General features: G+C 43.2%; 2 protein-coding genes across 2 annotated transcripts; one reads left to right on the top strand and one right to left on the bottom strand.

Annotated features, from left to right (window-relative positions):
* The first annotated feature begins 62,051 nt into the window (after positions 1-62,051).
* Positions 62,052-225,144, top strand: Lrp2 (LDL receptor related protein 2). Its single transcript, XM_052182629.1, has 79 exons — positions 62,052-62,178; positions 94,342-94,449; positions 96,162-96,284; positions 98,376-98,492; positions 108,990-109,100; positions 109,415-109,528; positions 110,712-110,828; positions 112,114-112,263; positions 113,655-113,774; positions 119,734-119,862; positions 123,000-123,169; positions 124,303-124,526; positions 125,076-125,282; positions 126,687-126,889; positions 128,646-128,786; positions 130,290-130,493; positions 131,948-132,140; positions 134,022-134,147; positions 134,901-135,031; positions 137,249-137,386; positions 137,647-137,928; positions 139,315-139,560; positions 140,659-140,778; positions 140,867-140,983; positions 142,059-142,436; positions 143,509-143,757; positions 144,852-145,063; positions 145,674-145,858; positions 146,481-146,709; positions 147,425-147,602; positions 148,882-149,010; positions 151,870-152,036; positions 152,545-152,688; positions 156,022-156,131; positions 156,601-156,778; positions 157,618-157,831; positions 158,928-159,167; positions 160,465-160,653; positions 162,669-163,589; positions 163,720-163,885; positions 164,239-164,397; positions 165,350-165,636; positions 166,501-166,704; positions 167,443-167,685; positions 168,098-168,223; positions 169,602-169,724; positions 171,402-171,533; positions 173,634-173,835; positions 176,689-176,984; positions 178,787-179,303; positions 179,728-179,880; positions 180,311-180,481; positions 181,309-181,532; positions 184,775-184,952; positions 186,386-186,582; positions 187,196-187,441; positions 188,412-188,540; positions 189,425-189,544; positions 190,811-190,927; positions 191,455-191,571; positions 192,435-192,572; positions 195,435-195,557; positions 198,419-198,547; positions 203,229-203,360; positions 204,207-204,338; positions 205,878-206,021; positions 207,251-207,416; positions 208,702-208,830; positions 209,364-209,584; positions 210,244-210,420; positions 212,752-212,871; positions 214,833-214,923; positions 215,846-215,913; positions 216,065-216,182; positions 218,329-218,458; positions 219,210-219,311; positions 220,861-220,989; positions 223,463-223,534; positions 223,684-225,144. Exons 1-79 carry the CDS (start codon positions 62,100-62,102, stop codon positions 223,840-223,842), a joined length of 13,980 nt encoding a protein of 4,659 aa, XP_052038589.1. The 5' UTR covers positions 62,052-62,099; the 3' UTR covers positions 223,843-225,144.
* An 18,647-nt stretch (positions 225,145-243,791) lies between these two features.
* On the bottom strand, positions 243,792-265,951 carry Dhrs9 (dehydrogenase/reductase 9). Its single transcript, XM_052182628.1, has 5 exons — positions 265,789-265,951; positions 252,693-253,015; positions 251,222-251,480; positions 247,755-247,918; positions 243,792-244,374 (listed from the first exon to the last, which is right to left on the bottom strand). Exons 2-5 carry the CDS (start codon positions 253,003-253,005, stop codon positions 244,151-244,153), a joined length of 960 nt encoding a protein of 319 aa, XP_052038588.1. The 5' UTR covers positions 253,006-253,015; positions 265,789-265,951; the 3' UTR covers positions 243,792-244,150.
* Positions 265,952-288,358: the final 22,407 nt, after the last annotated feature.

The raw sequence follows: 288,358 nt of genomic DNA, 5'->3' as shown, positions 1-288,358 counted from the left end.
ATTATCAGTTCTTAAACAACTCCAGGGAGGCAGGCAGGAAATCACACAACAATATAGTTTATAAGAAAAGTTTTGTTTTTTTTTTGGCTTGAACAAATTTTCCTTTTGTCCCCCTGGAGTATTGCCACCCCCCCCCCCCCCACTAACTTAGGCAGGCCATGAAACCTAATCTGCCATCTTAAAGGCATGGCTGATCCAACCCGGACTGAGCAGTGATGAGGATGATAGCTTCCTCACTCAGCCATCAATCAGCCTGATTGCCCCAGAGCTCGGAGACACAGCAGGAAAACACCTGCCTGCTCATTGGCTCTGCTTCTCACTTCCTTGGCCTAATTTCACATTGTTACTCTGTCTCTGCAGGGATGGGCCAAAGCTCCTGTCTGCAGGAAGGAGATGCTCCCAAGTCTCTTTCAAGTCAGTGGAGAATGTGTTATGCTTAGGACACACACACACACACACACATATACACACATACACACACACACACACAGGCTAGAGAAATAGTGCACAGTGGATACTGCTTGGTGTCTGTGCCAAGTAGCTCCATCAGTGTTTTTCCCATTCCAGACATTCCTCCCCTTCCTCCTCTCCCCTTCCTCCTCCTCCTCCTCCCTCCTGCTTCATTTTCCTCCTCTTTCTCCCTTCTCCTCTTCCTCTTCAAGGTATGTGACAGGTGATGGCAACATGTGCCTTTAATCCCAGCACTCAGGAGGCAGAGGCAGAGGCAGAGGCAGAGGCAGAGGCAGAGGCAGAGGCAGAGGCAGAGGCAGATAGACCTCTGAGTTCAAGGCCAGCCTGGTTTACAGAGCAAGTCCCAGGACAGGCAAGGCTACACAAAAAAACACTTATCTTGAATTTTTTTTAAAAAATTGTTTATTTGTGTCTGTCTGTATGAGTGTATGTGTGCCCACATATACCTATATACACATGGAGGAGGCCAGAAAGAGGCACTGGACTCCTCAGATTTGGAGCTACAGGCATTTGTTGTGTTACATGTTGTGTGGGTGCTGATATCCGAACACCAGTCCTCATGATTAGACAGGGAGTACTTTTAGTGGGTGATCCATCTCTCCAGTACCTCCTTAGTTAGGAACGACATATATATATATATGCCAAAATTGAGTTCAAGGCCAGCCTGGTCTATGTAGTGAATTCCAGACTAGCCAGAACATGAACCTCCTTCCCCTTGATATGTCAATATATGTCTACAAGGGTGCACATCATTTACAAAATGATAGGTTTATTATGACAATTTCATACATGGATAGCATGAATTTTGCTCATAGTCACCTTTGCATTTCCCTCTCCTTTTCTTTCCTCCCAAATCCCATATATACATACATACTGTTGTATAGCACATTATAATTTATACATGCACACATATGTGTGTAGTGGAATATGAGAGCATGCTAATGTATGCATAGAGGCCAGAGGTCAATCTTAGGTGCTTTTTTTATTGTTCTGTTCTACCTTATTTTTTACTTTGAGACGGGGACTCATGAAACCTGGTCTCCAACTTACTGTAGACCAGGCTACTCCCAAGCTCACAGAGACAGGCCCATCTCTGCCTCCCAAATGCTGGGATTAAAGGCCTGTGCCTACCCTCTACCCTGTTTTGTTGACACTGGGTGTCCGACTGAGTCAAGTTCACTGGTGGGCCACTCTGTGCAGCCAGCGAGCTCTCTACGGATCCTCCCGTCTCCATTCTCCTTGTGCCGTGCGGTTACAGCTGGGCACCACCTTGCTTGATCTTTATTTTCTTCTTTTATGGGGAAGCCAGGATCCAAACTCAGGTCTTCACCCTTGCATGGCAGGTGCATTACTGACGCAGCCTGCACATCACACTGTCTTCATCCACGCATCTGTTGCTCTGACAGCCACCATTTCATGCCTTAGATGGTTACTTATTTGAACCTTTCCAGCCACTATGTAAGGTGGGTGTTATTAGCATCCGTTCCTAAGAGAGCTAGTCTTAGGCACAGAGATGTTAAAAAGGTGTCTAGCTGTGTGGTGGTGGCACACACCTTTAACCCCAACACTCGCAGGCAGGCAGAGACAGGTGGATATCTGAGTTGGAGGCCAGCCTGGTCTTCAGAGCAAGTTCCAGGACAGCCAGGGCTATTCAGAGAAACCTTATCTTGGAAAAAAAAGAAAAAACAACCCCCCAAAACCCAAATCCCAAACCAAAAAGAATGTGTCTAAAGCCAAACAGAGAAGGGTTGGGACATAGCTTAGTCAATTGAGTGCTTGTCTGATGTACATGAAGTCTTGCATTCCCCACCCCTCCCCCAGCACCGTATAAATGGGGATATGGTAGCGCACACCCTGCAATCTCAACACTTGGGAGTTGTAGGTAGGAGATGGGAGATGCATAGTTCAGAATCATATTTAGGCTCCATAGTGAGTCGGAGGCCAGCTTAGGTTACGTGAATCCCTGTCTCAGAAAACAAAACTATGGCACTCTGGAAGTATGCTATTCTTTCAAGTTTTATTTGATGCAGGGGCTCGTAACTGCTCAAAACAGTGAGTGTTCAACTCTAAACGGGCATCTGTCTCACCCCGGCATGGCTCGGGAATTATCACAGAAGGGGTGGTAAGCACGTGTGAGTGGGATGGGGGCTGTGAAATGATGTCTTCTGGACACTGCTTGGCTGATGCACTATGAACTCAGAGCAGATTCAACTTCCTGGACCTGTTACCATTTCATCAGGACTGGGAGGGGCTCACAAGGTCCCACCCTGAAGTGAGGAGCCATTAGCAGTTAATGACTGCTAGAAGCGGTCTTTTTTTCCTCAAGGGTGTAGCCACTGACAATTGCCTGGTAGGTAACCCTATCCCCCTCTACACCTAATTAAACTCAGTAGGTCGTTTAAAAACATGAAGTAGGGGAGGAAGAATTGGATTAAGGGGTTGGGGAGTGAATGGAAGGGGTATAAGGGAGGATGAGGGACGTGGATGTGACCAAATGCATTATATACACGCACACGGCCCCCAAAGAGTGCAGTGGTTTGTTTTCATCAACTTGACACAAACTAGAGTTACCTGGAAGAGGAACCCTCAATTAAAGAATTACTTCCATCAGGTTGGCCTGTCTGTCATCAGTGTCTCTGGGGAAATTTTCTTAACTGCTAATGATCCAACTCATTGCGGTCGGTGTCATTCCTGGGTTAATGGGGACTTGGGAAGCCAGGCAGTAACCATCTCCCATGGTCTCTGCTTTAGTTCCAGCCTCCAGGTCCTTACCTTCAGCTCCCGCCCTGACTTTCCTCAACGATAACTTGTAAGCTAAGGAGGCTCCGGTCGGTGGTAAAACCTGGAATCCACGTAAAGGTGGAAAGAGAAATCCACTCCACGATGCTGTCATCTGAGCTCCACACACGTGCCACGGCATACCTAGATAGCTATACGCATGGTCATATACAGTTTTATATTATATTATTGCGCAATAATAAAATAAAACTTTAAAAGAAGAAAGTTCACAGTAGCATAACTTATAAGACCCAAAAGTGGGGCCAGTTCCAGTGTCCACCAGCAGAGTAGATGGAGATCACCTCCCCACAAAAGGAAGCTTTGAACACAGCAAGCCCCACTTCTGTGCTCTGCCTTTAACCACTGCTTAGCGCATCCACACTCAAGGCCTACAGCTGCCCTTGGCGGCAAGATTGAAACCCATGGAGTCTCACCACCTTACCCTAATAGCACATCTCTTGCTGTACTGGTGGGAAGCAAATGTGGAATTCATTGGTTGGCACCGTCTCTCCTCTAGGCTGGTAATTAGCTCTGTCTACCTTGTGCACCTGGATAGAGAGCCTGCGTGCTTATTTAATGATTAATTAAGGTAGACACAGGAGCTTGTGGTTTGTCTCTCTTGTCTCTAAATAGACTCCACGATCTGGCAGAACACACTTAAAAAGTAACTAGTTCGGAAGATGATTCATTTGGGTCGCTTTTGTACAGAGTGACGTGTACTGTTTCTCAAGTTCAGACACTCTTGGGTGGTGAGTTCGTGGTCTGCTGAGCTTCTGTTAGCACTGTTGTGGAAACTCTTTCCTGGAAGCACAAACCTCTTCACGGAAGCTATGGCAGTTAGAGCAGAGATGATGGAATCATTGTCTTTGGCCACTGGAAACAGCTTCTCTTACCTGATTTTATTTCTAAGTCTCAAATAAGTAAACCCACACACTGACAGGGGATGGGTGGCTGCCAGGAGTAGGGGGTAGGTTTCAGGGTTGGCTTGAATGGAGTAATGAAAAATATGATAAAATCAGTGATGGCTTATGACTCTGAACACTCTTCTGAACACCAGGCAGGCAGTGGTGGTGCATGCCTTTAATCCCAACGCTCAGGAGGCAGAGGTAGGAGTATCTCTGAGTTTGAGGCCAACCAGGTCTACAGAGCTGGTTCTAGAAAAGTTAGGACCAGAGAAACCCTGTCATGGGTGGGTGGTGGGGTACCTTCAAAGCCACCTTGTGCATTTTTCATTTAAAAGAATGAGTTTTCAGGGAGATATATAACTATCAATTAATATGAAATGTACATTAGAGAAATATAATCAAAACACAATTTTGGTGTCATGATTGCATCTCCCCACAGCTCTCTCTGAGCTGTTGTTGATGTAGCTGAGTGAGACTGGCTGGACCCTGGACCCTGAGTGGCTGGCACAGCACTGACCTGAGCCTGGTGGCCGCGAGATATGAAGCACTCGGTGCCAGTTGCTGTGAGATGCTTGATGTGACCTGCCTCACCTCAGTACAGAAAAAAAAAACAAAAAACCCCAACAATTGGATGCTCTGGATGGTGTCTGATGCTGTTGAGAGGATGTGGCGGAATCCTTGGGGCCTTGTGAGCTGCACTGTGCTGTCTCACCATTCACAATGGTCAATGTGAGGTCAACCAGCCTGGTGAGATGATGTTTAGTGGTCTCCATCACTCCTGACGGGGCCAGTCCATCCCTTCTACAGCAACATCAGGAAGGCTGCAGAGATGCAGGACTCTCTGGGCACCAGGGGTCTTCTGAGAGTGAAGGATTAAGGAGGGGGGAAGCATTACAATTATAATGGATGGCAGCAGGGGTGAACATCAGAAGAGGCTCTCAGAAGAGGCCAGTCTGGAGCCAAACCTGCCAGCTGCTTCCTACCCCCATCGTCTGTGAACTGGACAAGAATTCAAGTGAGCTGGGCGTCTCACATCTTTAATCCTGGTACTCAGGAAGAAGAGGTAGGCAGATCTCTGTTTGAGGCTAGCCTGTTCTACATAGTGAGTTCCAGGCCATCCAGAGCTACACGGGCAAGACCCTGTCTCAAAAACAGTAGCAGCAGCAACGACAAGAATGCCAAGCCCATACAGTTCCTAGTGGGTGAGAAAAATTCAAGGGGGCTGGAGAGGTGGCTCAGCGGTTAAGAGCACCGACTGCTTTTCCAACAGTTCTGAGTTCAATTCCCAGCAACCACATGGTGGCTCACAACCATCTGTAATGGGATCTGATGACCTTCAGGTGTGTCTGAAGACACCTACAGTGTACTTATATACATAAATAAATCTTTAAAAAACAACAACAAAAACCAAATTTGAGTTGCAGCTGCCCAGGCCAAGGCCAAGGAATGAACGTGAGCAGGGAAAATGAAAGTCAGCTTCCTCCAGGACGCGTCCTGCCTGTTCAGGCTTCTGCTCCTCTCCCACACGTGTCACATGAGCCCTCTCTGTAGGATCATAATAGGACGAGTGAAGAGTTAAGAGAAGCGTTATGATTATAGCCTGTGGCATTATGACTGAACATCAGAAGGGGCTCCCAGAGGAGGCCAGAGTGGGGCTGAACTTGCCAGCTGGTTCCCATTGTCTGGGAATTGGACAAGACTTTCAAGCCAGCGGGGTGTCATGGCACACACCCTTAACCCCAGAACTCAGGAGGACTCTACTACTGGAGTGTCCTCCAGACTCCCAGACAGCAGCTGCTCCTCACCAAGGTCTCTTGCTTACCAGCAGCTCCCATCTTCTCGCTAGCATTTTGGCTCTTTGTCTTACTCCCTCCACAGAATCTGTTAAGAACAGCACCTCTGGCCGGGCGGTGGTGGCGCAAGCCTGTAATCCCAGCACTCTGGGAGGCAGAGGCAGGCGGATTTCTGAGTTCGAGGCCAGCCTGGTCTACAGAGTGAGCTCCAGGACAGCCAGGGCTATACAGAGAAACCCTGTCTCGAAAAAACCAAATCCAAAACAAAACAAAACAAAAAACAAAACAAAACAAAAAAAGAACAGCACCTCTGGGCGGCGGCGGCGGCGGCAGCAGCAGCAGCAGCAGCAGCAGCAGCGGCGGCAGCGGCGGCGGTGGCGGCACATGCCTTTAATCCCAGTACTTGGGAGGCAGAGGGAGGCAGATTTCTGAGTTTGAAGCCAGCCTGGTCTACAGAGTGAGTTCCAGGACAGCCAGGGCTACAGAGAAACCCTGTCTCGAAAACAAAACAAAACAAAACAAAACAAAACAAAACAAAACAAAACAAAAAGAACAGCACCTCTGGGTGCAGGTTCTTGGGTCAGAGGAGTTGGGATGTGGCGCTTCTAGTTCCCCCCAGGACTTTGCTTTCTAAGGACCTGCAGAGGCCAGGGAGAGACCGTGCTGAGCCAGTCTCTAAGAAGCCAGAGCCCATTTTTTTGTCCCTGGAGACTGCCCTACGCTCTTCTCTTCGGCAGTCTGAGGGAATATTCATTCCAGTGGAAGATCGATGTAACCTTCACTGTGAGTTAAAATCCAGTGGAAGATTGATATAACCTTCACTGTGAGTTAAAATCCAGTGGAAGATTGATGCAATCTTCACTGTGAGTTAAAAACAAAAAACGAAACCAGAAACAAACAATTTTCTTCCCTGACCCCAGTGGAGCAAACTCCAGAAGGTTGGGATCAATCTTGGATTAATATTGTGTGTGAGATTTACTTTTAAGAGAGAGAGAGAGAAATGCATGCACACATGTGCACATATACACATGATCCATATACAGTATATGCATATACATTCATGGCTATATGCATACACATGTATGTACACACAGAGAGAGAGAGAGCAAAAATTACAAGCAAAAGCAAGATGATCATGCCTCTAATCTCAGCATTTGGGAGGCTGAGGCAGGAGAATTGCCATGAGTTTGAGATTATTCTGAACTAGAGCAAGGCTAGCCTGACCTAATAATATTCCACCTTTAAAAACTACAGCAGAGGATCTGGAGAGATGGCTCAGTGGTTAAGAGCACCGACTGCTCTTCCAGAGGTCCTGAGTTCAATTCCCAGCAACCACATGGTAGCTCACAACCATCTGTAATGGGATCCTAACCTCTTAGGGTGTGTCTGAAGACAGCGACAGTGTATTACAATGGCTGCTCTACTTGAGTTTGATTCCCAGCATCCACTTAGAATGGTTTACAATGATCTATAGCTCCAGTTCCAGGGGATCTGATGCCTTCTTCCTGCCCTCTGAGAGCACCAGGCATTCACGTGGTGCACATAGATGCAGGCAAATATTCACACACATAAAAAAGTTAAAAAGAGTAAGATCTTCTTATGGTATGAGATTATAATAAAACTGTTTGCATGCATATTTCTGGGTTTTTGCTTCCACTTCAGTGGTGCCCAAGAGGAAGAGTCATGGTCAGGCAGATGGTGCAGAGATGGCTGTGTGCTGCTCACCTTAGCAGACAGAATTCCCAGCAGCACCAGGACAGGGGGCTGTGGTGATGCTTCCCACACTGGGTAACTACAAGAAGCTATCAGCAGCAGAGAGCTCTCTGCAGGGGTTCCCAACAACCACCTGCTTCATGCATTTGTCAGGCTTGCGTAGCCAATACTTAGATGCTCTTGTCTTCCTTAGGGTTCTATTGCTGTGAAGAGACACCATGACCAAGGCAACTCTTATAGAGGAAAACATTCCATTGGGGCTGGCTCACAGGTTCAGAGGTTTCATCCATTATCATCAAGGTGGGGAAACATGGCGGCCTCAAGTCAGACATGGTGGTGGAGAAAGGAGCTGAGAGGTCTACACCTGGGTCCACAGGCAGCAGCAGTGAATGCTACTCTAGACCTAGCTTGAGCATATAGGAGACCTCAAGGCCTACCCCACAGTGACACACTTCCTTCACCAAGGCCACACCTACCCCAACAAGGCCCTACCTCACAATAGTGCCACACCCTGTGGGCCAAGCATTTAAACACATGAGTCTTGGGGGCCAAACCTATTTGTACTGGCTGGTTTTGTGTGTCAACTTGACACAGGCTGGAGTTATCACAGAGAAAGGAGTTTCAGTTGGGGAAGTGCCTCCATGAGATCCAACTGTGAGGCATTTTGTCAGTCAAGGGGGAGGGCCCCTTGTGGGTGGTGCCATCCCTGGGCTGGTGCTCTTGGGTTCTATAAGGGAGCAGGCTGAGCAAGCCAGGGGAAGCAAGCGAGTAAGAAACATCCCTCCATGGCCTCTGCATCAGCTCCTGCTTCCTGACCTGCTTGAATTCCAGTCCTGACTTCCTTTGGTGATGAACTGCAACGTGGAAGTGTAAGCTCAATAAACCCTTTCCTCCCCAACTTGCTTCTTGGCCATGATGTTTGTGCAGGAATAGAAACCCTGACTAAGACACTATTCAAACCACCACAGTTTGGATCCATCTTCCTAGCCCTGGATGCTTTTAGAGACAGGCGTCAGTATTTATCCTAGGCTAGTCTTGATGTCTCAGATTCCAAGAAGCTGGGATGACAAGAGCCTTTACCTTGGCTATGAATTATGTTAATATTATCTTTATTTAAAAACCTACACAGCTCGTAGGACAAAATGTAGTGCTCTACTGCTGATTAAAGGATTGTTGGGAGATTGGCAATGGTGCACGCCTTTAATCCCAGCACTAGGGAGGCAGAGGCAGGTGGATCTCTCTGAGTTTGAAGCTAGCCTGGTCACTGGCCAGAGTGAGTTCCAGGACAGCCAGAGCTACACAGAGAAACCCTGTCTCAAACAAACAAACAAACAAACAAACAAACAAACGACCAGGTTTGGGGGAAGCTTACTGGAGAAATACACTTGCTGCCAAGGCTGACTAAGTTTGATATACATGACCCATACAGTGGAGGGAAAGAGCCAACTACTAAAAATTATCCCATGACCTCCCCATGCCAGCCAGAACAGCAAGATCTCCCCCACAAATAAATAATTAAAAAAAAAAGTTTAAAAAAGGGAGAGAGGCTCACTGGCTGGCCGGCTCAGTGATGAAGGCCACTGGATGCTCTTCCAGAGGATCAGGGTTTGGTACCAAGCACCCACATGGTGGCTAACAACTGCTAACTCCAGTTTTAGAGGAACTAACGCCCTCTTCTGGCCTCTTCAGACATTGTATGCACATGGTACACAGTCATGTATGAAGGCAAAAATAACCATACAAATAAAAAATTTAAAAGGAGATTAATTAATTAAAAACTTTAAGGAAACACTTTCTGACACCCCCTTTTCACATCCTGAGCAAGTCTTAGTCCTTTTAAAAGGACTTTGTGGGTTGACAAAATGAGTATGTAAGAAAGTGCTTGCCTTGAAGCCGGCCCATCTGAAAAGTTGGGAAGCACTCTCAAACACGTGCCGACTCCACAGAGTTGTTCTCTGACACAGGGGCAACACACACACACACATACACACACACCACACATTTTTATATGCGTGAGTGTTTTCCCGGCATGTGTGTATAACACATGTGTGAAGTTCTGGATGATTGTGAGCCATTGTATGGATACTGAGAATCAGGTCCTCTGCAGGAGCAACAAGTGCTCTTAACCCCATCGCCATTTCTCCAGTTTCTCCCCTCCCCCTGCCGCAACAAATGCTAATTTTAAAGGGGGGGGGGGGAAGGACACTGAACTGAAAGGGTGGCAGGGAGGAGCTTCATCAAGTTTTTCTCTAGGACAATAGTGACACCATGTGGCCAGTTCTTAGGATAGCATCTACGAGAGTTGATAACACTCTGGAATGTAAAAATCACTGTTAACTACACCAAGCTGACTTCAGATAGAATTCAGAGAGTTTGTGGAGACCTGCCATACATGAGGACTGTGCCCTTTCTCTCATACATGTTCCATATTTTTCAGATGATCAGGGACTAAATTAATTCTGCTGTGTTTATATGGTAAAGCAACCTTGCAGTTGTAAGCAAATATATGTTAGCATATTCTAGGGAAATTGGTTCTTAAATATTCATTCATTCATTCATTCATAGATGGGCTTTCATTTCAGCCAGGCTGCCTTTGAATTCATTATATTGCCCATTCGTAATTCTCCTGCCTCGTCCTGCCAAGTAATAAGATTACAGGCATGAGCCTTGACGTTGTGGAACTCTTGCTTCTCTAACATGCTGCCCATAGGTACTGCTAGCTGTGTCCTGACAGCACATTCTGACATGCACAGGGATTGACTTTGTACTAGCTTCAATATTCCGCCCCCCCCCCACTTTGGTAGTCACCATTTCTTCTAGTAGAGCATATTCACTCGGTTAAAGTGATAACTTACAAAGACCGAAAGTAGCGTGGGGTGTGGCGTGCACACCTGTAACACTGGCACTGGGAAGTGGAGGTGGGAGTACCCTGAATTCTGGCCATCGCTATAAAAGAGGAAATAGAGCCAAAAAAAAAAGTGAGAACAAGAAGCATCTTCCCAGTGCACAGCACACAGAGGCAGGGGAATCAGAAACTCAAAGTTATCCTCAGACACATAGGGAGTTTGAAGACAACCTGGGCTATGTGAGACCTGTCTCAAACAAAAACAAACAAAAACAAAGAGAAAACAAGCACTTAACCAGGGTAAAACATTTTCTATTCACCTGTTAGACATTTTAATAAATGATTGTTACTGTAGATGTGTTCTTGGCGATGTGTGGTCAAATGTGCCACAGGAGGTGTGCAAAGGCCAGGAGACAGCTTTGTGGAGTTGGTTTTCTCCTGCCTTTATGTGTTCTTCCAAGGATTTATGTGGGTTCCAAGGATTAAACTCAGGTTGTGAGACTGAGCAGTGGTTGCCTTCTGAGCCACCTCACTGGCCGCATCCTTGATGGGAGTTATTTACCATCTCTGTAATCATGAACCTTCTCACTGGCATCTCTCCTGCCCCTGGACTTGTTAGGAGGTTACAAGTATCCAGCACCCTGGATACTTCTTGGGGACTACGTTGGAAGCCAACGGGGATTCGAGAAGTGCTCAGTATATAAACATGCGCTGTAATGAATTGCAGGGAGTTGAAGACACACATAAGGCCTGGGTGATTTACAGCATCGTTTATAATTCAGAATGCAGGAATTCAGTTGGACAAGACCTTAGAGGTTAAGTAGACTAGTCTCCTACTCAGGGAAGTAATCCTGCCAACAATAACCTTGACATGTGGTTATTTAACATCTGCTAGAACTATCTCAGTGATTCCCAGGGACGAAAAGCTCCCTGCCTCTCTAGGCACGTCATTCCCAACTCGAATTATTTCAGAGTCTTTCTTCAGTGATTTGAGGTCTGTCTTCTTGCAGCTAGGTGTTTTTCTCGGATTGCCTCAGCAAACTACTGGGCAACTTTCCTAACTTTGTAGTGGGAAATGATTAAAATATAATATGGCCCCGCCAGGCCTCTTCTCCACGTCTGGATGGGTCTCTCTCTCCTGCCCAGCACCCACTCCTTCCAAGTATCCGGCAAAGCATGATTTTTAAACTTGAGTAGTTAGCCAAATATATTTATGTATATGAAACTCCCAATTACTGCCAAATTACAATGATAAAGTTTTATCCCAATATTTCTAACCTCTCAGCACACCAGAAACACACCTGACACCACCTGGATCTGCACGGCTCCTCCTCAGTTCCCTTGTGCAGCTCCCAGGCCCCCTCTCTCTCCCCCCCTCCTTCTCTTAGCTCCTCCTCCTCTCTCCCCTCCAATCACTGGCCTCTCACTGCCTCAATGTGAATGGATAGGAAATATCTTGCATCATAACTTCGAAGATAGGCTACTATGTAACTTTCTTTCCCCTCCAGGCTAAATGTGCCCAGCGGTTTTCTAGCATCCCCTGACCATTTAGGCCACCTTCTTGGCTACTTCTCGTTTTAACAATGTCTCCAGTAAATCAGGTGCAATGGACACAATCTTTGTCCTAGTTTCTGCTCTTACTTTTCTTGATATAGAGTGTCTTGCATCTGAGGATCGCCTTTGAACTTGGACGCTTCTGCCTCCACCAACCGAATGCTGGGATTGCAGGGATGTTCACCAAGATCCTGTTTATGTGATGCTGGGGTAGAATTCAGGGCTCAGTGTGAGCATTTATTATATATGTTATAGCTGAGTTCCCCTAAACAAACCAGTGTGACCTGTATTTGTGATATCAACAGTGATGTTACCATTCACATGTCTTCATTTTGCCTACCAGGCCATCATGATAGAGTTTGGCACATGGTTTTCAACCCCTGAACACCAATGACATACAATGTATTTGTGGAGACCGCCTGGCAGAGAACTGGTGAAGCTTGCTTTTGGTTAACTGTGTTAACTAACCAACTGTTAATACTAACCAACTATTGAGGCTGCTGAGATAACTGGGTGGTTAAGAGCACTGACCTCTCTTCCAAAGGGATCCAGGTTCAATCCCCAGCTCACAGTTGCCTGTAACTCTAGTTCCAGGGTGTTTGAAGCCCCCTCCTGGCTTCCAGGAGTACTACATGCAAATGGTGCCCAGACATATATGCAGGCAAACCATACTTATACACAGAATAAAAATAAATAAATCTTTAAAATAAATAAGCACCCAAATTGCACAAGACTTATTAACTGCTTAAAACAATGTATTGTTTTGCATTACAATTTTCTTTTCTTTTCTTTTTTTTTATACAGGGTTTCTCTGTATAGACCTGGCTCTCCTGGAATTTACTCTGTAAGACCAGGCTGGCCTCGAACTCAGAAATCCGCCTGCCTCTGCCTCCCAAGTGCTAGGATTATAGGCATGCACCACCATTCTCCATTGTTGTGACAGAATACCATGACCGAAATGACTTACAAAAGCATTTGTTCGCACTTCCAGTTTCAGAGGGTTAGAGCCCATGGTGGTGGAGCAAAGGCCTGGTGTCAGGAACAGCTGAAAGCTCACATCTAGATCTATAAGAAGGCAAAGAGGACAGGAGGGATGGTACAAGCCTCAAATCCTGCCACCAAGGGACACACTTCCTCCAGCAAGGCCACGCCCCCTAATCCTTCCCAAACAATTCCATCAAACAATTCAATCAAACGTTTGAGCTGATGGGGGCTATCCTTGTTTAAACCACCATAAGGCCTCACAATGTTACCCTGGGTGGTCTGGAAATAACTCTATGTAGGCCAGGTAGGCCTCCAACTTGTTAAAATCCTTCTGCCTCCGCCTCCTAAGTGCTGGGACTGTAGGCATGTACCACCATGTCTGGCCAGGCACTTCACCTGTTTTCAGAATTTAATGTCTACTAGGTGACAGAATCTGGAATCCGGTTTTTCCACTTTCAGAAACTCAAGCTGTTTGTTTACTTTTTAATCTTTACTCACCACCAACTTAAACTCCATCGGACCGGTTCTACCTGTTTCCCGCTCCTCTATCTTCAGTAGTCCACGTACTCTCCATTTTTAGACCTGAGTCCGCCTTCTCTTTGAGCTGCATTCCCCTTCCCCCTCTTAGAAGAGCCACTAAATGCCACGGTTCTCAACCTTCCTAATACCATGGCCCTTTGACACAGTCCCTCAGGTTGTGGTACCCCTCAACCACAAAACTACTTTCATTACTGCTTCACAACTGTAATTGTGCTACTGTTATGAATAATAATGTAAATGTATGATCTATAAAGATAGCTGATATGTGACCTCCCTCAAGGGGTCCCGACCCATAGGTTGAGAACCACTGCTCTGGAGGACAGACATGATAACCTCAGTTATGGCAATGGACCTTAAGACGGAGAAAGATGAAGTCAAGCTAAATGAAAGGAAAGAAAGTAGAGGGAGGTGGTGAATCCATATATATGTATGTGTATGTAGGTACATGTACATGTGTCTGTATATATACACATACACAGTACACAGCTTATACTGGCCTTGAACTTCTGATCCCCCTGAGCCTACCTCCCCAGGGATGGTTACGCATATGCCGCCATATCCAGCCATGTAAGTAGCACAGTCTTGGTCGATCATGTTTCTTTCTTTCCCCCTTTCTTCTCTCCTCCCACCTCTGTCTTTTTTGGTTAAAGATTTATTTTATCTTAAGTGTGTGTGTGTGTGTGTGTGTGTGTGTGTGTGTGTTCGCGCACGTGTGCCTGCATGTATGTAAATGTGTGCCTCACGAACATGCAGTGCTTAAAGAGGCCAGAAGGAGTCAGCTCTCCTGGAACTGAAATTCCAGATGCTTGTGAGCCGCTAGACGGGTGGTGAGGATTGTTTCCCGGTTCTCTGGAAGAACAGCCAGTGCTCTTGACCTGTAAGCCATTGCTCTGCTCTGTTTTGGAGATAGGATCTTGCTAGGGAACCTTTGACTGGTCTGGATCTCACCATACAGACCAGACCGACCTGAAGCTCGAATCCAATCCTTCTCCCTCAGCTTCCCAAGTGCTTTGATTTCAGGTCTTTCTGGGGTTCCAACAAATGGAAGTAGACACATCTGCAGCTATTGGTAGAGATGACTTATTTTAGGACAGAAAATCGAAGTGGAATTATATTTTCTAAATACCCTATTGTGGACTCTTTTTAGCCTTGAAATCGTGCTAAGGCACCGTGTTCAGAACAGGTAATTACTGTTAAAGAACAGAGCTCTGACTCTCTCTCCTAATAACAGCACGACGATGATTTCCGTCTACACAATGAGAGCTGATTGATATCGTCTCCCTTTGGATTCCAGTGATAGCAACTTCAAAAGCTTCCAGTAAATCTTGTGGCTCAGCCTCCCTCCCACGACAGATTTAACTATCACCTTACTCCAAGACAGTTTAAAGCAACACAATAATAGCAATTGGAACAATAGTAGCAGTAACCAGAGCCAGCCTCTTGCAAAATCCCAATTCCGCGGCAAAGCTGAGCAAGCACCGAACTTCCAAGAGACTGCCTGCGCCAGCCTCGCCTCTCTCATTTCACAACGCAGGACTCTCCCACTAAAATCAATCACTCTTTGTCCCAGCTCATGTTTTCCTAGGTACAGGAGTTAGAATAGTCCTGGATGGTTAATTAGCCATAAATCCAACTCTAAAACAGAGCAGCGTAGCTGCTTTTGTACAGCCCGGATGTCCGTTCTGCTTCAGCGCTTTCGTTGTGAACTAAGCGGTGCTCTAACACCAGTAAGTTTATTGCTTGCCTCTCTCCCTCTATGCCGATCCCTGACTGTCCACAGAGGGCTTTCAACAGATCAAACCCACGATCTCCTGGTATAAGAAAGGTCATGTTTACTCCAGCAATGGAACCCCATGGTCAGGTGTTGCCCCAGAATGGGCTGCTGAGGGGTACACGGAGGCACAGGCTCGAACAGGCGGCTCTTGATCCTGTACTTTCCTAACGGCAGACACGGGGGCTCACGAAGCCTTTTTTTCTTTCTTTTTTAAATCTTGATTGTCATCTCAGACTCATTATGAGTTCTCAGAGGGAATGTAATATAGAAATTCCATATTAAAAAGAGACATCTTGAGGGGCCAGGCATAGCATGCCTTTAATTTCAATACTTGGGAGGTAGAGGCAGGTGAGTTTGAGACCTTCCTGACAGTCTACATAGTGAGTTCAAGGATAACCAGGGCTATGTAGAGAGACCCTGTCTCAAAACCAAACCAACCAACCAACCAACCAACCAACCAAGGACATCTTCAGTGGTGTGTGTGTGTGTGTGTGTGTGTGTGTGTGGTATGGGTGCTCAAGGCCAGCCTGGTCTACAGAATGAGTTTCAGGGCAGCCAGAGCTATACAGGGAGAGCCTGTCTCAAACAAACAAACAAACAAACAAACAAACAAACAAACAAAAGCAAACAATGAAACAGAGGAAATAAATCAAAGGAGGGGGAGGGTTGATCTTTTTCTTTGTCTGCGTCAGACATTTTGTGTGCCTGCATCTCTGCCATCTACGACAGGGAGTAATTTGATTAGTTGATAACCATTGCTTGGTTGCATTGTCAGAAAAAGTACAAGGTAAACATGTCTGCAGCAATAGGTAAAACGTAGTGAGAGTTGGGAAGATGGCTCATTGGTTAGGACAGCTCACTGCTTTGTCAGAGAATAGTAGTTCAGTTCCCAGCACCCACACAGCTGCTCTCAACTGCTCTAACTCCAGCACCAAGGCATTTGCTGCCCCCTCTGGCATCTATTGGCCCCGCATGAATGAGGAACATGTGCCAGGAAGACACGCATACCTGTAAAGGAAAAATAAGAAAAATTAAAAAATAAAAAAATTAAAAATAAAAAAAAGGAAGGAAGAAAGCATAGCAGCTTGAATCATACAAAGTTCTGCATGAACCTGATCCTGGACTGTGTGGTTTGGCTCTGCATGTTTTGATCACAGGTTCCTAAGTGTATGCCAGTTTCACAGAGCCCCCCCTGTGACGTCACCAGGAGTGCAGGGATGGAGAACTACATCACCAGCAACAGTCCATGAAAACTGGAAGAACTCATGAACAGTTCCTTTTTTCTTATTTTTGGTGATCTGTTAAAGTGATACCCCGGAAAGGGAATTTTCAGGGGAGCCCCAGGGCACTTAAAGATGGCCACACTGAAGTTGGCTTCTGATCTACCTGAAGACTTAGAAACTTGACTTTTGCTCAACATATTGTCCGGTGCTGGGAGCCTGATATATCTTCTCTCACAGTTTCTTCTGTTTTAGTTACCATTGACATGTAGCAAATCACTTCAAAACTCAGTAATTACAAGCAACTATTTTATTGTACTCATGGATGTGTGAATTTTAGCATCCGTAGGAAGACAGACTGGTCTCTGCTCCCCCACCCCCTTCATCTGGGGCCTCTGAGGAGCTGAATGAGATCTGGGGTGAGGAAGGCAGAGTGAATCTTCAGAGGTGTCTTCCTTCTGCGCTCACCAGTGATGCCTTAACCTTAGCTGGGACTGGGGCTCTAACCATGGCCTCTTCTGTGACTGGGGTTTCCTCACAGCATGGGAATATGCATGGTAGTCACAGCCCCTTCCTGACTTAGCCACAGAAGCCAACAGCATCACTTCTGCTATTTTCTATTGGTTGTTGAGTCAGAAGCCAGGTGACATCAAAAGGGAAACTCTCTCGCTCTCCTCCTTCTCCTTTTTCTTTTTTTCCTTTCTCTTCCTCACACAGGGTCATCACAGGCCTTGTAGTCAAGGCCAGCTTTAAACTCTCAATTCCACTTGCCCAGGCTCCCAGATTTGGGGGTTACAGGCATGTACCACCACACTTAGACTCTCCAGGGTCACAAGTAATGCAGGCTAACACGGAGTTTACTCTGCAGCCTTGAATTCAGTCTCTGGATTACTGGGATCACAAGTGTGTGCAGAGAGTCTTATCTTTTTGTAGCAAAGGGAAAAAAGTGAACATCTTGCAGACTTGTTCATCAAGCCGAGGGTAAGGGCAAAAAGAAGAGGCCTGTGGCTCTTATTTAGTAAACTCAACAAATATCGTGGTTGCTTTTTTTATTGATTGTTTGTTTTAGCAGACCATGCATAGATAAAGGAAGAATGTCAACCATGCATCTAATTAACTAGAACTATACAGCCTTGACTGTGAGGCGACAGACTTAGAAGGCTTCAAGGTTGTTAAGGGGAAGATGAGGAAGAACAGGAATTCAAGACTACCCTGAGCTACACAAGAACTACAAACAATAAACCAAAACAAACAAACAAAACCCCAAACAAAACAAATAACACCTGTCATGAGGGTGCATGTCCTTAATTGCAGAGCTGGGGAGTCAGAAGCAGGTAAATCTCTGAGTTTGAGAACTCCAAGGACTTTTGGGAGTAGCCAACAAATCTCTGATTTAACTTAAGACCCTCTCAGTGTGAAGGAAGCCACACCCAACACTGCGATAACCAAGAAGCAGAGAGTAGCCGGCCCACAGACCTAGGGCACGGCCACATATGACAGCTCTCTAAAATCAATCAGATGGGGCCTTGCCACCATCCTCACTGATTGAGGCCTTATCCATCCATCATGAGAGGCTTCCTCCAGGAGCAGACAGGAGCAGATGCAGACTCACAGCTAGACATCACACGGGGAGAGCCTAAATGGGAGATTTCCATCAAATATCCTCTGTCAGAGCTCAGGGAATCCCAAAGAAGAGGAGGTGGAAGGATTGTAAGAATCAGACAGGCTGGAGGACCCCAGGAGAGCAAGGCCCTCTGAATCAACTGAGCGAGGTGCATATGGGCTCACAGAGCCTGAGTCAGCAAGGTCAGGCTCTAACCTGGCTCTGCAGCAGATCCTCTGGGTCCCTATTGTAACTGTTAGCTCAGTGTTTTTATGGGAGACCTTACTGTGGTAATGAGTGGGTCTCTGACGCTCGTGCCTGCTCTCGGGATTCTTCCTCTTGTTGGGTTGCTGTGTCCAACTTCAATATGATCGTTTTTGCTTCACTTAACATATTCATTTTGGGGCTTGAGAGATGATTCAGCGGTTAAGAGTACTGACTGCTCTTCCAGAGGTTCTGAGTTCAATTCCCAACAACCATAGGGTGGCTCAGAACCATTTGTAATGAGATCTGACACCCTCTTCTGGAGTGTCTGAAGACAGCTACAGTGTTCTTACATATAATAAATAAATAAATAAATAATCTTTAAAAATATATATTTCATGTTGTCATGTTTGGTTGCTATCTCTTAGAAGCCTGTTCTTTTCTAATGAGAGACAGCAATGGAGTGGATGGAGGGGAGGAGGGGAAGAATTGGGAGAGGTAAAGGGAGGGAAGACTATAATCAGGCCATATCTTATGAGAAAAGGATCTATTTTCAATAAAAAATAAAAATAAAGGGGCTGGAGAGATGTCTCATTGGTTAAGAGCACTGACTGCTCTTCTGAAGATCCTGAGTTCAAATCCCAGCAACCACATGGTGGTTGACAACCATCTGTAATGAGATCTTATGCTCTCTTCCAGGGTGTCTGAAGACAGCTACAGTGTACTTACATATAACAATAAATAAGTCTTAGAACCTAGTTCTAATAAATATCATATAAAAGAATAAAATCTGGGCAGTAGTGGCATACGCCTTTAATCCCAGCACTTGGGAGGCAGAGGCAGGCAGATTTCTGAGTTTGAGGCCAGCCTGAGTTCCAGGACAGCCAGGGCTACACAGAGAAAACCTGTCTTGAAAAAAACCAAATAAATAAATAAATAAAAATAAAAGAATAAAAAATAAAAAGTAATTTAGCTAAAGGCTACAGTATGTGCTTTAACGATACCTTGAAAGATCTCCTAGTAGTGGCTACGCACATACTTAAAATCAGCTGCTTAGGGTTGCACCCTTAAATAAAAGCGAACCTTAGAGTTTTTAATTGTGGTCAGGCGTGGGTATATTTATCACAGCACACACACATGGAGATCTGGAGATCGGAAGATAAGTTTATGAAGTCGGTTCTCTCCATCTGCTTTATATCTGAGACCTGGGGCTTAAACTCAGTTCTCCAGGCTTGGGCATCAAATACATTTATCCACGGAGCCAGCTCACTGGACCTGAATCGCAAGATTTATCAGATATGTCCAGATTGCAAAAATGTGGACGAGAGAGCCAAGCCATCAAGCATTAGCCAAAGAAATAATGGAAGGATTTGAAAAATGGTGAAGGACAAGAAAGAAAAGAACCATCAGGAAGAAACCTACAGACAGCCACGATGGAGGTGCAGACCTTTAATCCCAGCACTCAAGAGGCAAAGGCAGGTGGGTCTTCATGAGTTTGAGATCAGTCTGGTTTTCAGAGTTTCAAGATAGTCAGAGCTACACAGAGAAACCTTTCAAGAAGGGGAGGGGGAGGAAGAACAGGGAGAAAAGGAGAAAGAGGATGAGGGGGAGGGGAGGAGGAGGAGAGGAGGAGGAGGAAGAAGAAGAAGAGGAAGAGGAAGAAGGAAGAAGAAGGAGGAGGAGGAGAAGAAGGAGAAGAAGAAGAAGAAGAAGAAGAAGAAGAAGAAGAAGAAGAAGAAGAAGAAGAAGAAGAAGAAGAAGAAAAAGACAACAAAAAGGGGTGGTGGGAGGAAAAGTTACAAAGAATAATCAGGTAATCTTGAAGAACAAAAGACAAACAGACTAAAGAATCGGCACCTTGGAAACTGATATTCTATGAATAAGAAAATTAGAATCTATGCATTCAGCCAGGTAACATGGCATAGGCACACATTTAGGAGGCTGAGTGCAGAGTGTGTGTGTATGTGTGTGTGTGTGTGTGTATGTGTGTGTGTGTGTGAGAGAGAGAGAGAGAGAGAGAGAGAGAGAGAGAGATGAGCCTTCCAGCTGAAGCCAGCCTGGACGACATACCAGACATACCAAGATTTAGAGTCTCAAAACATAAACACGAAAACAAATAAACAAAGCCAAAGCAAATGATTACAAATAAAAACAAACAGAATCTGGAGGGTCACAGAGTCTTCCCAGGAAGGGGGCTGGGTGGGGGGAGGGTAAGGGAATGGGGGGGGGGGACACTGAAAAGGAAAATGTAAGAAAATACACAGATGAATTCTGGTTATGGGACACATGAGTTCCAAGAAGGGGAAAGAGACTAAAAGGAAGAGAATTGGTCATTTAAGAATAATTCCAGCTGGGCCTGCTGGTCCAAGCCTGTGATCTTAGCTATTTAGGAGGTTGAAGCAAGACGATTAAGATGGCGCCTTGTCAGTGTCTTCTCTGAAGTCTGGAGTTCTGAGTGGATTCTAGCCAGCTATTTCCCTAGCTACTTCACTCCATCCTGCTCTCTCTACCCTTGAGGATTCTCTTGGCAATTTGGCTGCTCCCCCACAGCAGCCAGGGGCCTTTGCCGCTGCTGCTTGTGACTACAGCAGAGCACACTTGGCCTCTGAATGCCCTTCATGTTGAGCTACACTCCCAGCTGCGCGTGATGATGAGGCGTTATTCCCGCCTCCCCTCCACAACCATTCACAGTTGCTCTATAGGAATCATGTGCACATTTCAGTCTAATTGCTGATGCCACATTGCCAGAGCCCATGGTGTCTGTCTTCTCGCAATGGTCTGCATTCTGCTAGATTAATTTCTGTTTTTAAAAGGTTGTGCTGGTCCCTCAACTCTAGGTGCTAGGAATTGAATCTAGGCCTCAGGCATGCTTATTAATCTCCTTTCCACCCATTACTGGTGAATATCCATTACCTATCCTAACGAAATACAGCATTCTTCATGCAGCAAACACTCTGTCAGTTCATTACGTTTCTGTCCTAAGGACGTAATGAGGTGCTACATAGGGCAACTGAGGCCAGCTCGAATTTGAAGCAGGCTGGACCCTGGGGAGCCGTGGCAGGTCCGACACAGGAGGTGCTGGGATTGAATGGACGAATCGTGTACAGGCAGGGGAGGCGTGTCAAACGATGCCCGGACCTAAAGCATGGGACAACAGGAGCCTGTCTCCAAGATTACACCGCAGGCCAGTAGCTTTGGTAGGGAGGTGTGAAAACAAGAGATGGTGACAGATGCTGAGTCTACTGCCCGACAGGCCCCTGCATGGGTGAAGGATCCAGACCCTGAGGCAGGTCGGGCAAGAACAAGCTGAAGACACAGGAAGAACCCTTGCTTTGGGAAGAGCCGGGGTTTTAGTCAGTGACTGTTTCTACAGCTGTGAAGCTGAACAGCAGCCCCTGTGGTCAGGAGGAGGACGGCATCCCGATAAGATGCCTAACAGAGCGTAGATCACTGTGAGGAAGATCAGTGATGGGGAGTCGTGTGAAGGACCAGAGCCCCAGACGGCTGAGAAAACTGGGATGCTTGGCCCTCCCTCCATCCCTTCTAACTTCCTTTCCCTTCCCTCCTCTCTTCCCTCCCTCCCTTCCTCCCTCCGTGTGTGTGTGTGTGTGTGTGTGTGTGTGTGTGTGTGTGTGTGTGTGTGTACCTATGTGGAATGGACACAGGTCTTGTTCTTCACTTAGTTCTCTGCCTTGTTCTCATGACTGTCTCTACTGAGCCTGGAGCTCAGCTCCAGCCTGGCTGGCCCGTGAGCCCAGAGGTCCTTTTATTAGCTTCCTGGCATGGGGGTCATTGGCACGTGTGGCCACACCTGCCTTTTTATCTGAGTGCTGGGTATCCAAATTCAGATCTCCATGCTCATATGGGTTTTTTCCACTTTGCCGAGTCAGCACCTCCTCAGCGCCCCCCGCCCCCCATTTCCTTGTGAGAGTCCAGATCTGTAACCCAGGCTGGCCTTGAACACTCCCAGGTTGGCCTGTCACTGCTTGCCAAGCGCTAGGACACCTGTGTATGCCACCACACCCAGTTATTATCTTTTTTTTTTAAAGAATGTTTGTAAATCTATTTTCGCTTTTGTTTTATTTTTCTGTTTTTAGATTTATTTTTTGCTGGGCACAGTGGCTTTCTCAGGGACTAAAATGATCATGGAGGGTTGACTAGATGCTGTGATCTGGCTACCTGGAATTCCAAGACTCCTTTAAACAGACATCCCTCCCTGGTGCCGGCCAGAAGCCCTGGGGCTGCTGATAAGGAAGCGTTCTGTAACCAGGCGCAGGGCTGGTCCCTGTTAGGGCCAGAGAAGATGGAAAATGTCAAGTTGGTGACATTACCTGTGGCTAAGAAGAAGGAGCCTTTGTCTCTTCTCTATAGGAGCCAGGTCTTTTGGGTTGTGAGGAAACTGACTTCTTAAGTGTGTGTGTGTGTGTGTGTGTGTGTGTGTGTGTGTGAGACACTGGAAACAGTCATCCCTGAACTCAGTTTCCAGCACCCACATGGAGACTCACAACTGTCTGTAGTTATTGTTTCAGGGGACCCAATGCCCTCTTCTGCATACCAGGCACACACATGGTGCACAGGCAAAACAGCTATACACACAAGTAATTTTTTTTTTTGAGATGGGGGCTCTCACTAATAGCTCGGGCTGTCCTGGAACTCACTATATAGACCAAGACTGGACTCAGACTCACCAAGTCTGCTTCTACTTCCCAAGTGCGAGGATTAAAGGCATGGGCTACTACATTCAGCTAGACAAAAATCTTAAATAATAATTAAGAACAAATGGAAATGAAAGCAAGAATAGGGAGCAGTGTGAAGAAGCAGTGAGGACGAACTCAGGACGGACCAAACCCGAGAGCCGCTGTAATCCCGTGTTCAGCGCCGACGTCCACTGCCGCCGCCACGCCCAAAAGAAAGGCTGAAGGTGAAGGACGAGTCACAGAGAAGATCTGCGCGGTGTCTGCTAAACCTGCTCCTCCAAAGCCAGAGCCCAAGCCTAAGATGGCCCCTGCGAAGAAGGGAGAGAAGCTACCCAGGGGAAGAAGGGAAAAGCCGACGCCAGCAAGGATGCAAATAACCCTGCAGAAAATGGAGACACCAAAACAGACCAGACGCAGAAAGCTGAAGGTGCTGGAGATGCCAAGTGACACGTGTGCATTTTTGATAAGTGTGTACTTCTGGTGACCGTACAATTTGCAATACTGTTTTTTATCAAGTTTTATAAAAATGCAGAATTTTGTTTTCCTTTTTAAAGCTATATTGTTAGCACACAGAACACTTCATTATTGGGGGGAAGGATCATGTGTCACTAACAAAATATCACCCAAGCTGGATTGAGGACAGAAAACCTCTTTCCCTGATAATTTTGAAAGGCTCCTGTTGGCTCCCAGGAGAGACGTCCTGGTCTTGACACAGATGGCCACCAAGGCACAAAATGCCTTGTGGTCTGGGAAAACTCTAAATTCATTTTTATATCCTCTTCCCCCGTACCATCAACATAGAGTTAATTCACTTAAAACCAGAGACCCGTTGGAACCTGGCCCCCAAAATTGGTTTTCCAATCTATTGGGCGATGTGGACTTTGCAGTGACTTCATCAGGTGTTCTCAGAAGAGCTCTGGTTCCTTTTATAAAAGATTGTGGATCTTCAGATTGATAATTCTGCCATATTCGTTTCCTGAAAGTCAGGGTCGGCTTGTGAAACGTTGTTAAACAACATCCTCAATGTGAAATGCCAGCCCTCACTCTAACCTGCTCCTCCCTCTCAAAGTATCGAATGACGACTTCATTGGGTTTTATAGTGGCTTTCTGATTTTGGTAGTCTATACAAGAAGGGAATTTGGAAGTTCTTGTATATTGTTGAGTGTCTGCCTATGTCCTGCCTGAAATACCATGACTGTTTATGAAAAGTATCTTTAATAAAGCTGGTTACAGTTAAAAAAAAAAGAGAGAGAAAGAAAGAAAGAATAGATTTAGGTATATTCTAAAAGAGGGGGTGGGGGAATTAACTAGGTGTGGCAGCTCATGCCTGTAATTCCAGAAATCAGCATGCAACAGAGTCAAGTGGGTGGAAAATCTCAAATTAGCTAGTCTAGAGAGTTCGAGAGTAGCCTGGGCTACCAAGAGAGATTGTGTCTTAAAAACTCAAAAGGAAAAACAAAATCAACAGACACATTTCACAGAAAGGGAATTTCAATGAAAAAGACTGAACTTGGCCACTGGGTGTCCATCTTGATCCACTGTGCTTAGGGGAAACGCTTGCTTTCTTTGTAACTGTCCCTCTAGAGGGTTGGAGAGGGATTTTATTGATCACAAATGGGCTTTCCTCTTTTACAGCCTTTGTGATTTTTCTTTCTTCATTATGAAGATTTTATTTATCCGAAGTGCGAGGAGGGCCTGGTGCCAGGTTCCTGTATCCTGTAATCTAAGCACTTGGAAGGCGGAGACAGGAGATCATGAAGTCAACTCCGCAACCCCCTCACCCGGTGCATGATGAGTTTGAAGCTAATGTGTACAACATAAGATAGATTGTAATATAAATTTAAAAACAAAAAAAAATCAGCAGCGATAACAAAACAGGGCTGCAAATGTGACTCATTTGGTAGAGAGCCCTGAACAGCAGGAAGAGGAGGCAGAAGGACCGGAAATTCCAGGTCATTTCCCCCTACATAGTGAGTTCAAGGTTAGCCTGGGGTTGCATGAGATCCTGCCTCAAAATCAAATCAAATCACCTCTTCCTAGGCTGAAGCTAGGCATGTTGTCTGAAGCCTGTAATCCTGGGCTTTGGAGGCAGAGGCAGGAGGATTATTATAAGGTTGAAAGCAGCCTGGTTCTACATTGGGTATTTTGGGGTAATCTAGGCTACAAAAGGGGCTATTATGTCTCAACAAAATAAAAATAAATAAATAAATAATAAAAAAAAAGAAAAAGAAAAAAGAAAAATAAAGAAAAAAAAAAGAAAAGAAAAGAAAAGAAAAGAACATCTTCCTCCGTGAAGCTCTGTCAGTGTAAGACACCTGTGGGTCACTCTGCATCTGTGTGGTCGTCCGACTAGGTAACATTTCAGAGTCCCTTTGGTCAACTCTTAGCAAAGAAAGTTTAGTTTTTGGGAATACTGTGGTATCTTGTAGTTTATGGTTACCCTTTCAACCTGGGAAAAGGATATAAGTTAAAGCCACAGATCGGTGTATAATGTAATACCGCGGTCCTCACAGTGTCTCAGTCCCCTTACCACTATTCCTTCCGAGTTCGTCCTTCTAGCTTGTAAGTGAACCCTGCACGCGCCACTACTGATGTGCGATAGGGTCTCCTTCAGCTTCAACATCTACCCTTCTCTTGTTTTGTCATGGGAGGGGAGGGGCGGGCGTCTACACTGCCAAGGCAGGTTTCAAAACCACTGGCTCTACAAATTCTTCTGCCTCAACCTCCACTGCACTGTACTTGAGGACACCGGTTCACTCCCACTGTCTCTTTCTCTCTCTTTTTCAGACAAGGTCTTGCTATATAGTTCCGGTTAGCCCCCAGCCTCACTATCCCTCACAATCCTCACAAGGCCTCAGGTCCCGAGGGAGGGGATTACCCCCCCCCCCCCCCCCCGGGCTGTGCTTTGTTTATGTCTGTTCCCACAATACACACACACACACACACACACACACACACACACACACACACACACGTTATTTTTTTTCAGGATTTTAGAAGTGACTCCCAAGGCAGGAATTTGGCCAGACATGCCGGTCCAGACTGGAGGAAATGGAAGTCAGAGGAATCTGGCACCCACTCGTGTGGCACTCGGAGTCTTCGATGTCTCTCCTCCTCCTTTTCTTTCCATGTCACTTCCTCCTGACTAATCTGGACACACTTGTGACTTCTGTTCATCTAGAAAGTGCTGATAAAACTCCTCAGAAGAGGGCGGTCTACTTACAGCAAACCACAGCTGTATCATGGCTCCTAAATCACAGTGTAGAATTCCTGCAGGCCCAGAAGGAAACATTGCATATAATTAGAGAAGGCTGGATGTTCCAAAAATCTGAAAAACCCAAAAACTAACAATGCATCTTGGTTTTATCCATTTCTAAGCTACTTTACCAGGTAGAATATATTTTCATTTTTTTTTTCAATTTAGTAAAGACTTAAACCATCTCTCCTTCCTTCAGAAAGACCTTAAATGAGAGTCTATATCCATCCTGGGTTACCATGGTTCCATATTCACCCTTCCATGATGTTGACTGACATGGAAACTGTTCTAGACAAAATGCCAGTAATCATTCCAAAGCCAACGTAATCACTATGTGCTGAGATGCAGTTTCAACAGGTCGCCCAGGACTCCTAACTTGCTAAAGTCACTGAATTGTTTTGTTGGGTTTCTTTTTCTTTTCTGTATCTGTCTTCAGAGTGCTTGGATTACAAATATGTGTGTTTTGAGATAAAGTCTTGCTGTGTAATAATGATTGGCTGGTGTGTCAATATATAGCTCAGACTAGCCTTGAATTACTGGCAATCCCCCTGCCTCAGACTCTGGAGTGCTTGAATTATAGCTGTGTGTTACTGTGTCTGGCTTGCTGTTGCTTTCCTTCCCTCCTTTTCCTTTCTTCCTCTCTTGTTTTTTGTTTTTTGTTTTTCAAGTCAGGGTTTCTCTGTGTAGCCCTGGCTATCCTGGAACTCACTCGAGGCTGGCCACGAACTCAGAAATCCACCTGCCTCTGCCTCCCAAGATCTGGGATTAAAGGTGTGCACCACCACTGCCCAGCCTCTTTTTTCTTTTTAATTTATTTAGGGGGGTAACTCAGAGGTTAAGAGCACTGACTGTTCTTCCAGGGTCCTGAGTTCAATTCCTGGCAACCACACGGTGGCTCACAGCCATCTGATGCTCTCTTCTGGTGTGTCTGAAGGCAGCTACAATGTACTCATATACATTAATAAATACTGTATGTGTTTCTTGTATCACGTGCATACAGTGCCCTTGGAAATCAGAAGGGGGGCATGGGATCTCCAGGAGCTGGAGTTGCGGACAGTCGTGAGCCAGCCTGTGGGTCCTGGGAATCAGGCCTGGGTCCTCTGGAAGAGCAATAAGTGTTCTTGGCCACTGAGCCATCGCTTCAGCTTCTGTTATCCTTGCCTTTCAGCCTCTCCTTACCCAAGCACTGCAGGGGGCTCTACCTAGGCTGTTTGGTTCCTGAAACCACAGCACCTCAGGAGAAGAGGCAGGAGGATTCCTGCAAGTTTGATGTTAGCCCGAGTGTTGTGAATCATGAACTCCAAGCTGACCCCCCCTACACACACACACACACACACACACACACACACTGGTATAAGTCTCTTTGGAGGAGCACTGTTTTGGAGCATTAGATGTGGGCGGCAGTGCCTGTGGCATAGCATTGTACGTTATACCTGACGGTATGTTTTGAGATTACTCTTTGTTTGGCCTCAGAACCTTGAACAGCATCACAGTCAGGAGTGACCATGCGTCAAACTGGCACATTGCTCTGTAGAACTTCTAGAATGTTCTTTCCTTGCATTTAGAGCTGGCTGCTGTTGAACTTCTCCAGGCCTTGGGAATGCCAGTGTAACATCTGACAGGGTCCAGGGAGAAGAGGGATGGAGGTGGGGGCCTTCCCTCTAAGCCTGCCTCTGCCCCCCAGCAGTGATGCAGAAGAGTGGATCCTCTCCTGGGGTTTCCCTAGGAAGCTGTGGACTCTGGCTTTGGCTAGGAACTTCTAGAATGGCCACAATTAGACAGGCTACTCGGGGGCAAAGACGGCTGGATGCTGTCTTTTCTTTCTTTCTTTTAAAGATTTATCTAGTTATTACATGTAAGTACACTGTAGCTGTTTTCAGACACCAGAAGAGGGCATCAGCTCTCTTTAGGGATGGTTGTAAGCCACCATGTGGGTGCTGGAATTTGAACTTATGACCTTTGGAAGAGCAGTCGGTGCTCTTACCTGCTGAGCCATCTCTCCAGCCCCCTCTGTCTTTTCTTCTATGAAGTAATGATGACAAGACATTTCTGCAGGGCTGGCATGACATTGGCCTATAGTAAGCACTCAGCAAATGGAGCCACAAACATTGTGAGAGAGGGTTGCTGTGCTGGTTCCCTGATGGGACTGCTCCTTGTCTAGAAGAAGATCTGCTGTCCTGACTCTCATACGTGACGTTCTGTACCTAGAGACGGACTCCTTAAAACCAAAATGTCCTGGCAAGTGCAAGCATTTCTAAGAAAGGGAACACTTGGGCTTGGTGGCCTTTTACATATTAATGAGAAGAGACATATTTAGTAACAGATTTTGATTTGGGCCTGATAAAGACACTGAGCACTTTGGGAAGAGAATGAAGTCTAAAGATCATGGAGGACTGGGGCAAACTTTTTGCGCTTTGGTCTTCCCATCTAGGTAGGCTGCCGGTATAAGCAGGAATCACTGAATGACACACTTTCTTTAGAAACCGTCCCCCCAACAGGGCTTCTCAGTGTAACCTTGGCTCTAACTGTCCTGGAACTCCCTCTGTAGACCAGGCTGGTCTTGAACTCAGAGATGCCACCTTCCTCTGACTCCCAAGTACTGGTATGCACCACTACGCCTGGCTTTAGAACTCTAATGACCCATATATATTTAGTTCCGACCCCATTACTAGCTCATTCCTTTTTCTCTCTTTAGATTCTTTTTTAGTATATGTGGAAGGTCTCTAACTTCTGAGTTCTGCTTCCATGAGTGGCCAACACCAAGGGGAAAGAAGAGACTACTAGCTGACGCAGAGAGGGTCAATTCTGCAATGTCCCACTTGCATCCAGAACTAAACAGACAAGCACACCATCATTATTGCAGTTAGAAGGTAGAGGCATGGAATTGGGCCCAGAGATATCCTTAAAAAACACAGGCTCCCAAAAATTGGGTGTCTGAGGGAACTTGGTATGTTTCAACCCAAGAGGAATCAGAAGATCAAATGCAGTTTGTGAGGGTTGGAACCATCAGGAATGGGGAAAGGGAGGTACAGGAGAGATGCTTGGCATCTGGGATGAAGGCACTGTTCTCTCTGCCTGCTGGGGAATCATAGGAAAGGGGTAGCCCAGAGCACCCAAGAGCAGGCCTGCGTTGCAAGACGCTTCAGGGAGGTCCTTATGGAGCTCTTAAGTGTGCCCTCCCGGGAGATGAGGGTGTCACCTCCTGCATAGGTTTTCTGCCACGGTGCAGTGGTCATTTTCTCATAATTCCTGCCCAATGCTTGCCAGTTTCCTGATGGCATTCTTGGAGCTGGCACAGACATTTTGCTCCTAAGGAGTGCTCTTCGGGGGCCCAGGATATGAGCAGCAGACTTTCCTTCTTGCTCTCCTTGATCTCATAGGTTGCATCGTAGACAGCATAGAGGCAGCCCTTGTCCGGCAGCGTCTTCAGCAAGGTAGTGCGTGGTCATGCGCAGTTTGCCCTGCATCACATCTTGGGCTCTCCGAGCCTTCCTTCAGGATGATGTTCTTCTTGTCCTCCGGCCTTCTTGTGTTCCTCCGTTTCCTCTGAGCATTTAAGCACTTGTATCCCTTCAAGTCACTAAACACCTTGATGACACCACTGTCAGTGAACGCCCTCAAGGGAGATGAGGGTGTCACCTCCTGCACAGGAGCCACACCTGACGCCTTGTTTCTGCAAGGAGAGGGAGTCAAGAAGATCCTTGGGAGAACTGAGCTGGTGCAGCTGCTGGGAGCCAACTGTCATTAATTCCTTGGCTTGAGTCCAATGGAGTAAGCCTGGCCATTATAAGGGGGAGGAGCCGGACTGTCCTCACTGATAAGCCTTAGGGGCTGCAGCTGTAACTCTCTTGGTTAGTGGGCCTAAGTCCTGAGTTCCATCTCCATCACCATGGAGACAGGACCTGCTGCTGTACACCTGTGATCCTAGCTCTCAGGGGGTAAAAAATAGGAGGATCAGGGGTTCAGAGTCAAATTAGGTTCCTTAGCCAGTCTGGGCTGCCTAAAGCAAAAAGGAAGAAAGAAGGCCAGATGTAGTGGCTTTTAAACCAAGTAGAGACAGGTGGACCTCTGTAAATTTGAGACCAGTCTGGTCTTCCCAGAAAATTCCAGGCCAGTCAGGGCTAGCTAGTGAGACCCCATTTAGTGAAGAAAAAAAAAAAAAGAATAGTTTACACAACCACAGAACAGTACACGATACTTGGAATGATAGTAAGTGACTCTGTTACTGCTTTATGTATTGACTTTGACGTTGTTTTACAGAGTACTCCTTCTACTGACAAGGAAATCAGATGTATGATCTGATAACTTGTCGTGATTGATAGTATTTTTTTTCTTAGACTGAAAAAGAAATGTTTGCTTAAAAAATAATTGCTGAGCTGGAGTGATGACTCAGCAGTTACGTGCTCTTGCAGGGCGTGTGAGTTTGGTGCCTGGTACTCACATGGCTGCTCCAGAGGATCCTACACCCTCTCTGGCCTCCAGGGGGACCAGGCACACGTGTGGTGCACACACATACATGCAAGCAAAACCCTCATACACATAAAATAGAAATAAATCTTTTTAAAAAAATGTTACTGTTTGCTTAAAAGTATGCCTATTGGCTGGGTGTGGTGTCTCACATTTCCAATCCCAACACGCAGGAAGTTGAGGCAGAAGGATCAGCTGCAAACTCAAGGTCAGTTGGCCTAGAGTGAGATTTTGATTCAAAAAAGAAAATAAACAGCTAGATGGGATGGCACACCTTTAATCCCAGCACTTGGGAAGCAGAGGCAGGTGGATCTCTGAGTTTAAGGCTAGCCTGGTCTACAGAGTGAGTTCTCAGACATCGGGGGCTACAGAGTTCAGAAACGTTGTCTTGAACCTCACCCCCAAAAGAGCACTGAGGACGGAGGATGGAGCTCAGTGGTGGAATGCTTCTCGTCTAGCACGCAGGAGGCTCTGGGTTCAAAAAAAAGGACTTTAGGTAGAGCCCTGAGGTGCCTGCTTTACCCACACTAAAGGATAGAAGAAAGCAGCAATGGCGGCACAGAGGTTCGTGGTTTGGACCAGCCACATTAACCCTGCAATCCTGCGCCTCTGTCCTTGTAAATCCAGGTTCTCTAAATTAGCACATTTACTTAAGATACAAAACAGATAAAAGTCTAGCCCTCAGGACTTGTTTGCTCAAAGCATGTGGAAAAACGGAGGCCTTACAGGTTTCTGTTTTCGCCAGCATCCCAGAGTGGATGCTTGCGCCCGTGCTTGGTCACTGTATAACCTTTTATGCGCCCTTATCTGATCTTTCTTCCACCCCAGGCAATAAAGGGGGTGGGTGATAAGTCCTCTGTGGGGCCTTGAAAGGACTGCATAGGTGGGTGGGGGAGGGGCAGAGGTGCCAGATACAGCTGAACTCAGCAGAGCCATTCCAGCCGCTCAGCCTGTTTCTACACTTCTGCTCCTCACAGCATGAGAGGCACGTAGGTGCGAGGCAGGTCCAAGTGTATTTTTCTTGAAGTGAATGTTAGCACAGGAGGGAGTTGGAATTAATGGGTTTTTATCAAGAAATAGGAGGAGGTAGCGGCTCCACGCTATTGATGGAGAAATGACCACAGCCTACCACCCGCTTCCCTTCTTTGATCTTCTGCCATGCTTTCCACCTTTTAGAGTTTCGACTGAACCTATGAATGACATGGAAAATATGGGATCCTTAGAGGCAGGTTTGTAGATGTTATAAAATTTAAATTATCTGTGGAAAATATGGCTTATTTAAAAAAAAGAAGAAAATCTGGCTTTTTTTTTTTTACATTTCAAATAGCTGTAGTGCTGGAGAGATCATCCCGGGACTAAAGGTGCCTGCGGCCAAACCCAGAGAGACTGGAGTCCGAGGCTAGACAACCACGTGATGGAAGAAGAAAGCTGACTCCCTCAAACTGTCCTCTGACTCCCCCCCCCCACATATACATATACACATGCACACACACATGTACACACACATGCACACACACATGCACACATACAAGAGCAAAACAAAACAAAATAAACAACTGCAACAAAACCTGACAAATTATTTTTATAAAATATAACAAATCATTTTATCAAGCTTTCTTTCTCTCTTTTTACACACACACACACACACAGCCTTGCTAAAAACAGAAGGGACAAGTTCTAAGTCATCATCATATATGAAACAAGCTGTTCAAGGTCATGTTGGAACACCCGAGACCCTGCCTCAAAATAGTGGGGACTGGAGAGATGGCTCTGCCCGAAAGATCACATGCTGCTCTTGCGGGTGTCACAAAGCCTGGTTCTCAGCACCAGTATTAGGAGGCTCACCACTGCCTGTAACTCCAGCTCCAGGGATCTGATGCTCTCTGGACTCCATGAGGACCTGCGTTCACATGCAAACACCCCCATATAAAATGTGTGTGTGTACATTTTTATTAAACTGACAAGTCATTGTATAAAACTCTGTCACACGCATATACATTTAATTAAAAATAAAGTAAGTACAGTAGAGAACAATAACAACATCCCCTTGAGGAAAAAGAGCTTACGGAGGAAGGATGTATGTGGTTCGGAGGAAGGATGTATGTGGCTCGGAGGTTTCAGTGCATGCAGCGGCAGGGGCAGAGGGACAGCTCCGTGCTCCAGTAGCCCCAGGCGTTCACTTTATCTCTTAGGGGCCTCACTTCACGTGAAGTTAGATCTTTGGCTTCAATACAGAAAAGAATTTCAGGATGAGCCAGTACGATACAGAGCTGCAATTTATTAAAAGTGAAAAAAGGCGCTCAGGAGGGCTGGGGAAATACCTCAGTAAGGTATTTGCTACACAAACAAGAGGCCCCGCGTTCAGGTGGATGACACCCACATAGGAGCCAGATACAGGAGCATGCTGCTAGCCTCAGAGTTGGGGGTGTGGGGGCAGAGACAGATGGATCCCCTGAGCTTGCTGGCCGGACAGTCTGTAGGTTCAGTGAGAGACACTGCCAAAACAAACAAACAAACAAACAAAAAACAAGAATGGTGGAGAGAAATAAGAAAGGAAGCACTGAGCTGGAGAGATAGATGGCTCAGCGGTGAAGAGCATTCGCTGACTGAGGTCCTGAGTTCAAATCCCAGCAACAGCATGGTGGCTCACGGCCATCCATAATGGGTTCTGACATCCTCTTCTGGTGTGTCTGAAGATAGCTACAGTGTACCTACATATAATAAAATAGATAAATCTTTAGGCTGGAGCGAGCAGGGCCAGAGGGAGCAGAGGTCCTAAGTTCAATTCCCAGCAACTACATGATGGCTCACAACCATCTGTACAGCTACAGTGGGTGTACTCTTATACGTTAAATAAATAAATCTTAAAAAAAAAGAAAAAGAAAGAAAAAGAAAGAAAGGAAAGAAGGAAGGAAGGAAAGGAAGGAAGGAAGGAAGGAAGGAAGGAAGGAAGGAAGGAAGGAAGGAAGGAAGGAAGGATGCTCTGGATTGACCTCTGGGCTCTCTGGCAGAAACATACACAGACACACAGATATATACATAGACACAGACACACAGAGGGGAGGAAAGGGACAAAGAAGGGTAGAGAGACAGAGATAGAGATAGAGATAAAGAGAGAGAGAGAGAGAGAGAGAGAGAGAGAGAGAGAGAGAGAGAGAGAGAGAGAACTACTCCGAGAAGCTCGCCCGAGAGCATGGACATGGGTATCTCAAAGAAGGCTTCCAGTTAAGTGTCTTTCACGGTGATCTGACAGGACAGCTCAGCAGGTGTCTTAGTCAGGGTTTCTATTCCTGCACAAACATCATGACCAAGAAGCAAATTGGGGAGGAAAGGGTTTATTCATCTTTTATTGCTGTTTATCACCAAAAGAGGTCAGGACTGGAACTCAAGCAGGTCAGGAAGCAGGAGCTGATGCAGAGGCCATGGAAGGATGTTTCTTACTGGCTTGCTTCCCCTGGCTTGCTCAGCCTGCTCTCTTATAGAACCCAAGAGCACCAGCCCAAAGGTGGAACCACCCACAAGGGGCCCTCACCACTTGATCACTAATTGAGAAAATGCCCCACAGCTGGATCTCATGGAGGCACTTCCCCAAGTGAAGCTCCTTTCTCTGTGTTAACTCCAGCCTGTGTCAAGTTGACACACAAAACCAGCCAGTGCATCAGGTAAAGGCATGCTTGCTGTACCTGAGTGTCACCTCCAGAACCCATATGGTGGAAGGAGAAAACTGACTCCAGGAAGTTGTCCTCTGACCTCGACAGGGTTGCCGGAGAGGCTAAGATGTTTTTACTGCAAAATTGTTGGGACTCCCAGGGAAGACAGAAGCAGGGAAAAGCGAGGTCCTTGAGCGTGGCCAGGGCTTTCCGGCCTTAGACAGGCTTAACTCACGAGTGCCGCAGGCTCACACCCACAAGGAACGTCTACCGAGTCAGTGGCTCTCAGTTCTTGTCTTGTGAGCTGGAAGAATAAATGCCACAGACCACATCAGAAAATGAGGCTTTAGAAAGTAAGGGTTGGTAGCGGGTTTATAGGTGTGTGAGCTCAGGAGGCAGTGAGCAGGGGTCTTTGCGCGGTCGGGGCAGGTCCCAGAGAGGGGCCACTATCCAACCGCTGGCTTGCAAGCTACATACAGCGTGTATGGTAGAAACCTGGCTGAGGGATAGGAGCTGAGCTGTGAGTCCATCCCAGGTCTGTGCTGACATTCCTGTCCCCTCAAGTATGGCTTCCAGGCCTTGGTTAAGGAAAAGAAAGTAACCAGAAACCAGAGCGAGAGCTGGAGGACACACTAAGTTTGGAACTTCCGCCACGGTGATTAGGTGAACCTCGTCGGCCCTCTCCTCTTTGTCTAAGGTGTGTAAAGACTCTGAGATTTCAGCTCTGCATGTCAAGGCAGAGCAGGGACTGGAGAGATGGCTCAGCGGTTAAGAGCACTGATTGCTCTTCCAGAGGTCCAGAGTTCAAATCCCAGCAACCACATGGTGTCTCGCAACCATCCATAATGGGATCTGATGCCCTTTTCTGGTGTGTCTGAAGACAGCAACAGTATACTCACATAAAATAAATCTTAAAAAAAAAAAAAAGACAGAGTCAGCACATTTATGTGGAAACCGAAACCAGGCAGCTCCTTAAAGAACATGCGTATGGACTTAATACCGTTTAAAGTTCTGGTTTTAGAGACTCTTTCCCATACAAGAAGCTACTTGCACTCAGGGTGGGGGTGGGGGGTCTGCTCATGACAGATTTGGCCAAACCTGGGCCTTAGTGAGGACTCCTGAAGCTGCTGCCTCCGTAGGAGCGTGGTTCTTCCTTCCCTTAAAGAAGTCACTGCATTAGACATCCACTCATTGAGAAGCCGGCATCTCAAATACTCTGTCCTTATTTCACTCATTTGGACTTTCAGTGGACATCTCTGAAAGCCATGTCTTCACAGATAATGATGAGGTGCCTGAAATAATTGAAGGTGGGAAACTTCAAATATACTCTTTTATAAGAGTTTTTAAAAGTGATACAGAAAAAAAAAAGTGATACACAGCTGGGTGGGAACACAGACAATTATATGGAGAATTCTATAGTTCCTAAAGGGAATTAGGTGCCACCAATCAAACCAAGACACTAGTGATGATGCTTAGAACTGATTGAGGCCAGAGGGTAAATGACGAACAGCATTTCTGCTGACTGGCCGTAGGGGCTGCTTTGACAAATTCTGTACTCCAGCACACACGCTGAGTGGATTCCCAGACTGCAGCCACATTCCAGCCCTATCAACAGCGCAGAGACCTGAGAGCCAGTGCTAAAGAGATGCCTTAGAAAATAGGAATTTTTTTCCCTCTTTGCTATAATTCAGCTCAAGGGCCTTTTATGTAAATTGTCATTCTTGGTAGTAAACAAGATTATAGTCCTGAATCTACTCCTTGTTTTGGTATAGATAAGAGAACTTTTGCCTTTTTATTATTTGTAATTATTTTATTTAGTAAAATCTTTGGGCCAGGCATGCCTTTAATCCCAGTACCTAGGAGGCAGAGGCAGGTACATCTTTGTGAGCTCAATGTTAGCCAGGTCTTCAGGGTGAATTCCAGGACAGCCATGGCTATACAGAGAAACCCTGTCTCAAAAAACAAAAACTAATCAACCAACTAACCAAACCCAACACAAGGGGGGGTGGGGGGGACAGATGCAGATGGGTACTCTGTGGGTTTGAGGCTAGCCAGATCTACACAGTGAGAACTTAATCTAAAATAAAACAAAATAAACTAAAATAAAACACATTATATTAGAGGGAAGCACGTAGGCAGGTGCCATCCTTCTCTCTACCTGGTGGGGTAGAGGAATCAAACTCAGGCCCTTAATTTGGGCAGCTAGTGCCTTTATCAGCGGAGCCAGCTCCCAGGCAGCAATGAGTTACTTTTAATTTAGATTTGCCTTTGCTGTTTGCTTTTAGTTCTGAGACAGTCTGGGTTTGATGGCTAGGCTGGTTTCAAACTCACAATCTTTCTGCCTTTTTTTCTGTCAAAAATGCTGGGATTTTCTATTTATTTCTAAGGACTTGGTCCAGTTGCCGTTAAAGAAGAGATATGTGAGTTTCATACCATCTTTAGGTCATTAAAGGCTATCTTTTGTGGTATTTAAAATGATACTGAGTAATGAAGGAGCTGAACCCTTTTCTACTGGGGACTTGTGGACATTGTCCTTCTCTTCCGGAGTTATCTAGAAGTTCATTAACTCAGACCTAAGTCAAGGGATGTCTGACAGAAAGCAAAAGATAAGAAGGTTGAAAGAATGCCCCCCCCCCCAATTATGCATTATATAGTTTACTGCTCAGTGTTATCTCATGTGATGCACTTAAGAACAAGTAAACTTATCATCAGCTTTGAAAATGAGGTTGTCTCTGTCCAAGATACAGATTTCCCTTTTAATACACAGCTAGGGAAGCACAGGCAGGTGTCAATCAGTTGGTTAAGTGCTTGCCTGGCCCTCAAGAAGCCCTGGTTAAGTTCTCAGCACAATATAAACCTGGTGTGGCAGTGCACACCATAACTCTAACACTTCGGAAGTAGAGGAGGAGGTTCCAGAGTTCAAGGTCATCTCAGTTACATAATTAAAAAATATTTTACATACATCAGTGTTTTGTCTGCATGTGTATCTGTGTGAGGGTATCGGGTCCTTTGGAGCTGGAGTTACAAACAGTTGTGAGTTGCCATGTGGCTGCTGGGAATTGGAACGGGATCCTCTGGAAGAGCAGCCAGTGCTCTTAACTGCTGACCCATCTCTCCAGCCCTCAGTTACATAGTTTTAGGCTACCCTGAGCTATATAAGCGTTGTCTCAAAAATGGACAAACAACTCCCAAAGACACAAAGGCAAAAACTATTAGAAAATTGCTAACTTGAGGGTTACTGTTTCCCAGGCAAGGGTGGGCTGAAGCTGAGTCGTAGTCAAACTTTATAGAACAATGTTGTTTTTTCTTAAATATGATCCATGTTAATTAATTCATGTTGCCCACCGAGGCCTTAGAGTTGGAGAGTTCTGTCTGAGAATGGGATTTGAGTGAGATAGGACTGTGAGTGCAGACAAGATGTTTGGTCTTGTTGTCGGCGTGATAGAATGACCCTCGAACTTCCTGGGGAGGGACCTAGACTTTGGATCCCCCAGATCTGGCTGCGAGCCTTGTTTTGCCATTTACTGTTGTCTCGGAATGTAGGGGGCATTGTGTAAATGGCCTTAATCTCCTTCCTCTTGAGCAGTGAGGCTAACGTGGGTTCCCTTAGAGACCTGAGCAGCAAAGTGATTGGTCTCAGAAGGAAGCTTCTCTCATTAAGAAATCCCCCAGCTATTTTCTCCCACCCCCCCACTACTTTTAGTAAATTGTTAATGGGGCATTTACTAAAATTCTAATATGTTAGTTATATTTTCAACTTCTTATAATTAGTTAAGGAGTTCAGGTTCATTCTTGGCCCCTGGTTTTGTGCACATTAGGCAAGCACTTTACCGTTGAGCTATGTTCTGAACGAAGCTTCTTCCATTGTTTGTCTAGATTTCTGCCTTCAGTGTATTTATGTTTAAAGCAATAAGAAAATATGTCAAAAGTGAAAGCAAACCCAACTAAACCACGTGGAAAAAGTAAGAGTATCTTCCTTTGCAGTGGTAGTGCACCCCTTTAATCCCAGGACTCAGGAAGCAGAGGGAGGTGGATCTCTGCTTTCAAGGCCAGCCTGGTCTACAGAGAGAATTCCAGGACAGGAAGGTTTACTCAGAGAAACTCTGTCTTGAAAAACCAAAACCAAAACCAAACAACCAACCAAATGGGAATCTTTTTTTTTTTTTTTTTAATGTGTGAGAAAGAACAGAGTTAAATCTGGAATGGGAAAATCAGCTTGACCTAGGAAACCTTCTCATAGGTATATCTTGTATTAAAGCCACATGGACGCTTATAATAAATGACTACAAGTGCAACTGGCTTCAAATCTTGCCATTTGTTGTCTAGTCTGTGTGGTTTTATGATGTTATTAATATGTCTTTTCCAACACCAGGTTCTCAATATGTGCACGCTGTAGAACCTGGAAGGTTAGATAAATCACTATGTCTTCCGGTCCACAGACATCCGGACTGAAGTGGTCTGACATCGAGCCTGGGCATCGGTTTGACTTTCTGTTTTGTGGCCTTATAATTTGGTCCTGGAAGTGGAATCCAGGCCTTTGCACATGCTGGGCCAGTGCTCTACCATTGAGATATCTCCCTGGACATTTAAAAAAAAGATGTCTTTATTTTTATGTTATGTGATAATGGATTTGCTTGCATGTGTGTATGTGCACAGATAGTGCCCATGGAGGCTCCTGTCACACACAGGTCTTCATTGTTCAGCTCCAGGTAGACTGTGGTTGTGTCTGTCACCACGGTCATCCCTGATGTCTGCAATTCCCTAGGCTACCTCAATGTCTTGAAGGGATCTTAAGAATTCTAAGTACAGGTGAATCCTTTCCTTGGAAGAATAGATGCCTTCACATAAATATTTTTGGCAATGCTGAGCTTTCCAGAGAGAGAGAAAGGAGGGGAAAGAGGGGAAGGAGAGGGAGAGGAGGGGAGAGGAGAGGGGAAGAGAGGTAGGAGAGAGAGAGAGACAGAGACAGAGACAGAGACAGAGACAGACAGAGATAGAGACAGAGCAACAGAAAGACAGACAGATCACCCTGATGTTTTCTGAAGCAACACCCCTCCAAACTCAGATCACAAGGACTTGGGAGCTGGGCTGACATCAGTACCTTCTGTCTCCACTCCTGAGTTTCTGGAATTACAGGCCTGCACCGCCACTCCCAGTGCCTGGTTCCCTCTAGTAACAGAGTTCTAGCCTGTTCAGCAGCACTGGTCTTTTGTGGCTAAAACCTGAAGTTCTCATAGCTCACAAAGAACTTCTTGGGGCCCAGTGAATGGTGGTTAGCAAAGAACATCCACAAAAATGCAAGTTTAAACTCTATGGTGGAATACAGAGTGGACTAGACGTGGGTTCTGAAGGACACTGAGGGTAGGGTGAGAAAAGTGGGTATGCTGGTTCTTTAGAAGATGTGGGTTCATAAATCAGAGCCGTGTGTATTAACTACTAATTCTCACAAAACCCCTGTGTAGGTAACTGAATTCATCCCAGTTTGCAGATGAAGAGACCAGGTCACAGGGAAGTAGCTTGGGTTTTGTTGCCAGACTGACTCAGCTTGGAGAATAGAACTGGGCTTTAGATAGTTTCCTGATGTGAGTGTATCGAGTGTATCGGTTCTAACAACAGGAAGTCTTGGGGGCACTGATTGGAGGATTATCACATTCTTTACAAGGCTCCCCTGTGACGCTCTTGACTTTGGAGCCCTTCGGCTATGATTGTTCCTGGAGTCTTAAAGCCCTGCAAACTTGCAATGTGTACAAAGGCAGCAGCAGGAGCTAAACATTTTCTTCTCTAACTTCCTTCATGGTTTATCACCAAGTAAAACAGTTACCTTAATCATCTCAGGGTCCAAGGGTTGGGCCTTTACTCTTTGCTAAGGGATGATTTTTCTGGAAAGATTTCTAAGAAAACACCTTGGCAAAGGGGTAAAAAATTGACTATTCAGTGACCACCAAGCTGGGAGACTCACGACCTTTGGACCACAGACACAGGTCACCTACTTTGGCTGTCATATAGGATTTCTGGGGACCAGCACATTCTTATTAACTGAAAAGACAAAAATACAGTCCTAAGGTAGGCTAGCGCGGTTGGGCAGAGAAGCACAACTTAGTAAGATCATAGACATTTCTGTGCATTTTATTTAAACCACTAATAGTGCGACTATTGGTCAATCGAACCCAGATGCACCCTCCTTAAAAAAACTGTTTTGTGGGGGCTGGAGAAAGATGGCTCAGCGGTTAAGAGCACTGACTGCTCTTCCAGAGGTCCTGAGTTCAATTCCTAGCAACCACATGGTGGCTCACAACCATCTGTAATGGGATCCAATGCCCTCTTCCTGTGTGTCTGAAGATATTGACAGTGTACTCACATATATGAAATAAACAGATTTTAAAAAAAAAACTGTTTTCTGTTCAGTACAGCATCTCCCACTGTAGCTCAGGCTGGCTTCCAGCTTAGTAATTCTTATGTCTCAGCCTTCCAATGGTTTAGACTATAAGTGTGTGCCACTATGCCCTGCTGAAGTTTTGATCATTTAGTCGTTGGGGTCCTTAGTACCAACCCCAAACCTTGCATATAATATATGCTCTACCACCGAGTCACGCCCCAGCCCACATATGTAGCATATTTCATTTCAGGGAAGGGAGAGGAAAGTGCTAGTGCTGGGTAAGGGTACTCCTACATTTTTATGTTTATTTCCTCTGAGACAGAATCTCATCAAGCTGTACAGGCTGGCTTTAAACTTACTCTTCAACTCTCTCAGGCCTTGAACTTGTGACTCTTCCAAGCAGCTGAGATCGCAGGCTTGTGCCACCATGCCTGGCTGGATTGTATAATTTTTCTCTTTTTTTTCTACTTTGGTCTGCTAGTTTATAGAATTCACCAAACTGCAGAAGACAGTATTGGATGAGACCTGAAGTGCTTTTAATCAATGCCGGCGATTGCTAATGACTTGGAACTTACAACACAGAGGGGCAAGAAGTAGGTCCTCACATTCTTTGTTGTCAATCACTCCTTTTTTGGTGATGGTAGTGGGGTAGGGATTGAGCCCAGGGTCTTGGGTCTCTACGCAGGTGCTGTACACTTAGCCAAAACCTCGGCTCCCCAATCATTCATTTTTTTTTTTCAGGCAAGGTCTTGATAAATAGTCCTGGTTTGCCTGGTATGGACTATGTAGCCTAGGTTGGTTCAATAACTTCTTTTAACTGTTGTGTAGGAATGTCTTGTATCAAGCACCCTCTCTGGCTTACACTTCCCTCTTCTGTCTGGTCCTTTGGCTTAGCATCTTTGAAGAATCATCACTCATTAAAACTTTTGCTACCCTGTCAAGGTATAGTCTGATGCCTCCCTATTTCATCAACTTTTTCCTTCTTCCTTCCTTCCTTCCTTCCTTCCTTCCTTCCATTTCTTTCTTTCTTATAGTGTCCTAACATTCAGAATCATAATGTCTGGCTGGCCTCAAAATTTTAATTGTCCTGCTTCAGCCTCCAGGGTGGAAGAATTATAGGAATGTAGCACCACACCCAGCTATTTCTTTTTTGTTTTGTTTTGTTTTTTGAGACAGGGTTTCTCTGTGTAGCTCTGGCTGTCCTGGAACTCACTCTGTAGACCAGGCTGGCCTCGAACTCAGAAATCTGCCTGCCTCTGCCTCCCAAGTGCTGGAATCAAAGGCGTGCGCCACTACCGCCCAGCCCAGCTATCTCTTAAGTAGCTTTGTCAATGAAATATTTTTGAGGTCATTCATGACATTACTCTCCAAAAATATCTTCAAAATAAGAAGTTGGATATGCATAATACCAAACAAGGAGATTCTAAGTGGATAAAAATATCTATTACAGGTAGGTGTGGTCATGCATGTCTGCATCCCAGCATTAGGGAGACCGAGGCAGAAATGTTAGGCAGTTTAGGAACTCAAGATCATCCTAAGCTACATAGAGAGTTGGAGGACAGCTTACACTACATGATACCCTGTCTCAAAGAAACAAACCATTCCCACGTCCTAAGTACTTTGTTACATAATCTCTTGAGAACTAAATAGACTAACCAAACGCTTATTATATACCTCTTTTGTCAGTCATATGGGTTACTTATATTTATCTGATCATAGTCTTCTCCAATATTTCCCCAAGTAAAGAATACTATGTTTCTTCTCTGTACTTCTAGAGCAACTGGTGTGAATACAGTGAGCCTAATATTTATCAGTCTATGTTGCTTTAGTGGGCTGTAAGCCCCCCCAAAGTCACACACACACACACACACACACACACACATGGAGGAAGAGAAGACAACTGCATAATCAGTAACTCTAGACAGGCTAAATGCAGAGCCCAAGAACCTTAACCATCTGAAAAGTCCTTCAGGATTTGTATACTCTGTGAAACACTGTTTATATTCATATTCATGTTCATATTCATATTTATATTTCATATAAAAATTTTTATTTTGATTTGGTTGTGAGAGAAAGTCTCATTGGAACTTACTATGTAGCCCATGCTAGCTTTGAACATGTGATAATCCACCTGTCTTACCCTCCTAGGTGTTGTTGGGATTATGGGTGTGAGCCACCTTGCCTAGCTTTTTAAAAAAACATTTAAAAACTCTCCCATATGCCCCTGCTCTTTCAAATTCATGGTCTCTTTTTTCATTGATTGTTATTACCTGCATATACAAATACACATACACATATACATCATACACATACGTATCACACACATACATATCATATACACATACATATACATATATATATTCCAAAATATAACCTGCTCAGTCTATATAGTGCTACTTGTATGTACATTTTCAGGGCTGACTACTTGGTATTGGATAACCACTTGTTGTCCCTGGAGACGATTGCTCCTGCTCTGAGCTTTTCTTTGTTTCTGTAGTTTTGTGTAGGCTTCTAGCAGGTGTGTTGTCACCCTTGGTCAGACAGTCATATTGGTGAGACATTATGGGTGTTCTGTCTGATATTACTAAGAGATAGTTTCATGGCAAATTCCCTAATCCTCTGGCTCTTATAGTCTTCTTTTCTGCCCCTCTTCTATTCTCTGAACCTTAGGCACCCAATTGTTTTGTAGATGTGTCCATTGGGACTGGGCTCCACACCTCTGTATTTTGATTGGTTGTGGTTTTCTTTAATGGTTTCCATTTGTTGCAAAAAGAAGTGTTCTTTTTTTTTTTAATGAAGATTACATTTTTCTGCTGGTATAAGTTTTTTGTTTTAAGTTTCTCTTCCTCCTCCTCCTTGGTATATATGAACATGACGTGTGTGGGAGCAGGCAGGTAGAGGTTAGAGGACAATTTTGAAGTTGGTTCTCTCCTTCTACTGTTATGTTGATTCTGGGGATTGAATCAGAATATCAGGCTAGTGTGGCCAAGTGGCTTTTTTTTTTTTAATTGATAATAATACCTTCATAGCAGAAGATAGTACCAATCTGTTACTATTAGTCAGTGTAAAAATATTTGTTCTTGTTGCTGTTTTAGTGCTGGGTATTGAACCCAGGACCACAGGTACAAGCCTTCTCCCATTGATTGACATCCCTGGCTGGATCGAGAGGGAGAAAGGGAAGTGGGGGAAATGCGAATAAGAACTTGTTTAGTGAATTTGTAATGTCTGGTTTTAACACCCGTTCTTCTTTCTGGTATTGGGGGCAGTTGTCTGATTGCTAACAGAAAGAACTATATGAACAAGAAGGCACACAGAAAGCAAACTTTGGCTTGGGGATAGAAGACAGAAGGGCAGATGAAAACCAGCCAGCTCTCAGGCAGGGAGGGAAAGGCATGTAGGTGGGAAATGAGCTAATCTTTATCTAGGGACTGGAAGGGCTGTGCTGGAAGAGAAGAATTTGGAGGGATTGTTTCTCAAGCCTGTGTTCTAAAGCCTCTTCAGCGTTCCCATCCAAAAAAACTAAGGATGTTGACTACTGTTATTTAAGCTAAAAAAGGAGCATTTACTATTATTCCTTCATCTGTTCGCTGGTAATTGGAATCAAGCTCAGTGACACAGCCAAGCAGCTAACTGAGTCTCATTCTCTATCCTGAGTGTGGTTGTGTAAGTCGTTAGTTATTACAAAGCATTTCTAAAGCGCCTAGTTGGGGGTAGGGGGAAGAAAAAGAAACAAAGCTTTCTGGCACTTTGTGCGGATTTGCCGTGGTCATTGGGGTCCACTGGCAGGAAGTGCTGTATCCCTGTCTCTCCCCTACCTCAACACTTTATTGGAGATAGGATCTTAATATGTAGCTGTGGCTGTTTGGGTGTACTTGCTATGTAGCCCAAGGTGACCTCAAACTCATGACAATCCCCCTGTCCCAGCCTCCTCAACATTGGGATTACAGGTGTGCAACACCATGCCTGGCTCTTCTCTATTGCTAATGGTACATGATATTTTATATTTAGTGTGGTAATAATAAAAGAAAAACTTTTCTGTTTAGACTAACTTACCTTTAAAGTTGAAGTATTTTTAAGGTTAAATATTAACTTGTATTTAACTTCAGGTTGACAGGATGTGTATTTTTCCTTTTGTTTTGTTGTTTTTTTTGTTTGTTTTTGTTTTTGTTTTTTGTTTTGTTTTGTTTTGTTTTTTTGAGACAGGGTTTCTTTGTGTAGCCTTGGCTGTCCTGAAACTCACTTTGTAGACCAGGCTAGCTTTGAACTCAGAGATCCAACTGCCTCTGCCTCCCTAGTGCTGGAATTAAAGGTATGTGCCACTACTGCCAGGCTTGTATAATCTCTAAAGTGTATAAACAAATTAATATTTATTCCTTTATAATATGTCATACAAATGTTGCCTTGTAATACATTCAAACACAGCAGAGCATTTAAAGATGTATATGCTACTAGATACCAGTTGGTAGAGATTTTATGTTTCTGATGGAAAATTTGAGATTTTGAAGAACTTGCATCTGTCACTTGGATTTTGATAACCATCTAATACGTAAATGCTTCTTTTGGTGGTAATGTTAACACATAAGATTTTAAAAACTATCGTGAAATATATTCACATTTAAAAGACGTGAGTCACACAAGGGTAAGAGAGCTCACTTGGCTTCTCACGAGACTTTCCATTCCTGGTCGGTACAGGAAGCATGGAGCCCGTGGACCTCCTGCCCTAGAACTTCTTCATAACTGTAAACAGGGTGAACTCAGTAAGCATAGCAGCTTGCATCAGGTTAATGTCCTCAGGATAGCGCCTAACTCATCCAGGATGGAGGCGTTGGGTAAGTGCTTGTTGATGGGTGAATCTGAAGGCATTCCCCATCTGCCTTAGAAAGAAGCAGGATTGATTGATAGCACATGCCTCCACCGTCCTTCCCCTTCCTTGTCGCCTGTGATCTCACCCCTCACGCCTGGGAATTACTTCTGATATTAATTGCATACCCCTGCCTTTTGATCATAGATCTGTTTTCAGAGAAAGTATAAGTTTAGATACTCTGCAGCTGTTCTTAGTGGGCTTAAGTTCCAGGTCTGCAACTATCTAAATGTATAATCTTGGGGTTCACCTCAACTCTCTGAGCTTAGTTTCCTTATCTGTAATATAGAAGTAATTGTGATACCTACTTCAGAGCACTGCTGTAGAGAATGAGTTTGATATGCTGTTGTGCCTGGCTCATAGTGTTAGGTACCCATAAAGGAGAGCTAATACTGTGTTTATAGCTTTTTTTTTTTTCTAGTGTGGTACCCAACTTAATTATCCCAGGCTGGCTTCAAACTTGCTATGTAGCTGAGGATGACTTCAAAGTCTTCATCTTTGTGCCACTGTCTTTTTTGTTTCTTTGTTTTTCTAGACAAGGTTTTTCTGTATAGCCCAGGCTGTCCTGGAACTGGCTTTGTAGACCAGGCTTGCCCTGAACTCAGAGATCCACTAGTCTCTGCATCTCAAGTGCTTGGGTAAGTGCTTGTGTTGGTAGATGGGCGAATCTGAAGGTTACTGCCACTCTGCTGTGCCACCATCTTTTGAGTGCTGGGATCTCAGGTGGATACCACCACATCCGGTGACAATTTTAAAAATTAGTACATATTAGCCTTATTGCATCATGTGTATTTTGTAAGTATTTCTTAGTTTTTTTTTTAATCATTAAACATTATTGATTGCCTTATAATTGTTGATTCTGGTTTTTGTTTTGTTTTTTGTTTTTTGTTTTTTTTTTTTTGAGACAGGGTTTCTCTGTATAGCCCTGGCTGCCCTGGAACTCACTCTGTAGACCAGGCTGGTCTCTTGAACTCAGAAATCTGCCTGCCTCTGCCTCCCAGGTGCTGGGATTAAAGGCAGGCGCCACCACTGCCCAGCTGGTTCTGTTTCATTTTAAGATGAAGTTTCGCAATGTTACCTAGGTTGCCCTCAAACCCCTAGGCTCAAGTAAACTTCATATCTTGTTTCCAACGTGGCTGGGACTATGTGCAACATCCCTCCTCTTCTTCCTTCTCCTGCTTCTTCTAATTTAGAGAGGGTCTTCGATAGTCTAGGGTAGCTATGAAATTGTTATGTAGCCAGGAAGAGCTTGGATTCCTGATCCTCTTGCCTCTACCTCCCTGATGCCACCATGCCCTACTTCTCAATTGATTTTGGTTTTGCTTTGTTGTTTGAGATATAATTTCTTTCTTTTTTTAAAAATCCTTTTTCTTTAGATTTATTTATTTGTTATATGTAAGTACACTGTAGCTGTCTTCAGATATAACAGAAGAGGGCATCAGATCTCATTACAGATGCTTGTGAGCTACCATGTGGTTGCTGGGATTTGAACTCAGGACCTTTGGAAGGGCAATCAGTACTCTTAACTGCTGAGCTATCTCTCCAGCTCCTGAGATATGATTTCAGCCGTATAGTGCTGACTGTCCTGGAAGTTACTCTGCAGGCCTCAGACTTAGGGATCTGCCTGTCTGTGCCTCCAAAGTTCTGAGATTAAAGGCCAGTTCTACGCGTATGTCCAGCCTAATTGATATTTATATAAATAAGTCTAGCAATCTTTCTATTCTGGATGAGGATCTTACACTTTCACCAGGCAGGCTCTATTAGCCTCAGATAATAAAGTATTTTCTTGGGCAATACATTTGTCTTAGTTTGGGTTTGTCTTAGTCAGGGTTTCTATTCCTGCACAAACATCATGACCAAGAAGCAAGTTGGGGAGGAAAGGGTTTATTGAGCTTATACTTCCATGCTGCAGTTCATCACTAAAGGAAGTCAGGACTGGAACTCAAGCAGGTCAGGAAGCAGGAGCTGATGCAGAGGCCATGGAGGGATGTTTCTTACTGGCTTGCTTCCCCTGGCGTGCTCAGCCTGCTCTCTTATAGAACCCAAGAACACCAGCCCAAAGGTGGTACCACCCACAAGGAGCCCTCACTACTTGATCACTAATTGAGAAAATGCCCCACAACTGGATCTCATGGAGGCACTTCCCCAACTGAAGCTCCTTTCTCTGTGATAACTCCAGCCTGTGTCAAGTTGACACACAAAACTAGCCAGTACAATTGACCCCTTGTCAACTTGACACAAACACATCACTATTAAGCCTCAACCCTTACTTTCTTATTCATCACCAAGATCTAAATTACTTCAAAAGTCTCAAAGTCTTTGCATATTAAAAGTTCAATCACCTTAAAATGTCTAATATCTTTAAAATTCAAAGTCTTTTAACTGTGGGCTCCACTAAAATACTTTCTTCCTTCAAGAGGGAAACATATCAGGGCACAGTCACAACCAAAAGCAAAACTCAAACTCCAATGATTCAATGCCTGGGATCCAACTCAAAATCTTCCGGGCTCCTCCAAGGGCATGGGTCACTTCTCCAGCTCTGCCCTTTGTAGCACACAGCTTGTCTTCTAGGCTCCAGCTGCCTGTACTCCACTGCTGCTGCTGTTCTTGGTGGTCATCTCATGGCACTGGCATCTCCAAAATGCTGCTATCTTCCACTGTAATTAGGCTTCACCAATAGCCTCCCATAGGCTCTCTTCATGGTGACAAGCCTCTGCTCCTATACATGACCCCTTCAAGTCCTGGGCCATCAATTGCAACTGAGGCTACACCTTCACCAATGGCCTTCCATGGCCTCTCACTGTGCAAAGAGTCTCAGCTGCTCTTCAAGACCCCTTCATGCCTTCAAAACCATTACCATCTGGGTGACTCTTATACAGTTCCAAAGTCCAGCCACAGCACAAAATACAACTGTGGCTATCTCTGGAACACACTCTCTGTGCTCTCAGAAAACACTTCCAAGAAGATTTCATCTCAGTGATGCTGGTCTCTTCTTAATCACCACTAATTTCTTAGCTTCAGCTAACCAGCATCAATAGTCCCAGTAACACAAAGGTTTGCTTTAGTGGTTCTGGTATCTTGTTACTCACAGCTGATTCTTCAGCACCAGCTAACTAAAACCACAGAATCTTCACATTCAAAACATGGCCACTGTAAGTCTTTAATCTTCCCTCTGAAATTTCACAAGCCAGGCCTCCATCTTTTGCACTGTTCTTAACATTGTCTTCTAAGCTCCTACAGAACTTTACACCAAGCTCTTAATATTCTAATGGCTTTTCTAGCTCAAAGTTCCAAAGTCCTTCCACAGTCCTCCCCAAAACATGGTCAGGTTGTCACAGGAATACCCCACTATGCTGGTACCAATTTGTCTTAGTCAGGGTTTCTATTCCTGCACAAACATCATGACCAAGAAGCAAGTTGGGGAGGAAAGGGTTTATTCATCTTTTATTGCTGTTTATCACCAAAAGAGGTCAGGAAGCAGGAGCTGATGCAGAGGCCATGGAAGGATGTTTCTTACTGGCTTGCTTCCCCTGGCTTGCTCAGCCTGCTCTCTTATAGAACCCAAGTGCACCAGCCCAAAGGTGGTACCACCCACAAGGGGTCCTCCCCCTTGATCACTAATTGAGAAAATGCCCCACGGCTGGATCTCATGGAGGCACTTCCCCAACTAAAGCTCCTTTCTCTGTGATAACTCCAGCCTGTGCCAAGTTGACACACAAAACTAGCCAGTACAGGGTTTTATTGCTGTGAAGAGACACCATGGTCATGGCAACTCTTATAAAGGAAACTATTTAACTGGGGCTGGGTTACAGTTTCAAAGGTTTAGTCCATCGTCATTATGGCGGGAAGCATGGCAGGGTGCAGGCAGATGTGCTGCTGGAGAAGAAGCTGAGAGGTCTACATCTAGATCCACAGCCAGCAGAAGGAGACTGTGTGCCACACTGGGTGTAGCTTGAGCATAAGCTACACTCCAAAGCCTGTCCTCACTATGACAAGCTCCTAATAGTCCAGTTCGCTGTGGGCCAAGCATTCACACACATGTATCTATTGGGGGGACATTCTTATTCAAATCATCACAATGGTCTATAATTCAGTCTTACTTGCTTTTTTTTTTTTTTTTCAATTGTGCAAAATGTTACAGGTTTAGGGATCATTTGGTAGGATCCCAGTTGAGGTCCCAGAACCTATATTTAAAAAGCAAGACATGGTCGAACACACTTACAATCCCAGTAATAAAGACAATGATCCCAGGGGTGTGATAATGGCCAATCAAGCCCAGGCCAGTGAAAAGTCTTGCCTCAAAACAAAAAAGTGGTCAGCATCAGATGAATGATACCTCAGGTCAACTTCTGGCCTCCACAAGCAAATTCACACATATGCATATGCATAAACCCTGGACACACACACACACACACACTTCAGTTTAGCCATTGAGAACTTGCTGAGTTGACTCTTTCGTTTCTTTTATATACTCCATCTTGTAGGGCTTGGGGGTTGCTGGGTTTGTGTTGTTAGTTTTAGTTTCCAAGATGATCTGAGGGCTGGAGATAGGACATGTTCCAAGCATGTCTTCCATACCTTCCATATTCCCTCACTTAGCATAACATCAGTCAAAGTCTTTCTCTTTCTGTTTTGCAGTGCTAAGCATTGAACCCAACGCTCCAAACATACTGGGTAAGCATTCTGCCACCCACCCACATAGGTACATCATCCTCAATCTGTGTGTGTGTGTGTGTGTGTGTGTGAGAGAGAGAGAGAGAGAGAGAGAGAGAGAGTATTTACAACACAGTTCACATGCATTTATGGAGGTCAGAGACTAGCTTTCATGAGTTGGTCCTCTCCTTCTGCCATGTGAGTTCTATCCATCAAATTTCAGTCACCAGTGTTAGCAGCAAATGTCCTTATCTGCTGACTACCCCACTGGCCCTACTTTGCCCAGGTTTGCTCTGAATTCACTCAGTAGTCCTTGGAGGGGGTGATACAACTTTGGCAGGGGATTACAGCCCCGCACCACCAGGCCCAGCTTCTCACCTTGCTAGTCTTCCTTTTGGATCTCAACATTTATTGAACATGCATTATGTGCTAAGTATAAGCGAAAGTACTGTCTTTTAAAATGTTATTTGTCATTATCACGAGTGTGCATGGCGTTGGGAGGCTAGAGGTGCCCTCAGGGTCAAGGAGCACATGCCACAGCTTGTGTATTGTGGAGATAGCTCTCTCCCTTTATCTTTGCACGGGCTCTACAGAGCTAACTCAGGCCTCCAGGCGCATGCTACTGGATGAGCCATCTCACTGGCCCTGAGCTAAAAGTTTTATCAGACAGCAAGCAAAATCCCAACTCAGAAGTGTTCAATTCAATAAATCTTGTTGGTAATGTTCAGGTGGTTTGAAAAGAAATGGCCCCCACAGATAGCAATAGAACTCTAGACCAAACACAATACAAATCAAACACCTGTTTTAGTCAGCGTTTATATTCTTGCACAAAACATCCTGACCAAGAAGCAAGCTAGGGAGGAAAGGGTTAATTCAGCTTATACTCCCACATTGCTGTTCATCAACAAAGCAAGTCAGGACTGGAACTCACACAGGACAGGAACCTGGAGGCAGGAACTGATGCAGAGGCCATGGAAGGATGCTACTTACTGGCTTGATTCCCTTGACTTGTGCAGCCTACTTTCTTACAAAACTCAGGACTATCAGCCCAGGGATAGCACCAACCACAATGGGCCCTTTATTCTAGATCACTAATTGAGAAAATGCCTTACAGCTGGATCTCATAGAGGCTGTAAGGCATCTCATTTCCTCAAGGAAGATTTCTATCTCTGTGATAACTCCAGCTTGTGTCAAGTTGACACACAAAACCAGCCAGTACAACACCCATGATTCTATCGTAAAACAAACAAATGATTGATTGATTGATTGATTGATTGAATGAATAAGTAAACAGGAACAAACTAACAACTCTGTCTCTTAAGGTGCTGGAGCACCTTGGTCAGTGTGGACTGCCCATGCTAACTTCCTTCTGAGGGGTGCAGAATGTATTGGGCTTGCGGCACATTCCTTTAATCTAACACATGGCAAGTGAAAAGATGGAGGATTGGGAATTCAAGGCTGCCTTTGGCTAAGTAGCAGGTTCGAGGACAACCAGGGCTATGTAAAAACTTTTGTTCAAAAGAACAAAAACAAGTGAGACATGGTGGTGCATGCCTTTCATCCCAGCACTCAGTAGACAGAGACCTGCGCATCTCTCAGGCCAGCCTGGTCTACTGAATGAGTTCCAGGACAGCCCTACCTCAGAAAAACAAAAGCAAACAAACAAACAAAGTGGAGAATGTAAAGGGAGGGAAAGGAATGAGTAGCAGAGAAGTCAGACAAGCCCTGCTTTGACCAAGCGAACAAGTTAACAGCAGCTTCGACTGGTCATAGGTCATGCTGATGTAGTGTATTCTTGATTAAACAGGGAAAGGAAGGCATTTTACCTGAGGGCTTTGCTCTCCCCAGGTCTCCAATGTAGTCATAAGAAAAACAATGGCCTAACCCCAGTTCAGGAACATTATACAAAATACCTGACCTGTACACCTCAAAACTGTCCTGGTCATCAAAACTAAGGAATGTCTGAGAGACTGTCAAAACAAGAAGGCCCTAAGCAAACATGACTGACTAGACATGATGTGGCCTCTTGGTGGAGTTCTGGAAAAGAAAAAGGAAACTAAGCAAATTTACCCTTAGTATAGATTACAGTTAATAATAATTAACATTAATTTTGATGAATGTAAGATGTTACTATTAGGCTAACCTGGGTGTAAGATAGCACGATGTTTTCTGTATTTTGCTTCTGATAAATTGATTCTGTATTGTAAAAGTTTAGTTAACCCACCTAAGGCTGCACACCTGTGATTCCAGCCCCTGGAAAGGAAAACCAGAAGTTCAGTCATCTTTGAGTGTAGGAGTTCAAGACTGTTCTGGGCTATTTGAAAAAAAGAAAGACCTCAACAAAAGAAAGACCTTGAGGAGCATAAAGTTTATGGGATTAAATAGGAGTGTATTCAAAAAACCATTTACTTTGATGGAGAATCCTGGCGGTGTTGTTTGCTGTGATAGAGCATTAGTTGTTGCTTTTCTGGAACAGGTGAGTCTCCAAGACAAAGGAGGAAACATTTGCACTGGGGTTTAAGAGGAAAAAATAGCAGCTGGTTGCCCATCGAGGGGAAGAGAAAGAACTGTTTCTCTCCTTTAGTTTTTGTCTAAATAATGCTACCAAGTGAGGGCAGATTTGTCATCTCCATTTTGAAATGGGTTTTTGGCCCGGCCTGGCCACTGTTGTTCTGTATTGCTTTGTGCTGAGGCCTGTAGATTACATCACACCGAGCTAGAGATGCTGGAAGGAGACTGCAACAAGCTAGATTCCCAGGGTGGGAATGGCTTCTCCCCAGGCCAAAGGGGGACACACTTAACAAGCTCTTCAGTCTTCTCTGGGGCATGGAGGATCTTGAGAGGTACTCCACTCAAGGGGAGGACTGTGTGCAATGCTCTTCCGGCAGGCCAAACTCTCAAAACAAGTGGATTGAAGGGAAAGGACTTTATCATTTCTGGGCAGTTGATATCCCTGTAGCTCTTTTGACAGTCCCCAAAGCCTCCTGCTCGCTTCAGGCAAGGCTGGGGGACCCTTGGACATTTTGCCAGTTCCTGTTGAAATCTATGATTCCCCATTTGGCAGTGGGTCCCACTCCAATCCAACTCAGAAGACACAGGGGTGTGGCGAGTGGTTCTTCCTTGTCCGTATCAACGAAGATCAAAGTAGCCATCTTGGATTACTCCAGTATTCTGCCTGTCTTGCTGTCTGGAACTTATGAGTTCATGAGAGCCTGACTTTTGAGTTGTGGGGCTTAGAAGTGCATTCCACCAAGTCTGGCTTCATCTGTTTCTTCTGAATGGGTTTTGGTGTTTTTAAGGTTTGTGTTTGTTTTGCTTTGCTTCTGCAACTCCTTGTTTAGCCCAAGTTGGCCTATTCCCAACAACTTTATTGCCTTACCCACAGTATATGCTGGGATATCAGATATGTTACATGATGACCGGCTTGACGTTGGTTATAGAACTCCAGTCCTTTGCCCAGTTCTTTTTCCTGTTATTAGAAGATGGATGAGGGCTGGGATGACTCAGCAATGGGGTGTGTGTGTGTGATAAGAAAGAAATCCTAGGTTCAAAGCCAGCACTGTTAAAAAAAAAATAAATAAAAGACAGCAAGGTAGATAGTAGCAGAAAGGACCTCAGAGTGTAGTCTATGATTTTGATAATTTTCTTTTGCTATAATTTTGCCTGTGTGTGTTTCTGTGTGTGTGTGTGTATACATGTGCATATGCGCATGCACACACAATTCTCTAAATGCCCAAGTAGACCAGAGAACAAAGACAGGTATCTTGCTCATTCCCCTGAGACAGGGTCTCCCACTGAGCCCCTGAACTCCTGTCTCTCCCTGCACTTTTCCTCTCCAGCCCCTTCACTAGGGTCATGCCTGATGTTTTTGTGTAACTGCTGGGGTTCAGCTCAGGGCCTCACACCCACTTATTTACCCATTCCCCTATGATTTTGTTCTTTTTCAAACAATTAAATTATTTTCTTAAATTAAAAAAAGTGTGTGTGTGTGTGTGTGTGTGTGTTTTGCTTGAATATATTGTGCATCATGATGTGCAGGTCAGGAATTCAGAAAAGGGACTCAGGTCCTCTGGAGCGGAAGTCACAGAAGGTTGTGAGCCACCATGTGAGTGCTGGAGATGGAATCTGGGTCCTCTGGGAGAGCAGCTCCTGCTTTTAACCGTTGATCCATCTCTCCAGCCCTTGTGATTTCATTCTTGTTAAAAATGTCTGAAATAAAGCTCAAACCCTTTGTTGCCAAAGATTTTATTTGTTTGTTTGTTTTCAACTCTCACTATTTAGCCCAAGTTCACCTCAAACTCATAGCAACCCTCCTGCCTTAGCCCCTATGGTGTTGGGATTACTTAAGCACTTCCAACACACTGTCAAATTCTTAAAGTGTTGATCTCTTTCAGAGTTTCTTCATCTTGCACCATTTAAGGATGGATAATTACCTTCTGTGTTGACTGTCCTGTCTATTTTAAAAAATGTTTATCATCACTCTTGACCTCTACCAACTAGAGACAGTTGAATCCCCTAATTGTGACAGCCAAAAGTGCCTCTGCCGATTGTCCCTGGGGACAGTGGAGTAAACCACTGTGCACACTGAGAACTTAACTGTGGGCCCTAAAGACAAGTGTTGGTTGCTACAGAGAAGCAAACACTCTGAAACCCTTGGATGGTACTTTTCCTGGCACTTAAGATGGCAAGATCCTCTCAGCATGTGGTGTAGCCTGTAAGTTCAGTCCAGCATTTAGACCAGCTTGGGTGAAATGCCAGAAGCCAAATGCAATGTATTTCCTGTTGAATTTCATTCATCCATTCTCAAATATTTATTGAAGGAATTCTATGTATCAAGTTCTGGGGACCTGATGACGATGAAGAGACCTAGGGTTTTTTTTTTGTTTTTTGTTTTTTTGTGTTTTGTTTTTCTGAGGAGAACCTTGGCCTAAATTCTACTGTATATCCCCAAACACGAACATGGAAGGTTTCATTTGCCTGTGACTCTGACTCTGAGGTAAATGTCCCTATTAATTTTCCTTCAAGGATCATATGTTGATACTGACCCTATATATGCCCTCCCCCCCACTGTCTAGATAGTCCTTATTACAGAGCTTGGTATAATCACGGTTCCTGAGATAAAAGAAGGATTGGACTGGCTGGATGCTTGGTCTACTGTCCTCCAAGAGTTGTTACCTAGTTTGATATTTCCCCCTGATTCTTACCTGCAGGTTGCAGCCAGGAGAGGAATGTTAAAGCTAGGAAGTTGAACATTTTTGCTGAATTTCTTTCCTTCACACTGCATTGGGAAATCCTCCTGTTCAGGTGCTTGCAGCACTGGCTGAATCAGAGCATGTGTACCTCTCTCGGCTCCTGTGACTGTATCATTAAACAGTTGAGTTGCACTTTTGTGGGCAAACTTTACTTAATTTAGTTTTTCTGTCAATGAGACTTGTTAGGCTGCTGATTTTCTTCATCTTTGCTAAGGCTTTATCTTTTTAAATTGTTTTGTTTTTGTTTTTTGAGACACAGTTTTTCTGTGTAGCTAGCCCTGGCTATCCTGGAACTTGATTTATAGACCAGACTGGCCTCATGCTCAGAGATATGCCTACTTTTGCCTCCCAAGTGATGGGATTAAATGTGTGTGTGTGTGTGTGCCTTTAATAAAATGTAATTAAAGCGATGCTCAACTTGCCAAGACCTTCCATATAACTTTATTTACAAAAGAAGAGGTTCCTACTGTTAAACCTAAGGTCTTTGTTTTTGGTGCAGAAAATATGGCTACTATACACATTGTCCCTTACAGTTTTGCTGAGGGCTCCTCAGCCTTGGCTACCCACTGCAAACAGGCAGCAAACATAGCTTAGACCTGGTTCTGAATATGTCAAGTCTAAAATTAGTAGGAAAAAAATTCTTAAAGGTGCCATATATTTTTGGATCTCATTGGTAAAATATAGTTGGTATTTCATTCTATTCTATTCTTGTTTTATTTCTTCAGATAGGATGTTGACATGCAGTGCTGGCCTGGCCCTTAATATATTGACCGGGCTGGGCTCAAACATCTAGTAAGCCTTTGCATTTATTTACCAAGAGCTGGGATCACAGGCCTAGTGCACCAAATTTGATCTCCTCTGATATCTTTTTGCACGTTACTTTTCTTCTTTTGGCATTAGGGATTGAACCCAGGGCTCTGGGTTTGCTAAGTGTTCCGTTTATCAACAAGCCTCACTCCCCTTCCTATTGTCCACTTTGATGGATTCTGTCTGGCTTTTTTTTTTTTCCCCAAGAGCTGCATTTCTATGTAAGCTCCCTACCTTCTCACTCCGTTGTAAGAAGATCCCTGGTTAGAAATTGGGGGCTGGAGAGATGACTCAGTGGTTAAGAGCATAGACTGTTCTTCCAAGGGTCCTGAGTTCAAATCCCAGCACCCATATGGTGGCTCACAACCATCTGTAATGGGACATGATGCTCTCTTCTGGAGTGTCTGAAGACAGCTACAGTGTACTTATATGTAGTAAATAAATAGATCAAAAAAAAAAAAAAAGAAATTAGAATCTGGAGACCTGCTGTGAAGTTAGTCAACTCTGAAAACCTTTGGCTCTGTGCAAGGTTTCTTAGTATTGTGTACATGGTTGGGGAAGCAGATATTACTTTAAAAAAATATATATATACATACATATATATTTAAAAATTTAAAAATTAAAATATAATTGCATAATTTCTCCCTTCCCTTTCCAACCCCATACCTTCTCACTCCGTTGTAAGAAGATCCCTGGTTAGAAATTGGGGGCTGGAGAGATGACTCAGTGGTTAAGAGCATGGACTGTTCTTCCAAGAGTCCTGAGTTCAAATCCCAGCACCCATATGGTGGCTCACAACCATCTGTAATGGGACATGATGCTCTCTTCTGGAGTGTCTGAAGACAGCTACAGTGTACTTATATGTAGTAAATAAATAGATCAAAAAAAATTAGCATCTGGAGACCTGCTGTGAAGTTAGTCAACTCTGAAAACCTTTGGCTCTGTGCAAGGTTTCTTAGTATTGTCTACATGGTTGGGGAAGCAGATATTACTTTAAAATATATATATATACATATATATTAAAAAAAATTAAAAATTAAAATATAATTGCATAATTTCTCCCTTCCCTTTCCAACCCTATACATATATATGCGTGTGTGTGTGTGTGTGTGTGTGTGTGTGTGTGTGTGTGTATATCCCTCCCTGGCTCCCTGTCAAATTCATAGCTTCTTAATTGTTATCGTTACATATAAGTGTATAAACACATAACTACAGCCTGCCGAGCCTCTGTAGTGTTGCTCATATGATATGCTTTCAGGACTGAGCATTTGGACTTGCTCAGTGGGCTTATCCCCGGAGACCACTAACTTTCCCTCTCTCCGGAGTCCTTAGTTGCCTGTGGTCTTCTGTCTAGGGGTGTGAGCCTGTGACATTTCTCCCTTCCATGATAGTTTATCTAGCATGTTGTTGGGATATCGTGGTGTTGCTTCCCTGTCATTTCTAGAAGTTGTCACAGCTGACTTCTCAGTCTTCTGAATTTTACAGGCTGTGCTTTCGACGTCCTCTCCCAGCGTCTACACGGCTGGACTGTTATGTAAGCTGCATGGTGAGGACAGCATGGGCACACGAGGCTCTGTCTCCGAAACAAAACAAAGAAAGTAATAATAATAATAATAATAATAATAATAATAATAAAGAGGCCCGGCAGATGAATCAACAGGTAAAGGTACTTGCCAAAAAGCTTGTCAATCCACAGAACCGACACCATGGAAGGAGAAAACCCACTTCACAAACTGTCCTCTGACTTATTAATGCAGTCTGTGACAGCTGCATGCGTCCCTCCCCCAACAAATAAATAAACATACATATGGCAGTTGTTGTTGTTTAAAAAAAAACCAAAAAAACCATCAGTTCTTTCCTGAATGGGAAACAGGTAGGACGAGTAGAGAGCAAGGGGCACATCACGAGGGAGGTTCTTGCTACAAAGCAGGGAGAGGTTGGGGACTATGACAGTGACATGGACAACGTGAATGGAGCTTCAGGATCTGTTGCACCGCTGTTTGGCGGTGAGAAGCAGGAGGGCTAGGTTTCTGGGGTGACCTGGGGTTGAAGGCAGGGCTTCTTACTGAAGTCCTGGGGCGCGTGGCTCAGGCTGTGTCCTGTGGAATGTAAACTGGAGCTATCCAGTGGGCAGTGTGGTGAGTGGCTTGAAGGAGAAAATTCTGGGTTAGATTCTTAGCAATGAAAGTTGAAGTTTACTCAAGGACACCCTACAACCTCATGCCCACGGCAGAAAGCATGAGATTGGTTTACCATAGAAACAAATACTTAAGAGATATTTCTTTTTTTTAAATATTTTATTTTCTATATTCTTTACATTCCAAATGATTTCCCCTTTCCCGGATTCCCCCCCCCCCCAATATGTCCCATAAACCTTCTTCTCTCCATCCATTCTCCAATCACCTCCCTCCTTTTTCTCTGTCCTTATATTCCCTTCCAATGCTAGATCAATCCTTTCCAGGATCAGGACCCTCTCCATACTTCTTCATGGGAGTCATTTGTTATGCAATTTGTGCCTTGGGTATTCAGGGCTTCTGGGCTAATTAATATCCACTTATCAAAGATTGCATTCCATGTGTATTCTTTTGTGATTAGGTTACCTCACTTAGGATGATATTTTCCAGATCAAATCATTTGCCTAAAAATTTTGTGAATTCATTGTTTCTAATTGCTGAGTAGTATTCCATTGTGTAAATATACCACATTTTCTGTATCCATTCCTACTTTGAGGGGAATCTGGGTTCTTTCCAGCTTCTGGCTATTATAAATAAGGCTGCTATGAATATAATGGAGCATGTGTCTTTATTGCATGCCAGGGAATCCTTTGGGTATATGCCCAGGAGAGGTATAGCAGGATCCTCTGGAAGTCTCATGCCTAGTTTTCTGAGGAACCGCCAGACTGATTTCCAAAGTGGTTGTACCATCTTACAGCCCCACCAGCAGTGGAGGAGTGTTCCTCTTTCTCCACATCCTCGCCAACACCTGCTGTCTCCTGAGTTTTTGACCTTAGCCATTCTGACTGGTGTTTAAGAGATATTTCTAATAATTTGATATTGAGATGGAATGAACAGAATAATATAGATAACAAAAAGTGTATATCAAGGAAAAGCCAGCTGGTATAGATGGACTGAGTGAAGTTCACTTTCGACCAGTTTACCCTATCCCAGAAGAGTGCTCTGTAAAGTCCACTAGGGCCACAAATTTGGGACTGCGTTGGGATAGTGTTTTTCCTTTCATTTTTCATTTATTTTTTAAATTGAAAACATGTGAAGAAGGACGAACCATCCTTTCTTAGTCATCCCCCACCCACACCGCCTATGTCCCCCTCCCCTTTTGCTATACTCTGGGATTAACACTGCGTGGTCCCCTACACAAATGAGGCTGGCTGGTGTGGTCAGCCTGAGCCCTGCTGTGCAACCACGTCTGGAATTCCGGTAAGTTGGCAACACTGGAGCACAAAGGCAGCAACAATGAGAAGAACCCTTCAGTGCCGAAAGGAATGTTTAGATCCCTGGATCGCCACTGTGAAAGGACACACACACACACACACACACACACACACACACACACGCACGCACACGCACAGGTCGAGGCTCTTTGCAACTTGGGGGTTGGGGGGGCGGGATGACCATGCAGCCTGGCTCTGGAAGGCTTCTAACCTTCATGACCCTAGGGCACTCCTGTACCGTCTTTCTGGGACAGGCATAAATCACAAATTAAGACTGGAGAGAAGCATCGCGCCCCCTTACCAATCCCCACCTGTTGTCTCCTTTTCACATCAACCCTCCTCCCTCGGGTCCCCAATCCTCCCTCCTCCTGGGTGCCCGCAGAGTAGGAAACTTTGGCCAAAGCATCTAACTTCAATTTCCCTGTCCAGACATTGTTTTCACAAACCTGCTGGTTTTAAGTCTTAAGTTTTTAGTGCCTGATTTGTCTTCTAAAAGCAGCACCATCCTATCCCCAAGGTTTGCCCACCTAAGCCACGATACACAAACTGTTGTGGTCAGCAGAGCTTCAGACTATACTTGCAGGGTGGAGAAGAGGAGGGCAGTGACTCGCAGGCTGTCGCTCCAGGGAGGGAAGGCTGAGGCACCCTGCTTGGTCACCACGTGGATAGCCGCCTTCCTACATCACAGCCCTTTTAGCCCGAGGAAAATGACTCCTTGGACTAGGACTCTACGGACCTGCTACAGCTGCCGAGGCAGAAGATTCTGGGACGATCCGAGGCTGAGAAACAGCCCCATCCTTCCGTGGGGCTCCTAGTACAACCAACTGCACCGTCTAGCTAGTCCCCGCGCTGAGGAGCTGAGGACCGAGGTCTGAAGGGCTCGTGTAAGGTCCACCCACCCTCTTAAGAGGGTTGTGTCTCAGTTAACAGGTCCAGTGTGGCCCCCGAGGGGGAACAGTGGAGTTCCTCCAAATTCCTGCGGTTTCTCTCACGGAGAGAACCACCCCTCCCCCAAGTTATGTTTTAAGGTGAACAAAACTATAGAAGTCGCTGTCTGGCGTGACTGACACCTGACGCTCGGGGAGCCAGATAGTTATCGCTTCCACAGCAATGATAGTATCTCCTATCTGTAAAAACACAAGCTACCCCATCTCAGTAGTCTGCACCCAGTCAGGAGGAGGAGGGCCCCGAGGCGGCTTAGCAAGTTCACGCCGAGGCTCGGAGGTCAGGCATCTTGGCTCTGTCCAGCCTTTCTCTGGCCTTCCCTCCCTCCCTCCCTCCCTCCCTCCCTCCCTCCCTCCCTCCCTCCCTCCCTCCCTCCCTCCCTCCCTCTCTCCCTCCTTCCCTTCTTTTTGATACGGTTTCTCTCTGCATAGCCCTGGCTGTCCTGGAACTGTATGGACCAGGTTAGCCCCAAACTCAGAGATCCACTTTTCTCTGCCTCCCGAGGGTTGAGACGAAAGACCTGCACCAACAAACCTCGACGCTTTCTTTCCTTCTCCCTTCTCCCCAACCCCCGCCACCTTTCCTTGCTTTCCCTTCCCCTCTCCTCGTCTCTTGCTTTTCTTTCCCTTTTCATCTTTTATTTTTCTAAAATAAAAGTCGCCTCTGGTAACTACCCCACCCCCCCATTTCCCATTCCTTTCCACCGGCGATAAAGTTCTGAAGTTTGTGTCCGTGGCAGATTTCTCCGTTGCCCGTCTAGCCATCCCTCTGAGCGGCGAGAACAAGCCCTTGCTCGAGTGTGAGCGGCAGCGATTATTGTCAGTGATTGAATAGGACCGTGGAGTGTGTGTGTGCTTGTGCGAGCGAGGGGGTGTGTGCTCGCCAGCCTGTGAGGCACTTTTGTGTTTCCCGGAGCCCGTGCTCCTGGGTGAGAGCATGCACAAGCGTGCGCGCGTGTCGAGTGTGCATGTGCGATCGCGCAAGTGTTCGAGTGCCCACTCCTCCCAGAGTCGCAAAGTGCAGGGGGCGGGCCGGGCAGCAGGGGGCCTGGCCCACTGGATTCCCGCATGCTAGTTCCGGGGCGGTCTGGGCTAGAGGGCTTTATGCACTGTCTGGAGGGTGGGGACTGGCGCGGGTAGAAAACGGGATGCCTCAGGCGTCGGGGCGGGCTTTCTGCCTCTAGGATCCATCCGGTGGTGCTGAGCAAGACTCCTGTTCCGGAGCGGAATAACCTGCCTGTGCCCGCTGCGACGCGCGCCCACCTCCCGGGGAAGGAACGGCGAGGCCCGGAGCCGTCTCCGCGATGGAGCGCGGGGCCGCGGCGGCGGCATGGATGCTGCTGCTGGCGATCGCTGCCTGCCTGGGGCCAGTCAGTGGCCAAGGTAAGCGACCACCTGCCTGCGCTACGCTACCCTAGTCGCTGCCGAGAGGAGCCGGGCGAGGGTGGGCGGCTGCGGAGCTGCTCCGGCTGAGCGCTCCGGTGACCCGAGGAGCGACGGCTGCAGCGCCACTGTTGTACTGATCGGGGAACGCGGTCGCACCGGCTTCGGTGACAGCTCGTCCCACGGCGGGCGACCGTGCCTTTGTTCCCACGGGAATTAATCCTGATCCCCAGCGCTTTTCAGGTTGGAACCTGGAGAATGAGGGTCTCCCGCGTGGGTCTGCAGCTTTCTTCTGGCTGGGGCGGGGCGGTCCTCCACGCGGCTCCCAGCGCAGCTTTCCACCTGCAGCGTCCGGCCGGCGCGGGAGATCCGATCCCATCGCGTGCCCGGGGCCGCCGGCCAGAGCCTCTTTCCATCAGTGGCGAAACTCTGTCCCGCGGTGACCCCCATGAGACCGCATCTCATGATACCGATCGTTTACGAGCCCAGATAAGGCCGGGAGGTGGGATTGGCAGAGGGAGCGGCTGATACACTAGAGTACTTTCTTGAAGGCTTTCCCTGTCCTACCCAGAGCGGGTGCTTTTGTGTTGATGAATAGAGCTGGTTAGCTGCGCCTGAGTTTTGGGGCTGGAATGCAGAAAGTTTCTAATGTGGCTACAAACTTTTTCAAGTTGTCCGGGAGTTAGTCTCTCCTCCCCCACCCCCCACCCCACCCCCCGCGAAACAGCAGGGAGAGAGAGGAAAGGGAGGAAATGATTTAGAATAGAAAACTGTAAGAGAAGAAAATGAAAGACAAGTTTGAAGGAATAGAGAAGACGGGAAAGCAAAGTGAGGGAGGAGGGAGGCAGAGAGAGGAGAGAGAGAGAGAGAGAGAGAGAGAGAGAGGAGAACCCGCGAGCTCTCTCCCTGGCTTTCGTTGCTAGGTAGCAGCCTGGAGCTGCGTGTGACCGACCACCAGACAGACAGAACGGACGCTGCTACCACCGCAGGGACTAATCTGTCTGTGGGGATGGGCCAGTCCCCCTTTCCCCTCCCGCTCTTTCCCGTCGGACAACTTAATTGCCCTACAATAAAAATGAAACCCCTATTGTTGTAGGATTAGTCAAAGCAATAAATTGATTTCCCTAGATCACATATTGGAGTTGATGGGTGACGACTGTGGAAGCCCCCATTTATAGAGGGGAGAGGGGAGGGCTTGTGGATGGGCCGCGGCATGTATTCAAATGGTTAATCTGCTTTCTTTCCTCAATTCTTAGCATAAGCTCCTTAGAGGGAATCAAGTAAGTAATTATACAGCAGCTCCAAGCGGCACCCATCTCAGACTTCCTGGGAAGTTTGGAAGCGCCTACAAATCCACCAGGCTTGCAAAAAATCTTCCGAAAAGGAGGGGTGGGTGGCAAGAAAGAGAAGATGTCTAACAGCTCTTCCTTTGAACACCTTTCTAAAGTATTGAAAACACAGAAAAGGGATTTAGTGTTATATTGTGTGTGTGTGGTAGGGAGAGTTCCCAGTGCTTAGGGTTATATATCATGCGCTAAATATAGCCCTAGGGTTTAGTGTACTTTTTTTTTTTTGTCCCTGTTTGGAAGGAAAGGTTGCTTACATTCTTGTGCTGATGTCCCTTTACCACCGGAACGTGCATTCTTCTCTCTGCTTTGGTGTCACCAAATACCACATACCTAGATTTCCCTAAGTTCTTCTTTTTTCTTCTTGTTTTTGTTTTTGTTTTTGGCGTTTTCGAGACAGGGTTTCTCTGTGTAGCCCTGGCTGTAAACCTCACTCTTAGACCAGGCTGGCCTCGAACTCAGAAATCTGCCTGCCTCTGCCTCCAAGTGCTGGGATTAAAGGCATGCACCACCACTGCCTGGCTCCTAAGTTCTTATTCATGTGAATTATGAAAAAAAAAGGGAAGCATTTTTTCAATATTTTAGCAGATAATGCAATAATTACCTAACATGGCTGAGGGCACACACATACATACATACATACATACATACATACATACATACATACATAATACTACATAAATACATTCATACACACATACGTACAACATGTGTATATGTTCTTCAGGCTTTTTAAATTTTATTGATTTTATTTTACATTTTTTTTCGAGACTGTTTCTTTGTAGCCCTGGCTGACCCAGAACTTGCTCTGTAGACTAGGTTGACCTGGAACTCAGATCTGCCTGCCTCTGTCTCCTGAGTGCTGGGATTAATGGTGTGCACTGCCCTGGCATTCTTCTGACTGACAAACTTGAGCCTGAGTCTAGCCATTTTTAGTTTTGCTATTATTATTATAATTTATTTATTTATTTATTTTATTTATTTATTTTATAAGCATAGCCCAGGCTGGCCTGAAGTTATGACTCAGGCTCTTTGTGATCTTCTGGTCTCAGCTTCTTGAGTCATGACTAAAGAGTGAGCTGCCAGAGCTGGCAAAACACCCAGGTTTTTAACTACAAAATTGGTACAGTAAGAGAACTCCAAGATTTATGACCATAAAAAGGTAAATCAGGTAAAATACTTAGCCCAGTATAAAGGTTATAGTGAAAATAAACTAGTGATTGTTCTGATATGTATTTATTAACATTTTTCAAATGCACGCAAAAATATTTTTTTTTTACCTTTATTCATGTGTGTGGGCGTGCACATGACATAGACATGTGGAGAGCAATGTGGATTCCATTCAAGTGGTCAGGCTTGGTGGTAAGCATTTATCTGGTGAGCATTTGGTCAGAGAAACCCTTAGAGGTTTTCTACTCACAGTTGTTTTAGGATTCCCTAGATCTTAGAATATATTCTGAAGTGATTTTTTTTCCCTTTCCTTTTTTATTTTTTTAAGACTCTGCTTCCCACTTTAAATTCTTTAATCCAATACCAATTTGGTTATGCCTTTTGTGATGATTATACCTGGAATGGGACCTGTAACAAGTAGGCTACCTATTTTCGTTCTAACTCCGGTCTCTGCAGCCTTGTTTGCTGTTGTGTTTATTTCAGAGTGGTATCCTCTTTCTAGGCTTGGAATTCTTTCTGGCTGTAAGAGGTTCTGCCTCGACTCTTCTCAGCCATCTGGGTTTGAAGGGAAAGGTCTTGGAGCTGTAGGGAACCTGGTATCTAAGCCTGTGTATTGTCTTTTACTGAGGGTGGTTAACCCAGCAGGGTGGAGGAAGGTCCTGGGAAGCCTGAAAGAAGGGCCCGCAGCTCCTGGCCTGAGGACATGCAGTGGTGATAGAGTCAGTTTCTCCTTGTTTATCTCCTTTTTTAGATGTCTCCACCCTCCTCGGTTGAGACTTTAGATTCCTTTCAGGTGTTCTACATTTATCGGATGAAGCCTTGAATACCAAGTAGATAACCTTGGTAGACTGGAACCAGATTAGATGTGCCAGTCAGTCCATAGAGCCAAGGCTCTCAATCTCCCCACAGACCCTGTGACTCTAAGACAGTTCCTCATGCTGTGGTGACCCCTACCATAAAACTGTGGTCGCTTCTACTTCATAACTGTTATGAATCTTAATGTAGATATATCTGATATAGAGGATAGCTGATATGGGACCCTTGTGAAAGAATCATTTGATCCTTCTGAAGGGGTCGCAGCCCACAGGTTGAGACACTGCCACAGAGGCATGGCAGACCAAAGAGGATCTATTTATAGCTTAAGAAAGCCTCAACACTTGAGCTTCCAGCTTAGTCCAGAACTTATGGCACATCAGTGCCCCCGTCCATCTTCAGATTCAATTTTTAAAATTCTTGTACCATTAGTGCATACTCCTGACTCTCTGGACTTTGTAGTGCAGACTGATACAAACTGGAGCTTTAGACTTAGACAAGATAATTTCTAGGTCCTGGCTAATAGACAAGCTAAGGCTTAGGTTCTGGCTAATCATTGTCTATAGATAAGCACCTTAAGAATACTGAAGTAATTTTAAATTATGTTTAAAAATATTGATACCAAGAACCCAGTTATTTTCCAGTATTATAAAAACATCGTCATACTGGCTTTGGCTATTAAGTTTCATTAGTTAGAATAGGGTAACAAGACATTATCGGGTACTTAGGAAATGTTCATTGTTTTCAACATTATGGTTCTAGGGATCAGACCTTGGGCCTGGGGCATGTTAGGCTTTGTTCTACTTCTGAGCTCTGTGTACCCCCAGCACACAAATTACTGAATTCAGATGTGATAGTCTTTTGTTTTTTTGAGACAAGTTCTCACTATGTAGCCTTGGCTAGCCTGGAGCCCACATGTGCCTCTGAGCTGGGATTAAGGGCACGTGTTGGAGTTTTGTCTTTTTTCCACAAAAGACAGGGTTTCTCTGTAATATCTTTGGCAGTCTTGGAACTCACTCTGTAGACCACGCTGGGCTCGAAATCACAGATCCACCTGCCTCTGTCTTCCAAGTGCTGGATTAAAGGCCACACTACCCCCCCTCTGGAATATTCTTTTAATCCTAGAATTTGGGAGGTGTAGGCAATGGAATCAAGAGTTCTTGTCTAGCGTATAATATTCTTATATATTAGCTATATAGGGGATTCCGAGTCAGCCTGGGCTACATGAGATCATCTTATATTTTACCCTCAAAAGTGGGGCAGGCAGAGAGGTTCTGAGTATGACTGTAGAACTACAAACCCAACAGATACAAAGCCCTGCTCTGGAATGGAGAAAATGAGGTTGAAGGAGCTCTCCTAACGGGGATGGTTTCCATGTTAACTTTGTGATCCTGAAGAGATAGATTGCTGCTACTGTGGTCCTCTTTCTAAGTACATAGTGACCTGGGGATGTGGTAGCCAGTGAAGGAGTCTGGATTCCATAATTAAAATGTCCTCCAGTTCCCCTCTATGGCTTTGCGATGGATGTCATTGCCTGGTTTCGGGTTACCCCTCCCAGGGCCTTTCTGGTGTAAGGAAGATTTGACGTGCTTCGGTGTCGGTTTTGGGTTTCTCTTTGAAAACGATTAGTAGTGGTTTGTCTTGAAATGCCAAGTTCGCTTTTGTGCCTCAATTTCTATAGAGGCCCACGAAAAGAAGTTGGCAACGTTTGGGATTTTGGATTAAGACTTTTAGTTTGAACCTCATGTATCTTTCCTTATTGTCCAGGAAATCCAGTGTAACTGCTTGAGGTGCCATGGCTCGCTCACTTTTCTTGTCTGTAAAATGGGCTCACAAGTACTTCCCAGAACAGTTAGAGTAAATTAGAATGAGAATAGCTTACAGTGTCTATCAGCATTAATTAATTAATTAATTTTGTTTTGTTTTGGTTTTTTTTGAGACAGGGTTTCTCTGTGTATCCCTCGGCTGTCCTGGAACTCACTCTGTAGACCAGACTGGCCTTGAACTCAGAAATCCGCCTGCCTCTGCCTCCCAAGTGCTAGGATTAAAGGCATGAGCCACCACTGCCCTGCTAGCATTAATTAATTTATTTAGTTTTTAAAGATTTATTTATTTATTTTATATATAAGTACGCTGCAGCTGTCTTCAGACACACCGTAAGAGGGCATCAGATCCCATTACAGATGGCTGTGAGCCACCATGTGGTTGCTGGGATTTGAATTCAAGACCTCTGGAAAAGCAATCAGTGCTCTTAACCATCTCTCCAGCCTAATATGTTTTTAATAGAATCTGACTTTACAGCTAAGTGGTAGAATGTTGGATTGCATGCCCAAAAGCCTTGGTGTTGATCCACTACCAAAAGAAATCAATAAAACTTCTGACACTGGCTAGAAATAACGACTCAACAAATTTTTCAGGAATTGTATTGATAGAAACCTGTGTTAAACTGATTGAAGTCAAGGGAAGTTGAGATCCTTCAGTGAAAAAACGCACAGATATTTGTCTAATGTATTTGAGGTTTCCATATCTGAAGAAATAACCAAACACTGGCAATTTCATTTAGTTCAACCTTCTAGGAAACACTGTCATACCAGTTCTGATCCTGGGGTGACTCCATTTTCAGACATGTTCACTTAGTGTAAAATGACTCACTGGCTTTGCAGCTGCATCCTGTCATGTCAGATCCATAGGGAAACAGAAAACATCGTTAACAGAAGTCTCAGTTGCAATTCAATGGCTTTGCTCAATCATAAGCTCATTGGACAAATTAATCACCGTATTCAGAGGGTAGAAGTGTTTCTATATAGGCTGGGCTCTGCCACATACTTGGTCCCAAAGTGTGGGCTTTCGAGGGAGATTGGGCTGGGGCTGTGAAGACAATGGTGACCACGGGCTGAACTGTAAATCAGATATAAAACCTTATCAGACAAAACCCACTAATGACACTCTTTTCATTTTGTATGTGAGGACAGATTGGAAAGACATGGAAATCTGTCATCAAGAACTGGCAGTCCAGTCCTGAGCTAACTCAATGAGCTGAAAGGAGGAAAGTATTAGAAACATTTTATGTTCCTGGAATCATGTTGCAACTTTTAAAGTTGTTATTATCATTATTACAGCCATGGCCATGCCAAAGATTAAATCTATAGGCTCATGAGCACCAGACAAGGACTTTACCACACAGCCACAACCCCAACCCCAACCCCAACTCCAACCCCACTTTTCAGGTTTAGAACGAGGGATGGAAAATCTCTCTCTCTCTCTCTCTCTCTCTCTCAGATAGGGTTTCCCTGTATATCCCTAGCTGTCCTGGAACTTGCTCTATAGACTAGGCTGACCTGGAACTCACAGATCCATCTGCCTCTGCCTCCCAAGTGCTATGAGTAAAGTTGGGTGCCACCACCCAACCCCAAGTAAAGTTTTCTTATTTGGAGAACCGTGGAGAGGAGAGTCTGGGAGAATGAGTTTTGAGATGAAAGCATGGGGCTCCTCAGTCCACTGTAGGGCTTCAACTTACTTCGGTGTCTTTTCTGGTTGACTTCATTTGTTTATGATTCTAGGACCTGGACTCTTTTCCAAACTCTTGGTCAGATTATGGGAAAGAGAAGCATCTGGAAACAGGTTAAGATTTCTGTAGAGACCTTAGTGTATGTGAAGGAGTCTCTAGCACTTATGTCAGGGACATAAATGAAGAAATTTTTTTGCTTCCCAAATAAATGCAGTTTATTTTGATGATTACTTTATTAGTCTTTAACTTAAATCTTTATAGCAGTTGCTAAGAAAACAGAGACATTCTCATTCTAAAGTACGATGGTTGCGTCTGTTAAAAGAACAGCAACAAAACCTGTCTCTCCCAGAAAATTATAGCAAGACAACGTGCAGTTTTCACTCTGAGATCTCAGTGTGTTTGGTCATGAGTCCTTAGATCATCCTGGAGCCCGAGGACATAAAAAACAGTGAGAAATGGAGAAAAGAAGGAAAATGTAATTACCATTCTGTGCATTGAAAAGTCAAGCCGCTGTTACCATGGATACGATGGCTTGTTTACTGGCAATGGATCTCTGGGATGCCGAGTTTGTAAGCAGTAACTGGAGTTCTTTCAAGCATACGTACCTTCAGCCGGTAACGTGAGGATTCCTCGTAACTTTGAAAAGAAGCTTTTATCGCTTGTTACTGATGCACATAAAGCAGAAGTGCTTGTACTTTGAGAGTCCAAGTGGTGCCGAAACCTGAAAGAGATGGAGAGTAACAATCTGGTTAAGCTAGAATGTCTTGAATCCTCATATAAAAACAATGACTTATAAGTACCAAGCATTTGCCTGTGTTTTGGGCCCAGTTTTGTGATTTTTTTTTTTTAATATCATTAACAATACTGAAAACCTTTCATGTCCTTAAATACAGTTGACTATGGGTACCCATGGGCCCAGGTTTGTTGACGGTAGATCTTATAGAGGTGTTCTGGATCCCTCCGGATCCTTCAGTCCTACCCCCTAGTCTTCTACAAGACTCAGGGGAGTGCCACCTATTGTTTGGCTGTGGGTCTCTGCATCTGCTCCTTCAGCTGCTGCTGAGGGCTCTCAGGAGACAGGCTAGGCTCCTGTCTTCAAGTATAGCAGAGTATCATTAATAGTGTCAGGGGCTCTGTCCCATGGGATGGGTCTTAGGCTGGGCCAGTCATTGGTTGGCCATTTCCTCAATCTCTGCTCATCTTTATCCTTGTGCATCTTGCAGACAGGACAAGTTGTGGGTCACAGGTTTTGTGGGTGGATTGGTATCTCTCCCCCCCCCCCCCCACCACTGGAAATCCATCCTGGCTTCAGGAGGTGGTCACTTCAGCCTCCGGCTAGTGGCACCACTCTAGCGCCCCTCCCCCAGGTCTCCAGCTTGTCCTAGAGAAGCCCTCCGTTGATTTCCATTTTCCCCCCAGTACTCTCCGGACACTCTCTCCCTGCACCTGATCCCCATCCTAGTTCCCTCCTTCCCTCAGTCTCTGTTTTCTTTCCCCTTCTGAGTGAGATTCCAGCATCCTCCCTTAGGCCTTTCTTGTTACTTAGTTTCTTCGCATCTGGGTTGTAGCACGTTAGCCTGTACTTTATGTCTATTGTCTATAGGGGCTGGACCTACCCCCCCCACCCCCACCCCCACCCCCAATTGTAGCAGATGTACAACTTGGTGTTCATGTCTGCCCCCTAACAGTCTCTGACTGTTGCCTGCCTGCCTTTGGATCCCTTTCCCCTAGCTGGACTGCCTTGGTCAGGCCTCAGTGGCAGAGGATGCACTTAGTCCTGTCCTTGGTGTGCCCTGCAGTACTCATGAGGGAGCAGTGTAGGCTTATGAGGGTGGGACTGGGAGGAGAGAAGGGAAAGGGCTATGTTTGGGATGTAAAGTGAATAAATTATATTAAAAAATTGAGACAGGTTTTCTCTATCCTGAAACTCACCACATAGACCAGGCTAGCTTGCCTCTGCTTCCTGGGTGCTGAGATTAATTTGCGCCACCATGATCAATGGCTTCTTTTTTTTAAAAAAGGGGTCTCATGTTAGCCCAGGATAGCTTTGAACTCCTGACCTTTTGCCTTTACCTGCGAAGTGCTGGGATTGTTGGTGCATACTACCATACCCGACTCCTTTTTTGGGTTTCATCCTGTGGCCCAGGCTGGCCTGGAACCCATTATGTGTAGCGCCTATTCAGGCTGGCTTTGAATTCTTGGCACGCCTACCTCAGTCAATGGGTACAGGGATTACAGGTGTGAATCATTAGGCCTGATGATACAGTTGAATGGATATTTTATCTGGAATATGTCACTACTGGCTACATTTTAACCTTAGTAAAAGGGAGAAGAAAAGTTGCTAGCTTGTATTTCTACATTGTTTCAATTCTGATGTCGGGAAGGGTGTAGCAATACTTTCTGTTTAAAGAAACAAATAGAAAACCCAACTCACAGTAGCTGAAACAATGGAGTCTTTCCTGGCTCCTGGGGTGGAGTCCGGGTGAGTGTCATCCAGGCTCTCAATCCCTTGTGGTTTTCTTCGCTCTCTTCTTCTCTGACGTCAGCTTGCTTTCCGGAAGCGTCCCTGTGGTCCCAATATGGCTGCCAGAGCAAACTGGGTTATATGTACTCTTGGTCTTGTTTGAGGAAATCTAGCCTGGAAGGTTTCAGCCCCTTCTTTCCTTTCTTCTCCCCCCTTCTCCCTCCCTCCCTCCCTCCCTCCATCCCTCCCTCCCTCCTTCCATCCCTCCCTCCCTCCCTCCCCTCTTCTCCCTCCCTCCCCTCTTCTCCCTCCCTCCCCTCTCCTCCCTCCCTCCCTCCCTCCCTCCCCTCTCCTCCCTCCCTCCCTCCCTCCCTCCCCTCTTCTCCCTCCCTCCCTCTCTCCCTTCCCTCTCTGACCTTTCCCTGCTATCTTTTTCTCCTTTTTCTCTTAGCCCTTGCTATGTAGTCTAGCCTAGTCTTGGAACCTTTGATCCTCAGTGCTAACTTTACAGGTGTGAACCACCAATGTTTTGCTTCAGTTGTTTGTTTGTTTGTTTATTTATTTATTTATTTATTTATTTACTTATTGCTTTTGGAGACAATGTCTCATGTACCTCAGGATGGTACTCTTGATATTCCTGCGCTATCTCCCAAGTCTGGAGTAACAGACATGAGGCACCACGCCGGGCTTCTGTTATGTTTATTCTTTTTGGGGGTGGGGGGGTGGGTTCTGAGATGTGGTTTCTCTGTGTAGCCCTGGCTGTCCTGGAACTCACTCTGTAGAGCAGGCTGGCCTCGAACTCAGAAATCCACCTGCCTCTGCCTCCCAAGTGCTGGGATTACAGGCGTGCGCCACCACGCCCAGCCTACATTCATTCTTAAAAGCATAAATACTTCACTTCAATAATTTAGACTGCTATACTTTCTAAGGACCCTAAGTAGATGGTGGCCAGCTCTGGCATATCATACATCACCTGGGGACCTTTCTTTTCTTTTTTTTTAATTTTTAAAAAAGATTTATTCTTTCTTTCTTTCTCTCTCTCTCTTTCTTACTTTCTTCTTTCCTTCTTTCTTATATGTAAGTACTGTAGCTGTCTTCAGCTGTCTTCAGACACTCCAGAAGATGGAGTCAACTCTTGTTAGGGGTGGTTGTGAGGCACCATGTGGTTGCTGGGATTTGAACTTAGGACCTTCGGAAGAACAGTCAGTGTGCTCTAAGCCGCTGAGCCATCTCTCCGGCCCCCTGGGGGAGCTTTATAAAGCATATCTACTCATAGGCCAGAGCACACAGTCACTGAAGCAGGAACATGTATTTTGAAGAGTTTCCAGTTAGCTTTGGGGATCAGACGATTTAAGAGTAGCTGTTAGGGGGAATCCCTCTCATTCTTCAGTGTTTGAACTGAGACTTGGGGACGAGCTTGTGTGCAGTGTAAATCCCTTCCCGCGGCAATTCACTGGGCTGGCAGCGTTGTTCTTCCGTTTGAACGAGTTACAAGCAAAAGCACTTTTCCATCTGAGATGCTGTGAAATACGGCCCAGTCCCCGCGTATCCATTCCTCCACCAGCATGACAGATCCCAAACCTTGATCACTGCTTGTGTGACTTACTTTGTGAATTCCCTGATCACCCTAGAAGCTTTTGTCACTTTAAAAAGTAAAGAACTGGGAGAGGTTTTTTTCTGTTCCCATCCAGTGAAGTCAGGGTTTACCTCAGCATCTCGGATAGAGCCGAGTGAAGTCAGGATGCACCATAGAGCCCATTGGCTTCTGGGATAGCCTTCTGTTCTGTGGTTGCTATGGCAACCTTTATATCCCAAGTTTGCTGAGTCACCACCTCTTCCCGGTGCCTCAGACCTCAGTCATTCTCTTTCTCAGCTTCTTTCAGAATCTTTGCTTTAAGTCACCTCCTTCGCACACCCTGGGCAGCTTGGCCTTCTCATCCTTGCTCTGCCAAGCCCCAGTCCTGGTTACAGCAAGTTCTGTACGTCTGCTTCTCCTTCTCGATGCCTAAACACGGCCGGGGAATAACACAGCACAGCGCAAAACTGAAGTCAGGAGATGAGTCTCAGGTTTTGGACTCATTTCCTAACGTATTTGCCCTGCCCTGGGACCTCTGACACCACCTGCTTAGATGTAGCTTTTAACGTGTGCATGCCCCAACTCTGCTTTCTCTGTGAAAATAGAGAACGCCTTGAGTTTGTATACCAGCCGTTACCGCTTCAGCCTGCACAGCCCTCACAGCCTGGAAGAAAGACCTATGTGCTAAGTGTCAAGCAATTCAAGTTCTAGGCCGTTTCCAGCAGTTCTAGATCAGCCTCAGCAGATGCCTGAAAACTACTGTTTGCTCCTTCACTCTCTTCTTTCTTCTAACTGTTCCTTCCTGCTACTTAGGAAGTAGCAGGTTATTTTTTTATTTTATTTTTTATTTTTTTATTTTTGGTTTTTTGGATTTGTTTTTTTCGAGACAGGGTTTCTCTGTATAGCCCTGGCTGTCTTGGAACTCACTCTGTAGACCAGGCTGGCCTCGAACTCAGAAATCTGCCTGCCTCTGCCTGCCTCTGCCTCCCAGAGTGCTGGGATTACAGGTGTGTGCCACCACCGCCCGGCTTATTTTATTTTTTAAAAGACAGCTTGACTTTGTAGTTTGTAGCCTAAGCTGAGCTCACCTCAAACTGAACGTCCACCGCGTCTTTCCGGGTTGGCTCACCTTTTCCATCACACCACTCATCCTCTGAAGTACTAAGTTACGTAACTACTTACTTGCTTGCCTACCGCACAGCAGGCTTTAGGTTCCATCCTCAGCGCCATACAGACTGGATGTGGTTGTATACCTGTGATCCAAGGACTTGCTAAAGTACATGCAGGAAAACCAGGCATTCCAGGTCATCCTTGACTGACGAAGCTATATATCTATGTAGGCTGCATGAGATTCTGTTTCAAAACAAGGACATAAGTGAAGATACAAACGTAAGAATTTTCAGAAAGGCCCGTGTTATTGCTCAGTGGAAGAACACTAGCCTTCCTAGCATGCGTAAAGACTGGGGATTCAACTTCTAGGACTGAAAAGGGGCGGGGCATCTTACACTGACTAGTTTTGCCAGCCCTTAATATCTTAGGGTCTCTTTAGGTCCAGAGGAAGAAAATGAAAATTGTTCTTAATCAAAGCAAGTGGCTTAGCAACAGTGTTTTTCTCCATCTGACACCCCCCCCCCCCCGTCACTCTCCACTCCCCCCACTGATGACCCCCAATGCATTTGAGAGTGGTTGCTTCTTCGTTCCTTTTTGAACTTGTCCCCAGATCCATGGTTATACTGTGGGAATTTCCCTGTACATACACAATGGGTCATTCTGCCATTTTTTTTTGTTTTTTACTACACATTTGATAAAGTAGCTTTTACAAAAAGATAAGCCAAAGTTTTTCCATGTTCTGTTAGTGGACTGTCATTCTGTATTTAAACAGAGCACAAAAGAAAGCTGTCTGGGACCATGGTACATGGAAAATAGCAGCCGAGACAAAAGGCCCTCTGAAGAGAGTGGTTTTCCAACTCCCGGAGGCAGCTGGCTGAGGTGGGAAGAGCCTCTGAGGGCGCAGTCAAACTCCCATGAGTCTTGTTTCTGATGGATGAAGGAAAAATAGGCCTGATGAAAGGGTCTCAGGCTGCTGCTGAAGGCCAAGGCTACTTGTCCGGTGGTCACAGATGTTTTAGCCATGTGTTGGGGAACTGGTTCAGTGGAAAAAGTGTTTGTCTTGCCAGCCTGAGTTTAATCTCCAGCACTCATGGGGAAAGGATCGGAGGAGCAGAGAGACCAGCCTTGCAAAGTAATGGGCGGCAAGTCCGAGGGTGAGCGGCTCCCCAGGCTGACCTCTGGCCTCCACCTACATGAAAATAGGTTGGAGACAGGGGAATGACGGAGTCACATGCATATATAGATTAAAAAAAAAAGGCTGAGAAAATGAGCTTAGTTATAATGACTAATTTTTAAGTGTCTTCTGTGTACTTGGCATGTTCCTAATGGCTATGTAAGAAGAAAGCGGAAGGTGGTTCCTCCGTGCCTACTCAAACAACCCCCTCACATGTGTCGTGGTGAAGGTGACCTCATGCCAGAGCCTGGTGTCTGAGTGGCTCAACCTCTGGCCGCCTTCTACTTTTGGCAGTTTCCTCATGCATATTCCATATGTTGACGGTGACTTTGCCATATTTAGAGGTCATGGATCTAGGAGCTATATAACATACAGATTCACTTGATATATATATATATCTGATGTTGAAAAAAACTCCATTTCTCCTCACCCAGTCTTGCTCCCATGCTGTGTAGGTATTTCTGTCTGCTGAGGTTTTTTTTTTTGTTTGTTTGTTTTTGTTTTCCCCTAGCTGTCATTTTGTCACCTTGACGAGTTGTTTCCTCCATCCTTAGGTGCTTTTCAATTCAAACTCTCTATAACTTAATCAGAGAGTTCTGTTACAATTTCATGTTAGGGATGGTGTGATAATGTTGATGGGTAATCACCGAGTTCTGTTATGTGAGGTTCTAGGAGAGATGAATGATTGAATGAGGGTTGAGTCTCTCTGCATTCAGGAGGAGGCTACTCCTGTGGGGCCCAGAGATGTATCCTATGGCTAGGTGTAAAGGTCTTGGCTCCCAAAGCATTTGTTAACTATGTACAAAGATGTCTGTTCTGTCGTCACTAAAGCTGGTTCTTCAGAGTGGCTTCCCTGTGGCAGTCCACTGTTTCCCTGTGGACTCAGAAGAAAACTTCAAGTTGGAATTGCTTTTTAGAGAAAAAAAGAAGGGCAGTAGAAAATACCAGAAGGTGAGAGGGACTCTTAAAAGGTAATCAGTTCCCTCTCCTCACACTGTGCAGAGGCCATGGAGGGATGCTTCTTACTGGCTTGCTCCCCTGGCTTGCTCAGCCTGCTCTCTTATAGAACCCAAGACTATCAGCCTAGGGATGGCACCACCCACAGTGGACCCCCCCCCCCCCTTGATCACTAACTGAGAAAATGCCTAACAGCTGGATCTCATGGAGGCATTTCCTCACCTGAAGCTCCTTTCTCTGTGATAATTCCAGCCCGTGTCAAGTTGACACACAAAACCAGCCAGTACAAGGTGTCTTTAAAAAGAGTTCCTGTTTGCACAGTTAAGCCAGTTCTGAAACAGAACATTTTACCTTGCAGCGTGGCTTTCCTCCCATGCTTAGCTCGATTGAAGGATTCTTAGGAAAAGCTATAGCTGATGTGGTGGTGCATTCCTGTTTTGAGTCTGAGGACAGTCTGGCTACACAGTCAGTTTCAGGACTGCTTGGACTTTGGTAAGATCCTTTATAAAAAGCAAAACAAAACAAAAACCCAAAACAACTAAAAAATTTACCTGTCAAACAAACAAATGAGCAAACATTTGTTAGGGTCCATCAGTAGTTGTAAGTTTGAGAAGAGGCTCTTGGGTTGGGGTGCAGATGCAGTTTTTTCCCTACCATAATGATTACTGCTAATAAAAAAAACTATTCATCTAGCCAGGCAAAACCGCTCCTGCGCTAAAGACAACCCACAAGCTTGACCACTTGAATTTGATCCCTGGGAACCTCCAGGCATGGTAGAAGGACAAAACCAAGTTGTTCTTTGACACTGACATGCCCGCTATACCACACTTGCACCCAACCCTGTATCCATACCCTACCTAGCCACCCACTCAGTAAGCAGACAATACAATAAAATAAATCATTTTCAAGGAAGCATGTAATAATAATGATGATGATGATAGCAATAATGATGAACTTGCATGTTAGTACACACGCTTCCCAAGTTGGTTGCTGTCTTATTTTTGGTTTTGGTAGGGTCTTACAATGTAAGCTGACCTGAATCCCTCCAGTGTCAATCTCCTGGATGTTTTGTGTACCACTAAGCCTGGCTTCAAGTCAGTTGCTGAAAGGTTAACTTTTATGTACCAGAATTCTGACTTTTTTCCAGTACACTTTTGACATAAAAATTTACTTCTTCCCTAATATTTGGTGCAGTGAAGTGTTAAAGGAATTTGCTAAGCAATCAATGGAAGCCGAGCTGCTGGTGAAAAACAGAATGTGTGGCTTAAAAATTGAAGGTTTGATGCTCCTCGGTGTAAATGATTAAACCCAGCAGTCGCAGACAAGAGGACGCGGCACCATGTGGAACTGGAGCTATTAAGAAGAATGCACAGTGTACGCTGTGTCCTTGCAAGAACCGAAGAAGGGCTGTAACAGTTGCGGGTGGCGTGTGTGTGTGTGTGTGTGTGTGTGTGTGTGTGTGTGTGAAAATCCTCTTATAATCTACAATTATTTTTTAGGCATTTTGATGTGATTAAGGGAACAAGAAGAGAAGTAAATAGAGATGGGTCTTTATTTAAACCCCAGTACTCTGTAGGGGTCTAAGTGACGTCCTCCAGACATCCCTGCTTCACATGCACAGGCTCTCTTTAGAAACGAACTGATAGACCCACCAGTTGAGAACTGAAGAGAAGAGATAGGGAGCATCCTGGGCTAGTTCTGATTGCCTCTGTAGCATGCATGCTTTCTTAGCCCATAACCTCTTTGTTGTTTCTTGAGACAGGGTTTCTCACTATAGCTGTGGTGTCCTGGAGCTCACACTGTAGACCAGGCTAGCCTCAAACTCACAGATCTGCCCATGCCTCCCAAGTGTTGGGATTAAAGCCCACACCACTTCTTGTGGCAGGGGTGGGAAATTGTTGTTAATCTTTTGAGATTGTTGTTAGTCTCACTATGTAGTCATGGCTGTTGACCAGGCTGTCCTCAGACTCAGAGATCTGCCTGCCTCTGTGCTAGGATTAAAGCTGTGCACCACCCTACCCCACTGACCTTCGTTTTTTATGTCTGTAAAAATGAATACAGTTTTGCAGGTTGACTTTATGTTAAAAGAGACTAAATTATTTGTGTGTACATTACTGTAATCATTTGGGAATATACTAGGCAGACCTTTGCATGCTAGTATGTGCTCTATCATTGAGCTATACCCAACCCCTATAAATATTAATATATGTGTATATTAGTGTAACAACTAGCACAGTCAGGATTAGAATAGTTCAGCCCGTGCCCCATTCTTTTGTTTGTGCTATCCTTTATATCCAGTCCCTATAAATGAAGTATTTTTAAGTCTCTCTCTGTTTTTTCTTTCTGGAAATTTACTTTCCTAGATAAAAGTCTCAATTGCCTTTCATTCGTTCATTTTTATTCAAGAAGTGTGCTCTGCTGGGTTTTGAAGTAATTCAAAATGACATGGTCAGTAAAGTCGCACGGCTGGATCTCCTTTATTATAATGGAGGGTGGGGGAAGGGAGGCTATGGAAAGATGGAAGCCCTTTCAGTATAGCCATTTAAGAAAAAAGATCTTCATTCATTCTTAGATTGGAATTTGAAAAACAAAACAAAACTCGAGTCTCCCTTCAAGAAGGGCGGGGGGGGGGGGGGGAGGGTATTTTTATTCAAGAAATTACTCCCTGACACCTACCTGGGAAATGATTAGTTGTTAGTGTGATTAGAAGTTAGTGTGGTTAATTAACTGTGGTAATCAGGTGACTTTAATCAATTAACTCCCAGTTAACGATTTCCATCCATTTTGTAAATAAGTTACCAAATCAGTAAATTGTACACATAAGATGAAAGACTCTTCTCTGGGTTATTTTTTTTTTGATGGCGGATTAGCGATGGTCTCTGCCTTGCTTCATCCACTTTCTGCTGTGCTTGCTTTAATGACGTGAGTGCTCAAACTGGCTTTCATTTGAGAAGGACACACCAGGGTAACTTACTATAGTGTTTTAAAGAAAAGTCAGGACTCTGCTCCTTCATCTTTGCACATTTCAAAACACCGATTTAGGAGAAACTTAAGTCAACCACATCATGGTGACACTAGGAGACTCAGGGAACACAGAACATTGTAAGAAAGACTTCTGTGTCCAGTTATCTGAAGCTGTTTCCTTTGTCAGAACTGCATGAGTGATGTAATGGTGATGTAATGAAACAGGCCTTGATTCTTGACTAGACTAAATTTACATTTTTTTACATCCCTCTCTGTCTCTGTCTCTCTCTCTGTCTCTCTCTTTGTATGTGTGCATGTTTGTGACATGAGCTGGGGGGCAGAGGACAGTTTGTGGGAGTTGAATAATTCTAAGGATTGAACTCAGGTCCTCCGGTCAGTGGCAGATGCCTTCATTCACTGAACCATCCTGCCAGCCCTAAAAGTAAACTTTAGAGGACGTCTTCAGAGATCCATTTAAAGGATAGATCTCTATATTTAGTCTCATGTATCCCAAGTTAGCCTCAAGTTCACTATATTACAAGAGACTGACCTTGAATTCCTGGTTCTTCTGCTTCTTTGTTGCAGGTGCTAGGATTATCAGATTACAGTCATGTACTACCATTCCTAGCAGGGACAGGATATAATTCAAAAAAATAAAAATAAAAACAGGACCAAGAACACACTAGGCACGTTGCCATACCATTGAAAGGAACCTCTCTCCTCCTAGCCTGTTAGCCTATATTGACCACATTTGTTGGTAAAGTTCAATTATGCTTTGAAAATATACAAACGACACTGCCAAATTCTCGTTTTAGCCTCCACAGTGATATAACCATGGGCTAAGTTACTGAGCTAGACATTAAACAACACGTCCTAGACTAAGATAAAATGTGAACCAGAATATTATAAAACTGTATACTGTGTCCTAGGACACCACTGCGTTTTCTGAAAGGCTTGAATGTGGGCGATTCATAGCCTAGGACAGAGGGTATGAATCAGGAAGAAATATTTGAGTTATAACTATTTATACACATTTGCAATAACTCTATGCTAAAATCACTTCCATTCTTTGTTTGTCTTGTTTTGTTTTGTTTTGTTTTGTTTTTCTGAGACAGGGTTTCTCTGTATAGCCCTGGCTGTCCTGGAACTCACTCAGTAGACCAGGCTGGCCTCGAACTCAGAAATCCACCTGGCTCTGCCTCCCGAGTGCTGGGATGAAAGGTGTGAGCCACCACTGCCTGGCCATTTATTTTTTTTAGGGAATCCCCAGGGTTTCTTCAAAGCTATGAATGGTATCTCGCCTTAGATTAGGCACATAACTCAGTCATTTTGAGATAGAGACCAGAGGATCCCCGGCTAGTCTAGTCCGTCCGTGAGATCCTGTCTCTGCAACTAAGGTAGAGAGTGATTAAAGAAGATTCCTAAGGTGGGTCTCTGACCATTATACACACCCCCATCACACAGACTATCCATCCACATGAATATGTGTACTGTACACACATGGCCTCCACCATTATACACACCCCCATCACACAGACTATCCATCCACATGAATATGTGTACTGTACACACACGGCCTCCACCATTGTACACACCCCCATCACACAGACTATCCATCCACATGAATATGTGTACTGTACACACATGGCCTGCTTTGTAGGAATGGGATGAAACCAGCCGAATATGTTTAAAGCTCTTTCTACCAAGCCACACTTTGGGCTTTTTATGATTCTAGACGCTCCCTGACGGGGACTCCCAGCCCCTCCCTAATCCCTAATCTCCAGGTCTGTTATGGACTGAGTAAACCCGGGGCCAGACCTTTTCTTGTGTTTGGGATATAGGCTGTGACTTGGAGATTAAGCTTGGAGTTGCTGTCCAGAGGCACTTGCACTCTGAACCCGAGTTTCCCCCAACTGTACAATGTTGATTTTAATTTCTGCCTCCTAGGAGTAGTTAAAGGTCACTGTGAACATGCAAGGTACAAGCACTCGGTGAGTGTTCAGTGAACATTTGGCCCCACAGGGAACCTGGTGCCCAAATTATTCACATTTGACCAGTTCCTGGTTGGGTCAGTGCTGCGGAGGGGGAGGGGCCTCTGTACTGTGGGCTTTTGAAATGAAGAAACCACCTGTCAAATTCTCTATCCATAGAAACTGCTGAGGGGGAAAAACGGAGCTTTTTAAAGGAAGTGGAGCTGTCAGACAAAGCAATGTTAGAAAACAAGGCACTTGCCTGCCTGCTCCCAAGAAGGCTTTGGTTCTTTATATTCTTCAAGGTGAAAACCCAATGCCAAGCTACGGAAAGATTCAATTTTCTCAGCAGAGTTAGTGTTTCCATCTTGTGTGTCCTGGACATGCATTCTGTCAGTTTGTCTTTCTGTAATTTATTGTTATGTCTCTAATCCTGGTTGGAACCACAGGTCTAATCAAAGGGCTCTATGGCCTCTGGTACATGAGGGTGAACACTTGATTCTGTGAGAGCCTTTAGGCAGGGCGTACTGACCACAGCAAGGGATCAACATTTGCTACCTGTTGTGGGATCCCCTCATTCAACCACATGCTGGCCCAATCCTAGGATTTGGGAGGTTGAGGCAGGAGGATTGCCTTTGTGACTGGCATGGGCTATATACAAAACCCAATCATTTCTTATTTAATGAGATTACAAGAAGCTCATCAAGATGTTGTACAGGTGCGTGGAAGGTAAGCCTGATTCCTGGTGTGTTTATTACACAAGCATTTGCATGTTGTGTCAGGAACAGTTAGACAGAGATGTCGAGACGTGGGAACCAACACTGTGCTGTACCAGAGGTTTGGGAGCACAGCAAAGGGGATGATGTAATCCAGTTTGCACAGCAAGGAAGTCAGACTCCACTTGTGGAATATTTGAACTGAGTCTTAAAGGAGGGTGTGTCACGGGAGTGCCACAGCAGAGAGGATTTCATTTGACTAAGCTGAGAGGTTGGGCAGCTTTGAAGAAGTGTAAGTTGGGAAGTATAGAGACCCGATTCTCTCTCTCTCTCTCTCTCTCTCTCTCTCTCTCTCTCTCTCTCTCTCTCTCTCTCCTTTCTTTTTCTTTTTTGTATGTATGTGTGCTTCTATGTGCACACATGCATATGTGTGCGTGGAGGTGAATACGATGTCAGTTGTCTTCCTCAACTGATGTCCTTCTTTTTTTTTGGAACAGGGTCTCTTGTTGAGCCTGGAGCTTACTGACTGTTCAGCAGGCTCCCAAGATCCTCTGGTTCCCATCTCTCCTGTTCTGGAATTTCAGGCTCCCACTTCTGTTTAGTTGGCTTTTTTTTTTTTTTTAAATGTAGGTGCAGGGGATGGAAATCAAGGATTTGATTTGTGTGGCAAATGCTTTACCAACTTAGCCATCTCTCCATCTTTTTTATAAAGATGGCTTGAAATACTATTTGAAAAAAATATGTGTTCCTTCTCTGGTTTTGAAATAATGGTAGTGATAGCATTAGAGCCTGGACTCGTTGCTGTTTGGTTTTCTGAACCAGGGCCTCACTCTATCACTCTGGCTATCCCAGAACTTACTCTGTAGCAAGCCAGGCCTTGAACCGTTCTGCCTTCAGAGTTCTGGAACATTTAACAAGCAGGACTTTCTGAGTTAGTTCTATGCTTAGCCTTTAAAAAGAACACATCAAGCCAGAACTACTTAACACTTGGAATGTAACTATTGTAATGTTTTAAAAACATCAAGCTTAACATAGTGCGCTCCATGGAGATATATTTTTGAAAGTGTTTGGAATCAGTGCATATCTGGAAACTAGTTTTCTGTGTGGATTTATTTTACTTTTTCTAGTTCAGTGTTGTTATGATTATAACTGTCAATTTCATCAGTAGGAAATGTTTAGTTAAGAGTATCATTTTAAATGAATATAACATAATGTTTAAATTTCTGTGACAGCATTTGAGATTCAGATATTATAATTAGTTGATATAAAAAAAGGGTTTCAAATTAGCTGTAGATTATGAATAAAGAAGAGCCAGAGATAAGTAAATATGTATAACAACAACAACAAAAATGCACATCACAGAGATACAATATGTAGAATTTAAAGAATAGGGAAACACTTGTCTAGAATCTAGCAGCTCTTCTGTCTCCTGTTGCCCGTGCCCCAGGCCCATACGACTCACGCTGCCTTTAACACCATGGACAAGAGCTTTTATTATCACTATGCTTTGAGGAAAACCAGACACCGACAGTAACATGACTTTCAGAGAGTAAGGTGGAGCTGGGGTCTGAGTCTGGGGTGTGTGATGTCAGGGACTTAACCCTGAACAGTTGCTCTGCTACTCTGGTGCCCTTCCCTTACCCTACTGTAAGTTTACAGGGCTTTATCAGTAGGGCAGAGCCATCTGGCAATTTCCACTTAGCCTCCGCACTCCGCGGAAGAGCTGGTGGTGGCGTTTAGATTACGAGGGGCTGAGTGAAAGAAGCAAAGTGTGAACTCACACGTAAAGAAACAATGATTTCACATTCAGTGGTAGTTGAGTCTGTAAGGAGGGAAGCACACCTACACTTCCTGACTTACTCAGCGATGAGACCAAGCATGACTGTATACAGCATCTTCACAAAGTGCCCTCCCCCTTATTTTGAAAGCCTGTGCCGGAGGGCTGCTGTGTATGGATGTGTGCCTGGACATCTGAGTCCTGTTTGGGCCGAATTGGTGAATCCTCTGTTTCCAGTGAAAGGGACCGCTTGACTCATAACTCACAGAGTAAGGTTTCAAAGCAGTGGTGCAACAAACACATTTATTTGTCGGTTGCTTCTCTTCAAGCCTTGGAAGTCATTACCTGCACAGTATTCTCCAGGGCCTTTTCTTTTAGTTAATTCTAAGATTTACTATACTTCTGTAGAGAGGTTCCTGGGTTCTCTTTTTTGACTATATTTTAACTGCTCTATGCTTTTCATAGAAAGACACTCAACCTGATGAGACTTTTGGCTGCAACAAAAGCCTGTTACAATGTCTGATGTTAGGCACCTGTCTGCTTCACCAAGCTTCAGGGAAGGCATTTGAGCATTGAAAATGACCACGAGGGCATTACAGTTCCCTCATGGGCTTCCTACTTCACCAAGGGCATATTGCACATGGCCATGGGAAACATTAAAATGTTCTGGAAATTCATGGGGGCAGATTTTGGAGGTCAAAAATTCCTGGCAGGCCAAAGGAGAGAGAATGGATTTTCAGATAGGAAAGTGGATGTGGGATCCCTTGATTAGATAAGGCTCTAATTATTGGACTATTGGAAGAGCCTTTTAAGTTTAAGATGCTTTTTCTCCTTTCTAACTACCAAGGAACCTTAGGAAGTGCCAAGTCCACATGGCCTTGTCAGGAAGGACTGACTCGCCCTCATTTCTTAGATTCTAGATGGATCTTGACTAGTTGACTTGGTTCACTGGAAGAGAATGAATTCTCTGTAAAGAGGGTCACATTTGCTGACAATTATCAGCAATCTCAAACTATTTTTCTGCTTGTCAATATGTGTTTGTTGGTTTGGACATGTTTGTGGTATGAAGAATCATTAGGATATCCATCTATCCGTCTGTCCGTCCTTCTGTCCTTCCGTCTGTCTATATTTGAGACAGGGTCTCACTGTAGCTTCTGCTACCCTGGTACTTAGTAGAGAGCCAAGACAGTTCTCTTGTCTCAGGCTACCAAGTTCTTAGATTGCAGGCATGAGAGACCACGTTAAGGTCTCTGTTTTAGTAGCAGTGATGGGGTCATGGCTACAGGCTCACGGTTCTTTTAGGAGGAGAAGTTGGATGTCTATGCTTATTCATGTTCAGTCAGAAACAAAGTGATGTATAATGTCTTAGAATGGTTAAGTTTTCCTTTCAGTGTATTGTAAAGGAATATCCATTCAGGGAGGATGTTTTTGCAATTGTGTTTTTCTACCATGTAAGGCTGATAATATATATATAGTTAATGTATATCCTTAGTGGTTTTTAAACACTTTACATTGATTGTGTGTGTGTGTGTGTGTGTGTGTGTGTGGCTCAGAGAGTAAGGTGCTGTTGCTAACCTGGTACCTGAATAACCACAGGTGAAAGGAAAGCTTTGACCCCTGCAAGTTTTCCCCTGACCGCCACAATCACACTGTGGCAAAGGCTTGCCTCCCCCTTATAAATAAATAACTGTAATAACAGAGTTTAAACCTTATAGTTATAATAATGGCAACACATTCTTTTATTTCTAATGATACTTAATGCATTGGGTAAAATAGTAGGAAATGTCATTTTATCTTTTTCTTTTTCTCCTGTTTGTGGCAGACATCCCAGATAATCTCAACTTACTGAAGCAGCTATTAGTATTGGGGCAGCATACATTCTCCACAAATAGGCAGAAACCTGAGTGGCATTTTATCCTGCATGGGTATCAGCTGGTGAAATAATGCTGAGATTTGTGTCAACAAGCCTTTGAATTGTGTCATCATGACCACATAACAAGACGTGATGACATTTATAGGGCCTGGGAGTGATTTGGAGACCTATAAATGCTATTTGAGTCCAGTCAAAACAAGCCAGGGCTGAATGACTTGAGGCTGCAACCTGAAAAACTTAAAGTTTTTTTTTCTCTTTAATTAAAATTACATTTAGATTGATATTAAAACTACCTTTATACTTACACTCATAACCTGAAGTTTTTTCTCTTTAATTAAAATTACATTTATATTTAGTATAACTATTGATAAACGGATAACAGTGTAGTGTACTAAGTATAAAGAAAAGTGTGGGTGAATTCCTGATATATATTTTCTGAAAATACATTCTGAATGAGACGTCACTTAGCCCTTACCGTGCGATTTATAACTGATAAAGGCACAAAGCAATGACATGGGTCAGAGTCAAGAAGGTTGAATTGCTATTTTGTTCTTTTTTGAAGTCAAGGTGCAAGATACTAGTTGTGTGACTCAGCGCACGGCTAGTGCTTGGATGCTCAGGCATTGAATTCAGTGTCTAGAAGTGAGAGCCCTTCTGTCTAAACCCTGTGTGCCCCTGCGTTGACTTTTTATGTTGGTTCTGGGGACTGAACTCATTGTCAGACTTGCATGGCAAGCCCTTTCACCCACTGAGCCAGTCTCCCAGTTCCAACAAAGTATCAGGTTTTTTTCTTTTATTATTATTATTATTTTCTTTTTTTGGTAACAGCAAACTTTTTTCTTTTTTTTTTTAAATGTGGAGGTCTGCTCATTTTACCTGCCTGCTAGGATGGTCAAAGTCCTGCCTGAAGTTTTAATACACATGCACCCACATATTTTTTATTGATAGTTCAATACTTGGCACAGTGAACCAGAACAACTCTGGCTTGATATTGTGATGCTGTGGTGCATTGGGCTTCTCCGTTGAACCATTGAAAACCTTTCATCAAGAACCTGCCTGCTTTTGAAGTGTGCTTTCATTATTCACAAATAACTAATTTTGGTTTTAATGTTTGATTCCCTCTATTTTCTAATAATATTGCAATATTTGGGAAGCCGATAGAAATCCTTTAAATGATTAGAGTTGGAAAACAGCTTTAGTCTGTGTGTGAAGGTGTGATTTATAGTTTTGGTGTTCCCCCCTCCCCCCCCCCCCCAGAGTATTTTAAATCATCAAGTGTTGAAGAGCATGTTACCCTTTTCTGAAGTAGTTTGATTCATTGCATCCTTATTTATGGGGGGGCGGCAGCAGACAATCTTAAATTTTCCTGTTAGTGTTCTTTTCAGCATCCTATGAGGGTTCTCTTCTTATACTGGAGAGGAAGGTTTGAGGCTTACTGTTCTTCTGTGTGTTGGGAGTCCCTCTACAGACCCTTCCGGCTTAGCAGTTAGGGAAAGTGCTGCAGGGAATTTAAGACTAGCAGGGAAACCACGGGACCCAGTTCTGCTAGTTTGCTTCAGGCTGGGAGGATATTTTAGACCCGTACCGGATATCCAACTTAGATACATCTTCTTTGAGAGTGAGGAGAGGGTAATGGGAAAAGTTATCTGCTTCTGATGACTTCACCCTTAGGACGGTGCGCTTAAGGCTTTTCAGTTCACAGCGACGATCCTTTCTATACATTACTCAAGAAGTCCTTCGGAAGTTTTGATGTCTGCCCTTTGCTTTCCTGGCCCGACCTCTCCCTCCCCTAGAATGGGAAAGCCCAGATGCTCTGGAGCATTCCAGGGTGAAACAGGCCTCCCTGCAACTTAAGATTCTTTATCGCCCTCCCAGGGGAGTTCATTTCACGTTACTGGTACCAGCAGCTGCGGCGGCGGGATATTTCCCAATCTCAGATCTTATTGATGGGTGGGAAGGAGTGCACTTGCTGTTTGAGAAATTTTATTATCTTTGGAAGGGGAGGAATTTACGCTAGGGGCTTTCTTAGATGATCTTTCATGCTAAGGCATTTTGAACTTTGAGTGGCCAAGCTGCTTAGAGATTGAGTTGGTGGTTCTGGGGGATGGTCCTGCTAGCTCGTGATTCTGAAGTTGAGACGGCGGCACACTGGGCACTCTTAACATTGCCCAGGTCAGAGCTGCGGTGCCAGGGGGCTGTGACACTTGCGTTGCTCAGGGCTCTTCTGGAAGATGAGTAACTGTCTCGTCTCAGTGCCAATAGCCTCCTTTCTTCCCCCGAAACCTTGAGAAGTGTGGCTTACTTAATTTACAATGCTCCATAGTGCTGACAGACAGGCTGATTGCAGGGTGGGAGTTGCTTAATGAAAAAACTAGCGGTGTATGAGAGACCTCCGCAAAGGGAGAGCAAGGCTGGAGACTGACTAACGGTTCGATGAAAAAGAAGAAAATATGGTCTAAAGGATGATGGCTTTGTCCCCTCATCTCATTGCGCACATAGAAAGGCTGCATCCTATTCTGCCGGCATTTACTGTGTGAAAGCCTAGCTACTAACTACTAAGATAAATATTTAGGATTTTGAAGTTGAACTGACCCTACAGCTGAATTCTGGGGGGTGGGGGGTTGCTGGGCAAGGTCCCTAGGGTGTCTGAACCCCATGTTAACAGTTGCCATGCAAACACGTGTTCTGGATCCGGCCTGGGGCTTTTGGAGGGATACAAGGTAAGACCTACCTCTGCTGCCAGCGGGCTGGGGACTTTCCAGCAGGCTACTCTGGTCCCTGCTCTGCAGAGTCTGAGAAGTGACGTCCCCATGGCCATGGGTGGGCATTAGTTTAGGCTTATCTTCCCAGAGTTATAACATAGCCCCCAAACAGGTGACCATGGCCACTGCTACTCATGTGATGATGCCTTCCCCCTCCCCTCTATTCTGCTTGAGAGAGAATCTTCCTATGTAGCCCAGGTTAGCCTTCTGAGTGCCAAACTCATAGGTGTGCGCCAGCCATCACTTCCAACATTTCTTCTGTTCTCTGTCCACCATTCTGTAATAGATTCCCTCTGATGCAGGCCTTATCACTCTGCCCTTATCTACCCTAAGATCTGTTGAGAGTCTGAACTAGGCAGATATTTTTTCCCTTTGTGGCTGTGGGGAAGTTGGTTAGTACCATAGAGGCTTCTATTAAATAAGAATATATCGGAGGCTGGAGAGATGGCTCTGCAGTTAAGAGCACTGGCTGCTCTTCCAAAGGTCCTGAGTTCAATTCCCAGCAACCACATGATGACTCACAGGCATCTGTAATAGGATCTGATGCTCTCTTCTGGTGTGTCTGAAGACAGCTACAATGTACTCACATAAATAAAATAAATACATCTTAAAAAATAGTAAGAATACATCATTTACACAGTGGGTCCAATGTCTATGCATATGTACCTAATAAAAAGTAGCTGCTCTGGGTACTGAATAACATGTTCCCAATGGTTTGTAATCTCTGAAGAAGAGCCCTTCTTCCATAAATGCTAAAACAGTGTTTTGCATATAGGAATCAGGAATTTTATTTTGTGGCTGTAGTGAATTTGACATGTTCCTTGGTTCCTGTTTTAAAATTTCATTTTCAGATTTATTTTTGTTTTATGTGTCTGAGTGTTTTGCCTGCACGTATGCATGTGTATCATGTGCCTGCCTGGTGCCAGCGGAGGTCAGAAGAGGGCACTGGACCCTCTGGAGCTGGAGTTACTGATGACTGATTGTAAGCCACTGTGTGGATGCTGGGAACTGAATCCTAGGTGCTTGCAGGAGTAATAAGTACTCTTAACGGCTGAGCCATATCCCCATGTTAAAATTTAAAAAAGATTTCTTCCTATTTTAAAGTGTGTGTGTGTGTGTGTGTGTGTGTGTGTGTACATGTAAGTACCATGGCACATGTGCAAAGGTCAGAAGACAATTTCCAGGAATCTGTTCCCTCTACATGGGTTCTGGGGATCGAACTCAGACATCATCCGTCTCCTCCTCCCCGCCTCTCCCAAATGCCATTCTTTTAACCATATCCCTTTCATGAATTCTCTTAGAAGAGCGGCAAATGGCAGTCAATGGAACATTGTCTCAAGTCAATACAGTGGAGTAATTTCTAACCCAAATCCTTCATTCCCCCCCAGATCCTCTTAACACCTGCTTTTCCTCCCAAACACATTCCCTTGGGGAAGTTCATGTGTCTGTTTTCAAAATGTATGCAGCTAAATAAATCACAGTGACTGTTCCGCCTTCACAGAACTCAGAACAAGTGTACAGCAATTCCCTGATTCATTCATAAGTTTTGTTCACATTTTCTGTCCTTCATTTCAAATCCCTTGACACTGATAGATGTATCTCTAATGTTTATAATGAGTGATGATTCCGTATAATTTGCACCTCTGACCTACACACGAGGTCAGTCTCCTTTGGAGATTTAAGGTTATCTGTTTATAACTTTGTGCTGTTTCAGTGACAGCCGAGGTAACAAATCATGTGGACAATCCTGCACAGCCTAGTGGCAACTGGTAAACAGCTCCCTAACGGAACCGAAGCAGAGCCACCTCCTCAGTTTCTGTGGAGCATTTTAGCTGCTTGGTTTCCATAACAGAATACCAAATGGGGCCTGAAATTCTTTTGTATCCTTGGTCTAGTCTATAAACTCTTGGGATTCTTTATCTGAGCCCAGTGTGTTAATAAGGCACTTGCAGAAGTCAGATACTTAGGAACAAAGTCCATGAAAGCGGCTAATGCATAATCATGTACAATAACCATTTAAATTGCAACCTAAAAAAATTAGGATCAGGGTCTGGGTGGTTCAGCTTGAGTATTGCTTCCTAGCACCCACAATGAACAGCACACAACCACATGCAACTTGAATTCCAGAGGCCCCCCAGGCACCTGCACTCACACAAATATACATGCACATGTGTACGCACACATGCACACAGTCACATAATACTAGCAAAGGCACATTCACGAACACACCCACATGTACACACATGCACACACTTACTCATACATGCACATCATAAAATTAGGATAAAAGAATGAAAGGTTAGTATAATGGTCCATTGTCTTCTCTTTTAAAAAAATTTTTTATAGGATCTGGAGAGATGGCTTAGCAGTTTAGAATACACACTGCTCTGGCAGAGGACTTAACTCTGAGCCCCAGAACCAATATAAGGTGGCTCACAATTGCCTGTTACTCTAGCTCTGGAGATCTGTATGTTTGTATATTCCTACATGCACATGTTGTATATACACGCATGTACACATGTATGTAACCATATACACACAAATAACTGAAAACCCAACTTCTTCATAGTCTTCATTTCAAATTATTCCATTTGTTTCCTTTTCACTTTCTTTAGAGCTATGCTAAGCAGGCCAGGCTAGCCCAGGCCTGATACGTTGTAGCCTTAGGCCAACCTTGAAAGCATGGTGCAGATTTCATGAGACTTGGTTTTGCTTTTTCACCTGAGAGATTCTCCTGCCTCAGCCTCCTTAGGGTTGGTATTACAGACATGTGCCAACATACCTGGGTTCAGTTCACTAAATTCGAGATTAGAAGTTCCCATTCATTGATCTGTTACTGATTTCCTGACCTGCCTTCATTATCCCACAGTGCACAGCGCCCTGCCTGAGACTGTAAATGATAGTGGAGTGACCTACTCAATCCAGTGGCTGTCCCAGGAGAATGAACAATGACTTCTTACCTCCTGGACACTATCTGCCTCCCAGTTCTTATCTTAACATTTCCATAGTCCTACACTGAGGCCTGGAAGCTTGGGATTCTACTACGTGAAGAAAACTTGTCTTTTCCAATGCCAATACCAACGCCAATGGGCTCCAAAGTTGTGAAATCCATCCCCACATTCATTTGATTTACATTTCCAGGATGTATCAAAATTCCCTTTGAATTTCCCTTAGTTGCTTCTGACTACTGCAAAGATTTCAAAGCTTCCCCAAATCTTACTGCCATATTACTTTCTAAGTAGAGTACACTTCCGTTACTACCAGGGTATGAGTTCTGTGGATTTCAGACCACTCTGATTCACAAACTCAATAATGCTAGATAGCAAGTTTAGAAAATAAATGAAAACCCCACATTCATTTTTGAGTTTGGAATAATTGGGTGTGCATGAAAAGAATACAGAGCAGTGTCTTGTTCACTGGTATGAAGCTGTCAGATTTAAGTAATTTCTTTATATTATTTGCTGCTGAGTGCTATGTTATTGAAGCACTCTGTACCTGAATTTGCAGCACAGTATGTGTCTCAAGGTTGCTGTAAGGATTAATTCGGGACCTTTTCAGGGCTGTGAGTTAAGGTTGCTTCATTAATACAAGACACACAAAAATACACAGGAACCAATTGAAGTTGGGGGTGCCTGAGATGGTAATCAAGATCTAATCTAGACCTTTCCACCAGCAGCTGGCTTTAAAACAACACACATTTTCTTCACAGTAGAGTGAACTACACTTCTGACACCAGCAAAGGATTTTGGCCGAGATTCCACACAGCAATGATCAAGTGTCTGTTTGTTTTTTTCTGGAGAGATATTTTCAAACAATGGTCATTTGAGAGTTATAACAGGCAGGCAAGTTCCCACTGAAAAGATGAATTTGACAAAGTATCATGGAAATGCTGATAAACTGAGTAAACTGGGTTTTACTTTAGATAATGGAACGATTGGAGCATAAACTGGAAATCATGACCTAGAGTTTAAGACCTATAGTACAATATTTCCTACCAGTTTCAATTTTTATGTGTGATTTTAAATAATGGACTTTTAAGTGTTTTAAAATAATGTTTACTCTGGTATGTTAGCAAAATTAAATTAAACAAAACCAAAGCTCAGTTGGCTTGGAATTGAAAACATCTCAAGAAATAGTATTAATTAGGTGTATTTTCAAAACAGGCAATTTCCTTTCTGCAACAATGTAAAACTCTGGTGAGATTGTCCTTTACAGAGACTATGATTTTTCAATCAAGAGTGATTAACTATTAAGGACATAAATGCATTAAACTTGCAAATGTATTATGTTGGATTACTAACAATAGAGCTGATTGATAAAGGTGATTTAATATATGTTGTGTTAATAGCTGAACCTCCAAAGCCCCTAATCTCCCAGGGAAATATTGCTTTGGAGAACAAAATCCAATGAGGAGCTCTGGGATTCCAGAGTGAATTTGTACATTCCTTAGGGGCATTTCTGCAAGGGAGGTTGTTGTGTTTTAAAGGTAGTTGATAAGAGACCCGCACCACCAACCACCACCATGCATTAGGCTATAGAAGGTATTTGGGTGTATGTACGCCTGTACCACTCGGTACCACCATTTAGCCAAGGGAAGTTTCTGACCATTTGCAGCATACATTATAAATCAGGGTGTCACTACCAGACAATCAGATTTGAACACTCCGTGAACAAAGTAGCCTATATCCCCTAGAAATAGATCACTTAACTCTGTTTATATCTTGCTGTTGATTCACACAAGTCAGGATAACATCTTGTTTATTTATTCTAGGAGTAGGTAATTGATCTGTATATTTAGTGAAGGTGGGGTTAATTATAGCCAGAAACCTGAATTGTCTCATTTAACATGATTGCTTAAATACAGAAAGAAAATAAAATTATTTTTCCAATTTTGAAAAGTACTCCTTCCTTGGGTTTGTGAAATAAATTTGGATTATCTCCAAGCTAGGCTCATGTTGGCTGCCCTCTTTGAAAATTTTTTTGATTTGGCACAAAATGTTTGGGAAGGTCACTGGCTAGCTAGATATTGGGGAAGCTTACAGGATTTCCAAATGTAAGATTAGTTCTCTGTACTTTCTAAGTGTCGTGCAGATTCCTTCCTTCCTTCCTTCCTTCCTTCCTTCCTTCCTTCCTTCCTTCCTTCCTTCCTTCTTTCTTTCTTTTCTTTCTTTCTTTCTTTTTTCTTTCCTTCCTTCTTTCTTTCGATGAGCTTAAGGCATGTCCCCTTTACAATTTCTCCGCCACTTGGGTTTGGAGTCAGGTTTGTGCCCTCTGGTTGCAGAAACTTTCTTTGTCTGATTTGACAATATACACATTAGTTTTAAAAAGAGTGACAAAGTTTTCATGGATTCCTAATGTATCAAAACATAGATATAAGAAAGTACAGATTTTCTTGTTATTGGGATAGGAATATTTTAGTTTATTATGAGTAATATTGTGATGAAAATATTTCAAATCTTGATTCTTTGTTGAATCTTGATTCAAAAGTTGTTCTTTGATCAACTCCTTAGGAAGAAGAGATGTGAAAGTCCCAAATCTTTCCTGAGTGCTAGGATTAAAGGCATATGCCACCATGCCTGGCAAAGTAAACATTTTTAAACAGCAAGGTACATGCTGTCAAATTGCTTCCTGGACAGGTCATGTCAAGGTGTTCTGTGTATGAAAATAGCCTTCTTGCAGACATCCAAACAAATGTCTTTTATGTTATCAGTGTGAAATTGCTTTCCCAATTTTACACATAATTTGCATTCCTTTGCTTCTAAATAGTTGAATATTTTTTATTTCATCCCTAACTTATATTTCTTTCATAAAACATCTTATTTTTCTTTTATTTAAACTATTTTTTCTCACATTCTGCTCATGGTTTCCCTTCCCCATCTCACCTCTGGTAGTGACATATCTTAAAGGTTTGTTGTTGTTTGAGACATGGACTCTCAATAGCTTAGGTTTTGAAACAATGATGTCTGTTTCTCTGTTATTACAGAATGTGGCAGTGGGAATTTCCGCTGTGACAATGGATACTGTATCCCTGCATCCTGGAGGTGTGATGGGACCAGAGACTGTTTGGATGACACCGATGAAATTGGCTGTCGTAAGTGATGAGGAGCCAGGCTTGGCTGTGCTCTGAGCGGCTCAGCTGTCATGAGAGAAAGAAGAGCTGTGCTGTAGTTGCAGATCCAGGGCTGGGCTGAGGATTTTGAGCTGGTATTAGTATCAGTTTTACACCCTTTGGAGGGAGGCGAGCTGTACCAGGTCCTTGCTGTGAGCCTGTGACTGTGGCCTTTACTGAGAACAAATTTATACTTGGTTTTCTGAAGCATGAAAATTACTGTTGCTGGCAATTTGGGGACATTTTGTAAATCAGAAGATTTTATGTGAGCTACTGTAGTTGAGAGAGGGGGAGGGAGGGATGGAGGGAGGGGAGAGAGAGAGGGAGGAAGGGAGGGAGGGAGGGAGGGAGAGAGGGAGGAAGGGAGGGAGGGAGGGAGGGAGAGAGAGAGAGAGAGAGAGAGAGAGAGAGAGAGAAGAGAGCCTCTTTGTATATAAAAAAAGATGTTGAGTAACTTGTGAATTACCACAAAGACCATCACAGTGGCTAGTTTGGACATATGCTATTAAAAAATCTAGGTAAAAACAACATACTATTTTAAGCCTGAAATTTACTTTAGTTACCTAAGGACTTTTAAATCATTTTGACACATTTCTTCATATAGCTCTCAGCAATAATGCTAGAATGATGCTAGAATATTCTGAGTAGATTCCATATTAGGAAAGTCTCAGTCGTTGAGCCACTTACGGGCCACACGGTCGCTCCTGTCAGGCCCCTGACTTCAGCCCTAACCCTCAAGTCCTATGCTCTGACTGTCACAGGTGATGAGTCACTAGGCTGCGGAGTCCTTCATTCTGACAGGTCAGCAGACGAGCGTTATCCTCCCAGTCAGGAAGACGGGAGACAGCTTGAGTGTCTGGTCACCCCATGGCACAGCTGAGCAGCAGTCACGCCCCAGTGACACCTTTGAAATGGTAGTGAAGGAAAGAACAAGAGTCTGGGGCCCTCACACTTCCTCACACAAGTAGATCTTGCAGAACCACAAGATGTCACTCCAAGAGCCTGATAACTTGCGCATGCCTACTAGTGCCTAATTGATGGCGATACTTTATTTTCTGAGTTATCCCTTGAATGAACAGAGCTATGGTTTTGGCATGTGAAATTGTAGGACACGATCATAGATTAATTCTCTTTGATTCCTGGGCTTTTACTATTTAAGCAATGGGGTTAGGGGGCAGAATGCTCAAACAGTATTCTAGGATGCAGGCACACAGGGGCAGTCTCCAGGCCTTCAGACATTTCGACGCCCTATGACTATGACGTCAGCAGTGCCTGTGACGATGACAGCTAGCATTACATGGCTCTTTTACACACGTGATTTACTTCACTTTTAGGAGGTAGGCGTCAAGGCTCAGAACTCAAGCAAGTAAATGTGGAAAGAATTCTTTCATTCTTGGTTTCTCTTGAGACGTCACGTACTTTCCATCCTCGGTGACACTTCGCTCTTAGATGCTAGAAATGTAGCAAAAACACTAGTTCATTTCTCTTTTTTACATAAATTAGATTTTGACAATTCTGCTTTAGATTTGTGTGTATGTACGTTTACTTTTGTCTCAGTTTGGGATTACCTGTTTGGATGCCGCTGCTGGGATGATCTGACAACCATGTCCGGCAAGAGCTGATGTCTCTTCTCTTCAAGCACTGCTGTTACTGTATCAAGCCTGCATAAATGCCCCTTTATGGTTTTGTTTCAGCTCCCAGGTCCTGCGGATCGGGCTTCTTCCTGTGTCCTGCTGAGGGGACCTGCATCCCTAGCTCCTGGGTGTGTGACCAGGATAAGGATTGTTCCGACGGCGCCGACGAACAGCAAAATTGCGGTAAGTGTTTTTAGAGCAAGATTTTCTGTTTGTTTTTGTTTTTGTTTTTTGTTTTTTGTTTTTTTTTCCCGACATCTCAAGTTAGTCTGCTGTAGACAGGTGACACACAGAGAGCTGATTCTTCATCAACACTCACTGGACCTTAAACTCTCTGGTGATATGCTGGTAATATCTGGTTCACAGGCACGGTCATATAAAGTGTGGCTATACTACAGACTTAGAGCCCAGAGTCTTGGAACTGGTTAGCTTGCCAGCTTTAATTTGAAGTAGAAAATTTAAATAGTGGTAGTGAGTGAGCCAGATCTCAGAGTGGTCCTGTTATTCTTTGCTCTGTGAGCTGATGAGGACTCAAAGCTAGGCTTTGGCCCAGATATATATATATATTTTTTGCCTGTACTTTATTAAAATAGGTTTCTGTGAGCAGAGGGAAAGATGTCATCCACAGGCACAAAAAGAAATCACAGTCCCTCTGGAACCTGTGCTGGGTACATGGATCTTATTCCTGATTTCTTCCGTCTCTTTCACTGGCCACTCTCATTCTCCAGTTCCTGGCTAACTCGTCCCAGAACCTTTCTTAGGCCCAGCAGTACCTCCCACTCATTGTGTGCTTGGCATCTGAGCGGCCTGCTGCCAGACACTGCTGCAGAGATCCAGTTAGACCGGGGAGCCCACACATTCCTCAAGCAGAGGCACGAGGACTGCCGTGAGCCTGAGGCATTGGGCTACATAATGCTTGCCAGGCCAACCAGGGTGACAGAGTGACATGCTGTGACTACAACCAAACCAAATATCCTATTAAACCCCTTGGCCAGCCATAAGTTGGTTTCCAGTGGCCTCCTTGGAGATAGCAACGATGCTTCCACACCTTCCCTTCTGGCCCTTAAAAATGTTCTTGGGGCGGAAAGCTTGCCTATCCCGGTCCTAGCCTTCTGTCCTTGTTCAGGCTGTCTAGCTGCTTATTTTGTGACCGTCTTTTGTCCAGTTAGGTCAGCTAGCTGCCCGCCCACAGCTGAGTGTATGAACTGTCCCCGTCTGTCTGTTCTCCTCCTGTGTGAGGGGAAACTGCCTTTGCTCTCCTCACCACACACTGTGATCTCCCGTTCTCTGCAAAGTCACTGAGGCTGGTCTGGAACTCTGATCATGTGACATTACTCCTTCCTGTGACACCAGGAAGTATTTCCTGTGTGTCTGTGAGTCACTGCTGCCATTTCCTTTTTTTAAAAAAGATATTTAGTCACTTATTTAATGTGTGTTTATGTGCGTTTACCTGCATGAGTTTATGTGCACTGTGTGCGTGCAGAAGCCCAAGGAGGCCAGAAGAGGGCATTGGGTCCTGTGGAACAGGTGTCAGGGGGGTCGTGAGCCATCCTGTGGGCACTGGGAGTTGACCCCTGGATCTTTCACAAGAGCAACAAGTGCTCTCAGCCACTGAGTTACTTCTCTACCCCTGTCCTCACCAATCTTTTAAACAAGATTTATTTATTATTATATGTAAGTACACTGTAGCTGTCTTCAGACACCCCAGAAGAGGGAGTCAGATCTCATCACGGAAAGTTGTGAGTCACCATGTGGTTGCTGGCATTTGAACTCAGGACCTGGGGAAGAGCAGTCAGTGCTCTTAACTGCTGAGCCATCTCTCCGGTCCCTAATACCCATATCTTATTCACCCTTTGTCATACACCTTTTACATTTATGTTTGCACATAAATTTAACACATTTTTTTAAATTTAATTTATGTATTTGAGTACACTTTAGCTGTCTTCAGACGCAGCAGAAGAGGGCATCGGCTCCCATTATAGATGGTTGTGGGCCACCATGTGGTTGCTGGGAATTTGGAAGGTCCTGGTTTCAGGACCTCTGTAAGAGCAGCCAGTGTTCTTAACCACTGAACCATCTCTCCAGCCCTCAACACATGTTAATAACTAATTATAGGACAAAATACCTTTGCTTTCACACGTGTCCCTGTGAAGTGTACATCCAATAGATGCTTATTTTTGTCCCCCCCTCCAGTATCATTATTCATATTTGGTATACATGTGGTATAGCCTATATGTGGTAATAACTGTAAATAAAGTTCTCTTTTCTTTGCAGCTGGGACCACGTGCTCAAGTCAGCAGCTGACGTGCTCCAATGGTCAGTGTGTTCCAATCAAATACAGGTGTGACCATGTCAGCGACTGCTCTGATGGCTCTGACGAGAGAAACTGCCGTGAGTCTGCTTCGGTCTTTGCACAGTGTTTGGTTTCACCTTTGGCATCTTAATCAACTTGCTAGATTTGTTGATGGACAGAAATGCCCACAATATGCCTCTTGTTGAGAGTTCTTGGCAGATTCTTTTGTGGATTAGGCGCGATGGTCTGATAGCAGTTCTCTTTTAACAAGACATCCTGTTTGTCCTGTCTTATAGAACATCAAGTTTTTGAAGTAAGAAACTTTTAAACATTAACAGAATTCAGCAAGCTTATTGAATAATTGAGTACAACATTCATTTTTTGGTCAAAATCTGTAGTTTTATTAAACTGCTTTGGTTAAGTTTTGAGGTAAAATTCCTCAGTTTTTCTCTTTTGGTAGACTCTGTATTTTCCAGAAAATATTTTGGAAAATAGTTAGGTTTTGAAAATGTATTTCTGTATGATGGAAGTTACTTAGATCAGTTTGTGATGGATTGCCACAAAATAAGACATAAGTCATAGTATTCTCTGCCCAGCGTATAAATAATAACAGTCCAAATAGAAACTGCCGCATTGCATACTATGAAAAAAGCAAAGAGGTTTATGCAAAACTGGTAGGCACTGGGTGTAACCGGGGGGCAGAAGCAATAAGGTCTTTGTGAGTTCCAGGCCTGCCACCGTGTCTACATAGCAGGTTTTAGGCTGGCCAGGGTTATGCAGTGAGACGACGCTGTGTGGGCTGGGGCTGCAACTTTGGGTTGGTTGAGTGGCTGGCATGCAGCATGACCCGGGCTGGATTCCCAGCCCTGTATAACCAGGTGTGGTGGTCCACACCTGTAATCCTAGCGCAGAGGCAGGAGGATAAGGAACGGTCGTCTATTTCTTTTCATTTTGAATGTTGTGCATATAATTGGCCAGACACTGGCAATTTTAGGGATGGTGAGGTGTGTGCATGTGTTTGTCTGGATGCAACAATACAGTGTTCATGTCAAGAGCTTTGGTATTTTGTGAAGCAAGCAATAGGCCCTTTACCACACAATGGTGATGTATGGCATATCGTTGCATTTTGTGAATTCTGAGTTTTATAATTCCAGCTAGTAGGACAACAGGGCAGGCAAAATAGTCTTCTCCAAATAAAGGAACAAAACTTCAAAGGGTATAGGCACTGTGCTCGGATTCAGTTTGAATTCCGGTTCATCTGGCTACTACCAGAAGAAAGGCCCATCTTTCACAGAGAACACCAGGGCTTTGTGCCACCAGCCCACGGACTGTGTCTTTTTCCTTTATTTTCAAATGTGTGAAAATGGCGCCTTTTGCCAATTGTGGTAAAGGAATGCTACTCTGAGAGAGTAAAAGGCTGCTGAGAGTCTGTGGAGCACTTCCATGTGAGGACCCTCCAGCCAAGGCTGAGGTGGCTAGCACAACTGCTTTGGATCTTTGAGGGGATGGGCTCGGGGTGGGGGTGGGGACCAGGTAGGATGTGAGGATGATGAACAGCCACGATAATAAGAGAGTGAGGGGAGGGACTAAACTTTGTAAAATATCTGGACAGCGATTTTTGAGTCTTTTTTTGGTTTTTTGGATTTTGTTTTTTTTCAAGACAGGGTTTCTCTGTATAGCCCTGGCTGTCCTGGAACTCACTCTGTAGACCAGGCTGGCCTCGAACTCAGAAATCTGCTTGCCTCTGCCTCCTAGAGTGCTGGGATTACAGGCGTGCACCACCACCGCCCAGCTGAGTCATTTCTTTATTGCACACACACACACAGACACAGAGTAAGGGCGCGCGCGCATACGCAGGCACGCACGCACGCGCATGCGTTAGAGGAGGTAAGTTTTCTCCATGTGGCGTCTGGAGATTGAACGCTGGTCATTTATCTACTGAGCCATCTCCCCAGACCTTAATCAGTCTTTGAGATGGAGATTTTCTTTCTGTGCAAGTGCTTGTGAGGTAAGGAGAGAGATCCACAGTCAGGATCCCTGTTTCTGGAATGAGACATGCCAGGAACTCCTCAGTGCATGCACAAAAAAGCCTTAAGTAACCTCACATATTTAAGGAGTTTTGCAATGACTCCTTTGTTAAATTGTATTTGCTTTTATGTATTAAATTCTCCAGATCAGGGCATTAGGAACCTTCAGACTTCCTCATTAGTGCTTTCATCTGTTGTGGGGCTGGAATGGGTCCCAGCACCCATTTCAGACAGCTCATAACTGCCTGGAATCCAGTACCGGGGGTGCGGTGCCTCTGACCTAAGGGGCATATAAATATGCATATTAAACACCCTCACCGACACACGTGCATATACACCCTTGCAGATACACGTGCATACACACCCTTGCAGACACACGTGCATACACACCCTCGCAGACACACGGGCATACCCGTAGTTAAATATCTTTCAAGAACTTTTAGAAAAGTGCCAGTATGGGTGTGTATGGGGACCACAAGAGTGTTGCAGTCTCTTGTAGAGAAGGAACTGGTATTCAGGAGCTACCTGGCCATCACTGTACATCGGTGTAATAAGCATCACTTTTCCACAGGGATTCTAAAAGAGGAGTCCAGACTCCAGTCTATAGCCCGACAGTGAGGGCATGTCTTATGCATCCCAGACTGGCCTCAATCTTACTGTGACCTTGAGCTTTGAGTCTCCCAAAGTGCTGGAGTTAAGAACATGCTACCATCCCTAATTTATACCTTGTATTAGGAATGAAAATTTATAATAAAAATTTATTGACTTGAAATGTATGTAGCTATTTTATTTTATTATTTTTTGAGACAAGGTCTCACTGTGTAGCTCTGCTGTCCCAAGTTCATAGAAATCCACCTGCCTCTGCCTCCTGAGTACTGGGATTAAAACCTACCACACCTGGTTGATAGTTTGTATTTTAAAAAATTATTCTTTATGACTTTTTACCGAGGAAGATTTTTTTAAAATTCCAGGCAAACACTCTTACACATAAATAAATAAAACTCAGAAGAAGGAGGGAGAATGGGGAAAAGGGAAGGGGGGAGGAGGAGGAGGAAGTCCTGTTAGTTGTTCTAGAATTTTCTAATCTGGATTTGGTTCTTTATATCCTTCACCTCTTCGTTGTTCATCATGTTGGTTTTTTTTTTTTTTTTTTTTTCCTGTCTCCTGGAAATTAGCTAGATCTAACGTTGCCAACTTTGGCATCAGTTAACACCAGGATTTGAGAATTCTAGACTGTTCTATGTATTGCAGGAAGTGTCTATGAGATGCCAGTAGTGCATCACTATCAGGACATCTCAAATGTCTTCAAACAACGTCAGATGTCTTCCGGAGCAAAGCCACCGTTTTGCTGCTCTGGTTGAAAGTGGACTGGTGGGCAGAGTGAATAGCTGCCTGGACCTTCAGGAAGGGAGTGTTACGGCAAAGCGGCAGTCCTCTGTACGGCGTGTTGTGTGCCAGGCTGTCTGTATGCCTGTGATGTCAGGGGCTGGGGAAAGTCATTGCTGAGATCCATTTCATCAGATCCTTAGCTGTCTTCAACCTGAGTTTGCGGGCATAGCTGCTGCTAGTTGCATTAATGTTCCTGTGTGATCAAGGGTTAAGGAAGAGGAGACTTCAGGAAAATCCAGACACATTTTCTCTTTTTGCAGTTCTTCTGCCCAGGAGTCATTGCTTATGGACAAACCCAAAACAAGATTAGGATTATGACTTGTTCCCCTTTTCTTAGAAATAAGAAACTGAGTCTTGATCTGTCAGATACCTAGAAACCACTCACAGATAGTAACGGATGTAGGAAAAACCCCAGAGAATTTATTTTCCCAATATCTGAAGACCAAGGAGCTTGGCTCTGTTATTTGTAGCTCTGCCAGAGAGACCAGACCTCTGTGTCATGATCCTTAGCCTTTCAAGTTTCTAAAGCCAACACATTGCCCTCCGAGACAGAACACCTTGTATCCATTCCAGGAATTCCTTTCCAGAACTAAGAGTGATGTGCAGGAATATTCTTAAGGAGGTGGAGAAGGTGAGGATGGATGGGAGGAAGGTCCTAATAACTGGATCATCTATGAGATAAGGCATTGGGAGCATGTTTGTGACCCCAGAACTACGGACACTGAGGCAGGAGCCATGCATCCTGCACCTCTCCCTACCAATATGAATTTCCTAGGACATAAGAGCTACTTAATGCCTATGGCCTTTTTGCCTGCTATATTTTAATGTGCCTCGGGTTCTTTTGATTATCCTGCACATTGAGGAATATGTCTACCTATGTTAAAAGCCTTGAAATAGTTATAGCCCCCCTACCCACCACACACTGGTATTTTGTTACTCATCTGTAAAATGGCATCTGATATTAAACAGCTTGCCCATTTTTTAAAAAAGGAACCAGAAAGATTCAAAACTGCAGTCCATTTTACTTGTAATGGGATTAGCATCAAGCAAAACCACTCATGCAGAGTCTTAGATAAACATCAGAACAATGCACCAATTATGGGCCATTCATTTAATATACTGAAGTGACTTGCGGTTGCTCAAAAGTAGTAGCAGTTTTCAGGGAGGTTAAAAAAAAAAGATTATTTTTGTTTTATTGAGCACCAGATAGGAATGATTTTGGTGTGAGTAAAACTATCGCTAATTATCTCGGGTTTGCAGTCCTCTCTTTTGTTACTTAGGAATGCTAAAGAAAGGGTAAAAATCCCTGTTACAATGGAGGCTTTCTTGCTGGTAAGCAGAGGTATTTGGTCTGCCTGCAACTGGGGTTGCTTTGTCCTTGATGATTCATTTCTATTGACTTTCTGTTCAGAATTTAAACATTTTTCTAGCTGCGGAGTTTCCAGCTGGGGCCTCAGTTGGAAGGGAGTAATGAAGATGGACCATAAGGGTTCTCGAGAAGAACTCCCTGTTCCTCAGCCTCAGTTCACAATAGGCTGCCCAATGAGCCTTGCTTAGGTGACCCTGGCACACATATCACAGTACAGTTGTACCTGCTTCTCACACTGAGCCAGCATTCAGGTCCTGAAATTTGAGGGTAAAAAGAGAGAGAGAGAGAAAAATCTCTTATTTAGTTTACTTCAAACAAGAACTTTATAAATATCTCTCATCTTCATAAAAATTCTAAGATAAGTTAGTTATTGCCCAATTTCTCTATCCCCTGTCACAACAGTCTCTCTCCCTCCCCCTCTCTCTTTCTCTCTTTCTCTCTCTCTCTCTTTCTCTCTCTTGCTCTCTCTCTCTCTCTCTCTCTCTCTCTCTCTCTCTCTCTCTCTCTCTCTCATCACTGTATAACCCTACTTGCCTGCCAGTTCAACTTCCTGGAAATTCTTGTCAATGGCCCCAGTCACCAACATTTTTGTTATACCTAACAGTTATTCAAATACAAATAATAGTATTCAAAAGGTTTGTTCAAATCTTATCTTATTAAGGAGTTAATTGTTATTTTACCTCCTTTTTCATAATTGTGTATGTGTGTGTGTGTGTACATTGCTCTGTTTATTCTGGATAGCATTTGCGTTGGTGTCTTATCCCACTGCCTCAAACAGAATGAGAATTTCACAAGAGCAGGGATTTTATTACATAGCTCCATCTAAAAGTGCCTTGATACTTGTGATATGGAAGAATTATTATTATATTAGTTTTATAATTCTGAGGTGCAGCTGGCCACTGGAAATAAGCATGAGGAGCAGCTAAGCATAGAACCAAGGCGTTGGTCAACTCTGACAACACTCAGCCCCGTAACTCCTATACTGGAACAGTGCCACTAAACATGGTGTCTGTCAACATTTGTACACGTCTCCTACGAGGGCATTTTGTTCTTTTGCACTCTGGACCATTTACTCTTGTATTAGGGCTTGTGCTGCAGGTTTTGTTTGTGTGTAGGTGGAAGGAGGGCTTCTTCTCAGGCACATTTCTGAGTCTAATCTCAGGTCAGTGCACACTAGATGGTGTGCACCAGGATGCTAGGCGGGGGTTGAGGGCTTTCTACCCTGCTTTACATATCAAATTGACATCTTTACAGAATATGCTGTGTGGTTAATGACTGTAGAGTTGGCCTCAACTTTCTGGGAAGTTGAGAGAAAGAAACCTCATTGCAATGAGTTGTTTTCTTTCCATATTTCTCCCTTCTTCCCTCCCTTCCTCCTTCCCTCTCTCCCTTCCTCCTTTCCTTTGGTCTGCCTCACTCTGTAGCCCAGGCTAATCTGGAATTCACTTTGTAGCCCAGACTGGCCTTGAATTTGCATCCTGCTGAGTATTGGGATTTGATTTTTTTTTCCTATTGCCATTCTGTTCACGACCCTTCTTTTGATTCTTTTTTTTTCCCGGTCTTTCGAGACAGGGTTTCTCTGTGTAGCCCTGGCTGTCCTGGAACTCTGGAACTCACTCTGTAGGCCAGGCTGGCCTCGAACTGAGAAATTGGTCTGCCTCTGCCTCCAAGTGCTGGGATTAAAGGTGTGTGCCACCACTGTCCGGCACGACCCTTCTTTTGCCTATTTACTTGGAAGCTTTGAAAACCAGGTTACTTGAATTTGAATTCTGGCTTTCCAGTTTACCAATTATGTGACATTCCTCAACCTCTTGGGTGATTCAGGGTCCTCATCTATAAAATGCGAGAAGGTGTTGCAGAAGATCCTGTTTCTGGGACCTAGTTTTCAATATATTGTTGTTGGTGATATTTGCTTATTTAGCTTTATGGGTTGTATTCCTGATCGAGTGTTGGATTTTCTAGTCAAACTAGTAATCTTTTTCTGGTAAATCATTACATCCCTTGGGTCAGCCTGTTTGAGAGCAGAGTACAAGACACTAAGTAAAAGAATGATTCTAAGTTCTTGGAAGAACCAGGTTCCTGACTGTACTTGTGGATCAGTAACTTTCTTGTTTGCTCTGTCTGTGATCTTGGATTTTAGTGTTCTCTCTCTCTCTCTCTCCTTCCTACGTCTTCTTTCTTTCTTTCTTTCTTTCTTTCTTTCTTTCTTTCTTTCTTTCTTTCTTTCTTTCTTTCTTTCTTTCTTTCTTTCTTTCTTTCCTTCCTTCCTTCCTTCCTTCCTTCCTTCCTTCCTTCCTTCCTTCCTTCCTTCCTTCCTTCCTTCCTTCTTTCTTTCTTTCTTTCTTTCTTTCTTTCTTTCTTTCTTTCTTTCTTTCTTTCTTTCTTTTCTTTTCTTTTCTTTTCTTTCTCCTTTATCTGTAGCCCTGGCTGTCATGGAATTCTGTAGACAAGGTGACCTACAGAATTCTGAACCGGTGTCTTCTGAGTGTTGGGATTAAAGGGTGGGTTACCGGTTTCCAATGAGCTTTAGTTTTCTTGATATGCTCTGAAGATGCCTTCTCTTTATAGTTTACCCTCCTGTCCTCCTTCCGTCTCTCCCTTCCTTTCCTTGCTTTCTTCTTTGCACAGGGTCTCTATGTGCCTTGGCTGGCCTGAAATTCACCTTATGTGTCATGCTAGCCTAAACTCCCACACCTGCCTCTGCCTCCCAGACCCTGGGTCTGAAATCCTGTGCATTCTTTTCTGTTTTGATAGAATTCTGATAATGAAGACCGGAGACGCAGAGCTGTGTCTTCTCTGGGGTAAATGACTCCATTCTCAGAGGGTTAAGTCCTTGGCTCTATTCAGATGGCTTCCTCCTTGATTCCTCTTTTGTTTGAGGCAGGCTCACTTTACTTTTTAGTTCTGGCTAAAGCTAAATAGACCAAGCTGGCCTCCTAGATCCGCCAGCTTCTGGGTGCCTTCAAGCCTGGACTCCCTCTTTGATTATATAAACAGAATTACGGCATGAAAGTTTCTTGCACAAAACCAAATCATTAAAAAGGGAGCAACAGGGTTGCGTGTGTATTTTGTGACAGATGTCAATCTGGGAGAACAAGTCACTCCATTGGGACAGGAGTAAACAAAAGGAGCAGTGTGTAGTGTGTAGTGTGCAGTGTGTAGTGTGCAGTGTGTAGTGTGAGGAAGTGTGACAATTTTGTCTTGGTTAACTGGTCCTTGAACAAGGCTCAGGGCAGAGGTGATGCTCTGAGGTGTTTTTTGCTCCCTCACATTTCATTTTCCTTGCTTGATAATTCTGCAAGACGCCACGGTCATTGGGGTCATTGGGTGGCTTTGTTCCAGGATTAAAACAACGTAAGGTTAAGGGCAGATGAGCCAAATGGATTGCGCAATGGGAAACTCACCTGATTATGACTTCCTGTTCTTAGATTAGCTTGAAAGTCCTTAACATTTTCAGCAAGGGAAATTTGGAACTGTTTCTTTTGGGTAGATATCCGAAGGGGTGGATGGTGGTGGTGTCGCACCACAAGTTATCTACGCGCAGAAAAGGCCAGAAGGTGTGTAGGGTTTGGAATTGAGACCTGTCCTCTTTTGTTTGAGAGAGATTCATTATCAGCGTTGATGGAGACAATAGCTGTTTTCTCCTCATTGGGAGAGCTGACCTCTGGCCATCCTGATACCACCCTGATGTCATCAAGCCGGCCCTGTTAGTTGCCAGGAAAGAGCCTTGTCAGTGGTTGCTGATTTAACTCTTCTTTAAGTTTTATGGTTAAGAGCCCTGCCCAGCCCATTGATTCCAGATCCTTCCTAGCCATAACAGCCACCTTAAATGTGGTAGCCACAGACCAAACCCAAATAAATTTTCCCCCTGACAGGTGGCTTATCTGTGGCAGAGGGCTGGCTTTCTTGGCTTGATGCTGCACTCGGAAGGCTAGATAACATATCGACTCCTGGAACTATCTGGCACATGATGCGGGGTGGGTGAGGGGGAGGGAAATGAGTGAGGTTCTTACCTGGCCTTGTACATCTCTGGAAGGCAGAATTAATAAACAGAGCTGTGTGGCCCATTAAAGGCATTTTTACAAAGGATAGCATCTCCATAACAAAAGGAGAACACTGGCCTACGGATGAATTCAATTTGGGGGCTATTGTAAAATAAAGTTCAGAACAAATTTAAATTTTTAGTTAGCTATTTTAAAATGCCCTGTATTTCGATGCTTTCCCTTAGAGTTTTCAGAACTCTAAGGCACAGCTCCCAGAGAGCAAGCAGGCGGTGTCACCTCTTAGCCTAACCACACTACTGTTCTTTGCTCTTTGGCATTGTTTTGGACAAGGGTCCAGCATGTTCTTCAACCTCTTTTTACTGTTTATTTTAATTTATTTTTATTTTATGTGCATTGCTGTTTGCCTGCATGTATGTATCTCTGTGTTGAGGCTGTTCGATCCCCTGCAACCGGAGTTCCAGACAGGTGTGGGCTGCCATGTTAGTACTGAGGACCGCCAGTGCTCTTTAACCGTGAAGCCGGCTTTCTAATGTCACCCCGCCCCCCTTCCTTTCTCAAAACAATACACTCACACACTGTGTGCTGGACATGACCGTATGTTGAGTCGTGGGTACTTTGGCCTTTGTTCCACCAATATGCTAATTCTGCTAACATATTGGTTGGACCACACTTTACAGTTTAGAGTTTGTCTATCTTTCTAGCTCTTGGGCCCTAAGAGGCCAGTTACATAGTTGTAGGAACACACTGCAGTCACCAAGACACCTGCTTCATAGGGGGAGGGAGATCTTTGTTCTTACAAAGGCTTCCTTTCCTAGTCTTCCCTAGAGCATAAGAAGTGTCCCCTGTGGCTGTCCATCCCCTGTGGCTGTCCATTTCCCATATAAAGTACAAAGGGCATGTTCATTCACTCCAGTGAGCTGCTGGCACCTAGGACACTTTCAATTCATGTTGAAGCCACTAAGGCGCCTAGTGAAGAGCCTTCTATTGAAGTCATGTGACCAAGTGACGGCATGTAACTTAGAAAATTTAAAAATACAGGGACACTGACCCACTTTTGAATTTCTAGAAACTGAGGATGTAGGCCTATTCTTTTACTATAGATGACTGGGAGAAGGTTATTTAACACTGGGACAAGGTGAATGCAATTTAGCAAGGATCCCATACCTAGCTTTTGCTTGATAGGACTATCCAAATAATTATATGGCATATCTCTTTTTAAAGATTTAGTTTATGTATATGAGTACACTGTCTTCAGAAATACCAGAAGAGAGCATCAGATTCCATTACAGATGGTTGTGAGTCACCATGTGGTTGCTGGGAATTGAACTCAGGACCTCTGGAAGGAAGAGCAGTCAGTGCTCTTAACTGCTGAGCCATCTCTGCAGCCCCTGTGACCAGTTCTTTCTCTTTCTTTCCTCCTTCGCTTACCAGAACATGTATAACAGTTCATGAGTTTCCAGAATGTGATTTGTGTTGTATAGGAGGAAGTTCCATTTTGAAGAATGATGTATTTTCTAATTCTTCAGTCCATCTCAAAAGATCTTTATCTTTCATCTCAATACCTCTTTAGGGAGCTATTTCTTGGCTCCTATATCTTCCTATGGTGAGGTTTTGGAGATTTCCATATTTGTTTCTCAATTACTATATGTGTCATTATTTGATTAATGCATCTTTCCCTCACTCTGTCTCCGGGAGGTCTGGGATCATCTCATATTCAATGCCTAATATATGGCAGCGTCTCTGGAAATGTTCATTAAAAGGATGCCTTTATTTAAGAGTTGCTTGGTATTTTTTTTCCTTAAACAGATTATCCAACATGTGATCAACTTACTTGTGCCAACGGAGCCTGCTATAACACGAGTCAGAAGTGTGACCACAAAGCTGACTGCAGGGACTCCTCTGACGAAGCCAACTGCAGTAAGTCATGTCCATTAAAGGGTTGGTGGCAAGTTGAGGCTGGCTTATACTGACTTGAGAGGGACAAGCCCGTGTCCACCGAATCCATACTAGTTGTTTGAAATCAACCACCACTGGGAGTATTTATATCATGGATTTTGGCAGAAGCTGCAAATTGAAACTTTTCTATTCCCTAAGGGCTGGTTGTATCAGCATCCCGCTGCTGCCTAATAAGTCACTTTGAAATATGAGGTAGGATCTTCCAATGAAATTAGATGATGACAACTGAATCGAAATGATCTCGTTTTCTTTCTCTTTTCAACCTCGTGTCCCAGCTTCGGTGTGTTCGCAAAAAGAATTCAAATGTGGCAGTGGAGAGTGTATCCTTCGTGCCTATGTCTGTGACCACGACAATGACTGTGAAGACAACAGCGACGAGCGCAATTGCAGTACGGTGATTTTTGTTTTTATGCTGGATCATGTTAGAGAAGATGTGAGGAGGGAGGGGTACTTCTTCCTCTCCCGAATACTAACATACCACTTTTTTTTTTTTTTTTTGTCTCAAAGAAGTCTCTTTTTGGCAGAAGAAGCCAAAAGTCAGTGGAAGAACTTCTGCTCCAACCTTATTTAGTATTGCTTGACATGCGTTCCTTTATCCTCCAGAGATCCTAGTAGAGGTGTCAACAGACAGCTTGCATTCTTCCCTATGTCCTTTGTGACAGTGTCACAATATATCACAGGACTCTGATTGTTTAATTTTTTTTTTTTTTTTTTTTTTTTGGTTTTTTGAGGCAGGATTTCCCTGTGTAGTCCTGGCTGTCCCGGAACTCTAGACTCTCTTCTGCTTTGATTGATTTGTGCCCCATCTCTCTGGTTTTCTGAGATCTCGGTCTTAGAACCTGGGCATTATTTCAGTGAGTGAATTAAAAAGATTGAGGCATCATAGAGTGGGTGACTTGAGTGTTTTGGTGCAGATGACAGTTATAATGCTTCTTTCCCTTTTTCTCTTTCTCTTTTTTCTCCTCCTCCTCTTCCTTTTCTTCTTCATGTTTGTCAAGATGCTAATGCTCAAACTGATGCAGACGCTTCAGTTCCTAGGAGTGCAATGCAGGCAGAGTGGACACTTTGGTTTTCCCTAGGAACTGTGCCTTTGTAGCACCATTCCCATGAAAGCCAGGAGTTGCCTCTCCATCGGCCAACTACCCCGCAGCTAGCTCCGCCAAGCCACCAGCGACCGCCCTGGGCTGTCTCCTTTTTTCTGTCCACCTAAGTCGCTGAGGAAGGAAAGCACCAGACAGACTTAATATTTATAACTAGCCAGATAAGTCAATGGCTGAATGAAGAATATCCTGCCCATCCTCCTTGGCCTCTGCTCCCTGCAGAGGCTACAAACTATCATGTAGGTCTCTGGGCATGTATAGGCATTGAGACCTATATGCCTGTCACTTCCTCTGCTCCATTGCCTGCTCTGAATCTTTGTTCTCACCCCCTTTCTTCTTTCTCCTTGGGACCCGGAAGTCCCACCTTTTCCCCTGTGCCCAGCGATTGGCTTCTGCCTCTTTTTATTGACACAATCAAGAGCCAATTAGGGAAACAACACATTCACCACCTTTCTCTGTTGCTCTCTTCCAGACTATGACACTTGCGGTGGTCACCAGTTCACTTGCTCCAATGGCCAGTGCATTAACCAGAACTGGGTTTGTGATGGAGATGATGATTGCCAGGATTCTGGTGATGAGGACGGATGTGGTAAGGACTAGAGGAGATTCCTACCTAGGATCATTTTCTTCCCTTAGAGATCAGAAGGAGGCGATCCCATTAGAACCTAGCTGCAAGGACGGCAATTAATTAACCCTCTCCTTCCCACCATTAAGGACGGCGCCTTTCTTTTCTTCTTTTAAAGGTTTATTTAATGCCGGGCGGTGGTGGCCCATGCCTTTAATCCCAGCACTTGGGAGGCAAAGGCAGACGAATTTCTGAGTTCGAGTAAGTTCCAGGATAGCCAGGACTACACAGAGAAACCCTGACTCGAAAAACCGAAGAAAGAGAGAGAGAGAGAGAGAGAGAGAGAGAGAGAGAGAGGTTTATTTACTTATACATATGAGTGCTTATACTTCTTGTACACCTGCCTGACAGAAGAGGGCATCACATCCTGTTATACATAGTTGTGAGCCACCATAGAGTTTGTGGGAATTGAACTCATGACCTCTGGGAGAGCATCCACTGAGCCATCGCTCCAGCCCCATCTTTCTTTTTCTTTCAAGACTACTAGTTTTTATGGATGTAAAAGTCTTAAACCAGGGGAAAGAGGGAAAAGGCAGTTTGAGAACTTTTAAAATGCCTTAGACCTGCTGTAGTCTGTGAGTTTTCATTTTGAGTCACTGAAGGCTGGGAGCATGGGGACAGAGCTCAAGATGGGCAGGTACAGGTGGCTTCCTATCCAGCTGTCATTTGGGAAGGACATTGTCCTTGGTATGCCCTCTGCCGTTGTCACTAGCAGTCCCTACAACAATTCTCCAATATCTAATGTTCACATTATACAGCAGGTTCCTCTCCCTGCTCCAGTTCCAGAAGGGGGACTCTTTTTTTTTTTTCTTTGAGACAGGGTTTCTCTGTATAGCCCTGGCTGTCCTGGAACTCACTCTGTAGACCAGGCTGGCCTCGAACTCAGAAATCCTCCTGCCTCTGCCTCCCAAGTGCTGGGATTAAAGGCGTGCACCACCACCGCCTGGCAGAAGGGTGACTCTTATTCCATTTGCTTTAGGTTTTGGTATTCCAGAGGAACACTGCTTTTGAGTTAAAATTTTCCTTTGATTATCAGTGTTCGTTGGCTGCCACATTCAGAAAATGTGACATTTAAATAGTTGCATTTGATCATATGGGATCTCAATAAAAAGGCTGGTGGTAGCCTTTATTGTAACAGGTTGTTGGGATTTTTGTTTCTCACCTGGCCCATGTTTTCTTTTAACCATGGATTATTAAGACTGTCAAATCTCTAGGGTGGCCCATAACTCTCTCTTTCCTTCCCTTTCAGAAAGTAACCAACGTCATCATAAGTGTTACCCAAGAGAATGGGCTTGTCCTGGGTCTGGTCGATGCATCTCAATTGATAAAGTTTGTGATGGAGTTCCTGACTGTCCAGAAGGAGAAGATGAGAACAACGCCACAAGTGGAAGATACTGTGGTGAGTGTGGGGACCGCACGTGGCTCGCTACCTGATAAGAATGTTTCTAGAACACATTCTCAAATGCAGAGAGTATCAGTTGGCCTTTGCACAACCAAATACCTCAGTTCAGTCACTTCACTGACAGTTACCATGTCTCGTAGCAGCTCTTGCCTATACCAGCCCACTGGCATGCCGTGCTAACCCACATTTGGTTTCACAATGGTGGAGAGTAGACCCTATCACTTGAACATTTTCAAGCATCATGTTTGCTAAGGTACTGATCGCAGCGTGTCATTTGGGTGAGGTCAGAGTGGAACAAAAGGATGTGCCAACAGGGAAAGTGTTTTAATAACAATTATGATGACTTTAACATGGGAGCTTTTCATCTTGTGGTACTAGGGCTCAGATGTAAAGAATTATGAGTGTTATACAAATGCCCTACCCACTCAATTTGTTATATATCTGATATCTTATACTGATATTATTTAGATATACTAAGACAAGCTTCTGATTCTGAATGTGACAGCCAACAAGCATTGATAATCAAAGGAAAATTATAACTCAAAAGCAGTGTTCCTCTGGAATACCAAAACCTAAATGGGTAGTGGACTGGACTGGCTTTTTGGTCTATAAGCACCCTTTTTGTCTCCGTCCCTGCAAACAGCCCAATTCTAAGAACATCTCGAATCTCAAAGGGGACAATTTTGAATTTGATCTCATCATTTAGACACTAACTCGATTGGTGATTTCACATGTTATTCTAATTTCAAGGATCTCCACCCCCCATACCTGTCATATTTAAAAGTCCTTCCATTCAATTTGGAAGATTTAGTATGATAGCATCAGAATAAACAAAGGATATCAATCAGTGGTCAAAGTTTAGAAAAGAGATATTTACAGAAAAACAAACAAAACCAATCTCCTGAAAGCCTAAAGCTAGTCACGGTCAGAACTACCAAAGCTTACGACCTGATTTTTCATGAACAGAGTTAATAGCCTTTTATACCTACAGGCAACAGTAGTTGTAATATTAAAAGAAAAAGAGGCTTAAGAAACACAAAGCAACCGGGCAGTGGTGGCCCAGGCCTGTAATCCCAGCACTCTGGGAGGCAGAGGCAGGCAGATTTCTGAGTTTGAGGCCAGCCTGGTCTACAGAGTGAGTTCCAAGACAGCCAGGGCTATACAGAGAAACCCTGTCTGGAAAAAAACCAAATCGAAAAAGCAAAAAGCAAAAAACAATAAACAACAACAACAAAAAGAAACACAAAGCATTTGCTACATAGTATCGCAGGAGGTGGCAGGCTTTCCTGCTGTACTGGGTGCTTATTGGGTGCTTTCTGGTTGGAAGTTACTAGGTAAATAGTCTTGTCCTGAGCCATCCAATTAGCCGTTTCTTTCCTTCTGTTTAGGTACTGGTGTCTGCTCTATCTTAAACTGTGAGTACCAATGCCATCAAACGCCATTTGGAGGAGAATGCTTCTGCCCCCCAAGTCATATTATCAACAGCAATGACAGCCGCACTTGCATTGGTAAGTGTCAGCTTGGAAGGCCTCCATCAGAGTGTACTGAAGAAACTACAAACTCTGAAACCTGGGCCGGCCTAGCCCTGAGGCTTTTGTGAGATGACCAGCTAAGAGAGGGCCCTGTTCACCCTTGACTTCCTTCTGGAATATTTAGAGGATCTGGCCCTGTTGGCTATCTGCTTTATTTTGTAATTATTTTGTTTATACATTCCAGTCTTTGCCCCGCCCCTCAGCGCACCCCCCCCCCAGTTCCTCATCCTATTCTTCCCCTTGTCTTTGAGAGGGTGCTCCCCCCCACCAAGTTTTCCCCTTCCCTGGGGCCTCAAGTCTCTTGAGGATTAAGCGCATCTTCTACTGAGGCCTGACTCTGCAGACCTCTGCTGTGTATTTGCCAGGGGTGGGGGTGGGGGGGGTGGGGGGGGTTGGGGGGTGGGTGAGGGTGGGGGTGGGGATGGGGGAACGAACCAGCCTGTGTATGCTGCCTGGTTGGTGGCTCAGTCTCTGGGAGCTCCCAGGCATCTGGGTTAGTTGAGACTGCTGGTCTTCCTCTGGGGTTTCTTTCCCATTCAGCTTCTTCAGTCCTTCTCAAATTCAACCATAGGGGTCCCCGACTTCAATCTAATGGTTTTGTGTAAGTGTCTGCATCTGTCTCAGTCAGCTGCTGGTAGGGCCTCTCAGAGGACAGCCGTGCCAGGCTCAGGTCTGTTAGCATATTGTATCATCAGTAATAGCGTCAGGTCTTGGCGCCCTCCCTCCCTCCCATGAGATGGGTCCCAAGTTGTGCTAGTCATCGGACTGCCTTTCCTTCAGTCTCTTCTCCATTTGTGCCCCTGGAGTTCTTTTAGACAGGAACAATTCTGGGTCAGTATATGTTTTGTTTTTTAGTCAGCATAAACAGTGTGGGGTTGTAGTGTATTGTTTTCAGATAAAATGTGTTGTTCATTCTCCTCCACGGTCCCTCCCTCCCACTTAACTGCTCTCTTCCATGCCTCCCCTTCTACAGTAACAGCCCTTCCCCCTCCCATGGTCTTCTTTTCATAGCCTTTCAAACCCATTCTCATACTTGCATATTTGCATAAGCTGGGATGGAGAGTCATGCTGGTTTTTAAACACTGAAAATAGGCACAAGGAAGCCTTTTAAAGGACTAAGGATTCTTCAGGTTGGAGTGCTTGCTGCTGAGTTCAGTTCCCAGATCATGTGGTAGAAGGGGAGACTCAACACTTACAGGCTGTCCTCTGATTTGCACACGTTCATAGTGGCATGTGCATCACACACACACACACACACACACACACACACACACACACACACCTTTAAGGAATGTGTCCTGAAAAACATTCTAAATTTTTTTATTCTAATTTGTTTAAAAAAATACTGAATTTGGATAAACCTAATGAAGTTATTCAGTTTTTATTATCAGCATTGGGCTCGAACATTGCTACACAATTTTGAATATGGTTGGCCTTAGTAACTGCCTATAGGCAGAAAGCCATTTGGATACATTTGCAAATTTTACTTGAAACAAAATTTTTTATTAAATTTCATGACGAGGCAATATGAAAGTAAAAGTAGATTTTGTGTTAGGAAAATATTTGAAGAACATTATTTAATATTTGTGTTGGTGGGGCAGAGGGGTTGCTACAGGGCACACGTGGAGGGCAGAGCACAATTTTGTGATTATGGTGGTTTGGGGATTGAACTCAGGATGCCAGGTTTATGTGTCAACCACCCTTATCCATTGGGCTCTTGCTGGTCACTAACTTGGAGTTCTGAGAAACTTTTTATATTCAGTAAAATATTATATTTATTTTATATATTAAGGAATTTTATATATTAAGGAATGCAGTGGGTTCTGTCTGCCACCCCCATGATCCTCTTTTTTGCCTTTGCCTACCAAATTCTTAGATTATAGGCATATACTACCATATACATCCAATTTTAGGTTTTTAAATATCAGGACCATATCCTAAGGTATGCCTATGGCCTAACTGTCTCTCTTAAGTAACTATATTTATTTAGTCCTGAGTATTAAAATGAAGTGGGTCTCTCAGTGTCTCACACCTGTAATCCTAGTATTTGGGAAAGGGGGGCATGAAGATGGGGACTTGGCTGGATAGTGAGTTTGAGGCTAGCCTAGTCTACAGAAGACCTGTGGTTCATGTCTGTCACCCGGGAGACCGAGAAAAGGCTAAACTAGTATAATCAACCATCCAGGTTTCTAATATGGTGAAGACATTTTGTAGATGAACTGTTCTTTGAGACGGCGCTGTTTTCCCGTCTATTCTCATAGCGCTGGGGCGCAGTCAAGGATTAAACAACCCACACAGGCACGTCCCCATCCGTCTGGCAGGTGGGATTCTCCACGTAACTCTGGAAGCCCTGCCCATGTCCCCTGGCATCCCTCTGTGAGTGGCATTCCGGTTTCCTGGGGGCGGTGCTCATTTGTGGGGTGAGACTGCCCCTTTGTCTTTGGCAAGGGTCAGGCGGCTCCGCTCCCCTGGCTGCCAGCGCGCTGCCAATCCTATTTCCAGGCCTTCCCTTCTAGGCAGTTCCCTTTTCTCTCAGTAGAAAAGGAATTCCAAGAGAAATACCAGAAGCCACGCTCAGTATTACATCAGCTCTCCTTGTTTTCTTTCACAATCCCCAAAGCAAGCGGTGGGGTGGGGATTGTGGGGGGTGGAGTTTATGAGAGGTGGGGATTGTGGGGGGGGGGGTGGGGAATGTAGGGGATTGGGGTTTGGGGAATGGGGATTGTGGGGGGTGGGGATTGTAGAGGGTGGGGGTTGTGGGAATGGGGTTCTTGGGGGGTGGGGATTGTAGGGGGTAGGAGTTATGGGGGTGAGGGTTGTGGAGTGGTGTGTGGGGGGTTGGGGATTGTAGGAGGTAGGTGTAGGGTGGGGCTGGGGGGTGGAGTGTCCGCAGCCTTGCATTGGAGTCTTTTCAGCCAGAGTGACTTGCTTTTACAGTGTGCCCTGTCCTGTGCCTTTTCTCCCCTTCAACATAGCACATTTCCTGTCCTCCCAATATAGAATTCTGAGCTGAGGTTTGCCTCTACAGGAGCTTCTTAAATGTCAGAGACTCAGTCAGGTCTCTTCTGTTTTTAACTTCGAAAGGTGTTTTGAGGTCTGTAGTTTTACACGTTTTGAGGGCTGTACTTTTACACGTTTTGAGGACTGTAGTTTTATACATGTTTTGAGGGCTGTAGTTTTACACATAGCCTGCTAAAGATATGATGTGGAAAACTAGACTCTTTGGGTGGCCAGTTGATTGCTTTTAGTCACATTTAGTCAGATGCACAATACGGGCCGCAATGGCTGACCAGTGGCGGAGGAGTTTTAAATCTTAGTGGACATCCTTCAGTCGCCCCACCCCCACCCCATCGCCAGGCTCTCTCTGGGACATTCATACCGACAGCCTCATTTAGAGATAAGCTCAAAAGTCTACTTTTGAGGGCCTTTGTGACTGGAAGGCCCCCTGCCACCTGCAGAGGCCTCTTCTGTGACCTTCCCTGTCAAAAAATTGAGAATGCATGATTCACTTTTGAGGCCGTTTGTTTCAAAGATGACTGTTTTGATCTGTGTGAAGAGAACTCTAGTTTAAATATAGGGCTTTATGAAACCAGATATACTCTTGTTTAAGCTGAGTTGAGATTTCAGGAGAATTGTTTTGGTTTGTTCTCTCAAGCATTTCAGCTCAATAAATCCTCTGCAGGGTTTTCACCCTCCGCATGCCTGACTCGTTAGACTTACTTGAGGTGTGTGGGGTGCCTTCTCTGACAGGTCTCTCCATTGTACACTGCGGTGGTAAATCAAGAATAAAACGGAGTAATCTTGACATGGAATCTAGTGTCTTTCCACCATTCGTTGGGCCTTGGTAGTTTTGACCTGGCCGTGGAGTTTCTGTGACCACGCAGGAACAGTTTACTGGGCTCATTGTTTCTCACTGACAAGACAGGCCGGCTGTTTGCTGACAGAATGACACTGTGCTGAGGGTCAGGGCAGGGAAGTTATTCAGCACCCAGGGTTTCACACAGCCAAGCAGAAGTATCTTAGGTGATCTCAGCCCGAAAGTAGTGTTTGAATTTTGTGAAAGCAGTATTTGTTGGTAGGATGTGGGGGGTGGGGATCGGACAATTAGAAAGGAAGGGGCATAGTCGACGTGAAGGGAACATGCGAAGGCTGTGCTTCATTTCAGGCCGTTTCCACAGTGTTCCTAGTTTCATGAAAGTCCCCCCAGTTCACTCTTGTTTTTGTATCTTATTCGACTGATGATAGATGTTTAATTAGCTTTCATTTTTCGAAGTTACGGATCTAAATAGCACAATCTTTCTGGTTGTGGTTTCTTCTGAGTCTTACGTGTAGTCCTATCTTGACTGGTCCTTGTGCATGGCAAAGGACATGGTATGCAGTTATTGGAAATGGCAGTCATCTGACACAATTATTAATCAAATCTGAAATGTATTCAAAGCAAGGTGATAGGAAGGGTGTTTGGGCCTCTGATGTCCAGTTCTCGTTTCTTCTGTCTGACATTTTCATTCCTGCTGTTGGCTGACTCTAGACCCACAATCAGATGGTGGGCCTGTGAGATGCCTCAATGGGCAAAGGTGATTGCCTCCAAGCCTGGTGACCTGAGTTCAATCCCAAGGACTTACATGGTATAATGAAAGCACCAACTCAGAAGTTGTCCCCTAACTTTCACATACATACCCTGGAATGCATGTAAACACACACACACACACACACACACACACACACAAAATAGGTAGTAATTGCATATAGTGACACTCTTTAATGCCAGCAGAGGAAGTTCAAAGCTAGGATAGATGTAGAGACTTCTCCAAAAAACCCAAATTAAATAAACAAATAAGGAATTATAATCGACATGCTTTTCCTAAGGCGGCCGATCACAATAGGCAGAGGGAGAGGTCAGATATGAAGAATATTTAAATGTGTTAGTCTACCAAGAACAGAACAATTTGAGCATCCTTAAAACCTCTCTAAGTCTCTTGTGGTCCGAAGTTCAAATCCCAGCAACCTCATGGTGGCTCATAACCACCTGTAATGAGGTCTGACGCCCTCTTCTGGTGTGTCTGAACACAGCTACAGTGTACTTACATATAATAAATAAATCTTTGGGCCGGAGTGAATGGGGCAGGAGCAAGCAGAGGTCCTGAGTTCAATTCCCAGCAACCACATGAAGGCTCACAACCGTCTGTAATGGGATCTGATGCCCTCTTCTGGTGTGTCTGAAGTCTCTTGTAATGTTGAATGTGTCATTTACATTAGAATTCTTTGTCCTTTTTGTATGAGATGTGTATCTCTTTTATGTAAGGGACATTCAACTTTTTAAATGCATGAGTGATTAAGGAATAAACAGAAGATAACTTTAATGTTGCTTCTGACTTTGACGTCAAAGCAAATGCACTTGGGTAAACAGAAATTCCCAAATACTTTATTTGCAGCCACAGACCATTTTTCTTTTTAAAGGAGGGGTTGTCTTACAAATTCAAATATAACGCTGCCCAATAGAACTTTCTGGCAAACGTAAATATTCCCATATCTTCACTTTTCTTGCATTCACTAGTCACATGTAGATACTGAGGACTTCAAGTGTGGCAGACAAGGCTTAGACACTTTTGTTTCTGTAACTAGGGGACACATGACTAGCTTTGGAAAAGCATAGGAACAGGGGAAGTATTTTTTGCCAAAGTGCATGCTTCTTGTAATACTAACAATGAAACTTAACAATGCCATGAACCCCTGTCAAAGTGAACCTTCCTGGAGACAGTGTCCTTGGGCTTTCCCCTTGATGAAAATACCAGTCTTATGTTTCTGCTTCCTGTTTTGTGTACTTCTCCGTACACAGGATGTCATAACGTTTCTGGACACAGCATTCCATATTTCTTTCCGGGAATCCCCAAGAAATGCTGATCACGGTTATGACTGTGCTTCTCTTACCCGGCAGGTTTTGACGACTGCCAGATATGGGGGATTTGCGACCAGAAGTGTGAAAATCGACAGGGCCGGCACCAGTGCCTCTGTGAAGAAGGGTATATTCTGGAGCGCGGGCAGCATTGCAAATCCAACGACTCCTGTGAGTACACAGCAGCTAGCTTCCAGCATCTTCCTTCCATAGCTGATGCAAAAGAAATAGCAGTAATTATGTCTGTGGCAAGGCTTTATCACCACAGAGGGGAGGAGGTAGCCTTTTGGCCTGGAAGCAAAGATAAGCCTTGATTGCATATTATTATTAAGGGCCAATTTGCATATTAATGGCAGACATTCCTAGAATTTTTTCTGCCTTCCTCTTTGTAGTATTGGGTATTGAACCTAAGGCCTCAAACATAAGTCTTTTATTTTTTTCAGAGATAGGGATTTTCTTTCTTTCTTTCTTTCTTTCTTTCTTTCTTTCTTTCTTTCTTTCTTTCTTTCTTTCTTTCTTTCTTTCTTTCTGAGATAAGGGTTTTCTTTCTTTTCTTTTTATTAGATATTTTCTTTATTTACACTTCAAATGTTATCCCCTTTCCTGGTTTCCCCTCCGAAAACTCCCTATCCCATTCCCCCCTCCCCTCTTCCCCCCTCCCCCTGCTCCCTAACCCACCCACTCCTGCTTCCCTGACCTGGCATTCCCCTACACAGGACCAAGAGCCTCTCCTCCCACTGATGCCCCACAAGCCATCCTCTGCTACATATGCAGCTGGAGCCATGGGTCCCTCCAAGTCTTTGGTTGGTGGTTTAGCCCCTGGGAGCTCTGGGAATACTGGTTGAGATAGGGTTTTTCTTTGTGTAGTCCTGGCTATCCTGGAACTCACTTGGTTTTCCAGGCTTCCTGTGCCGCTGTCTCTTTTAGGATTAAAGGCTTGCACCACTACCCGGCTGAGTTGCAGCCATTTTCAGTGACTTCTCTACTGGCCCAGGCTATCATATCACCCAGTTAATTATATTGGGGAATAAGATTTTTGGTTGCAGTTGATTGGTACAAGTATTTAACCTTTAATTAATTTGCCTGTTACAAAGGTGTTGAAATTATCTGTAGGAATAATTTAGAAAGTTTCAAAATGGACATACTAAATTCGTTTTACAGTTTTGTGAACATCGAATTCTAGGTATTCGATGGAAATTCCTAGACTGATGGGAATCAGTCTATCCTAAGTGGTTTCGGAGTGTTGATTTTAACTCCTTTCCCCCTCCCTCTTTCCTTCATTATTTCCACTCCCAGTCCACACTTGGCTTTTAAATGCCTCTGGTGCCTTCTGAAAGCGCACTGCTCTTGTGACCCACATGGACAAACCTTTTTCTTTTTCTTTTTGCATATTACGTATGCACTAACCTTTTAGGTGCAGATGATTTTGACAGCTGCATCTCTTCAGTTTTGAATAGACAGCAGGCTCACAGTCAGTTTGGAGTGATGGCATGTGGTTGTAATCCTAGAACTTGGGAGGAGGGAGGTCAATGTCGTCCTCAGCTCCCTAGTAAAGTAAGTTTGAGCCAACCTGGGCTATGTAAGATCCTGTCTCCAGACGAGAAAATAAAAGTAGTTTCACGTTAAAAAAAAAATTAAGTCTATTCATATGATGTCCTCCCCTCCTTGATTCCTTCTCCCAAGTTTTATATTTCCTTTGCCATAAGCAATTGTTCTTGCTTCATTTCAATCTTAGGGAATTAAAAAATGCAAAAGCATTTTCCAATGGGCTGGAGAGATGGTTCAGTAGTTAAGAGTACCCGACTGCTCTCCCAGAGGTCCTGAGTTCAAATCCCAGCAACTACATGGTGGCTTACAACCATCTGTAATGAGATCTGATGCCCTCTTCTGGTGTTCAGAAGATAGATGCAGTGTACTTATAATGAATGAATGAATGAATGAATAAATAAATAAATAAATCTTTTTTAAAACAACAAAAATGAAAAGACAAAAGTACGGTTTTATATATAGGCTTTTTGGATTTGGTTTTTTCGAGACAGGGTTTCTCTGTAGAGCCCTGGCTGTCCTGGAACTCACTCTGTAGACCAGGCTGGCCTCGAACTCAGAAATCCACCTGCCTCTGCCTCCCAGAGTGCTGGGATTACAGGTGTGCGCCACCACCGCCCGGCGGTTATAGATATTTAGCCCATTTTTACATGTACCAGTAAACATGAACATTTGCTAATGTCACGTATTTTTTAGACTGTCCTGTTTCAACCTTTCCTTGGTAGTTATTATTATTATTATTATTATTATTATTATTATTATTTTTGTGGAAATTTGTGAGACAGTTTCTTATACTGTATTCTGTAGCTCATGCTGGCCTAGAGCTCACTGTGTAGACCATGCTGGCTTTAAACTGGATAGTCCTCCTGCCTTGGCAGCAATTACAGGAATGGACTACCACTCCCTGCTTCAATTATTTATTTATTTATTTTTTTTGTTTTTTGTGGGTTTTTTTTTTTTTGGTTTTTCGAGACAGGGTTTCTCTGTGTAGCCCTGGCTGTCCTGGAACTCACTCTGTAGACCAGGCTGACCTCAAACTCAGAAATCTGCCTGCCTTTGCCTCCCAAGTGCTGGGATTACAGGCGTGCTCCACCACTGCCTGGCTATTATTTTATATTATGGCACAGTACATCAGTTTTGAATGCATAAACAGTTCTAAAAAAAAAAATCTTTCCTGAGTGCTTTGCCTGCAAGTGTGTCTGCAATAAGACATCCAGAGGAGGGTGTCACAAAGCCAGGAACTGAAGTTATAGAAAATTACAAGGTGTTCTTCAAGTTGTGAGACTCAAACCCGCATCCTCTGGAAGAGAACCCAGTGCTTTTTGCCGTCGAGCCATCTCTTCCGCCCTGCACATAACGTTTTAAACCAGTCAACCATATTTTTAGCCACTACTAATAGGACTCAGGGAGTGATTTCATCAAGATATCTTGTATACTGGAGAGTCTGTAGTGTAGACTTGGATCCATCGGAGCCATACATTCCTGGAGTCTTTAAAATGTGTTCTGTATTTATCAGAGCATGAGTATGCATGTGACTATAAGCTGTCCAAATCGCTGTATTTGTTCTTAGCTTCACTGGACCAACAGTGCGGACGCTGCTCTAACCCACTGATTGTGGAATACTTTGTTAAGTGTCTTTGTGAGTCAGTTCACTTCTGGTAAGGTTGGTAGAAGGGTTGATGAAGGCTCGACTCATGGGAATCATCGATGCTGATGCCAGGTGTCCTCACTGCTTTTTCGGCTGCCTTCCTTCTCCCTTGCAGTCAGTTCGGCCTCCATTATCTTCTCCGATGGTCGGGATTTGCTAGTTGGAGATCTTCATGGAAGAAACTTCCGGATTCTAGCAGAGTCTAAGAACCGTGGAATGGTTATGGGGGTGGACTTTCACTATCAGAAGCAAAGAGTTTTTTGGACAGACCCCATGCAGGAGAAGGTAAATAGAAAATTCAAGGGCATAGCTTATGGTCTGAATGGAGCCTAAAGCAAAAAGTGTTGATAGCTTTTCATTTTGGGGGGAGGAGAGGGGAAAGTTCCTTTGTTTTCTGACAAGAACAGCCCTTGAGATATTTTATGTTAGTCAGAGTCTTTTCCATGCTATACTATTACATGTGACCTGTGAGACAAAGACAGCTATTATTTGTATTGGCCTTGAGCAACTTTTAATTTTATTCATAAAGGAGTCCAAAAGCCTAATTAAAAGAAATCATAGACCTTTCAGAACTAGATAGATATTTAGTCACCATTTTGGAAACTTGATCATTTAAAATGTAAAAATACTCTTCTTACTTGCATGATAAAATCAGATTTTTTTTTTCAAACCTTCATCTTGCACATAGAATTGTAACTGAAGGTTGGGCAGTTTTTTTAATGGCATTGTTTTAATAAGAAAATAAGATTGATTTTTGTTAGAAATTTGATTCTTGAAACATAAATTTTAGAAACCACTAAAGAGTCACGTTTATTCTTGTTACATTTCTTTTAATATGAAAACAAGTATGTCTTTAAAAGTCTTTTTTTTTTTTTTAAGATTTGTTTATTTGATGTATGTGAGTACACTGTTGCTGTCTTTAGACACCAGAAGAGGGCATCAGATCCCATTACAGATGGTTGTGAGCCACCATGCGGTTGCTGGGAATTGAACTCAGGACCTCTGGAAGAGCAGTCAGTGCTCTTAACCGTTGAACCATCTCTCCAGCCCTCTTTAAAACATTCTAATTAAGGCTAAAACACAAAGTTGAGTTTTGATCATTAGCAATTCTTATTTGAATAAAACTAAAAATCCAAAATAAACCATTATCATCTTTACCAAAACAAAACAGAGCAACACTCTATAAAACCCAACCAGGTATTTACCTTATATATACAAAATTCTTCTGGTAACATTATAAGGTTGAGATAGTGCTTTCTATCTATCTATCTATCTATCTATCTATCTATCTATCTATCTTTCTATCTATCTATCTATTATCTATCTACTATAGATAGATACATATAGATAGTAAAATATCGGAAAACAGGGTTCATGCTCTGGTTTAGGAAGTATAACGATTTTGTCATTTCTTTCAGGTTTTTTCCACTGACATTAATGGCTTAGATACCCAAGAAATTCTTAATGTTTCTGTTGACACTCCAGAAAATCTGGCTGTGGATTGGATTAATAATAAACTTTATCTGGTAGAGACAAAAGTCAACCGCATTGATGTGGTCAACTTGGAGGGAAGTCAGCGTGTTACTCTCATAACTGAAAACTTGGGGCATCCTAGAGGAATTGCCCTTGATCCAACCGTGGGGTAAGTGACACCTATTCCTCGCCATTCACATCGAACCTGTACTGAATTCAATGAAGGTTAATTCTGAGTTCTTTCAGTTCTGGACTCTAGAACCTATGTTTACTAGGTTCCTAGAGATAGAGGCTTTAACAGAGTTCACTAAATATTAGTCCATATGAGGAGATGTAATCCAAACATGCCCGTCGGTGCCCTGGAAGCACCTGATGTGTTGGTGTGACTTGTCTTCTTACTTAACCACACTTGCCCAGCTCTGTTTTGGTTTAATCATTATAACACAACATTAGCATGCTCCACCTGTATTAAGGGGATTCACTTAAGCATGAACTGGAAGACAGGGCTGTTAAAGAGGGAAGGCCACTGTGAGTACTCTGCTTAGACTTCTTCCCCTCAGAGTGTAGATCTCATGCTGATCATCAGTGTGATCCAGCACAGCATACCAAATGCCTACTTTCCTTCAGACTTAAATGCAAATGTTTTAGACATCCATATTTGAGTTTTAGGAGGATAAAGTAAACTCACAAACTTTCATCTCCTGCTCTTCTTTTGTAGCTATTTGTTTTTCTCAGACTGGGGAAGCCTCTCTGGGCAACCCAAGGTGGAGAGAGCCTTCATGGATGGTAGCAATCGAAAAGACCTGGTAACGACCAAAGTGGGGTGGCCTGCTGGGATCACTCTGGATCTGGTGTCCAAGCGAGTTTACTGGGTGGACTCTCGTTATGACTACATTGAAACTGTAACATATGATGGAATTCAAAGGTGAGGGTTTTTTTGTTTTTTTTTGTTTTGTAATGGCTCTATAAATTTTAGAGGAATTGTATAAATATGAAGGACCAGAGTTAAAATCAATTTTGAAATGAGAGCATGATTGATCTTTGTGTTGATTTGTACCCTCAGTGACATGCTCTTTCCTAGCACCAGGAGGCAGAGGCAGGGCGATCTCTGAGTTCGAGGCCAGCCTGAGTGAGTTCCAGGACAGCCAGGGTTACACACAGATAAACTGCCTCAAAACAAACAAACAACCTCAAAACATTTATTTTCTTATTTTTTATTGCTATTATTATTTTTATTGTGTATGTTTTCATCTAGGGTTTCTCTGTGTAGTCCTGGATGTCCTGGAACTCACTCTATAAACCAGGCTGGCCTCGAACTCAGATATCCACCTGCCTCTGCCTCCCAAGTGCTGGAATTACAGGCGTGCGCCACTATGCCCGGCTAATGTTTTCATCTTCTTCAAGAGCCCCATTGTACTGTTTTCAGGGCTTTGTAACATTTTTTTCTTAGATAATAGTTTCTCCTTGAACATCTCTACTTTTCCTATGTTTAATCAAATTGTTTATAGATGTGGTACACATCCTTCATTTTTTCTTTTTAGTCAGTATCTTCTGCCTTGTTTTCTTCTTATTTAAGCAGTTCTGGCTACTGTGCTCTGCTACAGTTCTGATCTGTGGAGGGTTTCTTCCGGCACCCAAGAGTGGCAGCATTGAGTGTTTGCCTGCGTTCCATTGTCCAGCCTCCTAGTTGCTGAGGAATAGTCTGTGATGCATTGGGTTATTACTGTTGGGGAGTCATCCACCAGATTTCTGATCCTGACTCTATCCATCCATCCATCCATCCATCCATCCATCCATCCACCCACCCATCCATCCATCCATCCATCCATCCATCCATCCATCCATCCACCCATCCATCCATCCATCCATCCATCCATCCATCCATCCATCCATCCATCCATGGAGTTTAAAATACCATTTCACATCCTATCCTTTTCTGTGAGGCAACCCTTTAAGTGTAAAGGCCAAGTGAGAGAGAAAGGAAGCTGTGGTTGATTTCCTCTTCTTCCTTTTCCTCCTCCTCCTGCTTTTCCTTCTCATTTTCTTCCTTTGGTCATACTGGGACCTTAACATCATGGGAAGCACCCTACTTTTGAGCTACAACTTGAGCCTGGTAGTCAAGATTCAGCTGTCTTTGTCTAAGAAAGAAAATTCTGCATAATAAGAAGGGATTTCAAAAGCTTCACCAAATACTTCGATTTCAACTTGTTCTATATGATAACAGGAACTAATTTAGGTTTTTAGAGATTCAGCTGAACAAATGACCTCTTCACTAAAATAAAAACAGAGCAACAAAGGCTATGGCCCATGCTTGTGTCCTTTGAAACAGGAAGACGGTAGTTCGTGGAGGCTCCCTCATCCCTCATCCCTTTGGGATAAGCTTATTTGAGGAACATGTGTTCTTTACTGATTGGACAAAGATGGCTGTGATGAAAGCGAACAAGTTCACAGAGACCAACCCTCAAGTGTACCACCAGTCTTCCCTGAGGCCTCATGGAGTGACAGTTTACCACGCCCTCCGGCAGCCCAATGGTAAGTCTCCTGATGATGGTCACCTTACTTGGTGTAGGAAAGAGTATCTTGTAGTCATGGAACTAATGAAGCACCGCATGAGGTTTCCGTGCTATGCATGTGTGTTTACAGTTGTCCAGAGTGCTAACCTTCTCAAGATCATGAACCTCTGAAGAAATCAGTGTCAATTATTTTAGAGTTCGTCACAAATGTCAAGGAGATGCCTTGAACGGATGCTTCTTGGCTCCTGTAGTATTTTCCAGAGCCTGCCTGGGCGCTTGGTTCTAGTGGCAAATGAAGTATACTAGCCACTTACCCTCCATTGGGAGCAATCTATGACATCTGTCCTGCCACGTTTGAGGACACTGGGATTCCATGCGACACAAGAGCTCAGTTTTCTTACTGTCAAGTGTGTTTTCTATTTCTTTGGCTATGTTTTGCATTTGTTCTTTGGTTTGTGTTAGGGCTGTCATGGACCAAATAGGTTTGGTATGTTTGGTCCCTAATTAAATCTCTGGTTGCAATCCCAGTCGAGGCAGGTATCTCTCTAAGGTTGAATATACTATAGAGCCATAGTAACAAAAAATGAATAGTATTGGCTTAAAAAATATGTATGAAGGAATCTTGATTCAGTTACTGTTAGTTTAGAGTAGGATTTATGTGTGTTTGAGTGTTCTTTTTTTTTAAACTTTGATATATCTATTTGTACCGTATTTTGCTAATTTCTGTGTTTGTGGACTGAAGAAAAATACTAAAACCAAGGCAATGTTTGCAAAAAACATATAGATATAGTTGGATGGATAGACTTTAATATGATACACTTGAAAAAAAATGCACGCTTGGTCTGAAAACATCTCTGGAATGATTTTTCAGACTTTTTATGAGCTCTTGTTGAATTTGGAGCTACCGTAATCTGTTCAGCCATCTATATTATTTTCGTTATTTGGCTCTGAATGATAACTGGCTATTATTCCCTCAAATCAACACAGTTGAGAGAATAAGTCAAAGTTTCTGAAGATGGTTTATGAAGCAGATGAGCGGCTTAGCAGTGCACATAAACTAAGGGACTTGCACTAACACACACAGTGGCTCACAACCATCGGTAAAGGGGATCTGATGCCCTCTTCTGGCCTCCTTGGGCACTGCACACACGTGGTACACAGACATAAATGCAGGTAAACACCCATACACATAAGACAAACAAAAAATAAAATTTATAAATCAGACAAAGTAAGTTAGTATTGGCAGCCTTGAGCCCAGGCTGCAGTGACCCATCTGAAGGTGTAAACATGTGCGACAGATGCATAGTAGGGTTTGGAACCAGATCTATTTTACCCAAGCACTCACATCTTGCCAGCTTTTCAGAACCTGCTGGGATAATAATTTTTCTCTCTTAGAGCTAGTGGAGGTACACTAACTTACTTGCAAAACATGTACTCATGGGCTGGAGAGATGGCTCAGTGGTTAAGAGCACCTACTGTTTCTTCCAGAGGTCCTAAGTTCAATTCCCAGCAACCACAAAGTGGCTCACAACCATCTGTAATGGGATCTGATGCCCTCTTCTGGTGTGTCTGAAGACAGCTACTGTGTACTCATATAAATAAAATAAATAAATCTAAAAAGAAAAAAAAAACCTTGTAAAACACGTGCTCACTAAGTAATAGGAAAAATGTGTATACTAGGAAAGATTTTTATTATAGGAATAAATTACTTGGTTGTGTGTGGTTTGTGTTATTGCAGTTTTCTCAGTGCATCTTAATCTGCATGTTTTCCCCAGCCACCAATCCGTGCGGAAGCAACAATGGGGCCTGTGCGCAGATCTGCGTCCTCAGTCACAGGACGGATAACGGTGGCCTGGGCTACCGATGCAAGTGTGAATTCGGCTTTGAACTGGATGCAGATGAGCACCACTGTGTTGGTGAGAGATCTTGCCTCCTCTCACTGTCTTTCTGGTGGACATCACATGCTTCTGCCCAGACCGTTCTGTTCTGCATTGAACTAACTCTGTTGATTGAATTCTTCCCTGTAAGAAGGGTACTGTGTTCTCTTTATATAGAACCACTGGAGGATTGAGGTTTCTCTTTGCTCCTTGTTCAGAGTTAGAGATATCTTTCCCTTTTATTACTGTAAGTTATTAGCTATGACCTTTAGATTCTGTATGATCGGGTTCAAGCTACTTTCTGCTTCTACTTTCCTATTTAATCTGGCCTGGAACTCATGGCCTTCCTGCCTCAGCATCCTGACTTGTGGTTGTGTCCCACCATTGGAGCTTCTCCACATTTTCTCTCCCCCACCTCCTCGTGCTGGGGTAGGAACACAAGGGTCTTGTGCTCTTCCTGTCTGCCTGCCTGACTGTTTGCCTGTCTGCCTTACTGTCTTCACTTCGCATGCTACCTCCATTCCTGTGAATGACTTCTAAGATCAGCTGGCCTGTGGCTATATTCCAAAATAGTTTTTGTTTCTCTCCTCCCTCTCCTCCTCCTGGCTCTCTTGGGGCCTGCCCCATTTCATTTTTATCAGCACATCTATTTCTGATGACCAGAACTCTACTAATAATGCTGCTCCTGTTCATGACTCTTCGTCCTCTGGACATATTTTTGCTCTCTAGATATTCCTGTCTCTGGTGTTGCTAACTTCAGCCATATTCTAGTATTTAAAAAATAAAATATTGCCTACTTATTTGATGTTAAGCTTCTTCAGTTTTTGCCTTTTAGGGATGTATTTCCATTGTCTCTGAATTTTCTAACACACTGTTATGGTTTTCTTTGCTTTTAGACATCATTCCCTATTTTTTCACTTCTTCAATCTCTCACCTTCTCTTCCTCATTTCTTTTTGAATAATCTACATAATTGCTACTCTCTGTGTCTGTGTCTCTTCTGTCTCTGTCTTTCTCTATGTCTCTGTCTCTGCCTCTCTCTTTGTCTATTTCTGTGTCCCTGTCTGTTTGTCTGTCTGTCTGTCTGGTTGCCCTGTAATTAAGTGAGCTGCAGGCTCAGTGAGAGACACTGTCTCTGGGCATAGAGCTAGAGCCCTTCCTTTGGCCTTTGCTCTCTCGGAATGTAACCACAGCACCTCAAACATAAGAGCTACCAGGTGTGTGAATATACATGATATTTGTGTGCAAAAAGAGAGGACTTTAATCATTTATTAATTTAATTAATCATAAATTTAATTAATGATTAAATAAATGATTAAATTTGATCATTTATTAATGATAAGTTTAATGTGATCATTGTGCACTTACCCCCCTACTTCTAGACTGGTTCCCAGATGTATTTACTCTACAGTTATCTGTTGTTCTTCTCAGAGTTAGATTTTATGGTTACCTAGTGTGCTAGATGGACATAGCAATGTCTCCGGAACATGGTGGGGTGGGTGGCACTGCCAGCTCACTCTCTTGTATCCTCCGTCTTTCTACAGCTGTGAAGAACTTCCTGCTCTTCTCATCGCAAACGGCTGTGCGTGGGATCCCTTTCACCCTCTCCACCCAGGAAGACGTCATGGTCCCTGTCACAGGGAGTCCTTCCTTCTTTGTTGGAATTGATTTTGATGCTCAGCACAGTACCATCTTCTACTCAGATTTGTCGAAAGACATAATTTACAAACAAAAAATTGACGGCACAGGTGAGGAAAGTATGTGTGTTTGACATAGTTGATTTGTTTTTCCTAATACTAGCAATTACTCATTTGTTTTGCATGCACATACACATCATATACATACATACAATAGGCTTTGCCCGTCTGTTCTCTATAGCTCTCCTCTGCTATATAGCTCACACTGTCTTGGAACTTGAGAGAATATCCCCCTGCCTCAGCCTCCTGAGTTCTGGCTTGATAGATATGAACCGTCCATTCCCTGATACCTCTCATTTATTTTCAAGACAAATCATAATCAGAGTTGGCTTTATTTGTAAGTTTGTTGGAGATAGGGTCTTACTATGATGACCCAGTTTGTCTCGATCTGTGTTATATAACCCAATCTGACCTCAACTCACAGCTATGCTCCTGCCTCCACTTCCTAAGTGCTGGGATTATAGGCTTGAGCCACCACCCAGGCTCAGGTGGTGGTTTTTTATTTGTTTGTATTTTGTTTCTTTAAGAAAGTACATTTTAATATTGACGAATGAATTCTTGGAGCCCCAACTTGCTGGTCCTTTGTCCTGTCTGTCCTCCAGTCCCTGTCACTTACTCTCTAGCCCCTAGCTAAGCTGTGACAATACCTGGCACTCTGTCTCTCCGCTCCCATTGGGAACCTCTAGCCTACCAAGCACTATCAAGTTGTGTGCACCAAAGACTCATTACTTCCTTGGCTCCACATTTCTTGTACCCAATGCTTCATTTTGCATCTTCCCATTCATCATCCATAAAAAGACTCAGTAGTAATCGCCATGCATATATAGTACCCATGATGCTGGGTACTATAATACCCCAGTGTAATAGCTCTGGCTGTCCTGGAACTTTCTCTGTAGACCTGGCTCACCTCAGGAACTCAGAGACACCCTGGCCTTGATTCAAGGCTTATGCCACCCTGACTGGCTGCCTTTTCTTTTTCTTAAAACACACTACAAAACAGAAATGTGGTTGCTTATTCTTAATGAGCCACAGAGAAGGAAGTCTCAAGGTTTTCATAGCGAAGGATATGCAGAGGAAAGATGGTCTTTTTCTCACACAGCCAACTCTTCTGGTTTCTTTGCAATCTTGGCTTCCAGTACAAGCTTGCAGAGCATCTCCGGAGGGCTGGGCGGGACTGTTTGTGGGCTGCCCCCAACTGTACCTGGCAGTGTCATCTCAGAGCTGTCTCTGGGTGGTAGTAGGTGAGTGCAGGTATCTTTCTCACATGTTCTGGAAGTTTGAAGAAGGGAGTGAATCCAGACCCAGTTCTGTTTATCACTCACTACCATATCTCCTCTTTGAGATCCAAACTGTGGGCATATCTCATTGTTGTTCAGCGGTTTGAGATTCTTTTTTCCTTAAAGAATTCCACACATGTTTTTACAATATGCCCTTTCATCCAACCTTTAAACGTGAAACCGTTGGGAAATTTGTCTTAAATAATATGACTGTATTTTTACCTCTAGGAAAAGAAGTCCTCACAGCAAACAGGTTGCAAAATGTTGAGTGCTTGACTTTTGACTGGATCTCAAGGAATCTCTACTGGACAGATGGAGGGCTAAAGAGTGTCACTGTCCTGAGGCTGGCCGATAAGTCCCGACGACAGATAGTCAGCAACTTAAACAACCCTCGCTCCATTGTGGTGCATCCCACTGCTGGGTACGTGAGAGCTTGCAACACAACTGCTGAATGCCTCTCACAGTGGGCTGTCCTGGTGAAGCTCACCTTCAATTTCATCTCTTTGCCGTAACCTTAGGGGATCACCTTAAAATTTAAGTTTTACCTTTCTCTGAAGTATGGTTCTCCTATAGTTACCTTAGGAAGGAAAAAAATAGCAGAGCTATCAAGGAAGGGTCCAATTCTTGCCTCACCTTAGGCAATTGATATGAAGTTTTCATGGGGGTGGTGGGCGGGATGGGGTGAGGAGTTGGGTGCTAATCATCAAGTCATTTTAAGTATTATAAGAACTTTCAAATCCCTGTTTCATGTACCATTAGCACTGGGTCAAACAGAAGGAAACAGAACAGTCTACAGTGTCCTTTTTTATTATTTATTTATTTTTACTTGAATGTGTGTAGTAACTTAGTCAGAAAAAGCCTGAGATACTCAAGTACAAGGTTGTACTTGAATGGAATGATAAAAAAACTCAAGAGATGATAAAACTAACTTGTGACTCACCTCACCAGGTTCCCTCACCTGGGGTTGGGGTGGGGCATAGATACATATCCTCTCTTTAAGTCTGTGGCTAGGTGAGGTACAGTGACTTGGGAAGGGCTCACGCTGTTGAGCCACATCTGTAGTTAAACTCTAGACCTGCTCAGACACCAGACTTGTTCTTTCTTTGTTCCTTTGTTTTCTTTATTTTTTTCTATTTTCTTCCTTCCTTTCCTTCCTTCCTTCCTTCCTTCCTTCCTTCCTTCCTTCCTTCCTTCCTTCCTTCCTTCCTTTCTCTCTCTCTCTTTCTTTCTCCCTCTCTCTCTTTCTAAAAGCTGTGCTCTCTTTATACTTTCAGTTTTTCTTTGTAAACCTTATTCACCAATACAGTTAAATGGTTGAATTTTCTAATGAATTTATAGCAACCTGAATCTTCAGTTTTGAAAAGCTGTTGCATTCTTACTATTTTCTTTGAAATGATGTGAAGCCATCATAGTTTAGGAAGTTACACCCAGAAATGGTTTTGATTCCTAGGGATTGTATAAAAGAGAAAAAGAAGTGGAGGGAAAAATAAGTGGTGTGTGACTTTAATCCCAGCAATTGGGAGGCAGGGGAAGGCAGATCTCTGAGTTCAAGGCCAGCCTTGTATACACAGTGAGTTCCAGGACAGCTAGAGTTAAGCCAGGTTCAAAACAAAACCAAATAATTTTTTGTAGAGTTATAAATTCCTTATAGAAGAATAAATAGAGAATGGTCTGGTGGGTTCTGAATTTTTAAGCCCAGATTAAAAGCAAATAAATTTGATTTCTTATTCATAAAGTTTTCGCTATGTAACCTGAATCATGGTCACATATGAAAGATGGCAGCTAACTATTAACTAGCATTGATGTTGTAGTGCTGATGGCAGAGGCAAGAGAAACATAAACTGAATACCAGCTTGGCTATGTGGGTGGACATAAACTCAGCAAACTCTGTTTTCTCTTTCTTTCTTCTTCCTTCCTTCCTTCCTTCCTTCCTTCCTTCCTTCCTTCCTTCCTTCCTTCCTTCCTTCCTTCCTTTCTTCCTTCCTTCCTTTCTTTCTTTCTTTTTTTGAGACAGGGTCTCCCTATGTATGTCCTGAATTCACTATGTAGACCAGGCTGGTCTTGAACTCACAATAGCTCTAGCTGTCCTGCAACTCTCTATGGAACTCAGGGTGACAGGTTTCCCAGGTGTTGGGAATTAAAGGTCTCCACTAATATGTTGGGTGACAGAAGTTTTACAACCTGTATAGTCTAATTATTTCTCTCTCCTGGATGCCCATTTTAATATCATGTATAATTGTGACTGCGATTACATATCAGTTTGTTCCAAAATTGTCCTGCTTGATTTGCTCCCACTTTCTAGGTATATGTTCCTGAGTGATTGGTTCCGTCCTGCAAAAATTATGAGAGCATGGAGTGATGGATCTCACTTAATGCCCATAGTCAACACTAGTCTGGGGTGGCCCAACGGCTTGGCCATTGATTGGAGGTAAGTAGATACCATCTGGATTTTAATCACTTTCCAGTGTGGAGAAGGTATCCTGGACACTGGTTCCAGTATACTGGACACATGGTGGTGTGTTGCAGTAAGGAAATGAATCCTGCATGTTTCTGAGACTTTTTGATCACTGTCAGGTCATGGGTAATGGATGCTGAATGATCTAGAATACAAATCCAACTGGCCAGCTGCTGGTGGGATAAAAAATCAATACACTCCTTAGTATTCTGAGGAAATTTCTAGAAACAGTAGAATGACTAGGTCAAGATGGATAAAGTTCATGTAGAGTTCATGTAGAGATCTGATTAAATGTAGCAAGCTTGGGCTTAATCTTATAGAGACACCTTAAGGATAGTAATTAATCAACAAGTGAATTAGTTAATGAATACTGAACCAATTGACCAGTGTATATTTGTTTATGCATGCTTTGGGGGTTCTCAGGAGTTGATGATCTATCTAGGAAGAAGACCAATTAGCTTATAAATATGTTATTAAAGCAGGTTATGGGAGAAATAGGCCAGTCTTTTAAACATTAACATCAATATTCTTGTCTATTTCTCAAGGAGGAAAACACATTTCCCAACTCAAAGATTTAAAAATTTAAGCTTACTGTATCTGTGAAAGCATACAATGTAAATTATTAATAAACATATTTGACTTTTGTATGAAAGTTAACTACCAAGGTCCTCACTCTTCAGGGCACTCATGTCTCGGGATTAAATAACATATCATCTTCTTTTTTAGTACTTCACGATTGTACTGGGTAGATGCCTTTTTTGATAAGATTGAGCACAGCAACCTTGATGGTTTGGATAGAAAAAGACTGGGCCACGTAGACCAGATGACTCATCCATTTGGACTCACTGTTTTTAAAGGTATGCTTTGAAGCAACAAGAGGTATATATTTACCACAAAACTCTATCCTTACCCCATAATATGCTCATGAAGAGCAGAAACATGATTGTGTTTTTTATTCATATTTCTGTATAATTTTCACATTGCTAGTAAAGATTTCTGAGAGCCATGGAATTGTGGGAAATGATGGAGACTATGATTATTGCCAAACTTTGGTCTACGTCTCTCAACTACCTTCTTCAATGGTAGTATGCTTCTGTGACTTGGTTTGCTTAGAATGCCTGTCTGTCTGTCTGTCTATCATCTATCTATCTATCTATCTATCTATCTATCTATCTATCTATCTCTGGTGAGTCAGGCTTGGTGGCACACACTCATTTGGGATCACCCAGAGAGTGGCCTGGGCCACAATTTTAAGTCATGGCTTAATAAGACCATACAGAATAAAACAGTTGACTTGTTTATTCCAAGAAACAGGGTTCTTGTGTGCAGCTCATGAACTACTCACAAATGCTTGCTCAAACCTTCTGGTAGTGCGTTCCTGCTATCCCAGCACTTGGAAGGCAGGGCAATCGTGAGACCAGCTTGGGCTGCAGGGCAAGCTCGCAGCTAACTTAATGGAATAAACTGAATAGGGAGACCTTGTTGTCCAGACAACTGAACAAAGTATACCATAATTTGTCTACTTTGAGGGGTGACACTTTGTAGAAAGAACTACCAAAAGCCTTGTGTATGAACTAGTTGTGTTCCTGTTGGAACCCCAAAGTCGAATACTTAGCATAGTGCTCTAAACAACTAGAGTGGGGTAGTCATACTGAATATTCCATCCTGCTGTCTATCTGTGGAGTGTGTGGTATTTTAAAAAATATTTTAAAAATGCTCTGAGATTTTTGATGAGATGAGTCAATTATAAACAGTCATCCCTCCCGTTTTTACTCCCCCTTTCAAATATTGTCTGTGAGTCTCGTGCTATTTGCTAGTCATAGGAGCATTTTTTAAATGTGAATTTTCCTCTGTTGTATGGTGGGATGTTTGGATATCTTTTGGTTTTACCACTATGAAAAATAGTGAGTGCATTCCCATGAGAACAATACTAGCTCCCAAAATATTGGTTTCAGTCAATTCTGACTTCTGCTATGAATCTTTTCCCCCTTTCTTTTCCTTGGAAGACAGGGTCTCTCTACAGAAGCCAAGCTCATTCAAACCCATGATCTTCTTTCCACAGTCTCAGAAATCTATGAATGCTAAGCATGCCTAGCTAGTTTCCCTACGAATTTGGTATGGGATGCTCTTTTATTTCACAATACTATACAAATCATTAATTTTTTACCAAAAGACTAGCTAGACTTTCTTGACTGTATACTTCACAGGACTATAAGTTTGACTTGACTCTTTGTCTGCTTAGATACAATGAGACATCGTTCTGAATGGTGGAACTGACATTTGCAATAAATGGAGATATGATTTAGTGGCTTTGATGGCCTACTAGTATGGGCCACAGAAGAGGAAACCTGATTTTATAACATGGGTGACATTGTTAGCATTTATTCTTAGTTTTATTTTCTAATTAGTTATGGTCTTAATTTACACAGAATATATTGATGAAATCGAAATCATTAGGCTCATATGTACGTTTGCACAGTTGTTGATAGTTTTACTCTAACTTAAAAAAATGAGATTTGGACTTCTTATTAAAAGCTTCTTCTCTTCTTCTTCCTCCTCCCCCTCCTCCTCCTCCGTCTCCTCCTCCTCCTTTCTGTGTAGCCCTGGCTGTCCTAGAACTCACTCTGTAGACCAGGCTGGCCTCAGACTCAGAGATCTGCCTTGCCTCTGCCTCCCGAGTGCTGGGATTAAAGACTTGGCCCACCATCTCCCAGCAAAAGCTTCTTATTAAATTGGATCTAAAAAAATGGTAGGAATTCTCATAGGAGGCTACAGGACGCTGCACTCTGAACTGGCCTTAGAGACCATGGGCTCTGTTTCCTTTTTTCAAAATATTAAGTGTTTTGGCTGGGGATAAGAACTCAACTTTTTCATGCTTATTTGTATGATTGCTACTAAATACCATTATACATTTGCCTCAACCTGAGCCACGACGTCTATAAAATATGGACTTCCAAAGAGTAAATGGCTACAGGCAGATGAACGATGGGCTCTTGGACTACCGCATTCCTGTAAGCCTATTGCATTTCCTTAAACTGTGATGGAAACTCTAATTACTCTCTTTTCCTCCTTAGATTACGTGTACTTAACCGACTGGAGACTGGGTTCGATTATTCGAGTCAGGAAATCAGACGGTGGTGACATGACAGTTGTTCGAAGCGGCATCAGCAGTATAATGCTCGTGAAAGCATATGATGCTGACCTGCAGACCGGTGAGGGGCGTTGCCAAGTAGTCTCCATGCAGACACAGTTATCTGACTTGTTGGTTCCTTTCTCTTTAACTGTGCCTTCAATATAATTCCTCACAACGCTACATTCCTGCCAGCCATATAGTTCAACACAGCAAGACTCTGGTTTCTTGGAAATACATACCTTAGAACTTTCCTGTACTTAACCCGAATGCTGTCTTTGGTGGGCTGATTCCTGACTTTGTAGTGCTGAAGTTTGGATCTAGCTGTTTCTGCATTTTCAGGGTCTAACTACTGCAACCAGACCACCCATCCCAACGGTGACTGCAGCCATTTCTGCTTCCCCGTACCCAACTTCCAGCGGGTGTGTGGCTGCCCCTATGGCATGACGCTTCAGAGGGATCAAATGACTTGTGAGGGAGACCCAGCCCGAGAGCCACCCACACAGCAGTGTGGCTCCTACTCCTTTCCCTGCAACAATGGCAAGTGTGTGCCGAGTTTCTTCCGCTGCGATGGAGTGGATGATTGTCATGACAACAGCGATGAGCATCAGTGTGGGGCCTTTAGTAAGTATCTGAGCTGGAGTGTTGGGGAGGTGACTAGAGCAGAAGACTGGCCATCCATAAGCAATAATCAAAGCATGGAAAAATACCACTGAGGCATTCTTTTAGAATATAAGATTCATAACATATTCTCAAAAGACTTATAGCAAGTTAAGCAATACAGATAATTCATAAGTAATGTTATAGATGCATTAGACTGTTATTGATAATTCTTTTGATCATAGCTCTTTGGAATAATATAGTCAGTTCATCCTTTAAAAATCAATTAGGGCTGAGAATAGGTCTCAGTCGTAGTGAAACTGCTTAGCATGAGCAGGACCCTGGGTTTGATCAGCAGCAATGGCTAGAATAGAATTACAGGATAGGTCCTTGCAACTGTAGCCTTTGAAAACAGCATGTCCTGTGTGTGTTTTAGCCTTCCTTTTGGAGTGAAATGAACTGAAGTGGAGTGGATCTCTGATTCTTCACTTTTTTGGTGATATTCTAGTCTACGAAGCTTCAGTCCTAACGATTACCATTGCCGAAGGCCCAAATATCCCATTAAAAAAAAATTGAAAATAATTGAGATCTTTAGAAGCATCTATTAAAATAAGGTCGGGAGTAACCTGTGCTTTTAGAGTGAAAGAAGAGTTGTTTGAAAAGTTGTACATTTTCCTGAAATTGTCCTAGGAGGGAACATAAAGATGAGCCAGGATTATGCCAACTAGAGCTTTAGTCTTGCGAAGATTCCCATATCTTTCAAAGTCTAATTTAAGATAATTACATAGTAATCATAGTTTCCTTTTGATGGTTAAGAGAGGATATCCATGTATGTACACACACACATAGACACACACACACACACACACACACACACACAGTATATGCATATATATTATGCTTGGTACTTACCAAACCTAAACCATTCACACATTTCTTCTTATTTTGTGTGATAGTGTATTGAAAGGTGAGAAGATCTTTGTTTCTCTAGGAACAACCTCATAAATGTTTAGAACCAAACACTTTCTTTTATTAATTAATTAATTAATTATTATTTTTTATTTTCTATATTCTTTGTTTACATTACAAATGATTTCCCCTTTCCGGGTTCCCCCCTCCCCATATGTCCCATAAGCCCTCTTCCCTCCGCCCGTTCCCCAATCAACCCCCTCCCACTTCTCTGTCCTGGCAATCCCCTACAATGCTGCGTCAAGCCTTTCCAGGACCAGGGCCCTCTCCTTCCTTCTTCTTGGGAATGATTTGATATGTGAGTGGTGTCTTGGGTATTCAGAGCTTCTGGGCTAACATCCACTTATCAGTGACTGCGTTCCATGCGTGTCCTTTTGTGACTGGGCCGCCTCACTAGGGTGATAGTGTAGCACGCTCACGCCCCCTTGTGGCTCTTTGTAGATAACACTTGCTCGTCTTCGGCCTTCACGTGCGTCCACGGCGGACAGTGCATCCCCGGCCCGTGGCGCTGTGACAAACAGAACGACTGTTTAGATGGCAGTGATGAGCAAAACTGCCCCACTCGTTCGACGACGACGACTTGCCCGTCCACCTCCTTCACCTGCGACAATCACATGTGCATCCCAAAGGACTGGGTCTGTGACACCGACAATGATTGTTCGGATGGATCGGATGAAAAGAACTGTCGTGAGTGCTGAGCTGATTTCTCTGGGCTGCGTAGCCTGGGGTGTATGTAGGTCTGAGGAGCCTTGGAGTTTTCCCCGAAGGCTCTTGCAGTTCTCTCCTTATCAGCCTCTGGAGGTCATTAGTCTGATACTTGTTGAAAGCTTCTCCTGAAGGGACGGAGCTTTGTCAGCACAGCACAGCACAGCTGTCAGACATCCAGATAGAAACTATAAACAAAGGAAGGCCAACAAAGGGCTGCAGCTGGATGCAGTGGTGCACATCTGTAGTCCCCGCTAACTGCTGCTGTAAAGGAAGGAGAGGACTGAGGACAATCAGTGGAGGATGACATCAACCTGTGGCTGTCAGATGCATGTGTACTCATGCATGTTTCTGACATCCAGTTATGATCTTGTATCTCTGCGTCACACATGTCTACATGTTTTTTGAAAAAAAGGCTTTAATGAAAAAAAAAATGTACCCAGTACCTTGTAAGCATCCTGACATCTGACTGTTTGTTTTTCTTTTTTATCTTTTCATTTAATACAGAATAAGGACACAGGCTCTCTTTATCTCCCTGGTTCTTATTCTTTAGCATTGTTATTTGTAACAATAGTTTAAGATAGAACAGTTCTCTGGACTAAATTATTATACTGGTTGCAGGCCTAAGCAATTCATTTTCTTTCTGAGGAAGTTGGGCCTTTCTAATTTTTGCTGTCTAGCAGTGTGTGATTTTCAGTGACTTTATGGAGGGATAGGCAGCCTGCATGGCAGCAACTCCAGGATTGGTGTTTCCTGGCATGTGGTGAGCTGACCGTGTCACTCAGACACTACACTTCTTCTTAGCCAAAAGGCCAAGAAGCAATGACCATGCCACTCAGATTTGGCAGTCACAGACTCATGAGCTACAGCCCCAGGGTGAACACTCCTTCAAGGAAAGGAACAAGCCATTCCTTGATGAATGGCTTCTGTTTCCAAAGATTTAATTCCGAATTCTCGCTCGGGGTTCTCCCACTGCGCTGGCTTTGACAGGGCTGCTTGTCTGAAAGAGTCTGTGTACAGAGGACCGAGATGAGACCGTCAACAGAAAATAAACTTGGTTTTGTTTTTGTTTGTCATTAGAAGCCTCAGGGACCTGCCAGCCTACGCAGTTTCGTTGTCCCGACCACCGGTGTATCAGCCCGCTGTATGTCTGTGACGGGGATAAGGACTGTGCTGACGGATCTGATGAGGCGGGCTGTGGTGAGTGGATGGCCCTGCTTTCCCTTACCGTGTGCTCTGTTTGTTTGTCTTGGAGTTATCATCATACACTTTTCTCTTTCGTTTTCAGTGTTAAACTGCACGAGCTCTCAGTTCAAATGTGCGGACGGTAGCTCTTGCATTAACAGCAGGTACCGCTGTGATGGGGTGTATGATTGCAAGGACAACTCTGACGAGGCGGGCTGTCGTAAGTGCCACACACACAGTGTACTTCAGACAAAAGGATCCCTTATTTTAGTATTGGATATTACTGTACAGTTTTCAATTCAGACAAAGCGGAGGAAGACATAAAGCACACTGTGTTCTTAAGAGAATGAGATATTGACATGAACTGATATGTCATGGGAAATATTGTCATATAATGATTTGCAGACAGCTGGTGTTATATAAATGGACATATCAAATAGTTAATTCCTTACTTTTCTTATTTTCACATTCCAAGGATATCCAACAATGTGGTTTTTAAAATTACATTTATTTGCTTGTGTGTTATTTGTGTGCACACATGTGGATGTACACATGTGTCATGGTACATATATAGAAGCCAGAAGACAACTTGGAGGGGCGGGTCAGTCCTTTTTATCCATTATGTGAATTTTTAAGCCTTTAACCATTTTGCCAGTCCTATCTATATGCAGTTTCTCTGAAATCTCGACTGGGAAGCCAAATTGAGAAATAGAAATGGTATAGGCCTGTATGGAATTGACTCATTCATTCAAGCTGTTGATTTGCCCATAGAGAGCTTATAAAAGGGCTATGGTAACTGAAGCCAGGCAGATAGTGTTAGATGTGTCTTAGTTAAACTTCTATGAAGGGTTAGAAAGCAAAAAACGTCTTCTAATCCCAAGAGCTAAGGAGAACTCTGTGTAATTCTGATGGACCCTGCTCTCTTATAGTCCCAGATTAGGGACCTATGACATTATGATTCTTCATTTGCTTGAACAGTGACATTTTAGACCATTCCAAGGAATAAGAAAGGAAGTATGTAAATTCATTGATGGGGGAGGTGGGGGGGGCACGCGAAGAAACAGCACGAATTTCTGACTTTTATGCAAGAGTGCATAGCTTGTTGTCGGATCCACTAATCTTCCCATAAAAATTTCCATGTACCACAATGTGCAGGAGCATTTGATATCTTTTAGCTTTTAGTCTTAGTTCCATTTTAATCATTATCATAAGCCTGTTTGTCCAGAATAAACTCCTCTGAATCTTTGTCATAAAAGGATCATAAATTCAATCACATGTGCCTCTGTTCACTCTAGCAACCAGGCCTCCTGGTATGTGCCACCCGGATGAGTTTCAGTGCCAGGGAGATGGTACGTGCATCCCTAACACCTGGGAGTGTGATGGGCATCCAGACTGTATCCATGGATCGGACGAACACAACGGCTGTGTGCCTAAGACCTGCTCTCCGTCTCATTTTCTCTGTGACAATGGAAACTGCATCTACAAGGCGTGGGTCTGTGACGGGGACAATGACTGCAGGGATATGAGTGACGAGAAGGACTGTCCTACCCAGCCTTTTCACTGTCCTAGCTCCCAGTGGCAGTGCCCAGGCTACAGCACCTGTATCAATCTGAGCGCCCTGTGTGACGGCGTCTTTGACTGTCCCAATGGGACTGACGAGTCCCCTCTTTGCAGTAAGTTCCCCGATCACAGTTTACTGGACACAAATTTATTCTGAATAGTAGATGGCTGTACCCCAGCACTGTCACAGCCCCTGTATAGTATTTTGGGAAAGGGATTTTAGTTCCTCTGTGATTTAATATCCCTGTAGGAGTAACAATAAATTCCAATAAATGATGACTGCATAACACTTCTCATTAATTCCTTTTTACTGTGTCTGTGGTTTCTCCTCTCTTTATGTCACCGTTCAGCTTATCAGGTCATCAAATTTAATGTAGCTCTCTTAGTAATGTGTCCTAACTTGAAGTAAACTTTTCTAACTTGAAGATTTTCTAATTTTAATCGGAACTTGTCATATAACCAATGAAACCCAGGGGGTTGTATGTTTGTGGTGATTAAAATGCTCTGATTGGCATGTAATCCTAATTACTGTCCTCTCTCTTTCCTCTCTAATTAATGTTCACTCTCAGATGAACCACAGCAAGGTATGACTGTGAAGATCCTAGACCTTATGATTTCACATGTGTCATGTAAATGCTGACATGGTACTAATTACTGTGATTTCCCCTTCTAGTGCATGTTCTGTGTTTTGACTCTTTACCCATAAGAGCTCCTGGTAATAAGGAGTATTTTCATACCCAATATATGACCAGGTATATATTTGGGCTGCTTCTGCCATTGCCACGCTGGCCCTAAGAATAAGGAATGATGGATGTGTAAGCAAATTGTGTCCTCGCCAGTTGATCATTCCCAGTTTTTCATGCAGAACATTTCTAGTTAGGCTGGAGAATTCCAGAGGGAGCACGTTAAGACTTCTCTGCTTCATCGGTGACAGTTTGGTTTCTTGATGCCAGCATTAATTTCTCAAAATTCTCCCATAGCTGTAAATGGAGCTATACTGGAGGGTGGTTGTAGAGACCCCTATGGATAAAATAGCCTCAGGCAATTCAGAGAAGACACTATGGAGATCACCCAAGAGATTGGGGTGTTTAATTAACTCTCATTAAAGTAGGCGAGGGACTACATGGGAGTGAGTCAAAAAACGCAAGGCTGTCTGACTTTCCCCCCTGTGACTCTTTCTTCTAGATCAAGACAGCTGCACACATTTTAATGGTGGCTGCACTCACCAGTGCATGCAAGGGCCCTTCGGAGCCACCTGCCTATGCCCACTAGGATACCAACTTGCCAATGATACCAAGACCTGTGAAGATGTAAATGAGTGTGATATTCCAGGCTTTTGCAGCCAGCACTGTGTCAACATGAGAGGTTCCTTCCGGTGCGCTTGTGATCCAGAATATACATTGGAAAGTGATGGGCGGACTTGCAAAGTCACAGGTAATTATTAAGCTTAAAAGGGAACTAACTCCAGGAAATTTAATAGCCTCTCTCAAAGTGTAAGCCTTTGGTAAGATTGATTATCGGTCAGTCTGACTAGACAGCTTATTCACTGCGTTTTAACCCATATGAAAGTGAATATTCTAGATATTAGAATATTGATTCAGCTGCTCTCAAAGTGATTCAACAGAGGAGGGTTTAAAAGTTTCCTTTTTGCAGGATGCAGTGGCATATACCTGTTATCCCAGCACTTGGGATCAGATTAGCCTGGGCTTCATAGTGGTTCAAGTCCAATCTGGACTACATGAAAGCTTTGCTTCAAAAATAGCAATTTCAAACAAGGAACCTTTCTTTTCAATAGGACTGGATGAAAACAGTCTAAGGAATAGATTGAATCTTATTATCTGGAGTTTCCACCCAAGATCCAACAAGTTGGCTCTAGTCTTTTCTTTCCCTTAGAGAATAGGCTAGGAAAAGAAACTTCCTTTTAAGGAAGTAGATCCATCATTGTTACTGATACACTTATTGGTCAGAACTCTGATTTTGTTGCAGCAGCTGCAGTGAAGGCAGAGACCAGTCTCTAAATGCAGTGTGACTTAATCCTAAAAGGACCAGGGGGAAAGGAATATTAGTAGACAGAACTCTCTGCCACACCTAATGGTTTGGGGGAAAACAAAAATACTTGAAACTTGGATCCTGCCAAGAATCAAGCCTACAGTCTGCTAAGATAGCAAATTGCCACAATAAAAGCAGCTCAAGGATCAATGTATGAACAACTCACTCCAGACTGGCACTTAGATGCCCACTGCACTAATCCAAGAAAGAAAGCTCTTTCAGACGATAACTATTTTACCTGCTAATGAATATCAGTGAGCAAACAAGATTCCCCTGATCCCACTTAGCTTCTGATGAGATCAGGGATGTTCAGGATGATACGTCTATAGACTAAAGTGTTTAATTCTAGTGGTCTTACTCTCCCATTTCTCTAGTTTGATACCATGCACTGGATGTTGACTAGACTCTTGAATTTTTTTTTCTTTCAGATTCATTGACAGTTTCTTTTTCTTTTTTCTTTTTTTCCTTTTCCTGCACAGCATCTGAAAATCTGATGTTAGTTGTAGCAAGTCGTGACAAAATCATTGTGGACAATATCACTGCCCACACGCACAACATCTATTCTCTGGTCCAGGATGTTTCTTTTGTGGTTGCTCTTGATTTTGATTCAGTCACTGGTCGTGTCTTTTGGAGTGACTTATTGCAGGGTAAAACCTGGAGTGTCTTTCAAAATGGAACAGACAAGAGAGTGGTAAGTACTATTCTCTATCTACGGTCCTTTTAGATTTTCTGTTGTTGCTCACCAAGAGAAGGTCCGGCCCTCCCTCATCCTGGGCAGCACATCATATTCAAGAAATCTGGATGCTCCTGACTTCAGGCCTGCATGCATGTGTGTGTGTGTGTGTTTTCTAGTAAGGCAAGAAAATGATGTCTGATCTCTAGTCATGAGCTGCCGTGTGACTGCCAGGAAACAGACTTGGGTTCTCTGCAAGAGTAATGAGTACTTTTAATTACTGAGCCATCTCTTTAGCCTCCTGTTTGTTTCTTAATTTTTAATAGATAAAAATAAATTTCTTTAGCGAACACTGTAAGTATTTACACATTGGTAGAGCTCCTTGGCAAGTGTAAAAGCTTTTAAAATCACAATGAAACCTCCTGCTAATACAGCTGTCTCACATTACTTAATGCTATGAATGCTTTTTATATTTATCCCTAAACACATTGTTGTTGGCTTACTGGTTAGCTACATTGGGAGACAAATTGTTCTAAGCCCAACATGTTAGATTTCTTATTCTAGGCTTCCATGTAATTTCTGTGATTACCTCCATTTATTCTTTCGCATCTTATCCTTTTGTCTGTAGGTACATGACAGTGGTCTCTCTGTGACAGAAATGATTGCAGTAGACTGGATCGGTCGCAACCTTTACTGGACAGACTATGCTCTTGAGACAATCGAAGTCTCTAAGATTGATGGAAGTCACAGGACAGTACTGATCAGCAAAAATGTCACAAAACCTAGGGGACTCGCATTAGATCCCAGAATGGGGTAAGAGAGACATTTACTAGTTTAAACATGCAAGTATTGAATGTATGGTAGGTTTCCAATTAATGCATATAGTAATAATGTCCCGTAGAAGAGTTACACTGAACTGTGATTTTGATACAACAAAATGGCTGTTTCTGCTTACAGTTCATGTTATTTCTTAGAGAATCCCTTTAAACTGTATGAGGAAGAAGCATTTGCCTTATAGGTGTAAGAGTAAGAAAAAAGAACCTTTGAAAGATTCCCCTTGGAATCTTTCATATATTTCAGAACCTTTGAAAACCTTTCCTAGATTTTAAGTAGATTTTGTAAGTTAGACTGTTTTCTATAGGATGAGTTAGACAGTTTATGTTCAATATGAGGCTGACTTCCCCGAGTTATTACACACCAGTGACATTTATAATGAATCTCGGAAGATGGAGAAGTCAACTCATTACTTAAAACTGCTAGGGTAACAAATTACTTGTGGATTGTTGGCATTGGGGCATGTCCATGTCATAATGTAATGCATGTTTTATGCACATTATAAAGACATCCAGATGGCCTGTGGCTGCATTACGATCACAAGAAGTAATGCCCTGTGTGTTGGGTGTTATCTTTCCTGTATGTGTCCCTCTCTTTACAGTGACAATGTAATGTTTTGGTCTGACTGGGGCCATCACCCTCGCATTGAGCGAGCCAGCATGGACGGCACCATGCGCACAGTCATTGTCCAGGAAAAGATCTACTGGCCCTGCGGCTTAAGTATTGACTACCCTAACCGCCTCATCTACTTCATGGATGCCTATCTTGACTACATTGAATTTTGTGATTATGATGGACATAACCGAAGGCAGGTCATTGCTAGTGATTTGGTGAGTTTGCTATAATGAAGTTCAAATTTAAACTGAAGTGGAAATCAGTATCAAGAGAACTGAGAGCACATATGCACAATGAGATGACAGAGAGAGAGAGAGAGAGAGAGAGAGAGAGAGAGAGAGAGAAAGAGAGAGAGAACCAGTGAGATATCAACCTTCTCTTGCTAACAGGAAAATTAAGATATTTATTTCAGTCAGTCATATTGTACCATGTCTTGTAAAAGATTAATAGCTAATGTGACTTCAGTGATCTGTGGATGCCAGTGTCTTTTGCTTATGTATTTTTTAAAATCACAGCCTAATAAAAGTGAATGAACTAGATTCATATTTGTGAATGAAACCAGGACCTATTATGTGTTTAACATTTTGTTTGTTTTATTCAATGGATTCTGTTTAAGTTTTACAAATTGGCCAATGCAGGACTATACATAGTTTACCAAAGAGCTATCATAGTTTAGTTCCTGTGACTTGAGGAAACCCCCGTGGAGCCATCTTTCCGGTCTTTGGAGTAACCTATACCTCTGGTATAACGGATTGAGTGGCAGAAATAGCCCTGTAAGAATTTCAGTTTTAAAAATTGATACCCAGTGTCGCTCCTAGAGTAGGAGCACTTGTATTAGCTACTTCCTGGCGTCTCCAGTCTTTAACTGGAAATCTTAAAGAATGTAAGGAGAATCTCTGGGTGTGGTCTCACTCTGGCTCTGCTTCCCAGGTTCTCCACCACCCACACGCTCTCACTGTGTTTGAAGACACTGTGTACTGGACTGACCGTGATACCCGTCAGGTTATGCAGGCCAACAAGTGGCATGGGAGGAACCGGTCTGTTGTAATGTACAGCGTTCCCCAACCACTTGGAATAGTCGCTATTCATCCTTCAAGGCAACCATCTTGTAAGTGACAGAAGCAGCCTGCCTGGGAATCTCATGACCATTTTCTCTTCTGGACATATTAGTGCCTGGGAATGCATTTCCCTTTCACAGACCACAGTATCACATGTTTTCCCTGGCCCCTGCATTGCTCTGTCTTTTACTGACTACAAGAAAATAGGTCCTTTGTAAGTGGTGAGTGCATATCTATCTTCATTGGGTTGTTTTATCCAGCAATCAGCTCTGTGACCTTTTTATGCTGCGAATTGTTGGGCCTCATTATGATGCTGCTGCCTTGTAGGTATTCTTCTGTGGCCAGCACAAGTCACCTTCATGCATGGGGTGTGGGTGGACAGATGATGTAACAATTTGGCCTTGGTGGTGATCTTTCTGTTGGGAGGGAGACCACTTAACCCTCCCATAATCTTCTCTCTGCACATCTCTCCAGTGGTGTCTCACACTCAGAGTCTGGCCCTGTTTCTTCTTCTGTGGCTTCCATTCACCACGCTGGACTACATCATGGTCCAGTGACACACCAGGCGAGTTCTTGGCTTTGACCCTTTACTTCTTTCCTCTGTCTTGAATATCTGTCTTCTGTCTCTTTTGGAAATGGCTATCTTGTGTCATTTAGGGTTCTGCTCAAATGCTGCTTTCTCAGAGAAGCTGTTCTTAACCACCTTGCCCCCAACGGCCACCATGCTGTCCCTCATATCTGCTTATCCTTATGTTCTGCAGTCAACACCCCCAATGTGAACGGCTTCCTTTCTACAATGCACAGTCCATTTATTCTCAGTGTTTGAATGGTATTTGCTACCCAGCAGAAGCTTAATATTTTTTTGTGAGGAAGAAGAATGGGTTATCTAGCATGCCATAAGTAGAAGAAATGGGATCTAGAAGCACCCTGTGAGCTGAGATGTCCTCTTTTCAAGGACTGGCACATGCAAGGATGTGGAAAAATTGGAGATTGCTATCTAAGGAAAACTTAGATATCACTGGATAAGCATCAAGGTCACGCGAAAGACTTATAACCTGCTTTCATTTCATGAAAGAAGATAGCTTTTAGGTCCGGCAAAGAGACATTGTATTTATACCATGAGTTCTAGATAATTCAGTGACTGCTCATAATCTGGTTACAGATTGGGTTAACCTAGGACTTTGTCCTTTCTCATGTGCCCAGTAGCTAAGGTAACTGCAAGCATTCTCCTTTGCAACAACAGGAGCTCTGGGTAGGACCATGACCTTACCTACTGAACTGTAGACAATTTTATATTCAAACGTGCCTTTCTCTTTCTTTCTCCCACAGCCCCGAATCCATGTGCCTCTGCCGCCTGCAGCCATCTTTGCCTGCTTTCTGCACAGGCGCCTAGACATTATTCTTGTGCTTGTCCTTCAGGATGGAACCTCTCTGATGATTCTGTCAACTGTGTGAGGGGTAAGCGTGCCCTGATGATCAGACCTGTCATAGTTTGTGCTAGGCTGTGGAAGCCCAGAACCCATTTGTGCATGGTATTTTCCTCTTTGTTCAGTGAGGATTCTCAGGGGGATGATTCCAGCGCGCACCTCAGTTGTCACATAGGTTCTGTCTATGGAGCTAATGTTACCTGTGTGTGTGGTTAAACGACCTTTAACCCCATGCTTTCTTACACCTGACCTTTCTGAGTAGCGACTTTCAAATTCTCCATTTAAAAGGTAGACAGCTTAAACATTTTCAGGACCATTTCTATCCTTTCTTTTTATTCTCATAAAAGTAGTTAATGATGAATGATCTATCCTGGGTCTTATGACTCCAACTTCAATATCGTTATTATTATCATCTGATACCTTAGAAATATAAGCTCTGTCTCTGTGAGAAATATTACAAGTGGCTATTTGAGCAATTTAATCTTAGTTATCTTAACAGGTTGATTGAAGGGTATGTGAAGTATTATGTCAAGTGCTTTGGAGATTGCAAAGAGAAGAGAAATGATTCCTTCAAGAGTGTGTACTTGCATATACCTCTTTGAAAAACCACCCTCTATTGCTTAGAAACGTATAAAGTGACTCTGAGTCTATTCCTTTCTCATTGAAGAAGAGTGAACGTATTTAGAAACTGATACAAATTGCTAGAGATAACTTGAAACTAAATGGTTAATTATAACATATTTCTAAATTAAAAGTCCAAATCTCTGGGAAAACTAGGTTTTCCAATGGAAAATAGACATGGGTCCAGGACATTTATGGTGTTTGCAGGCTATGCAGGTGAGGTTACTTAAGACAAAGCCCCTCCAGACATGGGACAGTGTGCAGTGAGAATTTCATGATGAAAGGTTTTAATTATTGGCAATACTTACAACAGGGATTGTCATTTTCTACTTTTCTTCAGAGATTAATTACATTACTAATCCTTGTTGACATTGTTTAATTTAGTGTATCCTTGAGTCTTTCAGAGAAGATTAATCTAGGCATAGATATTTTAAATACAAAGAATTCTTTCTCTAGACAAGGACTGTCAGCTGCTCACTGGGGACTGGTATCATCCATATTACTATATGATGGTGATTCTTTTCTCTCTCTCTCTCTCTTTGGTTTTTCATGTCATGGTTTCTCTATGTAGCTCTGGCTGTCCTGGCCTTCACTGTCTAAGCCAGGCTAGCCCACTTTCAGAGATCTGCCTGCCTCTGCCTTCTGAGTGTGGGAATTAAATGTGTCACCACCACCACCACCAGTCTCTGGTAGCGATTCTAAAAAGTATCACTTGTCATTTCACAAAAATATTCCCCTTGTGGTTTTCCCATGGGTTGCCTTTGTTAGTGGCCTTTAGTATTTTCTAATTGATTTCTGAAGTGTAGCCTGATTGTCAATATATGCTTATTAGGAAAAGTTACTTTAAAAAAAAGTTACACATTTCCCCAATAAATGTAAATGACTTCCTAACAGGCAGAAGAGCATCTCACGTGACTTAGTTATTCTTTTGCCTTCAGCGGTGTTTGCTGAGACTCTGGAATAGCCCTGGCAGTGCTTGTCTGATATTGGACATGAAAGAGAACACGTTAATCGTTTAACATAAGCCTTCGGGTATCATTTTGAAGTGTTTGGAGTTGGTCTGGAGTTGTCAGTATGGGCAGTGCGTGTTTGTGTAGGGCCTTGGGTCAGCATTGCAAAAACAAAAACCAAACCCACAATTTAAAGCTCTGGAAGAATACACAAGCAAGCATCCAGTGGTGGTTATTGATGTTGTGGAAATTATGAGGTAGTTAATAATATTTATTATTATTATCATTTGTGTCCATATGTGTGCCTGTGCTCATAGATGCGTGCACACACTACTGTGTGTGGATGTCAGGGGACTACTTACAGAGCCACTTGTCCTGCCACTGTGGGTTTGGGAGTTCAAACTCATAAGCACTTTTACCCACTGAGCTATCATCTCATTGGACTTGGTTTTTCCAATTTTATTTATAGTGTGAAATGAGGAAATATACTTCCCACCATGACCAAACCAAGCAGACGAACTCTAGCTACACACTCAGACAGTTTTCAAACTCAGGAGTTGTGCTTGCAACCCGGGCCTTTATGTCATCACTGGCTATCCGGGGAATTCTATCCATTCAGTTACATGGTTATTACTAACTGTGTACACACATAGATATACACACACAGACATATACACAGACACACACAGAGACATATACAAAAGGACACACACACAGACACACACAGATACACACACAGGCACACAGATACATACACATACATAGACACACACAGACACAGACACACAGATACACACAGACACACAGACACACACACACACACACACACACACACACACACACAGTGGTCTCCTGAAAGCAAGATCAAACATTCTCCGACTCAGCTGCTTCTTCATTCCCTGACTACAGATACGTATTTGGACAATTCTTTTCTTTCAGGCTTTCTTCCCATCAAGCTTTAGATTTACAATAGTGATAAAATGAAACACAATAGTAATGGTGCTACTTTGTGAATTAGAATCTAGTAAGGAAGGCATTTATTAACTCAATGATATCTGAGAAGCAGGAGGCAGGTTGCTAGTCACCAAGTTATCGCTCAGCTCCCCCTTCCCTGCAGATTGACGCTCAGTTGTTCATTGTTAAGGTTGTCTATGGGAGGGAGGAGAACTTTCTGACTCTAATCCCGGTAGTTTGTCACCATGAGTGACGATACAGTAAGCATTACCAACTGCAGGCCTGTGGTTCCTCGAGACACATCTGTTGTGTGTGGTAGTTATTGCTGCAGTGCTGGGATATCACTTTGACTGCTGTTTTTACAGGCGACCAACCTTTCTTGATGTCTGTAAGAGAAAATGTAATTTTTGGAATCTCCCTCGATCCTGAGGTGAAGAGCAACGATGCCATGGTCCCCATATCTGGGATCCAGCATGGTTATGATGTTGAATTTGATGATTCAGAGCAGTTCATCTATTGGGTTGAGAACCCGGTAAGTTTCCGGTGTCCTCAATGTGCATGGCCATTATTTAGGACAAAGTTCCCTCAGGGAATTCCAGCAAGGTGTTGAATGGTGCTCCTGGGGACTTCGGATTAGAATCCTTGCCTCTGGGGCAAAGATTTCTCCAGTACCCTTCTGCTTGGCATTCTTCCCTTGTTCGTGGAAGCAATGGGAAAAGAGCCAGGAGAAAGAAAAAAGGGAATGAGGAGATCTTTGTGTCTGCTGTCTGTCTTGCTTCGTGATTTCTGGGCCACTTTTAGGGTGTGCTTTTAATTTTTACTTTTGAGATTCTATATAGCAAATTTTTTCCCTGACAGGTCAGGAACTCAACTTTGCTCTTTTTTTTTTTTCCTTTTCTTTTCCCCATGATGAGTGAGGAGCATCAAGAAAACCCTGTCATCCAGCAGAGTCAGGAGAGAAGAGGAGGGCTTCTTCTGTGTAGGGCCTGGGCTGTGTTCCCGTCTCAGATCTGCTCACCAAGCCTTGTTTTCCTTTCCAGGGCGAAATTCACCGAGTGAAGACTGACGGTAGCAACAGGACAGTGTTTGCCCCTCTGTCTCTGCTGGGGTCATCCTTGGGCCTGGCCTTGGACTGGGTATCAAGAAACATTTATTATACCACCCCCAGAAGTCGGTCCATTGAGGTAATGCTTCCGTTGTTACGTAGGGACAAACAATGCTGTTAGATTCTTGTAGGATATGTTCTCAGGCTGCTAATCCTGAACTCGGGGACTGCTATGATTTTAAGGCCAGCTTGGGCTACAGAGTGAGATCTTTTCTCAAACCCCAGACTAAAAGTTGAACTAAAAAACACCTATGAAACAAGACACCAGCAGTATCAGCCACAACCATCACTACCACCACAACAAAAAATACCAGCAACTCTTTGGGAAACAAAAACTACCTTATGAAAATAAATTAATAGAACATCCTATTATTCTATATTGTTTCTTACAAAAATTATCGGTTCCACTGTGCCCTATAAAGGATACTAAGAAAGTTAATTAAAATCATAGAAGACATCAGTTATTAACCAAATTTATAGCTTCCTCTCTTCCCAGATAAGAATCGCATTATGGTTTCAATATAGTTTTTCTAACAGTGAAAGACAGAATGGAAATTTGATTCTCATTCCTTTCCTCTTTGAGATAAGTGCTCTTTATATCTCAGCTCCCAGAAGAAATTCTAGATGCAGGGTAGGATTGAAATCACACGAAGTAAGCCCAGGCCACCAGTATTGGTTTTCTCCACTCTGGGACAAGAATAGCATGTATAGGAATATTAATTCGTGCTAGCTTTGAAAGTGAGAAGGGTTTTATGAGAGGGACAGTCAGTAAACCTGATCATTGACATAAAGCTGGTCAGTTGAGAGCTCTTTGGTTCATTTGGTGAGAGTCCTATTGGCGATGAGGGAGGTGCACAGCAGCTTGACACAGGGCCACAGCGGAGCAGAACTTTACAAGTTCACAATGATCTGACGTCTAGTGATTCACAATGACCGAGACTGCATAGGCACAAATGCCAATCTGTGGAATGTCTCAAGGCAAATAGAATCGACTGGCAGTGATGAGATTCTGAAGGCCTGTGTGGTGCAAACATTTTTACATAAGCAAATGAGGGCGAGAGAAGTCAAGAAATGCTTGGCTTCAGTGACAGGAATGAGTGCAGAAACGTAGACCTTGCTAACTCCATTTGGCAGTGTCGGAAGATACTATTCATAATCTGAAGGTCATCAAAACGTGATGTGCTGCTGAGAATCACATTGCTCAAACAGGCCCTCATAGAAAAGTGGTAATGAGTATACTCTTGATTGCTCTAAAGTTCCCAAAGGCTTGAGTAGGTGTCTAGCAGCAAGAGCTAAAGGGAGCAGCCTCAGGGAACCACTGAACATGTGTAGGTGTATAACAAGTGACGAGGGCACTTGAACTGCAGAAACCGAGCTAGTTTACAGTTGAGCTCCCAGTGCAGCAGACACAGTGGGGAAAATCCAGGTCAGTGTCCAGTTCAGCCTGGCCTTGGGTAAAGTAGTTTATTTGCATACTGAAGGGGCTTAAAAAGAGAGGATTGGGGGTTAAGGGAGTGTGGCATGGCGGTGTGGGGGAAGGGGGTGCCCAGGCAGGCCCCTGTCCAGGCACCTCTTCTCCCTGAAAGACCACACACACATAGGCATGGTATAGAATAGAGTTTATTCAGAGTAGGGGATGGGAGTTAGTGGTAGAGAAAGGCAGAGAGAGAGAGAGAGAGAGAGAGAGAGAGAGAGAGAGTAGAGAAGTGGAGTGGAGGCTGGCCATGACCACGTTTGGGGAGGGAGAGCCCAAGGGGCAGAGAAGTGAGAGTATGTGGGAGAGCAGAGAGAGCAAAGAGGGAGAGGAGGGGCAAGTAGCTCCTTTTATAGTGGGCTAGATCCATGGGGCGGGGCATACCTGGCTATTGCCAGGTAGGTGTGGGGTGGAGCTTAGACAGAATACCAACACATGCTTTATTTGTTCAGCAGATATTAGTAAATGTTTTCTATGGATTGATAGCCTGCTTGGTACTGGATATTCAAACATGAGCAAAGCATTTTTTTTTTCCTTTTAAGTAGTTGGCACAGAAACCAATACTTTTGTTCCAGTGCGGTAAGAACAATAAATATAAAATGCTATTTAGCAGGGAGGGCTGGCGGAAAGCTTCCTAGGTCCTATTAGAACTGACCCTGGACAGTGACCAATACCTATTTCTAGAAAAACAATCAACTATGGAAAAGGCGGAGGGATAAAACACCTGGTATGAAAGAACAAAACTAAACTGAGGCCAAATATGTGTTATGAATGGAGACAGCAATGATAACCTCCGATTCTGAACTGTTTGACACTGAACACATGATTTCTTGACCTTGATAAAACCTCCTAGCTCAATAAGTAAAGGTGTTTCGAGCAAATTATCACTGTATTCAAAATGGGAGATTACCCATCCACGGATCTGTATTGGCTACTCTCTTAGATAATATAAATGTAAAGTTCTTCCCGGTGAATATAGGGAAAGCAGTAGAATGCTTGCGTGTCTGTATTGTTCTGGCCTGGGTGTAGCGCACTTCATTCCATGAGGAAAATAGGAGCAGGTGCTGAAGAACCCTCTTTCCACTAGGGGTAGCTGCGTGCCTAGTCATTGAAAAAAAAAAAACAAAAAAAAACCCCACGTGGCTTAAAAATGAAGCCTACAGGTGGCTATACGAGAGAATTTGAGGTAGAATAGAAAAAGCCGAGGAGAAGGGGCTTAATGTGACCCAAGAAGACCGTTAGGCCCAGAAAAGGTAGGAGATTGGAACGGAAAGAGGCAATTTGAAATGAGAGAAATTTCTGTAGTTCAAGCAGGAATCAGAGATGCTAGACAGGGTGCAGAATGAGGGAGGAACATAGCATCTACCCCAGCGCGTGCGTGCGTGTGTGCGTGTATGTGTGTGTGTGTGTGTGTGTGTGTGTTTGAGGGAGGGAAAGAGAGGTGGATACTAACACACATAAGCAATCTATATCCAGTAGCAACTTTGCAGACAAACCTTAAGTATAAAGGAACAGGGTAGACAGTAGGTTTACTCATCAGTTGAGAAGCACTTTGCTGTCAGTGCAGCACGTTGAAGCCCCGTTTGTGGAGGATGTAAGAGAATGCCAGGCCCCCTGGAACTGGTGTCATAGGCACTCAGGAGCCAAAATTCGGATGCTGAGAACTTAGACTAGGGTCCACAGGGAGAGCAACTGGTGCTCTCAAACACTGAACCATCTCCCCGACCCCGACTGTACTTTTAAAATTCTCATTTCCACTGAGATTATTCCTCTCAGCTCTAGAGAGGAAAGATGAAGCGGGAACAGGGCAGCACAATGCGGGATCATGGTGTCTCGTCCCATCTCAACCCTGGACATGCTTTAGCGTTAGTTTTGTATCCCACCTGTCTTTGTTTCCATGAAAGAAATTAAGTTCTAATACACGATTTTGGACTGTAGGTGTTGACACTCCGGGGAGACATAAGGTATGGAAAAACCCTGATTACCAATGACGGCACCTCGCTCGGCGTTGGTTTCCCGATTGGCATAGCTGTTGATCCTGCACGTGGGTAAGTGACAGTACATTCCTGTCTGCACTGGGCAACCTGTCAGGGCCCTGGTCTGTCTGATGAAGTGTCCTGTTAACATTTCAAACTGCAGGATATGTGACATTTGAATAAGGTAGACCCCAGTGAGGAAGAGCCGTCACTGCGAAGAGCAGTAACTCTAGGTTACGTTGAATGTGAGGGATATAAGCTGTTTCTTTAAGTTCAAGAAAGACTTCATGTTCCCTATGCAGGAATTGTAGGGATTAAACAATACAAGAGAGAACAATGCGTTCTGACTTATCAGACCTTAAAGGCTGAGTAGACGGGAAATTTTACCATCCTGTCTTCAGTACTATTTAAAATAGCATGCAGCTCCCCATAACAGAACTATGGAGACAGCGGCAGGACACTGGTTAAATGCTCCCCAGTGTTGTGTGCCCTTATCTATTTCCTGGTTCATGAAACACTCATATTTTTTTCATGGTTCTAGGAAATTATATTGGTCAGATCAAGGGACGAACAGTGGGGTTCCTGCCAAAATCGCAAGTGCTAATATGGATGGAACATCTTTAAAAATCCTCTTCACTGGGAACCTGCAGCATCTGGAGGTTGTCACCCTTGACATCCAGGAGCAGAAACTCTACTGGGCAGTCACCAGCAGAGGCGTGGTGAGTGGCTGTAGTCTTCACATCCGTAGTTTGAACAGCTGTGTGATTCTGAATGTGCTGAATTCTGGGCAGCTTGAAGCAGGTCCCTACTGCTGCCCTTTCTCTTGACCACACTCTCCTCACTGTAGTCCTGCACTCCATCCCCACCCCCACTATGTGCAATGTATGGAAAAACAGAATGACGGTCATGCTTTTTTCTTATAAACCTCTGGTTTCATTTGGGATAAGATATCACCTGTTTCCATTTCTTACCTGTCCTTTCAGAGACATTTATTTAATGTTTCAGTGATATCACTCTTTTCTTTGAGAACACTCTAGGTTCTCCTGTTGCAGAGTAGACACACACACACACACACACACACACACACACTCACAGACTCTCTCTCTCTCTCTCTCTCTCTTTCAGAGACTGAGGAAATGTCTCAGCTCATCAGCTAAAGACATGATTAATACACACCATTTCACATGGTTAATACACAAAAATTTCCTCTGCTGATAATTTTAAACTCCGAGATAGAGCTCCTTTATTCTGTAATGAGTGTACTATAAGGTTCCCTTTGAGACCTGGCTTTTGCCGTATGCTTATATAGCTGATCTTGGCAAAGGAAGCGCTCATTAACAATTAGTGATGAATTAGATTGTTTGTATGCTGAACATACTCTGAAATCTTTCAAAGGTAATGATTTTAGATTATTGACACTGGTGTTAGCCATAGTGATCATGCAGTCGAATCACCAGACACTAGCTTCATTTCCAGAAGAGAAATTCTGATTTTTCAGAAAAGAGAATTCTGATCTTTTAGATCGAAGAGAATTTAAAAGAGAATTCTGATCTTTCAGATTGAAAGAGGAAATGTGGACGGCACAGAGAGGATGATTCTGGTACACCACCTGGCCCACCCGTGGGGTCTGGCGGTCCACGGCTCCTTCCTTTATTACTCTGATGAACAGTATGAGGTCATTGAAAGAGTTGACAAGTCCTCTGGGAATAACAAAGTAGTCTTCAGAGATAACATTCCAGACCTGAGGGGTCTTCGGGTTTACCACCGCCGCAGTGAGTACTAGTCACGTGTGATGCCTAGTCACGTGTCTGCCCCCTCACATCTAGAAGCCTCTTTCCACACTGTAGGTCCTCGTGCATGTTTGCACATGTGTACAGAATTACTTGGGATATTTGACAGTTTGATGTCTGATTTATCTGGCATATCAAAAGGCCAGAATTGGCTTCTGAGTAAACTTATTCATGTTCTTTTTGAGTTTCAGAGACAGGGTTCCTCTGTCCAGCCCAGGCTGTACTGGAACTCACTCTGCAGACCACGGTGGCATTGAACTCAGAGATCTGCCTGCCTTTGCCTCCCAGTTGCTGGGATTAAAAGCTTGTCCTGCCACTGCCAGTTCTTCTTCTAAGTTTTAACTTTGATCCTGCTTTTCTACTTTATAGCATTCCTCAGCATATTATCTGGTTTTTATTGTCCAGGTTTCTTGTGGTAATAGAACTTCCATGAAGGGCAGTTGCTTCTTTTGTTTTATTTACTGATGTATGCCTAAGATAAGGAAGACTTTCTGTCTATGAATTTTGGGACAGAATTTTTAGTCCTAACAGGAATACCCCCTCCCTCACACACAATACAGATTAACTTCTTTAGTTTATTGATTCAGAGTCTTGAATATGAGTGAGACCTTGAACTGAGAGATTTGCCTGTGTCAGACTCCCAAGCTTTTATATTCATGGTTTTTAGTCTCTAACCAAAGAGAATCAACAATGTTGTTTATTTTCTGTTTTTTTTTTCTTGCATGTGATTAAAGATGTCTTTTAAATATCCTCATCTCATAGGCTGAAAGGCAAGGGGGGGGCAAAACAGTAGTATATAGATTTCTACCTTCTTTAATCCTTGTGTGCTTTTTAGAGAGCGAAACAACACAACACAACAAAACACAGCACAGCACTGCTCCATCTTCTGACATGTACTGCTTCTTACAAGTACTAGTTAAGCCTTCAAATAAATCCCCGTCTTTCAGTATTGATTTTAGCCTGCCGATCTTGTTATTACGTGCTTGTTATTTTTATAATATTTGGTCGGCTTAATTAAAAGGAGTGAGCTAGCCTGCCAAGCACGTAAGATTACAGACTGATTTTTGAATTCTTTTAGATGCTGCTGACTCTTCCAATGGCTGTAGCAACAACCCAAATGCTTGCCAACAGATCTGCCTGCCTGTACCAGGTGGACTGTTCTCCTGTGCCTGTGCCAGTGGCTTTAAGCTCAGCCCCGACGGTCGCTCCTGCTCTCCATATAACTCTTTCTTGGTCGTCTCCATGCTGCCTGCAGTTAGAGGCTTTAGCTTGGAGTTGTCTGATCACTCAGAGGCCATGGTGCCAGTGGCTGGCCAAGGTAAGGGAACTCCTAAATAAGTAAGGTTTGCTTCCGTCTGGTGCCAGCTCCGTGTGGTTCATCATACTCTTCTGGAGGACTGTGAGACTCAGAGTTGAGCCAAGTCCTCTCCCTCTGGGACATGGCTAGAGGACCTGTATTCCTAATGGGGCCAGATTTTGCTGGTTTATGAGAACCACGGGCCTAGGGGGACAAAAAAACATAGCATGGATTTTTTTCATGAAGTATTGAAGAATGGTTGTTCTCCACAAGGCGTAGGCTTGTTATATAACATAATAATAAAAGAATCCATAAATATTCTTTTTGCCTGGGGATGGTAAAGTCTCATTATATAGCCCTGGTTGGTCTGAAACCCAGGCTAGACTTGAATTCACACCTGTCTCTGCCTCCCGAGTGTTTGAATTAAAGGCAGGTGCCACCACACCTGTCTCTTTCTTAATAATTAAATTTTTTTTTTTACTGCACTTATGTTTTCATACAGTGGATCTATAAGTATGTCTTTTGGATATGTCAAGGTATGTGGCTAGAACTCAAGAGTTTTCTAGTAGCATAAGGAATATGTGAGAATAACCTTGCAAGGATACCTGCTTCAGAAAACCAAGGGCTGGTAGTACTCAGTGGAGTAGCACTTGCTCTGTGGTGGCACTGAGGGCCAGGAATTTGCTCCCTAGCACTGCAAGGCCAAACCAACCCAACCAGAAAAAGGCAACAAACTCAGAAGAAATAGACCTTGACAGGTAGTATTATGGTCTTGATATGGAATTTAGAAATTCAGAAATTTAGCTAAGGTGTTCACCGTCAGTTACTGCTTTGTGTTAAACGCATTTCTCCCCCTTTGATTATCTATTCCGTTTGACTTGGGCCCCAGGAAGAACTTGTTCCCTAAGCTACCATTGACCTTGGTAGTCACTGGGGATCCTGCCTGAAGCGCTTGCTCTGCTGTTTCACATTTATTACTATAAAATCTCAACACCAGTTGAGATTGGATAAGCTTCGCTAACCTGTCATTCCACTCATAGGCCATCAGTGCGTATGAGCAGCACTCGGCAGCCTCAGCCCCTGTAGTTACATATTTACATGTATGTATACATGCCGTAATAACAATGAAACATATTACATGAAAATAGGATGAGAACTTAGAAGCACATGGTGGGGAACAGTAGTGAGGAGCAGGCTATTGATAGCAGGGGTGCAAAGTTATAACGGAGCACGTTTGTCTGTGACATGAACCAACACTAATAAAACAGGGGAAAGGAGGTGCCAGCTTAGTTGGCTGTTTTTTTCTTGAATGTTCTAGGGCGAAATGTTCTGCATGCAGATGTGGATGTTGCCAATGGCTTTATTTACTGGTGTGATTTTAGCAGCTCTGTAAGATCCTCTAATGGAATTCGTAGAATCAAACCCAATGGGTCTAATTTTACCAACATTGTTACCTACGGCATTGGAGCAAATGGAATCCGGGGCATTGCCGTGGATTGGGTAGCAGGTATGTGTCCTGTACCTCTGTTTCTATCTCTGCTGTCTGAATTGGTTCTTCTAGATAATCCATAAGATCATTTGCAACTAGGCTACGCACTCACTAAATAAAAAGATGAGGTGTTTTATTTAACAGATTAATTATGAAAGAATCATTTCATTTTCTTCTATTTTTAGTCAGTCAAGCAGGAAAAATACTAAATTGTGGGTTTGTAGTTTTCGTCTTAAGGTTGACAGCAAATTTCTAGATTAGAAAGATCTAAAAATTATGAAGGGGAAAGGTGTTCACTTACTTTAATGTCAAGCAATTCTAGTTGCAGATTCTTAATGCAACTAGTTGCTTCCTCGTTAATGCATACAAAAATCATTGGGTGTTTCTCTTGGTTACTAATATGTCCAACTCACTAGATCATTAACTTGCTCAGGTTCGAGTTACCTACCACTCATTCCCACTGATCCTTGGAGAACTACTACACTACAAATTTTCTGAATATATTTTTAATCAAAATGGATATCATTGTATATTATTAAGCTTCATAAGTAGACATTGCTTAAATATAAACACGCATTGTAAATAGTAAATCCAGTAACTTAGCTAAAATTTTAATGGATTCCTAATTCCCATCTGAAGTGTACTGTTCATGATGGATAAATAGGGCCAATAGGACAAATGTAGTCTATTTTCTCTTTCGTATCGTTTTACTGTGACACGCTTACAGTCATTCATTTGGGGTTATTAGTGGCTGCTCTCATGTCACAATAGCAGAGTTGAACACTTGAGAGAGAAACCATTTATTTTGGCTGGGTGTGTTATCCTATGCCTTGTAATCTCAGTACCGGGGAGATAAGGCGGGAGTCTCAGAAAATAGTAAAAGGCATTTAGTGACACAGTGAGCTCTGGAAACCCTATTTCAACAAACAAACAATCAAACCACAAGCCTAAAATACCACCTGGCACTATCTGACCACCCCGGATTAAGGGAGTACACAGTATCATCCCCAGCATCCCATCTTAAGTAAAGATATAATGCACAGAAATATTATCAGTTACATATTTGATATTGGACTAATTTCTCTGGCTCTTTTTTGAGGCAGGCTGGGAAATGAAATGTGCATAGTATTGATAGTTCAATAACTGACATTTTATGGATCAGTGGTTTAGGATCTAGCATCCTCAACTCATCACACGCATTCATTTTATAGTACTTCATTCGATTTGGTATGTTATTCACGAGTTTGCATTATACTTTAACACAAAAGGAAAGTGGATTTTGCGTTTGGTGGCTATTAGAAAGTCAATGGATAAAAACATCTACACTAGTTAGGAAGACTTAGAAAAGACCCTGTTAACCTTAAACAAAAAGAACATTGGAGGGCATGTCTAGCAATCTGAGGTGGTTATAGCTGTTCTCTCTGCTTTTTTAGACTATAATGCACTTTATGCCATGATAAAGCATATTTAGGCTCTTTGAAAAGAATGTTAAAGACTCATGTTTTAAGTAGAAGAGGAAAGAAACAATACACCTTTTAGTAGGAAGGGAGTTGTAGTACTGGTTGTGAATTCTAATCTGAGTAAGAAGGAAGCTAAAGATTTTTGAGAAAATAAATTTTGAAAAGTTTTCCCTTTACTTCCCAAGCATAAATGTTTATTTTTAGAAGCTTTATTGCCTTGAAAATACAATAAATTTGTTTATATTTGTTAGGTCTGTTCTAAGGGTTTATCTGGTTGTCTTTTAAAAGCTTCTCCACACTTGCCAATATTTCTGTGATCATACTTCCTTTTTTTATATAAAGATGTATTGATTTATTTATTATACATAAGTACACTATAACTATCTTCAGACACCCCAGAAGAAGGCATCAGATCTCATTATGGATAGTTGTGAGCCACCATGTGGTTCCTGGGATTTGAACTCTTCACCACTGAGCCATCTCTCCTGATCATACTTTAACCTTATATATTTTGTTATGATTTTTTCTTCTTCTTGGTTTTCCATTCATCAACATCCTTTTCTTCCCCTGTAGGAAACCTTTATTTTACCAATGCCTTTGTGTCTGAAACACTGATAGAAGTGATACGGATCAATACCACATACCGCCGTGTTCTTCTCAAAGTCTCAGTGGATATGCCCAGGCATATTGTTGTTGACCCCAAGCATAGATATCTCTTCTGGGCCGACTATGGGCAGAAGCCAAAGATTGAACGCTCTTTTCTTGACTGTACCAATAGAACTGTCCTTGTTTCCGAAGGCATTGTCACCCCTCGGGGCTTGGCAGTGGACCATGACACTGGCTATATTTATTGGGTTGACGACTCCTTAGATATAATTGCCAGGATCCATCTCGATGGAGGAGAATCTCAAGTGGTTCGTTACGGTAGTCGTTACCCCACTCCTTATGGTGTCACTGTCTTTGGAGAGTCTATCATTTGGGTGGATAGAAATTTGAAAAAAGTCTTTCAAGCCAGCAAGCAACCAGGGAATACAGACCCACCAACAGTGATAAGAGATAGTATCAACTTGCTACGTGATGTGACCATCTTCGATGAGCACGCCCAACCCCTCTCACCAGCAGAGCTTAACAATAACCCTTGTTTGCAAAGCAATGGCGGGTGTTCCCACTTTTGCTTTGCCTTACCCCAGTTGCCTACCCCCAAATGTGGATGTGCTTTTGGGACTCTGGAAGATGATGGCAGGAGCTGTGCTACTTCCCGAGAAGACTTCCTCATCTATTCCTTAAATAATTCCTTGAGAAGTTTACACTTTGACCCTCAAGACCATAGCCTCCCTTTCCAAGTGATAAACGTGGCAGGAACTGTCATTGCACTGGACTATGACCGTGGAAATAATAGGATCTTCTTCACACAAAAGTTAAACTCTGTCCGTGGCCAGATTTCCTATGTCAACCTGTATTCAGGAACCCGCTCACCAACTGTCCTGCTGTCAGGTAAGTGCCCATCAGGGTTAGGGTTTACCTTGGCAGTAGATATAAGGAGGGCTGCATACTGAATCGTCTTAATACCCTGTGAGATTCTAACATCTTATGAGTATGTGTCTCTCTACTTGTGTGTATCCAGACGTAGGAGTTGTTGATGGCATAGCCTTTGACTGGATAAATAGAAGAATTTATTACAGTGACTTTTCAAATCAGACAATAAGTTCCATGGCTGAAGATGGATCTAATCGCGCTGTGATTGCCCGTGTTTCCAAACCAAGAGCTATTGTGTTAGATCCTTGCCGAGGGTATGCCAAGGTCTTTTTGATTTATCTGCTTATTTGAGGATGGAGTGGGGCTAGAAATTACTTTATGTGCATAGGGAATAATAATAATAATAATAATAATAATAATAATTATTATTATTATTATTATTATTATTATTATTATATGCACAGAGGCAGAGCTTTTGGTGACTTTTCCTGGTCTGACTTAGCGCAGCCATTTTGGCAAGGTAGTCTGGAAAAGAATGGAATACTTCTTTACTTACCTATATATTGATGGTTATTACAATCAATGAATATTTCCACTGTAAAAAGTGGAAAAGTCTGTAAAAGCTTCCTTGTTGTGAATTAATTATGCTCTCTGTTTGACTAACTAGGTATATGTATTGGACTGACTGGGGTACCAATGCCAAAATTGAGAGAGCCACACTGGGAGGAAACTTCCGGGTCCCCATTGTGAACACCAGCCTGGTTTGGCCCAACGGACTCACTTTGGACCTTGAGACTGACCTTCTCTACTGGGCAGATGCTAGCCTGTAGGTGTCTCTGAGTCATGTGGATGTTAGACATAGAAGGATTTGTTCAATGTCATGAAAATCTGATAAACCAGAGAGATAATTGCCTTAATGTAGAATTAAAGTTTTAGGAACTATTTTATGCTCTAGCTTGGTGACTGAGAATTTGTCTATATCCTAAGACATCTAAATCTCTGCATCACCAAATGTAACTATAATTATAATGGAATCACTCAATTTCTGCCTATAAGCCTCAGATTTGAATAATGTGTCTGTTGGTTTGTCTTTTCAAATCAGTCCTTTCTCTCTGGCGTGCTTCCCAGCAAATTTCACTTGAAAACTCCTTTTAAGCACTTGTAACATAATTATGTGATATTTCCAAGTAACTACATTGTAGTCATCCTGATTGAAGAGTTCAAGAGATGAAATGATTTTGTTCATTATAGTTGTTTGTCTGCATGTTTGTTTCCTTGCAGATTCTGGCCTTGTGATGAAATATTCTGATGCCTTCCCCCCCCCCCCCCCCCCATCATCATTCTCTCATTTGAACCATAGCAACAGTGTTCTGTGTCATTCTAAGTAAATTCCCCAAAGTAATCAATATCATTAAAAGAAATAAACTCTCTTTCTTTCTTTCTTTCTTTCTTTCTTTCTTTCTTTCTTTCTTTCTTTCTTTCTTTCTTTCTTTCTTTCTTTCTTTCTTTCTTTCTTTCTTTCGCTTATGTTTCACACCAGGCCCCATGCATTATGCAAATCCTTTCTTGGACGGTTCCTGCTTCTAATGTTAGCCTGAGTCTTAGGAAATGATACATGTAGGCCATTGTACGAGCAAATAAGACTTACCATCACCAAGAAGGAGACCTGTGTCATGCACCCTATATGTCTACACTGCTTGACTGCCATTTGAAGGAAGCCTAGCCGTTAGAATTCTTTTTCCCATTCAGCAATTGCTTTTCTTTCTTTTTTGCTTCAGGCAGAAAATAGAACGCAGTTCTCTCACGGGCTCGAACCGAGAAGTCGTCAGCACCGCCTTCCATCCCTTCGGCCTGACTGTCTATGGCCAGTACATTTACTGGACAGACTTGTACACCAGAAAAATCTACCGTGCTAACAAGTACGATGGGTCAGATCTGATGGCACTGACCACTCGTATGCCCACCCAGCCTAGTGGTATTTCCACAGTTGTCAAAACCCAGCAGCAGCAGTGTAGCAACCCTTGTGACCAGTTCAATGGAGGATGCAGTCATATCTGTGCTCTAGGTAAGGGGATGAGCAGGAAGATGGAAACAAGTATTTAGTGACAAGGACTGCCACAACAATGACAAGGACACTTGGTGAGGGAGGCTGCAAGGGCATTATCTTCAAAAGAAAAAGAAATTGAAATTCTTCATTTCAGGTTATTGATCAAGTGGACTAAGGGTTATATTTTGAGAGGCTTGCATTGTGGGTTTCTGTTCGTTCTGCGTGGATTGGCTTTGTAAAGGCAGTATAACTGGAAGCTTGTTGAAGGGAGAGATTAAGGTGAAAGGTTTGGCTTTCTGAGGAGAATAGGAATTCTATTAATGTAATTTTTCTGTTTAGGAGCTGCCGTCTCTAGTTTGGTATTTTAGGGTGAGCTATGAATCTCATTAAGGACAGTTTCATAGGAATATGTACTTCCTGATATTGTGTCTTTGAGAATTCTTCCATGGGAGTCATTGTGTTGTAGATGGGCAGTGGTTGTTTTTAATGGAAAAAGAGGTCAGAATATGGTGTCTTAGGGTTTTACTGCTGTGAACAGACACCATGACCAAGGCAAGTCTTATAAGGACAGCATTTAATTGGAGCTGGCTTCAGTCCATTATCATCAAGGCAGGAACATGGCAGCATCCAGGCAGACATGGTACAGGGGGAATTGAGAGTTCTACATCTTCATCTGAAGGCTGCTAGCAGAATATTTGCTTCCAGGCAGCTAGCATGAGAGTCTTATAACCTTAACAGTGCCACACCTAATAGTGTCACTGTCTGAGCCGAGCATATACGAGCCATCACAGGTGCTGTTTCATCTCTAAGATGTCGTAAACGCCATTCTGGAGGAGTCTAAGAAAGGTTCCTATGCTCATGTTTTGCTTTTCTCTGCTCCAGGTCCAAACGGAGCTGAGTGTCAGTGCCCACACGAGGGCAGCTGGTATCTGGCCAATGATAACAAGTACTGTGTGGTGGACACAGGCACCCGCTGTAATCAGTTCCAGTTCACCTGCCTTAATGGGCGTTGTATCACTCAAGATTGGAAATGTGACAATGACAATGACTGTGGTGATGGCAGTGATGAGCTGCCCACAGTCTGTGGTAAGTTGGTCTCGGAGTTGGTGTTTGGAGCTAAGATGTCATTGTGCAGCTGGTTGGCACAAAACACTGTATGAATGGCTTTTCTGTTGGAGCCAAAAACATTCAGTCTGATAACTCGGGCTGTATTTCTGTTTAATCCCCTCCATGTAGATGAGTAAGGTTATTACATTCAAGTCCTGGCGTTAACATTTCTAGTCTCTGTAGAGGTTGGAAATATTGCTCAGGTATCAATAAAACAGTGCTTACCAGAGATCTTGTAAGAAGCAAGAGAGCAGGCCCTGGAGCATGACAATATGGCACTAAGGGCAGCAGGGGTTACTGTTATCATTTTATTATACTGTTTCTGACTGTCCCTGCTCAGGTTTTATGTCATTGGAGTAAGACACAGTGGTCTTTCAAGGGGATTTGTAGTTGGGTACCTTTCTCTAGTAGTGTGATTTTGCATGCCTTTCTCTGTGCATGAGATAAACTTGAGAAGTGAGATTATGTACAAATGAAGTGACTCCTCACTCACTTAATGCTTTCTTTCTTTAAAAGCATTTTGCACCCAGTCTGACTTTCAGGCATTTCTGTTTTAGAAGCAAGACAAACTGTTACCCTAGGAACATTACGATGTTAATGTTACAAATTGTAAATGGAAGGATTCTTCTCTGGGAGACAAATTGTAACCCCAGGAACGTTACAGTGTTAACGTTACAAATTGTAACTGGAAGGCCTCTTCTCTCCACTTCCTTCTAGCCTTTCACACATGCCGATCAACAGCCTTCACTTGTGCCAATGGGCGGTGTGTGCCATATCACTATCGCTGTGATTACTACAATGACTGCGGGGACAACAGCGACGAGGCAGGATGCCTGTTCAGGAACTGCAACAGCACCACAGAGTTCACTTGCAGCAACGGGAGGTGCATCCCTCTCAGCTACGTCTGCAATGGCATGAACAATTGCCATGATAATGACACCTCAGATGAGAAAAACTGCCGTGAGTGCATTTTAGGTCCTTCCTTTGGGGTCTGTGGTCCTATGTTAGGATGCAAGAAAATAAATGTTTCCATAAAATATATTGCTTTCTGGAAAAAAAAACCCTAAGTATTTGTTATAGTCAATTAAGTGATTATAAAAATATATGTACCTAACACTTGAATTTTTTGCTTAATTTGATGGACCTGTATATATCTGTTAGATTAAAAACTCACCTCATGAACATGTTTTCTGTGTCACCCCAGAACAAACCAACTTGGTCCTCTCGTGACCACCAGCAGCAAGAACTGTGTTTTTCTACTTAACTTAGAACTGATTTGGACCTCTGATTCCGATCCTTCCCGGGGTCTGTTAACGTTTATGATACATTTGGTAGTTCTGTTCCAAGTGTCTGTCTGGTTGTCTTTTTAAAGCTCCCCACACTTGCCGGCCAGATTTTACGAAATGCCAGACTACAAATATTTGTGTTCCCCGAGCTTTCTTGTGTGATGGTGACAATGACTGTGGAGACGGGAGCGACGAGAACCCCATTTACTGCGGTGAGTATGATTTACTGTCCCACCCTCTGTGATTCTGGAGGAGCGACCAGGCAGCCCAGAAACATCCTAGCTTCAGTACTGCAAACTGTGTCTGTAAGTAGATGTGGAATGTTGGGAGAAGTCTCCTGCTTCACGTATATTTTACTACCCTTTTAACCCTCCTTCTGTATTACTATTATCAGAAGTTATCTTGAGTAGCTTAGTTTTGTGGAAATAATCCCCTCTATGAACTGTTTAAGTGAAAAGGTCTTAAGTTTAATAATTTCCAGAATAATTAGTAGGAACAGATGTATTTTTTTAAGAATTTACCAATTCCTTGTAGCTGAATTTCTGATCTTGGACCCTGAGGAAACCACAGGTTATAACAAAAAATGCCAGAGCAGTAGTCAGGTACAATAATAATAGCAGCCTAAAGAAATGGAATTTGGCTTACAGCATCACACAGGGTTGGGCTCGTTGGAGTTACTGCTTTGCTAACAAGTATTTACTGGCAAGTCCATCTGGCACTGTTATAGCCCAGGCCAGGGGGGAGGGGCTTGTAGAATAGAAGCACAAGACTCCATTCAGGAGAAAAATTCATTCCAATATTTGTGCCCACACATTAGAAGCTAACATAAAGAACAATGGTCTCTCTCATCTACCCTAACAATTCAGAGTTACAGTGAGTAGGTGAGAATTTTGCTAACTTTTGAGAAGTGTGATTAACAGTTTGTGGCAAGGGACAGAATTAAGAATACTATTATATTAACAGAATTCACTTAATTAAACAGTCAAGCAGAGTGTGGTGGTATATACCTTTAATCACAGCCCTTGGGAGGCAGAGGCAGGAGGAGGATTTTAGTAAATTTGAGGCTAGCCTGGTCTTCATAGTAAGTTCCAGGATAGCCAGGGCTAGGAACTTTGCCTTAAAAAACAAAAACAAGCACACAAGCAAACAATAAGCCAAATAAACAAGAAAATGATCAAGACTTATTTTACACAGTTTTACAGCACAATGACATATTTTGGTATTTTAAAATCTAATCAGAATCAACAGATTATTGAGACAGGATCTTACTCTTTTGCCTAGGTTGTTGAACTCAGTGTGCAGGGATCTTCTTGTCTGGTACTTGTTGAACGGCCAAGAGTGTTTACCTGGCTGGGCCCCTTTTTTGGTACTTTCTAGCAAATAGAACTTACATCTTGTATTTATGGAGTCTTGAATAGAAATTCAGGAGAAGAGGAAATATTTCCCTCTTGTATCTTATGCACCTGCAGTCCCATAGAATCTTATAGAGAAACCTTTTCCCAAGGGAAGCAATTAACCAGTCCAAAGATACAGGCAGATGGGCAGCAGATGGGAGCCTGCTTGTGTTTTAATCTTGTGCCTGCCCTCCAGCCTCACACACATGCCGCAGCAATGAGTTCCAGTGCATCTCCCCTCAGCGGTGTATTCCAAACTATTGGTTCTGTGACGGTGAGGCCGACTGTGCGGACAGCTCCGATGAACCTGATACTTGTGGTAAGAGTCAGCAACCGTGCGAAGCTTAGGGTGCAGCTAGAACAGCTGGGGCTCCCCTCACACTTGGAATGCTGGAGCCACACTGCTGGCTACTTGCTCTCCCTGCTCCTGCTCCTGGAAGAAGCGTTCAGTAGGCACTCATCAATGGGTGGGGAGTGCAGGCAGGCACTGTGGGCAGCTGGTGAGAATATGGGGGCTGTTGGTTGATACTGATACATTGAGGTGGAGATGCATCCAGTGGATCGTCTGGCTTGCAGCTCAATCCTAGCTGACTCTCAGTTGGAGTTTATGAATTTTGTCTGAGCCTTTTAAGAGGATAGGAGGATCCAAAAGTGACTGGATTCTTCATAAAGGGCTCAGAGCAGGCCCACCCCATTTTATTTCTTCTTATACTGACTTGTGGAGTGAGGTGCCCTGGCCCCGTTGGGTAGCTGGAGGCCCATATTCATTATTTGTATTCAAAGCTTGCTTTTCACTGTCACAAATTCTAATAGGCATCTATGCATATTCGTTATAAGTAATTGTAAGCATTTAAAGATGTAATTCTGGCTGTCCTGGAACTCACTCTGTAGACCAGGCTGGCCTCGAACTCAGAAATTTGCCTGCCTCTGCCTTTCAGAGTGCTGGGATTACAGGCGTGCGCCACCACGGCCCGGCTCTGAATTGTCTTTTTAATCCATCATAAAATCCTTACTATGTAGTATTTAGAAAAGTATGGTTACAGACCAGTGACTTGTCTGTATAGATGAATTTTGTCACAGGTCGTCCAGGGCTACTTTCTTGTTGTGTGTTGGAATAGCCATGCCAAGTAGGCATGACAGACCATGGAGCAAGAAGGCCAGCTCAGTATTCACGACCGAGTTGACAGAAGTCTACTCATCCTTATATACAGTCTTCATACTCCTCTTTAATGATAAACAGTATCCCTCAGATTGGTATATTATTAAGCATTTAGAGTGATTTTTTTTTCTCTTGTATTATGGTACTATGTAACATTGTATATAAAGCCCTTGTCTGGATTGTTCATTAGCATAGTTAGATTAAATTCGTGTTGATTTCCATTGAATTTCTATGAAGTTTAATTCTATGGCTGATCGCTAGCAGGTCTTGGGAAAGTTTTGGGTTTTTTTGCTTTTGTATCCTCACTGCAACACTGAGAAATGTGTAGACAATTGAGGGTACATAGAGTTTGAGGATCTGGCAGAGAGAGGAGCTAATAACTGTTAGGTGAGTGTATAACTTTGAAATTAACTCTAATGTGTGCTTATTGTTTAAAACATACAAATAGGAATTTTCAAACCAAAGTCATAGTAATAGCAATTAGTAGCTGTGTGCTGCACCTCCCCACTGTAATAACCCAACTAAGTGTCCACATATCTTAAAATCTGCACTTTGGTTCACAGTTTTCCCCTGAGTCTATATGTAGTTCACTGTTAGCCTTCTCTATGTGTCGGAGATGATGTTACACCCCACACTATACTGCTGCACCATAGACCTCTCTCGTGTTTTCTACCACATTCATAAAATCATTTGTAAAATCAATTCAAAGGTTCTGAGAGCCCTAAGGTTTCATTTCTGATGCGTACGTGAGTAAGCTTCTTCTTGGCATCAACTGTCCTTGCTGGAGGCTACAAAGACTCCATCCCAGACTTTTCATGAGAGTTCCTCTCTTGCCAGGGCATTCTGTGATCAGCTGCGCAGCCAGTCAGTTCCGGTGTGATAACGGCAGGTGCATCTCAAACAGTTGGGTCTGTGATGGTGATAATGACTGCGGAGACATGAGTGACGAAGATCAGCGCCATCACTGTGGTAAGTGAAGGCCGATAATTCCCCTGCAGATTCACATTCCAGGGAAACTCAGACCTGACTTTCATGGTTGGAGGGCACAATTGTCATAAACTCCTGTTGAAAGAACGCATACAAACAGAATACTACTGTTCCTGCTGTTGGACGCCATTTATGATGATGCAAAGTGGCTCAGTGCGCATTCTCATTCACATCTGGCTAATGGGAATTCTTACATTTCTAGAGTAGGTGACAGGAACTCAGTTGGTCATTCCTGATAACAGTGTGGCAGCCAACCATTCCTAGGAGCTGGGATTCATCAGTGAGCTCATTACTGAGTACCATTGTTTTCTTTTTCTTTTTTTTTCAAACAATGTATTTTGATCATATCCCTTCCCCTCCAAGTCCTCTCAGACCCTCCCCATTCCACCCCACCCTTAACCAAGATGCTATCTGCAATGGATACTCTAATGGACTGTGAGAGGTTATATCAATACTCCATGACCGGCCTCATGCCTTCCAGTAGCCAACCAACACAATGAACTCAATGGAAATTTTGCTGGCTTTTGCTTCATTGGAACTTTTTGTCTTGGCCTTTGTCTACTGACTCTTTAAATTTTTTGTTTCTTGTCTCTCCCCCCTCCACCCCCTCATCCCCCCTACCCCCCTACCCCCCCACCCCCGTTTGAGAGAAAGAGAAAATGTAAAGTTGTGGGTTTGGGAGATAGGGAGGACGTAAGAGTTGCTGGGGTAGGGGAAGATATGATCAAAATATATTGTATAAAAATTTTCTTAAAACTATTTTAAATTATAGGAAAAAAGTGGTTACTCTCATAAAACTAGTACCACATTTAAAAAAAAAAATTATTGCCAGCAAAACATTTTGTTGCTCCCTAAGGGGCTTTAGTTAGACTTGTATCATCTTTCCCTCTTAGCACAGTAAGGACAGAGGTCCTGATGCTTGTGTTTGGTAGTGAACTCACTTGCTGTGGCCAGAGCTCTACACCTGCTCTGTCATTGGTGACTTCCATGAACTACCTTCTCCCTTTTTCTTTTATGTCTTGTTTGCAGTGGGATTGAATAAGACATGGCTTCTCAGTCAGTATCTCACCTCCCTCCCAGTGGCCTTGCTGGCCACTCTGGCCTCTCTTAACTCTCCTCTTCATTTGGGCAGTCCTTGTACTATGTATTCAAAAGCCTCAACTTTTTAGAGGAGAAAGGTCTCTTCTGGCTCTTTATCCATCTGGCTGTCTGACTTTGAGATGTCCAGTTAACCAATTTGAACTCAGTTTTTTTCACCCGTCAAATTGGTACCAAAATACTAATCTCATTTTGTGGTTACACAGTGGAATATGAGGCATGGTATCAAAATATAAGATGTTTGTTCAGTCCTGCGGAAGAGGGGAGGAAGGATTGTAGGAGCCAGAGGGGTCAAGGATACCATAAGAAAACCCACAGAGTCAACCAACCTGGACTCAGGGGCGCCATAGAGATTGAACTGACAGTCAGGAAGCCTGTCATGGGTCTAACCTAGGCTTTCTGCATGTATTACCGTTGTGTAGCCTTGGTCTTCTTGTGAGATTCTTAACAGTGTGATCAGAGACTATCTCTGACTCTTTTTGCTTGCTTTTGGGACCCCTGAACTCCTATTGGCTTGACTCATCCAGACTCAATATTATGGGGTGCCTAGTCTTATTGTAACTTGGTATTACATGTTTGGTTGATAGGCCTGGGAGGCCTGCCCTTTAACTAAAGGGAAATGGAGAAGGAGTGGATGGGGAGGGGGAGGAATGGAGGGAGAAGAACGAGGGAAAACTGCAGTCAGGGTGTGAGAGAATTTATATGAGAGAATAAAAGGCATTTGTTCAAAATTTTAAAATGGAAGCAGTGTCCCAAAGACTTATGGGAAAAACATGTTTTAAAGTAAATCTCAAAGAAAAGTAGGCAGAATTTTGTTGTTGTTGTTGTTGAGGTTTTGCTTCTGAAAAAACCAGATTCAAACAATTGAGATAGAACCTTTAGAGGTATTTATAGTTCTACCCTGCCCATATGATTTATCAGTGTTAAAGATTGTAAGAGAACATTTCTGAGCTCTGAGGGATTCTTGTCTTGCTTTGGTTTTAGAGCTTCGGAACTGTTCCAGCACTCAGTTTACCTGTATAAATAGCAGACCTCCAAGCAGGAGGTGCATTCCACAACACTGGGTCTGTGACGGTGATGCGGACTGCTCAGACGCCCTCGATGAACTGCAGAACTGCACTGTGAGAACTTGCTCTGCAGGAGAGTTCAGCTGTGCAAACGGACGGTGTATCAGGCAATCATTCAGGTGACCTGGGATTCAAACACATTCCTCTACACCCCAAATATCCACAGGGCCAGGGCTGACTCATACATTAGGCACAGTGGTCACAGGGCTGAGGGACCAGGATGCAATAGGGAAATGTTTGGATTCTTTTGAAATCCAGATCAGAAAAAGCGTTTTAATATGTAACATAATAATATACGTGTTTTACTGATTTATGTGTTTTTGTGGATGATGTGGTCCAAGAAGACTTTGGGCTTCATGAAAGCTATAATGTGGTTTTTCCACAGAGGGGCAGAGAAACGAAAGAGTTAAGTTGACCTTAGTTGGTGTGCTTCCTTGTCTTCCACTTGGGGGCAGGCATGGCTGTAAGAACTGTTTGTGTATTTGCTCTCTGCTCTAAGAGAAAGAATAGCTTTACAAGTGCACTTGGCTCAGGGTCAAGGCCACTGATGTTGAGTATCAGGTGAAAAGGGCACAGCTTCTGAAATTAGGGATTCTCATGTAGAACATTTAAAATTCTTGAGACACTGTCTCAAACAGACTCAGCCCTACAGTGTGCTGCTTTGGAGAATCTCGGGATTCCCTGTGGTGTGGTTTCTTCCCACTTTCTCCAAATGGGTCTCTTAAAATGAATTTTGTTTTATAGTGTCCAGCCTCTTACCACTGTATGTAGTAAATCTTTGACTATAGAGGAATAAAGAGATTAATAGAAACCTTGATCAAAATAAAGCAACCTGGAAAGGGGTTTGCTGATGGGAGAAAGTATGTGATGCTGTAGACCTTCTCTAGATACAGCCACCAGGCATTTGGATATGTGGAACTGAAACAGAGATATAGGGCCCACTCTAGGGTTAAAAAGCACAGGGGCTCTTTCCGGCACCAGGAACCATCAGGTTTCCATGGCTAGAGTAGGAGACTGAAAAGTCAGAGCAGCAGAGGCCTGGGGCAAATGCCACTTTGATAGATGCTGAGATAGGTCTGGAATACTGGATGGCCAAGATTTATGTATGATGGTATCTTGAAGAGGAAAAAACAGTCATGTGCTGTAAAAGTTGAGACATCACAGTGGGGTCTTATTGTGCAGTATGGTGTATGGCATTGAGTAAGGACAGATGTAACCTAGAAAGCATTTGTGGGTTGTTACCTGGGCAGTCAAAGTGAGTTGTCTGGTTAAGAGTTCTGCTCTAGTTTCAGTAAGTAGTCAATTCCATTGCTCTTAGATGTGAACATCCAATTGTTTTGATTAGACTGGGCTGTCTCTGCCTCCCTTTCTATGGTCCCCTCCACCCCACTCCTGTTCCTCTCCCTTTCTACTGTCTCCCTGCTCCCACAGCCCTGTACTTCTAGGTTTTTACTGACTTTGGTCATCTTTCTCTTTTCCTCCCTTCTTTTTTCTGCTATCCTTGCATTTCCTATTCCTTCTTGTATTTCTTTTTTCTTTCTGAATTTCTTTTGGCAGTGCTACAGCAGAATAAGAAAACAAAGCTAAACAAAAACTGCTCTCTGGAAACCTTGGCTATTGGGCCCAGATCCTGTATATCTAAGCGACATTAGAATCCAATGTAAAGCCTCCAGCCTAGCGGAGTGTGTGCTCCCCCATATGACACTGTGGGACACGGGGATAGTTTTCTTCTTGACACATTGCAGTGGTGCTTGCTGAGATTGGGTTATGGCAGGAGTGCTTGCTGGAGTAATGGGATGCTCTTGTGCCAGAAACCTGGTGATTTGCTCACTGTGTAAGAAGTAAGCTAGTTAAGGGGAGACACTGATGTCTCAGATCATTTGGGAATTATTTGATTTTCTGGAAAGTCAAGTGGGTTAAGTCTGTTTTCTATGACCAAGGCTTTCTTCATAGATCTATATATATGCCTTAGATTTAAATCATATTGTCAGTACCGCAGGCTTGTGGATGGCAGCTCTAGTTAGCAGGCATGGTCAGTGCACAGCTGTAAAATTGACTAGATTCATCTTTGGTGCATTAATATCTCAGGCCCTCAGCCCTTAGCTCCTGTGTCTTCTTCCATCATTTAATGAATTATCATATATTAGCATTGTCTATATTTATCCAAAATTCTTTTATACATATGGTAAACTGTTGCCATGACCCTGTTCAGTAAGCATGGCTTTTTATGTGTATGACTCATGGTATCTCAGGAAACTGTGTCATACATAGGACCTGGGAATGTCAGGTATCAGAACTAAGACTCTAACATGCAAATTTGCCTTTATTTAATGATCTACTGCTTTTAATCTTCCCATTACCATAACTAATTCACATATCATGAAAAATCCCATCAGAATTATATGAAGAGGTCTGCCAACCCAAACATTACCCAAAGCCAGTGGACAGATAGGTGTTTTGAAAAGACATCATCCAGCCGGGCGGTGGTGGCGCACACCTTTGATCCCAGATCCCAGAGGCAGAGGCAGGTGGATTTCTGAGTTCGAGGCCAGCCTGGTCTACAGAGTGAGTTCCAGGAGCTACACAGAGAAACCCTGTCTCAAAAAACACCAAAAAAAAAAAAAAAAAAAAAAAAAAAAAAAAAAGACATCATTCAGCAACAGTTCTATAGGACCCAGAGTTCATGCTAAGGACTTGTTTGCATACAATGTGGCTGTCTGGGTAGTTCCAGTGTTCATAAAACTATTCCATGAGTACGAATCATGATTTTTGCCCTATAAAACATTGGGTGAATGAATTTATATTTACATTTATCATGCCACCACCAGCACCAGAGGAAGCCATGTAGATGGCCAAATTATGGATTGTTCTAGAGTTGGAGATTGGTAGGGTTAATGCATATTTTGGCGGTAGAGAGCTAAGGCACTGTAATCTTGTTAATGGTCTCCATGGTCCTTTGTCTCATAACATAGGTGTGATCGGCGCAATGACTGTGGGGACTACAGTGACGAGAGGGGCTGCTCATACCCACCCTGCCGCGCAGATCAATTTACCTGTCAGAATGGGCGATGTATCACTAGGTTCTTTGTCTGCGATGAGGACAATGACTGTGGAGATGGGTCGGATGAGCAGGAGCACCTATGTCACACCCCAGAACCCACATGCCCCCCTCATCAGTTCCGGTGTGACAACGGGCACTGCATTGAGATGGGGAAAGTCTGTAACCATGTGGATGACTGCTCAGACAACAGTGACGAGAAAGGCTGTGGTGAGTACGGAAGGAGGAGGGGAGCGCCCAGGACTCTCCATTCTGTCTTCTGTAGAGAAAATTTACACACACACACACACACACACACACACACACACACACAAAATATTGCTTCCTTATGAATAGATAGAGGTATCTTGGTATACCAGGTAGAGCAGTATTCAGGGTGTCCTTTAAAAGAATTGTTCAAGTAGGCAGCCAGAATGAAGAGAACATGGAGGCTCTCCCAGGATCCTCAGAGTGAGTTCTTGGCTTGCTTTTCATATTCATCTTTAGGAGACTGAAACATGTAGTCTCCTCTTCACACTGACAACTAAATAAAACAACAGCATGTTTTATTTAGATGACACACATGCATATAGTACGACAAAGTTTTTAAATATTAGTTTTAATGAAGATAGAGTTCCATTGTGGTTTCTGTATTATATTGCTTCTTTTTTATTTAATGTATTTATTAATTTGTTATTTGGGGACTGGAACTCATTTTGTAGGCCAGGATCTCCTGGCAGTCATGGAGAAGTGTCTGCCTCTGCCTCCTCAGTGCTGGGATTTAAGACAGACATCACCATGCCCTGACCTTTTCTGAGACCTGATCTTATTGTGTAGTTCAGTCATTCCTTGTCTCCTTCAGTCAGTCTTTCAAGTGCTGGGGTTACAGGCTCACACGGCCATAGCTGGTACTCTGTAGCAACCACATCCTTTGTGATGCATCACTCAATTTTAATATTCAACCTGAAAAGGAAAGTCTCTCTTACAGGCCTATTCAACGTCCAAACTCATAGCCAGCAGGATTGCTAGCAATCTAGTATACATTATGCTTTTTGTAAGCAATAAAAAACCAGGAGATGGCTAGACAATGAACTGCTTAGGAATATGTGGTAAATTAACCTAAGTTGAAGTAGATTTGGTTAGATCATGAGTTTTCATCTGCCATTCATTAAGAAGTATATATCCTTCTGCTTTAGGGTGGGCTTGGCTACCTGTTCCAGTGTCAGTGCTGTGAGGGGCCTATCTCAGAGTGCATCCTACCTCACAAGGCAGATGTATATATCACACAGGTAGCTAGTGATTAGTCAGGGCACGCGTGTCACACCACTGAAGTGTGGAAGGTGTTACAAGTGAGCACACAGGGCCACCTCTTGCCTTGTTTCTTCTCTTGCCATTTTGTTGTTAAGCTTACTGAGAAATGGGCACAGTGGTTTGTCCCAGCTATTTGGGAAACTTTAGCTGAGTGTTCAAGGCTGTGTCTGCTTAAAAGTACTAGTCACATTAGTTGTTAAGATCTGGGGTAAAGGGTTAAGCTGGGTAGAGTGTGCTGGATATCCCTATAATTTTGTGCAGGTGACTGAAGAACTTGTAAAAATCTATGGCTGATGTTGCTGCATATTGTACTGTTCATATGCATATATACACGTGTACACAATGAGTGTTTAAACATTTCAGTCATGCTGTAAACTTTGAAAAGAAAATTTACTGTGTTGCACAGAAATTAACAGTCTTATTAGGTGAGAAACTTTAAACTTAGTTTTTTAGTCTTAAATATATCTTATTTAAGGTAGTTTGATTATAGAAACTTAATAAGGAATTCTCTAAATAATGGGAGGAAAAAGATTAAGCTGGGGAGGAAGTTGAAAAATTACTGACTTTACAATGATCAATGTGGCCTTTTCGAAAATCCTAGTGGCTTCTCTTCTTCTGTTATGATTTGCTAAGAACTGGCATCATATGGTAGGTTGGTTTTGAGTGTATTATAGGCCTATGGCTGATATTTTAGGTTCTCTAGTAACTATTTTTGCCTACAGGCATTAATGAGTGCCAGGATTCTTCAATCAGTCGCTGTGACCACAACTGTACAGACACCATTACCAGTTTCTATTGTTCCTGTCTTCCTGGGTACAAGCTCATGTCTGACAAACGTACTTGTGTGGATATTGATGAGTGCAAGGAGTCACCCCAGCTCTGTAGCCAGAAGTGTGAAAATGTGGTAGGCTCCTATATTTGTAAGTGTGCCCCTGGCTACATTCGTGAGCCAGATGGGAAGAGCTGCCGGCAGAATAGCAACATCGAGCCGTATCTCATCTTCAGCAACCGTTACTATATAAGAAACCTAACTACAGATGGCACGTCGTACTCCCTGATTTTGCAAGGATTGGGCAACGTTGTGGCCCTGGACTTTGATAGGGTAGAGAAGAGGCTGTATTGGATTGATGCAGAGAAGCAAATCATTGAGAGGATGTTTTTGAATAAGACAAACCGGGAGACCATCATAAGCCACAGGCTAAGACATGCTGAAAGTCTGGCTGTAGACTGGGTCAGCAGGTAAGAACACAACCTCTGGTATGGGTTCTTGTTTTCCTTTCTGTTTCGGACAAGGTTTCTTTGTTGCTCACCAGCATATGCTTGAAGAAGGGACACTGGGTTGGCAGAAGTGGACTGTTTGTTGTGCCTTGGCTTCACATGGCTTCTGGGGATTCAGGTCCCACTTATCCAGTGAGCCATCTCTCCAACCATGGTGATTTGTAAAACCATTAGAAATTCTGAGTTTTTCAGGGCAATAGGAAATTGCTTCTTTCAATTTAGGTATGTAGAAACAGTTTGTAACCTTTCCTGTTTCCCTGTGCCCTCTTTTGTTTGCCGAAGGTGCCATGGAACAGATGCATGTATGAATCTCAGGGAGCTCAGCTAGGAAACTGGGCATATAAACAAAGGGGCTATCATGCTAACTGCTGTCTTTCCATTGCAGAAAACTCTATTGGTTGGATGCCGTCCTAGATTGCCTGTTTGTCTCTGACCTTGAAGGTCGACAGCGCAAGATGCTAGCCCAGCACTGTGTGGATGCAAACAATACCTTCTGCTTTAAAAATCCCAGAGGAATTGTCCTTCATCCTCAAAGAGGGTATGGCTTCTCTGTAATCTTGGGCCTTTTTCTTCATGTATTCAATCACTTGTTCATGTAACTACTTATGGACCAATATCTTGCTGGGATCTGTCTCTGTTTTCCTGCCTGGTGAATGTGTTAGTACAATGAGCAGTGTTTCTCATTCAAAGGATATTTATCAGCTGGACTTTCCATCTTTTCAGTCACATTTGAGTTGTATGCATGGGAAATTGTGATATTTCTTTAGTGTACTCCCTATATCAAAGCCAGTGAATTACACAAGGGTTCATTTTGAGGACTACTGGACACCATCCTTATTGTTATGGATATTTTGGCCAGCCCTCTTTCCTTTCTGAGAGACTCTGAGAAGGGAACTTCATTTCTCTAGGTGGAGAACAGCTGTATCTTTTGGTTTTGGGGTCTGAACCCTCTGTGTTTGCTCCCACAGGCATGTCTACTGGGCAGATTGGGGTGCCCAAGCATACATTGCGAGAATTGGCATGGATGGAACCAATAAGTCTGTGATTATCTCTACCAAGATTGAGTGGCCCAATGCCATCACCATTGACTACACCAACGACCTCTTGTACTGGGCAGATGCTCACCTAGGTTACATTGAGTATGTACCTTGGGGGGCGGGGAGACTAATTAAGTAGCTAATTACAAACTAGCAGGGATGTGCTTTCAGAGGATTCATCTCAACAATTGTGTATTCATCTTCCAACTGGTCTGTGCACTCAGTCACTCTGAGCTCCCTTCTCTTTTGCCATACCAGATTGGCCTTCAGATTTCTGTGTGGCTAGGGATGACGTTCAATTTCTACTAACTGAGTTATATCTTCAGCCTTAGCTCATTCTACCTACAGGAAGATGCATGGAACTCTATAGAAATGACCAGAAAGAGAATGGTTAGAGTTTATGGCTAGTGAAGACAGAATGTCAGGAGTCTGACTCAGCAGTTCAGAGTGTTCTTTCTTGTGGAGAGGGCCTGGGTTCACTTTTGCCTAGGGCCCACGTGGAAGGGCTCACAATACCCTGTTACTTCATCTCTAGGGGATCTGATGCCTCTGGCCTCTTAAGGCATCTACACACACACACACACACACACACACACACACACACACACACATACACAGAGAGAGAGAGAGAGAGAGATCTAGAAGACAAGACTGATGCTTCTCTCAAGAAATCAAAAGTGCTCAATGGGCAGAGCCAGCTTAAAACATTATTAACCCATAATACCTAAACCATAGCTATGAACTGGTGATTCTGTCAATCTCTGTTGGCTATTTAAGTTTTTGAGGATAGCTTTTAAACTTTGATGTCATTTGCCACTTGTTTAGAGACCCAGAGGGGTCGAATTTTCCTGATTCATGGCTTCACTCACTGATCCTGGGGGACATTTAGAGGAGAGGGGTTCCTTACACTCTGTTCTTCCTACCACCAGGTTCTCTGATTTGGAGGGTCACCATCGACACACAGTGTATGATGGAACACTGCCTCACCCCTTTGCTCTTACCATTTTTGAAGACACTGTGTTTTGGACAGATTGGAATACACGGACGATTGAAAAGGGAAACAAATATGATGGATCAGGTCGAGTTGTGCTGGCGAACACAACGCACAAGCCTTTTGACATCCATGTGTACCATCCATACCGGCAGCCGATTAGTGAGTAACTCGTGAGCTTCGGGCAGTTGCTTTAGGGAACATGATTTGCAGGAACTCATTGACACTTGTTAATGTTTTCTTTGAAACACCTGCTGAGAATTAAGAGGAATTCATTTCCCTACTTATAAATCAAATTTATATTCTGCAGTGTTGGGCTAGAACTCAGGCCCTTGTGCTTGCTAGATGAGCACTCGGCCAATGAGCTGCCTTTAAAGTTCTTAGCTTTTAGACATAGCTAAGGGTGGCCTTGAACTGACGAGTGACCTCCTCCTGACTGAATGGCAGGTATTTCCATAGTTAGTATTTTGGTAGGAGCACTATTGGATTTTACCATGAGTTAAATATCAACTGATTCCATCCCTAAGTACTTGGAAAAATAATCAGCATGCAATTATAGCACCTTTAACGATTATCTCTTAATAGCAAGTAAAATTTAGAAGAAAATTGTAGTCATTATGAAATAGTTATTATATCTCTGCTCATGTCAGCATGTTTTGAGTCACGCAAATGTTATTGTTCCCCTCTTCTGAGAAAATAATGGTGGATAGAAGAGCATACTCTATTCTTTGTGAGTTTTTATTCTGCTTCATGCAATTAAAGTTAATTCATCTTTTAGAAATAATGTGGGAGAGGTTTGAAGTATGCAGATTGGCTTTTTGGGGTCTTCTTTGTTGTAATGTCTTGTTAAAAACATCTGGCAAACTTTTTTTTTTTTTAATTTTGTTATGGCTTGACTATCTCAGTGCCTGGGCACTGTGAAACCTCCTCACAGTCAGCACATTCTCCTCTCCAGCATTCCTGATTTAACACTTAAATATATATTTTATCTTGTTGCCTTGGCTCCTTCTGGGCAGACCCTTTATTTTTGCTCCTTAAGATACTTATGAGCAGCCCTTCTGGGGGCCGCTTTCCTTCTTGTACCTACATTTCTGCCATTATGCCCTCCTGTTCCTTCCTGATGTGGTCAGTCTTATTGGCTGAGATCCTTTCTTTTTCTACGTTTCTTCTCCTGGGAACCTAGAAGTCCCCTCTCCCCATCTCCTCCTTCCCCTTCCCCCTCGATCCAGCATTAGCTGTTGACTCTTTATTGATCAATCAAGAACCAACTAGTGACAGGGACCTTTAGCATTTGGACACACAGATTCCCATTTGGGGGCGGGGGTCAAATCAAGACAAAGCATTAGAGACAGTTCTCAACATTTCATCCTTTCTGTGTAAATAGAAAAAAGGTTCTTCTCTCAGACATAAATTGAGCATAACCATAGAAATTATGTAAATTACAAAGTATGATATACAATTAACGTCCAGTTCATCATATAGTCATTAGATGATGACATCATATAGTCACAGTATCATCATTAGATAAAGCACTCTACCATCTATCCTAACTTAAAGAACGTATAGTATTATACTTGAGTTATGTTCTGATTTTAGCTTGCATTACCATCTGAAAACCATTCTTTCAAATCTATATCATCTCTCTCAGTGCTAAACAAGTTTGATTATGAGACTATAACTAGCCTTCAACCCTGTCAGAAATCTGAGAATGAATTATTATCTGAATATGTAGAAAGCACAAAAACATAGCTTTCAAAACTTAAACAAATAAGAGACAGCTGACTACCTGGACAGTTCCCTAATTTCTTATAATGTTGGAGCATCTGTCTTCAGCCTTCTTGCCTAGAACCATCTGACAGACCTTGAAATGAAGCAGGAACTATGAAGGACTAGTTTGCTCTGTCTTTGCAGAGCTAAACTGTTGACTATCCTGCATTGTGTGTTATGTCCTGGACAGTATTGTCTGTAGATGAATAGGGCAGTTTTTGTCCAGTGGCTACCTTGCCATAACTGGGGCAACTCTATATGGAGGTTTTGATGCTCAGATTCTTCTTTGAAGTAGAATGGGGAAGCTGTCAGGAACAGACATGTCTCATTGTCAAATGATCTTTAATAATGAAGTAACATTAAATGTCACATTCTGTAGATTTCTGATGTTTTTGAAGACTATGTAAAGTATATCTTAACTGTTATACTTTAACTACTCTTAGCCATTTCTATTTGAGTAATATTGAAAATACTTTATTATAATTAAATCATAGCCAGGTGGTGGTGGCACACACCTGTAATCCCAGCACTCTGGAAGGCAGAAGCAGGCAGATTTCTGAGTTCAAGGCCAGCCTGATCTACAGAGTGAGTTTCAGGACAGCCAGCGCTATACAGAGAAACCCTGTTTCGAAAAAACCAAATCCAAAAACACCAAAAAAAAAAAAATCATAATCTAATATAATCATGAGTATACTATCTGGCCCTTAACTTGAGTTACTTAATCATCTAAACAGATTGTAATAGGAGTTAGTAGAAAGACTGGGTCTAAGCCTTGTATTTTTAAAAAAAGTTGCAAAGTTTGTATCAATATAAGAAATTTATATCAATGAAAACCTTAATTCTATATCAATATATATATATATATTCTGTACCAATTTTTTGTCATCCCTACTCAGCAGGAAAAAGTTACAAAGAGTCATCCCAATCTCTTGGGTTTGAGTTTCTGGTTGTGGTTATTTACAAATTAAATAACCACAGATACAGATAGGTTGTCATTTTAAGGGATGTTTGGCATAATTTTGAACAGGAAGGAAATATCTAGGATGGATTACTAAATTTATTCTTGAACAAAGTATTATATATCCATAATCCTACATTAGTAAAAAATCTCTATAATTGATGCAAAATTGAAGTTATAATTTCTAACATCTGACAAACTTAGAAGTAAAGAAAAATGAGAATTATCACCATAATGGTATTCAATATCTCTTTCTGGATGTTAATAGTCTTCATATGGTCTTACTGTAACTTAAGTTAATCTTTGTCTCTAAGGGTCAACAGAAAAACTTAAGACACTGTACAGGCTATCCATGTATGGCTCTGGCATCCAAACTTTTGTTGTCCCAGTCAATCTTTAGGATGAGGGAGACTTCATATATGCGAGAGTGCTGGGAATCACAACTTATATTTGAAAGCTGGCGCAGAATGCAAGCTGTATTATAGTTTACTTTCCCAGGACTTGGAGAAACATCAAAACCACTATCTGTGTAATTTAAACATTGGGATAATGATAAAACTGGCAGCTTTCTTTTAGTTAGGGGATGATAAATTCCGTGTCCAGCTCTGTGTGCTGCTAACTGGTATTGACACTCAAGGCAAATGACAACTAATACACGCTTTCTTTTTCTGTTCTGTAGTGAGCAATCCCTGTGGTAACAACAATGGTGGCTGTTCTCATCTGTGCCTCATCAAAGCAGGAGGGAGAGGATTCACCTGCGAGTGTCCTGATGACTTCCAAACTGTTCATCTTCGGGACAGAACACTTTGCATGCCCATGTGCTCCAGCACTCAGTTCCTGTGTGGCAACAATGAGAAGTGAGACGCCTGCTGCCCTTTTCAAATCGCCTTGCCTCCCCTGGTCATAATTGACTCTAGAGTGTTGGAGAGAGATTTTTGAGAAGAATTATTGCTGTGTAGTTGATAATGGCGTACAAGTCATTCTGTAGCCCATGCTGGCCTGAAACTTACAGCAATCCTCCTGTTTCAGCCTTCTGAATGCTGGAGTATAGGTTTTCACCAACTAAGATTTTGGTAAACTAGTGTGGCTCATTAGTGGGACCAAACTTTCTATCTAGATATTTCTTGAGTAAAAGAAATTTATTAAGCAAAGAGATAATGCATATAATGCACTGCTTATAAAGAAGAAAACTATTTCTGATTTCTAAATTATAAATTGCCATGAAGATTAGGGCCAGGATGCTTTTAACCACATATTGCTCCTTAACTACAATTGCCAAGGGTTCTGTCATTCATTTGAGTCAGCCACTGGGTGAATTCAATCCAGAATTAGGTGGGAACCAGTGGTGCTGCTTTTAGATCCATTTATTTTCTCTCCATAACTGGTGCCATTGTAAATAAACCAGCAATATACATAATATATACATATATATATATACATATATCATATATATTGTATAATATAAATGTATATGTATATGTACAATATCTCTGTGGAAGGATATGGATATATACATAATATATATATGTATATCATATATATTGTATAATATAAATGTATATGTATAATATCTCTGTGGAAGGATATGGAGTCCTCTGGGATAGGAGAGGAGTGGTCTGGCTGAATTCTATTTTTAATTTCAAAACTACCATCCTGGTTATACTAGATTATAGCCCCACCATCATGAATTCAGCCTTCTCTCCCCATCCTTGTCAGTCTTTGTGGATGGTGGGGTTTGGTGGTACCTCCAGGAAGTTTTAACTTGCATTCCCCTGTGCAAATCCCAGGATGTTGCTTATTGGCCTTTTGCTTTTTTTTTTTAACTGTCTGTTCATTTTTAGCCCATTTGTTGAGCTCATTGTGATTTTTGCTTTTTGGGTGTTTGTTGCAGTTCATTATGCATTCTGGATGTTAACCCAACATCTGAAGCAGAGCTGACAAAGACCTTTTCCCTACTCTGTGGACTGTCTGAAGAGGAAATAGCCCTCCTCTTTTCTTTCTATTAGATTTTTGGTCCATGATATGTTCAGTTATGGAGAAGGCTCCATGTGGCTTTACCATATATCTGTTATGTCATAAACAATAATCCTTAGAGCCTCCCAGCATTCCAAGAAATACTCAAATGTCTTCCTTCATTCTGGTAGATGACCATGTACTTTCTAAAAACATAATTCCATTTGTCTCCTCCCAACACCACTTGGGATTCAGCATGTAATTCATTTCTCCATGTAGACATTGCTTGGTCAACGGCCCTCAGTGAGTTTCTACAGACTTTCCTCTCTCTGTGCAGATGTATCCCCATATGGTGGAAATGTGATGGACAGAAAGACTGCTCTGATGGTTCTGATGAACTGACCCAGTGTCCACACCGCTTCTGCCGTCTGGGACAGTTCCAGTGCCGGGACGGCAACTGCACGAGCCCCCAGGCTCTATGCAACGCTCGCCAGGATTGCGCTGATGGCTCTGATGAAGACCGTGTTCTCTGTGGTACATTGGGTTCCTTTCTGCCTTCTTTGCCCATTTCTGTGATTGTTGAATTCTGTAGAATCAACCCAAAATTTCATTCAAAAACTTTGGAGAAAATTTAGGGCCAACCCTGTGTGTATTTTAATAAAGGGTTTGAATTTGAACTTTTAAGGTCAATAATAAGTTATCTAGATGGCTGGTTTTCCTCTATGTGTGGGTTGCAGAATCCTCCTTGAGCTGATGTTGAGAAGGAATCTTTCTCTTTACTTCAAATGAAGGTTGTGCTTTCTCTCTTATTAATACTGTTCCCCAACTACGAACTAAAAAACAGAATGTTAAAAGTAGAAATAATCACAAACTTTGAAAACAATTAAATGATAGAAGGACAGAATTAGAAGGTGTTTAGCATCTGGCCCCCAATTCTGTGTGAAGAAAAGGACGTGAACTCAGAGTCTAATAAAAGCCTATTAGTTATTCTAATTCTCTACGTAGTCATCATTGTTACCAATGACTACACTAGAGTATAAATCCAGTGAAGGGAAGTTAAAATGGCATTGTCTAGACCCTGCCAGTGTGAACTGGGCCCTCCCATCCTTGACGGCCTCTGACTCATAACCAAATGCTCCGTTTGCAGAGCATCACCGGTGTGAGTCCAATGAGTGGCAGTGTGCCAACAAGCGCTGCATCCCAGAGTCCTGGCAGTGTGACTCCGTGGACGACTGCCTGGATAACTCAGATGAGAATCCTTCACACTGTGCCAGTCGGACCTGCCGGCCCGGCCAGTTCAAGTGTAACAACGGTCGCTGCATTCCGCAGAGCTGGAAGTGTGACGTAGACAACGACTGTGGCGACTATTCCGATGAACCCATCCACGAATGCAGTGAGTTCCCTGGGGTGGGCCCGTGCGAAGCCAAGGCCAGTAGATGAGCAGACGAACACACATCCCTCTGCTTCAGTCTAAGAGAAGGGAACATCCTTTCTTGTCTTTTCCTTCAAACTCTATCACTACAAGCTATCACACAGCTGAGTGGTTTATAATTGTAACCAGAGCCTGGCCACACCTCCTGTGCAGGGTCCTGAGTGGTCCAGCCATGCAGAATACCATATAGAACACTCATTTGATCCATTTGAGAAGCACTGAGGTCAGGAAGGTGAGGACTCAGCATTATAGGTCAATAGCGTGATGCCCATGTTTTTCACGTTCATGGTCACATTATCACAGAACCAGCATTTCAACTCAAGGATTTTATTTTAAACTGGGTACATACTCTGTCTTAGTTAGGCTTTGATTGCTGTGAAGAGACACCATAACCACAGCAACCCTCATAAAGGAAAACATTCACCTGGGGATTGCTTACAGTTTCAAGGGTGCATGGCAGCATGCAGGACGTGGTGTTTGAAGTGTCCTACATCTGGATTCTCAGGCAGCAGGAAGAGAGTGACATAGGGCCTGGCTTGAGCTTCTGAAACCTCAGAGCTCACTACCATCACACACTTCCTCTAACAAGGCCACACCTACTTCATCAAGGCCACGCCTCCTAACACTCTTTATGGGCCTTTGGGGGCCATTTTCATTCAAACCACAAATTCCTTCCAGTCTAAAGTACATCACAAACCTAATGAATGGTACTGAGATAACAAGAAAAGTTAGGGTTCTAATGTTGTGCTCGGTGAACAGATCACACATAATGGAGATGCCTGTTGCCAGAGTCTGTTATTGGTTCTGTGGTAATTGTTGATTGCAGGCAGGCACCACGCCCTCTACATCAGCACAGTGAGGACCCTTCTGGTGCTGCTTCCAGCAAGACTGGTACTTCCAGTCTCATTTATTGATTTCTTCCTTTTTTCAGTGACTGCTGCTTACAACTGTGACAACCACACGGAGTTCAGCTGCAAAACTAACTACCGCTGCATCCCGCAGTGGGCAGTGTGTAATGGTTTTGATGACTGCAGGGACAACAGTGACGAGGAAGGCTGCGGTAGGAAGGGCTATGGGGGTGGGGGAGGGGCAAGAGAATGCCAGTGTCAAGCGCTGCTCTCATAAATATAGATGTCCCATCATTGGGGAAACTTAATTCATGTCATCTTAAATGACATCTGGTCCTAAAGCAGATAAGTTAAAGAAGATATCATTAAGACGTTAGGAGCATGTTTAATTTCTTCCAGATGTACAGTCCTTATTCATACATGACATGTCTAAATAGCTTGTCTGATCTCACAGATGGTAGAAGGTACAATATGCCACAAAAGAGGTATTTCCAAATCAGGATGTATTATTTCATAACCATAATATTCTAAGTGTCTTTGTGACTTTTCTAATTATCTAGTAGTCACTCCTAGCAACATAATTTTTTTATTAGACAAAAGAACAAATTTAATGGAAATTGTCAAAATCAGGTATATACTGTCTCTTGAAACCAAAGCATCTAAATGTATATAGTTTAGAGGGAAAAAAAGAGGCAATGGGCTACCTTAATAACACTGGGTCTAAAAATTAAAGGTGGTGCAATAGAATGTTCTATTGACTCCATTTTAAGTCTCTGACAATGTTTTAGCATCTTGTTGTCAATTAAAAACTCGATATTATATTTACTTTTAGATTAGTTTCTATAAAATGTAATAATGGCCAGACACATGCCTTTCTTTAATTTCTGAGGCATTGGCATGTAAGGCAGCTAAGAGATACCCTTCCTCCCTCAAGGTAATAAATTTACTTTCAAGATAGAGGATAGGTTAGGGTTAGCTAACAGGGGGCAGCCCTATTCTGGATGCTTCAAGAATATGAAAACATAATTCTCAGCCTACATCACAATGAAGCCACAGCCTTAGCTTATGAAGTCTTGAACATGATTGTGCTTTGTAGAATCGGTGCCTTGTCATCCTTCTGGGGATTTCCGGTGTAGAAATCACCACTGCATCCCTCTCCGCTGGAAGTGCGATGGCATTGACGACTGTGGAGATAACTCAGATGAGGAAAACTGTGGTGAGTGACCCCATGAGCCGCAGGGGATGGGATGTCTGTCTATATAATTCATCCACTCCTCAGAGGGTAGGATGTCAGTTCGTTGGGCCATTTTCTCTGGGCTATAGAAGTGTATATTTTCCTTCTGAAATGCTAATCAGTCAAGCTTTGGGAGAAGGTATCTGTGAAGGGATTATTTGATCAAGTCTACTTTGGTCTGTTTTACACACACACACACACACACACACACACACACACAGGTGACTGTCTTGGTAGCAGGTGTAATGACAGCAATAGGACATGATTCCGAGGGAAGGAAGCCAGAGCTCTAGATCACGCCAAACTCAGTATTCAGTTTTGAATGAGAAGGTGTGTTTGGAAAATAAGCCCCAGTTATCATTTATTGTCATTATCTCATGATATATTTTGTTTCAAGTTTCTTTTTAATTATATCCTTTTCAGCTTTAGCTATGTTTTAGAAGTCCTCAGCCTTGGCCAGAGGCAATCAGGAGAATTAGGGTCTTGATTACACCTGGCAGTGTCAACCTGCTAAGACTTGTTACACAAAAGCATGGTCTAGGAGGTACTTCTCAGCCCTGTGGGAATCAGAAAGAGGAAAGTCACACAGTCAAGAGCTCCTTGGATCATAGTGTGAGTTTAAGGCCAGCCTGAGAAACTTAGTGAGACCATATATTCACATGATGTCTGTATGTGTGTATATGTGTGTGTGTACATATATGTATGTATATGTGTATTATTTATATGTGAATTATGTATATGTGCATATATATCTCTATCTATCTATCTATCTATCTATCTATCTATCTATCTATCTATCAAGAATGTAACTCAGTGTTAAAACACTTGTCCCTCATGGGTGATGTCCTAGGTTCCATCCCTACTACTATTACATGAGCAAAAAAATAATAAATTTAGTTCATATTAAATACTGTCATTGGTTAGCTAGAGTTTTGCAAAACTTCTTAAAGGTCATTATGGACTTGAAATTGAGGCATAAGATTGTTTGTTTGTTTGTCTTTTTTTTTTTTTTTGAGACAAAGTCTTACTATGAGGCTCTGGCTGTCTTCTAACTCAGTATGTAGAACAGGCTAGCCTCCGCTTCTCAAGTATTGGGATAAAAGGCTGTGCAACCATGTCCAACGAGGCATAGGATTTTGTTTTAGAATGACTGGATTATAGGAAAGAATTGGGTACCCAAGGGCCCAGGCCAGCTCCCCAGGTGGGATTCCCAGTGTACACTGATGGCCAGGTGCCTCTCCTTTTCAGTTCCCCGGGCGTGCACAGAGAGCGAGTTCCGTTGTGCTGACCAGCAATGTATCCCCTCTCGATGGGTCTGTGACCAAGAAAATGACTGTGGAGACAACTCGGATGAAAGGGACTGTGGTAACTATCAGGGCACACAGAATCTTTCACCGTCACCCTGTGGGGACTTTGTAAACCAGTGTTGTTAAGTTCTTTAGCGTGCTATGACATACAATTTTTGTACTGTTAAAGTTCCACTTAACATGGTATCTTCTGCATTTTCCATTCTTTATGTTTAACTAACAATAGTCTTATCATAGTGATAGGAAGATAAGAAGGGTACCTGTGACTCTAGGGTAGAGCACAGAGCATTGGGACAGACCCTCTAAATACTGATTAAATGGTGGGTATGGGTGATGTCATATAACCTTGAAATTATTATTTCTGAGGAGGAATTTAAGAGCTGAGGTTGCCCAACAGGGAGATAGGAGTTTTCATCTCCATATGCTAAATGGAGAAATTGAATTTTGAGTTTGTCTATTTTACCGTCTGTAGTGAGAGTTCACTGTGAGTCAGCCATGTGGTATGGGTAGGAAAGGAGCAAGGCTCTGCACTCCGTGAGCCCAGTTCCATGAACTCTTCTGAGATTTATAATCCTTTCTCTTCAGAGATGAAGACCTGCCACCCTGAACACTTTCAGTGTACGAGTGGACACTGTGTGCCCAAGGCGTTGGCATGCGATGGGAGAGCAGACTGTCTGGACGCTTCTGATGAGTCCGCGTGTCGTAAGTACCTGCTCACTTGAGCTTCTGTGTGTCTCAGTGCATGGGTAGGGCAATTTAGACACAACCCACCTCTTAGTTTAAAAGCATAAGTATGTTCTCTTCAGCCTTCTCATGATGTTCAGTTTGCCTGAGTCATTATTTCCCAGTGGACTTGGGAAGCCTAGTCGCTTGCAGTGGCCACTCAGTAGTTATTTACAATAGACTGTTGATGATGCAGTTGCCACTGAAATTCAGAGAGTCATTCAAAGATGACAGGGAAAGACAGTTTCCATACATGGGGCAAGTGATATTTGGTTAGAGAGCCACGGTATATTGTTTCCTCTGGAATGATTTGTGTCATTGAAAACTGTCTTCAGAGAACTGTCTTATCCTTAAGACATAAACACCCCCTGCCACCTTTGGTTTTCCAAGACCGGGTACTTGTGTGTTACTGTGACTGTCCTGGAACTCTTCAACCAGGTTGGACTCAAACTCACAGAGATCTACCTGCCTCTGTCTCCTGAGTGCTAGTATTAAGTGTGTGCCACTACACCCAGCCAAAGAGATCCCTTTTTAATCTCAAGATAAGCCACAGCAATAGGGTGATGAATAATAAGGAGTCGCAATAGCAGGTGTCGAGGGAGACCTAACTTCAGGTTACAGATGGTTGGAAGCTTCTGTGTCCATGCTAGGAACGGAACCTGGAAGAGCAGCAAGAACTCTTAATCTCTAAGCCATCTCTCCAGCTTCAAATAACCACTTTTTAAAATCCCCAGAGCTCTTTGGATTTGTCCCTGGTTAAGAACTACTGATTTTCATGAAGCGAATAAAATCGACTGTGTCTGTCTCATTAATGTTTTGTGTGCTCCCCTCCTTACCAACAGCTACTCGCTTTCCCAACGGCACCTACTGCCCAGCTGCCATGTTCGAGTGTAAAAACCACGTGTGCATCCAGTCATTTTGGATATGTGATGGGGAGAACGACTGTGTCGACGGTTCTGATGAGGAGATTCATCTGTGCTGTAAGAGGGCGGGGGAGGGGCTGAACGGACATCGCCCTGCTTGGCTACATCATATCAATTGCTATGCGGCGTGCGGGTGTGGAGGGCGGATGTGTAATTTTGAGACGTGACTGATGAGCAATCCTGGTGACTTCATTTAGTCTTCTTGCTTCAGTTCTCCAGCTGGAGCCTGAGGAAGTTAGGTTAACAGCCAAGATTTGAACCATGTAGGCTGCAGCAAACATGAAAACCGGAAGCACACACATATATAGGAGCACAGATCCTGAGGTTAAAGTGTAGGGAGGAGGAGGACTAGAAGGAGGAGGGGGAGGAGGAGGAGTAGTAAATTGTAGCTCTCCTGTTACATCCTTGTACCCTCTCCTTGGTCCCTTGGTAGAAAACCTGAAGACTTGATTCTTGAAACCACTCCCCTTTATGTAATAATTCAAGGCCATTATATATACTTTTAAGAAAAAAATGAGTGGCCTGTTTGTGGACTGGACAAGCCAGAATCATACCACATGTTCTGGCTTGGTTTAAACCTACTGGTGGCCGGGCGGTGGTGGCGCAAGCCTTTAATCCCAGCACTTGGGAGGCAGAGGCAGGCAGATTTCTGATTTCGAGGCCAGCCTGCTCTACAGAGTGAGTTTCAGGACAGCCAGGGCTACACAGAGAAACCCTGTCTGGAAACAAACAAACGAACAAACAAACAAATAAAATGCCCCTAAAAACTCCAAAACAAAACAAAACAAACAAACAAAAAAACCCCAAAACCTACTGGGGCAAAATCTGTAAGGATGAAGCTTTTTTGTTAAATAAGATTAAAAAAGACTATTGTATGGGTGTTTTGCCTGCAAGTATGTCTGTAGAGCACACTGTACAGTGCCAACCGAGGGTAGAAGAGGGCATCGGATCTCCTGGAACTGGAGTTACAGATGGTTGTAAGTTCCCGTGTAGATGTTAGAAATGGGGCCCTGGTGATCTGGAAGAGCACAAGTACTCTCAATCTCCAAATCATCTGTCCGGCTCCCCATAACCACGTTTTAAAAGCTCCAGGGCGTTTTGGATTTGTCCTGGTTAACAACTATTGATTTTCACAAAGTGAATGAAACTGCAGTTGTTTTGTGTCACTGTTCAGAAGCTAGTGTAGTAATTCTCACAGTGTCCCCCTGGGGCTGTGCACAGTGAGAGAAAATGTGAGAAATGCAAATTTGCAGGCTTGGCTAGGCTCAGGTGGCCCAGGCACCTGTTCAGGAAGAAACCTTCCAAGCAATCCAGAGACCCAGAGGAGAGTTGTTAGTTTCAGAAGGGACCCAGGATCATTTCTGTCTGACATCTTCTGATGGCTCGAGTGAAGTGGCTGTAAGTCAATAATGCTTCCAAAGCCCCGTCACTTTCCTTCTCTTCCTGCACCGGCCTACTCATTCTCTGTGCAGAGGTGCGATTACTGGGAGTGATGTCAGAGCTCCTCCCTCAGTGACTGCTGTGTTTTCACAATGGCTTTCCAGGACTGTCGGGCCTCATCTTTGCTGTTAACAATTACCTCTTCTTCCTAGTTTGTTTTTAACTTTGTGACACAAAATTTCAGAAGCACTTAGGAAGTTATTTCTATCTGTAAGGCAAAATTGTCATAGTGAATAAAAATTAAATGTTAGAGAGGCGAGGACACACACACATACACACACACACACACACACACCATTCCCCATACTCACACAAATGTTCCATGTTCTTTCCTAATGTCCATACCAGCCTTTCACAGCAAATAATTCAAATAGTAGTTTCCCTAACAGAATCGGCCCTGGGGGTCTGTCCACTCCTTTCCTCTGAAGGAAAAGCCTCATTACAAGGGTCATCTTTTGGTCTCCATCTTTGGTGGACAGTCAGAAAACCAAATAACCCAAGTCCTCCATTCAGAAGAACAACACAGATTTGTGCGTCGGTCACTGAATTATGTGCATGGGTGCCTCGCTTTTCTTTTTTGTTGCTGTGGCAAAAGAGCAGCTTAAAGAGGACAGGTTCAGGCTTCAGTCCGTGGTGGCAGGGGAGTCACAGCAGCAAGAGCTTGAAGTAATTGGTCATGTTATTCCTGGAGCCGGAAGAAGAGAGCAATGGGTGTGCGCACGCCAGTGCTTGGCTTACGTTCCCACTTACACAACACATTGACACTAACCATCACAGGAGTTCACTGACATGTTGGTCTGTGCAGAGAGGACTGTGTCTCAAGAACCTGGGTGTGACCCTTCTGTTCTTCCCAGCTGCCTACATAGCTGCTAGACAGGGTGAAATAAAGTAGATATTTAATGACCACAGTCACAAGGGAAAAACTGTGGTCTCCTGACTGCCAGGATAAGGGCTCCTGTATTGTCATGATGACTTTTCCAACTTCATGACTGACCACATATGTCCCCCTTGTTCTGTGTCCTAGACACAGAGATCTTTATATAGCTTCAAACCTACCATCTTCTTTCCTGATTCATCTCTTTCTCTTGTAAATCCTTTTCTGACCTGCCTCACTGTGTTTTATACACACACACACACACACACACACACACACACACATATTCCCTAGGAGGGGCTTCTTGTGTAATTGATTCTTCTGTATGTAAAGTCTGTCCCTGTTAGACCCAAGTTCCATGAGAATAAGGACTGTCTCTCTTGTACCTCCTTATATCTAGGATAGGTAGCACTTCTGAACGTGCTGTAACGTGTATCTGAGATTCAGAATGTGTTTGTTGATTAATCGAATGAGGAAGTGAATGAATGGATGAATGATGAGTGAATGAAGTGGGCCCAGCACTGGGAGAGCCTGGAGGTTTTAGACGTCGTCACTTCTACTTTTAACTTGCAGCTTTGTTTTTTGTTTTTTTTTTCATTTTCCAGTCACTGTTCCGTGTGAATCACCACACCGTTTTCGGTGTGACAACAGTCGGTGTATTTATGGCCACCAGCTGTGCAATGGCCTGGATGACTGTGGAGATGGAAGCGATGAGAAAGAGGAACACTGTAAGCAGAATGGGAAAAGGAGAGGGCAGAATCCAGGGTCCTTGGCGGTTTGTGAGATGTTCCTCCGGGGTTTCCGATGGCCCGGGGTAGGCTTGCTTTGTGCCTGTAGTGGTGGATCACAGACAGTGTGAACGTGTACATTGCTCCCATGTCAGCCCACCCCATCTTTCCTACCTCACCCGAGAAAGATGTTGACAACCCCTTACATTTTAATCTTTCCTTAAGCACTTAAATAAGCTGCTTTCGTGTTTCTTGTAAAAGAAACATGAGAGAAAAGATTGATCGGGTCACGCTCCACAAAGTCAAGGACGAAGACTCCATAACCTACAGTTGCTAATTGCTAATTTGGCATGTGAACGTATATTTCTTCTCATGCTTGGCTGAGAAGATCATGTTAAGTTACGGTGCCACCATGTTAACATAGCTAACCCGCTATCCTTCCTGGATATGGAAATCCATTTTGCAGAGGAGAAAAATGAAGTGTTATCTTTGAAAAGTTTATTATTTTACTATTTTTGTGTTTGGGTGTCTTGCCTGCATGTATGTCTGCATCTCATGCGTACCTGGTGCCCAACCCAAGGCCAGAAGAGGGTATCTGATCACCTAGAACTGGAGTTATAGATGCTTGTGAGCTGCTTTGTGGGTGCAGAGAATTGATTTCAGGTTCTCAAGGAGAGCATCTCGTGCTCCTAACCACTGATCCATCTTTCCTTCCTTAGCAGATTAGTTTAAGAGAGAAACTGGCTGTATTTCACATTTAAGTATTAGAAATAGTTATACTTTAGTTTGTACTCTCTCTATTGAGAGAGCTGACAGGTCTTTTGCCAATTTAGTTTGCTTAGGAAGAAACCAGTGAGCAGATGGGAATGAGTAGCTAGTTTTAATTATGTTTCCTGTCCCCAATAAAAACATGATAGACATTTTATTTCATTCTACTTGGAATGAATAAATTAGACTCTTTGCAATCACCAGTAACAGTTCTGGAATACCACTGGGCTAGGATGACACACTGACCTGAGAAAAACCTGAGTTTTATTGGAGCCAATACTTAACAGCACCTTGTTACTTTCTAAGGCATGGAGATACCAGACAATAAATGGTATATTCAGCCCATGTGGATATTGTGAAGGCCCCACTTGGATCAGAAGGGATTTGGGTAGATCAGGATGTCTCTCTTCGAGGAGCACATATTCCTCTTGTGCTTCCTAGACTCTGGCCCTCCTCTTTAGCCCTATTTGTTTGGAAAGGCCTTTCCTGTCTTTGTGATGTGCTATGCAGACTGTGCCCTCCTTAGCCGATGTGCAGATGTCTAATGCCACTTAGGTTGGAGCCCAAGACTCCTTTCAAGAAAGGAAATATTTTGATTAATGATGCTCAGTAAACACAATGTACTTAGTGTATCTTAACCTCTGTAGACTATAAATGCATCAAGATCATTACTTTAAAGAGAATAGTATTTAATATGATGAAACCAGTTGTTCAGTGTTCTGCTGATACTAAAGCTATGATGGTCTAAAGGAACTGTATAGGTAGAGTAGTACATCCACTTCTAAGAGTGATTTATTTTATATATGTGACTACACTGTTGCCTTCTTCAGACACACCAGAAGAGGGCATCAGATCCCATTACAAATGGTTGTGAGCCACCATGCGGTTTCTGGGAATTGAACTCACAACCTCTAGAAGAGCAGTCAGTGCTCTTAACCACTGAGCCATCTCTCCAGCCCCTTTCCTTGTCTATTTGATGTCATTGTTCTGGATTCATTCTTCTCACTGTCAAATAAATATCACACATAGAAAATCGTATACAGGTTATAATCCTCCTGAATCATATTTTAATTCACACTTAAATTTCATGCTGAAACAAAGAGTTGCGGTCTTGGCATATTCAGCCTCACACTTCTCTCAGGAACCTAGAAGGAATTTGAACGGTTTGCCTCTACTCAGTTCTAAAGTAGAGAACCTCACTGAACAGTGTTCCTCTGAGAAAGCTCTTTTCTCTGTCACCTTTCTTGTTTTCTCACACACCTTTGTAGCAGGTCACAGTTACTTCCACCATTAGGAGGAAAAAAAAAAGGACATTTTGTCGAGCCTTGGTACCACTTGCCCTGTGCATCCTAGAATCTTTTAATCTACATTTTTTTTCCTACTTGGGGCTCCCATGTGGTCAGCTTGTCCCATACTGAGAGGGTTTTGCTCTTATTTTCTTGTATTTCTGTTAATATAACAACCATTTCTTCACTGACCTTCTCTCTTAAACACCTTTGCTGAGTGAGGGAGGCTGGGCACACTAACACACTCTTTTCTAACCCCTTCCCTAGAATATCAAGTGTCATAAGCACATGATCTGCCTTCCTTCTTCACCACCGCTTTGCCGTTGTATATAACCTTGATCTCCTGACTGCTGAGCTGGGGCCAAATATTTTCAGTTTTTGATTCGGAAAGATCCTGCTTCTCTCATCACTCTGTATTACTTGGAGTAATTGATTTTGCAGACACCAACAAGTCTCTGAGTCTTTAACAAAACAAAGAGTTCTTTCTTTTCTGTATAAAGGACCGTATGGCTTACCCAGCATCCATGTGGGCGCTAGCCACCGGACATACCTGACCACCAAGGTTACAACCCCAGCGTAGGACACGGTGTCAAGGCACATGGGCTTTGAATTGCTTTAGGCCAAGGGTAACACCTGCCACTTCCAATTCACAGCCCAATGGCTGGAACTAATCATATGGTCTTTCTCAACCTAGCTACAAGAGAGCCGGGGAAAAGTGGGGAAACATGTATTTATCTGTGAATTGGACAAGTGAAGCATTCCATTTCAACGAAGGAAAGTTTTGACTACCTTGTTCTTAAATTGCAGGTAGAAAGCCAACGCACAAACCCTGCACAGACACGGAATACAAGTGTGGCAATGGGAACTGTGTTTCGCAGCACTACGTGTGCGATAACGTGGATGACTGTGGAGACCTTTCTGATGAGACCGGTTGCAGTAAGTGAACACTTAGTTTTATATTTCACTATGGTAAAACAGCCAGACAGGCTCTCAGTGGCCCAGAGGAGCCTCAAACACTCTGTAGTCAAGTTCAGATTCTCCTGCCTCAACCGCCAAGTGCTAGCATTAGAGCTGTGTACCGGCATGTGTGGCTCTTTCTTTTAAGTAGAAGAAAGACTTTGGGTTGGAAGCAATGAGCATAATCAAGGGGTGGATTGGTTCATTTGGAACTGTTGAGGCCATAGTAGGTCCCTTTGACATCCTTTCATAGCTCATATGCACACTGTCTAATTGTTACTGCCACACTGGGTGACTGGGATTGTCTACCTCTATAGTGATGCTCAAGAAGTTTAAGTCACTTGATGAGGAGCAAAGAGAGTAACAGAAGCAGAAATTAAGCTTCCACAGAACTCCAGGAAAGGAGAGTGGACTCCAGTGCCCTCAGGCACCTGTGGTGTTATTTTTGACAGTCTGACCTCTTTCTTTCCTTTCTTTCTTTCTTTCTTTCTTTCTTTCTTTCTTTCTTTCTTTCTTTCTTTCTTTCTTTCTTTCTTTCTTTCTTTCTTTTGATTTGTTTTTTCAAGACAGGGTTTCTCTGTATAGCCCTGGTTGTCCTGGAACTCACTCTGTAGACCAGGCTGGCCTCGAACTTGGAAATCCGCCTGCCTCTGCCTCCCAGAGTGCTGGGATTACAGGTGTGCGCCACCACCGCCTGGCTAGTCTGACCTCTTTCAATCATTCAATCAACTAGCTAGTTACCCATGCATTTCATACTGTATGTACCTCTGAGAGTACAGTTGCATGGTGTGGTTCTTTCCTTTCATCTTTCCATAGGCTCCAGACGTGGCACTCAGGCCGTCCCAGTGGCCTCTGAGGGAGCTCTTTAAACGCTGAGAGCCTGTAACTGGTCATGTTATTTAGGTCCATGTATTTTCAACTTCTTGGGTAATACATGATACCCTCCTGCATTGCCTCCACCCTAGGCACCCAGAAGACTTTTTTGTTAGTTACTAACTGACCACACTGAGTTGGCTTGCCACTAACCTCATTCCTTCAGAGGGACTTGGACTGTTTGTCAAAACAAAGTGACTTGATTACATTTTTGATAGAATTTGGGAAGCCAGGTGGCAGACTTTGACACAGAGACTGGTATGTAAACAGCTTCAGGAGGTTAGTGAATTTCCAAGTTTGATTTGGGACAAATGAGGCTTTCTCTTGTTGCCTGTGCCTCTGTTTAGGGCCACACTTTCTATTCAAGTGGAATTTCACAGAAAGTTGGTTTAGTTAAAGGAAATAAGCAATTTACTTTTTAGATGTGATATGGAATTCAGATATGGGCTTGTCATTTGACACAGTTATAGAAATCTTTTTTCTTCCTCTTTTTCATTTTATTTCAAAAACAGGGTTTCACTATGTAGCCCTGGCTATCCTGGAACTCATGAAGTAGACCATAGCGTCTTTGAACTCCTAGAGATCCACCTGTCTCTCCTTCCCACATACTGGGATTAAAGGCATGCTCCACTAGGTGTAGAAATATTTATAATGGCAGTGCTCAGGTCCCCCAGGCCCGTTACCTTTTTTTGTCTTCTTTCCTCTTGGTCCTTCACTACCTCCCTATCTCTTCCTTCCATTCTGCATCACTGTTGTAATTGAGATAGGATTTTTTAAAAAATGAAGATGTGCATCATGATGTTCTGAAACACAGAGCGAAATCATTGCTTATGCATCATGTGCACGTGACACATGCATCCCCTGAGGGTGATGCTCAGAGCACCCAAACCCTGCTCAGTCACTACATTTTCAGTCACGGGAAGGCATGCACATTTTTATAGCACCATTCAATTATAAAGGAAGTAAGCTGAAGTTAGGCTGCAGATAAAATTTCTGTGATCATAAAGGTAGAGTAACTTGCTAAAGTAACTTGCTATTTCTGTGATGTTTCTATTCCTTTTTTTTTTTAATAAACTGGAAGCTAGAGAGACTGTCTTATAAACAGAGAATCATATGCTTATGTTTGTAGAGGCTGGTTGCTAGGCAACTGCTCTGACATGAAGCTGCACGCCCAGCCTTAATGCCACTGGGTGGATTGAGGTGATGGCAAGATGTTCCTGGTCTTCGAGTGAAAGAAGGTGTATGGAAATCTTCCATTCCAAATGCTGCTTTAGTTCTGCTCTTGTTAAGGTCTCTTACTCTGAATGAATAATGATTCAGTCAAGGGAGAGCTTTCTGCATTCCAGACCTCTTAATTACAGATGGACTTTAGAGCTGAGAGAGGGCCACAAAATCAGGTGGTAGACTTATCAGAATAGTTCACTGTAGAAAGACTATGGCATTGGAAAGAGAATCACAAGCTTGCCAATATATGAAAAATTTCCTAGAGATACCCAAAATACTGAAACTGTCTCAAGAAGAATTAGAAAACCTGGGAAGGTTTCTTTATTGTGGAATAGATAGTTATTGGCTGCTCAGACTTCTAAGCTTTTGTGGCTGTAATTTTCAGGCAGTGGCCAACTGAGTGGCAGTCTCCTACTCTTGAAACTCGATGTTTTTAGTCTATCCTAAATATGTAAATGATTACCTTCATTCCGCCATAAGAAATAGAAGTCTCCTTTGATCTGTACCAGGAGACTACATATTTCCTTTCGCTGAAATAATTATAAGCCTGTGACCAAAACACACCTCACTGGAAAGGTAGACAAGGCTTGACTCCTGGGGCAAACACTGCTCACCACTCCCTTATCTAGCCTCAGCCTCTTCAGCTCCTTGGCACGACCTAAGTTTGGGAGTAGTTGACAGAGGATGAAAGAAAGCTGACAATGGCAGGAATTGGTGACTTGGAGAGATTGCCAGGGACAAGATCACCAGGTAAGGAAGAGAAAAGACGCCAAGCTGTGAGGAATCTATCCTAGATAATCTAGACCCAGAAATTAGGGATGCACTCACTAATAAGTGGATATTAACCTAGAAAACTGGAATACCCAAAACATAATCCACACATCAAATGAGGTACAAGAAGAACGGAGGAGTGGCCCCCTTGTTCTGGAAAGACTCAGTGAAGCAGTATAGAGCAAAATCAGAGCAGGGAAGTGGGAAGGGTTGGGTGGGAAAACAGGGGGAGGGAAGGGGATTGATGGGACTTTCGGGGAGTGGAGGTCCAGAAAAGGGGAAATCATTTGAAATGTAAATAAATATATCAATAAATTAAAAAAAAAAAGAATAGCCGTTTAGCAGGTTCCAACACAAACAAACTGTTAGTCATCTTTTGCTTTGTTATAAAGGTGATAAAGTCTAGAGATGTTAATAAGTAGAGGCTGGGTGTAGCTCTGTATTCATGTTGTAGAGTTACATGCATGTTTAGCATGTGCACAGGCCTAAGGTTGAAGGCTCAAGGTTCAATCCCCAGTAGCAGAAGAAAAGAATTTATCTGAATCCTATAACCAAGAAAGGTTTACTCTTTTTTTTGTACATTAATTCCTACATTTAATACACTATCTTTTAAACAATGTTACAATCTCTTTTCCATTTGTTTTTAGATATTTCCCATAGCAGAGTATCATTTGAAGCTTGGATCTTCCTAACAACCCATAATATAAATAATCAAAACTCATCATTTCTGAGATATATGCTTCCTTTTATATTTTAATGTGTCTCAAAATGAAGCACATTTTACAAATTATAAGATGTCATAGTGCAAGTTATCATTTTCTGTATCACTAATGGTGGTAACTTAGTGATTTAAGATAGTACAGTATTTCTTATTTCTGCCTTACTGTTGAAAATATAATTACACTCTTTTTTAAAAACCTATCAGTGCTATAATCCTCAAACACAAATCTTAATGCATACTTTTATCCCTCCTTAGGGGAAACTCATTAATAGAGTAACAGTAAAAAGATATGAATGTTATTTTTATTGATAATTTTTTGTGTTGCTGGTAATGGGGCTCGGGGCCTTCTGTATGCTGGGTAAATTCTCTATCACTAACCTACAATGGCAACCAATTTAAGGCTTTATATATGAACTAGACAAATTCCTAGACAGACACAAACACTAAACTGTATCAAAAAATATGAAAGGAAGCCTAAATAAACTTATTTAGGAATGTGTAGTTGTTGAGAATTCAGAGTTAGTCTTTGTTATTAGGATTTTATGTATGTAAAGAGTGTAATATGACTGCATATCACTATGCCTTGATAAATACCCTTTCAATGAATTGGTTAATACTTGGCAAAATTAGAATCTTATAACTGTAATTTTGTTCTAACCTGTCTCTGTCTCCCTCCCCCCCCTCTCTCTCTCTCTCTCTCACACACACACACACACAGTTTGTGTGTATGTATAAAGTACAGGTACTATCTATCTACCTAATTGTATAAGATGAATGAACAAGAACATGCAATGTTAGCTGTGGAATCTCTGGTCTCATAATTTCTGACTCTGGTGTTGGACACTCTACGGTGAGCCTGGTAGTGATGTGTATGGTGGGAAATGGTCCCAAGGACCATAGCACATTAGTGGAGATAACATCCAGGCCTTTTACAGGACAAAGATCCCTCTGACTTCAGGGCTTCTGGAAAAGGGTCATCTGAAGGTTCTGTGTAATTGGTCACATGTCTGTGTGCTTGTGGCTGACCTGGCTTATACCCTTCACTTCTAATGCTGAGATTTTGTTTTCCAGATCTAGGAGAGAATAGAACATGTGCTGAAAACTTATGTGAACAGAACTGTACCCAGTTAAGCAGTGGAGGATTTATCTGCTCCTGCCGACGTGGGTTCAAACCTAGTACTTTGGACAAAAATTCCTGTCAAGGTAGAACATTTTTCCTTCCATTGTTGTTTAGAGAACTTTACATTTTTTAGGTTCTCCACCTACTGCCTTTTAATTAAGCCACTGTGTCTTTTCCTTAATGGGTTGACCTGGTACTGTCACTCTGGCACACAGTGTCACTCTGGCACACAGTGTCAGTGATGGAAGTTTTGGTGGTAATGGCTGCTTATGTACTTACTATACTAGTCTGTAAAATAAAACCACCAGAAATCAAAATGTCTTCATCACAAGTCAAAACCCGTGTATTCATTACATACCTACTTAGGCAAGGCATGAATAAATTCTGTGGCATGGGCTCAGAAGATGACTCATCAAGGTGAGAGGTGACTGCGATTTTAGGTATCTTTTATCATGCAAATTACTGTGTCATATTCTAATGTCATATTCTATGTCATATTCTAATACATTCTTGACACTACTAGGGACTGAACCTAGCAATCTACCACAAAGCTATGGCTCCAACCCTTCAGAGATGATTTCAAGAATTCTTTTGGTTCCTGGAGCAGATCAGTTGTTGCACCCAATTGGTGGCTCTTCTTGAAGCTGTTTAGTTATCAGAAGAGAAGCAATGCCAAATATCAACCATACAGATGTTTTTAACAAGGAAACATTTGCCTTATTGTTGCACGAAGTCATGCAGCTTTAGTTAAAATAACCCTCTGTCCACTGTTGACCAGCTTAGGGTTCAGTAGAGTCCATTAAAAATATCTTTTTATTGTGGAATATCTTTAATATATTTTGGTCTCATGTATACTCTTGATTCTCATTTCTTGGGAAGAATATGGGACAGAATATGCATTGCATTCTTGGCTTCTATTTTGCCTGCAGACATCAATGAATGTGAAGAGTTTGGCATCTGCCCCCAGAGCTGTCGAAACAGCAAAGGAAGTTATGAATGTTTCTGTGTCGATGGCTTCAAGTCTATGAGTACCCATTATGGAGAACGGTGTGCAGCTGATGGTACGAAGGGTGCCTGCTTGGAGCACGTCACCTCTGGGGGACATCAGTACTGACATACCAGAATATTTATTTCCACGTTTCATACTTTCAGCTACTTCTTTCTTAATACCTATTCTTCTTTCTCCTCTTCTGCTAGCTTGAAACTATAGCCCCCTAACAAATTGTAAGCCAGATATCAGGTATTATTCTGAATTTGGCCTCTTCTATACCTGGACAGAAACTTCTAAAAGGGAGCAGATGTTAGGAGACACAAACAATAGCTTATAGCAGGATATAACAAATCGATGAAGCCTTAGCTTTCAGTCCAGTGGGACCCAAGATGTGCAGTCCCATAATGCAAGGCGAGCCCAAACACATAAAATGGGCGCAAATCCAGGAGTGTTTCTTTGTTATTTTTTATGAATTGTTGGTCACAGAAAAAGATGATACATTCAGAACATCATATCATTAGGTTTACATTTTAGGCAAATGCCTATATCTAAGAACCCAGCTAAGTAAAAAGCAGAATAAATAGTAGGTGGAAATGACAAGAAGAGAAAACCTATAGTCAGAAACATTATGCTCCAAATTGCAATGATCTGCTCTAAATCAACATTTCCTAGTAAAGAAGTTTATGGCCTTATTTGGGATTTGAAATTGGTGCTAGACTTTAAGAATGAGTTAGTGTCCAAAGGTTCTAGCCAACACATAGCATAAACTGGGTGTTTAAGGTGCATGTTTTTCAAGCAAATCTAGGTGTTTTCGCTTCCAAACAGCTTTCGAGTGAACACAAACTGGAGTGAATTCATTTGAACAGCTGGTCCTGCAATTAAGGAGCAAATTTTAAAAAAGGTTTAAATCTTTTAACTAAGGGGATAACTGAAATAAATTAGAATATTCATCTAAAACATAATGTCAAGCCTGAGGCAATACGTGAAATGAACTTTTAAAAGTCACTTAAATTACATTTGATTGACATTTTGCAAGTAAATTAAAAAATTTAAATTCTAGAGAAGTATTTTGGGATGAGTCACCATTGAAAGAGCTACTTTAAGTTAAAAAAAAAAAAAAACAGCCTAAAAATTCAAGAACAAGCTGGCTTGTTCTCATTAGCTAACGGTTACATCAGGCTGTGGAGGTGATTATCTGTTAAGACAATCACAAAACCTGTCAGTCAGGAGCAAGGGCAGGTAGCTCCCTGGGATGCTCTCAGCAGGGCCTTGAAAACTTATTTCTTCAGCGAGACTCCATGTCTACATTCTTATCAGTGGATGAGGGAAAGACTTGTGGTAAAAATGGGCATTCTTTGTAGTGGTCTGATCTAAACTCCCATTGGGGACAAGTAAATAAATTAATTTAAAAACAAAAACAAAAAAAACCTGGATTTTGACTCCAAGGGCAGCCAGCTGTGAGGGTCAGATTCCTCTAACTCTTCCCTCTCCCCTCATTCTCATCCCCTACCCACAAGGGAAATACCTATAGAGCATTGAATACCTGCTTTACTTCTTGAACATTCCAGTGGCATTCAGAGAGACAAAGCAGCCCTCTGTCTGTTTACAGGAAGCCCTCCTCTCTTGCTCCTGCCTGAAAATGTCCGGATCCGGAAGTACAATATCTCGTCTGAGAAGTTCTCAGAGTATCTGGAGGAGGAGGAGCATATCCAAACGATTGACTACGCCTGGGATCCCGAGGGCATAGGCCTCAGTGAGTGAGACTGGCGTGCTGGCCATTGTGTTGGTTTTCTTGATTCTTAGATGGTGAATTTGTGGGGATTTCCATTTTGTGTCGGTGGAGTTTTGTTGCCTAAATGGAAGTGGAGGCTCCTGTCCAGTACATCCCCAGATTTTCACAGAGGACTTGGGTCCCTGTCAGATTCTCTTGATTTCCCACTAAAAACTTTTCTTCACCTCTCTTTGTATTTTAAACCCCTTGTCTCTGCACACACAGTTACCCTTCCTTTCTGCCATAGCATTGGGGCAGATTTCTGAGCACCCAGCATCACCACGGTGATATTCTGGCAGAGTCCCATAAAAGCCCACCGTGAGGCAATAGCATTTTATACGTGCTTCTAGATACATGCTACATGCCTTTTGCAATTGCTTGTTCACATGACTCTTCTAATTGTGTGAGACTGAACCTGACTCATCTCTACATACCCAGCTCCTGACCTGCTCTCTCCAATAGACAATATATGCAGTCAGTGGGCAGTGAAAGATCTTAGCTGAATGAAGAAAAAAGCGAACAATGCTTGTCATTGGGCCTGGGCTTCTGTCCTTCTGTCCTGCTTTCTACAGCTATGACATCAAACCATTGTTACAATACTTTAGATCTCAATTTTTTTTTAGACCGTAAAGTATTAGTAATAATCTTGTTCTTATCTACCTGAGAGGGTTTTTTGGGGGGGGGGGGGAGGGTAAATGTAGTAATATTTGAAATGTTTATGATCTACTAATAATGCTAATGTAAAACTTATTACACTATTTTCACATTTATTTATGCAATGTGCTATTTTTCTTTGATTTCAAGAATGATACCTGTTTAGGAAAGATGTGTATGACCAATGTGCTCTGAATTTCAGTCTTAATCTTTGTGTGATCAGATTAACCTCGATGTTTAATGGGTAAGGGAGCAGGAGAATTACAAGTTAAAATCTCCTGAACTACTAGGTAGTGGGTCCCTGTCTTGGGCAGGGGGCACACTCTTTTTATGTTATATAAATACCAATTGAATAACTTCTCAGCCTTTTGGTTACGAGCAAGTATAAAATACCCTTTGTGTCTTGTAGCAGAGGAAGGTATAAGTTGAGCCTTTCTAGTCCAAGTGTGATGTGTATTGAGGTTTGATGAATTGCAGTATGAAAGTGAGGAGATAGAGCACTCAGAGCATGACTCTATTAGACTCAAGACCCACTCTTACTGTGCACTCCTCTCTAGGTATTGTCTATTACACTGTGCTGGCACAGGGCTCTCAATTCGGTTCGATCAAACGTGCCTACATCCCTGACTTTGAATCTGGAAGCAACAATCCCATACGTGAAGTTGACCTGGGCCTGAAATATTTAATGCAGCCGGATGGATTAGCCGTGGACTGGGTTGGAAGGTAAATATGTCACTCATCTCTCTGGCCCACTTCATTTTCGGGAAGGAGTGCTGCTTCACCATGGTGCTGTGTTATAATGGTGAGCTCAGCAGCTAGCCCAGATCAGCCCTGCATGGGCTGGGTCTGGCCACAGCAATCACCCCCGCTTGTTTGCCTCTGTGTGCAATACAAGCACTGTCCTTTTCTAGATTCTGTGCATATAACAAGATTCTATGTTAGTTGTGAGAGCTCTGTGTTCCAAAACTAACTTTGAATAAGGCAGTGTATTACTCTCATCTCTTAATTATTTGAGAACAAGAATAAACCACAGTTTTTTAGTATCCGAGCTAGCTGATACCAACTGGAAAGTTAACAGAGCCTTTATTCCTGTTCTGTTCTGGTGGATTGTCTAGAACCTTCTGGCTCACAGTTTGGATGACTTCTAGTTTAGAATCCTCCATAGAATCTTGTGCTCAATGATGCCTGATATGCAGCCTGGTATGCAATAACTCCTTCTTCCTGGAAGAGACTTGCATGGATCAGACACTGGTGGGAGAGTGTCTTGACCTTGAAAACAAAGAAGGAATGGGAAGCCTCAGTGGCCCCCCACCTGCCTGGAGGATGGGGTGTCATTTGAAGTACAAATTCATTTTCTTCTTTAACAACCTTGTTCTGGGAGACTTGAGCTTCTCCAAAGAAGTTAATTGAGTCCCCAGCGTGCCTGGAAGCTAACAGAAGGCTCGCCCTCAGCATGTTCTGCCAGGAATCTGGGTCTTAGAGAACCATTACAGAAACCGCCAGCTGTTAACTCACCTGCAAGGAAGTGGTAGTATCCCTCCCATCTGAGGTTTTGCCTCTTTCTGAGCCTCAGTGGATGAGGGAACTGACACTGCAGGAGTTCATTCTGCTTGCAGCCTTAGATGTGGGAATAGGACAAGGTTAGCCTTGCTGAGCTTTTATTTTGAAATGTTATTTCCACCCAACTTTGGGACTGATGCTCAGTTCTTCTAGATTACATACACTTGGGCTCATTGCCAAGGGGGAAGAAACTCAAGGGCAGTAAGGATGAAAAACCGCATGCCTTAATCTGCCTGTGGAAGCAGGTGACTCACAACACTTGAGATGGGCGGCCCATGTACTCGATGTATCCTCTGCAAGCACAGATACAGCATCTGTGCATTTTACAGGCATCTGAGTGTTTGTGTTGTACTAGAACTTACAAGTCAAACTTTCTCACATTCGCATTTCTTTTCTAAATGATTGGTCCAGGCTTTTCTATTGTTTAACTCTGTCCCTCCCCATTCAGGCACATTTACTGGTCAGATGCTAAAAGCCAGCGGATTGAGGTGGCTACCCTTGATGGAAGATACCGGAAGTGGCTGATCACCACCCAACTGGATCAGCCAGCTGCTCTTGCTATGAATCCTAAGCTAGGGTAAGTATTTGAAGAGATGTTCTTGGTCAATATATAGTTTCCACTGGAGAAATTCCGCTTTGGGATATGCATGAGAATCCACCTGCTTACACGAATTTCTTGCCTATAGGAATTCAGCTGGCAATTTGGTTGTATTTCACTAGTGATAAAATTTTATTTCCGAAGTATGAAACATAACATAAAAGGCATGTTCATACACCCACATTGCTTACTTATAGAAATACTGCAGTTGGTAGCTGTCTTCACTGTAAGAGAGAACTAGTTTGATCTTTTCCTCTTTCTTGATTTTTGACATTTTCATGGATATTTAGCAAGCACTTTGCCTAATTGGACAGGACTAGTGTCCCGTATTTATATTTCAAACACTGAGTTACCATTACTTTGATTTTGTTGTCTCCCCTATGTGAAATCATGGCCCTTAGGCATTGAGTGGTGATGCTTCTCTGAGAAGATCGACCTCTTAACGTGAACTTGACCTTAGTGGGGAAGCCCCACGAGATGAGTTGCTACAATCAGGAAAATTTCTATTACAGGCTCATGTTCTGGACTGACCAGGGAACGCAGCCTAAAATTGAGTCTGCCTGGATGAATGGGGAACATCGCAGTGTTCTGGCCTCTGAGAACCTCGGCTGGCCGAATGGTCTTTCCATAGATTATCTGAATGATGACCGCATCTATTGGAGTGACTCCAAAGAGGACGTTATTGAAAGCATAAAATACGATGGTACTGACAGGAGACTCATCATAAATGAAGGTTAGCAGCTAGTGAGGATTTGTATATTAATAATGTTCTAATGTATTTCCACTGCATCTTAGGATATGGTTTAAATAATCCCTCAGATTTGTTTCCATTAGCATCCAGCTGCTATATTAAGTTCAAACTAATTCAAAACAATAATACTTTTTATATTGTTACTGATCAGATTGTGAAAGCACTAAGGTGTCTGTTAGGCCCCTCTGAGATTGTGTTTTCCATATGTTAGTTAAGTCATGTGTGTTCTTACTAATAGACATATAACTGCTTCTAGGCCTATTCATTGTCCACGTGCTAGCCTGTCCTTGTGTTCAGCTAGAAACATGTAGAAGGAAAGGAGTATTTTGTTTTATCATTCAAAATCTACAACAGACATCTAACAATCCACATTCCTCCTACCTGGCTGTATGCTCTTAGAGTCAAAGTGGGAGATGGGGAGGGTCTCAGTTCTTCACATTGTGATAAATCAGCAGCTTTAAAGCCAGGCCATTTATACTGACTCCATTTAATTTATCTTGAACTCTCAATGTAAAGATTTCAGAAAGTCTGCCCAAATATTCTAGATCATTACTTTGAGTCAAAGGATAACCGGCGCAGTAAGTAGTGCTGGGTATGGTGTCTCACTAGCTCTGTTTTGTCTCTCTGCTACTGCTTTGCAGCAATGAAGCCCTTCAGTCTGGACATCTTTGAAGACCAGCTCTACTGGGTAGCTAAGGAAAAGGGGGAAGTGTGGCGACAAAATAAATTCGGGAAAGGGAACAAAGAGAAAGTGCTGGTGGTAAACCCCTGGCTCACTCAGGTCCGAATCTTCCATCAACTGAGATACAATCAGTCAGGTAAATACCGGTTTTGGGAAAAGACGTTCCTCGTGGACCAGACACCTTATTTTGGAGTGCTGGCTACAGTGTTAGTGGATGATAAGGGTCTTGATGGGGGAGTGGGTATGGGTGGGTGCTTAAACAGTTTAGAAGTAGAAAGAGAACATTGTAGGGGGAATGAAATTATATAAATCATGAGCAGAAAAAAAAATCATTAGAAATGTTCCAGTCCTTGTTTGGCATTTAGGGAGATAGACTTTTAGACCACAGAATCTAGCAGACACAAAATCACAAGTCTCAAGAATGTCAGAAACCATGTTTATTCTTAAGATGGCAAAAAAACACTTTCTGCACCATTCAGACCTGCCTCCTAGGTTACCTATGTTTTAGATCATGTCTGGATTGTGAGGAGAAAAAGACAGGATATTCCTGAAATGAGCAAAGAAATTAACTTTTACCAAGTTAGCTAGTACCAGAATCTTTCTTTAGTACTAGTATACGATCTGCTCCTTCTCATTCAAATAAGGAAACTGAGGCAGAAACATTTAATAACTTGCCATACAGCAAATGGGATTACTTTAAGCTTAATTCTATCCAATCCAAAGCTCAGTTGTTTGTCTGTCTGTCTGCTTGTCTATCTGTTTGTTTGTTTCTTACTGTTTTTGGTGGTCTGTGTCCTGGATCAGGCTGAATTCTGCTATAGGCTTGGATAAGTCATTCCCATCTAACCTGTATTTCTGAATCAGGAACAGAGTTCACTGATGTCCTGAGACCCTGTATTAGCCTTGAGGCTTAAGTGATCTTGTGACTTTCATGACCTGGTGACCAGGTTCACAGAAAAACAAAGTCTAGGATTGTTGCCTTAGTTAGGGTTTTACTGCTGTGAACAGATACCATGACCAAAGCAAGTTTTATAAAAGACAACAATTAATTGGGCTGGCTTACAGGTTCAGAGGTTTAGTCCATTGTCATCACGGCAGAAGCATGGCAGCATCCAGGCAGGCATGGTGCAGGAGGACCTGAGGGTTCTACATCTTTACCCAAAAGAAGCCAGGAACAGATTGGGCATGCTCAGGCATCTAGTTGGAAACTCTCCAAGTCCACCCCAACAGTGACACACTTCCTCCAACAACGCCACACTTTCTAATCGTGCCCCTCCCTGGGACGAGAGCATCTATAAACCATCACAACTGTCCTTCACTCAGCTGAATGAAGCTCTGTCTCCCTCTTGGGGAAATGTTGACCCAGATGAAGGCCTGGGATTTCTATTACATCTCAAATGTGCTAGATTGACATTCCCTCTTCAACAGTCCTTAAGTTTTAACGTGGATCAGACTGGCAGACCCTGTTAAATTTAGATTCTGTAGGGCTTGCTGTGTCCTACCTGTGGGTGTTCAAAGTTCTGTCATTGTGTGTTATGGTGGTTCAGGAAAATGTGAAACCAGTTCATCAGTTCTTTGCTCCTCTGTGCAGACTGAGCACAGATGGCCTTAGACGTAGATTGGTCACAACGTAGATGCTTGGACATAGTTTAAACTTCTAAAGCAGAATCTGAATTTATGCAGATTTAATATCACATTAAAATGTGAAGAACTCTACTCTAGGAAGCTGACAAAATAGTCAATTGGGGCAGATTTTGGATGCAGCTTTTGTAAAGTGTCTTATCTGATATCTACACCTCAACTAGGATTATCTTTTGGATGGTGGTAAATAGAGATCTTAGAATGTTAGTCTGAGAAAGCATCTGGGGAACATGAATCTAATTTAACCCTTGAATCCTTCACAATTCATGTGGAAGTATATTCAAATGATTCTGGGATTACATGAAGAGTTTTTAAATGGTGCTAGTTGGGCTTCTGTCAAATCAGTTAAGTACCCTTTTTATATGCAAACTAAGAAACTGAAGCCCATGGTAAAATCCTTTCTGGAAGGTTTTGTAGAAAGCTCACCCAGGATGGGCTCTGGGTAGACTTGATGCTATGACCCATCCAGATTTGGGCAATGACAGGTCTTGTTATAAGACTTGGGATCCATAGATTTCCTGAGCCATTTAAAATTGCTTAGCACTAACAGATGTTAAGGTTATGCCTGAACCAAGCAGATACTCTCCTTCCAACAGCAGAGATGAATAGCAACCCTGGAGACTGAATAGCACAGAAATCACACGGGAGGTCTGTGCCACTTTGCTGGTTGGCACAGATGGTAGTGTAGTGTGGGTCTCCAGGTGGCCTAGAGGTCCTGGATGGGCTGTGCCAATACTGGGCAGGGCCACATCAATTAGTAGGCATGCTTTCTTTGGTTGAGGTACCCAGTCCCGTCAGGACCTAACTGTTCTCATCTCTTTTCCAGTGTCCAACCCTTGCAAGCAGGTCTGTAGCCACCTCTGCCTGCTGAGACCAGGAGGCTACAGCTGTGCCTGTCCCCAGGGCTCCAACTTTGTAACTGGCAGCACTGTTGAGTGTGATGCAGGTGAGGATATTCACTGCTTGGGAAGCCTGGGGCCTTCGGGAGCTGTGTGATGTATCCTGTACGATGTGACCTTTGCAGATTCAAGTTGGGAGTAACTTGCAAAGGGGAAGAGGGAATCATGAAGAGCTTCGTGAATCTCTGGGTGCAGTCATGTTGCCATTTATATTATAAAGACGTTTCGAAGAGTGGGTTCTCTGTGAGGCTCTCCTTTCTTCGTCCCCCTTACGGCAGATCCCTTTTTGCCCTCAGAATTCACCCAAGGTGGAGAATTATTTCCTGAGGTGGGAGGGGCTTGCATAGAGCAGGGAGGGGCTCGAGGACAATCCTGGTGCTCTCATGTGCCCATTCCAGATTTTAACCTATCAAAGGACTGTATTTTTGAAAGCTGGCTATGTGGCTGAGAAATGAGGTCTAGACTAAGGGAGCAGGGGCTTGGTTCTCATGCAGTTCTCTGGGTGAGTTCTTCTCCACAGCACCTGCTTTTCTATAGCTCTTCGGAACAGTTAATACGATGTGGGAATAACAGCTGCCCCTAATCAATATCCTCGGCTTAATGAACAATCAGAAAGCCATCCTGCAGTTTACCCTGCAGCCTGTTTTATGGCTAGCATCCTGGGGGGCTTCCTAAAGTCTAACCTGGTGGGGAAACGGAGAGGATAGTTCCTATCACTGGGGGGGGGGGCAAGCAATTAAGCAAGGATTCATCTCATTTGGAGAATGTGCTCCGGGTGGAAATACTGCTTTTCTTATCTCTTCTCCTACTCCATGTGTGCCTGGAGAACTTTTGACAAAATTTTGGTATTTTTGTTTTTGAGACTAGAGAGATGGCTTGGTGGTTAAGAGCACTGGCTGCTTGTTCCCAGCCCCCACACAGTGACTCACAAGCACCTGTGGCTCCAGTCCAAGGGTGACAGTGACAGTCCAGTGACAGCTGCTGGCTTCTGAGGATGCTACACTGTAATAGGAGGATACTGTACTTCTGTGATATATACCACTGTACTTCTGTGGTGCACAGACAAACACCAACCCTTTATAAGATTCTCATTTAAAAGAACTTTATGCAAAGTAAGCTGATGAGTGGTAACAGTTGAGACTTGCTGCGGTCTATTGTTAATTAACTTGTCAGTGGTAAGTTAACAGTTCAGTGATATTTCCTGAATGTCCACTCTGTATGACTGAAAGTACCGACGATAATAGAAGTGAGTGAACATACAAACTCCTTCTCTCACTGAGTTTACTTGCTAGTCGTGCAATAAACCAAGAAACCTATGAATATGTAACAGTCCAGGTGGTTGAAATATAATGGACAAAAAAAAATGCAGTAGGACAGTATGAGGCAGGGGGATGGCATGGTTGCCTTGTCTAGCCTCGCTGACAAAGGGAACATTGCCAGAGACCTATAGAACCCAGAGAGCAGACAAACTCCTCAAATAAAATGCACATGTGATAAACGCTCCCCAGGGAGGATGCTAGGGCTGAGCCAGGAGCGGCGATCCAGAGGAGGGTCCGTATAAAGCAAGGGTCTCTCACTAGCCGCCCCTCAGGAGCTTGTGCATCTATCTCTGTCTGTGTGAATGCCTCATGCCTTCTCCCCGGCGGATACTCCGGAGTCTTGGGTTGCAGTTACAACCTGTGTCGTAATTAAATTCTTGGATTTAATGCTTCTCAGAAGAGAATCTGGAGAATTTCAGGTGACATAATGTATGTGCTGGATTTAGCATCCCCTCATTATTTAGAGGAGGAAAGTGCTATGTTTCTCTCTGCAAGCATATATGATTCCCCAAGCTCTTACCACTGGTTTAGAAAGTTCATTTGCTTTAGGGAGCAGGTGCTAGCCTAGTAGAGTCAGCTGGCCCGACCCTCCCCATCCCCCATCTCAGTCCTGGGCAGGTTTTGCATGGTACAATGCTCTGCTGCAGTGTGTGGCTGACTAACCCATGCATGGCTTTTCCTTTCTGCAGCCAGCGAACTTCCCATCACCATGCCTCCCCCATGCAGGTGCATGCACGGAGGAAGTTGCTATTTTGATGAGAATGAGCTCCCCAAATGCAAGTAAGTATGACTCTCGGTCCCAGCTGTAGGCTTTGACTCTTTAAGGGAACTTAAGATCTTTTTTTTTATTTGGTTTTTTGTTTGTTTGTTTGTTTGTTTTGTTTTGTTTGGATTTGTTTTTTTCAAGACAGGGTTTCTCTGTGTAGCCCTGGCTGTCCTGGAACTCACTCTGTAGACCAGGCTGACCTCAAACTCAGAAATCCACCTGCCTCTGCCTCCCAGAGTGCTAGGATTACAGGCGTGCGCCACCACCGCCCGGCGGTTTGGTTTTTTTTTTTTTGAGACAGGGCTTCTCTGTATAGCACTGGCTGTCCTGGAACTCACTCTGTAGACCAGGCTGGCCTCGAACTCAGAAATCTGCCTGCCTCTGCCTCCCAGACTGCTGGGATTACAGGCATGCACCACCACCACCCGGCATAACTTAAGATCTTAATAAAGCTGGGAAAACAAGTCCTAGAGGCTCGCCCAATTCACCATATCCCATGTAACCAGTGTTTCCTCCTTTGGGGGAGTCTGCAGGAGGTGAGGCTTCACTTCCCAAATCATAACTGGCATAAACCTTACCTGAAGATCTGGCTCAAATGCCTATGTGCATTCTGAGGGATGCTGCATTTCTAACAACTCTTGGGAACGCAGCAGTCATATCAAAGAGTGAGGAGTTAGAGGATAGCTGTGTGTCTCCACAGGCCACCTCCCATATGCGAGAGCAACTGACAGGAGAGAAGCTGCTAGTGGCTTTCTAGAATGAGTCTTCTTAGGTTGGCAGAATAAGCAGATGTGGAGCGGGGTGCATTGCCTGCTCCCCGTGCATCAGAGCTACGCAGCCTGCTCGCCGTGCACCCCCGCATCAGGGCTCTCTCTGCTTCCACGCACGCGCATCAGTCTAGCCTCCGAAGGTAACCGAGTCTCCTTCTGATTCCAGGTGTTCTAGCGGCTACAGCGGAGATTACTGTGAGGTTGGACTCTCGCGAGGCATCCCTCCAGGGACGAGTAAGTGTCAGGAATATGGTGGCCTGCACCAGTCACAGCCCCCCCCCCCCCTCCTTTTAACCCAGACTTTGAAGAGTCACTGGTGAGCCCCTCTAGCGCTTCCTTCCTTGTCAAGGTGCTGATGTTGACTCTGCTTCTTCCCTCGGTGTAGCAATGGCTGTTCTGTTGACATTCGCGATGGTCATCATTGTTGGAGCTCTGGTACTCGTTGGCTTCTTCCACTACAGGAAAACTGGCTCTCTTTTACCAACTCTGCCCAAGCTGCCAAGGTCAGTTTCATTAGGAGGCATGTAATAAACCTGTGTGTGATGAATTATTTAGAAGAATGTAGCTCACCCATTCCCATGATCTCGGGGTAGTCTTCCTTTCTTTGCTTCTTTTTTTTTTATTCGATATATTTTTTATTTACATTTCAAATGATTTCCCCTTTTCTGGCCCCCCACTCCCCGAAAGTCACATAAACCCCCTTCCCACCCACCCCTTCCCACTTCCCTGTTCTGGTTTTGCCTTATACTGCTACACTGAGTCTTTCCAGAACCAGGGGGCCACTCCTTCGTTCTTGTACCTCATTTGATGTGTGGATTATGTTTTGGGTATTCCAGTTTTCCAGGCTAATATCCACTTATTAGTGAGTTCGTACCATGATTGATCTTTTGAGACTAGGTTACCTCACGTAGTATGATGTTCTCCAGCTCCATCCATTTGTCTAAGAATTTCATGAATTCATTGTTTCTAATGGCTGAATAGTACTCCATTGTGTATATATACCACATTTTTTGCATCCATTCTTCTGTTGAGGGATACCTGGGTTCTTTCCAGCTTCTGGCTATTATAAATAGGGTTGCTATGAGCATAGTGGAGCATATATCCTTATTACATGCTGGGGAATCCTCTGGGTATATGCCCAGGAGTGGTATAGCAGGATCTTTCGGAAGTGACGTGCCCAGTTTTTGGAGGAACCGCCAGACTGATTTCCAGAGTGGTTGTACCAATTTGCAACCCCACCAGCAGTGGAGGAGTGTTCCTCTTTCTCCACATCCTCGCCAACACCTGCTGTCTCATGAGTTTTTACTCTTAGCCATTCTGACTAGTGTAAGGTGAAATCTCAGGGTTGTTTTGATTTGCATTTCCCTGATGACTTAATGAAGTTGAGCATTTTTTAAGATGTTTCTCTGCCATCCAAAGTTCTTCTGGTGAGAATTCTTTGTTTAACTCTGTACCCCATTTTTAATAGCCTGAGGGGAACTTTGCTCATACCTTAGCCTGCCAGGCTTTTGCCTAGACTCGGGGCCTCAGCAGCTAGGCTAGCCTTGTGTGCACCAACCCGGTTGGGAGATCGGCTGCCCAGCAGAGTGACCAGCACTCAGAAAAGGTCCCGCAGCATACACCATTAGCACTCACTGAAGGAGCAAACTGGCACCGCCTAGTTCACACAGACAATCTGGGGCAAGGCACACTAGGGCTCCAAGGGCACCCAAGAGGAGGATCCATCAGCAATCTGTAACGGGAAACCCAGCTATCCAGTGTTGCAGAAATAGCCCTACAGCCTCACAGGAAGCACAAACACCAGCCAGAGACAAGACCAACTAACGCCAGAAATAACAAGATGGCAAAGGGCAAATGCAGGAATGCTGCTAACAGAAATCTAGGCAATATGGCAGTGTCTAAACCAAACTCTCCAACATCAGCAAGTCCTGGTTACACAAACACACTAGAAAAACAAGATTTGGATTTAAAATCACTGTTCATGATGCTGCTAGAAGAACACAAAAAGGACATAAATGAATTTCTTAAAGAAATACAGGGGAACATGAATAAGGTAGAAACCCATATAATGGAAACACAAAAATTTCTTAAAGAAATTCAGGAGAATAAAGCTTAAGAGATAGAAGCCAATAAAGAAGAAACACACACACACACACACACACACACACACACACACACATACAAAAACTTAAAGAAATGCAGGAGAAAGTGAGTCAAACAGCAGAAGTCATGAAAGAGGAAACACAAAAATCTCTTTGCTTCTTTTATGAGGCGAGATTTATTTTTCATGTGGCTTCCTCCACCTTGCTATGAGACCTCAAGTATGAGCCCCTCTCCCCCAGCTGTGAGAGCTGAGAGCAGACACTGTCAATCACAACCTCTTCATGGAGTTTCCTCCTGAAGCTTGTGTCGCAGGCTGTATTTTATTGTGCAGGGCAGGTGAGGGCAGAGCTAGCTGTGTGTTGGCTTGGCTTTTCTTCTAGGGACCCCTAGTTCTTGTTCTGATCTTGCGTTTGGGAACCTGCTTTCATGTGCACTCGGGGAGGGAATTGCACATAGACGAATCAGTAATATGGAAGGAAAGTAATCACTACGAAATAAAAACAAAACCTTAATAACAACACAACACATGACTTTGCTTCCTTTCAGCTTAAGCAGCCTTGCCAAACCCTCTGAAAATGGAAACGGGGTGACTTTCAGATCAGGGGCTGATGTGAACATGGACATTGGCGTGTCTCCTTTTGGCCCTGAGACAATTATTGACAGATCCATGGCGATGGTGAGTGTGGCTTCCATGGGGTTATCTGAAGGCTTTCATTTATGCTAATTGATGGAAGAAACTCTTCTTGTAAGGAATAAAACTAACCTCGGGGAAACTAACACAAATACAGTCCACACTCTGTAGGCCTTAACTTTGATGGGGATTGGCTCTACCTTGTACCATCTATTCATGGATGTTGGCTTTCTCTGGCCCCCTGAACAGGGATTTGCCCACCTCTTATGAGAGCCAGATGGCACAGTCTGTGATGGTCCTAGTATACAGCCTTGGCCCCGTGGGGGCTTTCTGTAGTCTGGAAACCCACTTCCAGTGCTTTGTCTCCACCTGCAGACATCCAGCCTCACCCCTGCCTGAAGGGTGCCTTAGTTTCCTGTGTGCTTCCACCACCTTCCCTCTTCTTTAGTATTCCAGCCCAAGTGCACTGAGTGCATTAAAGGGCCAGAGAGAATTCAGCTATGTGAAGAGTATCTGTGCTTTCTGGGGCAGGTGGCTTAGTTCATTTGTTACTAGTTGAAACAATAGTTTGTTATTTAGATGCCCCTGGGTCTCTGAGGCTATTTTTCTCTCACCTACCCTCTCTAAGACCTCATATTTTGGGTGGCTTTGTGAAAGTGTCTGGTGTACATTCAGGTATGAGGGAGATGCCTTTCTGTCTGAAGCAGATCAATGGGCGTGACCTCTCTCTCTCTCTCTCTCTCTCTCTCTCTCTCTCTCTCTCTCTCTCTCTCTCTCCCTCTCTCCCCCCTACCAGAATGAACACTTCGTCATGGAGGTAGGCAAGCAGCCTGTGATATTTGAAAACCCAATGTATGCAGCCAAGGACAATACTTCCAAAGTGGCCATGGCAGTGCAGGTGAGATGTCTGTCCCACGATCTGTTCTCAGCCATCGTTGCTGCTGGATCTTTCTGGGTTAAAGAATGTGGGTCTCTAACCTGCCTTTCTAATGGGAGGAAGCTCAGTGGCCTGTATCTCAAATACGCTGTCACAAATAGTCAGAGTCCTGGGTCGTGGCAGAGATGTGAGGCTTAGCAGCCATGCTGGTGTGTGTGTGTGTTCACTGTTCTCAGTCATTCTGAGTCACCCGTGTCAGAGCAAGGGGTATGGGTCTTTTAGAGATTCCGGAGACATAGGGCCCTATGACAGACAAAGGGAACTACATCAGGAATTAATGAATGAGAGGTGGTTTTATGAGGGTGCTACCTGAGAGGGCTAAGGTGAGAGGGATGGCCTGTTCTGAAGAGTATAGAGGTTATACTGAAATTAAGATTTGCTTAGAGGCTTATTACGTTTAGGAGAAGCTGGGAGGAGAGCTAGGTGCTTCCATTAGTCTGAACGAATGGCCCAGCGCTGGTTCCAGATCGATCCATCAGCTTTTGACCTGTTCTTCCTTTGTCTGTGCAGCTACAGGAAATAGCTCTCAGTGTTTGCTAGTGATTTCGGATTCAACATGTAGTATATTTATTTTAATATGAAGTGATAGAAATGTTTCTTTCCAAATGAGCTTCCTTAAGAGCAAAAAGATTTGAATCCTGAAAAAATCTTGAACGGCTTGGTAATGCATCATGGGATAGAACTGACATCTCGTCTGGTATTTTACACATGAAATAAAATGAGGCTGTGCATACACACACAATGTAAGTTTTAAAAAGAAGCAAAATTTCAAATGTAAATTACAAGAAAATGAACGTAGTGTCTTCCAGGGTGATATGGTTTAAGGATAGCCACACAATTATGTAAATTTTATAAAAATAGAAACGTATTGAGGCCATTTGCCTGCCTTTTTTTTTTTTTAAATTTCATTCTCTTTTAGGCAATCCTCAAGTTTGCTCATTTTATTCCCTTTGTTATTTATCTATTTATCTTTTGAGACATAGTCTTACCATGTAGCCCAGGCCAAGCTCAAACCTGCAGAGGTTTGCCTGCTTCTGCCTCTGCCTCTGCCTGCCTCTGCTGGGATTAGTGGTGTATGTTACACACTCATTTTATTCTTAGTGTTCAAGGAGGATTCTGTCCACTGCCTTTGGGTGGCTGTTTGTGCTGTTACTTAGTTTCTGTTACTTAGTGTTGTTACTTAGCTGGCACTTGGCTGTCAGTATGCAACTCAAACACCTTTTATCCCAAATTATGGTCAAGGTTGGACTGAGGGTGTGGACAGTGCAGCAGGGGTTACATTGATGAGGGCGTGACAGTGGGGGGGGGTGCCCTTGCCTGCCAAAGTTGATATTTTAGGTGACTTGATGGGTGTTGTTCTTATTTGAAGGAGGTGGGAGTGGTATTTAGTTTACAGTTGCCAGTGCCAGTCTCTTATCAGATAAAAAGTTACCGAGTGTGTCTGTGGAGGAGGCAAACAGGCTCCAGATCCCTTATTCGTGTATTTCTTTCTTCTTTCAAAACTGCACAGGGGCCATCAGTATGCTCACAGGTGACTGTACCGGAAAATGTGGAAAACCAGAATTATGGAAGGCCCATAGATCCTTCTGAGATAGTTCCAGAGCCAAAGCCAGCCTCCCCTGGAGCTGATGAAACTCAGGTAATGACAGCTGACTCATGAAAAGAAATTGGCGAAGGACTTTGACATTTCGGGTTGATGCTAATCCCCGGAAAACCATGTACATAAAAAGAATGGAAAAAAATGTAGATTTAGGATATCTTCGTGAAAAGGACATCGAATCTGGGACATTTACACCGCACACATAGTGATGTGTTTAGGGTACATATAAAACACCCTTCAGTGCAGAAGGCATCTTTCCAAGTTGCTCTTAGCCCTTTGCTATTACCAATGTCTACCACCAGGTGGCACTACTTTATTACCTCTTCCTCTGTGCCCAACTATGCCTAATTGTCCATCCAATCTTCCCACAAGGGTTGCTGTATTTAGTGTGCCAAGGAAACTAGTTCAGGAGACAAAACCACCGCTTGATGAATTTTTATTCATATATATTAGCATATATTTATCATATATGCTATACCTTTGCGTATCATAGAATATTTGGGATGTAGTTTGATACCTTTGAAATGAAATTGTATTAAATGGACCCTGAGCTACCGGCTTTAGTGAGCATGCATCCCAGATCTACATGCTTAACTCTGGCTACTCCTTCTTCTCCTGAGGACTGTGGTTCTCACCATGTCCCTTACTAGGGGAACTATGGGCAAATTGGAAATGGTAGCACTTCATGATAGAAAACATTGTCTGGGACATTTAAATGTTCCTCGTTCTTGTGCAGAGAAGTACAGTGGTGTCTTTAATTCAGTGTGACCAAGAAAAGAAATCACCTCTTACATGTGCACACACACAGAGACATGCAAGCTCACACACACCATAGAAAGGAAGATCTTGGTTCACTGTTTTTCCAGGGACCTTTTTCTCCTTAAACTACATTTAAAAGTGGACATTGAAGATTTGTTTTCCACAGCCACCAGAATACTTGAAATATCAAATGCTCAGTCCCCAGGTCTGGCTCTACTCCAAAGCAGTGTCTGGTTTGGAGTAGTATTTCTTTTATTCTTAACATTTCTTTCCAGTTCATTCTCAATCTCAGGGATCTTTCTTGGAGGTAGCTTGGTCTGTCAGGAGGGGGTAGTGCGGCAAGAAGCTGTTCCCTCCCCCAACTCCAGAGCGGACATGGGGGACGTTTGGGAATAAGAGTCAACCTTCACCACTTGCGGGTTAGTGCCCTGCCTCCCTCTGCGCTGCCCACTGGTTCTTGCACTTGCCACTTTAAAACAGTCCAGACCGAGACCCTCCGAGTTCTGTTCACCAGCATCTGCCCAGAGAACCTGTATCTGTGACCCTCTCCCCCATACTAAATAGTCACTCGACTCAGCAGAAACACTTGCTTAGTTCACCGAGGACATAAACTTCCAAAGGAGTCTCTCAAGCTTAGATTTCTTAGTAAACATGTGGAAAATATTCAGAATTCAGACCCCATCGCTCAGTCCTGTCATTTCCCACAAGCTGCATGAACACGCATGGACTCTCCTTTAGTGATGAGGACGACGTATTCCTCTTGTTAGCAATGACTTAGTTGCATGGAGCTATTGCAGACCATGACTTAAGGTGTTGGCCTTCTCTACTTAACTTCACATTTCCAAATGTATGGCTCTGACTTCCTTCTCCTTCTTCCTCTGTTTGGCGACCTAGAGGGTGGATGTGTGGGTTGGGTGAATGGTCTTGCCTTTCTTGGGTAGTCACGTGCTACTGGTACCAGATTTCCCAGCCATCCTGCAAAACACGTGGGCTACTTGAGCTTCCGTAGGGGGAGCTTGTCAGACAGGTGGCCTGCACTACAACCACTTGGCAAGGGAAGCGGGCCAACCCACTGTTGTGTGTGACTGGGGTTTTCTCCTTGGGTTCTTCTTTGACCTCTCTGCTAGTCTACCACAATTTAGCTGTCTGTCCTGCTGTGACTCAGTGTCATACAGGAGGAACAACAACAACAACCAAAAAAACTGCATCAAAGGATGGTTGAGATGAAAACAACCTCATGAAGCTCTTAAAGCAATTCCTGATGCACAGCAAACACTCAGCAAATGTCAGTTGTTGTTGTTGATGGTGATGATGATGATGATGATGATGATGATGATGATGGTGGAGGATGTGTTGAAGTGAGAGGGATATTCTGGCCAAGGCATAGTTTTGGAAATAAGAGATGCAATTCGGCTTTTCCTTGAGCTTCTAGGGTGCTCTAGAAACCTCCCTCTGTCTTAGTGTCTTGTACACTCTGTATCTGACTTGCTGCTGTGGCAAAACTTCTTGATGGCTTAAGTCCAGGTTCTTAAGCTGCATAGTTTACATTGATGAAAGACTTTGAAATTGTTGCATGAAAACAGCTGAAAGAGACTACCATTCCGGGACAATTGAATAATATTCTACTGAAGCCACACCCCTAAGTTAATGTGTTTTCAATAAGAGTTTTAAAACCTAGGAAAAGACACCTATGAGGAAAATGAAATAGAAACCTCCATTACTGAAAACCATCCATCTCCCCCTTTTCATTTAGGGCACAAAATGGAACATCTTCAAACGAAGACCCAAGCAGACGACGAACTTTGAAAACCCGATCTACGCAGAGGTAACTTTTAATCCCTGTTCTAAGCGCAGACATCCATTGATTGGCTAGACTGGGCACACACTGAGATTATTCTGGACTAACTGACAAAGGTTAGTCCTCATACAACATGCTGGGGGAGTCCGTGTCTCATCCATGTCTTGTGGTTGCAGATGGACAGCGAGCAAAAGGATTCTGCGGCTGTGGCCCCGCCTCCATCTCCTTCTCCTCCTGCTAAAGCTTCAAAGAGAAACTCAGCTCCAGGCTACACTGCCACAGAAGACACCTTTAAAGACACTGCAAATCTTGTGAAAGAAGATTCCGATGTATAGCCTTGCCAGCTCTCTAGGGGAACATTTAGACACTCACTTTTGCACATATATTTTTTACAGACAAATGAAAAAGAAGTTAACGTTCAATACTTTATAAAAAAATATATTTTTCTCTGTTTGCCTATAATTGAAGGTGTGTCGTGTGTCTTTTTTACTGTTGACATTTCATATTTTTACAATTATCACGAGGTACTGTGTATATCTTGCACTGATGTTGTCTGGAGGTGATGCTGCGAATATATTGTAGTTGTGTAAATTTTGGATAGATGATCACAGCTCTGCCTCTGCTAATGAAAGCACCTGTTGAGTGGGTCCCTGAGCAGAGGAGTAAGTAGTCTAGTGAGGAAAGGGGTTGGCTTAGGGCTCGGCTCTGTCTAAAGAGGGGATAGCACTCAGGATTCCTTTGAAACAATCTAGGAAGAAAGTCCTCTAAACTTCATTTGTGGGTCCATTTTTACACATCAGCACATTAATTAATAATCAATGTTCAACATGATATGTCGATTGGCACATGTACCGACAGGGCCCAGTGCTGGCTTCATACACTGTAGACACTTCAGACAACATAGAAGATACACAAGGTGATTCAACTGGACCCTTCTGCACGCCTCCCGTCTTCTAACCCCGGCTGTGTTTGCATTGTGCCGTGTCCCTTGCCATGTCAGCGTCTGTACCTGCCGTGTCACGTCCCACACTGAGTTTCTATTTCACCGCATGAGCTCTTGCTCGACGGACCTTAAATCAACTTACGCCCTTGCCTGGCATCTCAGGCGTTCCCTACCTTAGTGACTGGAATTCTGGAGCTGACTTACTAAAACCAAGCCCGTGTCTCCATTAAGCAGGGTGCCAAACAGATACCAGTCAATCAAAGCCTCAGCTGGGTGTTTGACTCTGGGTGCAAAATGTTATTGTATTGACTATTTATTTCCTCAGTTGATGGCAAATAGAAAGGGAAAACATTCTTACTGAGCCTTTTTTCAGGTCTTAACCTACAAATCTGTACATTTGTGTCAGGATGCACTGTATGTCCTAGCTCTCCTTTTGAGCAGTTCTCTATCACGGGAACCATGGCATGAGTGTACGTTTTCCATAGCAAGTAGCATTCCCGGTTCTCTGTGCTAATATTGCATGTATTAATGAATGAATGGAAGGGTGGGAGAGTGGATGAATGAAATATACTACTGATTATTTTATTCTCGAGTCCTCGAAATATCTCGTTGCTCATATTTTGAGTACCAATTGTAATTACTTTGATTAGAAATTTAAAAAAGAAAAATGCTACTGGAAATGATGCTGCTGGAAATTTCTAATAAATGTGTATTTTATCAGATGGCTTTTGGGTCTCTGCCTCCTTCTTGAGCCTTGGTCACAAGTTGCTTGAAACTGCTTGGTTGCTGTCTTAGTTAGGGTTTTACTACTGTAAACAGACACCGTGACTAAGGCAACTCATAAGGACAACATTTAACTGGGGCTGGCTTACAGGTTCAGAGCTTCAGTCTATTATCATCAAGGTGAGAATATGGCAGCATCCAGGCAGGCATGGTGCAGGAGGAGCTGAGACTCCTACATCTTTATCTGAAGGCTGCTAGCAGAATACTCACTTCCAGGCAGCCAGGGCTAAGGTATCAAAGCCCACACCCATAGTGACACACTAACAAGTTCACACCTATTCCAACAAGGCACCACCTCCTGATAGTGCCACTCCCTGGGACAAACATATATAAACCACCACATTTGCTCTCTGTGACACCAATTCTTCAATGCACTTTTGAATGGAGACTATTATGAAGACAATTCAGATTTTAACCAGACCCCTGAAAGGATGCCCACGTCTCGTCTGAAGATGAGATGGGGATGAGAAAAAGGTTGTGTTTTATTGTCTCAGTGTCCTTTGTATTTGAAATGTCACAGAACGGAGACACACTTTCTGGATGCTTCTAAGGTGGAGAGCCCTTTTGCACAATTCCCAGTGTCTAGTCCCACAATGAAATGGATATATGAAATTATTCTAGTCCTAGTTTCTAGGCTCAGCTGCACGAGACCTCTGCAGACTCTGTTTCTCTGGAGGCCATTACAAGTATATAGTCTTTCTGGAAGAACTTTTAAGACAGCAGTGGGAAGTCCTGGCCATTCCCTGACAATGTGGAGAGTTTTACTACAAAGAAAACAGAAGTGTCCATGTCTAAGAGCGTAATTATGTATTTATTGCTTCTAAATTTTTTGATTGTTTCTTTGCCAGCTTGTAAAAATTATACTGGGAGGGACACTTCAGTTTTGGAAGATAAAGAGCTCCTTTTGGGCACAGGGTTTTTGCCAGTTTTCTCATATTTTAAAAGACTCAAATTCAGTCCATGAAGAGCGGTGAAACTTTGTTTCTCTCTGTCTCTCTGTCTCTCTCCCTCTCTCTCTCTCTCTCTCTCTCTCTCTCACACACACACACACACACACACACACACACACACACATACACACACGCGCGCGCACGCGCGCGCTTACATGCACAGGCAGTTGTGTAGATTATGGAGATACATGCTAGGCTTTGGACAGAGGAATCCATGACTCTGTTGTTGTTTAGTGTAGAGTCAGACTCCAGTTCTGGGCAAGCAGTATTTGCCCTATAGCTGGTGAACTCTGGCTAATTGAATATGCATGCCCTGCACTCTTGAACCTCCCAAAATGTTACCTAACTCAACCTTTTCTCTTACAAAGTTAGCTGCTTTCTTTACGAATCTGACTGGGAATATTTGTAAAAGGCTGAGTAATCTAAAGTGTCCTCTGATGAGATAAGGAGTCAGGGATGCCCCTGCACTGCCTGGTAGTACCTTCTGACTGTTGATAGAGCAATCTGTGGGCCAGGGTGACACAGAACACTGTAGAGAGAACCAAAATCCTAGGTGATAGGAAGGAACCAATTTAGTGCTAGCTTAATACCCTTTCTGCTCAGTAATGTATAAGCCAAAGGACAGGGAGAAAGGACTGCTCATGGCCAAGTATGCAAGGAAGATGTTCAGATCTATATTTTTTATGATGGTAAGTATTCTGGAGAGCCTCAGGAATGTTCTAGAAGAGGGTACAGGGAAGAGAGAATTGCTGCCATGGAAGTCCCAGTGCCAGAGTGTTCTGGAGACAGGAATGTCCTGAGCTGTTTCCAACAGCAAAGCCTTTGGTTCTCCATATCAATCAGGCACTGGCCACTGATGATGCCCACAACCTTGGGCGGGGCAGCAACTTAAGTAGGGCAAGCTCTTTGAGAGGCACTCCTCTGCAGCTGGGAGGCCACTTAAGCCTTGCAAAAGAATCTGGAGAGGACACTAGCATGTCTGAGTCTTGAACTTCCATCTAAGGATGCCATGACTGGACCACAACAGAACAATCGTCTAGCTAGGATTATATTGTGTTTAACAACAGCTCAATCTACTGTCAGACCTGGCTTTACTTGTGTCAGATTTCTTGATATAACCACCAGTGACTAAGAGCAGAGGAAGATTTCGTCTCTCCTCTGGGTCCTCTCTCTTTCTGTCTTCCATGTTAGATCGATTCCAGAGCTAAGTTGTTAGAGTCTGCCTCGGAGCGTAGAAGGTTGGTTTACTGCTTTGCTCTGAAGCAGGAGGAAGAGATGAGGAGGGATGGACTCTGGCTTTTGAGGAAAGGGAAGGGATGAAAAAGGGAAAGGGTGGGATCCCTTTTCTGGACTTGAACACTCTTGCTGACCAGGACTGCACATATAGCTGTGCTCTACGTAGAGGAAGAGGATGGTAGCAGTCTTCTGAGAATGCAGGCTTATCTTGAAGCTAAGTAGCATTAGAATCCTGCAGATGAGCTGGGCATTTGTTTGGCATCAGGCAATACTAGAGGAAGTGTGTCTTGGGTTGTTTCTATTAGATTGAAGAACAGTGTTCTGGGAGGACAAAACTGACAGGTCAGTTCTAGGTGAGACTCTGCTGGCTTTGGCTTACTACGCTTGCTTTTCAGATCTTGTGGGCAACTTGGCCCCTTTTGGAAGGTTGTCGCTAGCTTCTTTAGCTCTTTGGCCAGTGAGCATTGCCATTTAGATTCCAAATAAAAACCAACAAGGAATGTGTTGTTCTGTTTTATTTTACCATAAAGTTGTCTATATAGTGATTCCCTTCTTTGCTAAAACACTTCTGTTCAAGCGCTTGTCTCCAGCACCAGGCAGCTGGTATGATTAGACCACTGTGTCCTCTGTCGATATCCTGTCTGGAGGTTAGCTTGTGAACTCCCATGTGTGCAGCTCAGTTAGTTAAGGCTTTACTGCAGTGAACAGACACCATGACCAATGCAATTCTTAAAAGGAAAACATTTAATTGGGGCTGGCTCACAGGTTCAGCAGTTCAGTCCATTATCATCAAGGCAGGAACATGGCAGCATCCAGGCAGGCATGGTGCAGGAAGAGCTGAGAGTTCTACATCTTCATCTAAAGGCCACCAGGAGAAGACTGTCTCTTCTGCGCTGGGTGGAGCTTCAAAACCCATCCACACAGTGACACATTTCCTCCAACCAGGCCACACCTGCTTCAACAAGGCCACACCTTCTAATAGTGCCATTCCCTCCCAAGCCCTGGGATAGGACAAGCAACTCTAGGAGGCTGGTCACAGAGGGAGCCCTCTAGTTCGAACGTGGGTCTGTGGCCTGGGATAATTCGGAGTCCCTGGAGTATCCATAGATCCAGAAAACAGGAGGAGGAAGTTGAGAAGATCACGAACCATTTGGGCCTAGTGAGGCCATGAGTTTGACATCGTTTGGGGTGGGACCTGGGAGGTAAGAAACAGTGGTTCCCAGATGAGGCCTTTGCCCAAGTTACTGAAAACTCAGCTTAACTGATGTTGGGCAAGTTTTAGGGCATGTGCCTCAGGTATTTACTGAGAGAAGCAGCAATATGGCAGTGGTAGCTGCCTAAGTTATCACGAGCTAGTGGATCCGAATTTAGCTTCGAGAAGGCAGGACGTTTGTTTACGTGTGCTGCAACCCTGGTGACTACACCATTGCTTTTGATATTCAGATATCTATTGAATAAATGACAACTAGACATTTATTAAGGGTGGGAGCACAGTGAGGCTCGGCAGCTCAGTGCCAGGCAGCTGGTCCGATTAGGCCACTGTGTCCTCTGCCGATATCCTGTCTGGAAGTTATCTTGTGAACTTTTCCCACGTGCCCAACTCAGTGCAGCTCAGGGAGCGACTTAGTGGCTCCTGCAGACTGCTAAGGGTGTGGGCCAGGCTTGATTAGGGGGCAGGCTGTGGGGTTTCACACAGTAAGGGTCCTAGAGGCCGCTGGGTGCTGGTGAAGGACTGCATGAGGGGAGCTGGCAGGGAGTCAGAGATGCAATGGACTTGGTTTTTTTCAGGAACTTTCCAGGGACTAGCCTCAGACAGGAGAGAAGGGTCATTTCTTTTTCTTTTTACTGCATTCTCCTGATCATGGAACCACCTAGTGCCAGACGAGAACCATGCCAAGCACTGGTCTGTTCGCCGACGAGCCACTGTTGGGAGTCAGTGGGCTCTTGCAGGCCGGAGCTGGTCCCGAACCACCAGTTATTGTTAGAAATCCATTCTCATTTCCAAACTGTGATTAATGGTGTAGGTCTCAGAATACATTCTGTGATTCTTAGACAAACCAGGCCTTTCAGGAGTTCTATCTGCATAATAAGAGCCACCTGGTCCCTGATGGAGAGAACAAATGTTACCTCTGAGGCTGACAGGCAGGCTCAGTGCTGAGAATTCTTCAACAACCCAGAGAGAGAAAATGGAAGCCAAAGATAAGTTTCCTTTCTATAACATTTCAGACAGTGTCCCAGCAGGACAGGACCTTAAGAGAGTGTGTAAAACTCCAAAAGTTAGCTGAGTTCAACATCACACGTCGTGAACGTGGACCTCTCCACAGCTTTCCTGGGGAAGGAAGCTGAAGAAGCTCACAGCTAGCACAGGGAAGCCCTCTTAAATGTATTTCCTTTGTTAGTTAGGAGTGGTGATGCACATCTTTAATTCCAGCACTCGGGAGGCAGAGGCAGGTGGATCTCTGAGTTCAAAAGCTAACCTGGTCTATAGAGTGAGTTCCAGGACAGTCAAGGCACCAAATAATTTTCATTTTTCATACTAGCACACATTAATTGTATAAAATAACGGGTTTAATTTTGACATGCTCATAGGAATCTATAGTGAACTTATGTAAGGTGAACCTCATATTAACTCTTACTTTTATTTTTTTTTAAGTCTATATTACAAGTATGAGAGAAAACATGTGATGTTTTTCTGGGTTCAGCATGTTGTTTAGTACAACGATTTCCAGTTCACTGTTTCAATCCAAGCATTTCATTCTTCTTTAGGGCTGAATAATACTCCTTTGTGTATCTATACAACTCTGTCTCTATCTTTCGATGTGCATCTAGGCTGATTCTATAACTTGGTTACTGTGAATTGTGTCTCAATAAATACAGATATGGCTGGGCAGTGGTGGTACATGCCTTTAATCCCAGCACTTGGGAGGCAGAGGTAGGCAGATTTCTGAGTTTGAAACACATGTATTAGCCAGGCAACGGGGCGGTGCACACTCCTTTAATCACAGCACTCACCTGAGCAGGTAAATCTCTGAATTCGAGGTCAGCCTGGTCTACAGAGTGAGTTCCAGGACAGCTAGGGCTATACAGGGAAACCCTGTCTCAAAAAACCATAAATAAATAAATAAATAATAAAGATATGCTTAGGCATCTTTGGGTATCTAACCGGGAGTGCTACAACTAGATCATATTGTAGTTTCATTTTTTAGTTGAATGTAAGGAAATTCCTTCTTAGACACTGTACTAGTGAGCTTTCATGACTAAAGAAATCCTTGATATAGACATCTAATGAAGAAAAAGGATTAGCTCACAGCTTTGGAAATTCAAGCCTAACCAGCAAAGAACAACTTCTTTTGCAAGGGTAATGATGAAACCTGAGTACCTTCTCCAATGACTCGAATACCCCAGTGAGCCCTACTATCTTTTAAAGCTTCCCTTGCTTTGGAATAGCGTCACCATGGAGACCAAACCTCTGAGGCCTCTGGGGACTTATAACTAAACCATACCCAGATTTAACAAGACCACATGAGAGATTTACTATACTGCTGGAAGGCTCTTCTTACCTTTCAGAAAAGAATGACCAGCTAAGCCAGAGCCAGGGAACCATACAAAGGACCTGTTCATTGTCAAACAGCCAGGAATGCAGACTTGGTCATCCAGGAAAGGAGTCCAGAGAGACTGTGGCAAGGCAGTTGGTGTTCACAACCGTTATTGCTGAGACGACAGTTGTCTGCTCATTCTACCAAAATGCAACCTTCTTGGCTAGTCCAACAGATTACATAAAATATAACTGTCTCTCAAATATTTCTGTTTGTTTGTTTTTCACTTTGTTTTTGCTTTTTTCAAGACAAGGTTTCTCTGTGTAGCCCTGGCTGTTCTGGAACTCACTCTGTAGACCAGGCTGACCTCGAATTCAGAGATTTACCTGCTCAGGTGAGTGCTGTGATTAAAGGAGTGCGCCCCGCCCCGTTGCCTGGCTAATACGTGTGTTTCTGGTGAGCTCTTTGCCTCTGCTTGTTTCCTAAAAGAACTGATTTGAAAGCCTTGCTCTAAAGGCAGACACTTGCCCCACTGCCTCCGTTCCTCAGTCCCTGTCTCCGGAAAGAATGCTGGCAGCTATTGTCAAAAGACTAGACTAAAAAGACAGGAAGAAAGGAAGGACTGGAGGGAGGGAGGGAGGGAGGGAGGGAGAAAGACTGGTGACTGGGGGTGGGGGCAGTGATCCAACAGCCAGAACTTCTGACATCCTCAAGATGTTGTTTCTCTAGGACATCACAGTCCTTTTACAAGCTGCAAAATAACAGGATTGCAGGACCTCTCTCTCTCTCTCTCTTTCTCTTTCTCTCTCTCTCTCTCTCTCTCTCTCTCTCCCCCCCTTCTTCCCTCCCTCCCCAAATGTCATTGGTCTCAATTGACCTAGTAGCTGACCTGCCAGAGGATGCAAGAGAAGAGAGGCCAAGGGCAGAAAGCACACAGACATCCTTTCAGTCAGAAGGTAGCAGCAGCAGTCTGGGAGCGGGAGGCCTCCTGCTCTTTTGTTATTTTGGGTTTCTGTATTTAAAAGATACAATTTCTAAAATGTCCCTATCTCAATAGGAGAGGATAAAAATCTAAAATATCACTAAGAAGGTATTGTCTCCTCAAGGGTTTATTCTTCTCTCATTGCTACGTTTATGGTTGGTACTCCTATAGCAGAAGACAGGCCACCAAGAGAAAACATGCAGAGTGATTAAGTTCCACCCCACCAAGCACTCTACAGAGGGAAGCGTGAGTGAACTCCAGGACTTGCTCTGATGACAAGTGGCCGGTGCTGGTGTCCACCTGCAGGACAAACGGACATGGCAGAAGGGTGACACACCCAAGGGCTGCAGGACCTTTGCACCTTTGGAGGCTCAGGAAATTCTTCCTGGGCTGTGTGGCTGCTTCACGAGAATAGGGGCGGGGACAGCTTCTGGTGGTTTTTTCATATGCCTACACTGGGGGTGGTGGTCCTAAGCCTGCTCAGTGGGTGGATCCGCAACACCGAGTGTGGACTGTGTTTTATCCCCAGGGCAAAGCCAGCTTTAAAAGCAGGAGAATGTGTGAGAGATTATGGGTTGGAAACATGGCATTTAGTCACTTTCTACTAGCCACAGCTACAGGTTGGCCTCTCTCTCTCTCTCTCTCAAGATTTATTTATTTATTATATGTGAGTACACTGTCGCTGTGTTCAGACACTCCAGAAGAGGGCGTCAGATCTCATTACCAATGGTTGTGAGCCACCATGTGGTTGCTGGGATTTGAACTCAGGACCTTCGGAAGAGCAGTCAGTGCTCTTAACCACTGAGCCATCTACAGCCCTCTCTTTCTTTTTCTTTCATGTTAATGAGGTGGTTATACTCCATTTGACAGCCAGTTATTTCTTCCTGGCTCTACACTCTCAAAACTATAGTTTTGTTTTGCTTTTGTTGTTTGCTTGTTTTTAACCAGTATGGCAGGTTGCCTTTGGTCTGGGGTTGGCCAGTCAGTGCCTGGTCCGTGCCTGCCCTTGTCCTCCCTCACAGTTACAGGAGTGGGGAGGCCTTGCCGCTCCCGATCCTGTCTCAGAGAAGTACTGCTAAGAATGCAAGCTTGGTTTTCATTCTTATATTCCGCTAACACATTCCCCAGATGCTTTGTCATATTTTTAGAGAGATGTGCTTGCCTCTGGGGTGCCTCCCCGCAGGCTCCCCGCCAGGGAGCCAGGGGTATGGAAGTCAAAGTGATTATTCAGGCTGGAGAGAGGCAGGCGGGAGAGGCTGAGAAGAAGATAGACACAGTTAGCCGCCTGGTGTGTTTACAGACGTGACCGGGCTAAGCCTCCCTGTGATGTCCCTGAATACACGGAGGGGGGCTTTGTAGCAAACTTTGGCTTTTCATACACCGCGAGGCTGCAATGAAAACAGAGCTATTACATTTGATTGACAGAGTGGAGTCTCGGCTCTTTATGTAAGGCAAAGCTTTTGTGTGAGAGTAGGTGAAATGTCTTTAGCTTTCACAGTCTCCGCCTTCTCTCTCCCCCGCCCCCCCCCCTCCGGTCTCAAAAGTGCCTTGGCTCTAGGATAGAGAATTCAATGAGAAAAACCATGTAAAGCTCCCGCCATTTTTTCCCCCTTTCTCTTTTATGGCCATGGTTAGTGACTGAATTTTAAAAGAGGCCCCTAAAGCGTGAAGTGGGGAACTTGGGTATTCTTATTTGCATGTTAATTGCAGGCCTATATGACTAACACTCATCCCGTTATTTTGAAAGTTGTTGCCAAGAGCTCAGCTTCAATGGGCACTGTGCAGCCGCTATGGACCCTGGGAAAACCCCACTGTTCCCTGCACTTCACGTTACACAGGGAGCAACAGCTTCTTTGAGTGGCCGGAGAGTGCCTCCTCTCTTTAAGTGGGGCAGTGAGCTTTGGGGACCTAAGGTGGGCAGGACTTGGCAGATAGAGACAGCTTAATACATATATGCATACATACATACATACATACATACATATATGTATACATTCATATATCTATATCTTTTGATCACTTCAAGCATTATATTTGCCATTGATTGTTTAACTTCTAGAATATTCTGGGTTGTCACAAGGGCTGACAACAGCTGGTTTGATCTCTGGTTTTCCCTGCAACTGTGAGGACTGTTCACTGACTGCACTCTTACAGTACCACACAGGACATGTACTAGGTTGGCTTTATTCATTTCTGGATGATTTTTATAGACAGAAAAAGGAAAGAGCTACTTCTCAGCGTTTAAACTCAGGCAAAAGCTGAAGGGCTCTTGCTGAGGAAATCCTTTTTCTTTTAAAATGAGTACCGGCCGCCTCCTAGTGACCACTTGATAGTGTTGTTTAAGAGACAGTTCAAGATGTGGGAGAAAGGTTGCTTGGTTTCCATTCATTCTCTGGGCCTGGGAATTGAAGAGAAGTTGTGGGGTGAAAGAGGGGCCTGTGGGAGACCAAACTGTGGGAAACCAGACTTTCAACAGCTCTCACCTTGAGATTCCACTGACCTTGTAGTTTACAGCTGAACCACCTCCTTCTTCACACAAGGCTGATCAACTGGTTCTTATCCTGGCTGAACATCTGTCTAGGCAGAACATTCCAGAAAAGTTGCTGGATGCCACAGTCAGCATCCACCTGGGATGACCTTTCCTCCTTCTGTGCTTTTAGCATTCCCCTCAGCCCTCCCTGCTTCCTCTCTGGGTGCATTCAAAACTGGGTGCTTTGCCTTTCATTAAAGAGGCCTTGACAAGACACCCCTTTTGCTTGGCTTCGATTTTCTTTCCCGCTCATTTCTCTTAACAGGCTCGGTCCTCCTCGGCCCCCGAATAAACGGTCCCGTGGGACAGGATAGGCCGACTTAAGAGTGGGTTTGCGGTGGGCAGGCTGGAGGCTTGCACTCAGATCTCAGTGCCTTGGGGCCTAGCTGGTGTCAGGACCTCCTTCTGGGGCGTTTAGGAGACCAGGCTCATCAGCAAATATAAGTTAGATCTGAGAGGCAGAGACAACTTCAGCACTCACCATAGCTACTAAGCAGAGGTGTGACTTTTAAGCATTTAATCTTTCTGAGGACAACTTTTAAAAATGGTGACCAGAATATGTGTATGTCTGGGTCCTTAGAAACATCCAGTAAGAATGGGAGAGGCATCAAACTCATTTTAGTTTCAATCACCTGTCCCTCTTGCCTTTCCTCACCTAGCTTTGAAACACCTTCTATGGATCGTGTTTATAAATAGGCTATTTATAGCCACCAAATGTAAAGAGTTTTTCAGTTGTTTCCTGTTCTAACTGGTTTTACGATTTGTTTCCATGCATACACTGAAAAACTCACTGTATAGCCTTGAGCTTATAGCTCTCCTCCTGTCTCAACTTACCAAATATTGAGATTACAGGTTTGAGCTACCAGAGCTGACTTGCAGTCATTTTCATGAAGTTTCTCTTGTGGTCATGAAGCTATTTCATTACTTAACAAAGGAACAGGATGTTCCAAGTTTGTTCTCTCTCTCTCTCTCTCTCTCTCTCTCTCTCTCTCTCTCTGAAATCATGGCACCTTTGTCACATTGCTCAGGTTGGAGGTAAATTCAAGTTCAGGATCTAAACTAGATATGGCGGTGATCACTTATAACCCCAGCAATCAGGAGGCTGAGATAGAAAGAAGCCTTGTTAGGATTTTGGGCTATAGAATAAGACTTTGTCTAAAAATAATGAGAGAGGGAGGGAGAGAGAAGGGGGAGAGGGGGAAGGAGAGGGAATAGAAAGGGGGAGGGGGAGGGGAAGGATAGAGAGGGGCAGAGGAGGGATAGAAAAGGGGAGGGGGAGGGGTAGAGAGGGGGAGGGAGGGGAGAGGGCAGGGGAGGGGGAGGGGAAGAGGAGGGGAGGGGATAGAGAGGAAGAGGAGGGAGAGGAGGGGGGGAGGGGGGCAAAGAGTTCTCAAACAAACCCCAAACCAGGTCTCTGCCCACAGTGTTTCCTGTGGTTTCCACTTTCATTGCATGAAGCTAGCAAAGCTCAAGAGGACAATTTTGCTGAATCATTCCCTGGGGAAATCAACACAGTTCATGGGATGTCAGACCAAAAGCCACTGGAAACTTTGTAGGGGAACGGGTTCCTTCCCCCAGATTGTGGCTGCCATTACTTGTGACAATGATGGGGTTTAGAATTCAAACCTTCTGTGACTTGACCTCAGCGGTGGAAGATGAAGCTTCTCACCTCATGAGACAGGCTAGAGTTGCTTCTGGAGAGCGTTGGCAGGAGAGGCCGATAGTCCCAACCGCTACCCTGGCTCTAAGCCGGAGGGCAAATTGTGAAACCCACTTGGCTCTGCTTTTCTTTATAGGAATTTTGCAAGGTTGTTGTATAAAGATCGAATGAGATAACTAGGCATGCAATTAACACAGTTTAATTGACAACCACCAATTATGCCATATTATTATACCATACCTTGTTACATAACAGTTGCTCAACATTGGGTATCGGCCATCATCATCATCATCGTCACAACCGTCATCATCACCATCGTCTTGTTTCTGCAAGTGGTCAGGGAGCAGGTGCTCTAGACTTACTTCTGTATTCTGGTCACTCTCTGAGGTCAATTTTCTTACTGTGCAATAGAACCCTCCTGTCTTTCCCCAAATAGAAGGAACCCATCTCTTCCTGCCCAAGGCTAACTCTGCCCTTAATCAAACAAAGAATGCATTTCCAGTTCCCCCACCTTTCCGGTACACTGTTCCCCTTTCTTTGAAATTACACGGTACAAATTTCTTTGAAACTTTGAGGTGCGTGAGAGCTTCAGGGGCCTAGCTGCTCTGTACCGCCTGGTCTTAGCGTCCCTTTGCGGCCAGTCTTCCAGCCTCCAACTCTACTTCCCGGTCGTCAGGGTCTCACAGGTAGTACCGCTGAGGAGATGCCGAGAAAATAAATGCGATTAGTGCTTTAGCTCACAGACCTTTTCTCATCTTTCTGTTGGCTCTTTGTGTCACACTTACAAAACTGTGAAGAACAAAAGTCGAAATAACATCTCCTGTTCTTGCCTTTGGCCAGCTTGTCCAAGTAACAGATCGGGGCGGGTCCTGCCACCATCTAAGTTTATTTTACAATGTGCCTATCACATGAAGACTGCCCGGCATTCCTTAGCCATGTGACACATGATTTGACACATGCCACTGCTCAGTTTCTAAGACTGAGATATTTGCTTTCCTAGTCCTCTCTATCAAGCTAATGTTCAAGCCAGTGTGAAGGGCAGAGCTGTTTTCACACAGGGTGCTTTAACCTCCGAGTCTTTCTTCATGACCCTGTGTGAAGTGTCTCCACACAGATTCCTCATGAAGATATTTTAGAGATTGATGTTTATTATTTTTGTAAATCTTTTGTTTGTTTATTTGTTTGTAGACACAGTTTCTCTGTATAGCCCTGGCTGTCCTGGAACTCACTCTGTAGACCAGGCTAACTTTGAACTCAGAAATCCACCTGCCTCTGCCTCCCAAGTGCTGGGAATAAAGGCATGCGCCATCACTGCCTGGCTTCCTCTGTGTCTTGTAGATAACTACCTCACCCTGTATATATTAGTTTATATCCTCCTCCCCCTCCTCCTCCTCTTCCTCCAAGCATGTCCATCTTTATGCTTTATGTCTAGATATCTCTTTCTTATGAAAGCACTGATCCTATTGGATTAAAGTCTACTCTAAGACTTTATTTTGTTTTGTTTTGCTTTGCTGTTGAGACAGTCTATCTACATAGCCTTGACTGTCCTGAGACTCGCTATACATATCAGTTTGGCCTGGAACTCACAGAGATCTGCCTGCCTTCACCTCCCCAGTGCTGGGATTAAGGGAGTGAGTCACCATGACTGACTCTAAGACTTCATTTTAACTTGACTATCTCTGCAAAGACTCTATCTTCATGTATGGTCAGCTTCTGAGATCTTAGGGGTTTCAACCAGTACAGCTTCTACCTGTCACTTCCAGCACCATTTCATCACAGCAGGGAAGTGGTTTGCTAAGAGAGAAGTGTCAAAAAAAAAAAAATGTTGCCTTTAATCCTAGCACTCAGGAGGCATAGGCAGAGGGATTTTAAAAAGTTGAGCTTTCTTTTGGATATATATATATTTGTTTGTTTTGTTTTTCAAGACAGGGTTTCTCTGTGTAGCCCTGGCTGTCCTGGAACTCACTCTGTAGACCAGGCTGGCCTCGAACTTAGAAATCCATCTGCCTCTGCCTCCCGAATGCTGGGATTAAAGGTGTGTGCCACCACTGCCCGGCAGTTTTGGCTATATTTTTGAGACAGGGTTTCCCCATGTAGCCCCGGCTGTCCTGGAACTCGCTCTGTCAAGGCCAGGTTGGCTTCAAACTCAGACATCTACCTGTCTCTACTTCCCAAGTGCTGAGACTAAAGGTGTGCACCACAACATCTGGCTAAAAGTTGAGCTTTGAACAGCTTTGTTGGTGGTGTTTTTAGCTAATAGTCATGTGAGTTGATCTCTGTGTGTTAGTACACAAAATAGAAAGGAAAGGAAAATACCCGAAGAGTTTCAGTGAATGACCAACATTTACATTTTTGCTTTTGGGAGATAGGCATATTCGTGGATGTCAGAGGACAACTCTCAGGAACTAGTTCTCCCCTTCCATTATGCGAATTCTGGTGACCAAACTCATGCCTTTAGGCTTCATGACAGGCAGGTTAAGACCTGGTGAGCCACCTCACTAGCTCCATTAGGTCTAATAATTTCATGCCATGGCCGCCTATGTCATGGATCTGTTCACACTCCTTGGGAACTAGGCAGCCCTGCAGGGCCAATGTAGCATTTTCTAAAAGGATGCCTGAAATAATGAATTGGATTCAAATAGAGGTACAACTCACCTTGAATACCACTTATTAGTGGATGGATGATTCCGCTAGTAGTCACAAGAAAGATTTTGTATACATGCAATGCAGGTGCATTTTCCAAAAGTTGTTCTCTACCTGTGAGTGGTTGAATTCATTGTTGCAGAGTTCATGAGTGTAAGAGGGGAACTACCTTTGGTAAGTACACACACAGAGGCACTTCCATGCCCCTCAGGTTGTGAGCGGCTCCGGGGATATGTCCAGCTTCCTGTTCCTGCACTAACCTTGGGGCTTCCTCTAAAGAAGATCAGAAGTTAGCTTAACCTTGCAGAGATTTCTGTCCCATCCCCTTTCAGCACCACATACTTTCTCCTATTGGCGGCTACGGCAAGCTTTCATAGCTTGGGGGAATAAAATTTCTTGTCTTATGACAGTTTTGGTAAGAGATGTCTGGAATGTTGTTCCCTTAGGCTTTAGAATCTAGAAATTCTAGCTACTTAAGTACAGGTGTGTGCCCTATCTGAGGAAAGCCACTCTGGGAGGCATAGAATCAGAGGGAGATTAAAAATCTATTTCAACAGAGACGGCAAGCTCCACCCATCTTTTTTGACTCCCCCTTTCAAAGTAGCCTTTCAGTCTATGCTGACTCACAGTAGCTGTCAACCCACTGGTACAAAAATCCTCCCTATGCAGTGTTGAACTTGAACCCAGCTTCTGCCCATGGCTTATCCTCCTTCGAGTGGGCTATGCTGTCTCCTCTATTTTTCCTCCCAAGAGGATCCCCCCATCTTCTTCAAATCTCCTGCACCTGGACTTTAGTTAACCTTGCTCTCCTGCAAACAATGGATAGAGTTGTTCATGAGTGGGGCTCCCAAGAATGCTCTGAACGTGTAAAAGTAGATAGCAGCCTTTGCCAACCTTCTGTACGTTGTTTATTTAAATTTTAGGCCAAGCAGACATTAAGAAAACATGCTGGTGAACATACAGACCCAAACAAATCCTTATCTTATATGCCACTGGTGAGAATGTAAACTTGCCCTTTTTTTAAAAAAAAAAAATTCAAAATATATTTGCCATGTGACCCTACTATATCCCTCCTGGGTATTTTTCCAAAGGACTTCAACACATCACAGAAGATACATGCATATTGCTGTCTCTTGTGTCACCAATCCCAGTAGCTATGTTATGGAACCAACCCAGGTGTTCAGCAACAGAGGCGAATGCAGAAGGAAAACACTGCATATATAAACAAGGGGCTTACTTTTCAGTCGTGAAGAAGAACAAAGAACATTATTTCCAGGAAAGCAGATGCAACCAGAAATAATCATGCTTACCTAATTAAGCCAGTTTTCAGAAGACAAATATCTTTTTTTATTTGAGTCCTAGATTTTGTACAAATAAATAAAAGCATATCTGTATAAATGACAAAAAAAGTGGACTTGAAACTGTCTAGGGGAACAAAAGGGACCAACGGGAGTGGGGAAGGATGAGAAAGAGAGCAGAGAGTGTGGGGGAGTATGTTCACTGTCCAGTACACACGTGTATGAAAACACCTTTCTACACATAATGCCACAAACAGTAAATACACACGATGTCATTTCTAAAAGAAGTTCGGCCAAGGTCAGGGCCTTTTGTGTTTTTCCTTATGGAGGTAGAGGACTGGTTACATCACGCTGTTACATCACCCTATTGACTCATTCCAAGCTGCCTCTTGCACAAAACTCTTTAGTGTGTTTGCGATGCAGCTCCAAATCCTAGAATTGAATTTTGGAAGCACAAACAAAACTCCATGTCTTTACCATGTTAGCCCATGGTTTGATCTTACAGAAGTATTTTTTTTTTTAAACCAGGACTCTGTCTCCTCATATCCCCTGCTGTGCCAACACATCTGTCTCTGTGTCTAATGAAACCAAGGATGGAATGCTCCCCTCAGACTTGATCCCTTCACAGCTTGGAGGTGAAGGATCTAGCCAGAAAACTTTTTCTTCTTTTGTTCTGAAAGCAATCTGTGAACCCTGAAAAATGCCAGTTTGTCTTGATGCCAATGAGGAGAAGCTGTGTTTCTTAGACAGATTCTTGCAGTAGGGGTTGGAGAGCAGAAAATGAGAGAAGCACTTGCTTACCTTTCTCTACCGTCCTCGTAGAGTCCCAGGGCAGAGGACCTGCCAGATGGCTCAGTGGCTAACTGCAGTTACCACTAGCCTCAGTACCTGATTTCCACACAGTGGAACTCCAAGACTCAGAGAGTGGAAGGAGAAGACTCAAGTGGAAGGAGTGAATCTCACAAGTTGTCTCCTGATTCCACATGCATGCAGGGATACCCTCAAACACACACACACACACACACACACACACACACACACAAATTAAATGTGGAAATAAAAAAGATAAAGAGTTCCAGGGAATGGAGAAAGTAGAGCCTCTAGCTGAGAGTCTTGTCTTATACAATTTTCAGTACTTGGAGTTTGCAAATTGCTAATCTACAATAGCTCCATCTCACTGGAAAGAATTCACAGGAAGCCCATGCATTTAAAATTCATTGTGTGATAATGCAGCTTTTCTCTCTCCCTTTCCCCATTTCTTCCTTTTTTTTTTTTTTCTTAGATTTCAAGGGCGGGGAATTTAGCTCAGATTATTATACATGCAAGAATTTGGATATTATATTTCCTATTTGTAAAAGACAACGGTAAATGCATCTTCTGTGTAACAGCCATAAAGACTTTGTAGAAAATACCCATGGACCGCGCTGGCTCAGGGTGGAGCGTGACTGTTTGAAAAGTTGAATGAATGAGAATCCTTCTCATGAGGATGGAAGCAGGAGCAGGTGCCCTAAAGCATTCTAGTAACGGGAGCTAGTTGGCAAAGCAATTAGAAGATGGTGACCTTCCCTTCTTCAGTGGTGTCAGGACAGAAGAGTGTGACGTTGTGAATGTGCTCCAGGAAATATCCATGAGACAGACACTGGGTTATTCCTACCAAGTCATACTGTTTAGCAATTTACTGGAGTTTTCTTAGATGGCAGCATGGTAGTGATGGAGGCTCTGAACTCATCCTGCATCTTTCCATTCTTCCAGTGCCTAGGTTAGCCATAGCTACAGGGACCACGGCAGACTGCCAATATTTTTTATTCAAAACAAAAAACAGCAATAGGAGACTTGGTATTTGTGTCTCCCCGATCTTTGGTGTCTTCCTTCCTTCCTTCCTTCCTTCCTTCCTTCCTTCCTTCCTTCCTTCCTTCCTTCCTTTCTTTCTTTTTTATTTTTTTGAGACAGCGTTTCTCTGTGTAGTCCTGGCTGTCCTGGAACTCACTCTGTAGACTAGGCTCGAACTCGGGAAATCCGCCTGCCTCTGCCTCCTAAGTGCTGGGATTAAAGGCGTGCGCCACCACCGCCTGGCTATACCACTTGTACTTATGATCATTACTGAGCAGGCACAACTAATGCCAGGCTGGTTAATAAAGGTTTGTGCTTTTGTATAATCAGAATCGAGGTTTAGGAAGGCTTCAAGAGCCTTGGATTCTTTATCATACAGCAGTGTTCTGAGCATGGGCTTTGGAATGAGGCTGCCCAGGTGCCATCCAGCCCAAGATGATGAGCACTCTAAAATATGGAAAATTACCCAAGTGGTTGAGTTCATCTTCCCAAGTCTAAAATGCACAGCTGACTGAAATATAGTGAGGATCAGAAGAAACTATTTGTGTAAGGCATAGCAACTGTACTAAGACTATGTCACAGGAAACATCTTCTAATGCACCAGGTACATTATTTTTTCCAGCTGGATAGACATATATATATGTGTGTGTGTGTGTGTGTGTGTATGAGAGTCTAGATTTGAGCCTACGTAACAAAAAGAAGGGCGAAGGAACCACAGAGTTAGGGGAACATGTAATAGTCAGAGCTGTCTCCTTTGGCACGCAAGAATTCAGGAGGCCATCACTTAGATTAAAATTGATATAAATCACTTGTAGGTAACAGAGTTTTTCATTTTGAGAATGTTTGGCCATTTCTACATATAAGTAAATGAGTCTGCGATGTCTTATGCTCCCGAGAACTATTGGGATGAATACTGTAGAGAAAGGCGAAACTTGAGCATTTTTCTTAGAATCTTCCTGGGAATTTTCTTCATTATGTTCTAGGCTGAGCTACCCACAGATGTTTTAGGGTCTCGGAGATGGTTTAAATGGAAGAGATTCTCTTTAGTCAGGACAGTTTACATATGCAGCAGGCTCCTTCGCAGTATCTCTGAACCAACAGGTGAAGAGCAGCCACCGTGTTCTGCTGAGCGAGCCTTCTCTGAGGGGAGGCTAATGACAAAACCCCAGCTAAGAAGGAAGTACTCAAAGCTTAACAGAAGTGCAGCGGGCACACTGCTAACATGGATGCCGCAGCTGGCAAGCTTGCTCTGAATGGTAGACCACGTGGCACTTAGTTTTTGATTGGCAGAACGAGTAAGCGAATTGTAACTACTTAAAGGAATAAGAATGACAGAATGCATCTCAGGATGAGGCAAAACAAAGACAGAATTAGAAAGTTGCGCGATTGGACTAGCATGGGAAGATCAGTGAAGGGGTTCCCTTCGGATTCTGCAAATCTTGGCAGCCTTGGCACATCGGGAAAGTCAAAGGGCAACAGGCCACAGAGTCTGAAGCCATGAGATGGAGCCAAGAACCTGGCCTTGTAATGAGGGGCAGCAGTAGCCAACAGCACTGGTGTGCTTCCGCTGTGATGTGGCCGACTGCAACTGGATGAAGCCGGAGGTGAGGAGCCTCTAGGGCTAGGACCAGATGCCGGGGCTTCACGGTACCAGCAGTAGTGTGTCCTCCGTGTCCCTCTGGAATACGAGGCTTGTGTTAGAGTTTCCCTCCCTTTCATTGCTTGCATTTTTCTGCCCTTCTATTTCTTTCCCATTTCTAACAACCTCTCAGTTAATACTAGTGCTTTGTCTAACCACACCTTTTTATCTCTTACTTGTTCTTATCAAAGCTTATCTGAAAGGAGTAAGTCCCAGCCAGAGTCTTCCCTCCGCCAGATAACAGAGCCATTGGATCCACTTATGAAAGACTTCTTATTGCTTAACATTTTGACCAGAGACAATGCTCAACAATCTGGATTACTGAACCAGTAAAGGGCGGGTAGCAGCACACCTCTTTTGGATGGAGAAGTCTGTAATTTCTCTTTCATCTTACCACTCAGGCAAAGCTTCAGTATCAGGCAAGTCTGGTTATGTGATAGGCCTTCTCTGTCCTTATTTTCAAAGAAGACTTATGAAGGGACCATGGACTATCTAGAAACATGGTCTAACTGAGTCCGAGTTAGGTCTGGTAAAGAATGAGATCGAGGTGATAAGTCTCTGAAATCAGCCAATCTCGAAGCTGAGGGCAGGCATTTGTGGTTGGTCAGTTGAGTCACACAGCTTTGGGATTTGCCAGCTCTACTTTCTGTTTCAACAATAAAAAGTCTTGGACAACTGTTGGCATGTGAGACAGAGGTATCCAAAATGTCTTGGCATCTTTCCCAGCAGTGTACCGCGTCTTGGGGAAGAGACTTGTTAGAGCATGGTCCATGCACTCTACCACTAGAGAGAGGTCCAAGTTCACGGAGGAGGTATTGCTTTTCAGTTTGTGTAGACCTATAAAAAAGAGACAAAATATGTTCACTCTCGGGCAGAAAAGGAGAGTGAGAGTGGGAGGCTAGGGTGCAAACAGGAAGACACATGACAGGGACTTTATTTTGACTTAGCAATTATAATTGTGACTCACTGGAATGGTTTTCCAATCTCCTCTAGAAAAAGATGCTGCCATGTCTTCTTTAGGCCAGCCAATTGGTCTTATCTCAAACTTGGAAGGGCAGCAGAATCTCCTTACAAAGGTTGTAGATACCCAGACTTCTGGGTTTTACATACAGAATTCTTGAGCCAGTAAGTATGATGTACGTCTTATAAACATTTGCATTTTCCATGAATTTTCAAGTGATGCTGCTTGTCTGAGGACTTTGAGGATGATTAAACGCAATAGAGAAGGGATAGTGTATAGAGTCCACAAGGGCTTTATGTCTAGGAAGTCATGAGTTTGATTTCTAATCTATCCTGAAGAGTATTGTGTTATAGAAAATACAATTATATACATGACCTTGTGTGTGAGTGTCCATGCATGCACACAGGGGTGGAGAGGGAAATTAGACACCACACATCTCTCCAATTTTGTCCTGGATCAGAAGTTAAACACCTCTGGTTGTTGGACTTATGAAGTATTTGAGTCATGACCCCACCAGAAAGTCAAATAATCTCACAAGGGATTGGGAATGATTTGGAACCCCGGATTCTTCAATAAAAAGGTGCTGGAAAAACTAGCCATTTACAGGTAGGAGAATGAAATTGGAACTTTATCTCATCCTGAACATAAAAGTCAACTTAGAACAGATTACAGACTTGAAAATAGAACCTAACACTATAAAACACAGAGTAAAAGCTTTCTGAAACTGGACCAAGCAGTAAGCTTTGAAGATGATCCACACAGCACAGACGGCAAGAGCCAGAATGGATGGACTGGACTGCATCTGACTAACAATTTCCTGTGCATCAAAGGAAGCAGTTAAAAGAGCAAAGAGATAACTCATAGACTGGGAAAAAATTGCAAACTATACATTGATAAGGGGTTAATATCCAAAAAGAAATATAAAGGGAATCCCAACAACTCAATAGAAAACATTGAACAATCTGATTTTTTAAACATGAAAAGGAACCAGACAGATATTTCTCAAGAGGCCATAAACTGGGCCAGTGGCTGTGCATGTGAATGTGTTAGTCACGGTGCATGAATTGCTCTAGTGCTCAAATTTAACCCCCAGCAAGACATCATAGTGGGCCATTAGAGTCGCAGGTGGTGAGACAAAAGATGGGGTTGGGGATGGTGAGACAAAAGTGTAGACTCGGGTGCTGGAAAGAGGTCCTGTGCACGAGGATCTAAACTAAAGCAACAATTATAGAAACTGGCATGAGGCCTCCTTGAAACATGCACAGTAGCACAACCCTATACTATTCACATGTTTTCAAACACACCTGTGCCGTGTCTGCTCAGAGGAAAAGCTACTATGTTAGATTGTAGGCTCTCAATTGTTTAGTAAACCTAATGAGTGATGGTGATATTTGTTTAGTAGCCAAAAGTTGTTTAAAGAGCATAGTAAGTGTTGACAACTAGTTTAAATTATTGTTCAGCCTGGGAAATAGAGAAAGGCGACTTTAGATTTATGGTCTGCATTGGGAATGTGAGTCTGGCTCATCTCTAAATTCCGACTTGGAAATATTTAATATTTAATGTTGCTATAAATTTGGGTTCAATGCTCAAGAAAATTTTGAATGTTTTCAACCCAAACAAATGATATATATTTGAGGAAAATCAATACACCAGGCACCTTGGTCTGTTTATCACTGTTGGTATTCTTATTATGCCAGATCTCATAAATATGTATAATTGCTACGTGCCAAAATGGAAAAACTTTTCATGGAATCTTGTGGTATAGTCATAGGAACTTATCAGCATCAACATCATCATCTAGTATAGAAAACTCCTTTACACATGAAGAACTTTGTCTCTGAAATGTTAAGTCTAGCAGGGTTAAGTTCAGTCTGTTTCTTTTAGAGTCAGAGTGCAAGAAATACAGTTTCTAATGGTGATGGCTCTAAGCTTACAGAGAGAGACTCTTTGGAAAGTTTGTCAAGCAGGCATTTTAGTTGAAATCCTCAGGAGCCCTTTTGCATGGTGTGTGTGTGTGTGTGTGTGTATCATATTGACTAGTTGGGAATGTCTATTGTTTTGAAAACTTTCATACGCGTTTCTGACTTGAGTCTTGGGTCTCTGTTCAAACTGCTGATCTTGAACCTTGTCCTAGTGCTCTGTGTTACTGTAACTCATGAAGAGGCAGAGCCACATTTTTGAGGCATAGTGTGGCGTGGAGGGAGGCAGGACCTTGAGCCTCTAAAGGCAAGAACTCCGTGTCAAAGGACCATCAAGTAAACCTTACAGGTTGAGGAAAACGCGCTGGAGAAGAGTCCTCGGCCGGGAACTTGAGCAAAGTGTTCCCTGCACTGCTTCTTTTGGACTAGAGTGCCCAGGAATGCTTGGCACAGTTGTGCTGGGTTCACATCTAGCTGTGCGATTTCAGCCGTGTTACCGCTCCATGTCTCTGTTGCTATAGAATGAAGGCTGCTCCACAGAGCTCAGGGATTACAAATGAAGTGAGTATGTGAGGCACGTAGAAGGATGACGAGTGCTTTGTAAACGCTCACAGTCTTAGTCATCACTGTGGCGTCTTGATTATTCTCTCCCCTTGCCTCACTCAGTCTTTTGACTCATTTCTACCTCTTCTTCCCCTTCCCTGTGTTCCTCTTCCTGATAGCTTCCTCCACTCAGATTCCTGGATTTTAAAGCCTTATTGAAACCGGTATGGGCTGGGCCCCTCTCCTGCTCTGTCTGTATTCCCTGGGCAATTAGCGCCCACACCAATGGTGTCACTTCTGGCTTGCCCTGCAGAGGATCTGTCTGCTTGGTGCTGTGTGGTCTCACTGTTTCGCAGTTTTACTGGGGTCCTCTTTTGTTATCAGCTATGATACAGTAAAAGGGTCACAGTCCGAGACTCCCCATCATTTGTCACCTCCACCTCTGTCAGCCATGCTTGTGTTTAGTAATAAGATGAAGTGCGTGTAGTGAGGAAGACTATTGGGAGCAAGGCTGCCACGACCAGGAGATGCTGGGCACCCCAGAAAGGACATTCTACCCTGCAAAGCCTCTGTTCACGACTCCAGTAACTTTCTTTGAGGCGTAAATGACATCATTCAGAAATGCTTAGCACAAAACTTGGCATTTGGTAGTTTCTTAGTAAGCACTCAGAGAAGCCAGAGGTGACTCTGAAGTTAATACTCCTATCAAAGATCCATATCGCTGTGTCTGCGACTCCTTCATTCTGACCAGGACAGGGGCTTCCAGAAGACACAGCATCTATGCCCAGACTCACTTTTTTCAATGTAGCCCTCTCCATATTGTTGTTTGATGTCTGGAGACAGATGTTTCCAAATGGCGAGCTTTTTTTCAGTTGTCTTGATGGGATCTGCCAGATCTGTTTTGAACAGCCCTGGCTCAATGCACGAGACGTGCACACCAAAAGCTTTCATGTCCCGCCTGTGAGAAGAACAATCGAAGAATCTTTTTATATTTAAAAAGAAAACAACAAAACAAACAACAAACAACAACAATAACAACAACAAAACCCATACTTTCATTGAGCTGTGTCCAGTCCAGGGCTTCCTGCATACTAGGCAAGCACTCTGTGGTTACATCCTCAGTCTTTTATATTCTTAATTTTCTTTTTGTTTTATTCAAGTTTATCTGGAGAATGTTTATTACTCTTCAACTAGTTTCTTTTTCTTTTCTTTTCTTTCTTTCTTTCTTTTTTTTTTCCGAGACAGGGTTTCTCTGTGTAACCCCCTGGCTGTCCTGGAACTCACTCTGTAGACCAGGCTGGCCTAGAACTCAGAAATCTGCCTGCCTCTGTCTCCCAAGTGCTGGGATTAAAGGCGTGCGCCACCACTGCCTGGCTTCAACTAGTTTCTTATAAATCTTTTCAGAGAACCAGAGAATGGCTATGTTGGCAACAAACATCTTGTCCTATCCTGTCACACTGAAAATGAAGAAACTGGAGCTCAAGGTGGTTGAGTGAGGATGAATGGCAGAACAGGAAGCGGCTGTGGGTGGACCAGTCCTCGGAATAGCCCCACACCAACCAGCATTTCCCCCTTAAGCCTCCTTTTGTTAAACTGACAAGCGCTTGGGTTAAGACCATTTCTTCTCCATGTTCAAAGGGCCTCACGGTGAGAGGCAGGAGTGACTGGCTTGGAGTTTTGGAATGCAGGAGTTCTATCCTGAGTTTTGGCATGTGGATTGCATCATGACTGAGGATGAGGAAGGATGGAGTGTCACGACCCCTGGCATGCCACCCTGATCCCTGCTGAGCAAGCTCTCCCTTTACATCACTTCAGGCGGTGGCCTCAAGTCTACACGGTTCGAGTCACAGGTCTGAGATGTGGGTGCCTCCTTCCTGTCAACTGAAGAATGTGCTGCAGACCAGTTCATGAATAATCATTTTCTAAATTTAATGTATAGTTCCTCTAGGAGTGGAATAAAGAGGCAATCACTCATTTTATAGACATCTTACCCATGCTGAGGCTTGAAGCCAGACCTTGTAGTGCTGGGCCAGAACTCTGCCACTAAGCCTCACACCTGTCCTTACTATATGATATATTTTTCACATATATGTAGATATATGTGTATTATGTATATACACACACACATATATATACATACATATATATACACACATGCATGTATATATATAGAGTATATATATATATGTGTGTGTATATATATATATAGAGAGAGAGAGAGAGAAAGAGAGAGAGAGAAAGAGAGTCAATGCTCTTAACCTCTGAGCCATCTCACCAGTCTACATATTTTTTAATAAGCGCTATTTTAAATCATAAAATATTATTCAATTCTTTTCAGATTTTGATTTCTTGCAACAAAACTATTACACATTTTGAAATATATTTTACTGACAATGTAAATTAACTTGACCCTGGGAGATTCTGAAATGTGTATTACATGAAAATCTTAAAGGTTATCTTTCAACCTAATTATATTTTATTCATGTGTCAACTGATGACTGTTGGATCTGGGAGATAGCAGTTCCAAGGAAGTATTTGAGGAGACTTCTTTCCTTATGTATTCATGGAAATGACACAGGGACAGGAGACAGGCCATTCTGCTAGGCTTCTGAGGGAAGTAAAGCCAGTATGAAAGCAATATACCTGCTGAGTAAATAATACAGCTTTAGCGTCCCAGTCCTTTCTCTGTTGGACTGCTGTCTTTCAGGCCTTGTCTCTGTATGTAGACATCCTGGAACTGCCACTGGACTAGGCTGCATGCATAATTCCATGTTAAATACCAGTTCTATGGGCCATAAAGGCATAAACACTTTCTGTTAATTTCTTCCAGACAGTGTCTAGCTGCCCAACAGATTTTACAAGCACTACAGTCGAAGCAACTTTTAAAAATACCAGTATTTTATTATGTTAATGATGCTTATAGAATGGAATGTTTATTATTATATTGCTTCTTGAGGAATGGAATGGAAGATCGGCTGAGAACAAGAGTGGTTGCCATGACATTGTTACTCCAAGTGTGAAAACCCATGAGCCAGCGTCTGCTCGCTCTTTAGACCCCAGATCCCAGACCCACGCCCAGCAAAATCTCCATCTTTAACAAGTTCTTCAGGCTATTCGACATCACATTAATGTTTTGAAAGAATTTTATTGTGCTTATTTCTTAGGGGACTCAGAATTGACAGCTAGATCATGTGGTAGAATGGAAGTTATCAGCCTTTAATTACCTCAGTGGGATTATCTATCTTTTTTATTGGTAAGCTAATTGTAAATCTGTGGTATATATAAACTCTAACATATGTTTTTAGTATTACTAATTAAATAAGTAAATGGGGGGCATTAAAGGCAAGCCAATACCAATTTTGTCTTTTCTCTTGCTTGTCTCTACATGACACAGCTGACTTAACTGCCCTTTGCTTCTCCAGACTGCTTCTGCTAGCTGTGTCCCAGGAGGTCACCTGCATTAAGTGTACCTTAGCATCTGGCAGACACAGTCTATTAGAATCAGGAATGGGAGTACACGGTGCAGGACTGGCGATTTCTCATGTAGCGTCAACAATGGTTATTTCATCTTTTAGATGGAGCTACCAGCCTCTGTGTCTCCACGTTGTATAAACTTTCCTGTCTCTTCATCCTGTAGTCCTTGGATGGCAATGCCCCTTGCTGTTTGTTAGCCCTTACTCCCATCCTTGGAATATCTCTTCATACCTCCCACATGTTTGAAAATTGTCCTTTAAGTAAATTCTGTTCTCTTAGCACACGGTTTTAATGTGTGGTCATTTCTTTTCAGCATGTATGGGCTTTGAACCGAGAGTCACAAATTCTGGTTCCTGGTAAGATGAATCTAGCTAGTATCCTCTTCCTGCCTCTCCCACTGGATACAATTGCAAAACCCAACTGGAGTGTATTGGGCAGCCACTGAGACCTAATGCTTTTCTGCTGGAGGTTTAAATAAACGTGTACTGTTCTGTTAGCACCTACCAGGAATAATAATTGAGACGTCCACCCTGGATGATTCTCTGTGTGGACGAATTGACCTGTTGACTGTAAATTCACCCCACTATTGGCATCACACACTAATACAAAAGCAGAAAGAGTTAGACTCTACATAGACTTAGGTTCAAATATCAGTTCCTCCACTTAATCAGCTGTGTGACCCTCGGCAGGTGGAAATATTTTAACGTGCCCCTAAGGGTGCCTCACACATGCTAAGTATCTGGCATGCCATAGCAGCAGTTGTATGAAGTTAATTAATTCTCCTTACCTTAGGCTGTCATTGAAACCTTCCACTGCATATTTGGATGGAGTATAGCCCCCTCCACCAAATGCAAGCCGGCCTCCAACGCTGGAGACATTGATCACACGCCCTCGAGCTTTTTTGACCAGCGGAAGCATATTCAGTGTCACGTTGATAAGCCCAAACAGATTAACTTCAATGGGTTCTCTGTAGTCATCCACTGTCAGCCAGTCAGTGGGAGCCAGCACACCAAGAACACCAGCATTATTGATCAGACCCCATAGACCTGGAGCAGAGAGGGAAAGAAGGCGTAGTAGATAGTGTCATTTCTATGGGCATCTGGAAGGGAAATGCAGTTCTTTCTTTATACAATGGTTTCCTCTTTAGAGATATTCCTGCTTTGAAATGTCTTTGCATTTTGGGGAAGTGGTAGCTGGAGGAGTGGGAGGCTATGCTGAAATTATTCATGTTAATTATTGGAATTCATGCTCACTGCTATTCTATTCCTGGTTCCAAGTGTCATATATTTTCTTATGCTTTTTTGAGGAAGACTTTCTGATTTCTCAACTAAGATTTAGATCAAATTGGTCCACTTTCCTGTCTTGCAAGATGGTGCAGCCAGAGTTTATTTATAAAGTATTCTGTATGGGTAAGGAAGTGATATGAATCTACCTTATGGTGAATTTCGATAGAAAAATAAGCCATCCTCTTGATTGTTTCTTGATTGGGAATATATAGTATTGTGGAAGATGAGCACCAAGATTTGTCTGGAGGAGGCTTTGCTAAATCATTGCATTTGAGGTTCAGAGTCTTAGAGTTAAAGATGTTACTGAAGGACACACATTTGCTTGTCTCTCTTGTGGACCCTGATAGCTTCTTCTATGAGAATATTTCAATACTCAAAGCTAATAAAACTTTCTCAGTCCAAAGTGAAGCTAGTTAACGAAATCATAGCAAAGAGAATGTCTAGTGCTCATTGGTCCACTGGACTTCCTAAGGGCTCTTCTCATATCACTGGCTCCTGTTCTACCGACCACTAAAGACAATGAACTCTGGACCCATCTGGTAAGATGTGGGTCCCAGGTAATCAGGTGGTGATCTGGATGCCTTTTCCGTATTCTCCTATAGGCTTAATCTCAACTCCCTTTGCTGTGATATTGAAGAAGGTCACAAAAAGTCGGGACGTTTACATCTGTTCTAGACTCCCCTGCTGGGACTCAAGGGGGTTCTATCTGGGGCACTTCTCACATACACTGGAATCCCTCAGAAGCTCTGCAGAGATTTAGAAACATGTTGCCGGGACTTAAGAGGCATTCTCTTGATAGGCCACTTAAGATGATGTGAACATGTGGTTCACATCTGAAATTATTCCATTATTCCTCTTTCCTTAATTCCCCATCACCCCCTCCCTAGCCCCGCCCCCACCTACCTAGCCCCGCCTCATCTTCCTAGCCCCGCCCCCACCTCCCTAGCCCCGCCCCCATCTCTAGTCTCTTACCTTTTTCTCCAACATGGCTCTTCACCCACTGGGCCGTCTTCTTGACATTCTCTGGGTCGGTGACATCCAGAAGCACTGTGTGAAGTCTCTCTGAAGTTTTGGCCTTCAAAGCAGCTGATCCTGACTCAGTCAGGCAGGCCGCAATGACATGGAAGCCTTTTTTATCAAAAGTTCTGGCTGCTAAGTTTCCAAAGCCTGTGTCACATCCAGTGATGAAAACATACTTGTCAGCGATGTCTGCTATCTTCAGCTGCCCTTTATAATTCCACAGAAAAGCACAGAGGAGCAGGAGGGCCAACACCCAAAACAGCATTTTCTTTTTCCTGTATGTGACAGGGACACTTATTTCACGTACGATAAAAGATGATGTTTAAAATTAGAAAGAAAATTCAAATCAGAACAGTCACATGCTGGTGAACTGGGAGTTGTGTAAATGAATTTGAGTAGACAAGATGGTTATTAAGATGATTGTTTTGGTTGCTTGTTGGAAAGACAAACCATTTAAATCACACACTGCCTCTTCAAGGTAATGCCAACACCAGGCAATCAGAATTCAGAAAAAATCAGAGGGAAAGAAAAGGAATGGAAGAAGTAAGGTTGACTGAGGTCACTGTGTGAAAGGAGCAAGCAGAGCTGCCTAGAGTAGTGACTTCAGTATCACACTCAAAAAACCTATCTGAGAGACAGAGTCACAGTAAAATCTTACATCCCATTCCTTAGTAAAATTCAACGGCAAAACAGGATCAAAATCTCCTACAGCAGTGGCTCTCAACCTTCCTAACCTGTGACCCTTTCATACAGTTCCTCATGTTGGGGTGACCCCCAACCATAAAATTATTTTTGTTGCTACTTCATAACTGTAATTTTGCTTCTCTTCTGAATCATAATGTAAATCTCTGTGTTTTCCGATGGTCCTAAGCCACCCCTGTGAGAGGGTTGTTCAACTGCTGTGGGGGTCTCACCCCACAGGTTGAGAACCACTGTCCTAGAGGGCCTAGAGAGACTCAGAGGGCAGGCTGCTGCTCTCTGCCTGCCTTAGGTCTGAGGTCATGGAGCCCAGCCCTTTTGAATTCTGGTGAGGGGAAACAGGATCACAAGAGGTCAGTTCCCTCTCCACACAGGAACCACGTGTTTGCTCCCAAGTTAGTGTAGGGAAGAAGATACAGAGATCATCCCCTTTGCCAAGAGCCCTCTGCCATGCCCAGCATAGAGGCTTAGAAAGTTCCCTGCCACATCCACAGTGTATCTTCTGTTGTTAGATTTTTTTCCTTTTTAAAAATGATATATGGGGGGGGGGCAGTGTGCGTGTGTGCGCGTGTGTATGTGTGGTAGGTGCCTTCAGAGGCCAGAAGAGATAATGGGATCCCCTGAAGCTGGATTTACAGGTAGTTGCCAATAGTGTAATGTGGGTGAAGAAACAGAACTTGGTCCCTCTGCAAGAACAGCACATGTTCCTAACATCTGGGTCTTCTCTCTATCCCCAATGTCTTTGTCCTTGATCCACTCTCCTGTAGAATCTGGAATACTTCACACAAGAAAAGCAACAGATACAGTCCAAAGTGCAGACCTGTGGATGCTTCCAGAATCATGCCTATTTATGCATACTAAGAAATCTTTTCTTTTCCTTTGTTCTCTTTAACTCTGTCAAGTAATAGTTATTACATTTGACTCAAGATTTTGTTAAACAATTATGTCTATAAACAAATGCATAAATAGGATTTCAGATATGTTCTCATACTTAATTTCTATGATTGTATAGCCAATAGTATATTTAAGATAAAAATAATTCAGTATATCATCTTTATTTTTTAAGGAAAAAATTGAGTCCTATTTTTATCTTTTTTTCCCCTAAAAGACTTGTGAAGAAAAATATTAAAAAAAAGTCTACTGAGAGATATTAAACTAGCAAAAATATTAAACTATGGGGAGATACAGCTGACTTGTGGTATAGTTATACCACAAGTTTTGATGTTTTGAAAACAGGTTTCTAAATTACATAATAATTTGGTTTAGTTTCCCCAAACACTTTTGTGTAGGAATTGATTGTTGCATATACCCAAGCAGCAAGGTTTCTGCTTCTCGAATACATAGTGATTTAAAATGTCCAATTATGAGAAGCAAAAAGCACTCACGAAATTACATATTTAGAGATTTTAATGACATTTCATATTTGTAAATCTAATTAGTTATAGTGTTTTGTTTAGGTCTTCCCTTGAGAGTTAATGAATATCGAGATGCCTAATTTCATTGTAAATCAAAGTTCCAAAGAAATTATTTGAAAAAAAAAAAAAAGCAAAACACTTGTGGATTGTAATGTCCCTACAACAGAGAGTGTAACTTGTCAGCTTTGCTGGGGGAGGGGGGGGAGGGGAACGGGGGACTGAGAGGAGTAAATTGTGAGATTACTGCCTACCTTGGAAAAGGCCTCTGTCTGGGGATTCACATACAGTCTCATGTGGTTTCTGTCTAGCCCTCTGGAGAGCATATTATTTGCCAGTTATAGAAGATAAAACAGGATCAAAGGTATAAGGTAACTTGCCAAGGTCATTGTGTTCTGGAGCACGATACCTTCCCATGTTAGAGAACTGCAAACCCTGAACTCTGGTAGGTGACCGGAGCAGTGTCCAAGCTAAGCTCATAGAGTCAACTCAGTACCTTGCCAAGGCTGCTGAGAGACTAGGCTGAAAGCCCTTGGACCCAAACAACCCGTGACATACATACTCATTAGAAAATATGGCATGTGTCCCATTCTTTTTGTACTGAGACAGGATCCCATCACGTAGCTCTGACTGCTGAAACTTTCTACATAGACCAGGCTAGCCTTGAACTCACAGAGATCTGTCTGTCTCGGCTTCCTGAATGAGGGAGATTAGAGATATATTTATCATTCTTGCTACTGTGGTATTATTAATGTGCTAGTGAAAGACAGTGTGGTAAATATCGTTAGTGTGTGTCATCACATCAGGCTTCCTTTAAAAATCTATGTATTTTAATTCATGCATTGAAAAGTCTTTATTCACTTTAGACAGTGGATATGACAGCTATGTAAATCAAAATTTCCTAGAATACTTTAGCCCCAAATACATGTATTTCAACAAGAATGCATGAAAGCCCATGAAGTCCATGCCTTCACCATAACAACAGACAATCCTCAAACCTCAATTACATGACTGAGGGAATGAGTAACTGCATATGGCTGACAGATGTCAGGTTTCATTCTGTCAAAGAGAAGAGCTGAAAAGACATGAGGTGAGGGGTTGCTGACCTGGACCTTGTGTAATTGAATGAGAGAGAAGAGGGGGGGGGCAGAGAGAGACAGAGAGAGAGACAGACAGAGACAGAGAGAGGGGGAGAGAGACAGAGAGATACAGAAAGAGAGACACAGAGACAGAGAGAAAGAGAGAAGGGGAGGGAGGGAGAGAGAGAGAGAGAGAAAGAGAGAGAGAGAGAGAGAGAGAGAGAGAGAGAGAGAGAGAGAACCATCAACTGATGGTTTAGAATATTTGTAAACAGATATATAACTTAATGAACAACTATCTACTTACATCTACCTGATAAAGTATAAGGAAAACCTAAGAATGATGAAAAGACCAAGGATCCAGAGCCCATTTTCTCAATCTTATGATCATCAGAGAAGTTAATATGAGGATTTGTCTAGGGAAGTATAAAAATGATCATGAAGTGTCTTATGATACAAAGAAAAAAAGGGCTGAAGAATGCATAGGAACCAATTGGAAGGGTCTTTAGTCACCAAGTATGACACAATTTGAGCACCAAAGCAGATCATGCCGTAATGGATCTGTAGGTTGTTGACTATGAAATGAACACAGTCATCTTGATTAACGTCAATAAGGAACTATATAAGGAAAGAGAAGCCATGCCAACTGATAAGTGTCAAGGAAGGATGCAGTTAGAAAATCAGTATTAGCAGCTGATGTAGTAACAATTATTTCAGGCAAGAACTATCAATGGGTGCTAGATTGACAGTATGGAATCACAAAACGTGTCCCACAAAGTCAATTATTAATTTAAAAAATGAATGATAGTGATTTCACAGTGAAGAAATCTGAGCAGCCACTTTAACAAAATGATAGAAAGTGGAATTCTTAGTCATGGAGTAAACCAACATTATGTGCTTCCTGGTTGACACACTGAAAAGGACAGAGCAGCACTTGCTGCTCAAACTCCAGCTAATCATGCACGGAAAACTACTTCCAGTTCTACAGAATGTGTGCCCTGTGCTCTTCAAAAACACCAGTCATAAAGGATAAAAAGGACTAAAGATGTTAAAGAGACAAGACAATGAAATGCAACACATGATCACTGACTGGTAAACATGTTTCCTTTTCTCAGAAATTAACTATTACATCAACTAGTGAAATTTAAAAAAAAAAGTCTGCAAACTTGATAAATTTTCCTTTGAAAATTATATTGTGGAAAATGATAGACTTTTTCTCATAATTTATATTGAAGTATTTAAAGATTAAGGTGCATAATATCTTCAACTTGCTTTCAAACCACTCAAGCTGGGCATTGGGGTACAGGTCTCTAATTCTAGCACTCAGACACAGGCAGCTCTCTGTGAGTTTGAGGCCAGTCTGGTCTACACAGAAAATTCTAGGCCAGTCAAAGCTACATAGTAAGACTTTGTCTCAAAAGCAAAACAAAAGGAACAAATGGGTATATTCCCAAGAGTGGTATAGCTGGGTCTTCAGGTAGATCTATTTCCAGTTTTCTGAGGAACCTTCCGATTGATTTCCAGAGTGGAAATGCTGGACAATAGGGAGAGGGAACTTATAGAGTCCATCTTGAGCAGGAAGACAGGGCATCAAATGAGGGAGAGGGGAGCATCCCACAGTCACAACTCTGACTCATAATTGTGCCACTCAGAAAGAATTACAGGGATGAAAATGGAGAGGAGTATGAGGAAAAGAAGGTACAGCGACAGACTCCAGTGGGATCAAGTGCAAGGGAAGGTCCCAAGGCCTGACACTATTACTGAGGCTGTGGAGAGCTCACAAAAAGGGACCTAGCATGACCGCACTCCAGAAGACCCAACAAGTTGCTGAAAGAGTCAGATGCGGATATTTGACCCAAGCAATGGACAGAAGCAGCTGGCCCCTGTTGTTGGCTTAGGGAAGGGTGAAGGAGAAGGACAATCTTGTAGGAGGGCCAGCAGTCTCATTTAATCGGGACCACCGAGATCTCTCAACACTGGGCTACCAAACAGGCAATATACAGCTGGTGCTGATATGAGGCCCCAGCACACATACAGTAGAGGACCGCCGGGTCTGTGTTCATTCAGGGATGATACACCTAACCCTCAAGAGACTGGAGGCCCCAGAGAGTTTAGAGGTCAGGTGGGGTAGGTGGTGGGGACATTCACATAGAGACAGGGGGATGAGGAGGAGGTACGGAATGTGGAACAGTCAGAGGGTAGACAGGGGTGGTGGGTGGTGGTGGTGGGGAATAAAATATGAAGTATAAAAAATAAATAAAGGAACAAATGATCAAAAATTCAATACAAAACAAAATGCAAAGTTTAGAAAATAATATATGTATATATAAGCAAAAACTCATATGTATATATAAGAAAGAATGAGAGTAAAAATGTGGTAAAATATTAATGTTTAATACCTCTAGATTGTACCATTCTTTTGACTTTTCTGTAAGTGTGAAATCATGCCCACAGATCCAACCGACTGCAGGTTTGAGTAGTTTTGTAAACTGAATCTCCACTGAACACACACAGACCTTTTCATTATTCTTGTCTCCTGAACAACAGTGTTACTATGTACACAGTGCCCATATTATACATTACAAATGGACTAGAAGCGATTTAATGTATGCCCAAAGGAGCGCAGGCCATGTGCGAGCACCGTGCCGTTTTAGACATTGGGAATCTGCAGATTCGGACGCCCATGTGTAAGAGGGCCATAGAGTCGCCGCGTGGGAAAGGGTCCTGGAGTCAGGATCCCCTATGTGAGTGACTGGTGAATGACTGCGTTTCAAAAACAAAGTAAAATTGCGGAAAGAAAAATGAAATCTTCCTCCACCCCAAGGACTTTATTGAACTGCTTTGGACCCTATGGACAAAGCACAATGCCAGAGTTTTGGAGTGACCTGAGCTGCCCGTCTTCTGTCCTCTAGAAAACCATCCTTACAACCACTGGAGGAAACAAAACCTCAAAGCGAAGCAGCTCTCTCCCTCTCCTTCTCTCTCTCCCTCTCCCTTTCTGTCTCTCTCTTTCTGCCTCTCCCTCTCCCTTTCCTCTCCCTCTCCTCTCCTTCTCTCTCTCTCTTTCTGCCTCTCTCTCTCCCTCTCCCCCCCTCTCTTTCTGCCTCTCCCTCTCCCTTTCCCTCTCTTTCTGCCTCTCCCTCTTACTCTCCCTCTCCTCTCCCTCTCTCTCTCTTTCTGCCTCTCTCCCTCTCTCCCCCTCTCTCTTTCTGCCTCTCCCCCCCCCCCTCTCTCTCTCTCTCTCTCTCTCTCTCTCTCTCTCTCGCTCTCTCTCGCTCTCTCTTCCTCTCCCCCTCCCTCTCTCCCCCCTCTCCCTCTCCCTCTCTCTCTCTCTCTCTCTCTCCCTCCCCTCTCTCTTCCTCTCCCTCTCCCTCTCTCCTCCTCTCTCTCCCTCTCCCTCTCTCTCCCTCCTCCTCTCTCTTCCTCTCCCTCTCTTCCCCCTCTCCCTCTCTCTCTCCCTCCCCTTCTCTCTTCCTCTCCCTCTCCGTCTCCCTTCCTCCCTCTCTTTGCCTCATTTTTTCCACTTCCCACATAAGCTCCTCTCTAAACAAACACAGTTTTCCCCAGTGATAAGAAACAGAGAGGGACTTTTTAGTCATTAAAGATGCACCCTCTATACTGTCACTGAGCACCCCTCTGGGCTGATGGTCATCTTTGAGGTTAGGCAGTCAGTTGCTTGAGTTTGAGGGACTTCTACCCCTGACCTTGAGGCCCATCCTTACAAGTGCCTATAAATGTTAGTTCTTCTTTTAGTCTCTGCATTCTGTATTATTCTAGGTCACTGGACTAGGTCAGCTGCAAGACAACATAGATCTTTGACCCCTAGTAGTACTTTAGTCAAGAAACATCCATGAGCAACAATCCCAGGTCAGGGTTTTCAGGGCCATGCCCTGCGCATAGAAAGGGATGGACAGTCAGCTCACCAAAGAAGTAAATGAATAACCACAGCTAACACAACTGCCCCAACCACTCTAGTCACATCTCTGTAGTTCCCTGGTGCCAGTGATTTAGCAGTAGGGCCTTGACTCATTTGTTTAGTTGTTTATCAGCCATGTCTTTCAATTTATCTCACAACAATCTGTTTACTAAAGAGTGTGGACCCCTTGGCTCCAAGCACTAAAGCAGGTTTTGGGAGTTCATCCCTCAGAGAACTCAGAGTACTTTATGCATCCTATCTGAGCCTTGCCTGGTGGCAGTTTGGGGATACGATATTTTCATTAGAGTACCTGCTGAACCACCATGCTCAACGTCTGTTACACCTTTCCCGCTGAAAGGGCTGCTCTGTCTATTTCTTGGAGGTAAGCAATGTAAGCATGGGCTTTCCAGTTACAGCCCTTTTGATATTTTGAATTCCATAATTAATAAGGTGAAGTCTGGCTAGTGTATTACAGCCTGCTCAGTAGCACCCTTGGCCTCTACACACTCGATGTCAGTAACACTTCTGATAAAGATGTCTCCGGACAGTACTAAACATCCCTCAGGGGACAAAATTGCTCCTCCTTGGGAACTGCTGCTATAGAGATTCCTCTCCTCAGGGTCCAGAATGCCACTGTACCCAGGACCACTTATCTGGAAACCCAGTCATTAGTGTCTCAGTGATGTTCCCTTGATGACCATTTATGCTTTTTATGGCATTAAGAGAGAAGTTTTGTTGCTTATAAAATTACTCATAACCTGTTTTGGCAAGCACTAACGTTTGCAATGTAAAACGTATCTACTTTTCTTACTAGGAGGCTAGAAGGTATCCAACAGACTAAGACCATTTGTGGATTTAGAAATGACCACATTGACACGCACGGCATTGAGTGCTAATAAGGCCTGGATCCTGGCTGAGCTGGGGCTATGACAGCTTGCTTGCACTTGGTAGCAAATTGAGCCTCTAGAATTCCGCAAATGCTCCTAGGGAACCGTAGTCCTCATAATGTCATGTGCAAATGTAAATAGCAGCTGTGGTTGACTGAATGCCACAACTTTTTGAACTGTGGCTATAGGGTCAGGTAGCTGAATGTGGGATTAAAAAAAAAGCAACAGTGAGAGGTTATCAAATGAGCAGTGATTAAAAATTATTTCAAAACCAAAGATAATGGATCCAAGGTTTGGGCAGGACTTGTGTTGAATGACTTCCCCGTAGCTGCGGTTCTGAGCACACAGTACACATGCTTTGCCTTGTGCACGCAGTGGCAGCCAGTGCTGCCTAGACCACCTTGGTTCATATTTGAGACTCTTGTATGTGAAGATTTGCAGTACTTTTTAGCATATGTAGGATAGGAGGTGTTTTTTTTTTCTTTTTAGAATGTAATAGTTAAATTACAGAAAGCAAGGGCTTAATATTTTCTTACAGTTATTCTTCCTCATGTAAGCACCACACTGGGATGTCTTTGGATTGTATTATGATAGAGCACTTGATTATAAAAATTACTGTTGGAAGGGACAGAGAGATGGCTGAGTGGTTAAGAGCTCTTGCGCCGTTCTTGTACAGCACATGGGTTTGGTTCCCAGCACCCATGTAGTGATACTCTTCCTCCGGATGATCTGGCACCTCTTGTCTTCCAAGGACATTTATGTATACATTCAGGGAAAACACCTATACAGAGTGAGTTCCAGGACATCCAGGGCTACAGAGAAATGATGCTGTCTCAAAAAACCAACAACAACAACAACAAAAAAAAAAAAAAAAAAAAAAAAAAAGAAAAGAAAGAAAGAAAGAAAGAAAGAAAGAAAGAAAGAAAGAAAGAAAGAAAGAAAGAAAGGATAGAGGAAATGGACCAGCGGGGCGGTGGTGGTGCACGCTTTTAATTCCAGCACTTGGGAGGCAGAGGCAGGCAGATTTCTGAGTTCAAGGCCAGCACGGTCTACAGACTGAGTTCCAGGACAGCCAGGGCTACACAGAGAAACCCTGTCTGGGGGGGGGGGGGGAGAGAAAAAGAAGAAAGAAAAAAAAAAGCTGCTGTTCGAGTTGTTGACTTGAGTTTCATTAAAAAAAAAAATCATCAAATGAATTTCAGGCTTGGAGTTAGGACCAAATTTTCAACAATTTTGAAATTGCCTTGAACAAGTTTCTGCCATTTTGCACCATATATTTATGACAATGAAATTCTCAGTATTAATGATCAAAATGTTAGTCAACTCGGAAAAAAAAATCATTGAAGATGCCATGGCTTATAGTGTCAAACATTTAGCTAAGGTTTAGTTATTTTTTAAATAGCCAAATACATCTTTCATCAGTATGTAAACTTGTTTTCATTGTCAATAATTGATAAAATTATGTGTACCCAAGAGAATTGTTTCAAAATAAATTTCTTTATGACTTGTCAGTAAATGTTTGCTTTGTATGCCTGTTTATAGATCTACATATTTGGGACTATATAAATCTGTGTTTCTTGGGCAAGTGTGAGAAGCTTAAGAAACCCTTTTCTAGGTGGTTGCCTGGACCTATAAATATTTATCTTAAACTTCGTGATAAAATCATTTCTTTTTTTCTGGGTGTGATAACTCATCTGTAATCTCAGCACTTGGAGATAAAGATAGGAGAGAGAGACCAGCCTGGACAACACAGTGAGCTCTTATTTCAAAACCAATAAATCTCTATTTAGGAGAAATGAATTCAGAAATGCAGGCTAATTGATTCAAGGTATAAGCTGTGATTTTGGGTGACTCTGGGACATGCCCCTCTGATCCCACTTGTGCTGCCTACATTCTCACTGGGCTCTGGCACCTAGGCTCTGTGCCCACCTCTCTACCACCTGGGCATTGTGTGTGCTGCTTGGCATTTGATGGAAGAGCAATAGGCAGGGCAGAAGGAAAAGAGGAAGTTATGATTCACTCTACCATCACATCACTCTATATGAAGAGCCTTGGACAGATCTCTGAGATCTTTGAACTCTAGGAAAAAAGGAGAGAATGACCAGGACAGTCATGAAGTATCCTCACTTCTAATTTAGGTCATGAAAAAGTTCAGGCTCCTATGATATCTCATAATATGCATCTCGTTTAATCATCATGATATTTGGGGAAGTGGGTTGAATAGCACAAAATGGAACATTTGCTAGACGGTGTTTAGAAATTACTTTCCCCTTGGCAATTTAAACTGTGAAAGAACACATGGAAGAGCTGTGCAGGGAAGATGACGTCTGGCTTAGTTAGGGTTTTACTGTTGTGAATAGACACCATGACCAAGGCAAGTCTTATACGGACAATTGGGGCTGGCTTACAGGTTCAGAGGTTCAGTTCATTGTCCTCAAGGTGGGAGCATGGCAACATCCAAGCAGCCATGGTGCAGGAGGAACTGAGAGTTCTACATCTTCATCGGAAGGCTGCTAGTGGAAGACTGACTTCCAGGCAACTAGGACTAGGGTATTAAAGCCCACACCCACAGTGACACACCTACTCCAACAAGGCCACACGTCCAAATAGTGCCATTCCCTGGGCTATCACATTTACAAACCATCACGTTTCACAACGTCTTTGGTTGCTAGGGGGGATGAAAACATTTTATCAGAAGTACTCTGTCTTACAACAGAGATTCAGAAGGAGCCACGAAAGGAGGCTGATTACTGCCTTCATTTGTCAGGTAGGAGTTAGAAAAGGAACCACCACCTGTCAGCAGCTCGCAGAAAATGCTGTGCTCCACAGTGAACCCCACTTCCCCTTTCTGGGTTCTCTTCCTAGGTTTCTTAGTGACAAACTTAAAATAAACCCTGTCGATTTTAGTTCTCTGGGTTGCCTTCCTCTACTGGTAGAAAACAGGGGACCAGACAAAAATAAACACTAATGTTCAAAGTTCTTCTTAGATGGTAGAGCTCTTTCTAAACGGTTTCTCTCAGATCAGCTCATTTTCTGTCCACATAACTCCACCGAAGATTTTCTTTCAGAAAACACTGGGAGTTTATTAATTATTATTAAATCTCTATTTACCTTCAATTTGTTGCAGTCTCTGGATCAACAACAGAGCTGTTGTACCAAGATGAATCAAATAGAAAACATTGAGTGGTGATGTCTGTCTGAAATATCTTCTGAGTTTTCTTAGGGAATGCAAGTGTTCTTAATAATGAACACCCTGGAACATGTGTGTGTGTCTTAAATTTAGATACTTCATATATGGTTTAATACTCAGAACTTATTCTTTATATTTTGCCTTTTTACTGAAGTAAAAAAAAAAAATTAAACCTTTATGTGACCTTTCAGAGATGTCTGGTGTACTTTGCTCTAAGGAAACAGGACCCAAGAGCCTGGTGATAGAAATGAGGTCATATGGTTAAGGAGATGCACTCGCTTGAAGAGGAAGATTAAAGTCATACACCTGAAAAGTCTGAGATGGATTAAAAAATGGAGCCAAGGACCCTGACACAAAATACGTTTGCAGTAAACAGTAATTGTTTTGTTGTGAATCTGGTGAAAACCATCTTGACTGTGATGATGACTTAGCCAAGGTGAGATGGTATTCAGCATCCTGGAATGATGAGTTCCCTCCCATAACAGGAAGAAGAGAAGCTTCCTTAGTTACATTTCACCAGAGTTCCTGCAGGAGGGCACAGCTCCACGCCCAAGTGTGTGGTGGGAGAAGTACTCATCTGTGCGTCCACTGTAGCTCCAGACCAGGGACTGTCCTGCCTCACCAGAGGGACAAACCTGCCCCTGTCTAAGGAAAACACTTAAAGCAATTTACCAGATCATATTTGCTTATGAGTATTAATCACCCCAAATCCTTCAGGGTTTATCGTTTTGTCTGTGTGCCTTCTGACAGTAATGGCACATTAGGAGTCATTTTTAAATCTACGGCCACAAAATAGTAACTGCTAGCTGGAAGGGATTATGTGCTGTGTTATTATAATTTGTGGTCCCAAAGAAAGTTCAGAATTGAGTGTATGTTAGTATCATTCCAGCGAGCATATTCAAATCTCTCACTGTCTTTCAACCACAGTTAGCTTTGCTCCAGAAGAAAATGTTAGTGTTTTAAAATTATATCACTTGAGAACATGACATTTGTTATAAGGGTCTCATGTCCTGCAATGTATGAAGTAAGTTTTTCTTGTATTGAGATTTAGTCTAAAAATTGGACAGCACTTTCAAATGTGAAAATATCCAGCGCAATAATGAAAGATCTTTCCGTTCTCGCATAATGCCTCATCTCAGAGCATTGAATATGTGCCAGGCGGCACTAAAATACATACAACCCAGTCCCGAGCTTCAGCCTGAGAGGGTCTCAGGGTTTCACACCCCCACCCGCCAAAACCCAAGTGTGTGTGTGAGCATTTGAAATAGCAAGTCACTTTATTATAAAATGTGGAGCGACTATCATAGCAATTTTTTTTCTTTCTGACAACTCAGAACCCTGGGGCCAGCGTGCACCTTAGAAATATCTTTTTCTCATCTCCCACATAGTTTTTCTCTTGTGTTCATGGGAACTGATAATATTGGGAAAGTAGGTAGAGAAACAGATCAGTCTGCACTTGGCGGTTAACCGGTTAATCAGTCCACCCAAGATACTCTTAATATGTCCAAAACTTTTGGAACTCTGTGCCCACCAATTTCTCATTAGTCCTCAAAGCCACAGAAGGTACCAAATAGGAATGGAGAGATGAAGAGAGGGAGGGAGAGAGAGAGGTATTTAGTTGTGACTGCAGGATGCTATGGGATATGAAGTCCTGTCATAGGAGAGTTTCAGTCAGGTTCCTGGGTCGCACAGATCATTTCTTTATGACTCTGCTCCCATCATTTTCAAACTATGTTAAAGAAACACAGTTGACCTCAGCTGAAAGACAACTTGGGTCTTTCTATAGGAGCCCAGAAAATCAAGGACAGCTTAGGATGAGCTGATGAGTGAAGGGACAAACGATCGATCGGACAGCCATCAGTTACCTCCCTGAAGGTGACTCGGAGTGCAGAAGCTGAGGGTGGCCTGCTCCGCTGCTGGTTGTCACCTTCCTGCTGTGGCCCAGGGGAAGGAAGTGCACTTCGGTCAAGCTGGTCCTCTCAAGGTGCCTGGGCTTCTGCGGAGCTCTGAGACCTGCATGAGCGAAGTCTTCTTTACTTCTCTCTTGCCTCTGTGACTCACACCCCTTGCAACATCAAGTGGTGACTAAGTCTCTCCTCAGTGGATGGAGGGTGGAGAGACTGTAGGTCACAGGTTTCCAAAGCAGGGCAGCGCTTTTTATAAATTAAACGTAGCTAGCTAGAGAAAACTACTCACACTATCTTGACCAAATGAGGCGGCTGAAATCACGTGACTAAGAAGCATCTTGGTAAACCCCCTGATGCATGGAACTGAAAAAAAAATTATGAGCAAGAAGATCAACATTATAAATGACCAAGTATGGTTTGGGAATAATTTGTGGTTTCCTAATTTGGGTTTTAAGGTATGACAAAACATCTTGACAAGGTCTCTGAAAGTGAAAATAAGAAAAGATTGCCCCCTTACCTCCAGGGGGCCTTTTCCAGAGCTGTTCCCAGCAGACCTGGCACTGCTTGGAGCCAGCTGAAGTTGTAAGGGGGGGGCCGGGAGGGGGGTATGAAGATGAGATGCCTCCCACCTTCCCTGCAGCCAGCCCCCCCACCCCACCCCCCTGCTCCTGATAGTACAGGCAGGCCAAGGTGCACTGAGGTTTTCCTTCTAATTGCGTGCTGTATTCCTCTGCCTTCCTCCACCCACTCTGGTCCTTCCTGAAGAGTAGTTACTGTTTCCTCAGAGCAAGCAAATGAACGAGTCCATCCCTCTACTGGAGTCTAGACAGCGCTACTGCTTTTGAATTAAATAGGTGTGGTTCCTAGTTCTTCCCCAATGACAAAAGACAAATTTATCCAGGCAAATATTATTTGCTGGGTACCTGGTATGTGGAAAATATACTTTTTCCCTTTAATAATGCACAATAGAGAGTAAAGGCACAAACTTGCAGCCTCAGAGAAAAACATCATGGACTGAGATGCTTATGAAGACAGCTACGATAATTAATCCTCCGTATAAGCAGGCTATCATTTCTGAGAGGTGGAGAAACCCTCAAGCACCTGCGTGGTCCTGGAGGACTGAAGGGAAAGGCCAAAGAAAAGGTTACGCCTTAGTAAGTTTTACTGAGGATTCTTGCTCAGTGCTGCTCTGTTTAAAAAAATTCCCTAAATAGACTTTAAAAAAATGTGAGACTGATTTGCATGCTATGATTGGGAATTCTTGCCCTGTACTCGGCGTGGTCGCTCAGTACTGATGGATTGAGTTAAAAGGTTCAGTGTCCAGGCATGTGGGGCAGGGTGGGGTTAAAACAGCCCCTCCTCACCTTGTCAGCTGGGTATTGACAAAGGTGTTCACTAATAGAATCTATTTAGCATCTCACTATCTCCAGACTGAAATCACAGCATCCAAAGTCACAGACTTAGAGCTCTGTTTCGTTTTGCTCTGTCCCTTTAGAATGTAAGCTGTGAGGGCCAGTGAAATGCTAATTTACCATCAGAGGGTAAAAGATGCCTCCTCTGAAACGTGACAGCCCGAGTTCCATCTCCAGGATCTCTACATGACAGGAAAGAACTGGCCTGAAAGTTGTTCCCTGACCACATGTGCATTGTGGTGTGTACACACACACACACACACACACACACACACACACACACACACACACACACACAAGAAAGAAAGAAAGAAAGAAAGAAAGAAAGAAAGAAAGAAAGAAAGAAAGAAAGAAGCTCCACTCCCTTTGTTTTTCACAACTGAAAGAATGTAACCTTTGAAAATACTACTTTGTTCAGAATTCTCCCAAATCAGGCTTCCAGTCATCAAAGATGATGATGATGATGAGGAGGAGGATGTGTGTGTGTGTGTTTATCTCACCAAAGTGACATTTGATTTTACTTCTAGTTCTTCTTTTAAAAGGTTACAGTGTAGAATTTATCCACATTTAATTGTATGTTGTTAGTTTGGTTGTAGCTACATAGGAGTGCACTTAAGACAAGCACACTAAACACCCAACTCTCCCTTTTCTTCTAAGGCTGTTGCTGCCCAGGAGAATCCCCATCTCTTCTCTCTGTCTCTGTCTCTCTGTCTCTCTCTGTCTCTGTCTTTCTCTCTCTCCCCCCCTCTCTCTGTCTCTCTGTCTCTCTCTCTCTCGGTCTCTGTCTCTGTCTTCCCAAACACAACGAGGCTACCTCTGGCCTCAGCCATCCTAGCCAGCATTAGACTTCTTGTACCAGTGCTGATCTGAGGGAATCTCTGATCCAACCACAGAGAATCTTGAGGAAGGAGCCCAATGGAGAAAAGCACTTACAGGCCCGCCCCCAAGGCAAGCTTGAAGGTCCCAGGTGTGAGTATGTCTGGTATTTCTCACCTAAGGTCAGCCTAAGGGCACCTTATCCTTCTGCTTCCTGGTGGGATCCAGGAATACTCCGTGCACAGCCGCTCTCTGATCTCTGACTAGCTCTGAGTGGCTTTATGATTTCCAGTATGTAAGATCAGAACTTGTACTTCCTCCTCCCTGTGTCAATAGATGGTTCTCTTATTTTCTCTACAAAAGAACCGGTCTTTGGCCCCGCCCCACTTTATACACCAACTCTACCTTTGTTTATGAGAACCTGAGTACCAAAGATGGACTCAAACTGGGAGCTTTGCTTCTATTTTGCTTTTTTTTTTTTTCTGACTCCCCCGGTTGTAAGACAAAGCCGGGCTGATCCTTTGTTCCCTTGTGTAGGCAAACAGACCGACCGACAGACAGACAGACAGACAGACCAAGGGTCAAAGACTGAGTCATTGCAGTGCTCAGTGAATTCTCTGAAGAAAGGTTTTTCATATTGGAGGGGCACACATTTCTTTCAGCGACACACAAGAGGTCCTGGCCTGAACAGTGGGATGAGGTGGATGACATGGGGCAGACTCTAGACTCACCAGGGTTTCCTGGCAACAGAAAGGCTTGTGAAAAACAAGACCAGAGGCATAATAAGAAGAATGAGGCTCTTAAGAGGGAAGAGGAGGGAACTCCCTCAGGGTGACCACTGCAGTAGGAAAGTGTGCTGGGAAGTATCCAGAACACCCACTGACCCGAAGAAGATCCTAAGATGGCGACCCTACCCTGGGTGGGAAGGAATAGCTTCATATCAGAGACCACGGGCCTTACTGACTTCCCCTTGCTCTACTGCCTTTAGATGGTGTCTTTGTCCAATCACAGGTCTGCCCAGCTACTGCTTCTCACCCAAGCCAGCACAAAAATGCACAAGCTCCCCTGCTCTCTTGGGGCTCTACCTTTCTGAGGGTTTCCACCGTTAACCTTGTTTGCCTACTTTAAAAAAAATTGGGACATCAATCGCAATCCTAGCTATGTGTGAGGGAAGATCATTCATTCTTGGAATATCAATGTTGCTAGTTAAACCAAGAAACAGACAACACTGTTTACAGACATCTTGTTGATGGGTGATAGATAGGGGAAGGGGGGACCTGTAGTGAAGGAGATCTGGCCTGGTAGAAGTTGATTCAAAGCAAGCCTGTGATTTCAAGGCTTGCCTCGACTATGTTATAAGGCCTATCACACACACACACACACACACACAAACCTCAAAAAATGACTGTGACAATAAAAAATAGTTTTACTGCCGGGCGGTGGTGGCACACACCTATAATCCCAGCACTCTGGGAGGCAGAGGCAGGTGGATTTCTGAGTTCGAGGCCAGTCTAGTCTACAGAGTGAGTTCTAGGACAGCCAGGGCTACACAGAAAAAAACCCTGTCTCGAAAAAAAAAATAGTTTTACTTATCACCCAGATGTGCTTGGCTAAATGCCATGATTGAATGTTTGGATGGTTCCTAACTGTCCTTTATTATGAATGATACTTGGATGAACAGTCTTGAGTGAAAGATCTTATACACACCCAGTTATTTCTTTATAACAGTTTCTAAAGGCTGGGCCACTTAAGCCTGTCGATAGGGTTGAAGTATATGTTACATTGTTGAGAACTGTGCAAATCTGAGTATGTGCACACTCTTGGGTAGACTCTTCCCACATACTCTTCTCACACAGACTCTGGGCTTGGCTGTGTGGTTTGTTCTGGACAGTTAGTTTGTTCAAGCACAGCCCTAGGGAAGAGCACATTAGTCTTCCCCTGGAGAATGCTGTCAGTACAGTCCAGGTTGGGCTGCTGGTGACCTGTGGCATAGTTCGTAGCAAGTTCCAAGCGAGCATGGAGTGTTTCAGACCATCCAGAGCCTAGGTGGATGTCATGCAACTACACCCAACTGAGACACACCAGAGACAGTTCCCATGGGCAGTAACTCAATTTTATCCCACAGAATTGTCCTGTGTCAGGGCTCAGAATGCAGTATTTCCCCAACACAGGACATTGACACACCGAGTGTTTTAATCTGAAGGAAACTCAGGATGTCACAGATGGAAGAAGGTCTCAGTCTGATCCTTTCCTGCCTTTTCCTTCTTGGAAACTGACTGGAAAAAGAATTCTTTGACCTACTTTCTAGGTCTCAAGATCCTTATTCCAGATGATGCCCAGCCCTGTGTCCAAAGGTTAAGAAGAATCAGAACAAACAATCTTGCTACACAGTCCCTAAGTTTATACCTTCCTAATTCCCATTCACACGTTCAATATGACATTCCATAAAAATAGTTTCCCAATAAGTCTTTGGGTCTTCACTTCTGAAGATTCCTGGGTCATGTATTTTTCTTGAGATAATCTGTCTTTTGCTGCAAGGCACCCTGTGATGGGTGAGGAAATGATATTACCTCTTCTCACACACAACAGCAAGTTCAACGGTACTGTTAGGATGCCAAATTTGGGAGGGGCAGTTATATAGGAGAGCCAGGGGATACACGCATGAAGAGTCGATGTTTAGCTTCTTATGTGTCACTACAGAGTCATTCATAATTCCAGGATAGAATGTGACACCAGCAGGGCTGGGCGAGCAGGTGAAGACTGTAGAAGATGGCTTCTTAGCCCTTCTCTCAGTCCGGCTTTAACCTGTGCTTTAAAGGCACAGAGTTCTTAATTCCTTTGGCAGCAAAATCCCTGTTTTACCCCGTAGCAAGCAACTGATTATATTGTAATAGGCAGTAGTTAGCCCCTATCTTTGTGATCTGAAATGGCTGTCATGAGCTAATCAAATGTGTTCTGCTTTTATTGAACCCCCTTCTCTCTTACATACTACACACACCCTCACACACACACACACACACACACACACACACCCTCATACACACACACACCCTCACACACACACACCCTCATACACACACACACACACACACACACACACACACCCTCACACACACACATACACACACACACACCTAGAAATCGCCTGACTCAGTTTTATGGCTTTTAACATTTATTCCCTCTCACCCTTCCTTTATGACTCCACTTCCTGTCACTTATATTGCCCACCTCTGTCATACTGTCATACTCACATCCCTTTTGGCCAACACACTCTCCCGTTTGGAATGATTGTCATGCTTATACAGCTGTGCTCACATGACTGACTCTTCTCACCTATTTTATTTTATTTATTTTATTTTTTAATGCCATCTCAGTGCATTCTGGCATCCATGACATTGTCTGTGAAGACAGCTGTTAACACAGGCAATCTCTTGATGCTGTGGGCATCCGTGTCCGTGTCCATGTGTGTGTGCAGCTTCACCCACACGTGGAAGCCAGAAGTTGACGCTGTCTTTTTTTAACCACTCTCCCTCTTATTTTTGAGAGTGGGTCTTTCACTGAACCCGGAATTCATAAATTGCACTGCCCTGGCTGACCAGCAAGCCCAAGGGAGCCTCCTGTGTGTGTCTGCCTTCTTACTGCTGGCTCTTTGTGCGGGTAACGGTGATCCAAACTGTCAATGTGAAAATGCAACTCTCACCTCTAAAGAGTTAAGAGACGGTTTAATCCTGAGCCAAATATCACACAAAGAGCACAGTTGTAACAGGGCAACTTGTCTCAGCTGAAGCCATCTTGGGTTTTTATCCCCTGCCCTGAAAAGTCCAGTAGGAAAGCAGGAAAGCACCCACACTCTGGTGTACCCCAGAAGCGCCCCAGCTAACGACATCTTCCTGGCTCTTGTTACACTGCTTCCTTGCTGCTCCCTGCAACTGCCAACAAGGTCATTTTCTGTGTTCTTTGTTTTTAAAACTCTCTGTAGTATGTCCTGGGAACTGCTCTGTAAGACGTGCTTCTCTCCAGGCGCTCTCCGAGTGGCTTGATAGAGACTCTCAAGTCTCACTTTGGTTCTGCTTGGGTCTTTACCTCCCCACGCTGCCCTAGGCTACTCCAAATTCCGTGTTCCAAGGTGGTAACAGGTTGGTGAGGTTTTTATAGTAACAGAATAAAGAAAGTTATAGCCACTTCATTTTTTAAAAAAATATTTATTTTTATTTGTATGAGTACACTGTGGCTGACTTCAGACACACACCAGAAGAGTGCATCAGATCCCATTACAGATGATTGTGAGCCACTCAGTTCACCATGTGAACTCAGGACCTCTGGAAGAGCAGTCAATGCTCTTGACTGCCGAGCCATCTCTCCAGCCCCACTATAGACACTTTTCAAATACATTGGTAGAAACTTTAGGCAGGTGGGTTAAAATGGGAAAATGGCTGCGCTAGCACTCAGGTGTTTAACTGTCAGTCTCTTGGTTTAGCCAGTGGTCTGTTATGTTAATGCAACTTAAAAAGCTTTGCTTGTGAGTCACAAGATCAGATAAAGAGGTGGGCCAGGAATGGCAGTTAAGGGGGGTAAGTCCAAGATAAATGGTAATTAGTCTCTGGGCCTGCAACATTGCAAACTCCATAATCACTGCTGATCTAATCAGTGAATCAACCTTGCAGAAGGTTTAGCTGAAGCTTTTTTCCAGGAACTGTGGCCCATACTTCTTCCTGTTGGCCAAAGACCAGCTTGTTCTGTGCACCTAAGGACCACCTGCTATTTATTAAATGTCACTAACGTCCCACGTTGCTGGGGGATACTTCCAGTCATCCGATGTGGCTGAAGCTGGTTAGCAGGCACGAGAAGACTCTTCAGAAGACAGGAATACCTGGCAAAGCCATCAACGGACAGCTTTCTGGGACATGTTAAAATCTATTAGGCTCTGTGATCTGGATCAGATTCTTTTTTTTAGTATTTAATCCTTTGTATTTGACATATGTTAATAGCAATATATCAAAAAATTAAACTAAGTCAAGAACATCAGCCTAATGGAAAGAAGGTAACAGATGAAGAAAAGACAGGGTTTTTTTTTTTTTTTACATCTTTTTTTTTTATTAAACTAATAAAATTTATTTTAAATTATACAACTCAGTATTGACATTTTTAAGTTATCAAAATAATTTATAATAGTTAAATGTCTCTTAAATATACATGATATCTTCTGAAGCTACAAGCAATATGCGCTTAACCAGTTTTTAAAATCTGCTTGGAACATTTAACATGATAGAAGTAGAAAAAAATCTCTTATAAAGTCCTCTATGAGCTGGGCGGTGGTGGCGCACACCTTTAATCCCAGCACTTGGGAGGCAGAGGCAGGCGGATTTCTGAGTTCAAGGCTAGCCTGGTCTACAGAGTGAGTTCCAGGACAGCCAGGGCTACACAGAGGAACCTGTCTCGAAAAAACAAAAAAAACAAAAAACAAAAAACAAAACAAAACAAAACAAAACAAAAAACTCCTCTATGAAAAGAAATTGTAGCAGGTTCCTGATTAGATAGAAACTGTTTCATCTCTAAGGGAGAATACACAGTATAACTATGGCTTCATAGAATGAATTGGATAGTGTTCTTTCTGTTTCTATTTTGTGGAATAGTTTGAGAAGTATTGGTATTAGGTCTTCTTTGAAGGTCTGATAGAATTCTGGTCTTTTGTTTTGGTTGGGAGATTATTAATGACTGATTCTATTTTTTTAAGGGTTATGGGACTGCTTAGATGGTTTATCTGACCCTGTTTTAACTTTGGTACCTGGTATGTGTCTAGAAAATTGTCCATTTCATCCAGTTTTTCCAATTTTGTTGATTATAAGCTTTTGTAGTAGGATCTGATATTTTTTGGATTTCTGCAGTTTCTGTTGTTATGTCTCCCTTTTCATTTCTCATTTTATTAATTTCAATACTGTCCCTGTGCCCCCTGGTTAGTCTGGCTAAAGGTTCATCTATCTTGTTTATTTTCTCAAAGAGCCAGCTCGTGGCTTTGTTGATTCTTTGTATAGTTCTTTTTGTTTCTACTTGGTTGATTTCAGCCCTGAGTTTGATTATTTCCTGCCATCTATTTCTCTTGGGTGTATTTGCTTCTTTTTTGTTCTAGGGCTTTCAGGTGTGCTGTTAAGCTGGTAGTGTATGCTCTCTCCAGTATCTTTTTGGAGGCACTCAGAGCTCAGTTTTCCTCTTAGCACCGCTTTCACTGTGTCCCATAGGTTTGGGAATGTTGCACCTTCATTTTCATTAAATTCTAAAAAGTCTTTAATTTCTTTCTTTATTTCTTCCTTGACTAAGTTATCATCGAGTAGGGCATTGTTCAGCTTCCATATGTATGTGGGTTTTCTGTTGTTTTTGTTGCTATTGAATACCAGCCTTAGTCCGTGGTGATCTGATAGGATGCATGGAATTATTTCAATCCCCTTGTATCTGTTGAGGCCTGTTTTGTGACTGATTATCTGGTCAAATTTGGAAAAGGTTCCTTGAGGTGCTGAGAAGAAGGTATATTCTTTTGTTTTAGGATGAAATGTCTTATAGATATCTGTTAAATCCATTTTGTCCATAACTTCTGTTAGTTTCAATGTGTCTCTGTTTAGTTTGTATTTTCACGATCCATTCATTGATGAGAGTATGGTGTTGAATTCTCTTACTATTATTGTGTGAGGTGAAATGTGTGCTTTGAGCTTTAGTAAAGTTTCCTTTATTAATGTGTGTGCCTTGCATTTGGAGCATAGATGTTCAGAATTGAGAGTTCTTCTTGGTAGATTTTTTTCCTTTGATGAGCATGAAGTGTCCCTCTGTGTCTTTTTTGATGACTTTTGGTTGAAAGTTGATCATTGGATATTAGAACGGCTACTCCAGCTTGTTTCTTGGGACCATTTGCTTGAAAATTGTTTTCCATCCTTTTACTCTGAGATAGTGTCTGTCTTTGACACTGAGGTGTGTTTCCTGTATGCAGTGAAATGCTGAGTCCTGTTTGCGTATCCAGTCTGATTTTCTATGTCTTTTTATTGAGGAATTGAGTCCATTGATGTTAAGAGATATTAAGGAATAGTGATTGTTGCTTGCTGTTATTTTTGATGTTATTTTTATGTTTGTGTGGCTAACTTCTTTTGGGTTTGTTGAAAGAAGATTATTTTCTTGCTTTTTCTAAAGTGTAGATTCCCTCCTTGTGTTGGCGTTTTCCATCTATTATCCTTTATAGTGCTGGATTTGTGGAAAGATATTTATAGAATATCTTGGTTTCTCCACCTATGGTAATTGAGAGTTTTGCTGAGCTTAGTAGTCTGGGCTGGAATTTGTATTCTCTTAGGGTCTGTATGAGATATACCTAGGATCTTTTAGCTTTCATAGTCTCTGGTGAGAAGTCTGGTGTAATTATGATAGATTTGCCTTCATATGTTACTTGACCTTTTCCCCTTACTTCTTTTTTAAAAAAAAAAATTTATTTTTTGTTTTTTTGAGACAAGGTCCCTTACTGCTTTTAATAATCTTTCTTTGTTTTGTGCATTTGGTGTTTTGACTATTATGTGATGAGAGGTATTTCTGTTCTGGTCCAGTCTGTTCGGAGTTCTGAAGGTTTCTTGTATATTCATGGGCATCTCTTTCTTTAGGTTAGGGAAGTTTTCTTCTATAATTTTGTTGGAAATATTTACTGGCCCTTTAAGTTGGGAATCTTTGCTCTCTTCTATACCTATTATCCTTAGGTTTGGTCTTTTCATTGTGTCCTGTATTTCCTAGATGTTTTGGGTTAGGAGCTTTTTGCACTTTTCATTTTCTTTGACTGTTGTGTCAATGTTTTCTATGGTATCTTCTGCACCTGAGATTCTCTCTTTTATCTCTCATATTCTGTTGGAGATACTTGCATCTATGACTCCTGATCTCTTTCCTATGTTTTCTATCTCCAGGGTTGTTTTCCTTTATTGTTTCTGTTTTCATTTTTAGATCCTGGAAGGTTTTGTTCAATTTGTTCACCCATTTGTTTGTGTTTTCCTGTAATTCTATAAGAGATTTTTGTGTTTCCTTTTTAAGGGCTTCTAGCTGTTTACCTGTGTTCTCCTATATTTCCTTAAGGGAGTTATTTATGTCATTCTTAAAGTCCCCTATCATCATCATGAGATGTGATTTTAAATCAGTCTCGATTTTCCAGTATGTTGGAGTATCCAGGGCTCCCTGTGGTGGGAGAACTGGGTTCTGATGATGCCAAGTAGCCTTGGTTTCTGTTGCTTATGTTCTTGCCCTTGCCTCTAACCATCTGGTGCTCTCTGGTGTTAGCTGGTCTTCCTGTCTCTGACTGTGGCTTGTCTCTCCTGCAATCCTGTGTGTCAGTACTCTTGGCAGACAAGTTCTCTCCAGGAGGAACTTGGGTATGGAGAACTGAGGCACAGGGTCAGCTACTGGTGCAGACAGAAACCAAAAGGATCCTGTCGCAGGCTGCTCCTCAGTTCCTGCATCCTAAGGTCTCTGGGTGGGTCCCTCTGAGCAGAAGTGGTGGTCTTACCTGTGGTCACAGGCATGTTAACACTCCTGGGAGACCAGCTCTCTCCCAGCAGTATTTGGCTATGGAGCGCTATGGCACAGGATCAGCTCCGGGCACAGACTGAAACTGGAAGGCAAAACCAGGTTTTAAACAAACAAAATATACACAGAAAAATAAAAGACTATATTGGCTATATGTTTCTTCCTGTAGTTACAGCAATTTCCATTTTGCAAATGATCATATCTATAACAAATCTCTAATCTTAAAAATTTTCTTTCTGTCTAGCTTGATCTCATAGCTATAACCTCATGTGGAGCAGCTAGCTCCAAATTTTAAGAAAAATTGGTATTTAATATCTTAATTTTCATGACTTTTACCTGTGGTTACTGACTTGATCTATTATATTATATTGATATAATCCGAGATTTAGTTTGGAAGCCGGATACAGTGAACACCTTTAATCCTAACAATCAGGAGGCTAAAGTAGAACATTCTTTGTGAATCTGAGGCCACCCTGGTCTACACAGTGAATTAACATCTAGTCAGGACTACAAATAACAATCTTGTCTCAAAAAAAAAATTTAGTTTGGAAAAGTCAATGGAGAGTCATATTACAGAAGAAATCAGATAATATAGTTAGTTTTAAAGATTTTTTTTTAAATTTGTCAAATATTAATAATAGTGATAGGAACAAAAAGTGATATCTGTTAACAATTAGAATCTTATAAGTCTTGGCAGCAGAATCAAATCTTATTTTTTTGTTTGTTTGTTTTAATGGTTAGAAATGGAAATGGACTCTGTAAAGAGTCACTGTAGTATTGTCCATTTCTATTTTATTAGAAAAATACAAATATTGTTTAATTAACTGTTCTTTAATGCTGGAAGAAACTGTATTATAGGAAATCTTAATACACATTGAATCAAGAAACATCAGCACTGAAGGTATTGTGATGAATGTTGTTATTATTAGAGACTGATATCTTGTACAATTTGATTAGGAAGAATTAACACTATCTTTGGGTATCTCCAGCTCTAATATATAATATTAAAATTAGTTTGTTTATCACTTGGGAGGCAGAGGCAGGTAGATTTCTGTGGTCGAGGCCAGCCTGGTCTACAGAGTGAGTTCCAGGACAGCCAGGACTCCACAGAGAAACCCTGTCTTGAAAAACCAATAAATAAATAAATAAACAAACAAACAAACAAACAAATAAATAAATAAATTTGTTTGTTTATTAAAGAAAGGGAATTACAGTGTTTACTTTTTGTATCTTAACATTTTTTTAGCATCAATAGAAATAAAGTCTTCTAATTGATTAGACCCAGTTACTACACACACAGAGAGATATAATCTTTTCCTAATATAAAAGAGCTTATTTTTTGGCTCTAAGAACTTGAATTTAAAATATAGGTATCCCCTAAATAAAATTTCTTTTTGGAATTTTTTTTCCTACAAAGACAGGAAGAGGACTTGGATCTCTTAAACATGAAAACTAAATATAAATAAGGTAGAGTCCTGGAACTAACATACAATCATAACAAAACCACGATTAATGAAAAGAAATAACATTCTCATTTGTAACCATTAAAATTGAGATTGAGGAATATACAGAGTGAAACATTAAATATAATAAACCATTAAAGCATCTAATTATAAAACAGTCTAGGAAGCAGAGTGATGGGGTGCCTGGTCATCAGTGAGGTGAGGATGAGAACCATCCAGTGGTTTGAAGTCCACGTGGGTGGGTTCTCAGATGAAGCCGCCGTGTGATCGATGAGAGAAATGTGCATCTCCCTGAGGCTGACGATACAGTTCTCGGTCAGGAGCACCAGACAGTCTTTGTCCTTTAGTCAGAACAGAGTCTTTGATCTTTTGGTCACTTATTTGCTGAAACCATCTGATTTTCTTCATCCTTTAAGAAAGACTAATGAATTCTGAAATTTTAGTTATCTATTTTAAAAGTTCTTGTTGTTTTTAAAGCCATTTCATATACATTATTGAAAACAGCAGTAAGCAAGAAAAAGTATTGTTCCACAGATTATGACACATTTATTTTGGTGTAAACAAGACATGTACTAGTGACCCTATACGTATATTGCAAGGGTCCATCATTCGCAGAAAAATGACACCCCAGGCTCAAATGATATGTAAACACAAAGAGTGTTTTATTCTGCAGGAGTCCAGCATGCTGGGGTCTCCCTTACCAAGACAGAAAGACAACCAAGTGAGCTCGCAGGCCTGATTTAAAGCACATTAGGGGATTCTGGGGTAGGTGGCCTTTATCTTACTCTATTTCTAGGGATATTACATTATGGGGTGAGGGGCCTAGAAACTGTTGTTGGGGAAGTCTGGAAACTGTTGCTAACCCATTACCCTTGCTTCAGGCCAGGTAGCTGGGTAGCTTCTGAGGGCAGGGCAGTTTCTGACTGGCTGCCTGAAGCCTGGGCTTTTGCTGGTAACTAAAGTGCTGGGGCTTACCTGGGCTTGCCCAGTTCTTAGGCCTAGTCTCCTGGACTGCCAATCTGAAACCTGCCATGGAGTCAGCTTGTCTCAAGATGACACAATTATATTACTTTTTATTTGTCTGTTTGGTTACTCCTTTAATTTGTAGTGAGGCTGAAATATATTTCCCACGCTTGCTTTTGTATTTGAAAGATAAAGGAAAGAAAGAAAAGTATAGTTTTTTGATTCAAGGATTCTCTCCTGGCCCTGGTCAGTCTGGAGACTAGTTCCTTCTGAGAGCTGGCCTGTTTCTTATCTTGGATTAGGCAACACAGGCCTGTCTCAGGTAGCCACTTACCTATCATTTATTCATTCCAATTGATCACGTGTCTACTTCTTCCTGTAAGTATCCCTAGAGGCCCTTTGATCAGCAATACTTCTTTCTGGTGTAAAAGCCTAATGACTTAGATATACACACAATAGCTGATTTTTTTTTTTAAAGAAAATCTCTCATGAAATGAGGATACACAGAATTCGAATTGATCTATTTAGACCTTAAAAATTGCACCACGGGGTTCAGAAATCCATAGGCTCTCCTTGTGTAAGCTATTAGCTTTGCAGAAACCAGAGGAGACAGGTGGGGCAGCAAAGAGCAGAGAGTTTTGTTAAGACTGCAGGTTAAGAGACAGCGTGGGGGCAGTTATCCCTCATGTGTTGTCATGGGGACGGAGCTCTTCACTGTGCCTCCAGCTGCTGTCTGTAGAAGCCAGACATTGGCTCAGGGCATCTGGAGAAATCAATGTTTATGACATCCTCTGGAAAAGCCGTGTACTGTCTAGGTGATTTCTACTTTTGGTGCCAGTGGTACTTACCAAATACTTAATGGGTTTCTGGCCAGAAAAACATAAGCAAAGGAATCCAATGTACCACGCAAACACAAAAGGGTGGATTAGATGAAGGAACTGCTGATACTTCAAGCTGGATCTCAACATGGGCCTCCAGAAATGTGAGCGGTGAGTGGAAGGACAGGGACATAGCTCCACGTGGCCACCTTTGGCAGACGGTGGAGTTTTTCTAAGATTTTAGGAACTTTGACCTAGGCCTACGTGGGACTTGTGGCTTCAACACTGAAAGAAATTTTTGGACTAGTTTGAATAGTGTATTTTAATGTAGCCTTAAACCTGAGCGTTTAAAGAAAAAAAAAATGGTCTCAAGGAAAAAATATAAGACATACCTTGCTGCTGGAAATATTAAAAAAAAAAAAAAAAGAAGAAAAAAGAAAAGAAAAACAAGTTCCCATGCTATACCTGGCTACTCTCTGCCCCAGCAGCCTCGCTAGCCACTTCTTATCTCGTGGAGACTCTCTGGCCCAGAGCTCCAAAATCTCTCCACCCAGCTTGCGAAGTTCCCACTGGTGGGCGGCTACCACATCAGCACCATGCTTTAAATCCTCCATGATTTTTGTGGTGCACATCTGGCAAACCCATGCTTTGCCACTGTCCCTTTCTCTCTTGAACCCAGTCAAACCACCAAGTGAAGGAAATCATCTCACAAATTTAGTTCAGAAACAATGGTAACTCAATCACTGGGCACAACAACTAGAATCTTTATCTTGTAAGCCAAATTAAATCTAAATTCCCTGGTGGTGAATCCACTAGGATTCTCCACGTAAGCCAGGAGATACTCATAGCTACATCTTGCCCTCTTGCTCTCCCCATCCAAAGCCCCTCACTCTCTCATGCTTTCTCTCTTCCTCTGGGTGGGGGGAAGGTTCACAAGAAGTCACCTGAGTATGTGACTCATTCGTCATTCTGAAAGCAGACTTAACATCAAAATACAGGCAGCACCAGGGCCATCCATAACAATATCCAAGTGAGAATATAGCTTTTTAATGGAAAATAGAGAAGGATGTTGAGTCTTTTGGGCACATGCCAAGTAGAGATATAGCGGGGGCCATGTAGTAGGCTTAGTTTTAGCTTTTGGAGGGTTCTCCAAACTGTTTTCCATAGTGGCTGGGGACCAATTTGCAATCCCACCTTCCTCCCACATCCCCTCTAGCATTTGTTGGGTTCTTGAATTGATTTTTGCTATTCTGATTGGAGTATGATAAGATCTTAAAGTTGTTTTGTTTTGCATGTTCCTAATTGCTAGGATGACACACTATTTGTTTTTTAGGTTTTGTTTTTTTGTTTGTGCTTTGTTTTGATTTTTTGCCATTTTTCTTCTTACGAGAAATTCTCTTTAGATCCCAAGCCCATGTTTTAAATGGGTTATGGTTTTGACTGGTTGCTTGTTTGTTTTGTTATTTATGTATTAGTCCTCCATCAGAACAAACAGCTAGCAAAGATCCTTTCCTATTCTATACCTTTCCTCTTCACTCAACTGATTGTTTTGTAAGACTCGAGGAGCCTTAACTTACTGGAGACCCCCTGAGTGAACAACGTGGAGACCGGAATCGATGCAAAAAGCAAGAGGAATTTTATTTAATTCAGCACGCTGGGGTCGCCCTGCACACAGGGAGAAAACGGCCAAAATACAGCGGGCTGCATGGGCTTTTATACAGTCCTCAGGGCAGCCACCATTAGGCACAATGAGATTGGCAGAATAGTGTTACTTTAAACTAATTGATTGTTAGGAAATGAGATAGGTGGCCAACAGTCTTAGAATAATTCTGGGCCTTCCCTAGCTGCAGGGACCTTCCTGTGATCTGAGGAATGTAATTTAGCCTTTCCCTTCTGGGAGAGGCAAGTGTTCCATGACCTTCCAAAGTTCTTGAGCTGACCCTTTCAATTTTTTTTTTTTTTTTTTTTTTGTGGTTTTTTGGATTTGGTTTTTTTCAAGACAGGGTTTCTCTGTATAGCCCTGGCTGTCCTGGAACTCACTCTGTAGACCAGGCTGGCCTCGAATTCAGGAATCTGCCTGCCTCTGCCTCCCAGAGTGCTGGGATTACAGGCATGTGCCACCACCGCCTGGCCTCAATTTCTTTAAACACAGAAACTCTTTAGGTTTTATGAATTCCCACTTGTCAATTATTGGTCTTAATTCTTGGGCAAACAGGCTTCTAGTCAGAAAGTCCTTTTCTACACCTATATCATGCAGAGTATTGCCTGTTTTCTTCTAAAAGTTTCAGTTTTTTAGGGCTAAGTCTTATTTATTTGTGAGGTTATAGATATAAATCTATTTTCATTCTTCTGCACATGGACATCCAGATTTCCCAGCTCTATTTTTGAAGATACTTTCTTTTTCCCAGCTTATGTTTTTGTCAAATATTAAATGGCTGTAGCTACAGGTAGTCATGTTTGGGTCTTTAATTTTGCTCCATTTATTTATTTATTTATTTATTTATTTATTTATTTATTTATTTATTTATTACTACAGCTCTGTAATATAACCCGTCTGCTTGTTTTTCAGAAAATTGTTTTGGCTATCTGGACTCTTTTGTGGTTCCATATGAATTCTAGGACAGTGTGTGTGTGTGTGTGTGTGTGTGTGTGTGTGTGTGTGTTCTCATTTCTGTGAAGAATGAGTTTGGGGGTTTTGATTGGGATTGCATTGAATCTGTAAATGGCTCTTGGTGGGATGGTTTTTTGTAATAAATTTGCCAATTTATAAACACAGATTGTCTTTTCATTTTCTAGTGAAATCCGCAGGTAAATGGATGGAACCAAGCAAAATCATACCAAGTGAGATAAACCAAGTCCAGAGAGATAAATGTTGAATCTTATCTCTCATCTGAGGTTGATAGCTCCAAGTTTTTTATGTGAGTGTATAATCTGGATAACTTCAGAAACTGAGAAAGCCAAAGGGGAATATTGTAGGGAGCAGTAGAAAGGGGACTATCTATCTTTCTCCCTATCTATCTATCTATCTATCTATCTATCTATCTATCTATCTATCTGACAATTATTTTCATCTGATCTGACAATGCTATCCAAAGAGTTATCAAGTATCTTACAAAAACCCCAACACCAGGAATAAGAATCCCTCTTTTGAAATGTTGGTCAGGGTCATCCAAGACACTCCCAAAACATTATAAACAATTGCTATTGCCCTTTGTTGACCCCTCTGCCCCAAGAGGTATAAGGTAAGTCCATTTTTCTGAAGACACTGTGCACTTTGGACACAGGACCCAGAGGATTTAAGTTGGATCTGACCTGAAAGTTTCCTTCCTGAGGTCTGGCTTTCATGGTGCCAGAAGGTACTATTTAGGCTTCCAAAGGAGGGAAGCAACCAATATTTCTACCAATCCATTATGCTTTTGAATTGTAGCAATGACTGGAATGGCAGGATATCCCTAAGGGTACAATAGTGACATATGCACATTGGCAGTATGCAATAGCTCTCTAATTAGACTTACAGGAGGGCAATCATGTCATGTACTGGAAACCTTGCCAACTACCTGGAGCTAGTAACGTCATAGATCTTGGAAGAGAATCTACAACCACCACTTAACTAAATCAGCAAACTCCTACCACATTTTAAATATTTAGCCTTATTCCTACAGATAAGTGTAGTTCTCAGCCCTCATTAAGTAAAGTTCTCTTTGCAACAGACAGAGACCACTACAGAAAATGGCAACTGATCAGAATGCAGAATTGCAGAGCAAGGTCCTACCTGATGCATCTATAACACAGCTCCTACACTTAATGCTCTGGGACCATTGCAGAAGAGGAAGTGGAAATACTGTTAGAGTCAGGGGAACAGGAAATTGGTGTGGGATTGTGTCTCCTAGAAGCACCAGAGAAGGTACACCTATGAAGTCTCACCAACATGGCTATCTAAACATGAGCTGAGCAAGGATACCACCAATAGACATCCTAATGTAGACAGGGAAAGGCTCACAAGTCCTCAAACTTAGAAAAAGAACTACAGCCAACTAAGGAATGCTGGGAACAGGGGACATTATCCTCCCTGGGGAAGACCACAGCAGTTCATTTCTTAATACCAAACAGGTCCTGAAAACGGACATCCAAGCAACATTATCTGGACTGAGCAAAGTCTATGTATCTATTTATGAATACACATAGTGAGCAGGTTATATTTATTTATTTATGATACACACATATATAATATACTTGCACATACACATATAACACATATGTGTATGCCACAACAATTATTTGAGTGGAAGTGTGGTTGGTGGTACATCGGAAAGGAAATGTTATAATAGTATTACAATCTCTAAAAAATAAGTTTGTCTGGGAAGGGGAATTGGAGATTAATATATGATAGCATTTCTCTGAGGCAAGAAACAGTGACTGGTGATGTGTATCCACAGAAAGCAACAGAAGTTCATTATCATTTTTCTTTCTTTCTTCTTAGCCCATGTAGAGCACATGCAGAGAAAACAGGGAATGACTGCTGTCAGCACCAGACTTGGGGAACTAGAGATGGAGAAGAGAGAAACATGGATATTTTACAGAGAAGCTCTCCAAAAAGGGTAAATGAGGGAATTTCCTAGCTTGTAGGGAAACAAGGAGCTACCATCTGTCCCAGAGCATCCGAGTTGGGTGAGAGGGGACAAAGGAAGACAGTCTGGGTATAACTTCAGAAGCTGGAACTCTGGTCTCATCCTAGCTGGGAATTTGGATAGGAAGAAAAGCATTCCTTTGTTATCTCCTGGTTCTGTCTTCAAGGTGCTAGGACACTGAGGCAAGGAAGAGGGGATTAGAGGAGAGGGAAGGTTCTTTGCAGTCTATCAGTGAGAGGCTGGAGGCTGGAGGGAATGGAAAGTAAAGTGAGTTCCAGGAGCTGCAGGAAAATGCTGAGGTGACCTTTGGATGAAGCCAGGAGGAAGGCAGTCACTAGCAGGGTCGGAATAGACTTTTTTTATTTTATTTTATTTTTTTGAGAAATGCAGCTTCTATGTAGTAACAGGACTTGGAATTCAGCATGAGATTGGCAGAGAAAGGTGTGATCTCATTGACTTCAGTAATTAATAAATGATCATCTGATAGGTGCCTCCTTAAAGAGATTGTTTCCTGCCAAGTAGACTAGTACAAAAACAAGATAAGCTGCCAGACCACATTTTCTTAGGTCACTCAAATAACCTATTTCTCTGCTTCCCAGCTTGTGCAACCCGAACTACCCAACAGTTAGAGGGAACGCAAGTCAGACCACGTGCTCTTCACTGTTAGGGTTCAAACCTGGGGCAAAGAGCTGAGATGCCCCAGCTCTATTTAACCATCAAAATGGACACTGGCTACGAAGTTCTCCCTGCAAACCCTCAGTCCCCACAAGTTACTGGACCCTCCTAGCTGGCAAAACCCTCCCTAACCCTTAACTTTTCAGCCCTTGTGGCTGGACTGCTCTTCTCTCTATAATCCAACCATTTTGGTTACCCTCGCCTTTTGTACCTTTACCCTGGTTCCTCTCTCTGCCCTCTGCCCTGTCCCAGTCCCCATGTGATCACAGGATCGTGATCACTCTAGACTCTCCCAGACATGTCTGCTGCTACCTATGTTCTCACACGTGTCTATAACAAACTTTCTCCTCCACCACACCTAGGAGCAGTCATAGACTTTCCTTGCCTCTTTCTTTCTTTCTTTCTTTCTTTCTTTCTTTCTTTCTTTCTTTCTTTCTTTCTTTCTTTCTTTCTTTCTTTCTTTCTTTCTTTCTTTCTTTCTTTCTTTCTTTCTTCCTTCCTTCCTTATTTCTTTCTTTCTTTCTTTCTTTCTTTCTTTCTTTCTTTCTTTCTTTCTTTCTTTCTTTCTTTCTTTCTTTCTTTCTTTCTTTCTTTCCTTCTTTCTTTCTTCATCCAATCACATGAATCAAACTTAGAAAGTGAGCCACAAGGTCTGCATGATCGTTCTTCTGAATCAAATCAGCAGAAACAAAATGACCTACAGGTGGCTTAGGAGAATCAAATTAGCAGCTTGACTCAGTGAAAGGGCCGAGCCCCTGGGGAGGGTTCTGAGCACCAGATAAATGTACTGGAGGACATAATCATTCCAAGGTATGGTGGAGAAGGTTTTCATTGTAAATACCAGTATTTACAATGAAATACAATGAGTACAGCCAGGGGCACTTGGAAGAGTCTGGAGCAGGGAGAGAAAGCAGTGGACTAAATATGGTCAATAGATTGAACTGGGGCCATGAGAGGAGAGGAAGAGGGAGAGGGAGAGAGAGAGGGAGAGAGAGAGAGAGAGAGAGAGAAGGGAAAGAGAGGAGGGAGGAAGAGGGAGAGGGAGAGGAATAAAAGGAAGGAGGGGCCTGACTCAAAAGGTGAATCATGGTATGCACTCACTATTAAGTGGATATTAACCTAGAAAACTGGAAAACCCAAAACATAATCCACACATCAAATGAGGTACATGAAGAAAGGAGGAGTGGCCCCTTGTTCTGGAAAGACTCAGTGAAGCAGTATTCGGCAAAACCAGAACGGGGAAGTGGGAAGGGGTGGGTGGGAGGACAGGGGGAGAGAAGGGGGCTTGTGGGACTTTCGGGGAGTAGGGGGCTAGAAAAGGGGAAATCATTTGAAATGTAAATAAAAAATATATCGAATAAAAAAAAGGAAGGAGGGGGAGAGGGAAAGGGAGAGAGGGAAGGGGAGAGGGGAATGGAGAGAGAGGGAGGGGAGGGGGGACAAGTGGACCAAGACAGAGCTGAGAACCAAGAGAGCAGAGGGCAGAAAGCCAAGAGAGCTCATGACCGAAATGGCTCCTATAGGAAATCAGAAGCTGGAGGAAAGGAAGCAAAGCTCAGGGGCTGGAGATGGTGAGGGCAGGGACAGGGTGAGAAGAGTTAAGGATCCCAGCATGGCACTCTGTACCAGACACTTGCTGAGAGTGCCCAGAGACCAGCATAGGATTTGGCATGCTAACAGACCACAGTTAGCCATTTGTCCTGGGGGTTTCTTTTGGATCTAACATTCCAGCTTGTTTGTTGATGGTAAGGGGCAAATCAAATGCTTCTTGGTTGTTGTCCTAGGGGATCCAGTGGAGGCTGATATTCTGGTCAAAGCCTGGAAGGGAGAGAAGAGTGCAGGCTGGGAACCTCTGAACCGCCCAGGTTCTGAGGGACCCCCTGGGGCTGGTGAAAGTCAGGCTGCTTTAGAGCAGTTTGGCGTGCAGGGGCTCAGGCTGATCAGAAATTCCATCAGAAGCTTCTAGGGCTGGCCAGTTTGCAGCAGTTTGCAGTCTGCCATTGCTGGCATAGATATAGACTAGGGACAGAAGGTAAAGCAAGAGTTTGGGGAAATTCTTTATTTTGCATGTACACTTGAAACTTCTAGGCCTATGGGTCCTGGTAGTCAAAGGGAGGAGTGGAGTCCCCAAACCAGGGGAAAAGGGAAACCCATCCTCAGGGGTAGGCAGTAGAAGGGGGAGCTTAGGCTGTTAATTGATAGGTATCCCTGAAGCTCACATGAAAAAACTTTTAAGTTTACAAAAAGAGATGAAAGCTTTAGACATATTAACATTACCACTCTTTGTAATCTGTGCTGGAATCTCCATTGGAAGTGTCTATACCCAGCTGGAGTACCATCACGTCTCTGAGTCCTGGCAAAGTTATGGTTTGGGGTTTAAATCATAAACACTCTTTTGTCCAGAGGGCTGGGTATTTTGATTGGATAGAGATACAGCGATAAGCACTTTACTTTTAAGTCTATACTTATAAGGCAACCAAAATAAATGTTAATATTTGAGTTTGTGATTATGGTAAGAGCAGTCAGTGCTGGATGAATAGCTTATCAGAACTCTGTTGATGAGTGTTAAAACTCTGAACTTTAGAAGTCTTAATATTATTTTATATTAAAGCAATAGCAGAGTGAGTGAAAGAAATCAGAGACATTTCTCACTTTCTCACATACCCTAAATTACTCTTCAAAGCTTTTCTTTCCATCCAATAATTTATAGTAAGACTCGGGATGATTATTGAGAGCAGTCATGGCAACACAAGTTCCTTTTAAGTAACCAAAGAGTGAAAGGTCACTATGAAACTTGTTTTGTGAGTTTAGCTCTTTCCTTGTGAATTCTGTCCCCAAGGTAAACTACTTCTGCCTTTCTCAGCAAGAGATTTAGCTACAGGTTTTGGGGTTTTTTGTTTTGTTTTGTTTTGTTTTTTGTTTTTGTTTTTTACATGAAATGAACTGATCAGGCCTCACCAGCCCAGCAGAAAGGAGCTGGCTGCCCACCATTGCCAAACAGATAAATCTACAGTTAGCCATCGACAGCATCAGAGATCTGAGAAGGGCAAGTTAGAACAGGAAGCATAATCCAAATGGCCTCTGTATCAATTAAAACTGACAAAGACTTACCTGTTACCTGGGCAGTGACCCTAGGCTCCCTGGACAATCTCAATGGTTTCATTGGAAGCTGTTTGTCAGACTTTGGCTGTCACACAGGACAGGACAAGATTAAG

Source organism: Apodemus sylvaticus, chromosome 5 (assembly GCF_947179515.1).
Source record: "Apodemus sylvaticus chromosome 5, mApoSyl1.1, whole genome shotgun sequence".
NCBI lineage: Eukaryota > Metazoa > Chordata > Mammalia > Rodentia > Muridae > Apodemus > Apodemus sylvaticus.
The sequence above is the reverse complement of the archived record's forward strand: the minus strand, read 5'-3'. Positions and strand labels throughout refer to the sequence as shown.

Bases quoted from the DNA above. Each gene is read 5' to 3' on its own strand.
- Lrp2 (XM_052182629.1), top strand. From the start codon at position 62,100: ATGGAGCGCGGGGCCGCGGCGGCGGCATGGATGCTGCTGCTGGCGATC. The intron at 96,285-98,375 runs GTAAGTGTTTTT...TTTTCTTTGCAG, and splicing joins CGACGAACAGCAAAATTGCG to CTGGGACCACGTGCTCAAGT. The intron at 192,573-195,434 runs GTAAGAGGGCGG...TTCATTTTCCAG, and splicing joins TGAGGAGATTCATCTGTGCT to TCACTGTTCCGTGTGAATCA.
- Dhrs9 (XM_052182628.1), bottom strand. From the start codon at position 253,005: ATGCTGTTTTGGGTGTTGGCCCTCCTGCTCCTCTGTGCTTTTCTGTGG. The intron at 247,919-251,221 runs GTAAGGAGAATT...TTCTTCTCACAG, and splicing joins GGTTTCAATGACAGCCTAAG to GCGGGACATGAAAGCTTTTG. The intron at 244,375-247,754 runs GTGAGTCTGGGC...TCTTTTTTATAG, and splicing joins AGAGGGCTACATTGAAAAAA to GTCTACACAAACTGAAAAGC.